Source organism: Rana temporaria, chromosome 3 (genome assembly GCF_905171775.1).
Source record: "Rana temporaria chromosome 3, aRanTem1.1, whole genome shotgun sequence".
Lineage (NCBI taxonomy): Eukaryota > Metazoa > Chordata > Amphibia > Anura > Ranidae > Rana > Rana temporaria.
In genome coordinates this window covers 95,014,782-95,233,249 of record NC_053491.1, presented here as the reverse complement: position 1 = coordinate 95,233,249, position 218,468 = coordinate 95,014,782, and the positions used below count along the sequence as shown (strand labels likewise).

Sequence of the window (218,468 nt, the reverse complement as noted above, 5' to 3'; positions counted from 1 at the left end):
GGAAAAAATCTATTATTCTCTTTGGAGATTGTTCACATTTCCACTCCAAAACGGCTGAAGCCAGAAGTTCCAAAACGCCTGAAGCTCAAACAAGTTCTGAGACTTTTTTTTTAGGCAGATTTGGGAGTTTTTCTGCTTTTAACATTGGTGACCCTAGACCTGTCCAAAATCGCGGTTAAAAAACGCTGCAAAAATCGTGGAAAAACGTGGTAAAAAACGCCACAAAAATCACTGAAAAACGCGGGAAAACGTTACGCTCAGGTGTGAATGCAGCCTTACAGTGAAACAGTAAAAATGTAACATTCCTTTAAATATTATGCCTGAGGGATCCCCTTAGTCTGCCTGCAAAGTGGCGCATCTGTGCAATGTGTAGAACAGTGCCGCAGCAAAATAAAATTTCTAAAAAATATATTAAAGTTGCTCGTGGCTGTAATCTATTGTTGGCTCCTGGGAATATAGATGAAAAATCAAGAAAAAAATTGGTGTGGATCACCCCCACCCCCCTAATACGCTGCGGCTGGGGGAACAAAGCTGCCAATTTGTTGTTTATCAGTGTTATCCCCTCTCTGTAGGCTCATGCTACTCCCTTTTCAACCTCAGAAAGAGCATCAGAATCAAGTAATGGCTGTGCATCCTCAAGAAGCAAGTGGCTGACGCTGTGTTCAAATAATTCAGCTGACTCCTCTGTGCATGATGCTGGGGCTATGGTAGGAGTAGCTGTGGACAAGGAGGCAGAATAGGCCACTCTAGCAGCTACGGTGGACTGCAAACTAGTGTCAGCTTGGGTGATGGAGGATGAGGATGGTTTAGTAAGCCAGTCCACTGCCTCCTCTGCATTCTGTCGCTGGATAGCACAGGCAACATCACTAAACAGAGGAAATGATGCCCTGCCTGAGGACGGACCAAATTCTTCTCTACCTGTGGACACAGACGCTGCCGGCCCCCTCATAGTGACATGGAAACATCTGCTTCTTCTTGTTGGCCTCCCAGACATGATGGGGGAGCTCATTACACAAATTTATTAGCTAATAAGAAATGGGTGATTGGATGCACTTGATTTAATGAAATATGGTGTTTGGTGCACTATAAACTGTGTACAATTGAAGACTGCCGCTAACACAAATTAAAAACCAAAAAAAATATATATATATATATGAATATTAATAAAAAGTGGAAACACAAGCATCGCAGTAAGACAAACTGGAGCTGACAATAAAAAAAAAAAGGGGGCAGGGGAACAAAAAAAAAAAAAGTGTGTATATAGCACTAAATTTAATGTTGTTAAAAACTGTACTACACGCACAGTACATTGACACTACACTGAGACTCTACACTCACACTAACTAGCTTGCTAAAACTTCACTGAGTCCTGATTTATCTCCAACTTTACACTGCATAAGGCTCCATGGGAAGGAACCTTTTATAATCTGGAATGGGACTACCACAGCCGAACAACGTATTAGTGCGGTTGAAGATGATTTAACCCGCTCATGGTAACGGTCCAGGAGGTGGCGGCGGACCACAAGTCCCAGGAATCCGAACTCAGGGATATTGAAGACAGGCTTTGCCAGAATAACTTATGAAATGTTAAAACAACAAGGGAAGAAGATTTAATAGATGGAAAGTTGAAAAAATTACTGAAGGTCTGCTTAAACAACCAGAGAATAACTATGATATTCCATCCATAATCCCCATGCAGATAAATAATAATCACATTGTTTTCAGAACTGCATACATTTTTTTCCTTGGCATGTGTAATTTATAATCTTCATTTTTAAAACCTAGTTTTCAAGGTTCCTAATAAAACAGTTAAAATGTAGTGCTTTAAACTACATTATTTCTGTTTAATTTACTATGATTCTTTTGTACAGCTGCATATATGTTTCAGAAAGTGAACAATTAAACATTAGCAACTACTTCTTGTGACATAATATCAAGCAATGCAGGAAAAAATTTAATTTTGCGTTACAACAGTCCTTACCATAGAGGTGTGTAATAAGAACACTGACACCTAGTGGGAGTATTAAGCATTGCAGCCAATAATCCAATCATCCCGTCATCCCAATTTGAGTTAGGAACTGTTAAAGGACTGTTACCATAGGAGACAGCAATCCTGCACATGCAGAAGTGGCGCCTTGCTGGGGCCTTTCCCTGCACGGCTGTTCTCCATATTGAAGTCTCGGAGTCTGACAATTTAATCTAAGGGTGTCCTGACCCTAACCCTCTTTCCCCCAATATATATAAAAAGGACTGTCAAAAGAAATAAAACCTTTCTTACATCCAAGAAGTGTCTGGCGCCCAATGACTTTCACCATCTTTGCATCCACTATGCCTCACAACCCACCACATTGAAGGATGTCAGCTATCTTTGGCCTTGCTACATATAATTTGAATAGAACTAAATACAGGATTTATACAGCATATGGCGGATATAGGAACTGACGTCAGCAACTGGAAATTATGTCAGTTATCAGAGAGCATGATGCAGCGTGATGCCTGGGCATGGGCGGTACCACCACGCTTCTTGGCCGGCGCGAAAATGTTACAAAACACACAGCACAGCGGTGAGTGCGCACTGTGTGTGTGCACCAGCAGGCCAGGCAGCATTATCCAATCATGACTCCACTCCAGACTCCAAAACACAGTGAGTTGAGTGAGCTTCCTTGCGTTACTACTTCAGTGAGTGTGTACATAATATATCATGAACACCAGTGACCACAGTGCGTCAGCTACCCCACCCCAGCCAGGCCCAAACCTTGCAGATGACAGTCATTCTATTAAACGGGGGCCTATGAGCCGAGGAGTGGACTTAAAATACCGGCAACCACTGTACCTTATTATGAATATTACCACAGTCTGAGTCAGCTACCCAAATATTATGAATATTACCACAGTCAGCTACCCAGAGTTTGGTGTAACTGACTGTGGTAATATTGACAATATGGGTAGCTGGCTCAGACTGTGGTAATATTCATAATAAGCGACAGTGGTTGCCGGTATTTTAAGTCCACTCCTTCCATGCCCCCTTTTAATAGCCTGTCTGACTGTCAGGCTATTAAAGGAAGGCATGTGAGGAGAGGAGTGGACTTAAAATACCGGCAACCACTGTCAGTGTCCCCCTTATAATATATTATGAATATTACCACACAGTCTGAGTCAGCTACCCATATTATCAATATTTTTTTCAAATAAAAAAGTTTTTGAGAACCCTGAGAGAATCGTGATCTTCATTCTAAGCAAAAGAATTGTGATTCTCATTTTTCCCAGAATTGTGCGGCTCTACTGTGGTGTCAGGCCTCGTACACACGACAGAGTTTCTCGGCAGAATTCACCGAGAAACTCGGTCAAAACCCGGATTCCGCCGAGAAACTCTGTCGTCTGTACAGTTTTGGCTCGATGGAGCCGCCGAGGAACTCGACGAGAAAATAGAGAACATGTTCTCTATTTTCTCGTTGTCCTCGTTCTTCTATGGGAGAAGCCGGCCCGCCGAGCTCCTCGGCGGCTTCATCCCAAAACTCGACGAGGAACTCGACGTGCCAAGCACGTCGAGTTCCTCTGTCGTGTGTACGGGGCCTCAGGGAACAGAAGGGAGTGGTCTCACAAAAGCTGGTCATTCCTCTGCCCTCCTTCTGCCTGTATCCATAGAGCTCAATTCAAGCAGAGTTGTTGGTTTTGTGTAAGTGTTCATATTATACTGCCATCAGTTATTTTTTTTACCATTTCTGCTGTTAGGGTTATTTGTTGTAGTAAATCTTTAGCAGGTGGCAATTTTATGTTACTGAACTTCATTGCTATTAATCCTTCAGTAAATAAGATTCAATTGCTTTACTTGACTGTGTGTGTTTCTAAATATCTTTTGTCACCCCAAGAATGTCAGAACCCAGAGTGTCAGAGGTGTCAGAGGACAGGGCAACCACTGGGGTACAGATCCTTTATGTGACCCTCATGGGGATAGTGCTACATTTCTATGTTATAGGGCATATTGTTTGTACCTACAGTATGTAGTGCCTTAACAAATCTATTATTTATCTTGAAATAGAAGTGAACTTCCTGGCAAAGTTAGGCTCCCCTACTCCTTCCCCCACTGCCGGGCCTTTAAGAAAGCACAGCACGCTACATGCATGCGTAGTAGGGAACCAGCTGTGACGCCGCAGGGCTTCCCTGCTGGGTTTATGGCGGCGGCCGCACCTGCATACCTCCCAACATTTTGAGATGGGAATGAGGGACACCTACTAGCAAATGTATGTAGGCATAGGACACGCCCCCTGACACACACCCTTAAAGAAAAATGAACAAAAAAAAAGGTTCATTAAATCCACAAGGGCATTATTTTACCACTACTATTCCTTTATATTGGCTTTTAAAATTTACAAATGCAGCAATTTAGACTTTGGAAGAAAGATTTAGCACTGGGAGATACTTTTTGAAAGATAAAAAGTACATTTTATATACAACTATATGGATCAGACCAAAATGAGGGACAAATGAGGCGGAATGAGGGACAGAGGGACATTGCTCCAAATCAGGGACAGTCCCTCGAAATCAGGGACAGTTGGGAGCTATGCCTGAGAGCCTATGGTAACATTGGCTGGAGTGCCAACATCGCTGGATTCCAGGACTGGTAAGTGTTCTAATATTAAAAGTCAGCGGCTACAGTATTTGTAGCTGCTGACATAATTTTTTTTTATGGGGGCTGGACCTCCTTTTTAAGCACTCCTGAGCCTTAGGCCTAGTTCACACTATTGTGCTGCGTTTTTAGATGTGTGGAGGTCCAATTTAAAATGAATGGCAGCCCCACGTGTTTTTAACCACTTGCTTACTTCGTTCCCAGGCGAAATTTCAGCTTCCGGCACTGCGTCGCTTTAACTGACATTTGCGCGGTAGTGCGACGTGGCTCCCAAACAAAATTGACGTCCTTTTTTCCCCACAAATAGAGCTTTATTTTGGTGGTATTTGATCACCTCTGCGGTTTTTATTTTTTTCGCTATAAACAAGAAAATAGCGACAATTTAAAAAAAATATATATATTTTTTACTTGTTGCTATAATAAATATCCCATTTTTTTTATATATTTTTTTTTCTCAGTTAAGACCAATACGTATTTGTCTACGTATTTTTGTAAAAAAAAAAAAAAAAAAAATCGCAATAAGCGACTGGTTTGCGCAAAAGTTATAGTGACTACAAAATAGGGGACAGAATTATGATTTTTTTTTTATTATTTTTTTTTTACTAGTAATGGCGGCGATCTGCAATTTTTATTGGGACTGCGATATTGCGCGGACATATCGGACACTTTTGACACAAATTTGCGACCATTCACATTTATACAGCGATCAGTGCTATAAAAATGCACTAATTACTGTATAAATGTGACTGGCAGGGAAGGGGTTAACACTAGGGGGTGAGAAAGGGGTTAAATGTATTCCCTGGGTGTGTTCTAACTGTGTGGGGGGTGACTGGGGGAGGTGACCGATGCTGTGTCCCTATGTACAAGGGACACAGATCGGTCTCCTCTCCTCTGACAGCACGTGGAGCTCTGTGTTTACACACAGAGCTCCACGTCCCTGCTGTGTTCCCGACGATCGCGTGTACCCGGCGGACATCGCGGCCGCCAGGTACACGCATCGGCTCCCCAGCGATGCGCCGGGACAGTGTTTACCCACTGCGTGCCACCTAGTGGCGCGCGCGGGTAATGCTTTTAAAAAGACGTCCAAAGACGTCCTCCCGGCACTTGAGAGCCGCACTGTTGACGTCTTTTGTCAATAGCGCGGATCTGAAGTGGTTAAAGAGCAGCATGTTTTGGCTGCGGGTGGTTGCAGGTGCAAAACAGGTGCGATTCCGGCACCCATAATAGTGTGAGCCTAGGCTAAATCATTCTTACCTATATCTGCAGTGTGAATCCAAGACATTGCTGCCTTTGACTGCTATTCTCACAAGATTTAGAGTAAGATTTCATATGTCACTACAGGCATACACCACTTTAAGTAAACTCACTTTAAATACACTCGCGAGTACGGACATACCCACAAGTGTATGTACAGTGCCCCGCACGTACTGTACAGACATTTTACAGCCGCAGTAGAAGGAGCTGAAGCTCTGAGAGCGTAGCCCACCCTGTTCCAGTGTGCCCCTGACACCTCCACTACAGCCCCTGACACCCCCACTACAGACCCTGACACCCCCACTACAGACCCTGACCCTCCACTACAACCTAAAAGTGAAAAAAGGGTACATTTTTATTTTACATACATGCTCTGGTCCCATTGTGTACATATGCTGCTCACCATTCTCCTCAATGCTTGCTGTAGTGTAGAGAAAGCTGCATCTGAGGACCTGCAGTTCAAGGACCTCCTTGCTTCTGCTTTATTCAATTTGTGGATCAATGCTTTCTCTGCCTCTCCTGTTGCTTCTTTAACACTCATTCACTAGTCATTAGACCAGTATTCATCAGGGGGGTCACTCTGAAATACGACCTCTACTAGGATTGCTTCTTCCACATAGAGACACAGTGTAAAACAAGGTATAGTGAGTCAGTAATGGGGGAAATATCAGCTGCAGGAAAGCCACAGGCTGGTAACTAGTATCATGCCCTTTGCCTGCTTCCACAGATCAGTTACTTTTTAAAGATTAAATACCCCCCCACCCCCCCCCCACCTCAAAAGAACAAAATACATCAGCAATATAAACACAGTTAGCACCCAATGCCAAATTGACTGCACAATGCTGCTTTCACAGGATGCAGTGAAGGATTTGTCACTCCTAATGCTTATTACGAAATGTATAAATGAATAGCATGTACAGTACCAGAATTATGAAAATGGAAGATATCTGGCGTATCTATGAAAGGATCCAAAGGGACTTTCATTAGTTTCAGTGGCAATTCCCCCTTATCACCCATTTACATATACTAGGATATGTAATAATAATACCATAATCCAAAGCATCACTGTGCACTCACTTAGGTATAGGGGGCTACTGTTATGGAAGTAATTGTCTGTACATTGGTTCATGTTCCACAGGATTTACATTAATCTTTAAGAAATGCTTGAAGCTGTGAAGGTCAGCATATGGCATACATGACAGGGTGGAAGGGGAATCGGGCATGAGTGGGTTAAAGTGGTTGTAAACCCACTCTGACAACTTGCACCTACAGGTAAGCCTAGATTAAGGCTTACCTGTAGGTGCAAGAAATATCTCCCTAACCTACACGGTTACGGAGATATTTGCAGAAAACTCTACACCGATGTCTACGGCGCATGCGTAGACAACGGCGCAGGCGCACTGAGCGTCCCAGCATTATGATTGTGATCATGCCGGGATTATGCCGGTCTCGCGCGCATGCCAATCACAGCACCAGAGCGGCGATACACAGGAAGAAGCGTGGAGGGGACATGGCGGCGGCAGAGGAGGGGAACGAGAAGCGCTTCGGGGCATCGACCTCAGGTAAGTCATTCATAATAAGCTAGTATGCTATGCATTTTTTAGGGGAAAAAATTGGGGATTACTTCCTCTTTAAGTAATTCAGGATGACATGGATAGTATGGATTCTTACCTGATTGGCCCATGAGACGGGTTGATGGGGAGGAGCGGTAAGATATGTTGCTGGGTAGTAGAGGTCAGGGCAGTTGCAGAGCAGAAATCGGTGGAGAAACATCCCTCCCTCCCGCCCTTATTGTTTTTATATTACTGTTGTTGGTGTCAATTACCATTTGGCAATTTGGGGTCCTTGACGACCATTGAGTAAATGGTGGTGAACCATCTGAGGTATGGTATATTTGAGTTGGTACGGTTCACTGCATAGTGACCGGGTAGTGGTAGAACCCTGGGTGGCCGAGGTCAGCTGGGTTGGGCCCCGAGTCATTTTTCGCAGCTGGGGTCGCAACTCAGCTATCTGGTGCCTCAGATACAAAATATGTTATGGAAATGTGGTACCGTCAAGGATCTCAAAGCGTTGTTTCAGGTTTAAAGCATTTATTATGTTCTGTTATTTATATAAAGTTTATGTGAATAAAAGGCCGTCTTCGGGCCATTTTACCCCACTTAAGGTTCGTGTGTTTTTTCTATAAGTAGGGGTAGGTGGAATGTGGGGAATACTGGAGGGGGTATATGGTTAGTTCGGCATGGTGAGCTCTGATCTACCCTAGCAATGGTGTTTCCAGTGCTATGTGTCAAGCTATGTAATAGAAATTAGGTCTGAAAAGAATGTGAACTGTACAGCTGTGGACAGGCAGAACAACAGATGGCAGGGCTGAATGATCACGTACAGTATACTTTTTATACTTTGTGGCTGATGCTGAAAGAGGGAAGGAGGGTAAGGAGTTAAAGCACACCTATCCTCTAGAAAAAAAGGGATCCAAAAGCAGTGCTCATTATGCCCACATTCTGACACAGCGCTCCGTGTCTTCCTCTGGTTCCAGCTGTTGTTCCCCTAAAGGCAAATGACACCCTGGGTTCACAGGAGAATGAAGAAAACAGCGTGGATGGAGAACTGGACCTGGGGGCTTTATGTGATCAGACCAATGACAGTTCCAAAACAAGGTATGTAACGTAAAGGAATGCAAGGGGACTACAAGGTGGTGAAGTCTCTCCAGTAGGTGGTTGGGGGGGGGGGGTTGCCCAAACTGAATCTGAGATTTAAGCTAGCTGCCTCACTATAAGTAGGGCTATGTCTGTATTTTGTTTTAGGAATTTTTGTTTTACCCCAATTCTATACTATCGAGGGTTTACCTTAGTAATAGTGCCCAAAAAAATGTAATATTTTATTTGTGCATGTGGTCAAGTCATTCAGTGTTCTATATAAAATACAATTTATTTTACCACTTTCAGCATTAATTAAAAAAAGGGTTAAAACATAAATAATTTCTTTCATTCAATACACTTCCCGGCATCCTGCGTCTTTGGGTTTTCTTTGTGTTTTCCTGGGTGGTTTCAGAATCATTTTATGACCATCTAATAGGCTCTCTCTTATATCACCAGGAATGGGAGCTTCAAATGGATTCCAGCAAAATGCTTTATCACCTTCATAACGGTATCTCTCCATTGCTTTGTAACAGTTTACATTTTTTTTATTGTTCTCTTGTAGTTCTGTAAAACTCAAATTAAAGGATCAAGCTTGACATGTCTCTTCGTGGGAGGGTCTTGGTCCTTCTGCAAAGGCAAGATGAATAAGGGTAAGTAGATAATAATTAGAGTAAATTCACCTATTGAAAAAAAAATCAAGGGCCAGATTCTGAAAGGACTTACGTCGGCGCAGCGCCATGTACGCCGTTGTAAGTCCTAATCCGACCCGTCGTATCTATGCGCCTGATTCTTAGAATCAGTTACACATAGATATCCATTAGATCCGACAGGCGAACGTACACGCGGCCGACGCAGTAAAGTTACGACGTTTACGTTAGGCTTTTCCCGGCATATAGTTGCCCCTGCTATATAAGGCATAAGTGCGGCGTACCAATGTTAAGTATGGCCGTCGTTCCCGCGTCGAAACTTGAAAAAGTTACGTCGTTTGCGTAAGTCGTCCGTGAATGGGGCTGGACGTCATTTACGTTCACGTCGAAACCAATGACGTCCTTGCGGCGTACTTTGGAGCAATGCACACTGGGAAATTCCACAGACGGCGCATGCGCCGTTCCGCAAAAACGTCAATCACGCCGGGTCACAGTAGTTTTACATAAAACACGCCCCCCTGATCCAAATTTGAATTAGGCGGGCTTACCCCGGCCGATTTACGCTACGCCGCCACAACTTACGGAGCAAGTGCTTTGAGAATACAGTACTTGCCCGTCTAAGTTGCGGAGGCGTAACGTAAATCGGATACGTTACGCCCCAGCAAAGATACGCCGCTGACTGAGAATCTGGCCCCCTGTGTGTGTGTGAATGTAGCTAGCCTAAAGTTGCACTTCTGTTAATAATGGCCAATTTACTTTTGTAAATAAATGTTAGACAGAAGCTCGCAAAGTATTTAAGGCCTCGTGCACACTGGACATTAAACTAATGTTATAAAAACGCCAGTAGCTTTGCAGTGAGTTTTTCAAAGTTTTTTAGCGTTATTTAACATTTTTCAATGGATCAAAAACATAAAAAAATGCTGGTGAGCTGAGTTTTTGAGCGTTTATCAGAGTTTAGCAGTGTTTTTTGATGTTAGAGCGTTTTTACAGCTGAAAACAGCTGAAAAACTCCTCTCAGAACCCACTAGTTTTGGAGTTTTTTTAAAGCCAAAAAACGCCCCAGACAGAAACTGCTGATAACAGCCTATGTGCATGATGGAGAATTTATTAACAGTAGAAAAAAAATTCTAAAGCCCAAAACAGCTGCTGTAAAAACTTCCAAAAACGTCCAGTGTGCATGAGGTCTAAAGAGAACCTGTCAGGTGATGAAAAGGACAGTACAGTACTATACTAGTACTTAATATAGGCCTTAATATAGGCTTACCTGTATATAAAAGTGGTAGTACAGGGTATACAACCACTTTAATCTAGGCTTACCTGTAGATAAAAGTGGTTGTACAGGGTGTACAGCCACTCTAACTATTGGATGTGTGTGGATTATTTTTGGAGAATAAGGATATAGTTTGGTGTCACTTTAAAGAAAAAAGAATAGCTATTATCGAAATTTAGGACTAGACACTGTCTTTCAGAAAATACTCCTTCATTCAGCACAGAAGAGAAATTTAATAATAATATATAATATTTCTTACAGTAGGAAAGTGGTGCAAGATAGTGGTCTGGGTCCGGCTGAATCCCATCTGCTGCTCTGAAATCTGTGTAAGGTGTTGCTGTTTATCACGGCCCCATCGCCGGGCTGACTCTTCCAGCTGACAGTAGGAGAAGTGATAATGTGATAAAGTTAGAATACAAAACTATAACAACAGAATCAGGTATATTAGTTCATTGATGATTTGTATAATATGGGAGCTTACCTCTCTCTCTAGGCTCTGTACTCTTGCTTGTGACTTTTCCAATTTGCTTAGAAGAGAAAACTTCTCGCTGTCGGTTAATTGTTCAGGAACCTGGAAAAAAAAAATTTGATTCTCTAATCCTGTATCAAAAAATAAGTGCAAAATTATACTTACTGAATAAATTAAACATTGTGAAGTTGAGCAGATAAACCATAAGACCAAGGCCTTTTTTCAGCTGGAACTTGGTGGAATTCCGTTCCACCACCTTTGGCTCATGTCTTCTGCTCCCTGCTCACCACTATCACTTGTAAACACATGTTTACAAGTGACAGCTTGTCTCTCAACGATCTGTTCCCCCGAGCGGCTACCACTGAGTGCAGGATGGGGACAAGGGAGATGCAGGTGCCCAGGGTGCAGTGCAGATGCCTACACCCCTACTGGATGATCTCCCTGCAAGTGAGAGAGCCAGAGTCACCTACAGTGTGCGAGAGGTACTAGAGCTGGCTGGGGGCTTCAGCTTAAAGGGGTTGTAAAGCTTTGCGTTTTTTTACCTTAATGCATCCTATGCATTAACCACTAGCTGACCAGCCGCCGCAGTTTTACAGCGGTAGGTCGGCTCGGCTGCGCGAAATGACGAAATATAACGTCATTCCGCATTTCAGCCACTAGGGGCGCCCCCTGCTCGCCCCTGGTGTCGACGCTCGTGCCCGGCGGGCGCGATCACCGCCGAGCACCCGCGAACGCTCGTTACAGAGTGAGAACCGGGAGCTGTGCGCAACCCACGGCTGGGCATCTAAAGCGAACGTACAGGTACGTGCTTGTGCCCAGTCGTGCCATTCTGCCGACGTATATGCGCAGGAGGTCCTTAAGTGTTTAAATATGTAGAACTAAAGACAACTGTTTCACTGATGAGAACCCAGGTTTAGTTAAACTACTTGGCACAAGAACATTCTGCAGTCAGGGCCAACAGTAACTCAAGACTTACATTTAGGGATGCACGCAGGTGTTTTCTGATATTAATCTGAACCCGCCTGAGCAACTATATCGAGCAGGAATCTGTCACTGTGGACTGCCAATCATTGTGGGCCAAGATATACGCGAGGCTGCGGGAAATGCCTCTGCTGCTTAAGATTGGTGGTCCATAGTGTCAGCTCCTTGGCGAGATAACTCAGGTGGGTTAGGATGAACATACAAAAACACCTGAGCTCATCCCTGCTACCAATAGGACATCGCTGTTTTCTTGATTTGATTTCAGAACACTAAAACTTGACTGGTAGCCATTGGCTATCACACTCTATTATGTGTCTATTATTGGTTTTAAAAAAGTGACTATTTATATCAGCATGTCATACTGCATCCTACAGACTCAAATGCCGCATACACACGATCGGAAATTCCGTCAGGAAAACCGTGTAATTTTTTTGGACTGAATTTTGGCTCAAACTCAAAATTCCGAACGTCAAGAATGCGGTGACGTATAACACTTACGACGAGCCGAGAAAAATTAAGTGCAATAGGCAGTGCGGCTCTTCTGCTTGATTCCGAGCATGCATGTTTTTTGTGCGTTGGAATTGCATACAGACGATCGGAATTTCCGACAAGAACTTTTCTTGTCGGAAAAATTGAGAACCAGCTCTAAAATTTTTGCTGTCGGAAATTCCGACAGAAAAAGTCAGATGGAGCATACACACGCTCGGAATTTCCAACCAAAAGCTCACATCAAACTTTTCTTGTCGGAATTTCCGATCGTGTGTATGCGGCATAAGGCAATGCTCACACATTTGCATTTTACCCTGCAGCACGTTTTAAAAAAAATAATATTTTTATTTGGACCACTTATAGGCACTTTGAGGAACATAGAAGTCAATAGTAGTAATGCATGAAGACGCATGCATTATGTGTTTTGCATGAAATTTGAGCCCCCTGGTTACAAACCCAAATGGTTGGTTATTGGCCAACATGAAAACACAAGATGCATAAAAACACACATCAATGCATGTGCACAATGTTCATCAAAAACGCAACCCAATTATCCTACTCACCGGCAGGATCTGAGTGAACACTGTCGTCGGTTGTCGAGCATTATCCAGTTCTTCCCTTAAACGTGCGTTCTCAGCTAGCAATGTAGAATAAACCTCTCCCTGCAGAGTATCAACTCGAACCCCTGAAAACGAGTTAACAATTACCACAATAGTGTTTAATACTGTGTTATCAGTCAGGTTAACAGTCATATCTTTTATCTTCATGATTTACCCTTCACCTTAAAGTGTTTGTATAGCCCAAATGTTTTTTTCTCATTTTTTTTGGAATGGGAAAGGGATAGAAGTCATCAGGTTTTTGTTATAGTCGGGTGTCCCCATGTGGACGAAAAAAAATCAACCGACAGTGGTTTACACCCTTCCCCACTCTGTCCACAAGACAGGACTATACATAGGGCTAGATTCAGAAAAAAATGCCTATCTTTAGGCGGGCGTAGCGTATCTCATATATGCTACGCCGCCGTAACTTTGAGAGGCAAGTCCCGTATTCAGAAAGAACTTGCGCCCAAAGTTACGGCGGCGTAGCGTATATGGGCCGGCGTAAGCCCGCCTAATTCAAAATAGGCTGGTAGGGGGCGTGTTGTATGCTAAGTAATCGTGGCCCCACGTAATTGACGTTACTAACGAACGGCGCATGCGCCGTCCGTGAAAGTATCCCAGTGCGCATGCTCCAAATTACACCGCAAATAGTCATTGCTTTAGACGTGAACGTAACTTACGCCCAGCCCCATTCACGGACGACTTGCGCAAACGACGTAAAACGTGGAATATTCAACGCTGATCCGACGTCCATACTTAACATTGACTGCACCATCTTTTTGGTGGTTTATCTTTACGCCTGAAAATGCCTTACGTAAATGGCGTATCTTACATGCGACAGCCGTGCATACGTTCGTGAATAGGCGTATCTTGATCATTTGCATATTCTCGGCGTAAATCGACGTACACGCCCCTACCGGCCAGCGTAAATATGCAACTAAGATACGACGGCGTAGGAGACTTACGCCGGTCGTATCTTAGCAACAGAGAAGCGTATCTCAATTTGAGCATACCGCTTAAAGATACGACGGCGCGGATTCGGACTTATGACGGCGTATCTACTGATACGCCGTCGTAAGTCTTTATGAATCTAGCCCATACACTTTAACAGTGCTGTCTTGTTCAATACTGTATTTGTGTGCACACAATTTGTTTTTCCAGGTTTTCTCTTACTATTAGTATGTGTCATAACCTTGTTCGCTTTTTTAAACCATAAGCCTCGTACACACGACCGGTTTTCCTAGCAAGAAAACTGCTGGGAGAGCTTTTTGCCATGAAAACCTGGCGTGTATATGCTCCCTCAGTGGGAAAACTGCAGAGAATCCCGGCGGGAAAAATAGAGAACCTGCTCTCTATTTTCCCCGCGTTTTTTTTCCTGCCAGATTTACTACACTTGCCAATGGAAAACACTGCGAGGCAGTGCCGAGGGAGAATAAGCCCTGTACACCCGGCCAAAGCTCACCCCGCAGTTTTCCCGGCGGACTTTATACTGCCGGGAATCCCGGCTGTGTGTACAGGGCTTTAGTCTCTCCTATCACCCCTTCCATTAACCCTATTATACTGGTGTACCCCTGCTGTATCTTATGCCGCGTACACACGACCGTTTTTCGGGTTCTAAAAAATTACGTTTTTAAGGGTCTAGAAAAACCTATGTTTTTTTCAACCTGATCATTAAAATGGCCTTTTTTAGAACCCGAAAAACGGTTGTGTGTACGCGGCATTAGTGGTTTTTTTTTCATTCTTTGAATTTATTGGTTAACCAATACAAGGTGTTTTGGGTTTCTGTTGAATTCAACCGAAAAAAGCATTTTTTAAAACCAATATTCTGGCTCACCAGGTTACAGGTGTGAATATTTACCTGTCTGCATCCTTATTCCAGCACTAGTCTATTAACACAGTACAGCACAGTAGTTTATTAACCAAATATATCCAATCAATTTGATACATCATGAGCCCAAAGACTTAATAGATGTTAAAGTCAAAGGCAATGGCCATCATACTGATATCCAATGCCATCTTTAAAAGGAATGTAAAATAGTTTCATATATACTGTATATTGTCTCTCTCTTTATTATGGTCAGGACTAAAAACATAAAAAAACCTTCTTTATAATTTTTTTAGCTAGGTTAATATAAAATGTTGCATTGGAATATTTAGAATTCTTACATAAAGCCAAGTGCATATACCGCTAGTCTTCTTTTCACATATTTAGCTATAATTCCTTATCAACTTTGCTTAAAAAGCCTGTTTACTGTACTCAACTCAACCTCAAGATTGTACACACAAGTGAATGACTCATGGCAATGTCCCATCCCCTATTAGGTGACCCTTTACTGGGTTTCAATCAGAGAAAAGGAGACAAAAGGCAGGCTGCTAATGCTCTGTCACTTTACCTTTCTATTACCCAACTTAAATCTTGTACACACTAGTAGTTCCTTTATGTTCAACCTAGCAGGGCTGAACAAAAAAAAACTGACAGCTCAGGAAGAGCCACTGTACTAACAATCTGATGTTAATACAATGATTCCCCCCTGCTGTGCTATTGTGGGGGGCGGCCCCCCTGCCAGAACACTGTGGTTAGCGCTCTCCGCTATTGGCAGAGAGTGCTGATCGGGAGCCGATCAGTGGATCTTTTTTGGTCATGCCCCTTTGAGAGAAGACCAGCTTCTGTCGTACCGACTGCAGTACACACGGGCCGAATGTTGGCTGATATCTATTGAAACGGTCAATGCCGTCCCACATTCGGGCCATGTGTACTAGGCTTTAAAGTGCTCTGGGAGTCCCGTTTTCATGTAAAAAAAACAAAAAACAAAGATTGTATGCATATAGCAAAAAGGAGATATAAAACATAAATAACTGTTGAATTAAAATGAACCCAAACCATTTAAAGGGGTTGTAAACACCTTGCACTGACCCAAGCCCCCGTTTTACTTACCCGAGCCCCAAATTTCCGTGGGCGCGATCCTGCGTCGCTGTCTCCACAGCTTGTTTGCTCTTAATTGGATAGATTGATAGCAGCGCAGCCCATGGCTCACGCTGCTGTCAATCAAATCCAATGACGTGACTGCCGGGGGGGCGGGACTGAGTCATACACTGTATGACACGGGAGCGTGCCTGCAAGATAACCCCATCGGGAGAGAGCTTCCCAGAGGGGGTTATCTATTGCGGGAGGGAGCCGCGAGAGCCATCATGGGACCCCAGAAGAGGACGATCGGGGCCACTCTGTGCAACATGAACTGCACAGTTGAGCTAAGTATGACATGTTTGTTATTTAAAAAAAGAAAAACTGAACCTTTAGTACCACTTTAAACCAACCATTCATATTAATTGTATTTTTACAAATTAGGGAGCACTATGGTACAATTGTTCACCTAACAATATTCCCTAAGCTGTTTCTCTCACTGGTTGCTTGTCTAAATTATTTTAAGCCATAACAATCTATAAATTATCCTTTACAAGTGTTAATGCTCTTATGCTGTACAATGTATTTCAGATGACATAAGATTTTTGGTTGGCCACCTAGGTTATGGCTGCAGGATTGATCAGTGTGGGACTGGCTGAAACATGCCAGAAGAGCTGAAACAACGGAAGAGAAATCCTTCAGATGTCAGACATGAATTCACAATGATGTATTCAATGTTTCCACGCTAAACATGCTCCCTAATGTGCTCACTTCCAGCTGTCACTCTCGGTGTTCTCTTTCATTTGTATTATGCCTTATTACAAAGCTATTTCTCCAACTACACATTTACCCTCTAGTTTAAGATTAATGTCCCCTTTCATCTGCTTATGGCAAGCTATACATCTTACAGCAGTTCTAGCTGAGTAGCAAAGCTTTAGCCATAGTATAACAAAACTGTCAAACAATTCATCACTGTCACAAATACAGAGAATAAAAAAGTCTACTTCACTGCATTTTTAAAAACGCCATGCATTCTGACCAGCTGCTATGGGGCTCATAAAAAAGATGCCTCAGGAAGACCGCAAGCGGTGCCTGAAGGCAAACAGACTTGAACCTGTGCCAATGAAATCAGGGGATCATGCAATGACTGCGCCAATCTTTTATTTACTAGCTGTATGATCAAATGAATTATAGAATTTGTCATCACCCTCCTTATTCATTTTTTTCTGCTGCTTGTATGTCTAATAAGCTAATGCCGCGTACACACGATCGGTCCATCTGATGAGAACAGACCGATGGACCGTTTTCATCGGTTAACCAATGAAGCTGACTGATGGTCCGTCGCGCCTACACACCATCGGTTAAAAAAACGATCGTGTCAGAACGCGGTGACGTAAAACACAACGACGTGCTGAAAAAAACAAAGTTCAATGCTTCCAAGCATGCGTCGACTTGATTCTGAGCATGCGTGGATTTTTAACCGATGGTTGTGCCTACAAACGATCGTTTTTTTCCCATCGGTTAGGAATCCATTGGTTAAATTTAAAACAAGTTGGCTTTTTTTTAACCGATGGTTATATAACCGATAGCGCACACACACGATCGGTTTGAACCGATGAAAACGATCCATCAGACCATTCTCATCGGATGGTGTCGTGTGTATGCGGCATCAGGGTTGAATGCCAGCACCTTAAAAGCTAAAATATATAGTACATTTTTTGAATATAACATGTAATTTATCTTTAGGTCTCTTTTAGACAGGATGTCATGGGTGGTAAAGACAGGCTTCAGCATTTTTAACTCGGTATGTACAGTTAAAAAAGGCATGCTTGCCAAACTCACCAACTGAGTTCAAAACGAGCCACACTGCAACCACGTGCAATGCACATGATTCTGGCATGGTAGTGCAGTCTTATAGGGTTAAATCAGGCAATGGGTTTCCTTTTGCACATTTGGTGGTCCTGCCCTGTTCCACAACCTTTTTGGAAGGAAGTCCATGCTATCACTACCAGGATAACCACTTATGCCTTAGACCAGTGGTCATCAACCCTGTCCTCAGGGCCCACCAACAGGCCTGGTTTTATGTATTACCTTGGGGAGATGCAGACTAGAATACTGCAATCACTGAGAGCAGCAAATTATATCACCTGTGATGTATTTCAGTTATCTTGCAAACCTGGCGTGTTAGTGGGTCCTGAGGACAGGGTTGATGACCACTGCCTCAGACTACCCTCAAGCTCATTTCCCCCATCACCATCCCTCCCTTTCTAAAAAGGCATACTTCAAATCCTTTGCAATGCATCTTATTAATGCAGATAGAATGTGCATACCGGCAAGGTGGGGCTCTACGGACCCCCAATGCTCTCTGACTGGATTAAGTGTATTCAAAGAGTTGCAAAAATAGAAGAGCTTATCCATATAGCACAAGATATCCCCTCTATATTCACTCGCATTTGGGCCTGTTGGCTCCATTACCAAACATCAGCTGATTTCACCCGACTTTTGACAAACCCCTAGTAACATATTTCCCAAGCTGTCCCCTACCTTCTGTGTCCATTTTCTTCACCCGAGAGAGGTGGGGGCACTTCAGATGAACCCTTCCTAAGTTGATGACTCTTCCCTCCCCTTCTCCCACTTGCTCCCCCCCCCCCCTATTTATTTTTATATCTATCCCTTTTCTCCTATCCATGTAGGACCTCATCCCTTGCATCAATAGGCGTATGGGCACACAGACGCACTCGGTGCTCACCGATCCCTTGCATCAATAGGCGTATGGGCACACAGACGCACTCGGTGCTCACCGATCCCTTGCATCAATAGGCGTATGGGCACACAGACGCACTCGGTGCTCACCGATCTATTTCATGACACCTTGAATTGGGAACATGGTTCTGAGGCACAGAGTTTGGCTCTAGCTGCCTATCTTGTTGTGCGCCCTACGATGGTCATCGAATTTCTCCAGGGCCATCATATTTACTATAAATTCTGGGAGTATCTGGGGGCAGATGAATGAGGATTTCAATGAACATCTTTAACCACTTCAGATCTGCGCTATAGCCGAAAGACGGCTGCAGCGCGGACTTAAATTGCCGGGAGGGTGTCCCTGGACGTCCTCCCGTGCTAGAGCGGCCTGCGTGCCCCCTGCAGGGCACGCCCGGCACGCTCTGTGATCAGCGAGTCAATGAAACTCGGCTGATCACAGATCGGAGTAAGGGGCCGATCCTGACCCCTTACCACCTGATCAGCTGTCAGCCAATGACAGCTGATCATGTGATATAAACAGAGCCGGTAATCGCGCTTTTAGCGTGAGGAGAAAAAAAAATAGCTTATCACCCGATGAAGGACACCGGGACTGATACTCATCTGTGCCACCTGCCAGTGCACAACAGTGCTGCCTACCAGTAACCACTAGCGCCACCCATCAGTGCCCACAGTGCCACCCATCAGTGCCCACAGTGCCACCTATCAGTGTCACCTACCAGTGCCGCCCATCAGTGTCCACTACCAGTCCACTACCAGTGCTCATCAGTGCCCCCCATCAGTGCCGCCTTATCTGTGCCCATCAGTGCCGCCTTATCTGTGCCCATCAGCCTAATCTCTACCTATCAGTGCCCACCAGTGCAGCCTATTAGTGCCCACCAATGCCGCCTCATCAGCGCATATCAATGAAGGAGAAAAATTACCTGTTTACAATTTTTTTCCCCATGTTTTTTTGTTTGTTTAGCAAAAAATAAAAAACCCAGCAGTGATTAAATATCACCAAAAAAAAGCTCAATTTGTGTGAAAAAAAATGATAAAAATTAAATTTGGGTACAGCGTTGTATGACCGCGCAATTGTCATTCAAAGTGCGTCAACGCTGAAAGCTGAAAATTAGTCTGGGCAGGAGGGGGGTTTAAGTGCCCAGTAAGGAAGTGGTTAAGTTAACAAAAGTAATTAGATGTGGTAAACATAACATTGGTCAACGCTATCCTTTTATATATTCAGTTCTGGTATTATCACCTCTGTCTCCTTTGTCAATACGACTCTTCTTCTCATCCCTGAGTTTATTGTCCAAGAGTTTTTCCATTTTCTCAATTACCTAGATAAAAACAATGCCAACATAAATTTACCATTAGACACAAATGATCTGTGCTAGGCGAGGAAGTGAACAGAGAGGTAAGTGTTTTTCTGTAGTACGTCTTTTTTATCTTGACAGAAAATGTAGCAGAGTAAATGAGAAATATTGACTGATGGGTGTTAACTGATGTTTGTAAAATTCAGGTGATGGAAGGTTGATTTGAAGACCATGTCTCATGAGAAGGGTGGATTGTTAGGACAGAGACATCCTTTGCACACAGAATAGGCAGGATAATAGGATATGCAGTTTGTGGATGCCCCCCTATCAGAACTGTGTTCAGGGCTGCATTAACATTATTGCATTTAGATAAGGGCTGAGGATCTACTGGTACAAAGAAGAGCATTTTAATTTTCACTAGTTGTAAAGAAATGTACTTGTTGGTTATGATGTGAAGGTAGAATGATGTGAGCATGGTAAACTATATCTATATTATGTGACAGCATTGGAAAGCCTGTAGAATATATAAAGTCTGGCTTATATTCAAGTGTACCTGTCATGAGAAAATCTGAGGCTGCCATCGGTGATTTACCTGAAATGCCTGTTATGCTGACCAGTTACTGACTCAGAATATATAAGAAGATCACGAAAGTCAAAAATCCATATCTTGCATACTTGATTCAAGATAAGTGGTGCTGATTTACTAAAAGCAAATAGACTGTGCACTTTACAAGCGCAGTTGCATCCAGCTAGTGCAGTTATTTAAGAGCAAAGTGTAGCGCTACCCCCGCAGGAGCCGCTGATTTGTTGTTGGGATCGGCGTATTAAGTTACCTTAGTGTTTGTCTAGGGGTGCAGTTGGAGAACAAAGTAGTGAGCGAATGTCCGGACAGTGAATAAAGGTTTTCCAATGCTTTATTTTCAGGCCAACACGGCCAACATCAACATCAAATAGAAAGGAAAGGTTGATGAAGCAAGAGGGAGAACTTTGCAGTATCAGGCCTGGATATGAACCGAGCAATCCTGCTCTCAGTATTATCAATTAGCAGTTCGTCGCCACTCTAGCCAGAGTGGGTGAAGTGCCCCCGGACAGATTTCACTTTAGATTGCTGGGAGGAACGGGCCTCTCTCACGGACCCGGCTCTAGGGCCTCTGCCACAGGCCTATTACTTTGGATGAGTGAATGGAGCGAATCCTCCCAGTAGATTTAAACTTTGGTCATCGGATGACAGCAACTGTACCTGTCAGCATTCCGGTCACCAGATCCCCAATGGTTCGTTCAAGCTCTGTTGGATTACCTGCCTCCGGGCTCTCCTCAAGCCGACCCCCCAATCGTGCGGCACCCAGCCTGGAATCTTATCAGTAAAGCGGGGGACCCAGCAAGTCACTGGGGCCCCTCTCAGCAATATAGAGCTCCGCGTAGCATTTTGACCCCGGCCTGGAAGGCCATCGCCGGGGTCCGTTGGATGCACGCACCCTAAAGGTGGATGCCGCACCTGGAACCTGGAACCCGCAGGAAGAACCAATAAAGATGGCGTCTGCCACAGATATACCCCTCCCCAGCATGCTCTAAGAGGGAAAACTCCTCCAATTGGCTGCTGGGGAAAAGTGGCTCTGCCATAACCCCTCTAGCACCACCTGTCGCCCAGGGGTTGAAACAACACCCCTGGAGCGCAGGCTGACCTACAGGACATTTCTGGAATGACAGCAGCCCATATTTGACAAACTGTGAATGGGAGCAAGATAACTCTCCCATTCCCCACTAACTTTAGCGTAGTGCCCATACTGAAAGTAAGGGGGCGCTACAAAAGTAAATGAGAAGCTCTGCTGACTTCCATCATCCAATCATGTGCAAGTAAAAATGCTGTTCTTTTCCTTGCATGTGATTGAGTATTCCTTGTAAAGTGAAGTTTTACCTCATTTACTACGCAACTGCAATTGCAAAGTGCACAGTCTATTTGCTTTTAGTAACTCAAACCCAAAGTGTTCTTTGAATAGAGGTGATGGATAAATGAAAGGTCTGCCTCTTCAATTCATACAGCTCCTTTCATTGATGGAAGCTAGAGTACAACTTCTATGAATGGAGGAGGGGCATGGAAAGGGCAGGCATAGTCTGAATCCTTGACAAGTGCCTATGACTGGTCTAATGGCTTGTATTAACCCCACCAGCACTGGAAAATTACAGCTGGGGAAGATTAGCCACCAGTACAATGTACACTTTCCATTCCGTTAAGAAAAAACAAAACTCTCAAGTGTGCTAGATTAGGTGTACATAGTTAGTCGTAGTGTAGGAAAATGTGGCCTGGCTGAGAGCCAGGCTTGGGTTGAATATGGGTCGGGGGTGAGTGACTAAGCAAGCCACATCTCTGGGGACTCCTCCTGCTTTTTGGTGCCTTGGAGAAGCTTCCAGAAGTAGAGGGTGGAGTCTAGGAGGAGCTGCTTGAAGTATTGTTGAGGGCCCCAGCCAATCCCCAGCAAAGTGGACTGGCAATGGGCAGGCCACCTCATAAATACTCATGGGTCAGGCCAGCAGGGGGCAGTTGGATGGAAGATGGAGAAGGAGTGCTGAGGAGGCTGTCGGTGGCCCTTGAGGATGCCCCCTAGTCTGGGGGGGTGACCCCCGGCCTGGGGCTTGGTTGCTGAAAGGACCCTATACAACACACGGAGGAATCCTTCCTGGAGGCACGGGAGCAAGGAGAGGACAGCAGAAGCAGGTCCGCACATCCAGGTGGCCTCCTGAAAAGTCAGCCGGGAGAGCTAGTGAGTGAACGGTCTGAGAGGACTGTGGAGAGAGAGTGTATTAGTCTGGGAGGACTGTGGAGAAGTACCCAGGAAGGCTAGAGAAAGGGGCAGCTGCATCCGGGCGGCCTGTTAGTGCCTAAAGAGGTGATGCTGGGATCAGTAGCCACAGGAGTGATCAAGCTGGCCATTGCAATTCTGCTACACACTTAAAGGGGCCTCAGGTTGCTCTAAATCTAAATGAGTGATTTGTCAAATCCACAAGCAGTGTGCCAGCTGAAATTCTGCATGCAAGTGTGCTGAAGGAAGCGAGTAGTGTATATAAGGGAAACAAAATAATTTATTGAATGTCCATAAAATCAAGTGAACATGACAAACATCAGGGCACCCGACGCATGGATTCCAATGTTTTTTATTTTTTTTAAGCACGTGATTAGAGCCAGAGCTTCTAATAGGCTTCAAAAAAAGGGTGGTCTTGGGGTGCCGAGCACTGCGCCCTGAGCCCACCCAGTTGTGTGACAATAGCCAACCGTCATCCGATTGGCTGAAAGGACAAGCGATCATATTGGACGCCTAGGAGGAGAAGACACGATGGAAGCCGCCACCCGTAGGAGCGCTGCCCGCCCGTAACCTAGATCGGGTAAGTGTGGGGCTGGATGACTGACTGACCGACCACAGGGGGGCACTGGCTGATTAAGGGGGAAGGGGTGGTTGTTTGTCACCCCCCCCCAAAAGAAAAAAACACCAGCCACCACTGATATATACTAACCTATACTAATATATAACTTACCTTCTCCTGCTTCCGCACAGTGTCCTGTAAATTTTTAGCCCGTCCCAGTCTCTGGTGGTACTGGTTTAGCACAGTCTGCTGCTGTTGGTGTGCTCTTTGCAGTAGGAGTAGTTCCTTCTCCCGATCATTTCTCTGGAAAACAACACAAGCAATGCATAATGCTAAGATAACAAAGTTTGCTGAGAATAGATCGATACATTGAATTCCATGTGAGTACATTGTCCTGTAAAGGGAAAGTGCTGAATTATTTATAATGAGATTGTTATTGACTTGTGCTGGTGTATAAGCTGGTTATTGGCCAAGACATAACAAAGCTCTGGAGCTCATAAACTACAGTGCAGACAAAAACCTTGTCATTTGCTCCAGTTATTCCAGGACTGTTCACTGCTGATAACATTAGAGAGCAGCTGTTCAAAAGACTCCACACAAAATGAACACTCTCAATAGTATTAATTAATTAGCAACCCATCCATTGACAGATGTAAGAATAATAAATATTTCTTGCTGACACATTTCTCATATTGCTGGGGGAATCAAGAACAACATTAATACTTAAAGGGGTTGTAAAGGTAAATGTTTTTTCACCTTAATGCATCCTATGCATTAAGGTGAAAAAACATAAGATGGTACCGCCCCCCGAGCCCTCGTTTTACTTACCTGACCGTTCGAAATACCCCGCGCGCGTCCATGTGATGTTTTTGGGTTCCCAGCCTGGCCGTTGATTGGCTAGGCTGGGTGGATTGATAGCAGCGCAGCCATTGGCTGGCGCTGCTGTCAATCACAGCGGATGATGCTGCGCGCTGGGGGGCGGGGCCGAGTGATACAGTCGGCGGCTATGGCCGCCGCTGTATCACGGGAATGCGCTCGCAAAAGCTTTCCACCATGCGAGCTCCCATTAAGGTAGAAAGCTTTTGCGAGGAGGAGCGGAGACAGCCGCCGAGGGACCCCAGAAGACACGGTTCGGGGACACTCTGTGCAAAACGAGCTGCACAGTGGAGGTAAGTATAACATGTTTGTTATTTAAAATTTTTTTTTTGACTTTAGTGTTCCTTTAAACTGTACAAAAAAGATACAACTTTTTTTTTTGTATTCAAGTGTCCCTTCTGGGGAGGGTCACCCCTTTATTTGTTCTTGTGACCGAAACAGAAAGTAAGGGGAAAAGCAGAAATGTTGTACATTAAGGGACACAGGAATTGTAATAATTCCTAAAAAGTCGGGTTGCACTGCTGCCTACAGGAGGTCGGGACACTGGCAGACATGAAGCATTAAACTGGCTACAGTTTTTTGCTAGTGTTCTAGGAAGTTGGACACCTTTTCCTTAGCTTTTCTGAGAAAATCTCTATCTATATCTTTTCATCCCTGATTCTATTTCGTTTTCTGTCGATGCTCAGTACACTATATATATTTTTTTTTCAGTGACTTCAAACAAGACAGGCAGCTATCTGGATTAATGTATCCTCGGAAACAGCTTTAGAGGCTGTACCAAGACCCCGCTGGATTGGGAGATTGAAGCTCTAGCAATGAAATGTGACAGTTGAGTACTGGGCACTCTGCATTGTTGTGCTTTCCAGACATCTGTAGACTCTGTCCAAGGGTCAAGAAACATGGTGAAGCATCTAATGTGACCCAGTCTCTGAAGGCCAGTCGGGCTGGGAGCTACTTCACAGTTGTCGTTGAGCACTAAATCTAAAAATTCCCCAGTAATTCTAGAATAAAGACCATCTTGTTGCTTAAAGCGGAGCTCCACCCTAAAGTGGGACTCCCGCTGATCGAAACCCTCCCCCCTCTGGTGTCACATTTGACACTTTTCAGGTATTTGCACCCACTTCCGGCCACACAGTCTCGGGCAGACTGCGGGCATGACGTCACCTCCCGTCCCCCCCTCCCCCGTTGTGTTCTGGGAACATTCGGCTCCCAGTACACAGCGGGAGCCAATCGGCAGGCGTAGTGCGACTCGCGCATGCGCCGTAGGGAACCGGGCAGTGAAGCCGGAGCGCTTCACTTCCTGGTTCCCTCCCCGAGGATGTTGGGGGGGGGGCAGCAGAGTTTAAGCTTTAAGCACCTCATGGATTATCCCATCACCAGTCTCTTTCTACTGCCCACCTACAGTGACTTGGCCACCCTAATCAACACCCACTGCTTGAGTTTGTAAGTATGCAAGGTCTTGCCTCATTTTAGGCCCAGTTGTTTTCAACTATGTGAAGCAACATGTGTTTTCAAAGTCACACAGAGGACAGTCTGCTGCAATTGGTAACCTCAGTGCATACTCCTATTCTACTTTTAGAGATAATTTTTTAGGTATCCTCAAAAAGAACTGATATCCTAGTTCTTGGGACCACCATTATGATAGGGTTGTCCTCGTTGGCATCTTCTGTAGCCCTGCCAGGTGAGGCTGAGCCCTATCCTGTGTCCACAAGGCCTCTTATATCTATATGCAATTTTTTGTTTGTGCAATGGAGCAATCTGCTTGCATGGGCTCTAAGCAAACCATATACACCAGAGTCTAATTCTGAAGCTATTGGGCCTTCATTTGTAAATGTGCCCAAGGCCCTATTGCCATCTCTGATTCAGATTCAGCTCTTTCTAACCTTATTGATGTAGTATGTTCTACCGTGCATTGAGGGGATCAGACTGCTTTTCTGGACCTAGGGTCTTTTAGAGCTCTTACAACTAAAAAAGATATTCCTAATATACTCGTGTAGCGCCTGGTTACTTCAAAGTACCGGTGCTATTTAAATTTAGAGGGAGATCAGAGTGTAGTTAATCTCTGATCTGGTTAAATTGGGTCTCTGTCTCAGCTTGCCTGTACTGTGGGCTCATTCTGTTGTGCTGGGGTGTTCTTCCCACCCCAGTGCAATAGATGGCAAGGTTTGGGTGCTCTTGCCCAGCAGCCAATCAGGAGGGTTGAGCCTCGCTGTGCATGCTGGGGGAGGGTATTTATGGGGCAGACACCATGGGTTCTGGGTCTTCTTCTTTGAGTGTGGCACCCACCTTTAGGGTGACCACATCACGGCGCCCCGGCGTTATGGCCTACCTGGCCAGGGCATGTGTGCCACGTGGTGTTCCTGGTTTCCGGGACCATGTTGGTCCGGAAACATTTGAGCAGCGATGGGGACCCAGTGATTGACTGGGTTCCCACTTTTGAGGATCCCAAGCGGTATAGCTGTTCGGTGGGGAGTCCGTCTGAGGAGCGCCAATGAGAGGGTGGCGATCCAAAAGGATTTAGACAAACCACTGGGGATCAAGGTAGCCAGACACTAAAGGATTGATCACCTGTCAGTCGGTACCTGGGTGACATAAGAAGGAGATCCAGGAGTAATTCTATCAAGGAGGATTATCTCCGCATTTGCAACCAGAGAGGGCCTGTGGCAGAGGTTGAAGTTCATTCCAAGAAGGGTCTGTGGCAGAGACTTTTCCTCAAAGGTTGGAGCGATACTCTGGCTGCCAGGTCAGTGAGAGAGGCCTGTCCAGGTACGCTATTCCCACTCAAGCAGGAGTGGCGCAGAGAAGTGTTACACTTGGGAGCAGGACTGTTTCCCCATTGCTACGCCTTAATTTGCTATTCTCCTTTCTTCCTTTAACTTTACTTTCATCACCACAAGTTCATTGTTTTTATAAAGAGCACAGCAAAGAACACCTGTTGCAGACGTTCATTTACTTCTGCTATGTGCACCATTCACCCCTAGGAAGTCGGAAGAGGCACGAGGTAAATGTGCCACCCAAAACAAACCAGCAGCTCCTCCGGGGGTAGTGCTATACTTGGTATTTAAAACATTCTACCACTAAAACAGGAAACAGCCTATAGGACTCTTGGGCCCATCCCCTAAGGAGCTATTTTCATTCGAAAGGGAATTTATTGTTAAGTGGCCTCTGCCCAATGTAGAAACTTCTGTCAGGCTGGGTTCACACTATCACTGCATCTGTCTCACAGCAGGGGTCCTGTGCGTCCTGGTTCACCGTTTCAGGTCTGATTTCAGCCCGAATTTTGGGCTGAATTTGCACCAGAAACGGATCAAAAGATGCAGATCGTTTTTTGTGCAAAACACACCGGACCATACAGAGCCGATCAAAATCTCCTGCATCCAATTCGCAATGGTGTGAACCCAGCCTCATACGCTTTTAACAAGCATACCATCAAACAGTTTGATGGTACTCTTACCATATGCATTTCATTGACAGACAATTGAACTTAGTTTGAATTAACTGGAGTGATTATCCATCCTTTGTTGGTAGCAAGGCTTTGATATGTAAGAAGGCAGCTTTTGGAACAAATGTCTGAAGCTTTATGCTTTAACTGTGATGACCTCTTTCAAGCATCTAAACTTGTGTCTCACATGGGGTGGTGTCTATGTACATGAATTTGGGACTTTGACTACATTGACTACATTCCTGGGGCATCACTTGTTGTTTAATGGAAAGTATCTTTTTAGTCTTTCCCATGTCAATGTCCGATGCAATTGATGATTGGAATGAGCACCTCAGTCAATGCAGGCGGTCTGTGGATGAACCCCAACCTTCATCTACTACTGCGGTAGTACCTCATAGACCTCATTGTCCAAGTAGTATCTCATTTTAAAATACTCTTATTTAGCTCTTGTTATAAGGAATATGCAGACTATTTTGTGGTTATCTATCATTTAAGCTTATAGCATTTACATCTTGCACTTTGTCACTTTTTGTGCTAATGTAGTAGTTGATGCCTTTATTTCATAGTTGCCAGTGCTGGCGTTCTAGCCTACACAGCAACAATGGCATTTGTTAGTTGGCAGCCCTATTTGTTTTTCTGTTATTGTGTCGGTACTGAATTTCTGAATTTCTCAGAGCTAATGGTGTATATGGTGAATTTTTTCTAATATCAACCCCTACAATCCCAAATACGAGTTGAATCTGGAAAGCCAAACCTTACCTATATCATCTGTAATCAATAGACTGGGTGCAGCTTGGCTGCCCTCTTTGGTTGTCCATAGATTCTCTGACAATGGACATTACATTGCTTACCCTGACTAATTCATTCTGCAGCTGCTGGACCCGGTCTCTCATGCCGCGCAGCTCCGATGTTTCACTTGCTAGTTTCTGTTTTAGAGTCACTATGAGGGGAAAAAAAAGGAAAGAAAGTTTATTCTCTGCTCAGCTGCAGTTGTAAAACGGGCACATGCTTTCATGATACAATTTTATACTGTTACAGCAAACAAATCTGTGTATAAGCCAACCAGCGAAACTCATATTTCAGCTTTTATTTGGAAGAATTAGAGACCGTGGAAAAGAAGACATTTCTAATGTATTACATAAGAAGTTAATGTGCATGTCATTGGAACTTTGTGAAAGAGATTCTCAGGTCCAACATCCTTTTTATACCCTTTTATAGACCTTTTGTGCATAGATAATGCAAGCTGATGCAAGCAAATGGATCCCTCTTTTAAAACGGAACATAAACAGTTTGAATAAAAAAATGTGATGCTTTTGTAAGCTTTAGCTAAATTAAGTTTTTTATTTTTTAAGAAGGCCTAATTCGCAGTCTCCGCTCTAATTCATCCCAAAGGTGTTCTATCGGGTTGAGGTTAGGACTTTGTGCAGGCCAGTAAAGTTCCTCCACCCAAAACTCATCCATGTATTTATGGCCTTTGCTTTGTGCACTGGTCCAAATTATTTGGTGTAGGGGGGATTATGGTGTGGGGTTGTTTTTCAGGGTTTGGGCTTGGCCCCTTAGTTTCAGTAAAGGGAACTCATAAAGCATCAGTATACCAAGATATTTTGAACAATTTCATGCTCCCAACTTTATGAAAACAACATAACTGTGCACCAGTGCACAAACAAGGGCCATAAAGCCATGGATGAGTGAGTTTGGGGTGGAGGAACTTGACTGGCCTGCAGAGTCCTGACCTCAATCCGATAGAACACCTTTGGGATGATTTAGAGCAGAGACTCCTAAACCTTGTGGACAGCCTTCCCAAAAGAGTTGAAGCTGCTATGGCTGGGTGGGCCAACTCAATATTGAACCTTACGGTCTAAGACTGGGATGCCATTAAAGTTAATGTAAAGGCAGGCGTCCCAATACTTTTGGTAATATAGTGTATGTGATTGCTATGTATTTAAGATGTTTACCAACTGACCAGATTTAATTAAAATGGGTAAGGAATGCACCTAAAATTGTTTTGGGACACACCAAAATAGAACAAGATGAAAGCTAAATGCATCCTTAACGCAAAAAATAAATAAAAACTTGCTTACCCAATCGGTCAGCTAATTCAGCTTTTGTCATGACATCAATGTCTGTGTCACTGAGGAGGGTGCGTCCCAGATCTTCGTTTAGGCTACGTTCACTACGGAGAGTACTGTTTTCTGCCTCCAGTCCACTCATCTGACGGCGAAGAGTAATGATGTCATCTGCCATACGCTGCATTGCCAGCCGATAGTTTGCCAACTCCTATTCACAAGATGCAGAAGAGCAACATTTTAAAAGTATTTTATTATTTAGAAAATAAAAAACGAACCTTTACAACCCCTTTAATCTTATAGAGATTAGTTCTAGATGTACTGGTGTAGAGTGGGCACACTGTCTCTTTTAGTCTCTGCTCCTAGACTTGGTATACCCATACCTCCCAACACGCACGGATTCTGCGGGACTTTCCTGCATAGACACTATTTTCCCACAGTCCCACGTTAGGAGAAATTTTCCCGCACAGCAAGAGGAACCAAGGTGGTATGAAGATATCACACTGCACAATGTCGGCCGATCGTCCTGCGATAGCACCCCCCCCCCCCCCCCCCCCCCCCTCCCTCAACAACTCTGATAGCAGAAAAAAATAAGCAAAATGATAATCACAATTCATACATCTTTACTGTCCTAGGCACTGACCCATTATTGCCATTATTGCAAATACAGTATAGGCCTTACACGTGGTTAGTTACAAAGATAAAAATGGCTGAAGTTCAGTTTGTGGCCATAAGAGGGAGATCTATAACTGTGCAGAGTGTGCGTTTTTATCTATTAACAGTATTTACTTGTATACTGCTGACATTCTATGGCACTTAAAGGGAATGTATAGTGTATTTTATGTGATCATTGTAGTGTTGTAATACAGGATATTTCATAAGTCCTTGAGGCAGGTCAAGGTAGCAGGAAATATATAAGCCTTATAGTGTCTACATCTAAAGCAACATGTTACATGCTTTCAAAATAATATTTACCAGCTTTAAAAGTTTCAAATGATGTCTAAAATCAAGGATGGCCGTGGAATTAAATATTTTTTTCCCAATACAACAAGAATATGACTTTTGCAAGTGAATGTATAACTGCATCAACAATCAACAAATGCAAATGATGTTTGAAATTTGAACGATTTCCTGAAAATCAAGTGTTGCTTCAACTCTCTGTGTTAACAATGTGTTGGATTTTGTACAGGTGTAACAGCAAAAGTTCACCCTGCACACTATTCACCATTGGTTACATTTATAATATAGGGATCTTCTGCCATCTACTGTCTGTAAGTGGCTCTGGTGCTAAATGTTCACAGAGATTATTATTTACATCACTTCCTGTCTCTGTGTGTCTTTGTCAGGAAGTGGAGAGAAAGCAACATAGAAAACTGAGCCACATAACCTTATACACACTGAAGCTGCTACTGCTGCTGTATTTTCACCAGGAGCAGAAGCAGACACTATTAGGCAAGTATTCCTATGTTCTAATATTTTAACTGCAGCTGCCCATAGCTTCTTGAGTGTGTACCTGAATCCTTATAATAGACTTCCATCTTCATCCGGTCTTCCATCCGGGTTCATGGACTCCGGCTGTGTGAGTGGCTGGAGCCGTTATGACGTCACCATGCACATGTGCACGGAGCTGCCTCTTTTGGCACAGGGTTTTGCTTGTTTGTTTGTTCGTTTAAGGGATAAACTTGGATAGGGAATGGGGTGGCATACAATGCCCAGAACTGTAGAATTTGAATGAGCTCTTGAGGATTTTCTATTGTCTCTGTCTGCTAAGTACTAACTTTGATGGTGCTGCCTACCCGTGGTATTGATGGCACAGCTAAAATAAAAACAGAGAGTTCCAACTGAAGAATGCAAGTGCTGCTCCTTGCAGCAATGTTAAAGCACCTGGCTGCTTCTGTCTCAAGCTAGAGATATAGAGTGGCTTCTGGCACTATGCTGTTCCTTGGTCATATCCAAGCAAAATTTTTCACCTTGATGTCCTCTCTATATACTGTAGGCTTGACGTGGGATGATGAGGAAGTTCCTCACTCAGTCCCTTTTTGGTGAAGCTTGGAGTCCAAGGGGCTGCTGTACAGGCTTTATGCTACACAGGTGAATCTTATCTTTCAGGATAGCTCCAGCTAAGCCTAGCTGAAACTGGCAAAAGTTTTTTCAGCACATTTTTTGTGCTGAAAATGTCCCCTCGGCTTATACTCGAGTCCTCCCGGCACTGCGATCTCCGGCGCTGTGACATACAGTCTAGTCGGCGGCCACGCAGTGTAACAACAAAGCCCCACCATCTCCATGTCCGTGGCTGAACACTGACTCACTGCTGGGAAACCGAGTCAGTGTTCTATCACCACGGACTAGGACGAGGATACGGCGAGGCTTTGCTACACTACACGGCGGCCGACTAGACTGTATGTCAATTCGCCGGAGATTATAAGGCTGCAGATGGTCACCGGTACATAAGGCACGAATCAGGTAGGGAGACTTGCACATGCAGATGGACAGTGAGGCTTGCAGATGGACAGTGCGGCATGCAGATGGACACTGAGGCATGCAGATGGACAGTGAGGCTTGCAGATGGACAGTGTGGCATGCAGATGGACAGTGCGGCATGCAGATGGACAGTGAGGCTTGCAGATGGACAGTGCGGCATGCAGATGGACAGTGCGGCATGCAGATGGACACTGAGGCATGCAGATGGACACTGCGGCATGCAGATGGACACTGCGGCATGCAGATGGACAGTGAGGCTTGCAGATGGACAGTGAGGCTTGCAGATGGACACTGAGGCATGCAGATGGACAGTGAAGTATGCAGATGGACACTGAGGCATGCAGATGGACAATGAGGCTTGCAGACGGACAGTGAGGCATGCAGATGGACAGTGAGGCTTGCAGATGGACAGTGAGGCATGCAGATGGACAGTGAGGCACAGTGAGGCCCCGTACACACGACCGAGTTTCTCGGCAGAATTCAGCCAGAAACTCGATCGGAGCCGTATTCTGCTGAGAAACCCGGTCGTGTGTACACTTTTGGCCAAGGAAACCGACGAGGATCTCGTCGGGCCAAATAGAGAACATGTTCTCTATTTCCTCGTTAGTCAATGAGGAAACTTGGCTCACCGTGATCCTCGGCGGCTTCACAAGGAACTCGACGAGCAAAACGATGTGTTTTGCCCGTCGAGTTTCTCGGACGTGTGTACGGGGCCTTAGGCATGCAGATGGACACAGTGAGGCTGCAAATGGGCACAGTGAGGCTGCAAATGGGCATTGTTGACCGCATTTCTCACTATAGGCTTATACTCGAGTCAATACGTTTTCCCAGGTTTTTGTGGTAAAATTAGGTGCATCACAAAGCGCCATATGGACACAACAGTCATTTAAAGGGGAGTTCCAGCCAATAATTATGTTTATTAAAAGTCAGCAGCTACAAAAAGTGTAGCTGCTGGCTTTTAATAAACAGACACTTACCTGCTTCATCGTTCCAGCGACGCGCCGGCCGGGGCTCCGCTCCTCTCCCCCCCTCCCCGGCCGGCGTCTTCATTGTCACTGTGGGCACCCGGCCGTGACAGCTTTCGGCTTCACGGCCGGGCACCCACTGCGCATGCGCGAGCGGTACTGCGGATGCGCGCGCGGCCCGGCGCTGCGCTGTTTGATTGGACAGGCGATCGCCTAGGACCTGTCACATGTCCTAGGCGATCACCTACAGGGAGAGGCTGCCAAAAGGCGATTAAGCTTAATCGCCTTTGCAGCCCCTCGGCGGAAGGAGGAAGTGGGACAGGAAGTCCCCTTCTCCTGAAGCCCCCACTCCCCCCCCCAAAAAAATTACATGCCAAATGTGGCATGTAAGGGGGTGAGGAGTGGGATAAGCGGAAGATTCATTTTTGGGTGGAACTCCGCTTTAATGCTGGCATGTCCTAACTTTCCAGAAACACATTTTCCGTCATTCATATCCAGAGAAGAAGAAATAGTTTGGCAAAAGCCAGTGATTTACATATAATTTTTATTTTATACAGTATTTTCTGCTTGTTTTGTTACTGATTGTAATAGTTTAGGCTTTCAGAAATGTTTGCCTGTGACATTTTCCTATCCTTAAGACCAGAGGTTGCAGCATGAGAGGCTGGATTTTTTATCTATCTATGTAAAGCACTAAAGGGGAATCATAGTTTTGATTATTGCGGTGACAGAAGATACTAGATGATTTCACAGGGGAAAAGTCAAGCGGCCATTAATGGACAAAGCCCCTAGACCCCCTGTAGAGAGACTAAAGCCTACCAGAATTCTTAAGGGAACCTATAGTGTACTTTCAGTAAACACTTAAAACTACTAGATCGATTGTCTCCTGATGATTCATATAAGAAGATTTCTAAATGTATTCCAATCTACCTTTGATCTGCTGATAACCAATACAACCAAGCATTTTGAAAATAATAAAATAACAATTCGAAATGCAGTGCTCCTCAAACAACACCAGCCCAGCAAACCAGGCACATGACTGCAGGGCTGGCGCTACCACTAGGAAAACTAGGCAGGCCCCTAGGGCACCCGGCCACTGATGTTCCTACTCTCTTTTCTCTGCAGCAAGCAACTAAGTCTCAGCATCAGTAGGCAGCCGCTAGCTTAGTTCTCCCATGGTGGCAGAGGCACAGCGGCAACGGAGGACTGTGTCTGTGTCACGACTCCCGAATGAATGGAAGCAAACATTCATTGATGAGTGCTGGTAGGCTGCATTTGATGGGCTCTAGTGAGGCTGCATTTAATGGGTTCTGGTGAGCTGCATTTAATGGGTACTTCATTAAAAATGTGGGGTATACACATGGGCAGGGCAAAGGGGGTGGAGTAAGGGGTGAAGCGGGGGGAGGGCGGCGAAATGAGGTTTCGCACCAGCCCTGCATGACTGATTCACTCACATAGTTTTCGTGGCTCATTTTGGAAAAATAGCACTTTATTTTTACAACAAAGAATAAATCAAGTAGAGTCCTTAGGGCACAGTCATCAGCTTACAAATTGCTCAGCACCCCGGGAAGAATTTGCCCCCTTAATGACCAGGCCATTTTTTGCAATACGGCACTGCATCGTTTAACTGACAATTGCGCGGTCGTGCGATGCTGTACCCAAACAAAATTGATGTCCTTTTTTTCCCACAAAAAGAGCTTTCTTTTGGTGGTATTTGATCACATCTGTGTTTTTTTTTTTGTGCTATAAACAAACAAAGCGACAATTAAAAAAATAAAATAAAAATTATTTACTTTTTGCTAAAATACATATCCAAAAAAAACATTTATTCATCAGTTTAGGCTGATATATATTCTTTTACAGATTAAAAAAAAAAAAAAAAAAAAATCGCAATAGGCGTATAGTGATTGGTTTGCGCAAAAGTTATCGCGTCTACAAACTATGGGATAAATTTAGGGACTTTTATTTGTTTTTTTATTGTTTTTACTGGTAATTGCGGCAATGTGCATTTTTTTGCGGGAATGCAACATCTGACCCCAAATGACACTTTTTGGGGACCAGTGACATTATTACTTTGATCAGTGCTATAAAATGCTATAAAAATGCACTGATCAATGTAAAAATAACACTGGCAGGGAAGGGATTAACACTAGAGGATGATCAAGGGGTTAAGTGTGTTCCCTGGGTGTGTTTTAACTGTAGGGGGATGGGCTCACTGTTCATTGTTGTCACTGGAAACAGTAGATCTCTGTCATTGTTACTGTGTCAGAACAGGGATCCGCTTGTTTACACTGGCAGATCTCTGTTCTGCCTCTATACTAGGCCATCGCGGGTTGCCAGCAGACATTAAGTGCACCCGACCCACGTGCACGCTCCCGCAGCTGCGCCTGCCCAAGCCGCCATACAGGTACAGCGATTCTTGCAGGGGAGCCGACCTGCCGCAGTATATCTGCGTGAGCTGGTTGGCTAGTGGTTAAAGTGTACTCCACTTTTGTTGAGAAAAAAAACATTCTCCTCTGGGTGATCTTTGTACATTTCGGGACATTTAACAAACTTTGTTGCAGATTCCTACCTTTTTTTATTCAGAAGAAATCCCTGTGTATTTGTCTTTGTCCATGTGGTAAGTGAATCTAATGAGAGTGCTTTCATAATTATCAGTCTGCTGCTGCACCTGCAGGGCTCTAATGAGGAAAGTTTAGACTTTATCCCTTTTTCTCTCATTATTACCCTGTGGGTTGAACATGTTACCGTGTTTTATATTCACTCATTAAACTGTTTTACACTATTGGTTGATTGGTGCCTCTCTTCCCTTCCCCTCTACTGCTACAACTTCTATGTAAAAGACTTGCCAGAAAGATTGGGTTTGCAATGTGGGCAGTGCCAGTCCTCCGAACCCCTCTTTAATTATCATTGTAAGAAGATGGGAACAAGAAGCATACATGCAAGATCAAGGTATTTGCTACATTATCTATCTGTATATGAGGACAGTCAACTAACATTGTTAATTGGAAATTCTGAAAAGTTTATGGGAATCTGTTCGGAGCAAAAGACTGGAACTTTGGATTGACTTGGCTTGTCCACCATGACAATGCTTCTGCACAAACATTTTTTTTTTTTACTTATTTTTTACAGTCCATTTCGGGGAATTAAATGTCACATACACACACATGAAATGCCACAACACAACAAACCTTATGCTGCTAGAACTATGGAAGATGCATGGTTAACATGCATTGCATGCTTAGTATTTGTTTTCAGCTATTAACTTTTCAAATAAACCTGACACATTTCACTAGAAGAAAGGTCAGCTAGACCCTCAGGCTGGTAAGGAATAACAGTTTACCACCTCAGACTAATGCTCTGTGTTGTGCCTTGTGCTGTAAATATGGAATAAAAAAAATGCAAAGAAATACATAAATGCACACACACAATGATATGTATATATGCACATAGTGTATAGTACACACCTGTTCCTGATGCTCCATCACTGGGTCAGCTGGCAGTTCCACATTATTACTAGAAAACAGAAGAGTTGGGAGCAACGTTAGATCCGTTTTTCAGGAAGTGTCTTTGGAGAGCATTCAATTTCATGGGCAAATATTAACTTTGCATAAGACCTCGACCTCTATAAAAAGTCAATCAGGGAGGATGGACATTTTGTTGATTCTCATCATTCTTTATTGTGAGTTTTAAGCCTCGTACACACGCTCGGTTTACTCGGCAAGAACCAGCAAGAAAACTGCTGGCAGAGCTTTCTTGCCGAGTAAACCGAGTGTGTGTACGAGGCTTTCAGGTTTCTCGACAAGAAAACTGCTCAGAATTTAGAACATGTTCTCTATTTTCTCGTTGTGAGATTCTCTGCAATTTTCCTGCCGAGAAACCCGAGAGTGTGTATACTTACCTGTCGCCGTGGAAACCCGCGCATGCTCAAAATGACTTTGACGCATGCGCGGTAGCTTCCTAGGCATAGGTAGGGTGCAGCAAGATGGTGGCGACGGCATCGAATGTGACGAGCGCATGCTCGTCATACGCAATGACGTCAACGCGTTCTTGCCTTCCAAAAGAACCGCTGTTCTTTTGAAAGGAGTGTCTGTACACTTGGGCGGCAAGAGATTCTTGCCAAGAATCTTGTCAGGAAAAACAACGTTTTTTTTGTGACGAGATTCTGGCCCGTGTGTACAGGGCTTTAAACTATAGTGGTTCTCTTAACAGTTATATGGAGAGTTGTATCTAGACTTCATGCTGCCCTAGATACAAACATTAGAATAAGTAATGGTATCTGCGCTGTGTGAACTAAAATAAACAGAAAGGGGGTACAAGACTCACTATTTGAGTGAGTGAACCACTAGGGTCAGTGAAACCTATATTCTATTCACTTTCACTTTCTGGCAAGGACAGATCACCAGGTGTCTGCAGCAGTGCCCCCTAGCTTCAGTCCCCGATAGCGCAGGAGTCTCATCTATACTAGATACAAACATTGTTTCATATATTTCCAGCTACTTAATAAATAAAGAGGTACATAACAACACACAAGGGAAAGGAGAGATGGTTTAATGTTTCTGAACTATAGTGAAACTTGTGCAGCATCCCCTGCACTGTGCACACTCCTTGCTATATTTCCTCGGCCACAAATGTCCAGAGATAGTCAGAAGGAGGAGGCAAAATAAGGAAACATTATATCGCAGTTAATACATTTCAGGCTTAAGCAGGCCATACACGGTTGAATTTCCTTTTCAAAATCAAAAAGTTCGTTTTTTTGTGATCCAATGATGCCACCATTGATTTTCGAAATTCGGCCAAACAAGCCTTCATGTTGCCACAGAAAATAATTTTCGTGGCCGGGAATTTTCTTTTCTTGCACATGCGCATTTTTTTCCATTACATTTCTCACACGATTCTCCCATCATTGATTAGAAAATCACTTGTTTTTCAAAAAATTTCCAACATGTCCGATTCCTCAAATTTGATTGCCGCACGAAAATCGGCTGTTGCTGCAGCCCACTAACGGTGCGAAATTCGTACGAAAATTCTTTGATACGATTTTCGAAAGAAAATTCTTTCGAAATTCGAACCGCGTATGGCCGGCTTTAGTGCCATGCCCCTACCATACTGCCCAGGGACACTTTCCCAGGACTGACAATCTGGTAAATACAGCCCCGTCTCCATAGCTGTCCATATGCTAGTAGATTTTCAAATTAATGTTTGTATGGAAATTTGTATGAAAATTCCCTGTATATTTGATGATTTAATAAATATTTTTTTAAATAACTTAAAAATCTAATTTGCTTTTAACATTCGATTTGGAATAAATAAACTTTCCCAAATTAAAACTAAATGCACTGTTAAAATTTGTCTGTTCAAATCAAATTCTCATCCGACTTCTTTGAAATTTTTCATCACTATGTTTGAAAACATACATTGATTTGACCACACTAACAATTCTAAAATCAACTGAATATTCCTAAAATTTTTAATTAGTAAATTCTACTAGGGTATGAACAGCTTTATTGCTGTGCCCTTACCATACTGCCTTAGGCACGGCCCCAGGAGTGCCATTATGGTAATAACAGTCCTGACATTATGTAAATTTTGATCAAAATAAGACATTCCTAAGCACATTTTCTAAGTCTCCAAAAATACTCTGAAACTATACTGTTAAAAAAAATGTTTTGTCTATTTTATATATGGAGTAATGTTATCAAGCTGATCCTACCTCAGGTGTTGTTGAGGAAAGCTTGTGTTGGGAAGTTCTGGAAGCCTCGCAGTGTTTGCAGGCTTCTGTTCTCTTGGTGTCTGCTGAATCCATGGGTCTGGAAGAATATCCGCCAATGCATTGTAGGAAGGAAAAGAAGGTCCATCTTTTTGTAACTAAAAAGAAAAGGAAAAAAAATTGAGCAGTCAAACACCAAGCCATATAAAACAAAACAATGATAACAATATTACTTACAGAGGAGGAATAGGGTCTATAAAAACTGTCCATCCATGAGAGTTAGCAGATCCTCTACACGTAATGCGCCTATCCCAAGCAATATCAGTAACAAATAGTTCACGGGTCTAAATAGTAAGAAATAACTTTGCTCACAGGTCTAAATAGTAAGACTTAGCCCTGATCACAGGTGTACAAGGCTTTGTTCGCAGGTCTAACCAGAACCAGTTGAAAATCTATACTCTCAACCCAGGTATGACTGTACTTTGAGACAAAAACTCCCTTCTTCTCAGGTCCAAGCTAGCAAACTGCTGCTGTATATGTGTATATCCAGATAAGGTCACCATATAAGTAGTTTAGATCTTCTGTTATTATCGGATAAAGTGTGCTGTGCCGTGCGTATGATAGAAGATGTTTCCCCTAGACACTATGCAGTGTACCTGTCACAGACTAATGATGGATAACAGCACCCAACCCTGTTCAGTATCCTAGAGAGATAAGGGTTGCACAGTTACCTTCCCATCCAAACACACACCCTCCGCCTTACACCAAATAGCAACAACAGCTTCACTTCAGCCATCCTACTCACCTTTTGTAAGGTAGCCAGTGTGGTTAAGATGTGAAGTCAGTATGCTTGAGGGCAGAATTAGGAGGACGAGCAAACATACACACCTTCTGTTCTGTTCTGTATTTACTTTTACTACCTTTGATCTATAGTTCTTGGCTGTCTACTTCATACCTGGTTAGGCTTACCTGTTTCCCCTCCCCCTGCCTTGAGCTATGTATCTAGTTCCTGCTGTTAAAAGATCAATCCTTCCTCCTCGATTTCACTCCCTCATAGTCTGGGTCGTTAAATTTGTCAACACCAGATAATTTTTTACCCTGTCTTTCTACATGATTTCATATTTTTCTCTATATCTGCTTTCTTCTGTCGTCTAGTTCTTTAGAGACATCTCGCTATGAATGCAGGTTGTCACAACATTGAGTCTCCCTAGAAACCGTGACCAAGAGGAAGAGGGCAGGGCTCGGGCCACAAGCTTGTAATAAGCTCACAGCACTGCAATCAAGCCTTGTCAAGCTCAGCCATTTATTTCTATGCATGCTCTTTCCTGTATTCAAAGAAAGAACAGGAGTCTGATTTCATCAAGAAGATTACCAAGCATGTCCATATTTAATAACAATATTTGTATCAAATCAGGTGATAGCAACAGGGCCTGGATATCAAAAGACTATTTTGTAGCTGAAATGCCTAAAATGTGTACAAGAATACCAATACATGAATACAACCACCCTCATATTATAGAGGTTCACACCAAAAATAATTATTATCAAATAGCTTATCATTTACTTTCCAAAAAATGATAAATTATTTGTAAGAAATTCAAAATTAAATTTCAACTTAACCAATTTGTAGCCAGACATTTTTTATTTTTTTTTGCACATATGATTAACCACTTGCCTACTGTGCACATACACCCCCTTCCTGCCCAGACGAAATTTTAGCTTCCGTGACTGCGTCGCTTTAACTGACAATTGCGCGGTCGTGCGACGTGGCTCCCAAACAAAATTGACGTCTTTTTTTCCCCACAAATAGAGCTTTCTTTTGGTGGTATTTGATCGCCTGTGCGGTTTTTATTTTTTGGGCTGTAAACAAAAAAAGAGCGTACATTTTGAAAAAAAAAACCACTATTTTTTATTTTTTACTATAATAAATATACAATTTTTTTTTATCTCAGTTTATAGGCCGATACGTATCCTTCTACATATTTTTGGTAAAAAAAAAAAAAAAAAAAATTCGCATTAACCGTATAGTGACTGGTTTGCGCAAAAGTTATATTGCCTACAAAATAGGGGACATAATTATGATTTATTTTTTATTTATTTTTTTACTAGGAATGGCGGTGATCTGCGATGTTTTTCGGGACTGCGACATTATAGCGGAAACATCGGACACTTTTGACACATTTTTGGGACCATTCACATTTATACAGTGAACAGTGCTATAAATATGCATTGATTATTGTATAAATGTGACTGGCAGGGAAGGGGTTAACCACTAGGGGGCGGGGAAGGGGTTAAATGTGTAGCCTAGTCAGTGTTCTAACTGTAGGGGGAGGAGGGTGACTGGGGGAGGTGACCGATCTGTGTCCCTATGTACAAGGGACACAGCATCGGTCTCCTCTCCCTGACAGGACGTGGATCTCTGTGTTTACACAAAGAGATCCACGGTCCTGCTCAGTTACTGGGCAATCGCGGGTGCCCGGCGGCCATCGCGGGCACAGGTACGTGCATTGTGTTCCCAGTAACGCGACGGGTGCGCCTAGCGGCTTTAAATGACAGGACGTCATATAACGTCCTGTCAGAACAATAGGGGATTCCACCCGCCGTCATTTGACGCGTGCGGGTATAAAGCGGTTAAATAATTTTAGGCCTGAAGATTAGTTAAAACCCCCAAACATTACATATTTTATATATACAGATATATATACAGATAGCCTGAAAAAAAAAGGTGGTAGTTGTTTTATGTTACACCGTATTTGTGCAACAATATATCAACTACAGTATATGCAACTTTTCACACTTTCACACAAAACTGGAACTTCCACTCATCTGTCTCCCTCCCCATTCGGTGACACATTTGGTGCCTTTAATGGGGAGGGGGGAACAGGTACCTATTTTTGACAGGTACCCTTCCCCACTTATGGAGATTTTGCCGTGGTGCCGTCCCTCGGAAGTTCGGCCCCCGCATCCTTCCTCCGCTGCCAGGCCAATTACAAAGCACAGTGCACTTCATGCATGTGCAGTAGGGAACCGCCAGTGAAGCCGAAAAGGCTTCACTGCCAATTTCCCAAACCAGGAATGGCGGCGGCAGCACCCGACAGCCGTTCTGAAAATTAGCTACGGTGGCGACATCGTGAGAACCCCGGACAGATATGTGTCCTAATAATAAAAGTCAGCAGCTACAGTATTAGTAGCTGATGACTTTTATTTTTTTTCGAAGGGGGGGGGGGGGCGGCGAACACCACTTTAAGTTAATTTTAGGGCACACAAACACAATATATAACCCAATTTGTTTTTGTAAAGTATAAAAGATGAGGCTGTAAAATAGATACTCAACATGTCATGCTTGTAAAACCAGTACTCCATTTGTTTCTTTTCTTCCCACAACAGTCATGGAAAGTGATAACAGAAAAGAGAAGTGAAGCTATGCATGTTGCTTCTGGGTTCTTTAAAGCTAGAGAAGATCAGCGAACAGATGTTCACTGGTCTCCCCCCCATCCACCTCCACCCAGGAACACCTGGAAGCCCAGAGAAGCGTAGGGTGGGGCACAGTTCCAGGGGTTACAGAAAGCCAACAGTCAGCATGTGGCATGTACTATACACACACTCCTGGCTACTACAGTGTGTTAACTTTACCCCACCTCCCGCTGCCACTGACATACGGCGGTGGCAGCAAATGGGTAAATAGGTTTTCAGGGTGTTACATGGTGCCAAGCGGAACCCCACTCCCAACCCCCCCCCCCCCATAGCATTTAGGAGTTCTCTTCCCCCGCAACAGCTGTCAGATTTGAGATCAGCAAGACTGTGCAGAGCTCCACCTATACATCCACCTCACTCATTTACAGACATCTCTGAATGAATAAACTACAAATCCCATCTGCCACTGGGCAGACAAGACTAGTTCTCAGTGAAATACACTTGCCCTTGTAGTCTACTGACACCCTCCAGCTCTCTAACTGAAAGTCCGATATGGACATGGAGGTAGAGGAATAGTATACAGGAGACTGGTTTTTGAATTCTCATTTACACATTTATTTCTGCAAATATATGTGCATGTCATTTTTATTTTTTAGCAAAAGTTGGACTTTGAGTATTGAGTATACTCATATGAGATTGTGTGTGTGTGTGTGTGCACAAAAACACGTTACACTTGTAGGGCTTGTTAATGCCACCACACATGCGACAAGCCGGACGTGCAGTTTTGTATGAGAAAAAATGTGCAGTTAAAAAGTTCAAAGCTCAAAAAAAGATTTTTGGCACATTTGTCACAGGTATGGCAGACCCATACACAGGGGCCGAATGTCAGGTGACATTGGCCGGTTCAATAAAAACCGTCTGACATTCGGCTTGTGTGTATGGCAACCTGTCTGACAGAAGCCGACCATTCCGCCAGCTTCTGTCGGAAAAGCATGCTGGGAAGGCGACCGACTCCCAATCAGCGCTCTCTCATCCAATGGCTGTCAGAACACAACAGTTAAGGCTCCATGCACACTGAAGTTAAAAACAGCTATTCAAAAAAACGCCAGTAGCTTTGCAGGGAGCCTTTCAAAGTTTTTTAGCGTTTTTGCAATAGCTTTAATCCGCGTTTTTCAGTGTAGCTTTTTTTTTTTACTTTTTTTTTTTCAATGGATAAAAAAAATGCTAAAAAGTGCTTTGAAAGTCACTTTGAATGCAAATTTCGGGCGTTCAGAAAAAAGCCAATAAACTCCAAAGCTCATTAACACTAAAAAACGCCCAGGTGTGCATGAGCACATAGGCTAACATAGAGTTCAGTTTATGAGCTTTAAAAAAAAAAAGCCAAAACGCCAATAAACTGCAGTTTATCAGCTTCAGTGTGCATGGAGCCTAAGCGGAAGAGATCGCTATCAGATTGTTAGTACAATAGATGGTTAGTACAGCAGCTCCGAGCTGTCAGGTTTTTTCTTTCAGGCCGGGTTCACACCGTCCCCGCATGCGGCTCACAGCAGTCTGGTGCGTGCTGGTTCAAATTTTGGGCTGAAATCGAACCTGAAACGCACCAAAAAAGGCACGCGTTTTTCCGGCACACCACACCGGACCCGCTGCGGAGATATGTGAACCGGCTCCATCGAGAGCCAGTCACAGTCTCCTGCTATGCAAATTGAATGTGAGGAAACGCGCATTCAATTCGCATAGGTGTGAACCCGGCCTTAACCCGCTGAGTTGAATGGAAGAAAAAGAGGGTTTGTACCAGGCACTTCAGATCAAAGTGATTCAACAAATGAAGCCAGTTAAAGCAGTTGTAAACCGCTGAAGAAAAAAAGAAAAAAAAAAGAAAACACATGTAAGACCATGGCATAATGTGCTAGTATGCATCACATACTAGCACATTATGAAATACTTACCTTAGAACAAAGCTCTTCCACCGGCGAGCTGTCACTCCTGAGAGGGCTGACATCTTCCCCTGGTGTTTCTTCCTGGGTTTGAGGGCTCTGGCACTCTGAGTGGCCGAAGCTGCACCATTTTCGGCACAGGCTCTGAAGGTCCGGCACTGTGAGCCGGACCTTCAGAGTGCATGCCCTGATGATGTCATCGGCTGCATGCATTCTGAGTATGTCCTAAACTTTGCAAGTTTAGGAGATATTCACAGTACCTACAGACAAGCTTTATTGTAGGCTTATCTGTAGGTACAAGTGGTTTAACAGAGTTTACAACCACTTTAAACAGTATGTAAACCCAACATTTCATATTCCTTATATGTGCCTGCTGTACCATGTACTTGCATGAAAAAATATCCTGTTCTCTTGTTACTGCTTCCTTTGTGTGAAACCCGGTGTTCCGATCAGTCCCCTTGCGTCCCTATTAAAAACTGACCACATTAAGCAGCAGAACACACCATGGTCAGTTCTCTAGCTATGCTGGGAGCTCAGCCTGCTCTCCTTCAATGACCATACTTGTCCTGACACACCTCCTATGTACAGCCTATCACTGGGAATATCAGTGTGCTGCTGTTTCTCCTCCCTCACCTCTCTGTGTTGCTGAGAACAGAGGCTATGGGATCATTTATACAAAAAGGAAAAAAGGGTATTGATACATATTTTTTATATATCTATATACAAATGGTTTGCCCTTCTTTTTTTTTTTTAACAAAATAGGTTGTTTTACAAGGTGAGGATTTACATATGTGTTAAAGCAACTTTGCACGTTAAAATAAGTAAACTGTGTTCCATTTATTCCCGTATTAACCCTATGTTATTTCAAACAGCCCTAATTAACTCCTTCCTGCCCCTCTCTGCTGCTGTTTTTTTTGTAATAATATTTTTTTTAATTTTTATGAATTATCATTGCTTCATTTTGTGTGATACATTTAAAAAAAGCATATCATTGAAAAAAGTGTATTTATGCCATTTGAAAATACATTTGCCATCCTTTGTAAAAGAGATGTAATTATAGTGTCATTATAAACTGGGCAGATCATAGAATAAAAATGTGCACTTTTTATCTACAAAAACACTTTTTGGGGCAGATCCACATACATCCGCTGCGCCCGGCGCAGATGTAAGATACGCTACGCCGCTGTAACTTACTTGGCTTTGGTTTGAATCCTCAACGAATTTGCGCCGTAAGTTACGGCGACGTAGTGTATCTCTCGCGGCGGAATTCAAATTGGGCGGGTAGGGGGCGTGTTTCATTTAAATGAAGCGCGTCCCCGCGCCGAACGAACTGCATATGCGCCGTCTGTAAAAACTCCCAGGGTGCATTGCTCCAAATGACGTCGCAAGGACGTCATTGTTTTCAACGTGAACGTAAATGGCGTCCAGCCCCATTCACGGACGACTTACGCAAACAACGTAAAATTTTCAAAATTAGACGCGGGAACGACGGCCATACTTAACATTGAGTACGCCACCATATTGCAGCTTTAACTTTACGCCGGAAAAAGCCGAACGGAAACGACCTAAACAAAATGCGACGGCCGGTCGTACGTTCGTGGATCGTCGGAAATAGCTAATTTGCATACTCGGCGCGGATTACGTCGGGAACACCACCTAGCGGACGCCGAAAAATCACATCTAAGATCCGACGGCGTACGAAGACGTACGCCTGTCGGATCTAACACAGATGCCGTCGTATCTTGTTTTGTGGATACCAAAACAAAGATACGACGCGCAAAATTCGAAAATTACACGGCGTATCAAGAGATACGCCGCGTAATTTCTTTGAGGATCTGCTCCTTTGTGTTAAAAACTAACATTGATCAAACTAGAAAAAACACATTTCAATATATTGCTACATCTTTTGTCTATGGATTGCATAGTAAATAAAACAAGTTTTGAACAACAATTTTGTCCAAAGTCATCCTTTTTTGTACCAAAGTGTGTGTTTTTTTTATGTTAATTATTTTGTAATGACAAAATTATTTTACAAATGAGTAGACCCATAGCTAACATGTAATAATTACGATGGACGTGATGCTGGACAAATACAGTATATAATATATTGTAAAGGAGAATAGAATCTTTGCATCACAGTGATACAAAGACTTTCCACCTTGATTAGGCTCCGTACTTCAGTGAAAGGCCTGTCAGCACTTTGATATTATGGGCTACAGAAACTGTAAAGATTTTTCATCTAGATAGTGAAATGAAGCTAGTGAAAACTTCAACTCAACTCAACACATGTAGTGAGGAATCCATTACTGACCTCCTTCTAAAAATGCTTGTTGTCTGGCTTTCCTTGCCTCAAAATTTTCAGACTCCCTTACCTGAAACATGCACCCACTGAAGTCAAAATAAAGTCAGAGGGGTAGATTCAGGTAGGGGAGCGCACTGCTACGGCGGCACAGCGTACCGTTTTTACGCTACGCCTCCGTAAATTACTGGAGCTACGCTTCATTCACAAAGCATTTGCTCCGTAATTTTCTGCGGCGTTTCGTAAGCGCGCGTAATTTAAATAATCCCGTAGGGGGCGTGGATCATTTAAATTAGGCGCGTTTTTCCCGACGTGCATTGCGGTAAATGACGTCGCAAGGACGTCATTTGCTTCGACGTGAATGTAAATGGCGTCCAGCACCATTCACGATTCACTTACGCAAACGACGTAAATTTCGAAAATCGCGACGCGGGAATGACGTGTATACTTACCATTGGCTGTGCCTCCTAATAGCAGGAGCAGCCTTACGACGAAAGCGAAGAACGCAAACGACGTAAAACACGACCGCCGGGCGCTCGTACGTTTGTGAATCGGCGTGAGTATGCAATTTGCATACTCTACGCTGAAAACTACGGGAACGCCACCTAGCGGCCAGCGTCAGAATGCAGCCTAAGATACGACGGCATAAGAGCCTTATGCCAGTGGTATCTTAGGCTACAGTCGGCGTATCGAGCTATCTGAATAAAGAAAGTCAATACGCCGGCGCTACTTAGCAATTACGCTGCGTATCTATGGATACCCAGGCGTAATTGCTTCCTGAATCTAACCCAATACGTTTGCTTTGCATTCTGGTGATTTATAGCGCAACTGCAATCACTAACTAATTTAAAAAGTCACCTTTTTATCATCCTGAACATTTTTGTTAGAAAAAATGAAAATAAATAATCTATATGCATTTTGTATTGTATCGTTGAGAGAATACCCACCTTAAACTAGGCTACCGCCCGCCGTCAAATGACGGTGGGACGATAAGCCTCTCGTTCTGGGGGGACGTCATATGACATCCTCGGCTTCCCGAGCCACTAGGGGGCGCGCACGTATGCAAGCGCCGAGTCACTGGGAACCCGTCTGTTGGGCACCCGTGATTGCCCAGTAACTGAGCAGGATCGTGGATCTCTGTGTGTAAACACAGAGATCCACGTCCTGTCAGGGAGAGGAGACCGATAGTGTGTCCCTTGTACATAGGGACAGCGATTGATCACCTCCCCCAGTCAGTCCCCTCCCCCTACAGTTAGAATCACTCACTAGGGTACACATTTAACCCCTTGATCGCCCCCTAGTGTTAACCCCTTCCTTGCCAGTCACATTTACACAGTAATCAGTGCATATTTATAGCACTGATCGCTGTACAAATGTGAATGGTCCCAAAATAGTGTCAAAAGTGTCCGATATGTCTGCCACAATATCGCAGTCACGATAAAAATCGCAGATCGTTTACAAAAAAAAAAAGACACAAACATGCTATAAATCTATCCCCTATTTTGTAGCCGCTATTACTTTTGCGCAAACCAATCAATATACGCTCATTGCATTTTTTTTTTTACCAAAAATATGTAGAAGAACACGTATCGGCCAAAACTGAGAAATACATTTTTTTTTTATATATTTTTGGGGGATATTTATTATAGCAAAAAGCAAAAAATATTGCTTTTTTTTCAAAATGATCACTCTTCTTTTGTTTATAGTGCAAAAAATAAAAGCCGCAGAGGTTATCAAATACCACCAAAAGAAAGCTCTATTTGTGGGGAAAAAATTTTCATTTGGGTACAGTGTTGCATGACCGCGTAATTGTCATTCAAATTTTGACAGCGCTGAAAGCTGAAAAATGGCTTGGGCAGGAAGGGGGTGAAAGTGCCCTGTATTGAGGTGGTTAAAGTGTTACTAAACCCAGAATCGTACAATCACTATATCTGGTCTCCCACTGTCCACAGAAAATAGAACGGCAATCATCTTAGTAAATATAAACTGCTAAATACCTTTTTTCATCAGCAGTTAGAGCAGTCTTGTGACTTCTATGAGTGTCTGGTTAAAGCTTGCAGGAGTTTTTATTCTCCCACAATTGTCCTATGAGAATGCAGGACCCTCTGTCTGGACAGTGATGATTGGCCCTGTGCTGATCACATGCACTCTCCCAAGAACAAAAAAAAACTCTCTAGCACAGTGATTCTCAAACGGTGTGCCGTGGCACAGTGAGATTTGCAGGTGTGCAGCGGTTGGATTTTTGAAAAATATTTAAAATTGCTAGCGTTTTGAAACTTTGAACATATTAAAATTTTAAATGGTAAATCAATTTTGCAAAAGTTAAAAAAGTAACATATATATATAAACGCAATTTCTGTCAGTCTGTCATTCGTAACGTGAGACTTGTGCTCTAAATATATTATAATAATAAAGACCGTTCCATTCCAACTTTGATGCTTATAAATAAAGTTTGTTCATTGTTTAGCGATGGAGAAATACTTAATCAAGTCTGGAACTCTGAAAGAGAAACTGTTAAATGAAAAGCAAGAAAGCATGTGAAAGTACAACGTTTCCAATCGCTTCAATCTGATTTGCTCTCGAAAGCAGACACATCCTTCACATTAAATATATATGCAAAAATAAATAAGTTCTTCTCCACAAAATTTTTTAATATTTTTCAGGTGTGCCGTGAATTTTTTTAGATCTTTTTGGCAAAACAAAAAAGATTGAGAAACACTGCTCTAGCAATACACACCAAACTGAGCATGTGCAGTCTGTCCCCTGGCTCTGTAAATATCAGGATTTATATTGAAGTCAGTGAAAGAAGGAGATGATTAGAGGATATGTGATCGAATAGCCTTTTTACACAATGCAGAGGATTAACCCCTTAGGTTCCACAGTGAGTGTAACAAGCATTCTTTACTGCATATACACACTGATTTTACTGCTGTGGGTTTATTAACACTTTAAAAGTCACATAGCCATTATAATCCAAGGTTTTTCTTGGTTATAGATGTAGGCATGTAATACCAGGATGCGGTGCTTAATACTGAATCCTGCCTCTGATATGTATTGTTTGTCCAGTCCTAGCTAGACCCTCCCCATTTCTTTCATGTTCCCTCTTAGTACTTCGCAGAGACAGGGTTCAGGAAAGTCATTGTCTTCTTATACTTGAAAAGACTGGAAAAACAACTTCTGTACTGCAATTAGGTAAAATAAAATAATGTTAGATTAACCTTCTTGATTTATTGAAGAGTTAAGCTGCCCGTGGATGTTGCCAAGTCAATAGGTGACCATACTGTCCAGAAAGACTGGGTCTATGGAGGTATGTCATCCCCCACAGCTGTTACCTTTTGTTCCACTTGACCCTCCCTTCTAGATTGTAAGCTCTAACAAGCAGGGCCCTCTGTACTGTCTGCCCCCATGTTGTAAATCGCTGCGCAAAATGTTGGCTATATTTAAATCCTGAATAGTAATAATAATAATATATGTCAATGCATAATGTTTCATTTGAAACAGAACACTATACATACATCCCAAGTAAGGAAATCAGTTAGTTTGGAGTTAGGAAATAAACTTTGCAGAAGTGCTGTTAAGTGACAGGGTAGCTTTAGCTATATTTTCAAATGCATGGAACAAAAACTGGTTTTAATACTAAATGTTGAAACAGTTTATTAAGCATAGGCGTGCGCAAGGGGTGTGCCAGGTGTGCCTGGGCACACCCTAATCCTGGGGTTGGCAACCTGTCAATGGTGGGCAGGTGACAGGTAAACTACAATCCTTCCTTGCCGACCCTCAGAACCTGGACATGAGAGGTGGAATTTAGTGGAACCTATCTGTATTTTCCTCCTGCAGCAGCTGAAAGTAGGCTTCTCCTCCTTTCCCTTTTGTCAACATTCAGCTGCCACAGGAGGAAAATATAGGGGATTGGTACTAATAAATGCCACCCCACCACCCCTCATTTCCCTGTTCCTCTTCCTTCTGTTGCCCAGGTCACCCACGTGCTCCCTTGCTTCCCCTTCCTCCCATTGTTTCAAGATGGAGAGCTGGGAAGAGGCTGGTAAATATGTCAAACGCATATGTGTTGGAGCTTTGGGGTGCACACCCTAACGCAATAGGCTGCGCACACCTATGTTAATAAGGTATGTTTGCACTGACTGGTTGGAGCATGCACTTGTAAATTTGCGTATTGTTTAGCGTACTGCCCTGCCTTGTTGCCTAAGAAAGCTAATCAGCACAGTAGCAATATTTTCTGGATAGCAAATAGCAGTTCTAGTAGCTCTACAACAGGTGGTCAACAATTTATAGTGGAAACTTGTTGTTTCATAGTATAATAGTTGGTAAGGTTAAATAAAGACAACAGTCCATCCAGTTCAATCTGTGAAGGTGTATGTGTATCAATGTCGATACTAATTTCCCATATCCCTGTATGTTGTGTTGTGTTCACTGAGGCCTCGTACACACCAGCGGATCTGTCCGCTGAAAACGGTCCGCCGGACCGGTTTCAGCGGACATGTCCGCTGCCGGATTTCTGTCTGATGGTTGTACACACCATCAGACAGAAATCCGCGCGGACACGATACAAGGTGACGTGGCCGCGCCGTCGCCGCGATGGTGACGCGGCGTTGTGCGTGGCCCTGGAAGGTCAATGCTTCCACGCATGCGTCGAATCACTTCGATGCATGCGAGGGCTTTCGGCTTATCGGACATGTCTGGTGAGTCTGTACAGACGACCGAACATGTCCGACGGACAGGCTTTCAGCGGACATGTTTCTTAGCATGCTAAGAAACATTTGTCCGCTGGAAACTGTCCGATCCGCCGGACAATTGTCCGGTCGGCCATACACACGACCGAACATGTCTGCTGAAACTGGCCCGTCGGACCAGTTTCAGCGGACATGTTCGGTCGTGTGTACGGGGCCTCAGATGCACATCCAAGAGTCTTTTAAAAATATGATTACTACCCGCTGAAACCACCAATTGTGGAAGAGAGTTCCACATCCTTATCGCCCTGACAGTGAATAACCCCCTATGCAGCTTAAGGCCTCGTACAGACGGGCAAACATGTACGATGAAAACGGTCCGCCGGACCGTTTTCAGCGTACATGCCCGCCCGGAGATTTCTGTATGATGGCTGTACACACCATCATACAGAAATCCGCGCGTACATGATATGCGGCGACGAGGCCGCGCCGTCGCCGCGACGATGACGCGGCGATGTGCGCGGCCCTGGCAGTTCAATGCTTCCACGCATGCGTCGAAGTCATTAGACGCATGCGAGGGATGGCGGCCGCTCGGACATGTACGGTAAGTCTGTACAGACGACCGAACATGTCCGACGGACAGGATTCCAGTGGGCATGTTTCTAAGCAAGTTTAGAAACATTTGCCCGCTCAAAAACGGTCTGGCGGGCAAATGTACGCTGGAATCCTGTCCGCTCGGCTGTACAGACGACCGAACATGTCTGCTGAAACTGGTCCGCGGACCAGTTTCAGCAAACATGTTCGGTCGTGTGTACGGGGCCTTAGATTAAACTGCTTCTCCTCCAATCTCATTGTGTGGCACTGTGTCCTTGTACAAAAACACTAATCCACATATAACCTCATATTAGAGTTTTTGTCTGAACATAGTTTACTAATTTGATTGTTCTTGGGCGCTAAGCTACCAGAGATAAAAAGCAGTATTGGATCCCGATGTCCATCAGAGGATTTTAGTTTAGAAGCTAGCATGCTGCATATCAATCATCAGTCCAACGTTAAGTAAGAGCCTTAATATTATTGCAGACATTAAATCATTCAAATAACAGGGGCAGGTCCTAGTAAAGATAACACCTTGTGTTGAGAGAAAAAGCAATCCTGTATTATAAGAAATAATACAATTTAGGGTGATTTAAAAGCCAACGTTTCTATAAACAAATGTATTACAATGTGTCTGATGAAAATGGAAGGCACGAAAAATGATGTTTCTTTTTTCTCCTATCCACACCCTTGTCTACATATTTTTACATGGTGATTTCCATGTGGAATTATCTTTTTATGTGGAGTTGATGTAATAAAATAGGGCAGTGCTTTAAAAATCTTTTCCCAAACTACCACCTGCAGAATGTCTTCTGGGTTGTAATAAAGTCACATCAGTTATTTTACATGAGAGCAGGTGCACCCTTAGGGCTTGTTCACACGTGCGTTGATTATGAAAGAATGAAACAATGCTCATTAAAATGCCTATAGCATTTTTGACACATTTTTCTTGAGTTTTTTGAAGCGTTGATAATGCTTCAAGAAGGCTTGCTAAATGCCCATGAAAGTGTTGTTTTTCTTCTGGGAGATGCTTAACCACTTCCCATCCCGCGTATGTTAAAATGACGTCGCTCTGCCATCCTGGGCGGCCATCACATGACGTCCTCGGGCCTCCAGGCCGCTAGGGGGCACGTCACTCGGGTGACGCTGTGTGTTCCAGGCAGCCGCGATTGGCAGTTACACAGCCAAGGACCTGTCAGGGAGAGGAGACCGATTTTGTGTTCCTTGTACATAAGGACAGCGATCGATCACCTCCCCCAGTCAGTCCCCTTCCCCCACAGTTAGAATCACTCCCTAGGACACACAGTTAACCCCTTGACCGCCCCCTAGTGTTAACCCCTTCCCTGCCAGTCACATTTACACAGTAATCAGTGCATATGTATAGCACTGATCGCTGTATAAATGTGAATGGTCCCAAAAATGTGTCAAAAGTGTCCGATATGTCAATAGCAATATCGCAGTCTCAAAAAATAAAATGCAGATCGCCACCATTACTAGTAAAAAAAAAATGCCATAAATCTATCCTCTATTTTGTAGACGATATAACTTTTGTGCAAACTACCAAAAATATGTAAAAGAACATATATCGGCTTAAATTTTTTTTTTTATTGTGATATTTATTATAGCAAAAAGTAAAAAATAAGGGGGTAGATTCAGAGAACAATTATGCCGCGTAATTGCTAAGCTGCGCTGGCGTATCTACTTTCTGTATTCAGAAAGCTAGATACGCCTACATTAGCCTAAGATACGACTGGCATAAGTCTCTTACGCCGTCGTATCTTAGGGTGCATTCTTATGCTGGCCGCTAGGGGCGCTCCCGTTGTTGGCGTAGATTATGCAAATTAACTTGATGCGCCGATTTACAAACGTACGTACGCCCGGCGCAATGTATTTACGTCGTTTACGTTAGGCTTTTTCAGTGTAAGGTTGTTCCTGCTATTAGGAGGCGCAGCCAATGTTAAGTATGGACGTCGTTCCCGCTTCGAAATTTGAATTTTTTACGTTGTTTGTGTAAGTCGTTCGCGAATAGGGCTGGACGTAATTTACGTTCACGTCGAAACCAATACGTCGTTGCGCCGTACTTGGAAGCAATGCACACTGGGATATGTACACGGATGGCGCATGCGCCGTCCGTAAAAAACGTCAATCACGTCAGGTCATCATACATTTACATAAAACACGCCCCCTTCCACATTTGAATTACGCGCGCTTACGCCGGCCCCATTTACGCTACGCCGCTGCAACTTACGGAGCAAGTGCTTTGTGAATACAGCACTAGCTCATGTAAGTTATGGCGGCGTAGCGTAAATACGATACGCTGCGCCGCCGTATCATTGCGCGCCCCTACATGAATCTACCCCATTGTGTTTTTTTCACAATTGTCGCTTTTCTTTTGTTTATAGTGCAAAAAATAAAAACTGCAGAGGTAATCAAATACCACCAAAAGAAAACTCTATTTGTGGGGAAAAAATCATTTGGGTACAGTTTTGCATGACCGCGCAATTGTCATTCAAAATGCGACAGCGCTGAAAACTAAAAATTGGTCTGGGCAGGAAGGGGGTGAAAATGCCCTGTATTTAAGTGGTTAACCAGGGGAAGGGAAGGGGAAGGGATATAGAGGAAATTATCAAATTTTTGTGAATAGATGGATTTGCATAAGTTGTAAACCCTCATGTTTTTTTACCTTAATGCATCCTATGCATTAAAGTGGTTGTACACCCTGTACAACCACTTTCACCTACAGGTAAGCCAATGTATTAGACGCATGCGCACTTTAGAAAGGCCTGTGCTGTTTCTAGCTGGAGTCATTCCATGACTGGCGGCTCCCACTCGGATGAGTGGGAGTGACGTCACACGACTCCAGCCAGTCACAGAGCCGGAGTCCGTGGCGCCGGAAGGAAGAGGGCTGAAGATGGACGCTTCCAGCCAGCGGGGACATCGCAGGCTTTGGTTTCAGGTAAGTGACACATAATGGGCTACTATGCGATGCATAGTAGCCCATTATGCTTTACCTTTGCAGGGAAATAAAGAGGAAGTAAAACCCATCAGGATTTACTTCCTCTTTAAGGTAAAAAAACTTCGGTCACTAACCGGCCCCCCAGCCCCCTCGTTTTACTTACCTGAGTCCTGTATTCCCCCAACGGAGACACCCTCTTCCCCTCTGCCCGTTGTCTCGGCTCTTGATTGGATAGATGGATAGCAGGGCAGCCATTGGCTCCAGTGTTGCACCGGTACTGGGTGCATTTCCATACTCTTAACCATAAATTACTACAAAACAGCTGCTTTTTAAAAAAGGAAGTCGCTGGAGCTAGTCTCTATTCATCTTAGTGCATTCTGGGATATAGGAACCTCAACTGCCTCTCTCCCTGTGCTCTGTGCAAGTCTCTATTCATCTTAGTGCATTCTGGGATATAGGAACCTCAACTGCCTCTCTCCCTGTGCTCTGTGCAAGTCTCTATTCATCTTAGTGCATTCTGGGATATAGGAACCTCAACTGCCTCTCTCCCTGTGCTCTGTGCATCTGATGATGTTACTCCTGCATACACAAGGGAGTCATTGTTTATGGCACAGGGCTCTAAAAGACTGCCACAGCTTCAGAGCGCATGCATTAGTGATGTCACCGGCTGCTTCTAAAGTAAATATCCCCTAAACTGTACCAATAGGCAAGCCTCAGGGCTTTTTTTTCAGGGGGAACTTGGTGGAACTCAGTTCCACCACCTCTGGCTCAGACCCTTTGGTGCCTGCTCACCACAATCACTTGTAAACACAGAAGTCTGGTTTCTGTGTTTACAAGTGACAGCTCTGCACTCTGTGTGTAACCCCCTGAACTCTACACTCTGTATGTAATGCAATCCTGGTATTTAATGCCCCTTTAAGACCCTTCTACTGTTTGTAAAATTTGAATAGGGTCGTGGTTGAGTTCCTGCACCTATTTTTTGAGAAAAAAAGCTCTGGCAAGCCTTATTATAGGCTTCCCAATAGCTAAATAGTTTACTCCCACTTTAAATTACGCTTGACCACATGGTATTGACACATGTGTGAACAAGCCCTTAGAGCTGATCTCAAGTTCGACTGAGCCCTGTAGACATGTACATTTGTTTTCGTCCGAATGCATTTTCGTCCGAATTTTGGGTATTTTCGTTATCGTTTTAACAAACGAAAACGAAATCCGAAAGATCCGACATAAAAAATGCTTTATTTTCGTTTTCGTTGCTACAACAGTTCGATATAGATAGGAGATTCGACATGACGCTGACAATAGCGATCTGTGTCTATCGAACCTGTGGTCGAATGTGCCTAACCTTAACTCTATTAGTCCAAGATTATTCGACATAGAGAGAAAAGATTCAACATTATAGAGACAGTGTTGGGGTAGACCATTCGACATAAACGACGCAGACTTGACGAAGCAGCGAAAAACATACAAACGTCTAATCTGTCATTGAGGGCTTATAGTGTCTGTCGAAAGTTCTAACAAGATTCGACAAACAGCTAAACTGTACGACGCCGCAATCGTACATTTCTGATCAAATGCTCAACCCATAGGCTATAGAAGAATGTTGATTGACTAGTAATAATAATTTATAAATATAATTATTACTAGTGTCATACAACATTAGAATTCTTCTATAGCTTGTAGGCGGAACATCCGGAAATGCACGATTGCGGCGTCGTACAATTTAGCTGCTCTGTCGAATCTTCTTAGAACATTCGACAGACACCATGAGCCTTCAATGACAGATTCGACCTTAATTAATTCGGATTTTCAGACGAATGCATTTTTTAACTAAACAAAATAAATAAAAGCGATTTTCGGGAGTAACTAAATAAATGTATTTTTCGGAGGAAAACTAAATTCCGAAACAAAATATTCCTAGAGCCCTGCTCAGCCATTCATAGGGGCTTTGTTTTCTATGAATAAATACAAAGCTTCCTCTGATTGGCCGAGGCGGGAAGATCTCTGACTCAGCCTGACTGAATTTAGTTCTGGGAGTGGGACTGGAAGTTCCCATTCTAGTGGCAGAAAAGAGCACTGTATGCTCTATGTAGCTAAGGCTGCTTACAGTTCATTTAGATCTCACAGTAGGTACATCTAGTGTTAATAGTTTGTTTGGACTAGCTTGGTCCAAATGAACTGTTTAAACTTCACTAAAAGATTGAGATCAGCTTTAATACCACCTGGTGTATTTTTTCAACCTTACCGACTATGTAATATTTATTAAGCAAGCAAATGATTATAATTTTCTCAGTAATTTGTTCATAACCTAAGTATTTTGTGGACAGGGGGCCCAATGACGGGTGTAGCAGCCAGAGCCAATGTTAGTTTAAATCCATTGCTGGTGTTTCAGTGTGGGATCAGCTACATACTACTAATGGTATTAAAGGATACGTTTAGAAACAATAAAATGGTACATCGGATGTGCCACACCATCACAAGTGAATAGATTGCTTGCACCAAATAATATCTAGACTAACATATTTACGGGGAGAACGTGTCCAACCCCCATAATTTAACAATGGCCTTTTCTGCAAAGCACACATAAATCATAGCAGGAGGCATTTAACCAGTTGGTAACCGCCCTATAGCCAAAATACGGCTACAGAGCGGTTCCTGTACTCTAGGAGGGCGTCAATGTACGTCCTCCCAGAGACTGCGTTGTGCGCGCCCGAGCGGGCGCGCACACGCGATCGCCGGTGCTCGCCGGGTCTACGGGACCCGCAGCAACAGCACTCGCGGTAAGGAGCCAATGGAAGCGGCTCCTTACCACGTGATCGCGCCGTCCAATGACGGCGCGATCACTTGTAAACAAACCGGCGTCATGTAATGACGCCGGTTCCTCCCTCTCCTCTCTGTACCGTTCGGTACAGTGTGAGAGGAGAGGGAGGGGGGGGGATCGGGCGGCAGCAGCAGCCGCCGCACTGTGGGCTGGATCTGTGACAATTGCAGTCACAGATCCAGCCATCCCTGCGCAATACTCTGCAGTAAAAAAAAAATAATGATGAGTGCAATACTCTGCAATACCCCACCCCATACTCTGCAATACCCCACCCCATACTCTGCAATACCCCACCCCATACTCTGCAATACCCACCCTGGGGGGGTGGGTATTGCAGAGTATGGGGTGGGGTATTGCAGAGTATGGGGTGGGGTATTGCAGAGTATTGCACTCATCATTTTTTTTATTTTACTCTGCAATACCCACCCCCCCATACTCTGCAATACCCACCCACCCATACTCTGCAATACCCACCCCCCATACTCTGCAATACCCACCCACCCATACTCTGCAATACCCACCCCCCCATACTCTGCAATACCCACCCATACTCTGCAATACCCCCCCCCATACTCTGCAATACCCCCCCCCATACTCTGCAATACCCCCCCCCATACTCTGCAATACCCCCCCCATACTCTGCAATACCCCCCCCATACTCTGCAATACCCCCCCCATACTCTGCAATACCCCCCCCCATACTCTGCAATACCCCCCCATACTCTGCAATACCCCCCCAATACTCCGCAATACCCTCAATACTCCAATACCTTGCAATACGTCGCCTATGGGGATTTTTAAGTAGCAACGTTTGGCGCAATTTCACGAGCGTGTGCAATTTTGAAGGGTGACATGTTGGGTATCTATTTACTCGGCGTAACTTCATCTTTCATATTATGCAAAAACATTGGGCTAACTTTACTGTTTTTTTTTTTTTTTAAGCACAAAACTGTTTTTTTTTTAAAAACACGCGTTCAAAAAATTGCTGCGAAAATACCGTGCAAGATAAAAAGTTGCAACAACCGCCATTGTATTCTCTAGGGTCTTTGAAAAAAAAGCATATATAATGTTTTGGGTTTCTATGTAATTTTTTTAGCAAATAAATGATGATTTTTACATGTAGGAGAGAAATGTCAGAATTGGCCTGGGTGCTCCAGAACGCCTGATGGTGCTCCCTGCATGTTGGGCCTCTCTATGTGGCCACGCTGTGTAAAAGTCGCACACATGTGGTATCGCTATACTCGGGAGGAATAGCAGAATGTGTTTTGGGGTGTAATTTGTAGTATGCATATGCTGTGTGTGAGAAATAACCTGCTAATATGACAGAAACTAGATTTTTTTTTTTTTTTTTACAGAATTTTCAGTCTTTTTTCTTTTATAGCGCAAAAAATAAAAACCGCAGAGGTGATCAAATACCGCCAAAAGAAAGCTCTATTTGTGGGAAAAAAAGGACAAAAATTTCAGATGGGTACAATGTTGTATGACTGAGTAATTGTCATTCAAATTGTGAGAGCACCGAAAGCTGAAAATTGGTCTGGTGATTAAGGGGGTTTTCGTGCCCAGTGGTCAAGTGGTTAAATCAAACTAATGGCATAATTTAAAATGGCTTAACAATTACCAAGTCATTAAATCCAGTCTTTTACTTACGGTGGGATACTCTGAATGTCAAAGAACGGATACTATATAGATATAGGTTGTTCCTAACAGTAGACAGTAATAATTTGATCCTACATGCCAGAAGAAGACATTTGTGATATGTTGAAGTTCACTGCAACCTTATTTAATGGGATGTACATAAGCTGTTGCTCTAGGTGGGTATGTGAATCCATATTTTGTGGAGGATTAATAAGCTTCAACCAGCCACAATTGGAGCAGTGTATGGGAGGCTTAAAGGGGTTGTAAAGGATTTTTTTTTTTTCATAAGCATCCTTTACCTGCAGACATTCCTCTTTTCCTGACGCATTCATGGCAGCACACACTGGGTTGTGACTCCGCCCCCACAACCTGACAGGATTGGTTAGCTATAAATTTGAAGGGGAGACGCCCCGCACCATTCTCTTTTTTTATCCTCACCTGACAGATTGGACGAACAAGCAAGAAGCATGCCTCTTACCGCAGATCGCCCCAGCAGGTTCAGCCTCTCCTGTTTGGAAGTCCCTCCTGTACAGTCTCTAAATGAGCTTTATGGTGGGAACCCCCGTTCTGGTGGTCTCAGGGGCTCTGGAATTATACTGGCATCTGTAGCAAGCTTTAAAGAAGCTTCAAATCTTGCAGTGGCCCCCACTTTTCGCTCTGTCTTTCCTTCCAGTGCAGTGTGTGCTTCCACAAAGGTATTTGTATCATTACATTTGCCACCTAAGGTTAGTCCGTTTTGTACCTTTGCCTGCCTGTTGTTTTTTTCTCAGCTCTGCTGAGCCCTGTGGTTCCTCTGACACCCCATACTCTCGGGGTCACCGCCGCGTACCCCTCAGCGCTCTGCGCATGCACGCAGCTCAGTGATGATGCCGCCGGTCTCCTCTGCCCTCTTCCAAATGGCAGCACCGTTTAAAAAAAAAAGAAACAGTCCTATCGCTCTGTAGTTCTGGCTGCAGTTCTGCTGCTCTGCTCTACTCAGAGTGAAGATTGCACCAGGTGTGTGCAGGCTCGTACCAGTTCAGCCTGGGCCAATTGATTACAAAAAAAAAAAAAGAAATAGGAACAAATAGGATAGAAGATATAATACATTTATATATTAATTTATAACATATTATAGGAGAAAGTATATCCATAATTAAACAATTAATATAATCCAAAAAATAAAAAATAAAATAAGGATAGATATATGTATATAAAATCATTATATTTAATAAATAGAAATGTTGGGGGGGGACATATTGTAATATTTTCCCTTCTCTCTTTTTTCCCACCTTTCCGGGCTGTGTCCCTGCTATCCTCATGGGGGCCACTGCCCTCGCAGACCACCATCAGCTGACCAGGTATAGAGGCCGTCCAGAAGGTGGTAAGTAGAGAAGAGACAAAAAAGAGAGCTTGGCCACTGACGCTACAGTTTTGGTAGCCCTATCGGGTCAAAAGACGCACGTTTGCGGCACAGAGGGAGATTCTAGCCATGCTTCCGGCAGAAGGCGCAAGAAGTCGCTCAAGGTTACCCTCTTGCTTTCTTCAATCAAGGCATAGCCGCTCGCGTCACAGCCACTCCTGTCATAGTCGGTCCCACCGCAGACGATTACCTTCATCCCAGATGGAGCTATCTTACCCGCACCACAGCAAATGTTTGCCAAATATGCGGGGCACCAGCCTTGCCAGGGGAATTGGCCTGCCGCTCGTGCTTCATTGAAGTAACCAAGGATTCGGAGGCCAGAGTATATACTGAGCTCCTAGGAGAATCGCACAGGGATCAATTGTGGGCGATCCTTCCCCAAGCACATCGCCCAGCACCCGGCCGTTACGCCAGGCTGCAAAAACCCTCTGTAAGAATGAGGAGTGTGAGCAGGCGTCGGACTGTCTCTTCTTTAGTTGAACCATTTGCCCATTCAGTCGAGGAAGCGATCGGCTGGGAAGGGGTTATGGCAGAACCTCTGAAGGTTCAGAAATATTTCCTGGTGCTGAAAAGGGGGTCCTGAATCATTTCCCTTCATCAAAGAGCTGGAAAACCTCATAAAGGATGAGTGGGGGAGATCGCATAAGCGGCCCAGTATGAGCAACAAGTTTGCAGATTGTACCCCTTGTGGGAGTCTAGGATCAATTCTTTGATCAATGCAACTACGGTCGATTCATCTTTAATGCGACTCCCTAGAGACGTTTCTCTACCGATTGAAGATGCAGTTACCATCCGGGACGTTCTTGATCGTGAAATCAATATAGAACTGAAGAAAGCCTGCTCCACGACAGGAGACGCTAGTAGGCCGGCTATCACCACGGCGGCAGTAGCTAAAACTATCGCTGCATGGGCGGCTAACGTTGAGAATTCCATTCTAGAAGGAGCCGACCAGGGGAAGATATTCTCCTCCCTGCAGGGAAATTAAGTTGGCTTATGGCTCCTGAGGGGGCGACTTCATGACTGGGAAGAGCCTTATGGCTGACACCCTGGATAGCGGAGGCAGCATCAAAATCTACTGGTGCAAAACTCCATATGGCGGCTCAAGTGTATTTGGCACAAAGATGGACTTGGCCATCTCCAAGGTTACCGGGGGAAAATCCGGGCTGATTCCCTCCGATAGGAGACCAGAGCCCCAGAAGGGCCCCGCTTACAGACGCGATCTTCCTGTCAAGTACAGGGATGCTAGATCCTACCGTCCCGGCAGGGAATTTAGGAGGGACTGGAAGACTCAGGTGGGCACCAGACTCAAGAGATTCGCTCGGATATGGGCAACTCGTATAACAGATTCATGGACACTATCCTCTATCAAGACCGGTCACAAGGCCAGGGAACACATTACAGCCTACCAAGTACCTCCGCACCAGAAAGGGAGGGGGTTTTATTCCCCTTTATTTCTGGTACAAAAAAAAAAAAAAAACAGGGGATCTACGTCCATTCCTGGACCTAAAGAGGTTCAACAGACGATCAAAATAGAGGCCCTCAGATTGGAAAAGCCTTCAGTCCATTTTGTTGAAAGTGGACGTGGGAGACTGGATGCCATCTCCTAGATTTTTCGGACGTTTACCTTCACGTCCCGATCATCCCGCCTTCCAGAGGTCCCTTCGGTTCTCAATCTATCAATCTCATTTCCAATTTTGGTGCCCCCCATTCGGCATCGCCTCAGCACCCAGAGCATTCAGCAAGTCAGGGTGTTCCTAGGGGCAGAATAATATACCAGGTTGTACCGGGTGCAACTCCCTCAAGAGAGGCTGAAGCCCTTACTCCAGAAGGTACAGAATCTGCTATCATCCAGACGTCTACTGTCAGAGCCTGCCTCAGTACCCGGGGGTCCATGTCAGCATCCATACCTTTGATACAGTGGCCCCTGTGACACATGCAAGTCTTACAGAACTCCTTTCTCAGGCAGTGGAATGGAACGTCAATACTCCAAACCATTCACATCCCGAACTGGGTAAAGCAATTGGTGGTGGACACGCCCGTCCAACCTCAGGGAGTCCATTCCAATAGTTCCCCCAAGTCCAGAAGTAGTAACATCGGACGCCAGCCAGGGGGGATGGGGTCCACACTATCTAGACCAGCCGTCACTAAATGGCGGCCCGCGGTCCGAGTCCGGACCGGGTGGCGCTTCTGCCCGGACCGCCATGCCGCCAGTATAATTTTAAATGTCAGCGTTGGTTTGCTGGGGCCGCGGGTTTCCCCAGCAACCAGTGACGCTGAGAGCGGAGAAGACAAGCTTGCACTCAAGATGGGGCGTGACGTCACGTGCGTGCCCCGCCCCCTGCAGCTTGCGGGTCCACTCCTGGCTCTCCTTGTGAGATTGGGGCGTGACGTCCCGTGCACGCCCCGCCCCCCTACTACTCGCGGTCCCGGGCTCGCCATATCGCACAGCTTTCGCCCATCTTGTATGCAAGGTATGTGACAAGTTAATTAGTTGTCACTAATGGGCATAATTATTATTGTGTACACTGCTGGGCATATGTCATTAATGGTCACGCTGATGGGCACCTTTTTTTTATGTTAAGGCGCACTCTGATGGACGAATTTTATTTTAAGAGGCACTCTGATGGGCACATTTTATTTTAAGGGGTACGCTGATGGGTATATTTTTTATGTGCACACTGATGAGCATATTTTGTTAAGTGGCAGAATGATGGACACATTTTGTTGTGCCCATCAGAGTGCCCCTTAACATAAAATATGCCCATCAGCGTACCCATTAAAAATATACCCATCAGCGTACCCCTTAAAATAAAATGTGCCCATCAGAGTGCCCCTTAACATAAAATATGCCCATCAGCATACACATTAAAGATATACCCATCAGCGTACCCCTTAAAATAAAATGTGCCCATCAGAGTGCCCCTTAACATAAAAGTTGCCCATCAGCGTGACCCTTATTTGATGTTAAGGGCCATGCTTATGGGAACATTTTTTGTTAAGGGGCACTCTGATGGGCATATTTTATTTTAGGAGCAACACTGATGAGCACATTTTGTATTAAGGAGCACTCTGATGGGCAGATTTTATGTTAATATAAAATGTGCCCATCAGGATGTCCCTTAACATAAAACTTGTCCATTAGAGTGTCCCTTAACATAAAATGTGCCCATCAGCGTGACCCTTATTTTATGTTAAGGGGCACGCTGATAGGCACATTTTATGTTAAGGGGGACTCTGATGGGGACATCTGATGTAAGGAAGCACTCTGATGGGAATGCCTGATGTAAATGAGCGCTGTGATGGGGACCCCTGATGTAAAGGGGCACTGTGATGGGGACCCCTGATGTAAAGGGGCACTGTGATGGGGACCCCTGATGTAAAGGGGCACTGTGATGGGGACCCCTGATGTAAAGGGGCACTGTGATGGGGACCCCTGATGTAAAGGGGCGCTGTGATGGGGACCCCTGATGTAAAGGGGCGCTGTGATAGGGACACCTGATGTAAAGGGATGCTGTGATGGGGACACCTGATGTAAAGGGATGCTGTGATGGGGACACCTAATGTAAAGGGATGCTGTGATGGGGACCCCTGATCTAAAGGGCCACTGTGATGGGGACCCCTGATGTAAAGGGGCACTGTGATGGGGACCCCTGATGTAAAGGGGCACTGTGATGGGGACCCCTGATGTAAAGGGGCGCTGTGATAGGGACCCCTGATGTAAAGGGATGCTGTGATGGGGACACCTGATGTAAAGGGATGCTGTGATGGGGACACCTGATGTAAAGGGATGCTGTGATGGGGACACCTGATGTAAAGGGATGCTGTGATGGGGACACCTAATGTAAAGGGATGCTGTGATGGGGACCCCTGATGTAAAGGGGCGCTGTGATAGGGACACCTGATGTAAAGGGGCGCTGTGATGGGGACCCCTGATGTAAAGGGGCGCTGTGATAGGGACACCTGATGTAAAGGGATGCTGTGATGGGGACCCCTAATGTGTAGGGGCACTGTGATGGGGACACCTGATGTAAAGGGGCACTGTGATGGGGACACCTGATGTAAAGGGGCGCTGTGATGGGGACACCTGATGTAAAGGGATGCTGTGATGGGGACCCCTGATGTAAAATGGATGCTGTGATGGGGACACCTGATGTAAAGGGGCGCTGTGATGGGGACACCTGATGTAAAGGGGCGCTGTGATGGGGACACCTGATGTAAAATGGATGCTGTGATGGGGACACCTGATGTAAAGGGATGCTGTGATGGGGACACCTGATGTAAAGGGATGCTGTGATGGGGACACCTGATGTAAAATGGATGCTGTGATGGGGACACCTGATGTAAAATGGATGCTGTGATGGGGACACCTGATGTAAAGGGACGCTGTGATGGGGACACCTGATGTAAAGGGACGCTGTGATGGGGACACCTGATGTAAAGGGGCGCTGTGATGGGGACACCTGATGTGAAGGGGCGCTGTGATGGGGACACCTGATGTGAAGGGGCGCTTTGATGGGGACACCTGATGTAAAGAAGCACTGTGATGGGGAAAAATGGGGACTTGAGATTCGGACCTCGGCCCAAAGAAAATTTTAGTGACCGGACCTCCTTGAAATTTAATTCAAGACCCCTGATCTAGACCAAGTAGCCCAAGGACAGTGGCACTTTCGAGCTCAGGGCATAGTGTCAAATATTTTAGAGCTCAGAGCAGCCTTTCAGGCTCTCCTGGCCGTTGCGCCTATTCTAGAGGGGAAGAGTGTCCTGATCAGGATGGACAACAAGTAGCGGTGTCATGTATCCAGATACAGGGGGGCATCAGGAGTTGCACGCTTCAAGAGGAAGTTTGCCCATATTGGAAAGGGCACAAGTGAACCTGTTAGATCTATGGGCAGTGTACGTCCCGGCAACACAGAATTCGTTGGCCAACTACCTAAGCCGAGAGACACTTTCAAACAACGAATGGTCCCTGAACCAACAGGTATTCTCCATTCTTACGAAAACTTGTGGAATACCAGAAGTCGACCTAGCGGCCACGCCAAAGAACTCCAAGTGTCAGAGGTTCCTGTCCAGAGCCCACTTTCCATCAGCCGAAGGGACAAACTGCCTAGTTCTTCCATGGAGCTTCGAGCTGGGGTACATTTTTCTTCCAACTTCTTGGATTACAAGATTCCTGTCCCGACTTCGGAGGTCCTCAGCCACGGTTATTGTACTAATACCGTTCCGACCGAGGAGGCCATGGTTTACGACCCTGCTACAACTAGGTACGCGGCCTCCAATACATCTTCCAGTAACCTGGGATCTCATACATCAGAGGCAATTCTTCCATCCAGCCCAGAGAAGCTGCATTTGCCAGCTTGGAAGTTGAGAGGGCTAGGTTAGGGGAACTAGGATACTCTCAGGAGGTAATATCAACCTTATTACAAGCTCTAAGGAGCTCCACTGATGTCACCTATACTAGGATCTGGGAGAGGTTCGTGTCGTCGCAGCAAAGAGATTGGAATCCCATCTCAAATTCTTGAATTTCTTCAGTCAGGGCTTAACAAGGACCTGGGCCCGGGTACCCTGAAGGTGCAAGTATCCGCCCTTTCAGCCATGACGGGTACTAGATGGGCTCTTCATCATCCGGTCACTCTGTTCCTCAGGGCCTGCGTAAGATCAGACCACCTAGGAGGCCAGCCTTTCCAACAGGGGATCTCTGTGTAGTACTCGAGGCCCTGTCCAATCCACCCTTTTCTCCATTCAACTTAGTCTCACCGTGGAACCTAGCTCTGAAGATGGCTTCCCGTATTGCTATCACCTCAACTAAGAGGACGTCGGAGATACAAGCACTTATGGCTACGGAACCCCTATTTAGTGTTCTCCCCTGACAGAGTGGTTCTGAAGCCCTCAGACCATTTTTATCCAAGGGTAACTTCCTCCTTTCATTATAACCAGGACATCGTCCTTCGATCTTTTACTAATGAGAGGGGCGAGTCCCATGCCTAGGATGTCAAACCTACCATCTCCAGTTACTTCACAGCTACATCTCAGGAAGACGGATTCTGTCTTAATTATCCCACACGGGAGCAGACGAGGTCAGCCAGCTACCTCCCGTACCATTACCTCTTGGTTGTTAGGGCTATCGCGGAGACCTATTTCATCCAGCAACTTACGACTCCTAAAGAGCATTAGGGCTCATTCGACAGGGGCAGTGGCCACTTCTTGGGCAGCATATTGCGGGATTTCACCGGAAACCATAGGCAGAGCAGCAACTTGGTCTTTCCAACACATCTTAATTTCTCACTACAGAGTGGATTCTGCTCTCCTGGCTACCGTCGACTTTGGCAGATCTGTTCTTAGAACCAATTCCTCAGCGTTATAGAGAATAAATATTACTGTTTTCTTGCACCCTCCCGACTGGCGAGTTATTTCCCAGTGTGTGCTGCCATGAATGCGTCAGGAAAACGGAAAATTGTATACTCACCTTTCCGTAATTTTCCTTTCCTGACGCATCTTCATGGCAGCACACAGATGCCCGCCCTGCTGTTTTATGATGATATATACAGAGAATGGTGCGGGGCGTCTCCCCTTCAAATTTATAGCTAACCAATCCTGTCAGGTTGTGGGGGCGGAGTCACAACCCAGTGTGTGCTGCCATGAAGATGCGTCAGGAAAGGAAAATTACGGAAAGGTGAGTATACAATTTTCCGTTTTCACTTCCTCATTGTTCGTTTTTGCTCAGAAGTTGCTCTATTTCTTCTCTGTTCTGTTCACTTCCTGCTTGTCTGATTTTACTGACCACCGTGACGGGAGGCTTTACTGTGGTGGTCAGTAACGTGCTCACCCCCTTCTGGGAACTACATCTGTGTGGCAGGACGCTCTCTACGTGTTAGAGACTTCACGGAGGTGTGAATTACTGGGTGTGCCACAATTCATACTGGGAAATGTAGTTCTTACATGAACGAGCGCCCCAAACCAGGAAGTGAATGAGAGAACAGAAACTAGAACGCCGGAGGTGATATAGATGAAGGAATTTAATAGGTATTTACACATTTTTTAACAGAATCATTACACTATTCTGGATGTCTACCTTGCAGACATTAATTTTAGGCAACTGTTTTTTTCATTTAGTGACCCTTTAAGTGAGCCATACACTGTGTGAATTTTGTCTGGTTCCTGATCAACCAGCCACAATTCACTTAGAGGGTGGCCTTGTAAGCCCTCTCCCATCTGACTTTTTCTAATCGAGGGAGGCAGGTAGAAAATTGTCATCCAAACAGCATCTGCATTCAATCACATGCAGCCTCTATTTGGGTATTCTAACAGCTGCCACTTATTTATTGGGGATTTGTCCATCTGTGCTGTATAGTGAGGATGAAGGAATTGTTTTTGTTTTTTTTGTTCATCCTGTGGGAAACTTTTGCATCTTTCTGCTTTCATAATCCCTCTTGTTAGAAAGAGAAGGTAGGTGCAGGGATGGATGAGAAGGGCCACCAAAGGACACCAGATTTTCAAAAAATATAAATGTTTAGTCAGCGTTACGTGGAGGACAGTAGCCGCTAGCACCACAGGTCAGTACGCCAAATTCCCCATAGTGAACAATTAAAAAAATATAAAGTGCAAGCTCAAGAAAAAAAAAATACCTTAAATGTATGCAATAAATAAAATACAATAATAATTCATCAATATATATATATATATATATATATATATATATATATATATATATATATATATATATATATATATATATATATATATAATCATATGTGAAAACCAGTTCATACACATGTAGTGCCCCCTTACTTTCAGTATGGGCACTACGCTAAAGTTAGTCGGGAATGGGAGAGTAATTTTGCTCCCATTCGCAATTGGTTAAATTGTACTTCTGTCATTCAAGAAATGTTCACTGGGTCAGTCTGTGCTCCAGGGATGCAGTACCATCCCTGGCCAGCAGTTGGCACCAGAGGGGTTCTGGCAGAGCAAATTTTCCCCAGCAGCCAATCAGAGGAGTTTTTCCCTCGCAGGGCATGCTGGGGAAGAGTATATCTGTGACAGGTGTCATGTGCTCAAAACTCTTTGCAGGGTCCCGGTTCCAGGTGCGGCATCCACCTTCAGGGTGCGCACATCCATGGACCCCGCCGGCGCGGCCCACCTGGCCAAAATTGCAGACTACACGAAACCTCATCCGGAGGTAAAAGGGGACTCCAGTGACTTACTGGGTCCCCAGTTCTATTAAGAGGATCCCAGGCTGGGTGCCGTTCGATTGGGGAGTCGGCTTGAGGGGAACCCGGAGGCAGGTTGTCCAACAGGGCTTGAACGAACCAATCGGGGATCTGGTGACCAGAATGCTGACAGGTACGTTTTGCTGTCATCCGGTGACCTATTCTAAAAAATCTACTGGGAGGATTCGCTCCATTCATACATTTAGCTCACTTAAAGTAATTGGCCTGTGGCAGAGGCCCTAGAGCCAGGTCTGTGAGAGAGATCTGTTCCTCCCAGCAATCCAAAGTGACACTTCGGCTGCCAGGCTTGTGAGAGGGGTCTGTCCGGGGGCACTTCACCCACTCAGAAAGAGTGGCGAGTGGCGACGAATCACAATTTGATACTACTGAGAGCAGGACTGCTCGGTTCATATCCAGACCTGATACAGCAAGCTTCTCCCTTTCTCTTCATCACTCTTTTCTTCCCATTTGATGTTGATGTTGGCCATGTTGGCCTGGAAATAAAGCATTGGAAAAACCCTTATTCATTGTCTGGACCTTCGCTCACTACTTTGATTTTACAACTACACCCCTGGGCCACATCAAGGTAACTTGATATGCCGATCCCAACAACAAATCAGCGGCTCCTTCGGGGGTATCGCTACACACAAATAAACCATACAAAATTAGTTGGTTTAATTTGTGAATAAATTGGTTTTCATGCATGATTATTTATACATACATTGATGAATTATTATTGTATTTTATTTTATTTATTTCATACATTTTGGCAAATATAGACCTCCAAGGACAGTCCAAGCCAAGAGAATGCAATCTTCTTTTCTTAGTGGTGTTCCCAGATCCCTTGCCCTGCTGAATGACTTTCACATAGCAGGAATGGACCCACATCCCACTGGCATATATCTGTGTACATGAGCGCTGGTTCTTGGATTTATTGCTGTTGCTGTTTTGTCCGGATTGTATCCCTAAGGGAATGCGCTTCTGACCCTATCTAACAAAGGGTCCACCCTGGGAGGTGAGCGGCCATTTCTGACATTGGTGGAGGTGTTCCATTATTCCACGTTCATCACCTGCATGTGTTTGCATCAAGTCACTTTATGAAAATCACTGGGGTGACTATCTGATGGACTTTTTTTTACTAGCGCTGCGCTATCTTTTGTATATTCTGTTTCAGGAACTTTTAAATTGATTACTAGTGTTCAGCAGCTGGTCCAGATTGTATTTTATATTATTGCGCTGATTAATTTTCTTTTTATACTTGGTTGTTAAATGTACAGGTTTTTATTGATATGAATACATCCTTTTTATTACTGAACGTCCTCCATTATAATGACTTTTATACCTCAGTCATTTAGGACATTTTGCAATTTATATGGTGCTAGCTCTCTCTCCCATGACCTGGGCGCACAGCATGAAGCTGCTCTGTGAGGCCTTTAGTGCAAATATTCTTTTTGCTGGAAGAGAAGCAGAAGAGCTGAAAAAAAAGGAGTGGATGAATATATTATCGAAGGCAGCTCAGTAATTTAAACTCTGCCTAGGGCTTATCAACATCTTAAATCAGTTCTGTTTTGATAATGAGAAATATGGGGCAGGGAAGGCCCAGTCATACATTAAAGTGTAAAATATTTGCAATAAAAGCTAGATAAATGGAATATTTAACAGGTTAGTCTGTAAGACATTAAAACACATTGAACCAACTCGTTGAAACAGAAACATATCAAAAACACAGATAAATAAGCTCTCTTGTTTTAGTATGTAACTGTATATTTTGTCACTAGAGCTTTTGCTTTCTTCTAAACCAGCACCCCTCCCTTATACCTCTCCCTTCATCACTATAAATCTCTCTCTTTCATTATTCCTCTCTGTATTTACAAACTAAGAATTGGCTTTTAATCAGAACCTCCCCTGGGGACCATAAATCTGTTCTTCAGATGCACTAGCTACAGACAGCCATGTACATACATAGTATCCGATTTGATGTATGACTCTGCTTGCCCTTAAAGCGGAGGTCCACCCACATTTTTTTTTTTAAAGCCAGCAGCTACAAATACTGCAGCTGCTGACTTTTAAAAAATGCACACTTACCTGTCCAGCGTGCCCGCAATGTCGGCAGCCGAGACCGAGCAATCGCCCGTCTTTCGGCTGCCCCCGAGACCATCCTCGGTAGGGGAATCCGTTGCGGCTTCACTGCCTGGTTCCCTACTGCGCATGCGCGAGTAGTGCGGCGCGCCCTCACTGGTCCCCGCTTTCTCTCATGGGACCAGTGTGTTTCCCAGGTGACAGCGGGAGGGGGGAGTTATGTGACTCCCACAAGTGTCTATGCCCTGAAGTGGGTGCAAATACCTTAGACAGGTATCTGCACCCCCTGAAAGGTGCCAAATGTGACACCGGAGGGGGGGAGGGTTCCGAAAAGCGGAAGTTAAATTTTTGGGTGGAACTCCGCTTTAAGAATGTATAATACTTGAATTGCTGCTCTGGATTCTCCCAGGAGCATGGAAGCTTTACAATGGCATTTTCCCCTGACTAAAGGCATAGAAGGCCACTATATGGTAAAAGCCATACATGTCCAATCCTTGCAAGCGATGTGCTTGATTAGATAACCCAACCACTGAAATAAAGTTTGGTCTGTATACCAGTTATGCCGCGTACATACAATCGCAAATTCCGACAAGAACACCATGGATTTTTTTCCGATGGAATTTTGGCTCAAACTTTGTGTTGCACACACACGGTCACACAAATGTTGTCGGAAATTTCGACCATCAAGAACGCGGTGACTAACAACACAACAACTAGCCGAAAAAAAAATAAGTTCAATGATTCCGAGCATGCACGTCGGAATTGCATACAAACGATTTGAATTTCCGACAATAATTTTTCCCGTTGGAAAATTTGAGAACCAGCTCTCAAATTTTTGCTGTCAGAAATTCCGACAGAAAAAGTCAGATGGGGCATACACACTGTCGGAATTTCCGACCAAAAGCTCACATCGAACTTTTCTTGTCGGAAATTCCAATCGCGTGTACACGGCATAAGAGAACAAATATGTTAGCTTCTAACTGTCAGAATTGCACATTATCACACCCAAACATTTTTTGTAAATGATTGGATGCCAATCATTCTCTTTTCTTTAAAGGGAATCAGTAGGTATGCCATTTGAATTGGTGAGAAGACCATGGCAAAGCATTTGAGAATGCCTTTCTACAAATTTCTTAATGAGACTTGTTAGTCCTTGGGTAATCTTTGACTTCCTGGTGACTAAAGATGGCCATACACATCCTGAACTATGGCGGATTCCTGTGAATCAGATACTTTCGAGCCTGCTCATGCTTTTGTTATTCCTTCAGCCCAGCAGGCTGAGTGAAAAAAATGGAGGCGTTTGCAAGGAACTCTCTGTACTAACTATGCAATGTTGGTACAGCAATCTCTCCGCTGTGCTATTGTGTTCTGACAGGGTGACCGCACGCCCGCCCACTTGCGCTCCCAGTCATCGGCTAATGGTTTTGCAGCATGTACGTTCGTTTGACAGAAGTCAGACGTTAGGTCAGCTTCTGTTGGACAGGCTGCTGTACACACTGGCTAAGTGTTGGCCGGTTTCTGTTGAACCAGCCAATATCCGGCATGTGTTTACCAGTCTTAATTGTCTGTATGCGTTCCAATGTGTGCATGGATGCTGCGTGCACTGCAAAGTAATTCATCCTCAACTTGAAGTTGACGAAAAAGACTCTAAAGTTTGATTTCAGTTGGTTTCTACAGCACCTGGTGTTTGTTTATATCAGAAGGCTGGCAAGATTCTGCTCTCCATACAAAATAAAGGCAAAAAAAAGCTGTGATTTTAGTGCCTCTGTTGTGAACTTTACAGATTAATTTTTCCATATTGCCTAGAGTTACAGAGGTGTATGAGGGCTCGTTTAATGACTTTCCGCCTGCACTATAGCCGAAAGACGGCTACAACACAGGCTTCCAGTGCCAGGAGCATGCTGCTTATGGGCCCCTTGCGGCGCATGGCCAGTGCTCTGTGATTGTCGGCTAATCACAGAACTGGGAAAGGGCCAATCACAGTGACCCTTTAACACGTGATCAGCTGTCAACCAATGACAGCTGATCATGGAAGTAAACAGAAGACAGTTATCGGCTTTTTTTCGCCTCACGGTCAGCGTGAGAAGAAAGCTGGTAAGCGGCTTTTGTTACAGGGAGGTCGGTCCCAAGCTGTGCCCGCCAGTGTTGCTAATCAGTGCCAACCAGTGCCTGTCAGTGCCACCTATCAGTGCCGCATATCAGTGCCCATCAGTGCCACCTCTCAGTGCCGCCTATCAGAATCCATCAGTACCACGTATCAGTGCAAATCAGTGCCACCTCATCAGTGCCCACCAGTGCCGCCTCATCATTGCCCACCAGTACCGCCTCATCAGTGCCATCTATTAGTGCCCATAAGTGCCGTGTCATCAGTGCCTATCAGTGCCGATGAGTGCAGCCTCATAAAGCGCACACCAGCAAAGGTGAAAAATTACCCGTTTGCCAAATTTTTAACAAACTATGAATTTTTTTTTTTTTTTTCAAAATGTTCGATTTTTTTAGCAACAAATAAAAAACCCAGTGGTGATTAAATACCAACAAATAAAAGCTCTATTTGTGTGAAAAAAATTGTAAACGTTTAGTTTGGGTACAGTGTTGCATGACTGCGCAATTGTCATTTAAAGGGCGATAGAGCTGAAAGATGAAAATTAGCCTGGGCAGGAAGGAGGTATAAGTGGCCAGTAAGCAAGTGGTTAAGGTCACACCTGTGCAGTGCGTTAAAATACACACATTAATACACATTATGCCACATGTTAATATGCAGTGGGTAAGGCAGCTCATTTGTTTTGTCACTTATGGCAAACATTTAAAATATACACAGCTGTTCACATATGATAAAAAGGTATAGATCTAATACAATTGCTTTCTACCATTATCTCTTTTACATCTTTTGTTCATGAAAGCCCAGTGCATCTTTAGTTATTAACCACTTCAGCCCCGGACCATTTTGTCGGTCAAAGACCAGGCCACTTTTTGCAATTCGGCACTGCGTCGCTTTAACTGACAATTGTGCGGTCGTGCGACGTGGCTCCCAAACAAAACTGACAGCTTTCTTTTTGTGGTATTTGATCAACTCTGCGGTTTTTATTTTTTGCACTATAAACAAGAATAGAGCGACAATTTTGAAAAAAAATCTATTATTTTTGACTTTTTGCTGTAATAAATATCACCAAAAAATATATAAAAAACATTTTTTTTCCTCAGTATTCTTCTACATATTTTTGGTTAAAAAAGAAATTGCAATAAACGTATATTGATTGGTTTGAGCAAAAGTTATAGCGTCTACAAAATAGGGGGATAGAATTATGGCATTTTTATTATTATTATTATTTTTTTTACTAGTAATGGCCGTGATCTGTGATTTTTATCGTGACTACGACTTTATGGCGGACACACTTTTCACACATTTTTGGGACCATTGTCATTTTTACAGTGATCAGTGCTATAAAAATGCATTTTTACTGTTAAAATGACAATGGCAGTGAAGGGGTTAACCAGTAGGTGGCACTGAAGGGGTTACGTGTGCCTAGGGCTGTGTTCTAACTGTAGGGGGATGGGCTATGTGTGACACTACAGTGATCACAGCTTCCGATTACAGGAAGCTGTGTACACTGTCCTGTCACTAGGAAGACTGGGGAAATGCTTGTTTACATTAGCATTTTCTCGTTCTTCCTCAATGCAACATGATCGTTGGTATGCGGACATCGCGTCCCCGGGACCCGTAGTCGGAGTCACGGAGCTTGCGGCGGGTGTGCGCGTCCACAATGCCACAATCTTAAAGGGGACGTATATATACGTCCTTTTGTCTGCCCGTGCCATGCTGCAGATTTATATCTGCGTGCGGCGGGCTGCAAGCGGTTATACATCCTCATATGCAAAAAATCATCTAATGAATGGATGGGTGGCTTAAAGTGGACCTTCAGTCATTTTTTCATCTTTCCATCTATTAAATCTTCTGCCCTTGTTGTTTTAACTTTGGTTAGTAAAACATTTTTTTTTTCTGCCAGTAAATACCTTATACAGCCCACTTCCTGTTACTTGTCTGGTCATTAGCCTAGGCTTATGACATCATTCACAGCTTTCTCTCTCACTCGCATAAGAGTTGGAAGAAAGAGGGGGGGGGGAAGATGAGTCATACAGGGCTAATGAGAGCTGCACAGCTGTAGGTGTGTGTCTGTGTAAATCCAGAAAGTGAACAGGCAGCCGCTTCAGCTGCCCACTGCAGCAGATTTGGAAAGTACAGAATCACAGTATATATAAAATAATATGCAAAGTGGTTAGAGGGAAGCTTCAGAATGGAAAATATGTTTTTATTACAAATTATGTGAGCAGACTGCAGTTCTTCTTTAAAGCGGAGGTTCACCCTAAAAACATGTATATAACATTACATTCTGCATACTTCCAGCATTTACAGTATGCTGTTTGTTTTTGTTTTTTTGCTGTACATACCGTATTATTGCTATTTTCCACCCGGCTTCCGGGTGCTCACTCCCGCGGGAGTAGGCATTCCTATGCAGATGCGCAGTGTCATGTGGGACTTCGTCCAGATGATTGACATCTTGAGGGCGCAGCTTCGTTTCTAGCCGCCCCCTCGCGATCGCTCCCCGGAGCTGAAGAACGGGGAGAGCCGTATGTAAACACAGCTTCACTGTGGCGGCTGCATCGATCGCGTGATCCCTTTTTTAGGGAGACACGATCGATGACATCAGACCTACAGCCACACCCCCCTACAGTTGTAAACACACACTAGGTGAAACATAACTCCTTCAGCGCCCCCTCTGGTTAACTCCCAAACTGCAACTGTCATTTTCACAATAAACAATGCAATTTAAATGCATTTTTTGCTGTGAAAATGACAATGGTCCCAAAAATGTGTCAAAATTGTCCGAAGTGTCCGCCATAATGTCGCGGTCACGAAAAAAATCACTGATCGCCGCCATTAGTAGTAAAAAAAATAAAAACAATAAAAATGCAATAAAACTATCCCCTATTTTGTAAACGCTATAAATTTTGCGCAAACCAATCGATAAACGCTTATTGCGATTTTTTTTACCAAAAATAGGTAGAAGAATACGTATCGGCCAAAACTGAGGAAAAAAAAATTGTATATATGTTTTTGGGGGATATTTATTATAGCAAAAAGTAAAAAATATTGCATTTTTTCCAAAATTGTCGCTCTATTTTTGTTTATAGCACAAAAAAAACAAAACGCAGAGGTGATCAAATACCACCAAAAGAAAGCTCTATTTGTGGGGAAAAAAAGTATGACAATTTTGTTTGGGGGCCACGTCGCACGACCACACAATTGTCTGTTAGCAGTGCCGAATCGCAAGTGCCGAATCGCAAAACCTGGCCTGGGCATTTAGCTGCCTAAAGGTCCGGGGCTTAAAGTGGAGGTTCACCCGGAAATGACCATTTGTAACCTTAGATTAATGCTCATTTTGTCTAGGGGAATCGGCTAGTTTTTTTAAAATCAAAGCAGTACTTACCGGTTTAGAGAGGGATCTTCTCCGCCGCTTCCGGGTATGGGCTGCGGGACTGGGCGTTCCTTCTTGATTGACAGTCTTCCGACAGGCTTCCGACGGTCGCATCTATCGCGTCATGATTTTCCAAAAGTAGCCGAACGTCGGTGCGCAGGCGCCGTATAGAGCCGCACCGACGTTCGGCTTCTTTCAGCTACTTGTGACGCGATAGATGCGAACGTCGGAAGCCTGTCGGAAGCCTGTCAATCAAGAAGGAACGCCCAGTCCCGCAGCCCATACCCGGAAGCGGCAGAGAAGATCGCTCTCTAAAACGGTAAGTACAGCTTCGATTTTAAAAAAACTAGCCGATTCCCCTGGACAAAATGAGCATCAATCTAAGGTTAAAACATTTTTTTAGGGTGAACTCCCGCTTTAAGTGGTTAAGGAACCTTCACACTTTGAACTGAAGCAGGAAGAAAAAGCAAGTACAGCTGTGCATGCAATACTGTGACAGCCCAAAAAAAGCATATAAATACACAGACAAGCTTGTTTAACAGCAATCAGAGTGTGTGTACCGACACAGATCTAAGCCCAAACAGTGTCATATCAATAGGATGTGCCCAAAAAGAGAAGCTGGATTACAGAGGAACGCTAAACAGCCCCAACGGACCCGACTCAGCAGTTTCCTCAAAGACACAAGCCTAGATGAAAAGTCTCAGTGGTCTCTGCAGGAATATAGTTTCTACTCTGGACACCAGCGATAAGCAGTAAAGCTGCTGTTTGCCTTTCATGCCTTCCTTTCATCCTTTGCTTATGTGGACTAATCCAAATATGGAGACACCCCAAGGAAGAGAAGATGGAGCTTAGTAAACCACGGTCCCTGTCCTCTCTTCTCCCCTTTCTCAGCTCATCCCAACTGTGACATTATTTTCCCCCCATCATCCGACTTCTAGTGATAATTTCCTGTGTGTTTTGTCAATGTCATTGAAAATCTGTTAAGAACACAAAGCTAAGCAGCTATTTCTTCATATACCGTACATCACGAGCCAATCTCAGTCCATATCACTGGAAAGAGCAGCTATTGGAAAATACAGAATTAACTGGTAAAGTAATCTCACAGATTTCAGCTTTGGGCTATGAAGCAGTGTCTGAGAACACAACAATTATTTCTCAGTATGTTCTGCGACACACGTCAGTGACTTGCCACAATTCAGCATTAATAGCACACAATCTAATGTACAGGGCTACAGAAACGCAGGAAAATAACTGCATATTATAGGAGCAAAAAGGAGTAAACCAATCTGACAATATATCAGTGGCGGCTGATGGGGTTTATTTTTGGGGGGGACAGCAAACAATCCCCCCAGGCTGCCAGTGGAGCAGCACTAGCACAACTGCCCCTACCCCCCCGCAGCGCGGCACTAACATCCCCAGCAACCCCCCCACCCGCTGTCTGCCAGTCAGTCCTTCCCCTGATTGCAGGCGGTGAGAGCAGCGGTCAGTGCACAGCTGATGCGGCCATCTTCCAGCGAGGTTGCCCCTGTCTTTAAGCGTGGTGGGCTCAGGGAAAGCTTCTCCGGTGTCCTCTCCTGGAGCAGCTTCCGTGGTGCGTCTCCTCTCTGCTCCTCCCAGTGCTAGGCGTCCAAAAGGATCACCTGACGTTTTGGCCAATCGGGAAATGGGTTTCGAACCCACTTCCCGATTGTCTGGGGGGAGGATCAGTGTTGCAACAGCCAATATTTATTCGCTGTTGCAACACACCTGGGTGGGATTGGAGCGCATTCTCTGTGACCCGAGCCCACCCTATTTTGTAGCGTAGTAGAGCCTTTGGCTCTAAACAGGTGCTTAGAAAAAATAAAACCGGCCTCTGTAATTCAAGCGCCCGGTGTCCTGAAAGGGGCCGGATGCATGAATAGGAGGTGGCCGCGGCGGCCGTGGATATATTTATGCAATGCATGAATCTATCCATTGCATATAGGGGGTGGCATGGAGAGTCGGGTCGGCGCCCGGACGCCCCTACTGGACGGGTCGCCACTGCAATATATAGTACAATGTGTTGGCAAAGAACTTAATGTGACAGCATATGCATGTGCATACTGAGACAAATAGACATTTCACTTTGCAGAGGAAATTCTCTTAGCTTTGTAAATGAAGTGAAGCACCACTTACTTCCATCATTCAATTATCTGCAAGTAAAAATACTGTATTCTTTGCCAAGTAAATTGTTACCTAATTTCCCAAGCTATAGAAGGAACACACCCCCTCTAATCATAGGCAGAGACTCTCAGGGGTGTTTTTGTAACAGGGCCAGCTGCCTGCTAATTTATTTTAGCAACCTCCCCTGACAGAAATTTCAGGCTGCTTTTATCTGATGTGTCAGAGAATTTGTCAGGAGTTATCAAACTGATAACAGAGGAACGGGTCAGGAGAGAGCTACGGGACTTAGCTCTTTGAAGAGAAATAACAAAATACTGCAGATATATGTGCCCAGCTCAAATTTCATGAATTGGGTTTACACCCACTTTAACCACTTATCTACCGCCCGCCGTCAAATGACGGCGGGAGGCAGACCGCATTGTTCTGTTTTAAGCCACTAGGGGGCACGCCGCAATTGCCCAGTAACTGAGCAGGACTGTGGATCGGTGTGTGTAAACACACCGATCCACGTCCTGTCTGGGAGAGGGGACCGATGGTGTGTCCCTTGTACATAGGGACAGCCATCGGTCACCTCCCCCCACAGTAAGAATCACTCATTAGGGAACACATTAACCCCTTCCTTGCCCCCTAGTGTTAACCCCTTCACTGCCAGTCACGTTTATACAGTAATCAATGCATTTTCATAGCAGGGATCGCTGTATAAATATGAATGGTCCCAATTTTTTTTTTAAAGGTGTCAGATGTGTCCGCCGCAATATCGCAGTCACGATAAAAATCGCTGATCGCCGCCATTACTAGTAAAAAAATAAAAAAGCTATAAATCTATCCCCTATTTTGTAGACCCTATAACTTTTGCGCAAACCAATCAATAAACGCTTATTGCAATTTTTTTACCAAAAATATGTAGAAGAATACGTATCGGCGTAAACTGAGAAAAAATTTGAATAATAAAAAAAAATGAATATTTATTATAGCAAAAAGTAAAAAATATTGTGTTTTTTTTCAAACTTGTCCCTCTTCTTTTGTTTATAGCACAATAGATGAAAACCGCAGAGGTGATCAAATTCCACCAATAGAAATCTCTATTTGTGGGGAAAAAATGATAAAAATGTAATTTGGGTACAGTGTTGCATGACCGCGCAATTGTCATTCAAACGTGTGACAGCGCTGAAGGCTGAAAAATGGCTTGGGCAGGAAGGGGGTGAAAGTGCCCAGTAGGCAAGTGGTTAACCACTTAACGACCGCCGCACGACGATATACGTCGGCAGAATGGCACGGCTGGGCAGATCGACGTACCGGCACGTCGTTTACATCTACCCAGCCGTGGGTCGCGGTCCTACAGCCACACCCCCCTACAGTTGTAAACACACACTAGGTGAAACATAACCCCTTCAGCGCCCCCTGTGGTTAACTCCCAAACTGCAACTGTCATTGTCACAATAAACAATGCAATTTAAATGCATTTTTTGCTGTGAAAATTACAATGGTCCCAAAAATGTGTCAAAATTGTCCGAAGTGTCTGCCATAATGTCGTAGTCACGAAAAAAATTGCTGATCGCCGCCATTAGTAGTAAAAAAATAAATAAAAATGCAATAAAACTATCCCCTATTTTGTAAACGCTATAAATTTTGCGCAAACCAACCGATAAACGCTTATTGCGATTTTTTTACCAAAAATAGGTAGAAGAATACGTATCGGCCTAAACTGAGGAAAAAGCATTTTTTTATATATTTTTGGGGGATATTTATTATAGAAAAAAGTAAAAAATATTGAATTTTTTTCAAAACTGTCGCTCTATTTTTGTTTATAGCGCAAAAAATAAAAAACGCAGAGGTGATCAAATACCACCAAAAGAAAGCTCTATTTATGGGAAAAAAAGGACGCCAATTTTGTTTGGGAGCCACATCGCACGACCGCGCATTTGCCTGTTAAAGCGACGCAGTGCCCAATCGCAAAACCTGGCCTGGGCATTTAGCTGCCTAAAGGTCTGGGGCTTAAGTGGTTAAGTGTAAATTCCGTTGCAAAGTGAAATTGCCTTTTCTAAATCATTCCCACTGTGTTCTTAGTGCCATTAGTCTGCACACATTTATTAAATCCTAAAACACAACCAGTGTTGTCCATGGAGGGTCTTGTAAATATACGAGGGACGTTCAAGTCAAACCAGGACTTTTGAGTTTACAGTATGTAATAAAATAACACATTTCAAGGAGTGGAAACTGCATTTATTTTCCAACACACTTCCCTGCTACATTTATACACTTATCCCAGCATTTAACAAATGCCTGGAAAGCTTCGGTATAGAAAGATTTGTCAGTACACCGGAACCATCCTAGGACGGCCGGCTTCACTTCATCATCAGTGCTGAAATGCTGACCTTCGATGAACTGACCTTCGAATAACTCTTTTAGGGGTCGGGATGCTTCCACTGCTTTGATGCTCGTTTTGATTCCGGAGTGAAATGATGTGCAAAGGTTTCTTCACATGTAATGATGCGATCCAGAAATTCCTGGCCTTCCCTGTCAAAATCGCTCCTTCAACACGGTGCAGACTTCAACTCTTCTGTGCCGGTCAAAAGCGGAAATCTGTCTTGGTACCCAGCGTGTGCTAAGTTTTCGAAAATGCAAATGTTTGTGAATGATTGTGTTCACCAGTCCCACAGAAAGATTTGTCTGCTGTGCAATTTCACAACAGGTTATGCATTGATTATCCAGGATCAGGCGTTCCATGTGCTGAATGTTCACAGGAATGACTGCTGTGGTCGGGATCATCACTGATGGAAATACGACTATCTTTGAAACGTTTACACCATTCAAATGTCTTAGTGCGGCTGAGAATCTCATCACCATACTGTGCTTGAAATCTTCTGTAGATATCCGTGTTTTTTTTACGCCTTTATTCGCAAAAAACTGAATCGCCACACTATGTTCCATGCACGCACTAACACTGTTGTCTGCCATTTTGATTAACAGTCTCTGGACTGGTCTGCCACACGCGTGCCGCCTATCAGTAATAGGACACACTTGTCACTTACCACTGCATGAAGTACCACCACGCTAGCATCCCTTTTATACCTGTAAAATTAAAAGTCCTGGTTTGCTTGAACGCATTTTGTATAATGTTCTTGTTACTGTTGCAATTATAAAGAGCTGTCTACAAAGCAGTCAGATATAATTACTGTGCTGCCACTGCTCAAAAAATAAACTGCACGTAAAGCCAGGTACATACGTGCCGAAAGTCGGCCGGTTCTGCAGGAGCTGGCCAACTTTCGGTATGTTAGTACTCTTCTCGGCTCAACAGAATTCGGGCTAATGACCGAAAAAAATGAAGTTCAATGCTTCCAAGCATGCGTCGACTTGATTCTGAGCATGCGTGGATTTTTAACCGATGGTTGTGCCTACTAACGAACGGCTTTTTCCCATCGGTTAGGAATCCATCGGTTAAATTTAAAGCAAGTTGGCTTTTTTTTAACCGAAGGTTAAATAACCTATGGGGCCCACACACGATCGGTTTTGACCAATGAAAATGGTCCACCAGACTGTTGTCCTCTGGATAACCTATCGTGTGTACGAGGCCTAAGTGTAGCAGTAAGTTGCTAAATGTTTTACTATCATTAAATGTAACCATATTGCTACACTTAGAGGCTCCTCTCTTGTTTTTTATACTCTGTTGTGACATGACTCTACTCTTATATCAAGACATCACTTGTATATCAAGGCAAAATTTATTAAAACATTTTGCTTGTCTTGCAAAACGCTCTCAAACCAAGTTACTCTCAAACCAAGGTTTTACTGTATATGTGTGTGTATAAACTCAAGTGGTGCATGCATTCTCAAGAAGTTGTGTCAGTCCAGAACTGAATTTTTAAGGGCATGGCAGCCCACTTTTATTTAAAGGAAATGAAAAAACTTCACAAAAGATAGCAATTTTCCCCAAAGGGGTTCCACCATTACTGTAACTTGCACAATACTTCAGCCTCCTGGCTTAAAGCGGAGTTCCACCCCAAAATTGAACTTCCGCTTTTCGGAACCCTCCCCCCCTCCGGTGTCACATTTGGCACCTTTCAGGGGGGAGGGGGTGCAGATACCTGTCCAGATACCACTTCCGGGAATACTCTTGTACGTCAGCTCCACCCCTACCCGCACCCCCCGCTGTCTTCTGGGAAACACACTGTTCCCAGGAGAGAGCGGGGGCCGTGCTACTCGCGCAGTAGAGAACCGGGCAGTGAAGCCACAACGCTTCACTTCCTAATTCCCTCACCGAGGATGGCGGTGGGTGTAGCTGAGGGACGAGCTGGATAGGTAAGTGTCTATATTTTAAAAGTCAGCAGCTGCAGTATTTGTAGCTGCTGGCTTTTTAAAAAAAAAATTGGGCGTAAGGAGCAAGAAAGAGTGAAAGCACGGGGCTCAGTCTGCTCTCCAACACCACAACCTGTTGTCCTGTCACTACTAAGAACAGTCGCTCTGTACAGCAGTGGCTCCAGTGGGGGGAGGGCAGGCGAGAAGGTAAACACGTAGCCGGAAACACCCGACACACTAATGCGCAGGGAGTGATTAGGGAATGCCCAGGCACATCCGCCACGGCCCATAGGCACGCCTATGAATGCTGATTGATTTCCCAGGAAGGAAATTCCTTTGTTTTCTGTCGTGGGTGGAGGCACTGTCAACTTTATTATGAACCCCACTCTTCCACTACCAGAAGGTTCTGGTTCTCTTATTTACCTACATGCTTAGCGCAATATGCTGTTTGGGGAGGGCCGTTTCTCATAACCCCCAAAAGAGGACTACATGGGGTTACTATGAGGGTTAGTGTAAAGGCAAGTATTACAGTGAGGCTAATGGAAAGAGAGGCTTAAGGTGGGAAATGGGTTTCTGCTGCATGGGTGCTGCTTCCAAATTTAAAGTGCATCTACGGTCAAAATTTTAAACATATATTAATTTCCACATTCTGTTTTTCTAGACTACTCCTACTGATCTGAATGATCTTGAAGTATATAAACTTACTTTGTGAAGATAGCCTCGCATTTACTTTTTTGAATTCTGTGACACATATTCGTTATGCCCTGTGAGTAGGATCTGCTGTGTCACACATTTTACTTGGGCCCCTTTCACACTGGGGCGGGGGCGGCGTCGGCGGTAAAGCGTGCTATTTCTAGCGGCACTTTACTGGCAATTTCGCTGCGCTATTCGGCCACTAGCGGGGTGGATTTACCCCCGGCTAGCAGCTGAGAAAGGGTTAAAAACCATAGCAAAGCGCCTCTGCAGAGGCGCATTGCCGGCGGTATAGCCGCAGTGTCCCAATGAAATCAATGGACAGGAGCAGTGGAGGAGTGGTATACACACCGCTCCTTCACCTCTCCAAAGATTTGGCTAGCAGGACTTTTTTTACCATCCTTCTAGCGCACTGCTCCAGTGTGAAAGCCCTTGGGGCTTTCACACTGGCGACAGAGTAGCAGCTGTTAAGGGTCGGTTTGCACATGCTATTTTAGCGCAATAGCGCCTGCAAACCACTCCAGTGTGAAAGGGGTCTAAGCTTGCCTTCTGAGCGACAGAGGTGCCGGAGGAGGAGTTTCAGGAGGCAGAGTCAGTACAGAAAATAGGGTTGCAGTCAGCACGGTACCATGGGATATATAGTCCTTAGAAATTGAAAATTACTAGCAGAGGAGAAGTTGCAAAGCTTTCAGAGAATTCAGGAAGTTGTGGAACAACATGAAAAGAGATTTTTCAAGTAAGTAAGCCTATAATGGATTGTCAAATATAACTATTATTTGTATTGTTATTACATATATTATAAAATGAAAGTGTATGCTGCGACCTGCACAGAACAAAAATATTTTGATGTAAATTTGTAATCTGTATAAATATGTAATCTGTCTCTTAAGCTAGAATACTACATTATGTTAACCTAATTTTAAAAAGTTGAATGTTTAAATTAATGTGATTTCAATGGTCCCATGGACTGTAGTCATGCATTTATTGACAGTCATCCCACAATACACAGCTACACTGTGATTTTTTTACAATAGCAATGAACAATGTAAAATCCATTGAGTAATAAGGACCACACAGAACACAGCATGGCCTATTGAATGACATGTTTGAGCTTGGAGTTGTTCATTGATCTATCAAGTTACCTCCCAACTTTCAGAAATGATATAGAGGGACACCTTTTAGTACACTTTATGTAGGCAAAGGACACGTACCGGACATGGCACCAGTTACACTGACCACAAAGATCTAAAATCTCTATTTTCCCTTTTGATTGTTTTTTTTTAATCGATAAATACACATAATATATACGTCGTTTTTTTCCCGGTACACACTCACCTCACCCCTGCTTGCATTTTTAAGGGTTTCATGTGTGTTGTTTGTAGGGTGTTGTTCAATAGAAGACTGTACTTCTGATGGACTCAAAAAAACCTCTGGATGCTAAGAAAATGAAATAATTTGTTAATGCGGACCACCTAGAGATGCATGACTGGCTTAATTCAATAAATAAATCTAGTTCTTTGGTGGCAATTCTTAAGTGCAGGAGCCAATAGCAACTACTGTAAATACTCAAATATAAGCCAACTTTTTAAGCACATTTTTTTGTGCTGAAGAAGCCCCCCTCGGCTTATACTCGAGTGAGGGTCCCACGTCCTGCTCTCCAGTCTCTCTGGGGCCGCTTTGAGCTGTTGCTGCGACTCTCTCTAGAGGTCTGGATAGTGCTGGTGATCCGTCTCTAGAGGTCTAACAGCAGCCTGCAGTGTTTCGGAGTCACCGCCATTTTGTTGTAGCCGCAGCTCAAACCAGACAGTACAGTGGACAGTGGGAGACCGTAAACAAGGTGAGGCTGCAAAAGGGCACAGAGAGGCTGCAAATGGGCATGTGAGGCTGCAAATAGGTACAGATGGGCACAGTGAGGCTGCAGATGGGCACAGTGAGGCTTCAGATGGGCATTGTTTACCAGTAGCTGCTGCATTTACCACCCCCTAGGCTTATACTCGAGTCAATAAGTTTTCCCAGTTTTTTGTGGTAAAATTAGGAGCTTATATTGGGGTCGGCTTATACTTGAGTATATACGGTAATTGGGTAATTGGAAAGTACTGTATTGTAGGTCTGATTGGATGTTATGGGTTCTTATACTTAAAGCATAACTATAGGCTAGCAGTTCAGTACATGCAGAATTGAAATACACATATGCATCTTTTTTTGCACCAGAAAATTGGTAATTGTTAAGATTCGTCAAATTCTGTCAGACAGCATAGTCAGGTCATTAACTTTTCCTCCACTGCAGTTAAATACAACTTTGTAAATGATCTGACGAAGCCAGTAATTGGACAGTGAAAGAACAGCAGCACATTTATGAAGTCATGTCTGTGCTTCTTCCTCCTATCACCAAGCTTTCTGTTCTAGACTGACAGCATTGTTCAGTGTTGTAGAACCTGATTGGCTTACCTTGCTGCCCCTTTCTCTCCCAGTTCTGCTCTGCAGGGAATTACAGCAGATTGATATAAAAACTGGTTGCATTACTATTTAGAAATAGTTTTAAGATTTTTTTTATTGAATGTTGATGTAAATCATTTTTAAAAATACGATTTTTTTAGGGCTGTTACTGATTAAAATGTGTGTGTTCGATTAATCGACTAATTTTGATTAATTATAACGCACATACATTTTTTCGATCACCACCATATATAGTCCCCACTGTAATATCCACAGACATCTCCCCCACTGTAATATCCACAGACATCTCCCCCACTGTAATCCACAGACATCTCCCCACTGCAATATCCACAATCACCCCCACTGTAATATCCACAGACATCTCCCCACTGTAATATCCACAGACATCTCCCCCACTGTAATATCCACAGACATCTGACCCACTGTAATATCCACAGACATCTCCCCACTGTAATATCCACAGACATCTCCCCACTGTAATATCCACAGACATCTCAAGACATCTCCCCCACTGTAAAATCCACAGACATCTCCCCCACTGTAATATCCACAGACATCTGACCCACTGTAATATCCACAGACATCTGACCCACTGTAATATCCACAGACATCTCCCCACTGTAATATCCACAGACATCTCAAGACATCTCCCCCACTGTAATATCCACAGACATCTCCCCACTGTAATATCCACAGACATCTCCCACACTGTAATATCTACAGACATCTCCCCCACTGTAATATTCACAATTACCCCCACTGTAATATCCACAGACATCTCCCCCACTGTAATATTCACAATTACCCCCACTGTAATATCCACAGACATCTCCCCCACTGTAATATCTACAGACATCTCCCCCACTGTAATATCTACAGACATCTCCCCCACTGTAATATCCACAGACATCTCCCCCACTGTAATATCCACAGACATCTCCCCCACTGTAATATCCACAGACATCTCCCCCACTGTAATACCTACAGACATCTCCCCCACTGTAATATCCACAGACATCTCCCCCACTGTAATATCCACAATTACCCCCACTGTAATATCTACAGACATCTCCCCCACTGTAATATCCACAGACATCTCCCCCACTGTAATATCCACAGACATCTCCCCCACTGTAATATCCACAGACATCTCCCCACTGTAATATCCACAGACATCTCCCCACTGTAATATCCACAGACATCTCCCCCTCTGTTATATCCACAGACATCTCCCCACTGTAATATCCACAGACATCTCCCCACTGTAATATCCACAGACATCTCCCCACTGTATCATGGTCCACATCTCCCCCACTGTATAGGAAGATTAGTGCTTGCTTAGTCTTACCAGAGAAGCCGGCCAAACACGAGCAGTTGAGGCCGGGTGATGACGCCGCCGGGTGGACCAAGATGGCCGCAGTTCTGGAAGCTAGGCCGAAGCCGCGGCCTTTCCTATGGCCGAAGCAGCAGCGGAGCACGTGGTGTGCCGATCCACATATGGTGACCCGTTCGTATCACGGATCATTTACGATCCGTTGCACCACTAGTACCGATCAAAAGAATTTTGATCGATCAAAAAAAATAACGATTAATTTGAGGAATTAATCTTTCATTTCCACAGCCCTAGATTTTTTTATTGAAAATACCTGGTATGTACAGGTTTAGCGTTGCAACAATAAAATGATCAATCTTGCGCTTCTATATTTTGTGATTTGCCTTAAAATCGGGACATTAGTTGGTAATAGTAGCTAATGACAGACATCTGGAGTGTATTTGTCTGTGTGCAGATCACAGTGTGTGCCTGCATGAGCCCCGCTCATTAGATAGTGATTAACATGGAAGCTCAGAGAAGCACAGTACTGCAAGGACAAAAATAAATAATATTTAACAGCATTCACAATGAATTCTTTCTGAAGTCTGACGGTTGCTTACGGTAATCCATCTCTCCCTTGTATACAACATGCCCGCTCTACCTGGGCTCTTCTTCGAGATGCTAGCCTCACTATACATAGCATAAGAACTACAGAAACACTCAGAAGTATAACCCCCTTATCCATCCCACTAGCTTTATAAATATCCCAAATGTATAGACATTACTTCACAGACTCATTTTATCTTCCACTATGATAAAAATGAGTTTAAGTGGCGTGTCTCTGAATTAATTCAGTGCATGACATTAGAGCAGGAGGGATGTTATTTATTGCAGCTCAAGGGGAGGAAACTCCTTGAATTATTCAACAGGACCCCTCCTTTTTTTACTCTGTACTGTCTCATGGGGGAAATTAGGCAGAAGCTTCCCCTTGTCCACCTCCCACTAGTCCTGAGGGGTGATATGAAAAGATATCGACAGCTTGTTAGTTCAGATTATAAATGAGACAAGAGAGAAAAGCTAAGGAACATAAGGAGGGGAGAAGAGGAGATTGACAGGTGGTTAGATTCCATACTGTCACCAGTTGTTCAGGCACTTTTCATAAACATTTCTGGCTAATCTTCCACATAATCTAAATATCAGTAAAGATTCCTACAGACAATAGAGATCACAACCTGACTAGGTGTTGATGGTTGGATTGGGACATTTCTGTAGGTCTGTAGGCTATGTTTGACACCCATTAGCCAAGGCATCTAAAGGCCCATACACACGATCAGACTTTCCGACAACAACGGTCCGACGGACGTGATTTATCGGACAATTCGACCGTCTGTATGCTCCATCGGACAATTGTTGCTGTTTTTTCAACGGATGCTCCAAACCAATGCTAAACATCAGACAACAATAGCAAAAGTTGCCCAAAGGGTAGCAGTAAAGAGCTGAAAAAACAAGTGATTTGGTAAATGTTGGCTGAAAAAGTTCTGCCGTGTGTATACATTCCAAGTTCACGGCCAACACCCCTTCGGACAAAAAAATACGGAAAAGTCAGATGGAAGTCCAATCGTGTGTATGAGGCTTTGGATGGAAAGTCAATCCTTGGGAATGGAATGTGCATGTCCAACCACTATAAAGAAGGGGATATAATAAATAGAACTAGTATAGGTGTGCCACATCCCAAGGAATGTATCAGAAGAGAAAAAAAACCCTAGAGTGGGACTTTGAGAGCACTACCATAGATCCTGGTAGTGCTCTCAAAGTCCCATTTAAAGGGCCCTTTCACACAGAAGGACCGTTCAGGTCCGCCTGTCAATTTTTTAGGCGGACCAGAACGGGCGCTCCTCTATTGAGCCACGGATGTCAGCGGTGACATGCTTGCTGACATCCGACCCGCTCCGATCCGCCAAAGTGTGACGGAGGAAAACCCTACTTTTCCATCCGTCTGGCAGATCGGATCGGATGACATTGGACTCTATGGTCCATCGTCATCCGATCCCCCAAAGGGGAGAGCGGCGCTCTGACAGGTCGGTCCCTCACAGCAACCTTTTTCAACCAGGGTGCCTTGAGGTTTCTTCAGGGGTGCCTTGGCAAAATGCCTAAAAATTGCCCAAAAATTGTATACAACCAGCGTGTGGGTGAAGCTGCTCTTTCGTTACACAAAGCCACAGGTGTTTACTGTGCATCATTACAACCTTCTAGCTGCCAGCGTCCTAACGACCAATGGCATCATCAGTTGATATGGAGCATGTCAGTCAGGTGCCTGCATAGCATCCTTATATCCTCCTCTCCTGCTTTTCTCCACCAACGTTGGGGTCACATTATCTGAGTGATGGAGAAAAACTGAGGGAGAAGAGAAACATTGGGATACTAGTCAGTACCAGTTTGAAAAAGTGTATTTACTTTAGAAGAATAAATACCCTCTAACGTTGGGTGTCCTACTTGTTTGGATGTTGCTGCATTATGTAAAACTATTAAATTTGTTTTTACATTTTTAGACTGGGGTGCCTGGAGACCGTCCATCATTTCTAAAGGGTGCCACAAGGTTGTCTATCATTTTTAAAGGGTGCCTTGACTGAAAAAAGGTTGAGAAACACTGTCTCACCACTGTCATCTGCCTGCTCAGCGGGGATCGACGAAGCGATCCCCGCTGAGCAAAGCGGAGCCCGTACAGGGACAGCCCCGTGTGAAAGGGCCCTTAGGCCGCGTACACATGATCAGTCCATCCGATGAGAATGGACCTTCGGACCGTTCTCATCGGTTAACCGATGAAACTGATTGATGGTCTGATGTGCCTACACACCATAGGTTAAAAACCGATCGTGTCAGAACGCGGTGACGTAAAACACAACGACATGCTGAAAAAAAAAAAATTCAATGCTTCCAAGCTGGCGTCAACTTGATTCTAAGCATGCGTGGATTTTTAACCGATGCTTTTGCATACTAACCATCGGTTTTGACCTATCAGTTAGGCGTCCATCGGTTCAATTTTAAAGCAAGTTCTAAATTTTTAAGTCCGTTTTCATTGGTTTTGTCCAACCGTGTGTACGCAGCCTCAGGCCGAGACCGAGACCGAGTTTCTCGGCAAAAACCAGCAAGAAACTTGCTGGGAGATATTTTTTTGCCGAGGAAACCGGTCGTGTGTACATTTTCGTTGAGGAAACCGTGGAGAAACTCGACGAGCCAAAAAGAGAGCATGTTCTCTATTTCCTTCACGGGAATGGAGAAAATTGGCTTGTCGAGTTTCTCGACAGCCTAAAAAGGAACTCGACGAGCAAAACGATGTGTTTCGCCCGTCGAGTTCCTCGGTCATGTGTATGAGGCTTAGGGTTTTTTCTCTTCTGATAATGTCCAACCACTATGGTTTTCCCCATGATAGGCTGGTTCCTGATCACTCTCTCCTTCCATTTCCATAGGAAAAAGCATGCAAACCTGTTTTTACAGTGCTTGCTGGAACAATACGTTTTCACTAAACTCTGGTTAAAGAAAAATATTCTATTCAAGCATTAATTCTTAACTTAAAAAGTACCCTCTACTGCTCTCACCCTGCCTGTCCGGCAGGAGAGAGTAAAGGATCAGGAGGAGGCAGGACTGACCCATTTTGTTGTGTTATGTGTAATTTTTTATTGTTGTGATTTACATGTATGAAATGTTGAATCTATTTTAATTGTGGAATCCTTTTGTATGCTTATCGATAATGTAGTGTAAATTATATCTGTGTTTTAAAAAATCCAATAAAAACAAATTGAAAACAAACAAATACTGCTCTCACCCTCTTTCAAACCTCCACATTTGTTCTTTTTGATAAAACTTTCTGTTACATGGTGGCTATGTTTGTTCTCCTTGGTTCAAGTATATGTAGGAATGTAGCCACCCTCTCTTGCTCACTCCCAAGATTGACTAGGGACTACGGTGTTTGTATAGTGCATAGTGCAGTGCACATGACTCCAATTGACATACTGCTTGTTCTAAACATATTGGGGTGAAGGGGGAGAGGAGCACTTTGGAATTCACTGAGGACATTACAAAGAGGCAGCAAAACACAGTAAGAAACAATTTCATAAAAAAATGATTACAAGGCTATAAGGAAGTGGATTTGCATAGGTTATTTTTGGAGAATAAGGGTATCGTTTAGTGTCAATTTAATGATCCATCCACTGGATTATGCACGAACTGACAGCAAGGTAGCTAGTGTTTTTAGGTATTTAACTGTTGAATTGGTAAATAAAATAAATTATACGAATAATTGTACTTTCCACTTCTTACCTCAGACTTCAGTAGCAACAGCTGCAATGACACAGTGGGAGTCCCGCCGGATGCAGTCTTCAGTTCTGTTCCCTGAAGAGGTGTAAAGATGGGATATTAGTTTTGTCTATTCCAACCTTTCTCAACATTTTTACATGGAAAAACTCATTAAATCAATTTCCCATCTCAGGAAACCCCTGCTGAAAATTATTATATCTATGCCTTGCAGTACATTACCATGAACAGAAAGTTTTAGATATAAAAATATCTAAAATACATATATTTGACACCCAGGGATGTTCTATACAAGAAAATGTGTTTAGTAATATTCATTAAATTAAAAAAAATATTGATCAGAAAAAAAGCACAGTGATAATTGTAGTGTTTCCTCACATGGCAGTCAGTAAATTATTTCATTCTTACATTGAAAAGCAGAAGGACCTCCTTAAATTGGTGGTCAGTGGTATAAAAGCCTCATCACACTATTATTTTGGTGGTGAGTAAAACACATATTCCCCTTACAGATGGCTAAAACAGTAATTGGTGTCAATGTGTAACAGTGGCGGCCCATCCATTAGGGTGCCGCCCCTCCATCCTTGCGTCTTGTCCTCTAATCTTTCTATATGCTTGTTGTAACTGTGAGTATTCCTGGCTGGACTGCTTTCTCATGGGGTGTTTGTGAACTATCTTTGCATTGTTTCAATAAAGGTTTTTTCATCACACTGGGGCTGTGTATGTTATTGCCGCCGCACCACACTGCAAACCCCCCCCCCTTTCCTACATGCTCTTGTCATATTTGTGTAGCGCCTATGTACTTTATAGTACTGGTGCTAGTCAAATTTAAGGGTAGATCGAAGTATAATTAGACTCTGATCCTGATTATTAGGTGTGAGAATAGGGCATCTGTCTCAGCTTGGCTGTGGGTCATTCTGCTGTGCTGGGGTGTTCTTCCAGCCCCGGTACTACAGGTGGCAACAGTGGAGTCGAGGTTTGGGTGCTCTTCCCAGCAGCCAATCACGAGGGTTTGTCCTCACTGTGCATGCTGGGAGGGGTATTTATGGGACAGACGCCATTGGTTCTGGGTTCTTCTTCGTCCAGTGTGGCATCCACCTTTAGGGTGGCCAAATCACGGCGCCCCGGCGATATGGCCTACCTGGCCGGGGCGTGCATGCCATGCGGTGTTCCTTGTTCTGGGACCATGTTGGCCCACAGCATCTGAACCAGCGATGGGGATCTAGTGAGCGACTGGGTTCCCCCTTTTAAAGATCCCAAGCTGTGTGCTGTTCGGTGGGGAGTCGGTCTGAGGAGCGCCATTGAGAGGCTGGCGGTCCAATAGGGCCTGGACGAAACCAGCGGGGATAACAGGTAGCTGGAGACTGCAGGACTGATCACCTGTCAGTCGGTACCTGGGCGACAAGTTGAAGGAGATCCAGGCGTAACTCAACCAAGGAGGCATATCTCCAAGAATTCTACCCAGAGGGGACCTGTGGCAGAGGTATCTTCTGAGGCTCTTTGAGAGGGGTCTGTGGCAGAGACTTTCTCCCAAGTTCAAGTTCACCAAGGAGAGTCTGTGGCAGAGACTTATTCCTTTAATTGTCCAAGTGATACTCCGGCTGCCAGGTCAGTGAGAGAGGCCTGTCCGGGTACACTAAACCCACTCCGGCAGGAGTGCCGCAGAGAAGTGTTACGTTTTGGGAGCAGGACTGTTTCCTATCATTACGCCTGAATCTGCTATCCTTCCTCCTTTCAACTTTACTTTTCTCACCACAAGTTTTATTGTTTTTACCCGGCTGAGTAATAAAGAGCACAGCAAAAGAGCACCTGTCGTGGACATTCCTTTACTTCTGTTTATGCACATATGCATTACTCCCCCCTAGAGAATTCGGAGGAGCCACGTGGTAACACACCGCCCAAAAATCCAGCAGCTCCAATGGGGGTAATGCTACATTTGAATTTGGCGACATTCATTAAATTCAACGACTTTGAATGAAAAACGGCGAAGGACCTTTAGTTCCCAAAGCAGCACAAATGCAGTGATGTCACCACACTCAAACTTTATTGATACATCCTTCAGCTCCATAACTGAAAGTCTGCAGGAGCCAGATAAATGCACCCAAAGTCGAATAATTGCAGTTGCAGTGCTATGCAAAAGTAATGCAATGCAAAAATAAAACAACAAGTGCACCTTTTTGCAGTATTGCATTTATTATTTACAGTGGTAATTTTGTGTTTTGCAATACGAGCAATAATTTATATATTTTTTTTAAATCCTGACTGAGTGTTGTCTCGCAAAACATCAGGATTCAAGCCCCTGCAGTGTGCAGTACCACATTTGGCCAGAGGTGCGGAGGAACCGGTGACACTCTGAGCCATTTGGAGGGGCTCAGAAATACTCAAAAACACTTGGAAATACTAAATTCCCGAGTGTTTCCGAGGCTTTCTGGGGGTTTCCGAGTGCATCCGAGTATTCGTGTGGTATTGCATGCAATAGAAGTCAATGTGGAACAAATTATCTTCGTTTTTATTGACTTCTATGAGGAAACTTGCTTTGATATGCAAGTGCTTTGGATTACAAGAATTCTCCTGGAACGGATTATGCTCGTAATCCAAAATTCCACTGTATTTACAAACAGTGGCATGCTCCTTTAAACAGTTTTATATGGCATGGCAGTTATACGTTAGATTCTATATTCTGGATACAGTGATTGTGAGGGCATATGTTAAATTTAGTTTTTATATGTTTCTTCACAGTAAGAGCTGTGAAAATGTGGAATAGACTTCCTGCAGAGGTGGTTCTGGCCAGTTCAGTAGATTGCTTTAACCACTTAAGGACTGCCTAACGCCGATATACGTCGGCAGAATGGCACGGCTGGGCACAATCACGTACCTGTACGTGATTGTTAATTGCCCGTGACCCGGTCCGAAGCTCTGTGACCACGGCCGCGGGACCCGATCGCCGCTGGAGTCCCGCGATCAGTCCCTGGAGCTGAAGAACGGGGAGAGGTGTGTGTGTAAACCCACCTTCCCCGTTCTTCACAGTGGCGCTGTCATTGATTGTCTGTTCCCTGATATAGGGAAAGGTGATCAATGACATCACACGTCCAGCCCCGACTCCTACAGTTAGAAAAACATATGAGGTTACACTTAACCCCTTCAGCTCCCCCTAGTGGTTAACTCCCAAACTGCAATTGTCATTTTCACAGTAAACAATGCATTTTTATAGCATTTTTTTCTGTGAAAATGACAATGGTCCCAAAAATGTGTCAAAATTGTCCGTGGTGTCAGCCATAATATCGCAGTCACGAAAAAAATTGCTGACCGCCGCCATTAGTAGTAAAAAAAAAATTAATAAAAATGCAATAAAACTATCCCCTATTTTGTAAACGCTATACATTTTGCGCAAAACAATCGATAAACGCTTATTGCAATTTTTTTTACCAAAAATATGTAGAAGAATACATATCGGCCTAAACTGAGGGAAAAAAACGTTTTTTTATATATTTTTGGGGGATATTTATTATAGCAAAAAGTAAAAAATATTGTTTTTTTATTCAAAATTGTCGTTCTTATTTTGTTTATAGCGCAAAAAATAAAAACCGCAAAGGTGATCAAATACCACCAAAAGAAAGCTCTATTTGTGGGAAAAAAAGGACGCAAATTTTGTTTGGGAGCCACGTCACACGACCGTGCAATTTTCAGTTAAAGCGACGCAGTGCCGAATCGCAAAAAGGGGCCTGGTCTTTTACCTGCATATTGGTCCGGATCTTAAGTGGTTAAGAAAGGCCTGGATATTTTCCTAAATGTGCATAATATAATTGGGTACTAACATTTATTGGTAAATTTGATCCAGGGAAAATTCGATTGCCTCTCGGGGGCTCAGGAAGGAATTTTTCCCCCTGCTGTAGCAAATTGAATCATCCTCTGCTGGGGTTTTTCGCCTTCCTCTGGATCAACTGTGGGTATAGAATTGGGTATATGGGATTGTATGATATTTTTTATTTATGGTTGAACTGGATGGACTTGTGTCTTTTTTCAACCTGACTAACTATGCAACTTGCTCCACTTACGTGTAAGACCCCTTTCACACTGAGGAGTTTTTCAGGCGGTACAGCGCTAAAAATAGCGCTGCTATACCGCCTGAAAAACTCCTGCACTGCATACTCAATGTGAAAGCCGGAGGGCTTTCACACTGAGGTGATGCACTAGCGGGAGAGAAAAAAATCTCCTGTCAGCAGCATCTTTGGAGCGGTGAGAGGAGCGGTATGTATACCGCTCCTTCACCGCTCCTTCCCATTTAAAACAATGGGAAACCGCTGCAATACCGCCCGCAATTCGCTTCTGCAGAGGCGCATTGCGGGCAGAATTAACCCTTTATCGGCCGCTAGCGGGGGTTAATACTGCACCACTAGTGACCGAATCCCGCGGCAAATCCGACGGTATAGTGCCGCTATTTTTAGCGGCACTATACCGCCACCGTGGCTCCCGCCCCAGTGTGAAAGGGGCCTTAACCACTTCCCGACCTCCTCATGTACATATACGTCAGCAGAATGGCACGGACAGGTACATATACCTGTACGTCCTCTGCTAGACGTGGGTGGGGGGTCCGATCGGGACCCCCCCCGGTACATGCGGAGGTCGGGTCCACTCGGGGAGCGATCCGGGACGACGGCGCGGCTATTTGTTTTTAGCCGCTCCGTCGCGATCGCTCCCCGGAGCTGAAGAACGGGGAGAGCCGTGTGTAAACACGGCTTCCCCGTGCTTCACTGTGGCGGCGCATCGATCGGGTGATCCCCTTTATAGGGGAGAGCCGATCGATGATGTCATTCCTACAGCCACACCCCCCTACACTAGTAAACACACACACAGTGATCCCTAAATGTTACAGCGCCCCCTGTGTTTAACTCCCAAACTGCAACTGTCATTTTCACAATAAAGAATGCAATTTAAATGCATTTTTTGCTGTGAAAATGACAATGGTCCCAAAAATGTGTCAAAATTGTCCGAAGTGTCCGCCATAATGTCGCAGTCACGAAAAAAATCGCTGATCGCCGCCATTAGTAGTAAAAAAGAATAAAAAAAATAAAAATGCAAAAAAACTATCCCCTATTTTGTAAACGCAAAAAATTAAAACCGCAGAGGTGATCAAATACCACCAAAAGAAAGCTCTATTTGTGGGGAAAAAAGGACGCCAATTTTGTTTGGGAGCCACGTCGCACGACCCGCAATTGTCTGTTAAAGCGACGCAGTCCCGAACTGTAAAAACCCCTTGGGTCTTTAGGCAGCAATATGGTCCGGGGCTTAAGTGGTTAATATCAGATGCAATTGATCTACTTGCCAAATAGGGTGAATCTTCGTTAACAGCACCAAGTTCAATAACAAACACCTTTTAACACTGACAGGCCGTTGACCATTTCACAGATTTCACCCAGACTTACCTGTATCGGCACACTAGTTAAAGTGAGAGCATTGTTACTATTGCCCGTCATCAACTTGTGATAGATCTCTGTGTCCAAAGGGATAACCGAGAAGCCACAATAATGAGAAAGATGCCACGGAACACGTCTGGATTCTAAATAAAGGAAAGATGTGATTAAAATATCTTGAGTTATGCAAAAAGTGTATTTTTTTTAATTTCTCCATCTCTTTGTTAGTGCGGCTATTAACCTTGTGACCGGGAATGCATCTTTATGGACACTGATTGATTTATCTGTAATGAGGTTATTTAAGGATGACCTTTAATTATCCTTCCATTTCACTGTGCGACTGTATATTGGTTTCCAGGCATGCCTAATGAATAACTAAAAGTGTCTTTTATTTCTCCAACAACCGACTAAAAGCCTTAAGCTGCTTCCTTCAAACATTTGTTTGTATTCAGCGCAGACAATCGGCATTTCATATTAATACGCTGATTTTACTGATCCCCGAATAATCATTGTTAAGCATCATACGGTGTATTAAAAGACTTTCCAAGACATATAATTCTAGAGATGGCATCCATGAATGGAATTCTTTGTCCATTTCCTGCTGTGGCCATTATTCGAATAATTAACAGTTTTCTTTAAGCACATAGTGACAGCCGTAAACTATGGCAGGACACTACCTGACCTCTAGCTAATAGATCTTGTAGTAAGCACCATGCAGTTACATAAAAGTGTCTGAGATCATTAACACACCCTTTTTACCAAGCATTGAACCCCCAGAGGTCAGCAAAATCTTAAAGGAGTTGTAAAGGAAAACATTTTTTTTGCTGAAATGACTGTTTACAGGGTATAGAGACATAATAGTTAACTGATTCCTTTTAAAAACAATTAAAAATAGATAAAACCAATCATATAATGTGCCTGCAGTTTAGTTTCGTTTTTGCTGTTGTTTCCTGCTTTTGTGATGTACAGAGCCATAGAGCCAATACAGGGCAGTGATGGTTTGGAAAACTAAACTGATTGGTGCTGAAGGGTTTTAGACACAAAGTAATCACACCTCCTTGATTAGTGACCACAGAGAGAAAGCTCCCAGTACTGTGGTCATCAGGAAACAGACAACCAGGAAGTGTGGAGATCAGAGAAGAATTACAGCAACTTGAGAGCAAAAACGAACAATGAGGACATGAAAACAGCACTGCATTAACCTCCCTGGCGGTATGATTATTTCAGAAAAAAGGTGCTGAAAGTGGTACCATTATTTGCAAGGAAATTTGGCGTTTTATACTGTAGGCCTGTAATTCTTAGGAATAACTCACTTAAATCTGACCAAACAAGAGTCTAGTAGGCATCCCGGGTATGACATTTTTTTAAAAACAAAATTATAAATTCTAATATAATAAATAATTATAAATAATTATAACAAGTAATAATATAATTCTAATAAAAATTATTCAATAATGTAATCAACTCAAAATCACCGAAATTTGCTCAGTTGCAGAATTGTCGCTGTCATTACTTTTATTTTTTTATGACGAATTTCCCCACAAATCGCTATCGCACAATTCTGCAAGTGATTATAATTTATTATCGCTGTTTTCTAGCTGCTCTAAAACCATTTTTGACATAAAGGGACACTTTTGGTTGCTATGGACAATCTACAGTTTGCAGTCATAAAGAACAGTTTTTATTATATAAAAGTACATGTAGGACACTGGGCAGACCACTAGGGACAAGGGGGTGTGTATTTTTTACATACAGTACTGTAATCTATAAGATTACAGTATACTGTATGTAAGGTGTTTGTTTACCATTTTGAATTTGGCGCCGTTCTCCGCTCCCGTGCGTCGTAACGTCGCAGGGAACGGAGATCGGCGGCACAGGAGGACACTGTGTGAATCGAGCGAGGTCCCGCTCGCTCACACAGCGTGGTGGCATCGCTGGATCCAGGGACAAGGTAAGTAACTTTGTCTGCTGTTGCAGCGAGGCGAGCCTGAGTCTGACTCGGGGTTACCGCTTTTGGTATGAAAATCTCACCCCGAATACCGCCAGGGGGGTTAAGGTAAAGGAAGCTATTAAGATAAAAAAAAATTTCCTTTACAAACCCTTTAACCTTCTGAGCGGTGTTCCCGAGTCTGACTCAGGGTGAGATTTTTTTGCTAGGATCGGTAACCCCGAGTCTGACTCGGGATCGCCTCGCAGCATCCATAGGCTTGGTTTACTTACCTTGTCCCTGGATCCAGCGATGCTACCGCGCTGTGTGAGCGAGCGGGTCCTCGCTCGATTCACACAGAGCCTCTGTGTGCCGCCGATCTCCGTTCCCTGCGACGTTACGACACACGGGAGCGGAGAACGGCGCCAAATTCAAAAAGGTAAACAAACACCTTACATACAGCATACTGTAATCTTATAGATTACAGTACTGTATGTAAAAAATACACACCCCCCCCCCCCTTGTCCCTAGTGGTCTGCCCAGTGGCCTACATGTACTTTTATATAATAAAAACTGTTCTTTCTGACTGCAAACTGTAGATTGTCCATAGCAACCAAAAGTGTCCCTTTATGTCAAAAATGGTTTTAAAGCAGCTAGAAAACAGCGATAATAAATTATAATCACTTGCAGAATTGAGCGATAGAGATTTGTGGGGAAATTCGTCATAAAAAAATAAAAGTAATGACAGCGACAATTATGCAATTGAGCAAATTTCAGTGATTTTGAGTTTTTGAGATTACATTATTGAATAATTTTTATTATTATTAGATTATTATTATTTGTTATAATTATTTATAATTATTTATTATATTATAATTTATAATTTTGTTTTTAAAAAAAATTCATACCCGGGATGCCTACTAGACTCTTGTTTGGTCAGATTTAAGTGAGTTATTCCTAAGAATTACAGACCTACAGTATAAAACGCCAAATTTCCTTGCAAATAATGGTACCGCTTTCAGCACCTTTTTTCTGAAATAATCATACCGCCACGGAGGTTAAGAAGCCTAAAACAGCTGTATGCATTTGGCTATACACTCATTGGTCACTTTATTAGGTACATTTGTTCAATTGCTTGATAACACAATCTGCTAATCGGCCAATCACATGGCAGCAACTCAGTGCATTTAGGCATCTATACGTGGTGAAGACGACTTGTTGAAGTCCAAACTGAGCATCAGAATGGGGAAGAAAGGGGATTTAATGACTTTGATCGTTGCATGATTGTTGGTGCCAGATGGGCTGGTCTGAGTATTTAAAAAACTGCTGATCTACTGGGATTTTCATGCGCAACCATCTCTAGGGTTTACAGAGAATGGTACAAAGGAGAAAATATCCAGTGAGCGGCAGTTGTGTGGAGGAAAATGCCTTGTTGCTGTCAGAGGTCAGAGGAGAATGGGCAAACTGGTTCAAGATGACAGAAAGGCAACCGTAACTCAAATAACCACTCCTTATAGCCAAAGTATACAGAATACCATCTCTGAATGCACAACACATTGAAGCTTGAAGCAGATAAGCTACAGCAGCAGAAGACCACACCGGTTGCCACTCCTGTCAGCTAAGAGCAGGAAACTGAGGCTACAATTCACACAGGCTCAACAAAATTGGACAATAGAAGATTGGAAAAATATTGCCTGGTCTGATGCATCTTGAATTGACTTGCGACATTCAGCTGGTAGGGTCAGAATTTGGCGTAATCATGAAAGCATGGATCCATCCTGCCTTGTATCAATGGTTTGGGCTGGTGGTGGTGGTGTAATGGTGTGGGGGATAATGTCACAAAGCTCAAATCATCTCACCACTGGTTTCTTGAACATGACAATGAGATCACTGTACTTCAATGGCCTCCACAGTCACCAGATCTCAATCCAATGGAGCACCTTTGGGATGTGGTGGAATGGGAGATTCATATCATAAATGTGCAACTGACAAATCTGCAGCAACTGTGTGATGCTGTCATGTCTATATGGACCAAAATCTCTGAGGAATGCTTTTAAGACCTTGTTGCATCTATGCCATGAAGAATTAAGGCTGGATTCACACCTAAGACGGATCCGCTGCACAGCAGGGGTCCAGCGCATTTTGGTTCACCGTTTCAGGTCCGATTTCAGCCCGAATATTGGTCTGAATTCGGACCTAAAACAGACCACAAAAGGCACACGTTTTTCCTGCAAAACGCACCAGGCCTGCTGCGGAGATGTGTGAACCGGCTCCATAGAGAGCCAATCACATTCCCCTGCTATGCGAATTGGATGCAGGGGAATGTGCATTCAATTCGCATAGGTGTGAACCCAGCCTAAGGCAGTTCTGAAGGTGAAAGGGGGTCCAACCCGATACTAGCATGGTTTACCTAATAAAGTGCGCGGTGAGTGTATGTGGTTACTATACACCTGTTATGTTGGATGTACAGATGGCTGAAAGGGGCAAAAAGGAATGGGTTTTGTGCTGCAAGTGAGGATATGTAAATGCCTTCTGGTTTGTAAAGGTAATGCTATAATTTAGCAAGAGGAAAACTAACTCAAGCTCTACTGCTATATAGTATAGTTGGTGTGTAGAGTAGTCGGTACTCTGGCTAATTAAGCTCACAAGTGATCCATAGAAAGTACAGGCTGGCAACTCAACAGCTTCTCCATAGAAAAAATTTATTGAAGCATTACAGCAGTAACATCATCCAAAAATTATTAAAGCGGGGTTCCAACCACAATTAGCAATTTTTAAATGTATGTCCTTTCATCATGCATGTTTATAATATAAATCCGGTCACTTACTATTTTACAATCCACCGCCGCTCCGCATAGTTATTCAAAAAATATAGTTTTATAAACTATGTCCACACCGTTTTCATTTTGCTTGTGCCCATTGTGAAGCCCACGGGCACTTACTTCCTGGAAGTCTTGGATGGGGAGTGATAATTGGGTAGCGCACTGCATCCTGGGAAATGATGACACACATTTCCCAGGAGCATTAGAGGGAGATGATGTCAGCATCCTAGGTGATTCCAAAGGCAGATATCGTGGGACCGCATAGCAACAGGAATTTCCAGATGAGTAAAAAATGTTTTTCTTTTTTAGGTCTAATGAGCACAATAATGAAAAAAAAAATTTGGGATGGAAACTCCACTTTAAAGCGGAGGTTCACCCTAAAACAATTATATACAGTGGGGATCGAAAGTTTGGGCACCCCAGGTAAAAATTTGTATTAATGTGCATAACGAAGCCAAGGAAAGATGGAAAAATCTCCAAAAGGCATCAAATTACAGATTCGACATTCTTATAATATGTCAAAAAAAGTTAGACTTTATTTCCATCATTTACACTTTCAAAATTACAGAAAACAAAAAAATGGCATCTGCAAAAGTTTGGGTACCCTGCAGAATTTATAGCATGCACTGCCCCCTTTGCAAAGCTGAGACCTGCCAGTGTCATGGATTGTTCTTAATCATCGTCTGGGAAGACCAGGTGATGTGAATCTCAAAGGTTTTAAATGCCCAGACTCATCTGACCTTGCCCCAACAATCAGCACCATGGGTTCTTCTAAGCAGTTGTCTAGAAAACTGAAACTGAAAATAGTTGACGCTCACAAAGCTGGAGAAGGCTATAAGAAGATAGCAAAGCATTTTCAGATGTCAATATCCTCTGGTTGGAATGTAATTAAGAAATGGCAGTCATCAGGAACAGTGGAAGTTAAAGTAAGATCTGGAAGACCAAGAAAAATATCACACACAACAGCTCGCAGGATTGTGAGAAAAGCAATTCAAAACCCACATTTGACTGCATGATCCCTCCAGAAAGATCTGGTAGACACTGGAGTTGTGGTACACTATTCCACTATAAAGAGATACTTGTACAAATATGGTCTTCATGGAAGAGTCAGAATCAGAAGAAAACCTACATCCTCACCACAAAAATCAGCGTTTGAACTGTGCAAATGAACATACAGACAAGCCTGATGCATTTTGGAAACAAGTTCTGTGGACCGATGAGGTTAAAATAGAACTTTTTGTCCGGAATGAGCAAAGGTATGTTTGGAGAAGAAAGGGCACAGAATTTAATGAAAAGAACCTCTGTCTGACTGTTAAGCATGGGGGTACAGTGACACAGGAAACATTTCACGAGTAGAAGGAAAAATGGATTCAATAAAATTTCACCAAATTTTGGATGGTAACTTGATGCCATCTGTGAAAAAGCTGAAGTTAAAGAGAGGATGGCTTCTACAAATGGATAATGATCCTAAACACACCTCAAAATCCACGGGGGATTAAATCAAGAGGCGTAAACTGAAGGTTTTGCCATGGCCTTCACAATCTCCTGACCTCAACATAATTGAAAATCTATGGATAGACCTTAAAAGAGCAGTGCGTGACAGACAGCCCAGAAATCTCAAAGAACTGGAAGACTTTTGTAAGGAAGAATGGGCAAAGATACCTCAAACAAGAATTGAAAGACTCTTGGCTGGCTACAAAAAGCGTTTACAAGCTGTGATACTTGCCAAAGGGGGCAGTACAAGATATTAACTCTGCAGGGTACCCAAACTTTTGCAGATGCCATTTTTTTGTTTTCTGTAATTTTGAAAGTGTAAATGATGGAAATAAAGTCTAACTTTTTTTTGACATATTATAAGAATGTCTAATCTGTAATTTGATGCCTTTTGGAGATTTTTCCATCTTTCCTTGGCTTCGTTATGCACATTAATACAAATTTTTACCTGGGGTGCCCAAACTTTCGATCCCCACTGTACCACTGCATCCAGCATACTTCCGACATCTACAGTATGCTGGGTTTTTTTTTTGTTGCCGTACATACCGTTTTATTGTTATTTTCCCCCCGGCTTCCAGGTTCTGGCTCCCGCGGGAGTGGGCGTTCCTATTCAGAGGTTAGATGATTGACGTCTGGTCAAAAACTTCCCCTGTCACATAAGGCGCGTCACCAGTTTTCCGTAACTAGCCGACCTGCGAGTCGGCTCTATACGGCGCTATACGGCGCCTGCGCCCGCCGTGTAGAGCTGACTGCACAGGCGCCATATAGAGCCGACTCACAGGTCGGCTAGTTACGGAAAACTGGTGCTGCGCCTTATGCGCCAGGGGAAGTTTTTCACCAGACGTAAATCATCTAACCTCTGAATAGGAACGCCCACTCCCGCGGGAGCCAGAACCCAGAAGCCGGGGGAAAATAACAATAAAACGGTATGTACGGCAAAAAAAAACCAGCATACTGTAGATGTCGGAAGTATGCTGGATGTAATGGTATATAGATGTTTTTTAGGGTGAACATCCGCTTTAAAGCGGATGTGCCATGGGAACAAAATATTAAAAGTCAGCAGCTACAAATACTGCAGCTGCTGACTTTTAATATTAGGACACTTACCTGTCCTGGAGTCCAGCGCCGATCGCAGCAGAGCACGAGCGATCGCTCGTCACTCTGCTGCTCCCCCCGCCATCCACGCTGAGGGAACCAGGAAGTGAAGCACTGCGGCTTCACTGCCCGGTTCCCTACGGCGCATGCGCGAGTCGCGCTGCGCCCGCCGATTGGCTCACACGCTGTGTGCTGGGAGCCGAGTGTTCCCAGCACACAACGGGCGACAGACGGGATGTGACGGAATGCCCGTCTTTCGCCCGTATCGTGTGGCCGGAAGTGGGTGCAAATACCTGTCTTTAGACAGGTGTCTGCACCCCCCTCCCCCCTGAAAGGTGTCAAATGTGACACCGGAGGGGGGGAGGGTTCCGATCAGCGGGACTCCACTTTAGGGTGGAGGACCGCTTTAAGTATTATATGGAGTGTATATTGGTTTTAGCATGTTTCCCCCTACCACCTGATGTTGTTTACGGAGATCAACAGCTCAGTCTGAAACTTACACTCTTAACAGAATTTGTCCCTATAGGGCGATTCAGTTTGAAGTTTAGGTCAGATAGGGCCAGCCTGAAGCTACATTTGCTGTGCTGTCTCTTTAGCTTAGCCACAGTGGTCAGAAAATATTTAGTCATGTATTAAATGTTTATTTGTAACCCCACAAAATGTGTATATACTGTATACACTAAAAATGGTAATACGTATCAGATTAGAAAATGAAAAACAACAATAAAATTGATTTAGAACCATTCCAGTTTTCCTTTATGGCTCTTTAACACACGTGGCTACGTCTTAAAAGACACATTGCATTGTTTTTTATTATATTGAAATATCACAAAGTAACATTTCATGTATCCTTATACACTGCAGTGCAGTGGTGTGAAGTGAACTCATATAGGACTGAAGGCAAATTGCCATGTCTATACTTTGTGACTGTGTTAGGCAAGTGCAGGCCAATACATATGGTGTAAACAGGCCCTCAAAAATTGTCCACGGAATTTTTTTTTTCCATTTTTAAAATTTTGTAGCTACAAAGGGCACAACCTAACACCAATGACTAAAGCCTCGTACACACTAGGGTTGTCCAGATACCGATACCAGTATCGGTATCGGGACCGATACCGAGTATTTGCGCCAGTACTCGTACTCCCGCAAATACTCCCGATACCAAAATAGAATACTTTTTTTTTTTTTTGTGACATCGAACACAAATTGGATGGCACCATTGGATGGCACTGATAGGTGGCACTGGCATTGATTGAATGGCACTCATAAATGGATGGCACTGATAGGTGGCACTGGCATTGATTGGGTGGCACTGATGAGATGCACTAATAAGCTGCCTCCCTGCACTGATGCACTAATGGGCACTGATCTGCACTGATAGGTGGCACTGGCTAGCTGCACTTTTGGGCACTGGCACCGATGAGCTGCACTGACAGTGATCACTCCTTCAATGATATGTAGTTTTCCAGTACCGTATGCTAAAAAACAGCCCCAAACCATGATGTACCAGTTCTTCATAATTCTAAAGAAAATATCTTTGGTCTGTATTGTGGTTTGAAAACGGTCACATGACATTAAAAAAAAGTATCGGTATTCGGTATCGGCGACTACTTGAAAAAAAGTATCGGTACTTGTACTCGGTCCTAAAAAAGTGGTATCGGGACAACCCTAGTACACACGAAGGGCGTTGGCTGTGAACTTGTTCTGCATACACACAGCCCAACATTTTCAGCCAACATTCACCAAACCATGTGTTTTTTTTAGCTCTTTACCGCCACCCTTTGGGCAACTTCTGCTATTGTTGTCTGATGTTTAGCATTGGTTCCGAGCATGAGTGTTTGTACTTTGGATTTTAGTTGGACAGACTTGCGTACACATGATCGGATAAACCGACGTAAAAGATTTATTGCCTAACAATTGTTGAGCATGAACAGCCAACTTTTGTTGTCGTTAATTCTGCCAATAATTGTCGGATGGAGCATACACACGGTTGTATTATCCGTCACAACACGTCCACCAGACAATTATGGCTATAAAGTTGGATCATGTGTACAAGGCTTAATAGTAACAGGGGTGTTGTAAGCCCCAATATATGTCAGAGTGTCATCTTGTATATGAGCGTTCCAATGCGCACACAACCTTTTTATCAACAATTATTTATATTTGTGTGCAATTTTCAAGCTTTCTTTAGTATACCGTATTTATCGGGGTATTGCGCGCTCCGAAATATAGCGCGCACCCCTAATGTGGACCCGCATTCCTGTAAAAAAAAACATTTTAGTACTTACAGTTTTGGTGTCTTGCGCGGCGTCCATCGGCGGCCTTGTCGGGTCCGGCGTCCGTCTGCGGCTTCGGTGGTGTCCTCCTTGTCGGGTCCGGCGTCCTTCTGCGCCATCGTGGTGTCCTCCCCGCTCGATCCCCGCTTCCCGCGATGAGTTTGAACCACTGCGCCGGCATATACCGAGCGCAGTACACTCGGGTATAGTCGGGCAGGCTCGGCTCCTCTCGCACAGGACATGACCGCGAGAGGAGCCGAGCCTGCCCGACTATACCCGAGTGTACTGCACTCGGTATATGCCGGCGCAGTGGTTCAAACTCGGCGCAGGAAGCGGGTATCGGCGTATATTGCGCACCCACGATTTGCCCTAATTTTCAGGGCAAAAAAGTGCGCGGTATACGCCGATAAATACGGTACATTAAATAGTAGCACATCAGATTTACCGGAAGTGACAGGGTAATATTCCAGGACTAGTGCTGCTCCTTCACTGAAGAGGGTCACCCCATCTCTTCCCTGAAACAGATAGGAGGAATTCCATATAGGTTGGGATGGTGGCAGTCCAGGAGAGGAAATCTGAAGGCAAGAAAAAAAGGTCCACTATTATATTCATTTAATTTATTTCTATCTCATTAGAGCACTGAAGAATGTTACTTTTTGTTTATCTCCATTACACCAATTATGTGACTATAGAAATTCACTCTTAACCACCTGCCTACGGGGCACTTTTATTCCCTTCCTGCCCAGGTCAATTTTCAGCTTTCAGCGCTGTCACACTTTGAATGACAATTGCACGGTCATGCAACACTGTACGCCTATGAAATTGTTATCTTTTTGACACAGATAGAGCTTTCTTTTGGTGGTATTTAACCACCACTGGGTCTTTTATTTCTTGAATAATATAAATATAAATGAAAATAGATCGAACATTTTGAAAAAATATTTTTTTCCATAGTTTGTTATAAAACGTTGCTAAACTAATAATGTAATGTAAAGTAATGCTTCTCCTTCACTAATGTGCACTGATAAGGCTGCACTGATGGGCACTGATAGGCTGCACTGATGGACACTGATGAGGTGGCACTGGTGGACACTGATAAGCAGTACTGATGGGCACTGATAGGCAGCCCTGATAGGTGACACTGATGAGAAGGCACTGATGGGCATTGATTGACAGGACTGGTGGGCACTGATTGGCAGCACTGGTAATCAGGACACTGGTAATATGTGCCCTGATTATTAATGTAGATGCCCTTTTCACACAAGCCAGTTGATTTCTGTTCAGGAAACATACATATTGTAATGTACAATTTATACTTTTTAACTGTAGGGGCAGGACTGGACGTGTGACATCATTGATCGCCTTTCCCTATACCAGGGAACAGACGATCAATGACAGTGCCACTGTGAAGAACAGGGAAGGTGTGTTTACACACACCTCTCCCAGTTCTTCAGCTCCTGTGACCGATCGCGGGACTCTGGCGGCGAACGGGTCCGCGGGTCCCGCGGCCGCGGTCACGGAGCTTCGGACCGGGGTGCGCCCACGACCCACGGCTGGGCACTTAAAGAGGATGTACAGGTACGTGCTTGTGCCCAGCTGTGCCATTCTACCGACGTATATCGTCGTTAGGCGGTCCTTAAGTGGTTAAGGTGGAGCCCTAGCGTCTGCTGACAACACATTTGTAATTTGTTCCCAAGCTGTTCAGCTTTGTTCAGAACACACAGTTGAATGATCTAGACTTGGGACACACCTCTTCCCAGTTCAGTGAGCTCTGAGTGGAGTTTTAAGTAGAGAGAGACAGTCCAAAAGCAAGCAGCTGCTGCGGGATTGTGTTTTTATAAAGTCCAAAATGCTCTTTAAACATTGTCATTTGCTACAATAAGCATTATTTCTGAAGTAAAATGTTATACAAGTAGTGAAAATTGATAGAAAAACTGAGTAAAAATGTAAAGTAACATAAATAAAGTTGACATAAAACATGCAGAAGAGTGTAGTACCCTCTTAATCGATGTCCTGCCCTCAAGGTGCTTGTGCTTGAGACTGAGGATATATAAGGTGAGGGGGTGCAGTTAGTTAGTGGTTGGAAGTGGGAAGCAAATCTAGGGGGGACTCTGTTCTTTGGGGAAAAGGCACCCAAGGCACATAGTGTAGGGATTTTTCCCCTTGTGGATCAGGGATTATCTCTTAGTGGAGTCATTGGTAAAAGAGCTTTTACAAACAAAAAAGCTTGAAGGAAGGGGGTGTGCCCCCTAAACGCGTTAGCTGTACCCCGTGTTCTGTGCATTTCCATGCACTGTGTTTTTGGCCTTTTGTTAGTTGCATTTTTGGGGGGGCAATATTTTATACAAAAGTTTCCTATTATTAAATTGCCTCTGGTTATGCACTAGGTGTGCACACCTTCCATTTCTGTTTTTGTGGTAAAGAGATTTTGTCTGGAACAGAGCAGCATTGAATACTGAAAATCTGTATTTCGGAAACATAATAATAATAAAGGAATCCTGGTTTAAGCAAGTGTCTTCCAGTGTGGACATGCCTTTATTTCTGGGAAATATTCCTCATAAGGAGATCTTTAGGACATGTGGAGACGATCACTGTAGAGGTGTTTAGACTGATGATTGAATTTATCAGTTTCTGCCATGCTTCCCTGTGGAGTTTTGGAGGCCCCAGCTTTGATTAATGCAAGTTCACATAGGGGGTCCTTCGGTGTGACTTTACCCCAGTCACTAAGTTTATAGAGAGTCCAGAGTTCAGACACAAGGTAACAGACAATCCTAAACTGAGATGTAGCGTTACAAGTAAATGCCTGTTACAAACATTATAAATGTCCTTTCTTTTTACATATCTCTTCAACATCAATGGAGGGATTTACTAAAACTAACGCCCCCTTTTTTCGAGTGGCCTCTTAACACACTATGTGCTGAGGGGGCACCTGTGTGAGCGTGCTCCCAAGCCTGGCTGCGTGCATTCATAGACACACACAGTGTGGCTTGGCCATGACCCCACTCCTTCCTCACAGGTTTTGACTGACAGCAGAAGAAGCCAATGGCTCCCACTGCTGCCTGTGTCTCCTGTGAGACCAGAAAGAGAAGAAGGGCAGCAGGGACAGTGCTGGATTGGTGAGGGGAACCAGGTAAGTGTTTACCTGGGAGCATTTTTCGCCCTAATATATTAAGGTAAAAAAAACGCTTGGGGGGCATGGCCTGGACAGCGATGGTGTAGGATACATGCGAGCTAAGGTAAAAAACGCTTAGCATTTAAAACCAATTTAAGCTTTGAAAATGAACGCTAGAAGCTTATTGGTTGCCATGCACAACTGCTCCAGTCCTCAATGTAACAGACTTGGATGTAGCAAGAGTCAATTCAATCATTCCGGTACTTAAAGCAGAGTTCCACTCGTTTGTAAGTTTATTAAAATCATCAGCTACAAAAAGTGTCGCCATCATTGCAAGTGTGGGTACCCAGCTGTGACAGCTTGCGGCTTCACAGCTGGGTGCGCACTGCACATGTGCGAATTGCGCTGTGCTCTCCTAGTGGCCAGGCAATAAGAAGATTGCAGAGAGGGTGGGGGCCACCTAGGAGGAGAGGAGGAGTCGCCTAGGTGGCGACATGGCATAAGCAGGAAGTACGACAGGAAGTACCTGTCAAAACCTGGTATCCACTTCCCCCCAAAAAAATTACAAGCCAAATGTGGCATGTAAGGAGGCGAGGAGTGCTTAAAGGAGAAGTTCCACTTTTGGTGGAACTCTACTTTAAAGTGATATTAAAGTCTTGTTTTTTTCCTTTAAACATAACAAACATGTTTTACTTACCTGCCCCATGTAATGGTTTTGCACAGAGCAGCCCAGATCCTTCTCTTCTCAGGTCCCTCTTCTGTGCTCCTGGCCCCTCCCTCATGCCGAATGCCCCTACAGACACGGAGCCGCGGTTCGGCCCGCCCCATCTCTCTCCTCATTGGCTAACTGACTTTGATTGTAAGCCGACGGGAGCCAATGGCTTCACTGCTGTGTCGCAGGAGGGCAAGTTCCGGACGGCAGAGGCACTTGTGCAAAATCGCTGGATTAAGATGGGGCTCAGGTAAGTATTAGGGGGGGGGGGAGCTGCTGAACACAGAAGATGTGTTTTCTTAATGCATAGAATGCATTAAGATAAAACAACCCTCTGCCTTTAGAATTATTTTAATGCATGTTCCCAAAAGACAATATCTACTCATGTGTAAGGACTCCCAGATGGTGAGTAGCTGCTTACAAATATGGATTGAAGGACAGGCACAGGTTTTCATTAATATTTTACAATATACACAATTCCTTTGATGTGTGGGATGTGCTGAAATCTGTAACTATGTGTTCTATGCCAACAGATGCAGGGAGCGGAGTTCTGTGACAGATAATCAAAGCATGAACAATAATAGCCAGGCCTCAGAAGAGACAGTGATATATTAATGATATAGGTAACTAAAGATTATGCACATCAATATTACCTGTGGGTGTCCTTGTGTGGCTCTTTGTGGCACAAGGAATGAAGACGGAGAAGGATCTGGAAACGTAGCTGTGACATGAGGTACCCCACTCATACCAGGAGGCTTGTGGGTCTGGCTGTTGGTTAGAAAATATTATTATAATATGTTATTTGTTTCTTTAAGACTGGATTCACACTATGGCAGTGTGGTTGCGTGCATTGCCCCAATAGGCAGAAATGTGCGCAATCCACATTTTTGCACTGCAGTGCCATTTATCCTGTGCTGTGCCTGAACCCCAGCACAATGCAGGATGGTCCAGAACACTTGCAAGCTTGACAGTACAGCAACAGTGGGAGACTGATGAGGTTATCCCTCTGCTCACTCTGCCCTCCTGTAAGCATGTTTACTGTCCGCATATGTGCACTGCAGCAGGGTCTTATGTAGCAGATGGTTGCTATCCAGCTGCCAGACCTCCATCAATTACCTCAGAGACAATAAACAGTCATTTGCGTTGTTTTGTTTTTGTTTATTGGGCGATATAACTTGGTTGGGGAAAGGGAATATGGTATGTACATAGAACACGTTGTTTTACATAGTTACATAGTTAGTCAGGTTGAAAAAAGACACAAGTCCATCCAGTTCAACCACAAAAAACAAAAAACAAAATAAAAAACACAGTACAATCCTATACACCCAACTCCATACCCACAGTTGATCCAGAGGAAGGCAAAAAACCCCAGCAGAGCATGATCCAATTTGCTACAGCAGGGGAAAAAATTCCTTCCTGATCCCCCGAGAGGCAATTGGATTTACCCTGGATCAACTTTACCTACAAATCTTAGTACTCAGTTATAATCTGTACATTTAGGAAAGAATCCAGGCCTTTCTTAAAGCAATCTACTGAGCTGGCCAGGACCACCTCTGGAGGGAGTCTGTTCCACATTTTCACAGCTCTTACTGTGAAAAAACCTTTCCGTATTTGGAGGTGAAATCTCTTTTCCTCTAGACGTAAAGAGTGCCCCCTTGTCCTCAGTATTGACCGTAAAGTGAATAACTCAACACCAAGTTCACTGTATGGACCTCTTATATATTTGTACATGTTGATCATATCCCCCCTTAATCTCCTCTTCTCAAGAGTGAATACATTTAGTTCTTCTAATCTTTCCTCATAGCTGAGCTCCTCCATTCCTCTTATCAGTTTGGTTGCCCTTCTCTGCACTTTCTCCAGTTCCCCGATATCCTTTTTGAGAACTGGTGCCCAAAACTGAACTGCATATTCCAGATGAGGTCTTACTAATGATGTGTACAGGGGCAAAATGATATGTTTTCCATCATATTAAAGTAATCCAACGAATAGATAGAGCCTTGAAGAACTGATGAACCCTAACATTTACAGTCACTTCCCTGCATAACCCATGTAGACTATTGCTCCTCCTCTGCATCAACTCCTGCAGTCCGCTGCTCCCAGAAAACTGTTAAAGCGGAGTTCCACCTAAAAATGGAACTTCCGCTTAATCCACTCCTTCCCCCCTTACATGCCACATTTGGCATGTACATTTTTTGGGGGGGTAGTGGGGGGGGTCAGGAGGAGTGGAACTTCCTGTCCCACCTCCTCCTTCCGCCGAGGGGCTGGTAAGGCGATTAGCTTAATCGCCTTATTGCAGCCCCTCCCTGTAGGCGAGCGCCTGTCCAATCGGACGGCGCCGCACGGCTCGCGCATGCGCAGTGCCACTCGCACATGCGCAGTGGGTTGCCAGGCCGTGAAGCCGAAAGCTGTCACTGCCAGGTGCCCACACTAGGAATGAAGATGCCGGCCAGCGAGGGGGGGCGAGGACGGAGCCCCAGCCGGCGCGTCGCTGGAACCGTGGAGCAGGTAAGTGTCTGTTTATTAAAAGCCAGCAGCTACACTTTTTGTAGCTGCTGACTTTTAATAAACTTAAAAAAAGGCTGGAACACCCCTTTAATCTCTCTGTCCCATCATCTTCACTTGACAAAAGAGATCACTCTGAATAATCCCAGATTGCTGGCTGTAATAAGTTGTACTTGGTTGTAATTTGCTGTGTAGTTACTAGGTGAGCGGTCTGCAGTACCTCTCCTTGGCGGCCTAGTAATTTAGCAGCTTTAGTTGGTGGACTACTGATCCCAGCTAGCCCGACCTGCAAATCCTGCGCCCGCAGGCCGCATTGATTTGACACAAATCCCACAGTCTCTCCTCTGTCCTTGCACCCAGCTCCCCAGGCATGCTTCTTCCAGAACATCCACTGTGTCACACTCACCGATCTTCACCTGCCCCGAGTCCATGATGGAGAACTTTAACCAGACATGAGTTCCAATAGCTTCTCCAGACCCCTCTGTTCCAGGACACCTCCTCCATGACTGTGTAAGGATGAGGGTCCCTCCTAGCTCTCCCATGCTTCTCTGCTGGGCCTTGCATCTAGCACTCCATTCTCCACGTCTCCCGGCCGACAACTCCTCCCCAGTGAGCTGTTAACTCAGCTTATATGGGAGGCCTGCCCCCTGCCAATTTCAGTTGGAGATTGGACAGGGTTTTTTCACATGAGCTCCCCGTCACTCTAGTCCTGTGCCCTGCCTCTCTTCCAGAACATTCTCCCTGGAAGCAGGGGAGGCGCCTCAGAACTAAAGCACAGGTGGTCACACCCACTGCTACGATAACCACTCCCTGCCCCCAGATTAAAACAAACAGGCCTAGCCTGAAGCATAGGTCTGCCTAAATTTACCTGTGCTGACAGCTTACCATTTACAAAAATCCTCACTCTAGCACCTACCTATGGTAGAGGGTGCTACACTTAATAAGATCTAGCAAGTGCGACCCATCCATTAAACTGGAGTTCCGCCAAAAAAAGAAAAGTCAGCAGCTACAAATACTGCAGCGGCTGACTTTTAATATATGGACACTTACCTGTCCAGGGCACCTGCGATGTCGGCACCCAAAGCCGAAACCATTCTTCTAGTATGAGGAAACATTGGAACCCTGTAGATGGGGCCCAGTTGATTGGTGCCCGAGATGGAGCAAAGGCACACAGAAGGTGGCACAATTATTATTTGGTAAAGTACAAGTAACTATTGACATGTGAAAGACAGTGGCAAGGTGAGGAGTTCCAATAAGGCAGTAAAGCCTCAGTATTACAAGCAACCTGAGTATATCAACTCTCAGCAATGTTGGCCGTACTTTGGTTGGTGGTCTTTGTACTTGAGAGGACAATTTGGTAGGCTACATTACAGAAACAGCATCTGATGAAGGGGGTGGCTGATAGGCAGAACGGCGGTGCAAGCACCTTTAGTAACTACAGTAGATAAGAAGGTCCTTGTTCCAACTCTCTAGAGTTCCCAGATTACAAGGCTAAGCATGATATCCCTGCACTATCACTTGTTGACCAGAACCTCTCCCTAGTGCCAAGTTCACTGTCCCTAGCCAGCGGGGATCCTGTCCCTACACTATCCATGTCACAAATGCACGCCAACTGCAGTGGAACAGTGCTTTTTATTAGCATTGCTCTCACTAAATATGGTCATGTAGGTCATTCAGTACAGCAGAGTCCAATCGGATGGCCACTCCCCTGATGCCATCTATGGAGGATTCAGTCTGCACAGAAGCCAGCTGAGCAGCGCCACCTATAGTGGGGAGAACAAACTGCGCAAGCCTTATAAAGTTATAATTGCTGTCTGTTACCATTGATAAAATTCCACTTTACATCTTGATCCGGTGATAAGCATCACACAGAACAGGAAATTAAGGGAAATCTGCTCTTTGGGGACACAGACTGCATTTAAATCTTGCAGAGGTTCTAACCCCTCCTAGCTCTATACAAGAAAACATTTTGCCTGGAGTTGGGTTTTAATAATACAATTAACAATGTTTGTAAAAAAATACATAACTGCATGAATTTGCATTTTTTTTTCTGCTTGGAGTTCAGCTTTTAACCCTGTCCCAGTTCTATAAAGCCCCTGCCAATCTACTTATATTTGCATAAACCCTACAGGACCCATTGCTGCCAAATTCTGTGCATAAATTGAGATTCAGGGATTAGCCCAAGAAAATCAAAAAATGGTTTATATACAAAGTGTAGGTGATTTATAGTTTATGGCCCAAATTCACAAAGGACTCACGACGGCGCAGCGCCATGTTCGCCGTCGTAAGTCCTAATCTGGGCCGTCGTATCTATGCGACTGATTCTTAGAATCAGTTACGCATTGATATCCTTTAGATCCGACAGGCGTAAGTCTCTTACGCCGTCGGATCTAAACTGCAATTTTTTTTTCCCCGCTAGGTGACGCTTCCATCGATTTCCGCGTCAAGTATGCAAATTAGCTAGATACGCGAATTCCCGAACGTACGCCCGGCCGACGCAGTAAAGTTACGAGGTTTACGTTAGGCTTTTTCCGGCGTATAGTTGCCCCTGCTATATGAGGCGCAGCTAATGTTAAGTATGGCCGCCGTTTCCCGCATCGAAATTTTAAAAAGTTTAAATACATGATTTTTCTGTGCCTCCCTGCATTTTTTTTAACAAAGTCTTTTTAAAAGCCTCATGCCCTGTACACACGATCGGTCAATCCGATGAGAGCGGGCTGATGGATTTTTCCATCAGTTAACCGATGAAGCTGACTGATGGTCCGTCGTGCCTACACACCATCAGTTACAAAAACGATCGTGTCAGAACGCGGTGACGTAAAACACGATGTGCTGAAAAAACGAAGTTCAATGCTTCCAAGCATGCGTCGACTTGATTCTGAACATGTGTGGATTTTTAACCAATGGACGTGCCTACAAACGATCTTTTTTTTCTATCGCTTAGGTATCCATCGGTTAATTTTAAAACAAGTTTCACATTTTTTAACCGATGGATAAATAACCGATGAGGCCCACACACGATTGGTTTGGTCTGATGAAAACGGTCCATCAGACCGCTCTCATCGGATTGACTGATCGCGTGTACGCGGCATCAGGTCTAATCCTATACTTGAATAGCTTATATGAAACATTTCACTTGTAGAATATACTGTATTTATTGGCGTATACCACTCACTTATTTACCCTGAAAATAGAGGGTAAACTGTGCCTTCTGTTATTCGCAGGGGGCTATGGAAAGTTTTTTTCCTGAAACTTCCCTTAAAGTTAGGGTGCGTGTTATACACCTGTGCGTGTTATACGCCGATAAATACGGTATACAATATATTTGATGGGATAACTAAGCTTTGTAGACTTGAGAATGAATTATAAATATTTCCATATCTGGTTCAGTCAGGGCAACGCATTGTACCTTTATGATGCTTTTATTATCCTTATCTATTTACCAGCCTTAAACCCCTAAGGAATCCTTGAAATATTTTCCAGGTCTCGGGGAACCCCTGTTAAACTGAATTTATCAAAGGTCAGTGGGAAGCATGCCCTTTACATTGGCGGCCAGTGAGAAGAATATCCCTTTACAGTGGTGGTCATAATGCCATTATTAAAGACAGTAAAGAAGGGCAGTGGTGTTATGATGTTGGTTTTGGATCCAGAGGCATGCAGGCACCATAACGAGGGCATTCAGCCACAGCTCAAGGGACTCCTAGTAACCTCTGGAGGAACCCTATAGTGGTACAGAACCCTGGTTGAGTATGGCAGATCTAGACAGTTAAACTGGGAAGTTGAATGTTTGTATCTGTGATGTACCATGTACAATATTTATACCTGTAATCTTTGTAGTTGGGAACAATTCGTGCTACTGCCAAAAGAGGATGAGAATGTCCCTGAAGTGGAGATTCTATCCCGACAAGAAGAACCTAGTGGGGAAACCAAGGAGATTTTGTATATAGACTTAACCACAATGCATGGAATAGTTTTGACCTGTTAAACTTACCTGTAAAGCGCTATAAGTGAACCCACTCTGCTGAGCTATAGAGCTACTTCTACGTTCAATGCTGACATAAAGATGGCATTCACCGGCACCCTGTTCATGTGGCTGAGAAGTGAATATAACATCAGGATCACAGAATTCAAACACAAGATTTTGAATAATTTATTGATCAGTAGGGAATAAATAATTTTGTGCCTATGAGCATGTGAAGAATGTCCATCTTAGCACATGAAAGGGAGAACATTTTAATTATCCTACAGCATACGTTCTCAGCCGGTCATAAGAGGCGAGGACAGTTCTACCTGTTTACATTTTTTGCCATTATTATGCCTTCTATGAAGGACCTCCAGAAAGTGTATTTAAAAAAAAATATATATACAAAATAGGTGAACATAGACTTTGAGAATTACAATGACATATGCCAGGGTTACGTTAAAACTATCTGATATCATAGGTGGGCTCATTATGTAATCAAGTTCAGAACCGCTACCTAGAATATACTTTTGGAATTATTGCTAACCAATAAATCTGTATCTCTGCTGAGCATGAGCAACAATAGAAAGTGTTGATGGAGCAGTAAACCCCAAAGTAATCAAATCTTACAATTATAGTCCAACTTTTAGAGTCAGCACTGTCAACTGTGGTGTCCCAGGCCAGAGGGTTCCTGGAGTAGTCAAAAGTACAAAAGGATGGGAGTGCCACAAGAACTTGAATGAGTCCAGTCGGCTGTCAGACTGGTACCTAAATACAGTACCACATTATACACTTGGGGCCAGATTCTCGCAGTTCGGCGTATCTTTGCGCGGGCGTAACGTATCCGATTAGACGGGCAAGTGCTGTATTCTCAAAGCACTTGCGGTGGCGTAGCGTAAAAAGGCCGGCGTAAGCCCGCCTAATTCAAATTTGGAACAGGGGGGCGTGTTTTATGTTAATAACTTGTGTTTTATGTTAATAACATGCGCCGTCCGTGGAATATCCCAGTGTGCATTGCTCCAAAGTACACCGCAAGGACGTATTGGTTTCGACGTGAACGTAAATGACGTCCAGCCCCATTCACGGACGACTTACGCAAACGACGTAAAATATTCAAAATTCGACGCGGGAACGACGTCCTTACTTAACATAGGTACGCCGCATGTACGCCACCATATAGCTGGGGTAACTTTACGCCGGGAAAAGCCTAACGTAAACGGCGTAACTGTACTGCGTTGGCCAGGCGTACGTTCGTGAATTTGCGTATCTAGCTGATTTATATATTTCTAGACGTAAATCAGCGTACACGCCCCTAGCGGCCAGCGTAAATATGCAGTTACGATCAGACGGTGTAAGAGACTTACGCTGGTCGGATCTAATAGAAATCTATGCGTAACTGATTCTAAGAATCAGGCGCATAGATACGACCGCCCAGACTCAGAGATACGACGGCGTATCTGGAGATACGCCGTCGTATCTCCTCTGAGAATCTGGCCCTTGATTTTCAACTATTGTGCAGTATCTTTAGACTTAAATGTGCCCCGCTTCAAACTGCTGCTCTCCATTCCAACTAAAAAACAGGTGCTGGGGGCAATAGAAGCTGCCCTACTCACAGACTAATGAGTTAAAAAGAATAGGGCTTAGTTGTAGAGATCTATGACTAATCCCTATTGAGTGAAACACGTTAAAGTGGGGTTGATTTACTAAAACTGGAGAGTGCAAAATCTGGTGCAGCTGTTCATGGTAGCCAATCAGCTTCTAACTTCCGTTTGTTCAATTAAGCTTTAACAAAAAAAAAAAATGGAAGCTGATTGGTTTCTATGGACAGCTACACCAGATTTTGCACTGTCCAGTTTTAGTAAATCAACCCTGTGTGCTGTGGCTTCCATTTTTGGCATTCTATATTGCCCAGTATCCCTTTGCATCTATTACTAGTATTCAACCCCCCAAAAAAATAAGAGTTTGGAGCCCCCCAAAAGATGTTGACTGACTTTTTGGTCATGTAAAATAAATTCTTACTTGACTTATTCAAGTTCTTATGAAGCAGTCATCCCTTTGATATATCTTAGAGCATAAATAACAGGTACTCTTGAAAGTATTTTGATTTTGGAACCTTTTGATCATTTTTTTTGTATGTGTAATTTTAGACTTGTCTTGAATATGTATCTGCAGATAATCTAACACTCATGTAGTACCTGCACCAGACATAGATGATATGGGTGGAAAGGTTGCAGCATATGTACAGGAAGTCGGTAGTCAAGGAGAAGTTCTTGCGAAAGATTATCAGCCACAGTCAGGATAAGATCTACATAAAAATGATAAATATTATATATATATTTACAGTATGTGATCACAGGAACAATCTATTTAAAAGAGAAGAGTGGTATTTAAAAAAAAACAAGCATACATACTCACATAGGTGAATGCATCATGGGTTCAATGTTGCATCTGTGCCCTGCTGCCTCTACACTGAGAACTGAACAATCAAAGACTGCCCATTGCTCAGCTCTCGGTCTTCAGTGAGCAGAGAGCCCGTAACCATCAGACACCAGCTCTCTGCTCTGCCCCACGAGAAAGCCGGGCTTGTGGGCGCAGCTGGCTCAGCCTCTCAGCGATGTGGTACATTAAAGTCGGGTTCGATCCAGAGCCTGGACCAGCTGAGTGATGTCAGCCAACAGTGGGCCTTAGTCCTTTAGGCCCTACTTTTCCTGTAGGCCACAGGAGTGCAGAACGAAACCCGTTCCCTACCGAGTCATTGTAAAATGATGTTGGCGGGAACCCTCCGTCCCTCAGACTGGACGTCATATGACGTCCCAGTCTTTTTGGGCGGCTAGGGGACGCGCGCCCCCGCCGCATTGCTCAGGAAGTTTTACTGAAATGACTATCCAGATTGTTGTCTACTGCTGTCTATTGCTATTTCAACTTCTGCAGTCAAATTTGAGAAAAAGCCGCTATATGTTATAAGCTCCCATTCAAACAGTATGTAAACAAAAAAATTAAATCTTACCTTTAAGATGTCTCTCAGGAGAAGGTGTCATGGCTGATTACAAGAATTTTTTAATGTCATAGTGAATCTGTCCTACGTCTGTCCTCATTAACATACAATGCAAAAAGCCCAGTCTCTAAACCTTTAACTCTTTGTTAGGACAGAGTGTTCAGATGTAGTTACAATTGATAATGACGATCTATCTGCACAGTACAGACAGGGTTAGTTATGGCAAACACAACTTCCCAGCCTCCTCTTAACAAAGAGAACTAAGTAGGATTTTCTCTGCTAGATGTTCCAGAAAAAAGCATTTAAAAAAAAAAACAGCTGACATTTTTAAATGTTTTTCTTTTGAGCTATGCTATGTTAATGGGGAAATGTAGCAACTATAGGGTAGGTGTTATCCCAATTTGGCTGCAAAAATGTAAATACACCTCACTACACTGTACACTCTATGGTAGTAGAGAGTTCCAAGAAGCTTCTGAAAGAGATGATCTGTAAAGAGAAACCTGCCCTTTCCCCCCTCGTCACGTACCTTTCCCTAATGCTGCTCCTACTCTCTCCCTACCCAGCAGGCTCTGTCCTTGACCTCGAAAATGGTAAAAAGAAACTGCGCTAGGATAACTAAAAATGATGATGGCCTGAAGCTCTACAGACATAAGCAGCAACTAACCTGAAAACATAACAGTGTAAAGAAGTGAAAAAAAATAATAGCAACTATATATATATATATTTTTTTTTTTCTCTGTCCTTGACCTACTCCCACACAGTGGGTGCACCAGAATGATGCAGGAAGAGCTATTTAAACACTTCTGTATCAAAGGTGGCCACCTAAATCTCATAGGATTTTGGCATCCAGTAGGAGACACCCAAAATGAACCTGCCTGGAGCCCATAATAAGGAATACCTTGGTCCCAATCAAGTTGCTGCAAGTCTAACGAAGTGACACAGCACCACCTTCAGGCTGGAGGACAAACTGCAGCCCAACACCTGCCTACAAGCTTGCTTTTGGACTATCCAAAAATCCAGGGGTTAAACCCACCAATATTCACCAATAACTAAAAACCACTTTCAGGTGGACTGCCTTTAAAGTTACTAGAATTAATTACATTCCTGAAAAAATAGATTTTGAAATAAACAACGGCAGGAAGGAGCATAGATGGGTACCTTCTTGGTGTGCCTCTTCCTCCTTTACTGTCATAGTTAAGGTCTCCCCCCACACAGGATTGTTGGTTGCAGTGAGGGCAACATGTGATACACTTTGTGCTTGAGTTCCTGTCTCCTCATCAATGCTGCTCTTTCTGTAAATCACACATTTAGACATTATTTTATGTCGTGTTTTACTTAAAATTTAAGATATGACTGGCTATTGTTTCACACTTTAGTGATCAGGAAAAAAAACTGTGCAATAAATAATTATTGGCTGTACGATTTTTAAAACAGTTATGGCTAGGCATGCAATAAACTGGTATTTTCCTTTCTTGTCTTTTCTAATTTTATCGTACGTAAGCATTAATAACAGCAAATCATGCATTTCTGCTATTTTTGTCCATGCTGTCAATCATCAGGTTGAGACTGACAAATGAGTGGGGGAGGTATTGGATTGGGGTCCGTGCCATGTGATCAGCATGCTGTGGACCAACATGATGAAATATTAATGCCAACTGAACCCCTTGAGAAGACAAGGAGGGGCAGCTATATCCCATTAGCAGCACCACACAAACAATTTTCTGTGTGGATTAGCTGCTGTTGAAGGAAATGTTTTTAAGGCTTCGGGCCTAAGAGTCGACCGCTGTGCTGAGGAGAGAATTGAATAGCAAAAGTGGGGGATGGTGGAGAAAAAAGGGCAAAGAAAACATGAAATGAGTAAAAAGATGATGACAAAGGGCATCAGGAAACTAGGAAATGCTTTGTACATGTAAATTGCACCATAATGTAATATACAAAATGAGAAGCAGGTCATGTAGACAAATGTGATTTTCCTGCTGCTGAACTGCTTATGGTGATATTGTGAGCATACATGAGGATGGGGAGACTCCACTGAATATACATACAATCAGGGTTAACAGCTTTCTTTTTGTATATGGCGCATTGCCCAGATTTTATATGTTGGCATAAAGCATGGTAGTGCCAAGAAAATGTCAGAGGTGGGCAATTAATAGAAATTACAATGAAAGAAGACTATTAAACACTGCAACATAACATGAATAAAAAAAGTATTTTTGTAGATGTCAGAAAAATATGAGTTTTGCAAAGAGAATGAAAATACTGAACACCACCCATCTAGTATTATTTTTCTTTTCTGATAGGATCTAATGGGATGCAGTCACTGTACAGCTGATAATTTTACACCTGTGGGTAGGTATAGCGTGGTGCGGTGGCAGAAAACACACAGTCCCAGTGCAGAGAAACAGGAATATTGTTTTATATTAAACATATATACTGTATAAATGCACTATATTGTCAAAAGTATTGGGATGCCTGCCTTTACACGCACATGAACTTTAATAATATCCCAGTCTTAGTCCGTAAGGTTCAAACATTGAGTTGGCCCACCCTTTGCAGCTTTAAAGAGGAAGTAAACCCCCATTCAAATAATCTAGAAAAAAAACACCTTCAAGAGAAAGGCATAATGAACTAGTATGCATAGCTTACTAGCTCATTATGTGGCACTTACCTGAAATTGAAGCCCAAGAAGTGCTCCTCGTTCCCCTCCGCTGCCGCCACCGTGTCCCCTCGGAGCGTCTTCCTGGTATCGCCACTCCGGTGCTGTGATTGGCCGGAGCGGCAATGACATCACTCCCGCGCATGCGCCTGGGACCGGCACGATTATGCGCATTTGCACCAGACCGGCATGATCCCATTCATTATGTCGGGATGCTCAGTGCGCCTGCGCCATTGACCATTGGCATTTTTATAGTGATCAGTAGGGATGAGCCGAACACCCCCCTGTTCGGTTCACACCAGAACTTGCAAACACACCAAATGTTCGTGTGAACTTTAGAACCCTATTAAAGTCTATGGGACTCGAACATTTGAAATCTAAAGTGCTAATTTTAAGTCCCAAGGGACATGTATCAATGCAAAAAAAAGTTTTAAAAACTGACGTTTTTTCGGGAGCAGTGATTTTAATAATGCTAAAAGTGAAACAATAAAAGTGAAATATTCCTTTAAATTTCATACCTAGGCAGGGTGTAAAGTTAGCATGTGAAATAGTGCATGTTTCCAGTACACAGAACTGTCCCTGCACAAAGTGTCATTTCTGAAAGGAAAAAAAGTATTTTAAAACTGAACTTGCGGCTATAATGAATTGTCGGCTCTGGCAATTCAGAGAGAATTTAAAGGAATATTTCACTTTTATTGTTTTACTTTTAGCATTATATAATTCACTGCTCCCGAAAAAACGTCAGTTTTTAAAACTTTTTTTGCATTGATACATGTCCCCTGGGACAGGACCCAGGTCCCCAAACACTTTTTAGGACAATAAATTGCATATTAGCCTTTAAAATTAGCACTTTAGATTTCTCCCATAGACTTTAACAGGGTGTTCCCGGCTTTTCGAATTTGCCGCGAACACCCCTAATTGTTAGTTGTTCGCCGAACAGGCGAACAGGCAATGTTCGACTCGAACTCGAAGCTCATCCCTAGTGATCAGTGCTAAAAAAAATGCATTGATTACTGTAAAAATGCCACTGGCAGGGAAGGGGTTAACACTAGGGGGCGAGGAAGGGGTTAATTATGTTCCCTAGGTGTGTTCTAACTGAAGGGGGGGTGGGACTGACTAGGGGAAATGACAGATCGCTGTTCATACATTGTATGAACAGACGAACAGTCATTTCTCCCCCTGACAGGACTGGGAGCTGTGTGTTTACACACACAGCTCCCAGTTCTCACTCTGTAACGAGCAATCGCGGGTGCCCGGCGGTGATCGCGCCCGCAAGATTGAATAAAGCCACAAGTGCATTTTTTACCACTACTATTCCTTTATATTAGCGTTTGGAATTTAGAAATTCAGCTATTTAGAAATCAGATGAAAGGTTTGGCACTGGGAAACAAATTTTAATAGTTAAAAGAAGCATTTTATATAGATCAGACCAAAATGAGGGACAAATGAGGAGGAAAGAGGGACATCAGGGACATCTCCAAATCAGAGACAGTCCCTCAAAATCAGGGACAGTTGGGAGCTATGGCTATTGATCTACTTGCTGTGCAGTTCCAAGTACAAATTGAATGTAAAACATAAACTGTGAAACTCATGTAACTGAAAAAAAAGTATCTCCATATGACTTTTTCTCATTAGACATTTGCCAGAAAGCCCTGATACAATAGAGATTTTAGAATGATAACGTAGAACACCGCAGCCAGGAAATAAAGCTGGAAATGTAATCTCCCTGGGGGCTCCTGGGATGATGACCTCATACTTACAGACTGACAAATGGGGATGGCACAGAACCAGCACTATTTAATGGGATCTGTCTGGCTGAGTGGAGTGTAACAACAATCTTCTCCATTCCAGGTAAGGGTAGGAGTCTGTTCTCTTTATCAGCCCCAAGTATGAGGTCCCCTTGTCCTGGAGGCTTCTCTGAAACCTAGAAAAAATAATAATAATAATAATTTAATGGAGAAGATGAAAAAGTCCAGTAGTCATTGTGCGTTTTCCAACTAAAATTCTCCCCGTGTACACGCAGTAGAGCTGCGGCAGGTTCTTCTCATTAATGCTTAGCATGAGAAAAGAGCTAGCTTAGCAAATATGTTAATACCAAAGTTTAATCTGATTATTTTTACCTTCCCTGGCCCCCCTTCCTCATCAATATGCTAATGACATTTTTCTTAATAAAACCTTTCCCTTTTTCATGATATACCTTATTCAAGATATCATCATTGGGTCTCTGTGTTTGTCTATGCATTGCAGGCAGATCATGACCAATAGGAGGGGGTGACAGGGTGCTATACATATGTAGCATTACCCCCTGCTGGATGTTTGGGTGGCACATTATCTCATGGCTCCTCCGAATTCCTGGGTGTGAGTGATGCGTATTGCATATAGTAGAAGTAAAGGAATGTCCACGACAGGTGCTCTTTGCTGTGCTCTTTATTACCCAGCCGGGTAAAAACAATAAAACTTGTGGTGAGGAAAGTAAAGCTGAAGAAGATGGGAGAATAGCAGATTCAGGCGTAATGATGGGAAACAGTCCTGCTCCCAAGCGTAACACTTCTCTGCGCCACTCCTGCCAGAGTGGGTTTAGTGTACCCGGACAGGCCTCTCTCACTGACCTGGCAGCCGGAGTATCACTCGGACAATTGTAGGATGAAGTCTCTGCCACAGACCCTCCTCGGTGAGCCTCAGAAAGATACCTCTGCCACAGGCCCTCTCTGGATTGGATTCTTGGAGATATGAATTACGTCTGGATCTCCTTCAACTTGTCGCCTAGCCACTTTAGCCCCGGGCCTGTTTTTCAGAGTCGGTGTTTACGAGACAAAACCATTTTTTTTTGCTAGAAAATTACTTAAAACCCCCAAACATTATATACATATTTTTTTCTAACACCCTAGAGAATAAAATGGAAGTCATTGCAATACTTTTTGTCACACCGTATTTGCGCAGCGGTCTTACAAGCGCACTTTTTTTGGAAAAAATTCACTTTTTTAAATGAAAAAATAAGACAACAATAAATTTGGCCCAATTTTTTTATATATTGTGAAAGATAATGTTACGCCGAGTAAAATGATACCCAACATGTCACGCTTAAAAATTGCGCCCGCTCGTGGCATGGCGTCAAACTTTTACCCTTAAAAATCTTGATAGGCGACGTTTAAAAAATTCTACAGGTTGCATTTTTTGAGTTACAGAGTAGGCCTAAGGCTAAAATTAATGCTCTCGCTCTAACGATCGTGGCGATACCTCACTTGTGTGGTTTGAATACCGTTTTCATATGTCGGCGCTACTCGCGTATACGTTCGCTTCTACGTGCGAGCTCGTCGGGACGGGGCGCTTTAAAAAAATTTTTTTTTGCTTTTCGCATTTATTTTTATTTATTTTAGAATTTTTAACACTGAAAAAAAAAAAAAAAAAATTATCACTTTTATTCCTATTACAAGGAATGTAAACATCCCTTGTAATAGAAAAAAGCATGACAGGTCCTCTTAAATATGAGATCTGGGGTCAAAAAGACCTCAGATCTCATATTTGGGCTTAAATGCAAAAAAAAAAAAAAAAATTTGGAAATGTCATTTTTTCAAATGACAAAAAAAAAAAAAATGTTTCTTTAAGACGCTGGGCGGGACTGACGTTTTGACGTCACTTCCGCCCAGCGGAGCTATGGGGACGGGCGAAGGAGATTTTTCCTTCAGTCTCGTCCCCGCTCACCAGCCGGATGGTCGCGATCTCCTCCGCCGCTACCGACGGCTACGGTAAGCGGCGGAGGGCGCGGGAGAGCGGCGGGAGGGGGGGGGGCCCCTCTCCCGCCACCGATAACGGCGATCTCGCGGTGAATCCGCCGCGGAGACCGCCATTATCGTTAACACGGCCGCCCACAGAAGAGATGGATATCTCGATTGTGGCAGCAGCTGCTGCCGTTACCGAGATATTCATCTCTAAAGTGAGGACGTATAACGACGGTGGGCGGTCGGCAAGTAGCTAGGTACCGACTGACAGGTGATCAATCCCTCAGTGTCCGGCTACCTCCATCCCCGGTGGTTTGTCCAGGCCCTTTTGGACCGCCAGCCTCTCAATGGCGCTCCTCAGACTGACTCCCCACAGAACATCAGTACAGCTTGGGATCCTCAAAGGTGGGAACCCAGTCGTTCACTGGGCTCCCGTCGCTGTTCAGATGCTCCGGGCCAGCATGGCTCCGGAACCAGGAACACTGCATGGCACGCACGCCCCGGCCAGGTAGGCAATAACACCGGGGCGCCGTGATGTGGCCACCCTAAAGGTGGGTGCCACACTGGACGAAGAAGACCTAGAACCCATGGCATCTGTCTCATAAATACCCCTCCCCAGCATGCACAGCAAGGTCGAACCCTCCTGATTGGCTGCTGGGAAAGAGCACCCAAACCTTGACTCCACTGCTGCCACCTGCAGCACCGGGGCTGGAAGAACACCCCAACGCAACAGAATAGCTTACAGCACAGCCAAGCTGAGACAGAGACCCTGTTTTGCACTTAACAAGACCCCACCTGCGGGATCCGCGGACCCGAACGGTGCCGGTGTCCCACGATCGGGTCACAGAGCTGAAGAACGGGGAGAGGTAAGTGTAAACAAACCTTTCCCTGTTCTTCCTAGTGTGACTGCCATTGATCGTCTGTTCCCTGTCATAGGGAATGACGATCAGTGATATCACACACCAAGCCACGCCCCCACACAGTAAGAATCACTCCCTAGGGCACACTTAACCCCTTCAGCGCCCCCTGCAGGTTAACCCCTTTACTGCCAGTGTCATTTTCACAGTAATCAGTGCATTTTTATAACACTGATCGCTGTAAAAATGACAATGGTCCTAAAAATGGTGTCAAAAGTGTGTGTCCGCCATAATGTCGCAGTCACGATAAAAACTGCTGATCGCCGCCATTACTAGTAAAATAAAATAAAATTAACATTATTAAAAATGCCATAAAACTGTCCCCTATTTTGTAGACGCTATAACTTTTGCGCAAACCAATCAATAAACGCTTATTGCGATTTTTATTACCAAATATATGTAGAAGAATACGTATCGGCCTAAACTGAGGGAAAAAAAATGTTATATATTTTTTGGGGATATTTATTATAGCAAAAAAGTAAAAATTATAGATTTTTTTTTCAAAATGGTCGCTCTTTTTTTGTTTATAGCGCAAAAAATAAAAACCGCAGAGGTGATCAAATACCACCAAAAGATTTGTGGGGAAAAAAGGACGTAAATTTTTTTTTGGCAGCCACGTCGCACGACCGCGCAATTGTGACACAGTGCCGAATCGCAAAAAGGGGCCTGGTCCTTTAGCAACAAAATGGTCTGGGGCTGAAGTGGTTAAAGTGGATGTAAACCCAATTCATAAAATTTGAGCTGGGCACATATATCTGCAGTGTTTTGTTATCTCTCTTTAAAGAGCTAAGTCCCGTAGCTCTCTCCTGACCCGTTCCTCTGTTAACAGCCTGATAACTTTTGACACATTTTTGGACACATCAGATAAAAGCAGCCTGAAATTTCTATCTGGGGAGGTTGCTATAAATAGATTAGCAGGGAGCTAGCCCTGTTACAAAACACCTCTGATGTTGCGTACACGCGATCAGATTTTCCATCGGAAAAACCTTGGATGGTTTTTCCGACGGAATTCCGCTCAAGCTTGACTCGCATACACACGGTCACACAAAAGTTCTCTGAACTTTCGACCATCAAGAAGGCGGTGACGTACAACACTATGATGAGCATGTTTCGAATTGTTTCCGAGCATGCGTCGGAATTTTGCGCGTCGGAATTGCTACAGATGATCGAATTTTCCATTAGGATTTTTTTCCGTAGGAAAATTTGAGAACCAGCTCTCAATCTTTTGTTGAAGGAAATTCTGACAGCAAAAGTCAGATGGAGCCTACACATGGTCGGAATTTCCGTTCAAAAGCTCACATCGGACTGTTGCTGTCTGAATTTCTGTTCATGTGTACGGGACATTAAAGTCTCTGCCTATGATGAGAGGGCGTGTGTGCCTTTCCTCCAATCAGCAATGTTAGCTATCTTGGCTGTATGCCCAGACATCACACTCTGTATTAAACAGGAAGAAAAAAATTGCTAAAACAATCTGAACTTTTTAAACAGTATATAAATGTGAAGACAGCAGATATGGATGTAAAACTTATATAGGGAGATTTTATTCATCTCTGTGTATCATCTGAGGCTGTTCACTTCACTGGGTGAATGGAGGGTTTACATACACTTTTGATAGAGCAAGAGAGGGTTATAACCCCAGTCAGGTTTTTTCTTTCTCTATCTGAGTTCCATTGCAGAGATTTACCTTCACTTCCTTTCCCATAGCCAAACAGGAAGTGAGAGAAAATCCCTGCAAATTAAGAGAATTCCTTGAGGACCCCCAGCTCACCAGAACTAGTGCCCCCCATAGGAAGATTTCCCTTCTATTACTTTCCTGGGGACATTACTTTCTCTTTCAATGATAATGGTAAACAGGACAAATAGAGAGGATACATTTACAGGTGTTCTAATTCCTCTCCACTCTATCCAATCTAAAATAAGTGTTTGCTTTCAGTTATACTTTAACCTCTTGCCTACCAGCCGGCGTCATAAGTAGTCACCTGCGGCAGGTTGGCCGTTGGGCGGCGGCCATGATGTCCACCGGGCACGCGCGATTGCTCCTCAATGTAAACAGACAGATCCCCGTACTGACAGGGGAGTAGAGAGAGATCTGCTGTTCCTAGTGTTCAGGAATAGCGATCTCTCTCTACTCCCTGTCACTCCACTCCCCTCACAATTAGAAACACCTCCCAGGGAACACATTTAAACCCTTGATCACCCCTAGTGTTAACCCCTTCCCTGCCGGTGTCATTTATACAGTTTTTTAGCTCTGATCGCTGTCCCCGCGGGGCCCCCTAGTGACATGGGGCCCCCGGGCAGTGACCGAGTGACTCAATGGTCAGTCCGTCCCTGGGTGGAGAGCTGCTATTTGAGCATAAAATGAGCGAAAAAACGCTCGTAAAACACTCAAATCCGGCGTTTCTATTGAAGTCTATGGGGCCAAAAATGCTTGTAATCTGCCAAAAAGAAGCTCATGTACTTTTCTGAGTGACAAGCGTTTTGCTTCAGGCGACAGAACGCTCAGATGTGGACAGGGGCAATTAAAATGAATGGGATTTGGCTTGTTGACCGTTTTAAAGATACTGTACAAGCTTCAAGCAGAAAATCGCTCAGGTGTGAACGTGGTCCTAAAATCTTAAAATGTTTTATTTTTTTTACTACGTTCTGATTTGCTAGAGATTTTCCTTAATTTCCTATCTGGTGAAAATATTGTCCCTGGCACAGGAAGTCAGGGGAAATCTCTTTACTGGAGCTTCAGACACTAATGCCGCGTACACACGATTGTTTTTTCGGCATTAAAAAAAAAAAACAACGTTTTTAAAAAAGTCATTTAAAATGATCGTGTGTGGGCTTCACAACATTTTTCAGCTTCTGAAATGTCATTTTTCATGTTGTTAAAAATGATCGTGTGTGGGCAAAAACGACGTTTTAAACCCGCGCATGCCCGGAAGCAAGTTATGAGACGGGAGCGCTCGTTCAGGTAAAACTACCATTCATAATGGAGTAAGCACATTCATCACACTGTAACAGACAAAAAGGCGCAAATCGTCTTTTACTAACAAGGAATCAGCTAAAAGCAGCCCAAAGGTGAATAGAACTTCCCCTTTAGGCTGCATTCACACCTAGGCATTTTGTCGCCTGAAGCGCGACGCTCAAAGACGCTAGAGGGGAAAAATAACATTATTCTCTATGGAGATGGTTCACATCTCCACACTGAACGCCGGAACGCCGAACGCCTGAAGCTCAAACAAGTCCCGGACCCTTTTTTGTTGCGCGTATCGGGCGGCTTGGGCGTTTTCCATAGCCGACAATGACCTGTACAAAACCGCGGTTAAAAACTATGCTTTTTGTCGCTTCAAATCGCGGTAAAAAAAGCTGCAATTTGTCGCGGCAAATCGCGGTAAAAACTCCGCACATCGCCTACGCTTAGGTGTGAATGCAGCCTCAGAGTGCCGTCGTACGTGTTGTACGTCACCGCGCTTTGTTCATCATTTTTCAAAAACGATGGTGTTGTGGGCAACATCGTTTTTTTTTTTTTAAAGTGTATTTTGTGCGCATACTCGAGAGAGGAGCCGGACTGCAGGAGTTGGGAGTAGGCAGGCCTCCCCCAGAGGCAATCTGCCACCTTTCTCCATGCCCCGGGTGGCAATGGTGGGTGTGTGAGGGGGTCCTCCCACACAGCCCGCCCTACCTGCTCCGCTTTGAAGCCCAACGGGGCAGAGGGACTCCCTATAAGGGAGTGAGAGGATTAGCCCGCTCAACCAGCCCTGTTAGTCCTTCGCCTCTCTTTTTAGAGACCACGTGGTCAAAGTGCATGCATGTTAACCCAATTTCGAGTGCGTGTAAGTGTGGTGGTTTTTGTGGGAGGTGGGTGGGCATACTAAGTGCAGGCTTAACTCCCTCGCATAGCACACCCACCGGGAGCCGGGCTGAGACCACCAAACTCAATTCACATGTAGCTGAGACCGGGATCCGAACCCCTGGCTGCAGAGGTGAATGGCTTGTCAGCGCAGTGCCAATCACGTTGAGCCACCGCAGCTCCTTGGCAACATCGTTTTTAATGATGAAGTTGGAAAAACTTTGTTTTATGGACATCCTGAAAAATGTCGAAAAACGATCGTGTGTATGCGGCATAATAGAACCCACTATGGGTTTAATCTTTCTCCACTCAAAACCAAAATAAATAAATACATTTTTTTATAAATACTCATTACCTTTTTTTTCTCTAGTTATTTCTCTTTTGATATGTTCCATACTTTGCTACAATCTGTATTTCCATCTAATCTGACATCCTGCCTCTTTCATCATGAGCACTGTTACAAAGGCCGGCCGGCTCCTTGGAAATCTTGTACTTTCCTTTATCTGAATGCACTGTGCACTTTCCCCTACACATTTGTTGGGATATGCCTCCTTCTATGTAATTTCAACAAGTTCCTTATGGCAGTGGCTTTCTTTCTTCCGCACCTAGAATATCAAATGTACTGCTCTGGCCGATCAATTTGCAGTGTAATTATTCACATGGGGTCTGATTTACTTGTACGGTGCATAGCGAATACATTAATGTCTGCGCTACATTCATTTATTTTTCTTAAGCCCCATACACACGATCAGACTTTTTGACAACAAACTTCAAAATGAGCAGGTTTTCAAAAAAATCCGACCATGTGTATGCTCCATCGGACAAACTTTTTCGGTTTTCATCGGACAAAAGTTCTCTCTGCAAATGGACAAACGTTTTGGCAACAAAAGTCCTACGGTGCAAAGTCCTATCGTGTGTACAGAAGTCCATAGGACTTTAGTCCAAAGTACAAGCACGCATGCTCAGAACCAATGTTAAAATAAACATACAATAGCAGAAGTTGACAAAGGGTGGTGGTAAAGAGCAGAAAAAAGCTAAAAAAACATGTGATTTTGGGAAAGTTTGTTGAAAAAGTCCTGCCGTGTGTATGCATACCAAGTTTATGGCCAATGACTTTGTGAACAAAAATCCACGGAAAGGTTTGTTTGAAGTCCAGATCGTGTGTATGGGGCTTAAGAAAGAGCTGAACTATAGCCTTCCCTTCAGTCTTGCACAGCTGTATAGGTTCCTCTCTTGTACTGAAAATACTTATTTTGATTTCACTGTACACTGTGAGCAGTACACAGTGTACCTTAAAAGCTGCAGCAAGCCAGAACGTTCCTTATTTATTTCATGATTGTAGGACATCTAGCAACATCTAGCACTTTGCTCCCCAGCCTTAGGCATGGTTCACATCTATGGGGGGTTATTTACTAAAGGCAAATCCACTTTGCACTACAAGTGCAAATTGCACTGAAAGTGCACTTGGAAGTGCAGTCGCTGTAGATCTGAGGGGGACATGCAAGGAAAATAAAAAACAGCATTTTAGCTTGCACATGATTGGATAATAAAATCAGCAGAGCTTCCCCTCATTTCAGATCTAGCCCTCAATTTGCACTTGTAGTGCAAAGTGGATTTGCCTTTAGTAAATAACTCCCTATGTGTTTTTAAAGCGGTAGTTCACCCCCCCCCGACACGATTTTACCATCGAGACAGGCATTGTAGCGCGAGCTACAGTATGCCTGTCCCGATTTTTTAACCCCCGGACTCACCTTGTAATCGGAGATCGTATTTTTCGGCTCCCGCGGGAATGGGCGTGCCTATGGAGAGGGAGGATGATTGACGGCCGGCCCTGGCACGTCACTCTCCCCGAAGACAGCCGGAGTAGGTCTCGGCTCTTCACGGCGCCTGCGCACAGGCTATGCGCACGCGTCGTGAAGACCAAGCCTATTTCGGCTATTTCCGGAGAAGCGTGACATGCCAGGGCCGTCCGTCAATCATCCTCCGTCTCCATAGGCACGCCCATTCCCCGGTATCTTCGATCTACGCGTACAAGGTGAGTACGGGGGTAAAAAATTCGGGACAGGCATACTGTAGCTCGCGCTACAATGCCTGATTTTATGGTAAAAGAAAAAAAATAAATGTTTTTTCGTCGATAGGGTGAACCCCCGCTTTAATGCTTTTTGCAAAAACACACTACAGTCCATTTAAAATGGTTTCTCATGGGACACCATCACATGCTTTTTTCAGCCGCTGCATTATTGGAAAGGGTGAGCCTAGGTTCACTCTGGTGAGTGAAAAAAAACTGCATGTGATTGCATGTACTAATCACATTAGTATGGCTCAAATCGCATTGCATTCATACCAAAAAGGTGCAGGAACCCTTTTTCCTGCACCTGAATCGCATTGCATTGGATGTTCACACCCATGCAATGTGATTTTGGCAATTACACTGCATTCTGCTATCTGTTTCAGGGTGTCATTAAACTAACATTGATCATATGGACATTGTGCACTTGCTTTGGAGTGCGATGCGGGGAAACGCAGTGAATCTTCTGCGCTTTCAGCATCGCATTAGTGTGAACCATGGCTTGGTTTTTTTTTTTTATAAAGCAAAACGGTGCGTTTTGTTTCAATAGACTTCATTGGAGAAGCTGCAGAAAAGCATGTCGGGCGATCATGCCACAATGTTACCACGATTTGCGTTTTTTGTTTTTTAATCAACAAATTGGGCACAAAAAAAAAAGCATCAAATTAGCAAAATGCATCAAAAGACGTGTGAAAAATGTGTCAAAAACTTTTTGCAAAAATGCACCGCAAAAAGCACTGCAGAAAGAATCAAAAGTAAATTTCATAGGTGTGAACCAGGCTTTAGGCTGGCCATACACAATAAAATGTTCTTATTCAATTTCCTTTAGATTTACCTTCAACTATATAGTACAAGGGCCTGCCTGATTGAATACAAATTGAAAGAGTTTAGATTTGACCCCATATTATATGGTTTGTGTAAAGAAAAGTAAAACAAGAATATTGTATAGTGCATGGCCAGCTTTAGACCCCTTTCTCACAGGTCATCTGGTCAGGTCCACCTGGCAGTTTTTTCAGGTGGACCTGATCGGACAATCTATTTACCCCTATGGACCAGCGGGTCTAAACTGACTTTTGTCTATTTACTCCCATCTACCTCCGATCTGATTAGGCCCGCTAAAAAAAACTAAAGGGAATCCGTACTACTCCATCTAGGCAGATTGGATCAGAGGGTAGTTGGGTGTAGACCAACAGCGGAATCCTTTACACCCAGCTGCCCATAGAGCAGAGTGGGCTCTGTCCATGTCCACCTTGCATAAACAGTGGAGATATGGACCTACCATCTGCCCAGACAGATCCCCTGCTGATCAAACCGGAGTCTGCCCTATGTGAAAGGGGCTCTACCGTCCCTGGCCCACCCTTTTCATTTATTGGACTTCAGTTCATTCAAACGTGGTCTGCGTGCAAATAAGCTCTGCCTAGGAATGCCCACCCATGACACCCAACCATGAAGACATTTTGATATTTGCATTACACCTTCCAAGAGCCAATTGATGGCTCTTAAGAGGAATATTGAAGCAAGATGCTGTGAGCACTTCAGGAAGCTATATACAGCCCCTCTCACCAGCCATGATCTACTTCATCATAAAAAAAGGGCATGTTGTTTTAATAGGTAGAGCCTGAACGTTAGGCCAAGTTTTTCTTGATTTTGCTGTTTCTTGGTCGTCACATTATGGTCTATAATGGTATAGGAGCAGGGTCGATCCTAGGCAGGGTGCACAGGGTGCTTTGCACCCAGGCGCATGCAGAGGTGGGGGGGGGCGCCGAAGTGCAGAGTTCTCCCCTCCCTCTTCTCTCCTTGTTTGTGTCCGTCCAGAACTAGTGTTCTGAGCATAGGTGTGTGTCCGTCCAGAACTAATGTGTCTCTAACCATCTCCTGTACTATGTCTGCAGTCTCTGACCATCTCCTTTACTATGTCTGCAGTCTCTGACCATCTCCTGTATTATGTCTGCAGTCTCTGACCGTTTCCTGTACCATGTCTGCAGTCTCTAACTGTCTCCTGTACCACGTCTGCAGTCTCTGACCGTCTCCTGTACTATGTCTGTGGTCTCTGACCATCTCCTGTATCATGTCTGCAGTCTCTTACCATGTCCTGTATTATGTCTGCAGTCTCTGACCGTTTCCTGTACCATGTCTGCAGTCTCTGACCATCTCCTGTACCACGTCTGCAGTCTCTGACCGTCTCCTGTACTATGTCCGTGGTCTCTGACCATCTCCTGTATCATGTCTGCAGTCTCTGACCATCTCCTTTACTATGTCTGCAGTCTCTGACCATCTCCTGTATTATGTCTGCAGTCTCTGACCGTTTCCTGTACCATGTCTGCAGTCTCTAACCGTCTCCTGTACCACGTCTGCAGTCTCTGACCGTCTCCTGTACTATGTCTGTGGTCTCTGACCATCTCCTGTATCATGTCTGCAGTCTCTTACCATGTCCTGTATTATGTCTGCAGTCTCTGACCGTTTCCTGTACCATGTCTGCAGTCTCTGACCATCTCCTGTACCACGTCTGCAGTCTCTGACCGTCTCCTGTACTATGTCCGTGGTCTCTGACCATCTCCTGTATCATGTCTGCAGTCTCTGAACATCTCCTGTATCATGTCTGTAGCATGTCCGGGGGGGCTCTTTCCTACAGACTCTCTACAGAAGCCCTCTTGTGTCCATCACAGAGCCCCCCTCCAGGTCCAATAAAGTATCTGCTTCTCTTCCTGTATTTTGTTTATTGTTAAGAGATGATCCCAGGGTATGGAAGACTTTGTGGAGGAGCATCTCTGTGGTTGAGTCATTGCCATAGAAACATTTGAAAGGGAGGGGGTTAGTAAAACGACCACGCCCATGTGGGGGCATCAGAAATATTTCTGCACCCAGTCCGCCTGTGACCCTAGGATCCGGCCCGGTATAGAGGATGCTTCGCTCTTTGACATTTATTTGACAATGTTTATGCTTTTTTTACACCATGTAAACTTTGCAATAAAAATTATTGGAAAGAAAAAAAAGGGGTGTGTGTGTATATATATATATATATATATATATATATATATATATATATATATATATATATATATATATTATTTATATACTTGCATGTATTATCAACATTTTAAATATATAATATTTAATATAACTTTCCTTACACACAAATTTGTTTATTCACTTTGAACCCCTTGATGGTGCCTGTAAGGCCTGTCCTCGGATGACAACGGGATAGGGCCCGTGGAGCACCAGTGTCACTGTCACCCTAGGACGTGTGGACTGCTTGTTGGTTGTGCGTTGCCATGCATGTAAAAGTAGCCCATTGATCAGCTTTTAGCTTCTGTTCTGCTCAACGCTATGCGATGGATGCTCATACCAGAAGGTAAAGAGATATGCATGGCTGCCTTTTACAAAGTTACATAATAAAAAAATAATAAATGATTATTCAGTTATGTATGTCCATTGCTACTCCCATTTAGGGAGTGGTTTTACTGTAATAAAAACAGGGCAATAAATGGGTAGCTGGTAATTTGCCATCATAGTAAAGTAATAATTTGGGAATAAATGGAATGGTTTTTGCAGTTCTCAAATGTATCTTACATTATAGAAACCATATACTGTACAGTATATGCAGGTTATGAACAGAGTAGACTCATTTTGGACTATGCCTGTCAAATATTGACAACCCTCCCCCACCCTCCTTTTTTCTGCTGTTTGCCCATAAAAAGTGCGTACTCACGTGTGTCTTTCGAAAGGAGGCCGGTGTTTTTGGAGGAGAAGGGAGGAGCAAAGGAGCATCATAGGGCGCCCTATGGGTTACAGGATGCACCACAGAAGGAGGCAAAGTTCGATGTGTTTTCTCTTCATGTTCATCCTTTCAGAGAAATTTGGCAAATGTTAACAGAAACCATAAAAAGATAATATGTAGAATACAATGACAGGAAAATACACACAAATAAATATATCAATTCCTGTCATTTATACATTCCACCAGATAATTATGTTGAGGTTTATATGGTGGTAACCAATGACAACATAAAGATGTTATATTCTAATGAACATTCATGCAAATCAAGTTACTGTAAATGCAATGGAAATAAATAAATAACACACACAATGAAAAGAATGAATTATGAGGTGGATTATTTAACATTAACAGATAAATGTAATTACTTGCTTAAAAAAAAAATATACCCCGTCCCCCATTGAAATACATGCATCCAGCGCCCCTAATGTAGATTAGGGGGTCAGATGCATGGATAGGGGGCCATGCCCGTGTGCCCCTAATGGACGGGCCCCACTGGTGTTGACCCTTCTTTTTTAAGACCTCTGCAATTCACCCTGGCATGCTGTCAATCATCTTCTGGGCCACATTCTGACCGATGGCAGTCCATTCTTGCATAATCAATGCTTGGAGTTTGTCAGAATTTGTGGTTTTTTTTTGTTCACCCACCTCTTGAGGATTAACCACAAGTTCTCAATGGGATTAAGGTCTGGGGAGTTCCTGGCCATGGACCCAAAATTTCGATGTTGTGTTCCCCAAATCACTTAGTTATCACTTTTGCCTTATGGCAAGGAGCTCCATCATGCTGGAAAAGGCATTGTTCGTCACCAAACTGTTCTTGGATGGTTGGGAAAAGTTGCTCTTGGCTGTGTCCTCAGGCAAAATTGTGAGTGAGCCCTCCACTCCCTTGGTTAAGAAGCAACCCCACACATGAGGGATATCAGGATACTTTACTGTCCGCATGACACAGGACTGATGGTAGCGCTCACCTTTTCTTCTCCAGACAAGGTTTTTTCTGGATGCCCCAAACAAAGGGAAAGGGGATTAATCAGAGAAAATGACTTTGCCCCAGTCCTCAGCAGTCCAATCCCTAGGGGTGCCTTTTTTAGAATATCAGTCTGTGCCCAATGTTTTTCCTGGAGAGAAGTGGCTTCTTTGCTGTCCTTCTTGACACCAGGCTTTCCTCCAAAAGTCTTCCCCTCACTGTGTGTACAGATCAGGCCCGGACTGGGACAAAAAATAGGCCCGGGCATTTTGGAATGAGCAGCCCATGACACCTTAACCGGCCCATCCCCACTCTCCATCCTAAAGGATCCCCTGGGAGAGGGGAGGGGGAAACCCTGCAAAGGTGCAGGGGGCAAGGGGACAGGGAAAGAGCAGGGGGGGCAGAGAGCACAGGGAAGAACCTTGAGAACATTGGGTGGGGTGAGAGCACAGGGAAGGTGGAGAAAATGAGGGGGGCAGAGAGCACAGGGGAGAGGCAGAGGTCACAGGGAGGAAGAGGAGAGCACAAGAGGGCCAGAGAGCATGGGGGTCTGGAGAGCACAGGGAGTGGGGGGTTGAAGAGCACAGGGGGAAGCAAAAACACAGGGTGGGGCAGAGAGCACAGGGAGGGCAGGAGAGCACGGGGGTGAAGAGCACATGGGAGAGGCGGAGATCACTGGGGGGAGGCGAAGGGCACAGGGGGGGAAGCAGAGAGCAAGGGAGGAGGTGGAGAGCACAGGGGGTAGGTGAAGATCAATGGGGGGCTGGAGAGTACTGGGGGGAGAGGCGTAGGGCACAGGGGGCAACGTAGAGCATGGGAGGAGGTGGAGAGCACAGTGGGGGCTGGAGAGCACTGGGGGGCTAGAGAGCACTGGGGGAGAGGCAGGGGGCAGCGTAGAGCATGGGGAAGGTGGAGAGCAAAGGGGGGGCTAGAGAACACTGGGGGGGCTAGAAAGCACTGGGGGAGAGGCAGAGGGCACAGGGGGCAGCGTAGAGCATGGGGGGAGGTGGAGAGCACAGGGGGAGGCGTAGAGCATTGGGAGGGTGGAGAGCACAGGGGGAGAGACGGAGGGCACAGGGGGGCAGCGTAGAGCATGGGGGGAGGTGGAGAGCACTGGGCTGGGGTGTTAAAGAGCACTGGGGGGCTGGAGAGCACAGGGTGAGGTAGAGAGCACTGGGGGGCTAGAGAGCACTGGGGGAGAGGCAGAGGGCACAGGGGGGGCAGCATAGAGCATGGGGAGGTAGAGAGCACAGGGGGAGAGATGGAGGGCATAGGGGGGCAGCGTAGAGCATGGGGGCAGGTGGAGAGCACAGGAGGGAGGTGGAGAGAAGAGGGGGGCTGGAGAGCACTGGGGGGATAGAGAGCACTGGGGGTGATAGAGAGCACTGGGGGGGCTGGAGAGAATTAGGGGGAATTGAAAAGAGCACAGGGGGAGGTGGAGAGCACAGGGGGAGAGGCGGAGGGCACAGCGTAGAGCATGGGGGGAGGTAGAGAGCACAGGGGGAGAGACGGAGGGCACAGGGGGGCAGCGTAGAGCATGGGGGAGGTGGAGAGCACAGGAGAGAGATGGAGAGAAGGGGGGCTGGAGAGCACTGGGGGGGTTGGAGAGAATTAGGGGAATTGAAAAGAGCACAGGGGGAGGTGGAGAGCACAGGGGGCAGCGTAGAGCATGGGGGAGGTAGAGAGCACAGGGGGAGAGGCGGAGGGCACAGGGGGCAGCATAGAGCATGGGGGGAGGTAGAGAGCACAGGGGGAGAGACGGAGGGCACAGGGGGGGCAGCGTAGAGCATGGGGGGTGGTGGAGAGCACTGGGAGGGGCTGGAGAGCACTGGGGGAGGTGAAGAGCACAGGGGGAGAGGCGGAGGGCACAGGGGGGCAGCCTAGAGCAGGGGGGAGGTGGAGAGTACAGGAGGGAGGAGGAGAGCACAGGGGGGGTGGGCTGGATAGCACTGGGGGAGAAGTGGAGGGCACAGGGAGAGGTGGATATCACAGGGGAGAGGTGCAGAGCACAGGAAGAGAGGCAGGGGGCAGCAGAGAGCATGGGGGAGGTGGAGAGCACTGGGGGCTAGAGAGCACTGTGGAGGGGGGTAGAGAGCACTGTGGGCGCAGCAGAGATGAGCAGGATAGGTGGAGCGGTGGGTTGGCTGCATATAGAAGAATCATTCTCTCCATCTCCTTCCCGCAGTACCTGAATGCCTGCGAGAGGGAGAGGAGCAGAAGCAGGCATTCAGAGACCGTGGGAAGAAGATGGAGAGAATGATTGTTCTAGATGCAGCCAGCCAGCCAGCCACCCCACCGCTCCTCCTATTCAGGTTACAGGGGCCGGCACTTACGTTTTCTCGGAGATCCCATCTGCAGAACATGCTGTAGCAGGCTCCTCTCCCTTCCTGGTCACGCCCCCCGGCACCAACGGCTGAACTTCACTGGCGGCCGTGGAGCGGTGTCTCCTCTAGTCCCTCCCCCTTCTTGTTTACATCCTCCTGCTGCAGATCCCGATGCCGAAGGCTGAGCCTGAGGCTGAACTGGCAGCCGGGCGGCCGCGGAAAGGTCGAAGGACCGGCGCCGGCTTACAGAGCAGCCTGCCTTGGCCCCCGCAAGCAAGAACAGCGGCCCGGCGGCCGCGGCCCACCGGGCATATGCCCGGTTTGCCATATGGCCAATCCGGGCCTGGTACAGATGCACTTACAGCGGCCTGCTGCCATTCCCGAGCAAGCTCTGCACTGGTTGTGCTCTGATACCGCAGCTGAATCAACTGTAGGTGATGGTCCAGGCGTTCCTGGACTTTCTTGGATGCCCTGAAACCTTCTTCACAAATGCAGTGGAAATGTTTTTTTATGGGATTAAGTTAATTTTCCTGGCAAAGAGGGACTTTGCAATTAATTGCAATTCATCCAATCACTCTTCATAATATTCTGGAGTGTATGAAAATTGCCATCATAAACACTGAGGCAGCAGACTTTGTGCAAATGAACATTTGTGTCATTCTCAAAACTTTTGGTCACAGCTGTATACTTAGCCGTGGTGCACTACATTGAACAAACGCTAAAAGAACGCCCTGCAGCCTCATGACCACAAGATGGCGTTGGACTCTCCTTTCATGCTGCCTGTCATGTTGGAGCCTTTTTCAAGAGAACAGATGAACAATGAATGTCCATAATGTTTACAGACTGGCCACACATGTCACAATCTGATTGCACAGTCTATTGTGTGGACAAAATTGTACAGACCTGTGCGTAGAATTATATAATAGACACTGTATTTATAACATTTTAATATGGAAACACTGGGTGGATACATTATTAGAGCTGAGAATATTGTAAAGTGAGCCATACACCTTAAAATCATTCTTTCAGTTTGTCATAAGATATTTGAATTTTTGCACTAACCAGCCTAAATTGAGTTGATTGTACAGCCATATTGTAATGTATGTATGTAACTATGATAGGATTGTAATATTATTCACTTTTTTACATTTCACATTCCTTTATTCATTTATATCCATTTATTCGCCACATTTACAGGCAGTCTAGGGATTCGTTTGAAGATGAAATACATATTGACCCTGTGTTCAATTACTGTATTTGCTGGCGTATAAGACTACCTTTTACACTTAAAAAAACTGTCCAAAAAGCAGGGGTCGTCTTATACACCGGGTCAGCTGCTCGGATGCCTGTTGAATGTACGGTAATATTGTATGTAGCTTCGGCTACATATAGTATTTACCGCTTAGCCAATCCCGGTGAGCAATGTATTCAAATGAATACAGAGCCTGCTTGGATTGGAGTAACAACCTCTGCCAATCCGAGCAGGCTACATATAGTAGCCTGCTCGGATTGGCTTTGAGTGTCAGAGAGGCGTGGGCTGATGATGTTACAGCTGCTGCCAATCCAAGCAGGCTTTGTATTTATTAATAGAATACATCGCTCGCAATGATTGGCTCCAGCTCCAGCAAGAAGGAAGAAGAATATGGCTCCAGCTCCAGCAACAATGAAGAAGGATATGGCTCCAGAAGGAAGAAATATGAAGCGTCGGAAGCCTTGGAAGGGGGGGTCGTCTTATACGGTGAGTACAAGCAAAAAAATCTTAAAAAACTGTAAAATTAGGGGGTCGTCTTATATACCCGGTCGCCTTATACACCGGCAAATACGGTATATAATTTTTTTTGCAATATGTTACCTTGCTATATATATATATATGTGTGTCCCCATAGGGCTGCATGCATTGTTGAACCTTACCAGAGCGACTATCTTTTTATTTACATAGAATTATGTTTTTTTCTGGATATCATGATGCATTCTTATAATACCTTCCTACTTGTCTATTAGATACACAAGCTCCTGAAGAAGCGCATCAACGCACGCAACATGTAGAGCGATTTTCTCTGAGCGACCTCCGAATACGACTCAACCTCTTCACGTATCCAAACAACCATTGGATCTATATCATTCTGCGTGCTTCAAATCTTTGCGCTCGTTATATGTGGTATATGTATATGGATTAGAGGTGTTAGGAGAGTCCTTGAGGTCACTCAATTTTATGTTTTTTTTAATGTGTTTGTATACAATGGTTTTAACTTTATCCAATTAAAAACTTCAACTTTTTACTAAACATATGCGTGTGCCTACAAAGTCCACATTTCTTTTCTAACTTCTTCTAAACAATACCGGGATGTTGTCACACTGTTACTTGTGGATGTTGGCACACTGTTATCCACAACATCACCCTGTGATGATACACGTAGTTTGCGCTTTTTTGTCATTCTAGGGATTAGGACAATTTACAGCACTGCTGTAAATTCATTATATTTATATGACTAACATCTTCTTTTTTTGAAAAAAAGAAGAAAGAAAATAGTTGCTAAAACTGTTATAAGCATTTATGGAAAGTAAGAACTTCACTCATTTTGTAGCAGTCCATGGAGCTGATTCTTCTCACCACTGCATTTCCCTGGTGCCACCATCTTGAATTCAGGAGCAGGCTGTACATTTCTTATGAATTACAGCCAACCCCCCACAGCGCATGCACGAAATGGTGGTGAATGAATGAAATGGTGGTGGTGGTGGTGGGGGGTTCACGAGTAAGGTAATTCTCACCTGGGCCAGAACTAAGGGAATTGTAGCAGGGAATGTCAAACAAGATTCCCACTCTCAGCAAAAAATGTGCTAGGAGTGGGGAGGTGGATGAGTGGTTAAGCTCTGAAGGGTGGAGCGAAATGTGTTGGGCTTGGACTGGTTGGAGCTCAGGCTGAGGTTGCCACATACTACATTACAGCGAGTCTGTCTTGATGTGCGGCTCATGGGACATTTCTTTCACTATAAATTGATGTCTGGAGCCGGGGTGATCTCCTTCCGCAGCCGGCACTCAGCTGTGCTCACATCGGTGGGTACAAGACTAGAACCCCTTAAAGCCTGAGTGGCTCACACAACTCTTTATTTGGATGAGTGGTACATTCATTTTTGAGTGAAGATCCACTTTAAAGAAAACAAGGCATACAGTGGGGATCGAAAGTTTGGGCACCCCAGGTACAAATTTGTATTAATGTGCATAATAAAGCCAAGGAAAGATGGAAAAATCTCCAAAAGGCATCAAATTACAGATTAGACATTCTTATAATATGTCAAGTTAAAGTTAGATTTTATTTCCATCATTTACACTTTCAAAATTACAGAAAACAAAAAAATGGCGTCTGCAAAAGTTTGGGCACCCTGCAGAGTTAATATCTTGTACTGCCCCCTTTGGCAAGTATCAGAGCTTGTAAACGCTTTTTGTAGGTATCTTTGCCCATCCTTCCTTACAAAAGTCTTCCAGTTCTTTGAGATTTCTGGGCTGTCTGTCACGCACTGCTCTTTTAAGGTCTATCCATAGATTTTCAATTATGTTGAGGTCAGGAAATTGTGAAGGCCATGGCAAAACCTTCAGTTTACGCCTCTTGATGTAATTCCCCGTGGATTTTGAGGTATGTTTAGGATCATTATCCATTTGTAGAAGCCATCCTCTCTTTAACTTCAGCTTTTTCACAGATGGCATCAAGTTACCATCCACAATTTGCTGAAATTTTATTGAATCCATTTTTTCCTTCTACTCGTGAAATGTTCCCTGTGCCATTGGCTGCAATACAACCCCAAAGCATGATTAATCCACCCCCATGCTTAACAGTTGGACAGAGGTTCTTTTCATTAAATTCCGTGCCCTTTCTTCTCCAAACGTACCTTTGCTCATTCCGGCCAAAAAGTTCTATTTTAACCTCATCGGTCCACAGAACTTGTTTCCAAAATGCATCAGGCTTGTCTATATGTTCATTTGCAAAGTTCAAACGCTGATTTTTGTGGTGAGGACGTAGAAGAGGTTTCTTCTGATGACTCTTCCATGAAGACCATATTTGTACAAGTATCTCTTTATAGTGGAATAGTGTACCACAACTCCAGTGTCTGCCAGATCTTTCTGGAGGGATCGTGCAGTCAAACGTGGGTTTTGAATTGCTTTTCTCACAATCCTGCAAGCTGTGTTGTCTAATATTTTTCTTGGTCTTCCAGATCTTGCTATAACTTCCACTGTTCCTGATGACTGCCATTTCTTAATTACATTCCGAACAGAGGATATTGACATCTGAAAACGCTTTGCTATCTTCTTATAGGCTTCTCCAGCTTTGTGAGCGTCAACTATTTTCAGTTTCAGTTTTCTAGACAACTGCTTAGACAAACCCATGGTTCTGATTGTCGGGGCAAGGTCAGATGAGTCTGGGCATTTAAAACCTTTGAGAATGACATCACCTGGTCTTCCCACACGATGATTGAGAACAATCCATGACACTGGCAGGTCTCAGCTTTACAAAGGGGGCAGTGCATGCTATAAATTCTGCAGGGTGCCCAAACTTTTGCAGACACCATTTTTTTGTTTTCTGTAATTTTGAAAGTGTAAATGATGGAAATAAAATCTAACATTTTTTGACATATTATAAGAATGTCTAATCTGTAATTTGATGCATTTTGGAGATTTTTCCATCTTTCCTTGGCTTCGTTATGCACATTAATACAAATTTTTACCTGGGGTGCCCAAACTTTCAATCCCCACTGTACGGCTACAGTTTTTGTTTTTACCTCGGCTAGAGTAGGAAATTAAGCCCTCTGTCATGTTTTTAATACTGTCTGTGAACTACTGAATATAATCACCCTCTCTATTTGTCCTGATGTCACCAAAACAGAAAGTGATGAAAAATATAAAATGTTACAGCTGTCACTAGAACAAGAGTTGAGGGAAAAAACTTTCAGTTGAGAGACCTGTTTCAGTAAAAACTGACTAAAAGTGGATGATTGCAGTGGTTTTAGAGGCTGTTTTGGTGGCTTGCTGTAATCAGAATTAGGAGGTACAAGCCCTGTTGGCCTAAACTTTAAAGTGGAGCTCCACCCAAAAGGGGAAGCTCTGGTTGTTTGCCTCCTCCCGCCCTCCGCTGCCACATTTGGTACCTTTTCGGGGGGTTGTCGCTTCCACTTCTTAAGGAACCGGCTGTGGAGCCGTTGTCGGTTTCCATTAGCCGAGACGGCAGCCCTAGCACCCCAGAGCTGATCGAAAAATCGGCTCGGTTGAAGACACCACTGGTTTCCTGGACAGGTAGGTGTCCTTATTAAAAGTCTGCAGCTAAAGTATTTTGTAGCTGCTGACTTTTAATTTTCTTTTTCTGAAGGAGCCTGGAGCTCCTTTTTAATAAGAGTGAAATTCCAAATAATGGGTGAAGAGAGTGAAGTCATACCTGCCTTTGGATTTTATTTAAATTCCATTTTCTTTTTTTCACAATTTTTTGAGTGTTTTAAACACACAAATAGTGTGGATGAGACTCTTGGTGAACATTTGTGGTGAAACACAGGTGACAACACTGCTTATTTTGTAGCACTTTGTTTTGCTATTTTGTATTATGCAGTATGTTTTGCAACATTATTTCATTCCAGGTTTGTTCTCACTTTTTTTTAGACATACTGACACAAATTTGTATCCAAAACACTGATCCTGCAGTTCTGATGCCTGTCCTTAGGCATAATTTATGTAAAAACCAATGAAAACTTTTGTCACCGTTGACCCTTCCACAGATACTACAAGAAGAAAGAGGAAATGTCCCAAAAGCAAGAGGGATCTTCATTTGATAAGCTGTCACTAGTATAGGTGTCCCAACTCTAAAATGTTGGATTTCCCATTCCTCTCTGCACTGGAGACATTGGTCACCAGGACAAATATAATCTGCAAATCTCTGCAGACAGGATACAGATGGTAATATGAAAGTGACAGGGATTTTAACACTTCCCCATTCTACCTAAAACAGAAAATATAGGGCTTTACATTTACTTTAACTGTTAGCATGTCTATAGAAAGCAATGACCTTGATTTAAAGTGATTGTAAATACTTACCTGCTTTGTGCAGTTGTTTTGCACAGAGCAGCCCAGATCCTCCTCTTCTCATGTCCCTCTCCGCTCTTCTGGCCCCTCCCTCTTGTTGAGTGCCCTTACAGCAAGCAGCTTAGCTATGGGCGCACCCGAGCCAAGCTGCAGCTCTGTGTTTTTATTCAGATACGGAGCCCTGGTTCGACCATGCCCCCTCTCTCTCCTGAACTGGCGTTGATTGGCAGCAGCAGGAGCCAATGGCGCCACTGCTGTGTTTCAGCCAATCGGAAGGGAGAGGTAATCATGGACATTGCTAGATAGAGCTGGGATCAGGTAAGTATTAAGGGATGCTGAGGGCTGCACACAGAAGGTTTTTTCATCTTAATGCATAGAATACATTAAGATAAAAAGCCTTCTGCCTTTACAACCACTTTATGTACCACTTGTGATAAAGAGCAAGAAACTTGGGCAGCTTGAGGAGTACCTGCAGGGCTGCTGATAAGGCAGTATACAGGCACCTGCTGTGAAGGAGGGCCAGCTGTGCCACCTTACTGCAGACACCGTTCCTCTTCCTCCTTCCCCTGCAGCACTGCTGACTTCTCTTCCGCTCCCTCCATCCAGCTGTGCTGTAGGGGGATCAGTCCTAGAATCCACACCCCCATCCCTCTGCCTTATTATAGGCTTACCTGCAGGTTCAAGTCCAAAAAAAAAGACATTACTACCACTTTAGGGATATGTAGAAATTAAAAAAATCTACCCTTTGCTTTGAATTCCTGCTGAAAAATAGCGGTACATTTCGATTTCATAACATGAGACTGTTCTAGAGACAAAGGCTCCATTCACACCTTGAATCATGGGAACTGCGATTTTGCCGTGATTGTCAAGCGTCAAAATGCTCTACATTTGCGGCAAAAATTGCAACACCAAACACTCCTGGCTCTGTGCCAAGATTTATGGAGGGAAGCCTATTGAATGGCACCGCTCCAAAAAATGCTTCCCAAAAAAACACGGTGCAGCAGCAGAATGGAGCCTAATAACTGTATATTGGCAGTATGAGATGATCAAAGGCACTGCTAGTTCTGAGATTTGGAGTAAGATTTGGTGGTGCAACTACAGTGCTGCTCAATGTTCTCCTTGCTGGAGAGGAAGTTATATAGGAAGACATGAAGTGAAGCCAAGCATCTCTCTGCTTATGATTCATATATTCTCTGGATCTGTGCCATCTGCAGTTCTTGCTGCTTCCTCTGACGTGAAGATGTTCCTTTACCAAGATGGATAGGTTCAATGCATACAAAAAAATTAAGGGAGCTGCTTTAGGCTTTAATCCAGGGATCCTCAATCTACGGCCCTCCAGCTGTTGCTAAACTACACATCCCATGAGGCATTGTAAAACTCTGACATTCACAGACATGACTAGGCATGATGGGAATTGTAGTTCCTGAACAACTGGAGGGCCGTAGTTTGAAGACCCATGCTCTAATCGGTCCTTAAATGCTGACAACCACTGGGAGTGCAGGCAGGAAGAGCTTGTCTCAGCTTCATAGAAGTCAATGAGGAAGGAATAGAAGTCCCAGGAGCTGCATATCACACAAAACCCTTTTGTGAAGAATGTAACCAGCCTCAGCCTACATTCCGTCCAGGCCACACCCACAACCTTTTCCGCCTCACCCACAGGGCAAAACATGTCGGGGTGTGGCATGGACAGAGTCTAGGTTGAGGCTGGTTCCATTCTTCACAAGAGGTTTTTGTGTGATGTGCGGCTCCTGGAAATTCTTTTTCTTCCTCATTCGTTTCAAGGCATGACATGACACAAGGCATTGTAGGTCAGTAATGGGAAAAAGATCAGCTGCAGAAAGCCTATAGACGTTACTGGTGGCTGGTAGTTTGCCCTCTGCTTACCTTTTTTGGGCATAAAATACAAGACAGAAAGCGCCTCTAAGTGCAGTAGCAGATTTATTGTAAGAGAAGTAAAGATCTAAAACACTCATTATGGTAGAAACGGGATGATGTCACGCGGTGGAGGGCGGGCATCCTTTTTCCGGTGCATTCCATGATGGTTTTCCGGGAGTCCAGACAGCGTCTTGCCGGAGACTAATGCCGGGTACACACGAGAGGATTTATCCACGGATACGGTCCTCCGGACCGTTTCCGCGGATAAATCCTCTGAGGATTTCGATCCGCTGGATTGTACTCACCATTGGATCGAAATCTGCGCCAAATTCACACCGCGTTGACGTGTCGCGCCGTCGCCGCGTCATCATCGCGGCGACGGCGCGACACGTCAACGCGGTGTGAATTTGGCGCAGATTTCGATCCAATGGTGAGTACAATCCAGCGGATCGAAATCCTCAGAGGATTTATATGACAGCGCGACGCTGTCATATAAGGATATCCACGCATGCGTCGAATCATTACGACGCATGCGAGGGATGGGTTCGGACGGATCGATCCGGAGACCACCAGATCGATCCACTGGAGCCGATTCCAGCGGATAGATTTCTTAGCATGCTAAGAAATTTTTATCCGCTGGAAATCGGTCGGCCCGAAATATATCCGCGGATAAATATCCGCTGGATCGTACACACCAGCGGATCTATCCGCTGAAACCGATCCGCGGATCAATTTCAGCGGATCGATCCTCTCGTGTGTACGGGGCCTGAGTGTCCTAGCTGCTGGTCAGCACAGATCACTGCTAATCAAGCTGGCTTTCTACTGGCAAACACACACACACACAACAGTTTCATCATATTAATGAGCCAGTTGCTTTTAATCTTTACTTCTCTTACAATAAATCTGCTACTGCACTTTGAGGCGCTTTCTTTTTTGTCTTTTGATTTGAGTCTGCTTCCACTCTACCAAAAGCTGCCCAGATGCTTGGCAGACTGTTGCTTATGCCTGTCAGTTTTGGGAGGACTGACATTTTACCAAAAACACACACTTCAGAGCCAAAACAATGCTACCAAAATATTCCTACAGAAATCTCATGTCATTTAATCAATTATAGTGTTCTTTCAAGCAGAGGCCACTGTTACAATCAAATTAAAAAAATAGGTAGGGAGGGTTTGGTAGGGTATAAAAAAGGACAAGGGAACAGAGAGGATTAAGGTGTATGAGGACAATACATCTGACTTAAAGCGGTGGTTCACCCTCCTTAACATCATTCTAGCATTACATTCGGCATCGTAGCGCGAGCTACAGTATGCCGGTCTTACATTTTTTATCCCCGTACTCACTGCGCTATTGCACATTGAAGATTCCGACTCCCGCGGGGAATGGGCGTGCCTATGGAGAGGGAGGATGATTGACGGCCGGCTCTGGCACGTCACGCTCCCCGAAGACAGCCGGAGTAGGTCTCGGCTCTTCACGGCGCCTGCGCACAGGCTATGCGCATGCGCCGTGAAGAGCCAAGCCTATTTTGGCTATTTCCGGAGAAGCGTGACGTGCCAGGGCCGGCCGTCAATCACCTTCTCTCACCATAAATTTTTTTTTTTTTTTTTTTTTTAATAGGGTGAACCCCCGCTTTAAGGAAGCGGAAAAAGAGGTCAAGGATCGGATGTTGGTTAGCACAAGAATAGGGTAAAGTGATCTGGTTTGTAGTTACTCTGTATTTTTGAGGATTGAAGTGTCAATAATTATATGATTATGTACCCATTGTTTTTGTCATGTTAAACTTTTTGCGACCTTGACTACAAAAATAAAATAATTAAATGTGAAAAAAAAAAAACCTTCTACTGTTTGTGAATAGCCCTCAAACATTTGTTGTCGGAAATTCCGACAGCAAATGTCTGATGGAGCATACACATGGTTGAATTTTCCGACAACAAGCTCACATCGAATATTTGTTGTCAGAAATTCCGACCATGTGTATGCGGCATAACACTCTTGCTTATGTCACCACATATCTGCTATTATTATTATCTGCTAGAAAGTAAAATTTCCCTGATTCAATAAAGTCAGGCCCCGTACACACGAGAGGATTATCCGCTGGAAACGGTCCTCCGGACCGTTCCAGCGGATAAATCCTCTGGCGGATTTTGATCTGATGGTTGTACTAACCATCAGATCGAAATCCGCGCGGAATCCATCCGCGGTGACGTGTCACGCCGTCGCCGCGATGATGACGTGGCGACGTGCGCGACGCTGGAAGATAAAGACTTCCACGCATGCGTCGAATCATTACGACGCATTTGAGGGAGAGGAGCGGACGGATTGATTCGGTGAGTCTGTACAGACCACCGGATCAATCCGCTGGACAGGATTCCAGCAGATAGATTTCTTAGCATGCTAAGAAATTTTTATCCGCTGGAAATCCATCGGCCGGAAAAATATCCGCGGATAAATATCCGCTGGGCCGTACACACCACCGGATCTATCCGCTGGAACTGATCTGCGGATAAATCCCAGCGGATAGATCCGGTGGTGTGTACGAGGCCTGAGGGAATTCCCAGTATCAAAGTTGAACTAAGGCAACTTTGATTTCTCCATTTCTCCATCAACACATAAACCCATCCCTTCCACGGAGGTATTGTGTTGTCCAGGTTGGGGGCACAGAGAGCTGTCCCGGCCAAGAGAACACATTTGTTTTTGTGAGCACCTATAGCCAATAGCAATAATCACATGTAAAAATACGACATGCCGGCTGCACCCAAGTCGATTGATGGATTGACTTGGGTACAATTAGGCCTCATACACACGATAGGTTAAACAGAGGACAATGGTCTGATGGACCGTTTTCATCAGTCAAAACCGATCGTGTGTGGGCCCCATAGGTTATTTAACCATCGGTTAAAAAAAAGCAAACTTGCTTTAAATTTAACCAATGGATTGCTAACCGATAGGTCAAAACCGATTGTTGGTAGGCACGACCATCGGTTAAAAATCCACGCATGCTCAGAATCAAGTCGACGCATGCTTGGAAGCATTGAACTTCATTTTTTTCATCACGTCGTTGTGTTTTACATCACCGCATTCTGACACGATCGGTTATTTAACCAATGGTGTGTAGGCGCGACAGACCATCAGTCAGCTTCATCGGTTAACCGATGACAACGGTCCATCAGACCGTTCTCATCAGATGGACTGATCGTGTGTACGCGGCTTTAGCCTGCACATAGATGGTTCGAATCTCGGCCGATCCCTGCTGAACTGACCAATATTCGAACCATCTATGGCTGGCTTAAATCAGAGAGAGGCACTGAAGAGATCTTATCTGCTGTAAGACAGGATTTACAAAACACTCATATATTCGAAAAGAGACTGGTCAGCTTTTACCTGATCTTTCTGTGAATGGCCCCTTTGAGGTGATACACTGCCTTCTTCATCAGAAGATTCATACTCCTCAGATTCTTGATCTACAGAAATTGCAGGGATATTGTAATGTGACCTTGGAGTTGACGTATTAGTTGGCATAGGGATTGACCTGTTAGTTTCTGGCTTGGATATACTGGATTTATGACTAGGTACTCTAGGTGTGACATTTTGATGAGTGCTTAGCTGGAGTTGGTCAGTTCTAGGAGTTCCAGGATGTGAGTTTCCGGTTCTTATCACAGGTGGTATAGGAGAGGCTGATTCTGGAATTTCCTCAGGTTTTGGAGGTTGGTATTCCCTAAAGCATACATTATATGCAAGGCGTCCACAATGCATTGCCGAATGATCACCTCCAACTCTTAGAAGTGCCAGCACTCCCTGATAATTGTAGAGTGGCTCAAAGGGTGCTGCACGCAGATTAATGCGAGGCTGGTTTGTTCGAGGGTAGATGGCAAATAATGCTTGTCCAACGATTTTGCTTGACTTAAGAAGACCTGTTCCAAACTTGAGCACATCAATAGACAGTCTGACATCATGGTGTTTATCATTTTTACATAGTCCTAGATACAAAATACAAAAAAAAAAAAAATAAGAGCAGAAGTGAAATAAATAAGCAGAAAATAATATCTTATAGTTATTTTTTTTTTTTATCAGAAAAAGGTTTTATTTTAGCGTTCACAGTACAAGGTATATCACTTACAGTACATAATGTCAAAAATTAAATAAAACGGTCAACATTCCACAATATGTTGTCGGTCAATATAGCATATACAGAACCTTGTAATTAAATTTTCCAGTACTGCGTTATATAACAAAACAGAATAAAAGGAAAAAAGAAGGGAAACAAACAATCAAACTCTTACAGACCCTCAAAACCTCAAGGGTGTGGTATACCTGATCAAATAAATAACCCTGACCCACCATGTGTCTCTATATCTCCTGATATTATATACTACACCCAGCACCAATAGACACTAATATATAGTGCACGTGTCCTCTACCCTTCTAAGACCCTGTCTGTGATCAGCTGGTGCGGTGCCAGCCCTGGGACATCTAATCATGCCTGCCATGACCGTCATGTAAGCAGATTACAACATGTCCTCTATTAATAAATTTAAATGAAGAGTAGAAAACAGTTTTCAAACCAACATTACCATATGCACAGATGGTCAAATACGTAGAGACTATGAAATCTAAGTCGAGGGTGGTTGGTTGATGGTGTACTAGTGGATCAGAACAAAAATAGAAAAAATATGAAAAATAGTGCAACTATTGGGGCCAACAGGGCTCCCTGCCATAAAGACTGCAAGATAGTCCATCCCCATAGCCGAGCCATGGGGGGGGGGGGGGCAGTGGAAACTCCTGAATAGATGGGAAAGGGGTTTGACGTCTGCAGTGTACTTGGGACAGTCCACTAGGTAAACAGTTCCAATGGTCTCCAGCATCCGCCTAATCTTTTTTTTTTTTTAATCCACTTTATTTTTATTTATTTTCTTATTTCATACATAAATATGCCTATTCGGCATCCATTACATTTCAATTGACATACATTATACTGCATTTTTCCATTCCTATACGATTACAATGTACGTCTCTATATTTTTATACCCCCTATCCTCTGCTCTCTACATAGAGAATCTATCCATTATCAGTTTTGGTGGTGCGACACTCGCATCTCTCATCCAGGAATACCAAATCTCCTCAAATTTACCATCTGCTTTTCTTCGTTTGTAGGCCAGGTGTTCTCTACCCAACAGGGAGTTGACATATTCAATCCATTGCTTCCCTGTGGGGACCCCCGGGGCCATCCAGTACCGTGCTGTGAGTTTTCTTGCCAAATACAGCAGTCTTGTTATCATATAGTACTTTCCTTTTGTGTACTCTCCAGGGTCAATGGCCCCTAACTAGTATACTAGGGGATCCAATAGGACTGGTACCTGTGCTACTCTAGTAATACACTGTGATACTTCCTCCCAGTACCTGTGAAGCTTTGGGCATCTCCAAATCAGATGTATAAAATCCCCCTGCTGTACATTACACTTTGGGCACAGAGGTGTCCCTTTTTCCCCCATTTATGTAATTGTGGCGCTGTTCTGTATGCCCTGTGTAGGATAAAGAGTTGCGACAGTTTGTGCGATGCAGAGACAGATACCACCGGGACAGATTCAAGTGCCCTCTCCCACTGGTCTTCATCTATCTCCCCAATGTCTTCCACCCACTTCCCGCGGCTTCTAAAGGAGGCATGGCTCTGAATTGTTACTAACAGTCCCTCGTATATTTTAGTTATCAGTCCACTCCGAGCTTCTGCTTGCCGTCATCAACGGTGACGGTGAAATTACCACCAGTGATCGTGCTTGTTGTTGTTTCTGTAGAGCATGCCGGAGCTGGAGATACTGATAAAAGCCCCGTGGGGCTAATTGGTATTCTCTACACAGCTGTTCGTACGTTTTCAGTACCTCACCCTCGTACAGCTGTGAAAAGAACCAGATTCCCTTCTTTTTCCAGGAAGTAAAACCTACCAAGTCCTGTAGTTCTAGATATCTGGGATTGTTCCATATTGGAGTGAATGGTAACACCCCGTCTGTCCCCAAGCTCTTCCATAGTTCGCCCCATACCTTTCTGAGAAGGATTCCTGTGGATGCTGCCTGTGGCATACTGGGCACACCCATCTCCAGATGGGAGGCTGCCTTTAAGGAGGGTGCAGTCCCAATTACCATATTCCTATTCGGATCCTCTCTTTCTTCCCGTCCCCATCCCGCCAGCTGTTGTATCTGAGAGGCTAAAAAGTACATTTTGGGGTGAGGTACCGCCAACCCCCCCCTATCCTTTCCATATTGCAAAGTGGTTAAACTAATCCTGGCTACCTTTTTCTTCCATATCAACTCCCACATCTGGGTATCAATTCTTTTAAACCATTTATTCGATATCCACATTGGTGAATTATGGAAGATGTACAGGAGTTGTGGAGCCCATACCATTTTGATTAGGTTAGCTCTCCCTACCACTGATAGGGGGAGTTTGCACCAGCTGTCACATTTCTCTCTTTGCTTTGCCAGTAGTGGGCCCAGGTTCAGCTGAAGATATTCAGCCGTATCCGGGGGAAACCACCACACCCAGATAGCAAAACCTGCTTGCTATAGTAATCTGCTCTGCTCCTACTGGTAACTGTTCCCTCACTGGATCTATAGGCATTAATATTGATTTGGACCAATTTATATTAAACCCAGAAAAGCTTCCAAATTCTCCTATTATCCCCATTGCTATTCGCAGCGACGCTGTCGTGTCGCCTAAATATATAAGTATATCATCTGCATATAAGGAAATTTTTTCTTCCCTCTGGCCCCTACAAAACCCGACCACCTCCGAGGTGTTTCTAAGCAGTATCGCCAACAGCTCGACTGCCAAGGCGAACAGCAGTGGAGACAACGGGCATCCCTGCCGCGTGCCTCTATGTAGGTCAAATGCGAGGGAAAGGTTATTATTAACTCGGAGTTTAGCTCTAGGTTTGGAATAAAGCACCTTTACCCATGTTATAAACCTCTCACCCAATCCAAACCTAGTTAATATTTCCAAGAGGTAGGGCCACTCCACACTATCGAACGCTTTAGTAGCATCCAGTGGCAGAATAGCCCTGCCCCCTGGATTATCCACCGGCACCTGTAAGTTCATATATAATCTTATGATATTATCGGCCGTTGAACAGTTAGGTATAAAACCAGATTGGTCTTTATGCACCAGCCTGTCTATAACCTGCGATAACCTTTTGGCCAGAATTTTAGCTAGAAGTTTGACATCCGTATTTAATAACGAGATGGGTCGGTATGAATCTCGAGACAACTTATCTTTACCTGGTTTAGGAAGTAGTATGATTATAGCCTCCTGCATACTGTCGGGTAGAGTTCCCTTTTCCACTGCCTCAGATAGTGCTTCCAGCAGGGGCTGCAATATAACCTCTCCATATTGAGAGTATACCTCCACTGGTAGTCCATCTGGACCTGGAGATTTGTGTTGCGCAGCCCCTTCCAGGGCTTCCTTCAGTTCTGCCAGTGTGATAGGGAGATTTAATATCTCCCTATCCTCCTCAGTCAGTTGGGGGATGGGGCAGCCCTGAAGAAAATAAGCCATCTCCGCATCTACCATCTTAGTTCTGGAGGAATATAGCTCCCTGTAAAACTCATAGAAATCATCTAAGATATCTGAACTAAGGGTGTGCGTCTCCCCAGATTCCGCTCTTATAGCCAAAATGTTCGAGGAAACCCTTTGCTCCCTAGCTACCAGTGCTAGAATGTGTCCCGTGTTTTCCCCTTCCTCAAAGTGACTCTGTTGGTGAAAATATCTCCTCTTCTCAGCTGCCGACAACAGTACCGAGTTGTACACAGATTGCGCCTCTACCCAGGAATCCTGATTACTCTGCGAGGGATCTACTACCAGCGCTTGTTCTCTAATTTTCATTTCCTCCCGGACTTTATCCTCCCATTCCCTGGAGCGGGTCTTAATGCCCGATATTTCCCTAATCAGGCACCCCCTCAAAAATGCTTTTAATGTATCCCATACCACCCCTGCACTAGCCGTGCCCCTGTTAAATCGCCAATACTCTTGTAGCATACCTACCGTCCCATCTGGGGATGGGAGTAAGGTCTGCCAAAAGGGATTCACTTTCCACAGTGGGCGACCCGTTGCGACCGTAGCATCCAGTCTAACCCAAAATGGAGAGTGGTCCGACAATAATCTTGGCTCATAAGCCGAATCCCTTACCCTTTGCATTAGTGTTTCATTTCCCAGGCCCAGGTCTATTCGAGAGAGTCCGCCATGCGAGGCCGAGTGACACGAATAGCATCTCTCATCGCCATGTCTCTCCCTCCACACATCACAGAGTCCCACTTCTGAAAGCAACAGAGCAAACGTAGTTTTCCCAACCATCTGTCCTGTCGCCTTGGGTATCAAAGACATTCTGTCCAATCCTCGATCCAGAATATTATTAGCTAGCACAGGGGTATCTGGGTATAAAGCCATGAATTGTGCCAGCCTTCTCAGGGGTACCGCAGAAAACGGGGGGGGGGGGGATATAGATTGCAGCAATAATACATGTTAACTTATTTAGTTTACATAACAGGAAAACGTATCTGCCTTCTTCGTCCACCTGTTGTTGAATACATTCAAACAGAACATCTGCAGACACCATTACACTAACCCCCCTTGAATAGGAAGAGTATGTGGAATGGTATTGCCTCGAATATTTGCGTGAACCCAGCCGGTGAATAGAGTCCGGCAGCAGATGCAGCAGATGCGTTTCCTGTAAGCATATTATCTGAGGCTTCAGCCTATCAAAATATCTAAACATTGCATTCCTTTTATCTCTATTCCCTAGGCCCCTGATATTCCATGCATCCGCATAATCTAGAGGTAGTGAGTCATTATTCAAAACAACCAGGAGACAAGTGAGGTCAATAGTTTGTGGCTTGGCCTAAAAATCGATAACGGGAAATCAAAGGGAAGGGCAACTGCCCACCTGCCAGCCGGCGGGGTGATGGACTTTCAAGCAGGGGCATTACTCTGCAACTTTGCAGCTTTAAGTGCTCTCACCTCACGATTCAGCCATTGCGCCGCTGAGGTAGTGCGGTCGAAGAAGTGGACCTCCCCCAAGGCAGCCACCCTGAGGCGGGAGGGATACAACATTGCATATTGCACATTAAGGTCCCGGAGCCTCTTTTTTTACATCAGTGAACTTCGTATGTTGCTTTTGCAGCTCTGCCAAGAAATCTGGGAACAGAGATATTTTTGAATTATCAATGACCATATTGCCGCTCATGGCCCTAGCTTTGGATAAAATAGCGTCTCTGTCCTTGTAGTTGAGTACCTTGAAAATAAACGGATGAGGATGATTGCCCAGTGGCAGGGGGTGTGTTGGGACTCTGTGCGCCCTCTCCACTGCAAAAATAGGGGAGAAAGCCTCCTTGCCAAAGGTAGATATTAGCCATTGCTCAATGAAGTCGGCAGGGTTTTTACCCTCGGCTCTCTCAGGGATGCCCAGGGCCCGCACATTATTACGTCTCATTCGATTTTCCAAATCATCCAAACGTGCGGCGTGTTGGGCTGTAAGATGACAATTATACTGCAAGGCTCTTTACATGGGGGCCATATCATCCTCCACTGTGCTCAGTCTGCCTTCTATGGCGCATTTGCGTTCCTGCAATATCTGCATATCACACAAATGATATTTCCGCCTTCATCCCTTTAAGTTCATAAGCTAGAGCAGTGATGGACATATTGCAAGATGTCACGGCAGAGAATATGTCCCTGAGAGTGGGTTCTGCTTCATGATTAGTTAGGGATGTAGCCAGGGGCCCTGAGAACAAACTGCATTCTCCAGTGGGACCGTGCCATCTGCCTCAGAATGGCCTCCCATGACTTCCCCCTGAGCAGATGGAGAAGGCTGGGGCTCCCTGGGAGGCTTCCCACCAAAGAGAAGCTTCTGTGCTACCTCTTTATATCTTTCCCTGGAGGAGTGCTGTGCCCAGGCTCCATCTTGGCTTGCTTCCTCTATGAGGCTATTCTATTCTTTATTGCGCATTCCCATATGCTCAGCTGCAGCGGGATAGCAGCAGTTCGAGCCGGGATCACAGCAGTACCAGTTCTGTTCAGTAAGGGCCCAGGAGAGATCAGCAATGATGGGTATCAGGATGGATTGCTTGGATGTTCAGCGGAGAAGGAGCTGGATGCGACTGTCTATATCTGCCGCTAAGCCACGCCCCCATCTTATGGTTATGTTTGCTTCTACCTAAGATTTTTCATTATTATACACATGTGAGATTCAATATCAGAAGGTAACATCATGAAATTTTCAAGATAAAGATTCTCACATATTTCCTAGCTGAATGCCCTAAAAATAAAAACAGCTTTTGGTTTACCAACCCTCTCACATCAATTCCTGGCAAATTGAGACACAGAGACATACTTGGCACAATCCGATTACCTTTAGGCCTCGTGTACAGTGTTAAATCTGAGCACTCTCTGACACCCTAGGCTCAAAGAGAGTATTGAACATCCTCAACAGGACAGATCGCTAAGAATACTTGGCCTTTTCTGCATCCCGTGGACAAGGCCTTCCCTTTTTATTACAGCTTGTTGAAGGCCCTTTAAACAACACTGAAACTCAGGAAATTCAAACACAATCAGGGAGAACATACAAACCTTAGGCTTATAGTACTGGATGGACTTGTGTCTTTTTTCAACCTGACTATCTATGTAACTATAGTAATCTTGTCATTTCCATTTCAACTCCTGTTATTTTGTCATAAAAGATCCCATATTTTTATTCAGTGCCAGACCAAAGCAAAGGCAGGAAAGGCGCTTGCCTTGCCTTGCTTGGTGGGGTGTGCTGGGTGGGGTGTGGTGAGCCTCTGCTGAGCCATATCACCCAGCCATCTCCTGCAATGTGAAGGATTGGCCTGTAAAACTTGTATCACAGTCCTGCAGGTTACTCTGGGAGAGCAACTCTCTCACTGTAATCAGCAGAGCTCTGCTGTCAGCATGATATTGGCCTCTGTATCAAAAGCACTAGGAATCTGATGAGCATAATCTAGGGAGAGACAGTTTAGTACAACAAACAAAGACAAAAGAAGAGATGAAAATCACACAACTTCATGCATCTAAATCTGTACATCTATGAGACACTCCTCCAGATCTCAAAAATATTCCAATTGCACACCTTCCTGGAAAATGGCCGATAAGAAAAGAGGGTGCTGAAGCGATTACCAGCTGGGAACCATCATTTGCCTGACAAAGAGGTCCTGTGCGACCTCGAAACGTTGCTGTTTTGATCGCTTTTATGCATTAAAGAATTTCTGGACGTTTTTCTAAATGATCCTTGGTGTGCTGGCGAATATGTCTACACTCCTCCAGATCTGTCCTAATATGCTCCAGTGGTCTTTTTTTGTAGATAGCACATAATTCCGGGGCTGTCTCTCCCCCTCTGGGGGGTCTTGAGCTGATGGTTACGCCTGAATAGTCACATGCATCTTGGGCAGCACAGTGGTGTAGTGGTTAGCACTTTCATCTAGCAGCAAAGGGGTCAATGGTTCAAATCCCAACCACGACACCATCTGCCTGGAGTTTGCATGTTCTCCCTGTGTCTGCGTGGGTTTCCTTCCGGGTACTTCGGTTTCCTCCCACACTCCAAAGACATGCTGGTAAGTTAATTGGATCCTGTCCAAAATTGGCCCAGTATATATGAATATATGTGTGTACGACTGTGTGTCCCAAGCGTGTCGACATCTTACAGGGTAAATGACCGCACCAGCCAGGAAGACACTGGCTGCAAAAAAGCGCCTAGAGCACATCACAGCCATGGCAAGGTTAATGGTTTAATGGCAAGGTTAATGATTTTAGAGCAAGCTGCTTGGGAGGGTGAAGGAGGTAACAGCAGCAGACACTCAGTTGCAGCATATGCATCATATTTCTCAGCTCCCAGCCACAGCAGCTGTATCCCTCAACCAAGATCAGTACATGGTGCCCACCACTACCTCTCAAGACAATCTGCCTACTTGTCCCTCAGTACCCCGGGCTTTTTCACCAAAGCAAACTGTAGTCATCGGAATGCAGATAATAGACAATACATCTTACCGTAAGGCTAGTCAATTACCTCCTACCAAGTATACTGTTCCACAGCCGCAATACAACACCGCAACCAACTCTATGCCAGTACCAGATATGAAAACCTTTGCACCACCATTCCTCCCAAAGTCGGTCAACAAGTCGATCAGCACACCAGCCAATGTAACTGGCTTTTTCCACAGGCAGCCGTGCATCCAAAGTTTGGAAACACAGATATGTCATCGTTTGCTAAATGCATGCTTCGCAAAGAGCTCGCCAAGACATTTCTCACTAAGTTCAATGACAAACCTGAAATCCACTTTCACAGCCACTAGATGTCCCAGCTACAGAAGAACTAAATCTGCTCAAAGTATCAAAAACTCAAAGCTGTTCACACTGACAGACTTGAGCATAGCTTCAACAGCCCAGAAGTCATTGAGAATGCTTTATTTTAAAGGTTGCAAAACTTCCCAAAAATATCTGGCATAGACATTCTAAAGTTTCAAGAAAGAGCTCAGCGACCTTCTTTTGGAGGGTCAACTCACCAAAGCTGATACCCACCTACCTGGCCTCAGTTACCTAGATAACAGTCGTGGAGTTAACCCAAGTTTCCTTATGGTATTACAGGAAAAATGGGCATCATTTGGATCAAGGTACCAGGAAGAAAATGTCAAAGAAAGACTTTGCAGTAAAGGCATGCACCAGTTCTTCACACAAGGAGATAACAAGGCCCTTCATTTCTGGGATGATAATGTCAGCACCACAGTGTTTGATGTGACAAAGGATGGTGGTTATAGATAATGAGCGAGCAGCCCCCATGGAAGACAAGGAGTTCCTGTAAACTATGAGTAAAGAGTTCTATCAGGACAATTCCAAGAGCAGGTTAGGCACCGCTAACATTTCATGCCTCAAGAAAGAAACTACGAAAAAAATGTTATCGTCCAGAAGCACAATTTACTTCTTTACAACACACCCTGAATAAAAAACCTAAGATGAAAAAAAACTTTGTTGACTTTATGCAGAGGGTGTTGGTGAGAGATCATCTCAAGGAAGTAGAGGAATATTGGTACATCCCATGCTTTGGCATGTCCCATCCTCACAACCTAGATGAGATCTTTGGCTTACAGTAAATGATTGATATAAAGGTGTTTCCCTCAATGATGTTCTTTTCACCAGAGCTAATCTGAGCAAATACTTTATAAGAGTTTTGTTCCACTTCATAAAAGTACCAGTTGCTGTTATAGCCAACTTTCAGCAAATGTTTCACTGTCTCATTGTTCAAGAAGACAAACGGAAACTTCTGCAAGTTTCGATGGTATTGCAAGAATGATGAACCCATCACGATCCACTTTGATTCTACATTTATACTGGTTAATCCTGAATCTGATAAGGACATCAAAGTTAATACTATTACACTCAACACCTTTGTGAAATCAAAGATGAGACTGAGTTCTCATCCATTTCGAATGCTTTTCGAAGTGGTCTTCTGTTGTACAAGCTTATCGATGTTGCTAATTTATTTGCAACCAATACTGAGGACCATAAAGATTGTCATGGATGGCACATCTGTAAAGGGCCTCCCACCCTCAAGGAAAACTCTTAAGCAGAACAGGTCAGCATTCGATGCTTTCAAGATGAAGTATATTCACAGGAGGCTGATAACATGTCAAAAAGACTCAACCTCTCTAAGGATAGTCCAATGACTGATCACAACAGGTTACCTTGAGTTGGGGGTTGCATGGGCAAGTCCAGTCTGTTCAGTGAGGAACAGAATTCCCATTATTGTTCCAGGTCAACATCACATCACCGCACTGAATGAATGAATGAATGAAAAACTTATAAAGCGCGGCGCATGCGAACTGAATCGCTTCTGGGCCACTGCTGGGTCAACATCACCACAAGCAAATTTAGCATCTTGCCAATGTCTTTTGGAGTTATTGGAGGAAAGAATACCTTTACAACCATCAAGCTTGTGGCAAAAGGCAAACCAGCAAACCCAACTTATAAGTGGGTGACATTGTCCTCTTGAAGGAAAGGGATGCCCACTGCAACCATTGGCCTATGGGTCTTGTTACAAAGACTAAACTGGACTCTTTCTTTTTTTCTTCTGATTCTTCTTAGGTTTTATCTCATTATTTTATCTCTGGGGATAGAATCCTTAAGATTTTTGGTCCTCAGTTTGTTTTATTTTGAAAAGATAAGTTTATGTTTAAGTAATTGAAGGATTCTACCAAACCTTTGAAATAATTAGATTTGATGGGGATTCCGAAAATTTGTTTTCGGTTATCGGAGAGTTCCAGTAATAGTTATTGGAGGGAGGGAGGGAGGATTGGAGGTTTTGCTCAACCTCTTGGACACAGAAAGTTCCCGTTAGGGGTGTTGGAGAGGTTGATGCACTCCGGATATCTTATCCTTTAATTATTCTAAGTAATTTAATCTGGTACACTCAATTAGTTTTATCCCTTATATAACTTATTGTGTGATAACGCTAGACCTAGGAATTCCTTGATATATGAAAATATTCTGTTTCTCTTTCAAGTTTAAAGTATTACTTTGAAATAGTCTTTTAATTTAGCTTATGTGAACTGCCTTACTTTCACCACATGGTGTAGAGCATATAGGATGGATAGATATAAGTGGCAGTTAATAAGACAGGAATGATTATTATGAATTGAAATGTATTTAAATTATTATATTTCTGCGTGCTATTGACTTATTTCTTGCTAATTTAATACAAATGTATGTATTTATTTTATTGAAAATAAACTTAAATTTGAATGAAAAAACAAAAACAAAGACTAAACTGGAAAAGTTCGCAAGGCAGAGGTCAAAGTAATTAAGGAGGACTCAGTGTGACTCTACTTCCGGACTATTAATGAACTGGTACCTCTTTTGCCAATGCATTGATTCAAAGAGAGGTAAGATGTACTGGTGCATGTTGCTGCCTTTACCTCTGAATATAGACTCATGGACTATTTTCTGTGACATCTTACAGACACCAGTAGTTAATATTTGCATTATTATTTTCTTGTTCTCTCCTTTCTAGCTCCGTTAGACTTCCCCCCCATTTTCTAGCTCCCTTAAATCTTCACTTCATTAGCTACTCCACGGTAACACAACTGTAGTAGAACATGTTAGCGTGTTTCAGCCTTAAAGGGGTTGTAAAGGTAAATAGTTTTTTTTTCCTAAATAGCTTCCTTTACCTTAGTGCAGTCCTCCTTCACTTTCCTCATCCTTCGATTTTGCTTTTAAATGTCCTTATTTATTTTTTTGAGAAATCCTCACTTCCTGTTCTTCTGTCTGTAACTACACTGTAACTACACACAGTAATGCAAGGCTTTCTCCCTGGTGTGAAGAAAGCCTTTTTGAGGGGGGAGGGGGCGAGCAGGCAAGTCAGGACACTCTCTACTTTGCAGATAGAGAAAGGAGCTGTGTGTTAGTGGGTGTCATGACACTCCTGCTCGCCCCCTCCCCCCTCAATAGGCTTTCTCCACACCAGGGAGAAAGTGTTGCATTACTGTGTGTAGTTACAGACAGAAGAACAGGAAGTGAGGATTTCTCAGAATAAATAAGGACATTTAAAAGCAAAATCGAAGGATGAGGTAAGTGAAGGAGGACTGCACAAAGGTAAAGGAAGCTATTTAGGGGAAAAAAATGTACCCTTACAACCCTTTGAATCCTCCTTACTCATAACAATTATTACAAATGGAAACAGCACAACAAATAGCAGAGTGATCAATCTCCACTTGGTGCAAAAAGCTAATCAGGTAACCCTGAAGGGCAACAAATAATGAAATGAAAACATTGGAGTTATGTAAACGCTAATACATGCAAAAGCACATAAACATACAAAGGTGTACATTGTGTACACAGGCTCAGCGGTGTCCCTCCTAAATGCAACAAACAATGAGGAAGGTGTGTAGTGACATGGGACGTGATGCTCACAGAGGAAATCTGTATCTTTCACAGCTACTATTCTGAGTTATTTGCTATATATCACTTATTATGCAATTTTATTTTCACAATCTACATGGTTTAAGCGCTACACTTTATTTTTCCTTTTGTCATTGCTTTTTTATTCAAAATTAGCCGTGTTAGCAGCTGTGCATCTTAGGCAGCGCAGTGTACACCATATTTTGTCACTTATTACATTGACAGTATGCCGGTTTTTTTTTTTGCTTTACATACCTCGTATAGCTATTTTCTTACCCGGCTTCGGACTTCCCTGTGGGATTCACTACCCGGAAGCCGGGTAAGAAAATAGCTATACGAGGTATGTACAGCAAAAAAAAAAAAAAAAATCGGCATACTGTCAATGTCGAGAGTGAGTTCAATGTAATGTTAGAAAATTGTTTTTAGGGTGAACCCCCGCTTACTTACCTCAGATCGAAGCCCCGCAGTGGTCCTCCCAGAGTGACTTCCGGGTATCGCGGCTCCGTCGATGTGATTGACCGGAGCCGTGATGAGCGGGATCCACCAATAATGGCACACGGACTGAAACAACGGCACAAGGGTGCCATTGCTTCAGATTGCCCCAGTGGGCATGTGCCGATGACATCGGCACATGCAGGGGATATCTCCTAAGCCGTGCAGGTTTAGGTGATATCCTTGGTAGCTACAGGTAAGCCTTAATTTAGGGTTACCTATAGCATAAAGTGTTGTAAAGGGTTTACAACCACTAAAGCTCTGAATGCACTGCTGCAAAACAGTTATGTACACTGTCACATAGACAACAATGCACCTGTGTTCAGATCCATAAAAAAATGCTACATTACTACAAACAGTGCATTTTTTCCCCTGTGTGTGTGTAAGAAGTCTAGGAATACTAGCATACCCATTACTTTCATATACAAAGGAATCAGACCATTGTTTGAATACATTACCTTTTGGCAGGACAAAGAAGAAGACATTCTTTTCAAATGCAAGTGTGTCTGTGAGATCTTCTTGCTCTGCAATTTCAGTCTCAGCCTGGTTACTCTGAATCATGTCTCCATGGTTGACTCTCACTGTGATCCCTTCCACTGAGTTATCCAGCAAAGGGTTCTCTACACAAAGATGCAGTTGGTACTTTCCTGGCTCGTTAAATTGGGCATCCAGGAGCCGGAACTCTAACGATAATAGCTTGTCCTCTAACCGCAGGCGAGGGGGCCCTGGTGGGACAGCAGGTCGTGCAGCTGGAACTGGCATGTTTGGAATAGAAAATCACAGTTCCATACATTTCATATTCACTTGTTCCTTTTCTATACAGTCTTCTGTCTGTATGCGTTTCTCATTCCTCCCCCTCCCTTTTTTTTTGTCCTTACTAAAAGTTTGTACACCTGCAGGGAGTGGTAGTGAGGGAAGGATCACATTCACCTGGATGCCGTTTGTTTGGGACAAACCAGGTTACCTGGTGACCTAAGGCACAGTCAATGAACTGACTATACGTCTATCCGTCCTGTCCCTTCGAGAAAGAAAGGTTACAAAAATGACTTCCCCTCTTTGTAAATGCTATACAGATCTACACAATAGCAACCTGATTTATACCTTGCAACCAAATAGTTCAGTACATGTCATCTATGACAGGTGGTCTGTTACCAGGTGTCACTTGGGGCATATATTAAATACCTATGTGGAATTTATGTCCGTTTGCTGCATATGAAATGTGCTCTTAGCATTATTATTGCGTAACGTAAACACAGCAAAGTCCTTTTTAGTTGCATCCTCTGCAGATCTGTATAAATAGCATCAAATGTAGATCCTTCTAATTTAGCATTCAATTTGATCATTGTGTGTCTAATCTTTTTATCTAGTACCAATTGCATTATAAATTTATCTAATAATATATTTTTTGTGTAAACATAAATTATAATAAAAACTCAATTGGCAACAGCCTATTCATTTTGCTGTATAAACAACACATAGGGCCAGATCCACAAATATCCTGCGTAACTTAAATCTTCAGATTTAAGTTACACCGCCGCAAAATTTCTACCTAAGTGCCCGATCCACAAAGCACTTACCTTGAAATTTGCGGCGGTGTAACTGAAATGTGTCCGGCGCAAGGCGTGCCGAATCTAATGGGGCGAGTCCCATTTAAATTAGGCGCGCTCCCGCGCCGGACGTACTGCGCATGCTCCGTAGGGTAACTTACCCGGCGTGCATTGCGCTAACAGACGTCGCTCCGACGTCATTTGCTTAGACGTTAACGTAAATGGCGTCCAGCGCCATTCACGGACGTCTTACGCAAATGACGTAGAGTTTAAAATTTCGACGCGGGAACGACGGCCATAATTAATAGGGCTTAGTCAAATAGAACTCAGCCCTATTTTTACACGGCGTAACTCGGCGTAAACGACTTAGATTTAGCGCGACGGGCCTGTCGGAACGTTCGTGGATCGCCGTAAGTGTTCATTTGCTTATTCTAGGCCGGCCGCAATGGCCTCGCCACCTAGCGGCCGGCCTAGAATTGCATCCTTAAGATCCGACAGTGTAATTCAATTACACATGTCGGATCTTCTGCCTATCTATGGTAAACTGATTCTGTGGATCAGTTCCATAGATAGAAACAGGGATACGATGGCGTATCAGTAGATACGCCGGCGTATCCCTTTTGTGGATAACCCCCATAGTCCCTGCTGGAAAGATTTACCCTTTCTATTTTAAAATCTCTTCAATGGGGCACAGGCAGAAAAAAACTCATTGGGATTTTGTGATCAATCTGAATGTATTGGTTTTATATGAACTTTGTACAATATTGTACATACCATTTAGGCAATAAGAACAATTTGACTAGTGATGGGCCGTATGTACATGGGTTCAGCTAAGCGAACATGAGTAAACCTTGGATGCCAAAAACACTAATGCACATTTTCTAGGCTAATATGTAGGGAGGTGCAGGGGAGGATCACCTTCCCAACCCCCCCCCCCCCCCCCAGTCCCACTGTACCGGAGTCCTGCCATCACTCGCTGTCAGGATGTCGCTTTACCGGTCTGGGGATCTGAAATCTCTGCAGCTTAATCTCCTATATGTACCTCTCAAAGTCAGGGCTGGTGCAAGGATTTTTGACACCCTAGGTGAAACCTTATTTTGCCACGCCCCTTGGCTCCACCCCTTTTGCCCTGCCCACGTATACCCCACCTTTTTAATGAAGCGTCCATCAAATGCAGCCCACCAGCGCCCATCAAATGCAGCCTCACCAGCGACCATCAAATGCAGCTTCACCAGCGTCCATCAAATGCAGCCTTGACCAGCGTCCATCAAATGCAGCCTTGACCAGTGCCCATCAATGAATGTTTGCTTGCTTACATTCATTCGGGAGTAGGGACACAGACACAGTCCTCCACCGCCGCTGCACCTCTAACTCTATGTGCGAAGGGAGCGGTGGCTGCCTGCTGAAGCCTTAGTTGCTCGCTGCAGAGACAAGAGAGTAGGAACACCAGTGGCCGTACACCCTAAGCAGCAGTGCGCCCTTGGTGGCTGCCTAGTTTGCCTAGTGGTAGCACCAGCCCTGCTCATTTCCCTACTCATCTGGAACCACTCCCTGCCGCCAATCACTGTCCCTGTCAGATGGGGGACCTGTCCCTGCACTACCCACATGCAAAATGTGCGCCAAGTCTGGGAGCCAGGGCCTTAAATAGGCTCTGTCTAACCCAACATGGCTCCCAGAGTCACATGGCATATCACTTGCCACCAGATACAGCTTGTCACGTCGCCTGCTACCAGATGCAGCTGCCACTTGCCATTTTACTTGCCACTAGCTTCAGCTTGTCACATCACCTGCCACCAGATGCAACTAGACGCTTGCCACATCACCTGCCTCCAGATTCAGCTTGTCACTTGCCACATCACCTGCCACCAGATTCAGCTTGTCACGTTGCCTGCCACCAGATTAAGCTTGTCACTGCTGCGGCCTGCCACCAGATGTGGATGGTCACTATCCTGCCACCAGATGTGAATTTTCACTGTTACCTGCCACCAAATAAGAGCAGCTTGTCACTAATTTATTTAAATGTAACAATCACAATCCTCCCCAGCATTGCAGAGTACAGTACAGGTGAGTAAACTAGCTAGCGGTACTGTCCCAGACTGAGGGCAGGCGGTGGGAGATGACGTCATTCTCTCTCTGCTTGGCTGCGGCTGCTCCTCTGTGTAGAGCAGCCTTCACCGCCCTGTAAGTAAGGGCGAAACAGCGGTTCGGGCAATGAGAGATGAGGTCATCTCTCTGTGCAGCCGCTGCACTGCTGACAGTCTCCTTCGCGGTGTGGCCCGGCAGCAGAGGTGCCACGACCCAACCATGCACATCTACACTAGATTCTGAGGCCTCGTACACACAACCGAGGAACTCGTCGGAAAAGACACATCGTTTTCCTCGACGAGTTCCTTGTTAGGCTTGTCGAGGAACTCGACAAGCTTTCTTTGCGTACACACTGTCAAGACAAAATCTCCTCGTTCTCAAACGCGGTGACATACAACACATACAGTGACAGGGGCTGCTTTTGCTAATCTCATGTTACTGCGTGTTAATTAAAAGTTTGGTAAGAGACGATTTGCACTTTTCAGTCTGTTACAGCGTGACAAATGTGCTATCTCCATTACATACGCTACTTTTACCGAAGGTGCGCTCCCGTCTCATACTTTATTCTGAGCATGAGCAGGTTTCTTAGCATACACACGCTTGCGTTTCTCGTCGAAAACCAGCCCGACAAGGAACACGACGAGGAAATTGAGACTCCCATCGAGGAAAAAGAGAACTTGTTCTCTTTTTTCTCGACGAGTTCCTCGACAATTTCCTCGATGAAAAATGTACACACAACCGTTTTCCTCGGCAAAAAAGCTCTCCCACCAAGTTTCTTGATGGATTCTATCGAGAAAAACGGTCGTGTGTACCAGGCCTGAGTGCACCAGTTTTAGTAAATCTCCCCCATAGTTGTCTAAAAAAATAATATTGTAACACAAATAAATAAAACAATAGAAATTAGCGCCATTCCCTCAACATCTTCCTATCAGTACTGTTTAAATATAGTCACTGAATGATAGAGATAACAGCATAGGAATACCTAAACTTGTTAGCGTTAACATTTATGTAAGGAGGATTTAGCTAATCAAACTTTTTGTTCAAAGTAGAGGATTCCTCATCTTCCAGCAGGACATTCAATTACATTCCCATTCTTATCTCACTCAGACAGATTTTAGAGGCTGAATATATGTAGTCCGAGTGCAAAAGATTTCATTTATCCCAGTGCACTGGCTGAACACTGGGATTAAACATCATCTGCCTAAACACTAATTAAGTGTACTCTGATGTTTAGTCTCTGTACCCAGAAATGTTATATAGTTCTATAACCAAAGGGACACCAAACAATATCCATATTAATGACTATATTAGGCAATACATGAGGAGAATGCAGAATTCTGAACTTGTGTTGGAAGTTGGTAATACATCAAGAGTTAATTGAGTACAAATAGTTTTATAATAAAGAGGCAGAAAACCCCCAGTAATGTAAATATTCTCAAAACGTAAATGTGGCTCACAGTCTACAGTAAGTGGAGAGATTCCATCCATAGGAAATAGGAACTCAGGCCTAGAAAAGGATAATCCATAGCAAAAATAAAAGGTGATGGAGATTCCTACCAGATGGCTGAGGAAGGCCGTGTAGGTGGACACAGCATCAGGGAATACTTCATGGGTTGGCTTTAGCTTAGCTGGAGACTTGGAGACACACGGTCGGAATTTCCGACAAGAAAAGTTCGATGTGAGCTTTTGGTCAGAAATTCCAACCGTGTGTAGGCTCCATCGGACTGCCAGGTAGGATTGTAAAGGTCAAAGACCCACTTATACTGTGTTTTAAAGTAGTTGTAAACCTCAGACATGAAATACAATATCTCACAAAAGTGAGGACACCCCCCACATTGTTAAGTATGGACGTCGGACCAGCGTCGTATTTTTCACGTTTTACGTCGTTTGCGTAAGTCGATTCAGAATAGGGCTGGGCGTAGGTTACGTTCACGTCGAAAGCATTGACTATTTGCGACGTGATTTGGAGCATGCGCAATGGGATACGTCCACGGACGGCGCATGCGGAGGGAAAATGGGCAATAGGGTCCAATTTGGACTTTTTCACTAAGGAGTGTACTCACTTTTGTTGCCAGCGGTTTATTTTGAGGGGACAGCAAATTTACACTGCTATAGAAGCCGTACACTCACTACTTTACATTGTAGCAAAGTGTCATTTCTTCAGTGTTGTCACATGAAAATATATAATAAAATATTTACAAAAAGGGGGTAGGGACTTTCAGCTGATTTACAGCCTTAGATTTGTTCCTGTGTGCTGTGTGAAGGGGGTGGGTCCCTTCCCTCCATTTCGCTTTTAGAGCTCTCCTCACTGAGCTCTGCAGAGTGTCACTTCAGCTCTCAGTCCCCTTTTTTCTGAACTCTTAGGCCACGTACACACGGTCGGTCAAAACCGATGGAAACGGACTGAAGGACCGTTTCATCGGTCCAAACCGATGGTGTGTGGGCCCCATTGGTCAGTTATCCTTCGGTCAAAAATTTTAGAACTTGCTTTAAAATTGAACCGATGGACGCCTAACCTATAGGTCAAAACCGACGGTTAGTATACAAAAGCATCGGTTAAAAACCTGCGCATGCTCAGAATCAAGTCGACGCATGCTTGGAAGCATTGAACTTAATTTTTCTCAGCACGTCGTTGTGTTTTACTTCAGTCGGATGGACTAATCGTGTGTACGCGGCCTTAGACAAGCTTTAAAATTCAGCACTTTGAATGAATATAGAGAAGAGAGGACTGCAGATAAAAATGTACAGCTTATGTAGGAGGATTTATTTCCTCTCTGTGTATCACCTAAGGCCAATCACTTCATTGAGTATATGTAAAGATTTACAACCACTTTAATACACCTGTTGCAATACTCCCCATAATAAAAATTGTGCCTGTTCCTATCTCAGCGCTACAGTGCTGACTCCAACCTTCTTTTCTATCCAAAATCCATGAAAAAACAGTTGCTTCTCAGGTGTATGCTAACCTCTCTGACTTTGACCTATTCTGGTCTCCATCCCATACATAGCACTGAAACTGCCTTGGTAAAAATCACAAATGATCTCCCCATGGCAGCTGATTCTGGTCTCATAACTATCCTCCTCCTCCTCCATCTGAGTGGGGCCTTTGACACATTTCTCACAACATCCTCTTTGAAAGATTAGCTTCCATTGGATTTAACGATACACCCCTGAACTGGTTTAAATCCTATCTCTCTGGCTGTGCTCAATTCACCCAACTCAAATCTTTAAAATCTCAACCATCTCTACTGGCATGCCCCAGGGTTCTGTCTTGGGGTCCCTTCTGTTCATAATCTATCTTCTTCCTTTTGGTCTCATATTTCTTAAATTTGACATCCAGTTCCATTGCTATGCGGATGACATCCAGCTCTACCTATCCACTAAACCTACTACCAACCTTTCACCCAAATCCCTTACCGATTGTTTACATGAAATCAAATCCTGTCTCTCTTCCAATTTTCTCAAATTTAACAGTGATAAAACCAAGCTTCTCCTCATTGGTACAAAATCCACCCTGGCAAAGCTTAAAGCGATTGTAAAGGTTTGTTTTTTATTTTCTAAATAGGTTCCTTTAAGCTAGTGCATTGTTGGTTCACTTACCGTTTCCTTTAACTTCCCTTCTAAATGTTTTTTTTCTTTGTCTGAATTTCTCACTTCCTGTTTGTTCCTGTAAACAAACCTTTACAACCCCTTTACCAGTTTTTCAGTTAGTATTGAAAACTCCACAGTATATCCCTCCCCTCAGGTAAAGAGTCTGGGTGTCATCCTCAATAGCACACTATCTTTCCAAACTCACATCAGTAATTTCACTCGGTCACCATATTTCCATCTACGTAAAATTAATCACCTCTGTTCATTTCTCACACCCAACAGCACTGCCGTTCTCATTCATGGTCAATTCCCGCATTTTTTGGTCTCCCTTTTAAGGCCCTCCATAAACTGCAACTTGTTCAGAACTCTGCTTCTTACCTCATCACTCAGACCCGTTCCTTTAATCACGTCACTCCTGTCCTCCGGTACCTTCACTGGCTTCCCGTCAAATATCACATTGATTCCTAGATTCTGTTACTTACCTTTAAGGTCATTCATAACCTCGCTCCTCTGTAGCTTTCTGAACTCTTGCATGTCAACAGAACCTCCTCCACTCTCGGATCTTATTCTTCCATTTATATCAATATTTCATCTGCCTGCCTGACTACTATGGGATTGAGAACCTTTAGATGATCTTCCCTCTGACTTTTGAACACCCTGCCACCTGACTTCCGCAACATTGATTTCATACTAATTTCAAATCACGTCTCAAAACTCATCTTTTTAAACTAGCATATTCTGTCTGACTTCATTGTTTTGTTTTTGTAATTGTATGGTTATGTAATGTATTTTATTTATTTATGTACTTTTTTTGATTTGTTGTTATTTTTGGAAGGTGACCTTGTATGTTCTGAAAGGTGCGTATAAATAAAATGTATCATTTTTATTATTAGTGTATATTGAAAGATTTGACATGTTTTCTTCATTTTTTAGTGCATTGGGAGGTCCATGGAAGTGAATTACAGTGCATGAAAATGCATATAACATGCTTTCTGATGTGTTGACAACAATTATTAACAAGCATTGGTCAATAGTTGTACTACTCACCCTTACCTCTGACAGTTGCACAGTGGTTCACAAAATGTATGAAATCATGACAATGGAGGAGATTACATCTTCTTTGTAGGATTATGGAAACAATTTAGATAAAGCGGTTCTAGTGGATCGACTACAAACCTTCACCTATGTTCTACTTACCACCACCTTTACTTCTCAATGCAGTTCCCACATTGATGGAGGTTTTACCTGGCATAACTCACCTCGCCAACTGGACTCACCCCTCCTTAAGTCAGGGCTTCCCTCGCTCCTTCTCTCCCCTCACCCCCCTCCTTATCCAGTTTGTCTTCCCTTTCCCCGAACCCCGATTCCATAGTCTTCTTGCCGCCTTCCCCCCACCCTCATTTCAGCCACAACACCTCCCTTTCCCAATCTGTTTTACACATGGAAAACATAGACTATGAGCCACACATGATTGACCTGGATATTTATTTCTTTATACGATTTCTCATTATTTGAACTGTTGGTTGTGATGCTCTACATCTTTAGTAACGTAATTAGCAGTGACATGTGCTGTGATCCCTCATACCTCTGACTACGCGTTTCACAACAGATCCTGATTTCCTTGTACCACATTCTGTGTTAATTCAATAAATAGAATAAATAGAAAACCCTATTTACGCAAAATAAAAAAATGCATTGAAAAACTTGTCAACATCATCAAGCAAGCCAATGCACAAGGTAAATGCATGATGATGTATGAGAATGCAGCTGCCTAATAATACAAAAAACAATTACTCATTGAATTAGACCAGTAATATGTCTATAAGTTTCATCTGTGCTTTCATGCTCTTTGGGCACTTTCAGACTGGTGGCCAGAGGAAAAGGGCTAGTAAACCAGCGGCTGAGCCAAATGCTTGGCTTACAGATGCTGTGTGGTCCTGCAATGCAAAATTGCCATTTGTTAACTTAAAATCCAAAGTAAAAATAAATAAATCAGGAGGTGCCAGTGCTACCTCCTGAATGCCTGTCAGCCGCCTCTCCACTGCCCTCTGAAAAGCGATCCAGCAGGGTGTCTGAAACAGCCTTTTGTATGTTGTGTTTGTTGTATGTTTTGTTCCCCATTGATAATTCCCCATTCAGAACATAATGATGTGTTTTATCTACCCTCTTTTGTAGGATGATGTTGTTGTCTAAAACATTTTCCCTTCTGTGGCTGTTGACTTGTCCTTTCACAAAACAGCTGTTTTTAATAAGCATTTTTTTTAAAGCACAAAATGTCTCTAGAAGTTATTATGTAGATGTTTTTGACATCTGACATCTCCAAAATAACACAAACCTGGCATATCTGGCATATCATTTCTGGTTACGGCTTGATGTGCTAAATCTTAAAATAAAGTAAAACCTTGGATTGCGAGCATAATTCGTACCAGAAATGTGCTTGTAATCCAGAGCACTTGTATATCAAAGCAAATTTTCCCATAAGAAATAATAGAAACTCAGATGATTCGTTCCACCACCATGTATTCATAAGTCCTTCAATCTACTGTATAGTCCTTATAAAAAGATTATAGCAATGTGACTTCAAGGCAACTTCACGGAATGCCTGGATAATATTCCTGTAATGTTGGATCCAAATCACATCAATTAAGATGAGGATCCGACTTAGGACTTATGCACACTGCAGCTAAAAAAAAAAAAGCTGCTTTTATTTCAGCTTGAAGAAGCTTGTGCTTTTTGTGGGCTTGTGCATGTTTTTATTGAGCTTCTTTGAGTGAAATCCAGACGTAAGCTGGTTGCTGAATAGCAGGACTATTGTTGTATTGTTGGGGCTGGTGAGAGAACATAGCTGCCATTATCCTATCACTGATAGCAGAGACTGAGCATATAGGGACTGGCCACCTACCTAGCAGCATTACCACCTGCATACAGACTTTTTTGCAACTGTAACTATGTGCACCACCAGAATGACTGGGCCCCAATGTTAGCCTGCTGAAGAGTTAGGGCACAGGCCTCGTACACACGACCGAGAATCTCATCGTAAAAAAAAACATTGTTTTCCTCAACGAGTTTCTTGTCAGGCTTGTCGAAAATCTTGTCAAGCTTTCTTTGCAAATTCCTATTGGAAATTTCGATCGTCTGTATGCTTTTCCGACTGAAAAAAAAACACGCATTCTCAGTAGGGTTGTCCCGATACCACTTTTTTGAGACCGAGTACCGATACCGAATACCGATACTTTTTTTTTAATGTCATGTGACAGTATTTTTTTTTTTTTTTTTACAGTGATTTTTTTTTGGGGGGGGGGTAGTGGATTGTCAGTGTGTGTTTTTTTCTTCTATTATTATTATTATTATTATTATTATTATTATGATTATTTACATTTTATTTTTTTAATTATTTATTGCAATTTTTTTTTTTAATTAGCCCTGTTGGGGGGCTTTGGTGAGATATCAGGGGTCTTAACAGACCTCTGACATCTCCCCTTTAAGACAGAGAAAGGGACTAGGGACACAGATTTCCCAGTCCCTTTCTCAGCTGCACTGGAAACGAATGGACAGGAGACAGAGGCTTCTATCCATTCATAAACTGGAGCATCGTAAACACAGTTTACAATGCTCAGTCATATGAATGAACAGAGTCAGTGATCACTGACTCTGTTCATTCAGTAAATGTAGGAGCCGGGTTTAGTGGCTCCTACCGCCGCTCTCCATCCTGACAGAGGGGGCGGAGGAGGACACGGAGGGGGGACACAGATCACGGAGGGGGGAAGCAGCGGCACGGAGGGGGAGAGCAAAACAGAGGACGGCAGCGGCACGGAGGGGGGGAACAGAGCAGAGGACGGCAGCGGCACGGAGGAGGGGAACAGAGCAGAGGACGGCAGCGGCACGGAGGGGGGGAACAGAGCAGAGGACGGCAGCGGCACGGAGGGGGGGAACAGAGCAGAGGACGGCAGCGGGACGGAGGGGGGGTACAGAGCAGAGGACGGCAGCGGCACGGAGGGGGGGAACAGAGCAGAGGACGGCAGTGGCATGGAGGGGGGGGGGACAGAGCAGAGGACGGCAGCAGCACGGAGGGGGGGAACAGAGCAGAGGACGGCAGCGGCATGGAGGGGGAGTCAGGTATCGGTAAAGTATCGGAGCATTTTCCCCGAGTACAAGTACTCTGGGAAATGCTTGGTATCGGTCCCGATACCGATACTAGTATCGGTATCGGGACAACCCTAATTCTCAGAAACAATTTGACACATGCTCGGAAGTATTGAACTTATTTTTCTCGCCTCGTCGTAGTGTTGTACGTCACCGTGTTCTTAACACTCGAAAGTTCAGAGAACTTTTGTGTGACCGTGTGTATGCAAGCCAAGCGGAATTCCGTCGTAAAAAACATCCAACTTTTTTCCGACAGAAATTCCACTCGTGTGTACAGGGCATTAGGCTTTTTTTTAATTGAGGAGGAGGCGACGAGTGAGCAGTAATCAAGTGTCTTGCAGAGAGAACTACCAGTCTCAGCACCAAATGATTGGTGCCAACCAACGACTGCTCTCTGAATAAAAGTAAGATATGTAACAAACCAGAGATGGGGCAAATATCATGAAAGTTAACTTATTTTTACAGTGCAAATAGCCAAAAATCATTTTGGCCATGCTTCAGTATTCATTTTTTATAAAGAAGAAGGCAGTAGCCACCATCAAATCTATCATAACCAAACGGAAAGAACATGGCACAACAGCAAACCTGCCAAGAGACGGACGCACACTAAAACTCACAGACAGACAGAGGGCATTAATCAGAGAGGCAGCACAGAGACCTAAGGCAACCCTGGAGGAGCTGCAGAGTTCCACAGCAGAGACTGGAGTACATAGGATGACAATAAGTCATACGCACCATAGAGTTGGACTTTATGGCAGAGTGGCAAGGGGAAAGCCATTACTTTCAGCAAAAAACAAAATGGCACATTTGAGTTTGCGAAAAGGCATGTGGTAGACTCCCAAAATGTATGGAGGAAGGTGCTTTGGACTGATAAAACTAAAACTGAACTTTTTGGCCATCAAAGAAAACGCTATGTCTGGCACAAACCCAACACATCACATCACCCAAAGAATACCATAGTGGTGGCAGCATCATGCTGGGGGGATGTTTTTCAGCAGTCGGGACTGGGAAACTGGTCAGAGTTGAGGGAAAGATGGATGGTGCTAAATACAGGGATATTCTTGAGCAAAACCTGTACCACTCTGTGTGTGATTTGAGGCTAGGATGGAGGTTCACCTTCCAGCAGGACAATGACCCCAAACACACTGCTAAAGCAACACTCGAGTGGTTTAAGGGGAAGCATGTAAATGTGCTGGAATGGCCTAGTCAAAGCCCAGACCTCAATCCAATAGAAAATCTGTGGTCAGACTTAAAGATTGCTGTTCACAAGTGCAAACCATCCAACTTGAAGGAGCTGGAGCAGTTTTGCAAGGAGGAATAGGCAAAAATCCCAGTGGTAAGATGTGGCAAGCTCAGAGAGACTTATCCAAAGCGACTTGGAGCTGTGATAGCCGCAAAAGGTGGCTCTACAAAGTATTGACTTTAGGGGGGGGTGAATAGTTATGCATATTGACGTTTTCTGTTATTTTGTCCTATTTTTTTGTTTGCTTCACAATAAAGAAAAAAAAATCTTCAAAGTAGTGGGCATGTTCTGTAAAATAAATGATGACAATCCTCAAACAATCCATGTTAATTTCAGGTTGTGAGGCAACAAAACACAAAATATGCCAAGGGGGGTGAATACATTTCCAAGGCACTATAAGTATCCAATATGTTTAAATCTTGATGAAAAAGTCACAACTGACTGTTGTGGAAGGAGATCAATATTGCAGACATGTGTCTTTTACTAAGGAGGCATGAAATATATACCTATCATTCTGTGCTGCAGAAAATTTAAATACAAGCCACACATATTGTGTACCGTATACCATTACTGTGTTCTGTAAAATAGAAGGACAAAGAGTATTATGGCTATGCGACATGCAGCTCAGTAATTCTTGTACAGCTGCCAAAATGTTAGAAATGTTTCCTGGGACATAGTCATCAGGGTGGAGAAATCTCAGTGCGTCACTTAGCATTTTAGTTCTGCACAACATAGTTGGAATGAAAACTGCAAATCGTGTAGAATTCTATGCTTTTCATTAAAGTATATGATAGAGTCCACAATAAAAACACTTCATTAACTTTGCTAAAAAGGGATCCTAATCTTCCCTCATTCTAAAGCTGGCCACGCATGGATGGAAATTCCTCCGGTTCAACAGGGAGCATGTATGGGCACTGTGGTTGGATAGAAGATGATCTACTGATCAATTTCTGTATAACTTCGCTGACCTGATTTTCCCTGCTCTATCAGCACTGCAGGCTTTAGCCTATAAACTAAAGCCTGCAGCACCGATCAGTGTATTCTGACAGCAGGGAAGTCTCTCCGCTGTCAGAATACAGTAGCTGAATGAGAGGCTTCCCCATCTACCTCAAATGTTTAGACTTGGGAGTGGGGACCGTCTACGGCACAATTAGTGTAGATAGGGAAATCATTCCTGCTAAGCTATTGTATTCTGACAGCAGGAGACTTCCCCACCATCAGAATACACTGATTGGCGCTGCAGTCTATAGTCTGCAGTGCTGATCAAGTGGCTAAAATCTGACAGGGTGGTTATGCAGATGTCGATCGGTAGATTGACTTCTCTTCAACCACAGTGCCCATACATTGATCAAAATTTGGCCAGTCCCTGCTGAACTGGACAAATTTTAATCCATGTATGGCCACCTATAAGGGGTTGTAAACACTTGTTTTTTTTAAAATAACAAACATGTCATACCTACCTCCACTGTGCAGTTCGTTTTGCACAGAGTGGCCCCGATCCTCGACTTCTTGGGTCCCCCGGCAGTGCTGGTAGCTCCTCCCTGCATCGAGTGCCCATGTTGGAGAAGGCTCTCCTAAGGTGGACACCCATGCGGGCACGCTTCTGATTCCGGCTTCTGTGTCCATTCACAGAAAATGCAGGACTTGGCCTGGCCCACCCGGCGCCCATGTCATTGGATTTGATTGACAGCAGCGGGAGCCAATGGCTGCGCTGCTATCAATTTATCCAATCAAGAGCCAAGACAACGACCAGAGAGGTAGAGCGCATCTCCGCCGAGGGAACAAACGGGTTCAAGTGAGTAAAAGGGGGGAGCGGGGGGCTAGGGGGCCGGTCAGTGCCAGAAGTCTTTTTACCTTAATGCATAGGATGTATTAAGGTGAAAAAACAAGAGGATTTACAACCCCTTTAAAGGACAAGTTCACCCTTGGGAACATGTTACATGTTCAACCGCAGGGACCGGTCTTGTGCTGGGAGGATCGGAGGATTAGGTAAGTATATTTCTGCCCTCCAATCCCGTAGACAAAAACGAACAGCTCGTGCAGTGAATGGTAAAAATCAGCTTTAAAGGGTTACTTTTACAAAAAAAAAAGGAAGAACTAACACTGGACACCCTCCCCACCCCTTCCCTCCAGTTTTTGCTGTACTTACCTCTGTGGTTGCCAAGCTGCGATTCCAGCTCTCTGGGGATTTGAAATCCCTGCTCTTCTCCCTCTTGTCTGTGCAGCACTTTCAGGACAGACCAGATTGATTCTGATTGTCCAGTGCCGACCGATAAATCTGGTCCATCCTTGAAGCGCTGCATGGAGAAGGGGGATAAGAGTGGGGATTTCAAATCCCTAAACTGCTGGAGTGGCTGCAGGGGCACTGAAAGCTCAGGAACCCTGGAACCGCACAATAATTAACCACCAGCATAGCACATTAAAAAACCCAAATCGGGCGCAATAATAAACCCTTTGCATGGCACAACAATTAACCCCCAGCCTGGCACAAAAATCCACACCATCCTTCCAGCCACAGCTCACCTCTCGTCTGTCAATTTAATTCTACTAGTCACCTCTGCTCTCCCATGACTTCTGCAATGCCCCCTCAAACTTCCATTGATTGGTCAGCTTTTCACTTTTGCTCACAATATTACTGCATGCAGTGAATCTATGTGGTCACTGGTAGTACTTGCCTGGGGACAAATCTTAAAGCGGGAGTTCACCCGAAATTTTTTTTTTAACATTAGATTCATGCTTATTTTGTCAAGGGGAATCGGGTAGTTTTTTTAAAAACGAAGCAGTACTTACCGTTTTAGAGAGCGATCTTCTCCCCCGCTTCTGGGTATGGTCTTCGGGACTGGGCGTTCCTATTTGATTGACAGTCTTCCGACAGGCTTCCGACGGTCGCATACATCGCGTCACGAGTAGCCGAAAGAAGCCGAACGTCGGTGCGGCTCTATACGGCGCCTGCGCACCGACGTTTGGCTACTTTTGGAAAATCGTGACGCGATAGATGCGACCGTCGGAAGCCTGTCGGAAGACTGTCAATCAAATAGGAACGCCCAGTCCCGCAGCCCATACCCGGAAGCGGCAGAGAAGATCGCTCTCTAAAACGGTAAGTACTGCTTCGTTTTTAAAAAAACTACCCGATTCCCCTTAACAAAATGAGCATGAATCTAATGTTAAAAAAATTAACATTTCCGGGTGAACCTCCACTTTAAAGAAGCTCAAGAAACTGCAGCACAAGCTTGTACCGTGTAATATGCCTGGTGGGCAGGAGGTGGCACTGCAGCAGCAGCCGGAAAGTAATAACGATCTAAAAAATGGAGATGCTATGGAGATGCTATCGATATTTTGGCAGTGCTATAGCATACCCATGCACCTCCTTGGCACGCCCCCGGGATAAATTAAAAACAAGAACAAAAAAAGAAGGCATAAAGGAGGTGATTGCCCAAACAGCTAACAAACAGAAGTAAATAGGGTTCATAACTAACCCTAATCTTTCCCTATGTGGTTAGTCTACTTTCCCTGTCCTCTTCCTACAGCAGATTCCAATACATTGACACTATGGCTATTATGAGGCCCAATCTTATAGTGAGGGGGCTGATTCATACAAAAGCCCCCTTATTGGCTCTTCTAAGCCTGCCGGGCAAGGCTTAAATGGCCATGCAGTTCATTATGGTGAAAAAAATGTGGGTCTGTGAATTTGCATGATAAATTTGCTAGTTCCAAGCACCCTTAACTTGTAGGTTTTGTTGTGAATTCAAGATGGTACCCATAGGCATGCACACAGGGTGTGCCAGGTGTGCCTGGGCATACCCTAATCACCCTGTGTGGCGCAGATTCCCCCTGTTTCAGACCCTGATATTTCAGCAAAGTCCCCTAATGGCGTTCCTATAAAAAATTGTACTGACACCGTCCACTGCTCTACTGACATTGGCTTTGAGGCGCACACCATAACGCCATAGGCTGTGCACACCCACGGTAGCACCAGATGCAAAGTTCATCACTATTCACACAGCCCTGCTATACAGCACAGTCAGCTGGATGACCTGAATTTCTTTGTACTGCTGCTAACCAATGCAAACTGATGAGGTCATCTTTTCTCTGATCTCCTCCCTGCTCAGCATGGTCCTTGCAGCATACAGGTGCATCTCAAAAAAATAGAATATCATCAAAAAGTTAATTTATTTCAGTAATTCAATTGAAAAAGTGAAACTCATATTTTATATAGATGCATTACACAGAGTTATATATTTCAAGCATTTTCTTTTTTTGGGGATGATTACGGCTCACAGCTAGTGAAAACCCAAAATTCTGTAGCTCAGATATTTTTTATATTACACAAGACGAATAAAAAAAAGGATTTTTAATACCAAAATGTTGGCTTACTGAAAAGTATGTCCATGTACAGTATAGTGGCACTGCTGAGGTGTTATGGAAGTCCAGGGTGCTTTGATATCGGCCTTCAGATCATCTGCATTGTTGGGTCTGGTGTCTCTCATCTTCCCCTTGACAATACCCCACAGATTATCTATGGCAGGGGTGTCCAAACTTTTTTCAAAGAGGGCCAGATTTGATTAAGTGAACCTGCGTGAAGGGCCGACTATTTTGCCTGACATTCTTTGAACCATTAAAATTCTGCCTAAGTGTGTTCGTCTGAGCACTAATACACGGCCCAACAAGAATTCTCTTGCCTTTGTGGCTGTGTGTGGTGAAGAGATGAGCTCGGGCGTGTTATTTGGATCTACTGTATATATTTTATTTGTGGCCCCAACGAATCCCAGAGCGCTGCTTAGGACTAAGGATGAGCTTGGGCGTGTTATTTGGATATACCGTATTTATCAGCATATAACACTCACAGGCTTACCATTGCCATGAATGCAGCCTTACAATTGCCATGAATGCAGCCTTACCATTGCAACCAATGCAGCCTTACCATTGCAACCAATGCAGCCTCACATGTGCCATAAATGCAGCCTCACATGTGCCATAAATGCAGCCTTACCATTGCCATCAGTGCAGCCTGAACGATGCCCATCTGCAGCCTCGGAGGGCAGAGGGAGGGGGCGGGACGAGTGCCAACAGATTACAAACAGGAGAATGCCTTGTTTATCCTGTGGCCTCTTTAATAGACAGAACAGTCGTCCAATGGCATCCCAGGAGATGGGACTTACAATACAGACGCTGCTGAGTAAACAGGAGATTCTCTTCATGTAATCTGACAGCGCTCGTCCTTCCCCCATCCCTGTCCCCGTCAAGGCTGCGCCAATAAATACAGTATATATCTTTTGTGGCCATGGGGGCCACAAACAATATTACATCCAAATCCCCAGGGGGGCCATATTAAATCAACAGGGGGGCCGCATTTGGCCCCCGGGCCTGACTTTGGACATGCCTGATCTATGGGGTTTAGGTCAGGCGAGTTTGCTGGCCAATCAACCACAGTGAAACCATGATCATAAACCCGGTATTAGAAAATAAAATCAGCATCTACATAAAGCTGGTCAGCAGAGGGAAGCATGAAGTGCTGTAGACATTTCAGGGAGAGGGCTGCGCTGGATTTAGACTTGATAAAACAGAGTGGACCAACACCAGCAAATGACATGGCTCCCCAAATCATCACTGACTGTGGAAACTTCACACTGGACCTAAAATAAATAAATGCGAAATTTTCCACAGTCCGTGATGATTTTGGGAGCCATATCATCTGCTGGTGTTGGTCTACTGTGCTTTATCAAGTCCAAAGTCAGCGTAGCCCTCTACCAGGAAATTCTAGAGTACTTCATGCTTCCCTCTGCTGAGTGCTGACCAGCTTTATGGAGATGATGATTTAATTTTCCAGCAGCACTTGACATCTGCCCACACTGCCAAATGTACCAATACCTGGGTTAAAGGGGTTGTAAAGGTACAATTTTTTTTTCCTAAATAGCTTCCTTTACCTTAGTGCAGTCCTCCTTCACTTACCTCATCCTTCGATTTTGCTTTTAAATGTCCCTATTTCTTCTGAGAAATCCTCACTTCCTGTTCTTCTGTCTGTAACTACACACAGTAATGCAAGGCTTTCTCCCTGGTGTGGAGAAAGCCTCTTGAGTGGGGAGGGGGCGAGCAGGAGGGTCAGTACACTCTCTACTTTGCAAATAGAGAAAGGAGCTGTGTGTTAGTGGGTGTCCTGACACTCCTGCTCGCCCCCTCCCCCCTCAAGCGGAGGCCGTAAAAAGACGGCGACTCAGAGATTTAGAACCACCCTACGGCCGTATATAGTCGTACGGCCGTCAGGAAGTGGTTAAAGCAACCCGGGCTTATATAAAACCACAGCAGTGCCACAGGCTTATACCTCCATGCCACACCGCATTGATACAGTAATTCATGTAAGAGGAGCCTCGACCAAGTATTAGTATAGTGCATACTATACCGTACATAGACTTACTTTTCAGTAAGCCAACATTTCTGTACTAAAAATCAATTTTTCATTGGTCTTATGTAATATTCTATTTTCCTGAGATACAACATATTGGGGCTGATTTACCAAGCCTTTGCTCCATGATTCATGGAGCAAAGGCTAGAGTAAGGCCCCGTACACACGACCAGTTTCCTCGGCAGAATTCAGCTTCCGACCGAGTTTCTGGCTGAATTCTGCCGAGAAACCCGGCCGTGTGTACACTTTCGGCCGAGGAAGCCGACGAGGAGCTCGACGAGGAAATAGAGAACATGTTCTCTATTTCCTCGTTGTTCTATGGAAGCTCTCGGCCCGCCGAGCTCCTCGGCGGCTTCAGGGCTGAACTGGCCGAGGAACTCGATGTGTTTGGCACGTCGAGTTCCTCGGCCGTGTGTACGGGGCCTGACAGCCGTTTTGGAATTTACTAAAGGAATGTGCTTCCAAGGCCACAGGCCCTCACTGATTGTGCTTACGGAGACGATCCTCCTTGAAAGAATTGCTCCTGGATCTCCTTCTTCTAATCGCCCAGGTACCGACTGACAGGTGATCAATCCTTCAGTGTCCGGCTACCTTGATCCCCGGTGGTTTGTCGAGATCCTTTTGGATCGACAGCCTCTCAATGGCTCTCCTCAGATGGACTCCCCACCGAACAGCTATACCGCTTGGGATCTTCAGAAATGGGAACCCAGTCGATCACTGGGCTCCCGCCACAGCTCAAATGTTCCGGACCAACAAGGTCCCGGAACCAGGAACACCGCGTGGCACGCGCGTCCCGGCCAGGTAGGCCATAACGCCAGGGCGCCGTGGTGCCTTCACCCTAAAGGTGGGTGCCGCACGTGGCGAAGAAGAGGAACCCAGACTCAATGGCGTCTGCCCCATAAATACCCTCTCCCAGCATGCCCAGCGAGGAAACTCCCTCATGATTGGCTGCTGGGAAAGAGCACCCAAGTCTCGACTCCACTGTTGCCACCTGTCTTCCCGGAGTGGAACAACACCCCAGGAACAACAGAATGAGTCCACAGCACAGCCAAGCTAAGACAGAGACCCTGTTTTGAACACATTAATTTGAGTCGATTAACACTCTGATCCCACTCTAAATTTAAACAGCACCGGTACTTGGAAGTAAGCAGGCACTACACTTGCATAATCAATGCTTGACTTGTCCGAATTTGTGTTTTTTTGTTCATCCACCTCTTGAGGATTGACCACAAGTTCTAAATGGGATTAAAGGATAAGTTCACCTTTTGTAACATGTTACATGTTACATCCATATTCAGAGCGTAACATATAGCACGTTACAGCTGCGCTCATCCCCCGCTCCCCCAGTCTGACAGCTAGCGGGGGATCTTCTCCCTCCTGCTAGCTGTCAAAATCTGTAGTCATCCATTCACAGTGTTATGTGAATCAGAAACTACTCAATGAATTACCACAGCATCATTAATGCTTCATGCTAACGTGTAACTGCTTACACACATTGGGCCAGATTCACGTACCTGGGCGCATCTTTGTGCGGGCGTAGCGTATCCTATTTACGCTATGCCGCCGCAACTTAGACAGGCAAGTGCAATATTCACAAAGCACTTGCTCCGTAAGTTGCGGCGGCGAGCGTAAATTGGCCGGCGTAAGCCCGCCTAATTCAAAGTAGGCTGGTAGGGGGCGTGTTGTATGGAAATGAATCGTGACCCCACGTAAATGATGCGCCTAACGAACGGCGCATGCTCAGTATCACGTCAAATTTTCTCCCTAAGTTACGCTGGCTCAATGCCGACGTGAGCGTAACCTACGCCCATCCCCATTCACGTACGACTTACGCAAACAACGTAAAATACGACGCTGTTCCGACGTTTCCGACGTCCATACCTTAACATGACTTACCTCTGCTTTATGAGGGGTAAAGTTACACCGGTCGTACGCCTTACGTAAACAGCGTATATTAATACGCCGGGCGCAAGTACGTTGGTGAATCAGCGTACCTAGCTCATTTGCATATTTATAATGGGAACGCCGAAGACGTAGGCAAGTTACGTCGGGTGGCTGAAGCCATGTTTTTTGACGTATCTCGCTTTGTGAATCGGCATAAAGATGCGACGGCGCACATTTGAAATTACGGCGTCGTATCTGGAGATACACCGGCGTAGATCGTTTATGAATCTGGCCCTGTGTCTGCAAGAGCCCTACGTAGCACCCGCGATCTGCTGATTGTGGGGGCAATGCTTTCCAAGCTCCGAACAAAAAAAATATTAAATGCACATTTTTTTGCCTGCAAAAAGATGTGCATTTATAATTTTTTCCCAAGCCACTTAAATATCACTTTTGCCTTATGACAAGGTGCTCCATCATGCTGGAAAGGCATCGTTCATCACCAAAATGTTCTTGGGTGGTTGGGAGAAGTCGCTCTTGGAGGCGGATGTTTTTGTACTTGTCTTTATTCATGGCTGTGTTCTTAGGTACAATTGTGAGAGAGCCCACTCTCTGGGCTGAGAAGCAACCCCACACATAAATGATCTCAGGATGTTTTAAGCTACTTTCACACTGAGTCGCTTTGCAGACGCTATAGCACTAAAAATAGCGCCTGCAATAGTGCCCTGAAAGAGCCTCACTTGTCACTCCGATGTGAAAGCCTGAGGGCTTTCACACTGGAGTGGTGTGCTGGCAGGACGCTCAAAAAAGTCCTGCTAGCTGCATCTTTGAGGCGCTGTAGGAGCGGTGTATACACCGCTCCTACAGTGCCCTTACCTATTGAAATCAATGGGCAGCGCCTCGGAACCACTGAAGTGGCGATTTGCCGGTGGTTTTAACCCTTTTTCGACCACTAGCGGGGGTTAAAAGCGCCCCGATAGCAGCCGAAAATTGACGCAGAAACGACAGTAAGCTTTACCGCCAACGCCCACGACGCCCCAGTGTGAAAGTATTGTTACTGTTGGAAGGACACAGGACTGATGGTAGCGCTTACCTTTTCTTCTACGGACAAGGTTTTTTCCCGGATACCCCAAACCACAGTCCTTAGCAGTCAACTCCCTGTACCTTTTGCTGAATATCAGTCTGTCCCCGATGTTTTTCCTGAAGAGAAGTGGCTTCTTTGCTGCCCTTCTTGACACCCGGCTTTCCTCCAAAAGTCTTCTCCTCACTGTGGGTGCCGATGTACTCACAGCTGCCTGCTGCCATTCCTGAGCAAGTTCTGCACTTGTGATGCCCCAATCCCACAGCTCAATAAACTGTAAGAGACGCTCCTGGAGCTTGCTAGCATTCTTCACAACAATTTAACCTCTCTTCTTGAAGTTCTTAATTATCCGATACATTGTTGTTCATATGCATGGCAAAGAGGGATTTTGTAATTAATTGCAATTAATTTCAATTGCCATCATAAACACTGAGACAGCAGACTTTGTGAAAATTAATATTTGTGTCATTCTCAAAACCTATGGCTTTACATGATAGAATAGATCACTTAGAGGGGGCACAAGGGCATTGCAGTTAAATCAAATCAGGTGAATTGCAGATTTAATTTTTACAGGTATAAAGCTTAATTAAATGAATACAATAATAAACAAAGGCAGCATACAATTTTAGTGGCAGTGTCATACAGGGTCAGCAGTGTAAATACAACATCAAAAGATATACAGGTAAAGGGCACCCAGCATATCAATAATATCAGTGCAAAACAGAGACCTTATAGGTTTTTACAACAATTCACCAGTTAACAGCAGTGCATCATATCTACGGTAATCTAAATAAGCAGGCATAAGGACAACACCAGCGCCCCTGGTACAATACGGTCCAAACCATACGATTTAGAGAGAAGTGAAAAGGATCAAGGAGTATGGTACCCAGCTAGCAAGAAATAGTGCAGGAAAGCAAGTTAGAAACCGGAGGCACCGATCCATGAATTCCAAATCTTATCAAAGTATCTCCTGCTCTCATAGGTTAGTCTATACCAGTGGTTCTCAAGTGCCGTGACCCCTTGATAAAATTTCCCAAGTTGTGGGGATCCCTAACAGTAAAATTATTTTCGTAGCGTGGGTTATCAGCACCCAAGCCAAGACAAGTAATTTGCGCCCCTAATAAGTAATTTGCTGAGGGGAGTTCTGATCAGCCAACTTAGGTGCTCTTGATCACCTCTACCGAAATCAGAAGATAGGGTCTCCTCCAGCCCCTCCCACTTTACATTTCTCACCAGTCAGCTGACCTCTAGTCTCTGTCCCCCAGCCATGCCGTGAACTGAATGGGCACGCAAAAAGGCTGGGAGAGAGGTGCCGGCTTCAGGAACAGCCCAGGATATGGTGACCCCTGGCAAATTGTAATTCGACCCCCAAGGGGGTCCCGACCCCCAGGTTGAGAACCACTGGTCTATACAGAGGCAGTACATTGTTGATGGAGGATCGCCAGGCTGATACAGTGGGCAAGGAGGGTAATTTCCAGGTTAAAACTATTTCTCTCTTAGCTTAGAAGTAGGTGGATTACAGATTTAGACACTATTCGGTCAAAAGACTTGAATGCTGATTTTGATCTACACCTTATTTGATGTTATGCAGTAATACTATGCATCTTTTCTTTATTCAGGTGTGTCTACATACAAGATTTACCAGAAGCAATACTAATCTTTCCATATGTGTCTTTACAACTGATGCTTTGTTTGTTATTATGACTACCCAGGGATATTTTTGTTCCCCCTCCTAGTGGAGCCCCACGATGAGACATATTTACATCATCAAGCCCTTTGTGAGGTGGAATGCACACTGCAGAAAATATGATAAGCCGCTAACATCTGGCTCAGATGATGTATTTGGATGTGTGGCGTTTATTAGATACAGTGAGGAGGAAAATGATTTTTTTCTGCGTAAGAGATCCATTATGGACCACAGCTGGTGAATGTATGAATGGATTCATTCCTTACAACTATTTCCAACATTTTATATTAATCTGATTAAAAAAAATGTAAGGGTGTTTAGGCAGGGCTATCCAGGGGCCATCTTCTCTATACTGTAACTACCCCAAAGTCCATAAAGACCCATTCCGTATTTTTTTGGTGTTTGGATGGTGGGTTTGAAACTCTGGTCCACCAAAGCATTGACCCTCTCCATTTGGTTGGGAGCTATTTAAATGGTAGGGCCTTACATGCCCCCTGTAGCTACAGTTTAAAGGACAACTAAACCCCCCAAAAAAACACCACAGGGTTACTGTGAGCAGGGTTCTAACAACCATTTAGTGCAGTGGTTCTCAACCTTTCTAGTGCCCCTTGATAAAATTTGTGGGGACCCCTAACAGTAAAATAATTTTCATAGCATGGTTTGTCAGCACCCAAGGCAAGACAAGTCATTTGCGCCTTTAACTCACGGGCACTTAGCGTTCCCAGAGTCCCTTCCACTGGTACAGTACTAAAACCCCTTATGGTACATTTTAGGATGTGTCACTCTTTCTCTCTGTTCTCCTTTCTTTCCTTTATCTCTCTCTATCCTAATTTCTTGTTTATTTTTCCCCCATCCTCCTCACTAGCTGTCGTTCTTGTTCTCTTTCTCTCCCTTTTTCTTTGTTCCTCCCCCTCTTTTCCTCTCCCTTCCATGTATTCTCTTTTTTTTTTCATTCTCCTACTCCTTGGTGGGGGGGGGGGGGGGGTTAGGATGAGTGGCAATGCTGGGGGGAGCTTTTGGGTGCTCTTGATCAAGGTCATCTGCTGATCTGAGAACTGTAGTGGGGACTTTTAATGGCAACTATAATCACAGGTAGTGTTACTCACTGTGTCTCTGGCTTCACTGTGCCTTTGACTTTGTGGCAGTGACACCTATGCCGAAATCAGGAGAAAGGGTCTCCTCCAGCCCCTCCCACTTCACATTCCTCACCAGTGAGCTGACCTCTAGTCTCTGCCCCCCAGCCATGCTGTGAGCTGCAAAGAGGCTTAATGGGTGGCCGTGGGCTCCAGGAACAGCCCAGCTGGGTGGCCACAGGCATCATAGACAGCCCTGCTGGGTAGCCGCGAAAAGTATGGGAGAGCAGTGTGGGCTTCAGGAACAGGCCAGGATTCGGTGACCATCATTCGACCCCAGGTTGAGAACCACTGATTTATTGAGTTTCTAGGGGGTTCTTTAAGGCCAGGACATGCCATATTGCATGTTCATGTAGTTCATAATGCAACCTACTAGAATATTTAATATCTCCACATGCTAATATTTTAGATTTTTTGAGAGACAGACACATTCCCCTGACAGCACAGGAGTCGATATTATGATCAAATACTGTCAAACGGGAATGTTGGAAAGCTTTCATTAATCAGCAGCTGCAACCAATCAGCTGGAGCCGCTGATCAGTGTATTTTGACAGTGGAGGAGTCCTGCTGTCAGAACGCAATGGCACTGCACTCACTCATATGGATTGGGGAATCGTTTTTTTTCTTTTTTCGAGTCATGGAAAAAAGGAATGTATTCAAGGAAAGTATAATAAATATAAGAAATTTCACAAAAACAACATTTTGCAAAAAACAATAGGGCAGGGAGAAAGAAGCATAAAATTCATAGTGTAGCATGTGGGACAAATATTTATTGAAAAATTATCTTTACAGTTAGTTCACTAGGGCATTAGCCCACTTTACACATTTGTTATTTTGGTCATTCCACCTGCAGGAACCATCGAGGGTGGGGATTTATTTCATACGAGTGGTGCGCAGTGGCGGATCAGGGTGGTTGTACCCTTGATCAAAGAATGATTTTCTATTGCTTTTTTGCATCAAATTAATATTTTTTATTGGGGTGAATGTATTGGACAAATAATGCAAAATTTGGGGTGAATTTCAGGACCATGACACACAAAATTTTATAAAAAGACTGCTATGTCACACAACATAAACAATGCACATGCATGTTCCCAAGCTTGCTCAGTAAGGCTAGGTTCACACTGCTGCGAATTCAAAATCGCTGTAAAATCGTGATTTTTTTACCGCGATTTTGCGGCTGCGTTTTTGCCGCGATTTTACCGCGATTTCGGCCGCGATTTAAGAGACATCTGTGCAGGGTTCAATGTAAATCGCGGCCTGAAATCGCAAAAAGTAGTACAGGAACTACTTTTTGAAATCGGTGGAGCGGCGTCTCACCGATTAGGACGGTGCCATTGCCGACAATTGCCGGCAAATGCCGCCGATTTGAGATGCGATTTAACATGTGAAATCGCATCTCAAATCGTACCAAATCGTACCAAGTGTGAACCTGGGCTAAAGGATATGTATGAATGCAATCCTGAGACTTGCCTACTGCTTACCATGTCTCTTGCGTTTCTTGCGTGAATGGCAGCAAAGGGGCTGAAAAGTAATCATACACATGTGCAATTTGATGAGCCTTTAAAATTGAGTGAGAGCAGTTAACATTCCACTGAGAAAAGAACTGGAAAGAATTTCATTGTTTGCAAGTGTATAATTGTATTCTCATTATATCCAATTATTTTAATTGTATTCTTATTGCAAAATACTGGAAAGTTGAAGGCATTTTTTGCATTAGCGCATATAATGAAATCTCTACATTTGTATTGGATATTACACAAATATATGTCTACTATTTTTGTATAGTTTTTTTTTATTTTATTATTTTTTTACAATCAATTAAAATATTACAATAAATGAAGAACAAACTATAAAATTACATGAGAATGAAGACATATTTAATACAATTATATGTTATAATGAGTGAGGAATGGTTTCCAAAGTACACCATGTATATGCGAGGACAAGTTTATTGATAAAATGGGTAGTTGATGAGGATCTCTAATGCAGCGTACACACGGTCGTTTTTTGTGATGAAATAAAACGACGTTTTAAATCATAAAATAAAACAACGTTTTTGAAACTTGATTTTAAAAAACGACGTTGCCTACACACCATCGTTTTTTTTTTAAATGCTCTAGCAAAGCGCGGTTACGTTCAGCACTCTTTTCCATTGAAGCTCACTTCATAACTTGCTTCTGAGCATGCACGGGTTTAAAAACGTTGTTTTAAACGTCGTTTTAGCTACACACGGGGGACGATTCAGATAGAGATACGCCGTCGTATCTCTGAGATCCGACGGTCGGATCTATGCAGCTGATTCATAGAATCAGGTTCCGCATAGATCTCCCTAAGATCCGACAGGTGTGACTTACACCGTCGGATCTTAGGCTGCAATTCCCCGCCGGCCGCTAGGTGGTGCTTCGGTTTTTTACGCGACGAATATGCAAATGCTAATTTCCGCTGATTCAGAAACGAACGCCCGCCCGTCGTTTTTTTTTTACGTCGCTTGTGTTCGGCTTTTTCCAGCGTATAGTCACCCCTGCTATGTGAGGCGTATCCTATGTTAAGTATGGCCGTCGTTCCCGCGCCGAGTTTTGAATTTTTACGTCGTTTACCTAAGTCGATTCAGAAAAGCGCTGGACGCAAGTTACGCTCACGCCGAAACCAATGACGTCCTAGCGACGTCATTGGGAGCAATGCACACCAGGAAAATTCGCAGACGGCGCATGCGTAGTTAAATTGGCACGGGGACGCGCCTGATTTAAATATTGTAATTCCGCCGGGGGATTTACAATACGCCGCCGCAAGTTTTGAGGTAAGTGCTTTCTGAATACAGCACTAGCCTCTCAAACTTGCGCCGGCGGATCGTAAATCAGATAGATTACGCGGATCTAAAGATCCGCTAATTTACCTGAATCTACCCCACGGTGATTTTTTATGACACAAAAAACGACGTTTTGAAAAACGACATAAAAAATTGAAGCATGCTCGAATTTTTTTTTTACTTTTTTCAGAAGACATAAAACAACGTTTTCCCCACACACGGTCATTTTAAATGACGTTTTTAAAAACGACGTTTTTTTTTCATCACAAAAAACGACCGTCTGTACGCGGCATAAGGCTCGGTTCACACTGATGAGTTCATAACCAATGTGATGGGTTAAAAACTAAATTCGCATATCATCCATAAAGTCATTGTTTTCAATGACAGTCATTCACATACATGCGTTGTGATTCCTCTACGAATGCGATGCGATAAAAAAAGGGTCTTGTGCGAGTTTACAGCGTTGCGTTGCAAATTTAGTCTCCATAGACATCAATGTAAATTGTTCTGGAATTGCATTGATGGTTCACATATGTGTAAATTCCACCACAATACTCTCCACAAAAAACAGGAAGTACACAGGAAGTTAACACTTTTTTATTTTTTTACATTATGATTCCATTGGCTAGAACATCAATCGCAGAATGTCCAACTCCTGAAATTCACAGTAAAATCGCAGTAAAATCGCACCTCACACAGGACAAAAAACTGAACAAATTTGCAGCGCAGCAGTGTAAACCAAGCCTACGTCATCAACATGATGGCAGTTCTTTGTATGATATAAAAAGTAGATGTGGGCTGGGGTGCAATTTTGAGAAGAATCAAAGAATAAATGAAAAAATGGAGGAGAGCATATACAATGTCTTGAAAAAAGTATTCATACCCCTTGAAATTTTCCACATTTTGTCATGTTACAACCAAAAACCTGAAAGTATTTTATTGGGATTTTATGTGACAGACCAACACAAAGTGGCACATAATTGTGACGTGGAAGGAAAATTATAAATGTTTTTCACATTTTGTTACAAATAAATATGTGAAAAATGTGGTGTGCATTTGTATTCAGCCCCCCTGAGTGAATACTTCGTAGAACCACTTTTCACTGCAATTACAGCTGCAAGTCTTTTTGGGGATGTCTCTACTAGCTTTGCACATCTAGAGAGTGAACTTTTTACCCATTCTTCTTTGCAAAATAGCTCAAGCTCTGTCAGATTGGATGGAAAGCGTCTGTGAACAGCACTTTTCAAGTCTTGCCACTTAGGTCTGGGCTTTGACTGGGCCATTCTAATCATTCCATTGTAGCTCTGGCTGTATGTTTAGGGTTGTTTTCCTGCTGGAAGGTGAACCTCCTAAATTTTCTAAACAGTGTCATTTTTTTTGCAGACTCTATCAGATTTTCTTCTAAGATTGCTCTGTAGTCGTCTCCATCCATCTTACCATCAACTGTGACCAGCTTCCCTATCCCTGCTGAAGAAAAGCATCCCCACAACATGATGCTGCCACCACCATGTTTCACGGTGGGGATTATGTGTTCAGGGTGATGTGCAGTGTTAGTTTTCTGCCACACAAATCGTTTTGCTTTTAGACCAAAAGGTTACATTTTGGTCTCATCTGACCAGAGCACCTTCTTCCACATGGCTTCCCACAAACTGCAAACTTCCTATGGCTTTCTTTCAACAATGGCTTTCTTCTTGTCACTCTTCCATAAAGGCCAGATTTGTGGAGTGCATGACTAATAATTGTCCTGAAGACAGATTCTCCCACCTGAGCTGTGAATCTCTGCAGCTCCTCCAGTGTTACCATGGGCCTCTTGGCTGCTTCTCTGATTAATGCTCTCCTTGCCGGCCTGTCAGTTTAGGTTGACGGCCATGTCTTGGTAGGTTTGCAGTTGTGCCATACAATTTCCATTTTCGGATTACAGATTGAGATGTTCAAAACTTGGGATATTTTTTATAATCTAATCCTGCTTTAAACTTCTACATAACTGTATCCCTAAGCTGTCGGATGTGTTCCTTGGCCTCCATGATGCTGTTTGTTCACTAAGGTTATCTAACAAACCTCTGAGGGCTTCACAGAACAGCTGCATTTACACTGAGATTAAATTACACACAGGTGGACTCTATTTACTAATTAGGTGACTGGAAGGGAATTGGTTCCACTAGATTTTTTTTTTTTTTTAACAACAAGGTTGGTCTTTATTGTAAAAAATATGGCATCTCACAAGGCAGGCATTAAGACATTCGATTACAAATCAGGGAAATTGGATACATAAGCATCAGGAAAAGAAAATAAGCAAAAGGAGAACAACAGTAAAGCACAGTACATTCTGTAGAGCAGAAACCAAATGCTAAGGTGAGTAACAACGCAGGGTCTCTTCCCACCCCAAGAAATCCCACAATGCCACGGCCACGGTCGGGAAATCACCACAACCATCAGAACCTAAGACCTACAGTTGTTCTGTCCATGGCAACCAGAGACGATCACATTTTTGGGGACAGCCCCTGTTATAATAGGTCAGCTTGTAAAGGGGTAACACCTTGTTAATGGAGGAGTCCCAAGATTCAACCGTGGGAGAAGAGGGGGATAACCACCTGAGTAAAAATCTCCTTCCAAGCAGAAAATAGGACATAGGAAATAAGCAGCTTAGTGTATCGGGACTGCTGTTCATCGTCCTGAATCCCCAGCAGGGCCAGTTCAGGCGATGGCGAGAGAGACAACTGCAGGCGGGCATTTATACTTTCGAAAACTGCGGCCCAGTACCCAGCCAGGGAGGGACAGGTCTAAAACATGTGTATATACGTGCTATCAGGGGAATGACACCTGGGGCAGCCACGGGTCTTCTGCAGGTAAATCGAGTGTAACCTCTGTTGTGTAAAATAGACCCGATGTACAAATTTGGCATGTATAAGCTTATCCCTAGAGGAGATCAGCAGCCTAGCACCAGCTCCAAAACAGTCCTCCCAGTCCTCTCTGTCCAGGCTAGGGATGTCTGCCCGCCACCTCTCCCATAAAGTCTCTATCCTAGGCGAGTCTAACTCTCAGGAGGGCCGAATACAATGTAGAAAGAGTTTTTGTAAGGGTCTGCTGCGCCAAAAGTGCCTCAATAGCATTTGCTTCCAGTCTTATGGGGAGAGGGAATTGCGCCCTCGCTGCATGCCGCAACTGGTAGTATCTAAATAACATCTCCCTCGGAAGTCCAAACTTAGCAGAGAGATCACTAAATGACAGAAGCGTCCCCTGGGGCATAACATCCTGAAGAATCTTAATCCCGAAACGGGCCCAGAGGTGCGGATCAGGTATCATCCTGAAGTGTGGCAGCGTAGGGTTCCCCCATAACGGACAGAAGGGTGAGTAGCAAAGACTATGGATAAATCTCTTCCTGGCCACCCCCCATACATTTAAGGTCACTATAGTAGGTGACAGGAGAGAGGGGTATGCCGCAGCACCCCTATAAACCAGATTGCCCAACTCCCGGAGGGAGCCCAAAATGGCCGCCTCCAGGCAGGTGGACCTGGATTGTTCAAACCACCAACGTACGGTAACCAGCACAGCCTCCCAGAAGTACACCCTCAAGTTGGATGAGGCAAGACCTCCGCCGCTCACTGGGAGCTGCAAGGTCGACCTGGCCAGCCTAGGGTTAGCACCCCTCCAGAGAAAAGCACTGATACAGCCATCCAGCTCGCTGAACAGAGAGACCAGGAGCCAAACGGGACAGTTATGAAATATATATATATCTGCATCCCCACTCCCCGGGCCCGAGGATCCAAAGGAAACACCACTGACTTTGACCAATTTATCCTGACCCCAGAGAAGTGTCCAAGCACATTAAATAACTCCAGGGTGGCCTGCAATGACTCTTCAGCGTCCTGCAAGTAGAGTAGGGTATCATCTGCATACAGTGATATTTTCTCCTCCAGGGGGCCAATCCGGAGTCCCCTAACAGCAGTTGACTCCTGAATACGTATTACCAAAGGTTCAAGGGCCAGAGCAAATAGGCTGGGTGACAATGGGCAGCCCTGCCTGGTGCCCCTCTGGAATAGAAAAATCTCAGACAGGGAGCCATTAGTACGGAGTCTGGATCTAGGGGACTTATAGAGCATGCCCATCCAGTGCATGAACTTGCGGCCAAAACCGAACCTTCTAAGGACTTCCCACAAATATCCCCACTCAACGGAGTCAAATGCTTTCTCTGCGTCGAGCGAAGCAATGACCCTAGTGCCTCCGTTATCATGGGATGCACCCAAATTTAGGAACAGCCTGCGAATGTTAATGTCCGTGCCCTTCCTCGGCATGAACCCCGTTTGGTCCTGGTGGACCAGATCTTGAATAACCAACGTCAGCCTGATGGCCAGAATTTTTGCCAGCACTTTAGCATCTGCATTGATCAAAGAAATCGGTCTATACGAGGCACATTCCTCCAGATCCTTACCAGTTTTGGGCACCAACACCACCACGCCTCTGACATAGAATCTGGCAGAGATCCCATGGCAGAGAACTGTGCCAACAGGGAGGTGAACCTGGGGGCCAGCACCTCCTGGTACACCGAGTACAGTTCGATAAGGAATCCGTCAGGACCCGGGGCCTTACCTGCCTGCATACCCTGTATTGCCTTCTGGACCTCCTCCAGCGTGATATCCTTCTCTAACTCTGCGCTTTTGTCAGGGTCTAGGACTGGGAGCTGCAACTGATCTAAATAAATAGTCAGGTCGGCTGTATTGTACGTTGCCCTAGAGGCATAAAGGTCTCGATAGAACTGGTAGAATCTGTCACTGATCTCCCAGGGGTGGCTAAGGATCGGCCCTCCGAGTCATTTATCCTGCCCACATGTGTCGTTGCGAACTGCCCCCTGGCCAGCCAAGCCAACAGCTTACCATTTTTGTCCCCGTAGGTTCCACTAGATTTTAGTTAGGGGCAGTGGCGGTTCGTCCATAGAGGGCGCTGGAGCGCCGCCCCCTCTGGCTCTCACCGCCACTGAGTGAAAAAACATAGATTCATGCATTGCACGAATCTATGTTATTTTCGCCGCTGCCGCTGTTATTCAGATGGTCGGCGCTCAATGTCCGGCCATCTGAATAACGCCAGCTGGTTGGCTGTAGGGAAATGTCTATCAAAGCCAACGGCTCTGATAGGCTTTCCCAATACAGCCCTCGGGTCCCGGAAGCTTATTCTCGGAGCGCACAAACTGTACGCCCCTTGAATAAGATGACAGGCGTCTCAGCCAATCACGTTGGCCGGTTCTGGCTACCTGTAACCTGATTGGCTGAGACGCCTGTCAGTCATCGAGGGTGGGAGAAGACATCGTGGGACGTGGATGCCTGACTCCAGTAAAGGTAAGTGCCGGGCGGGGGGGGGGGAGAAGGCAATTTACAGGGCACAGTGGGGACAATTGGCACAGCGGCGACCATTAAAGGGCACAGTGGCTGTGTTTAATGGCATGGCACAGTGGTGACAATGGATGGCACAGTGGCTGCGTTTAATGGCATGGCACAGTGGTGACAATGGATGGCACAGTGGCTGCGTTTAATGGCATGGCACAGTGGTGACAATGTATGGCACAGGGGCTGCGTTTAATGGCATGGCACAGTGGTGACAATGTATGGCACAGTGGCTGCGTTTAATGGCATGGCACAGTGGTGACAATGGATGGCACAGTGACTGCGTTTAATGGCATGGCACAGTGGTGACAATGTATGGCACGGTGGCTGCGTTTAATGGCATGGCACAGTGGTGACAATGTATGGCACAGTGGTGACAATGTATGGCACAGTGGTGACAATGGATGGCACAGTGGCTGCGTTTAATGGCATGGCACAGTGGTGACAATGGATGGCACAGTGACTGCGTTTAATGGCATGGCACAGTGGTGCGAATTGATGGCACAGTGACTGCATTTGATGGCATGGCACAGTGACTGCGTTTAATGGCATGGCACAGTGGTGCGAATTGATGGCACAGTGGTGCGAATTGATGGCACAGTGACTGCATTTGATGGCATGGCACAGTGACTGCGTTTAATGGCATGGCACAGTGGTGCGAATTGATGGCACAGTGGCTGCATTTGATGGCATGTAACAGTGGCTGCGTTTGGGCACAGTGAGACTGCAATTTTTTTTTTCCTTTGCGCCCCCCCAAAAATTTTGAGCACCAGCCGCCACTGGTTAGGGGTATCAGAGTAAAGGGGGTTAAATACAAATGCATGCCACACTTTTCAGATTTTCTTTGTAAAAAGAACTGAAAACCATTTATCATTTTCCTTTTACTTCACAATTATGTGCCACTTTGTGTTACTCTAGCATATAAAATCCCAATAAAATAAATTTACGTTTTTGGTTTTAACATGGCAAAATTTGGAAAATTCAAGGTGTATGAATATTTTTCCAAGGCACTGTACAGAATACGTGTTACTTGTCAAAGTATTTCTTGATCTATCACACGTACACAAAGAAAAAGATCTTGAACAGAGCAAAGATCGAAGGAATGGACTGGAGATTTGCTTCAACCTACCTTCTACTCTGTTGCCTTTTATTTAAAAAAAAAACCTGCACATGATTAGCATTAAAGTGGAGTTACACCCTGTTTTTTGTTTTTTTACCAAAAATTGAAAAAAAAATGTGAAAAAGAAAAAAAATTATACTCACCAGAAAGGGCTGTTGCTATGCGGAACTAGCTCTTCTGCCTCTTCCTCCACCGCAGTCGTCTTCTTCCTTGTCCTCCGTCGCTGTGTCTGGTGAATGGGGTGCGCTGCCTTCTGGGAACTGTGTGCATGTGTGTATCCCAGGAGGCAGCCGCCCATTCACAAAGCGCTTCTGCGAGTCGCGCATGCGCAGTAGGGAACGGCTTCACTGCCTGTTTCCCTTAGTCAGGATGAAGGCGCCAGGACCGATCGATCGCCGTCGGGGGCCCATCATCGCAGGCACCTAGGGCAGGTAAGTGTCCTTATTAAAAGTCAGCAGCTACAATGTTAGTAGCTGCTGACTTTAAAAAAAAAAAATCGTGGGTGGAATCCCGCTTTAATATCACTTGCCCCGCCACCTAATTTCCTTTAGATTTACCTTCAACTATTTTGTAGAAGGGCCTGCCTGATTGCATACAAATTTAAACTGTTTAGGTTTGACCTCATATTATGATTGATTTTGGTAAATCTAAAGGAAAATTGTACAATAGAATTGAATAATGTATGCCGTGTACACACGGTCGGATATTCCGACCGTGTGTATGCCCCATCTGACTTTTTCCGTTGTAATTTCCGACGAACTTAGAAAGAGAACATGTTCTCCCTTTTCCGACGGAATTCCGACGGAGAAAAAAACATGCATGCTCGGAAAGAATTTGACGCATGCTCGGAAGCATTGAACTTAATTTTTCTAGGCTTGTCGTAGTGTTGTACATCACCGCATTTTTGACGGTCGGAATTTGGTGTGTATGCAAGACAGCTTGAGCAGAATTCCGTCGGAAAAACCTGCCTGAGTTTATTCCGATGGAAAAACCGGTCGTGTGTACGCGGCATTAGAGTGACACCTCAGACAAAATCATAGCAACCTACAGACTTCCGGTTGTACCGGATGCCTGGTCCCCTGATGCAAGCTGTGGTTTTATCCACCAGCCCCTACATTGCAACTGTGCCTTGCAGTAATGGGTCGGGTGTGAAGATTCTGCCAGTGGTTATAGGCACAGTGAAGTGAGCAAGGCAGGGTTCATACAGGTGAGTTTGTAGGACACTCATACAGACCAGATTTTAGGTCTAGCTTACGCTTGTGTTTGGGGGGGGGGCAGTAAAAATAGTGGAGCCACATTTTTACCATCCCCCAACTGATCCCTCTTAGGCTGCCAAAGAAGCGGAGGGGAGAGGAAAATTATCCAGACTGATGCGTTCAGGGGGCAGTACCGCCTGTTGAATGCAAGCCATTCAACTCAATGGGGGCGTCCCACAACTGTGGATAGCTCTTCAGAGCAACACTAATGTAAACAAGCACTTAGAAAATTGACATGAATGCAATTTAGGACACTTGATCTCTTGATGAGAACAGATTGCACTTTCTTTAAAGCCTTGTACACACAACCTCGTACACACGGTCATGTGTATGTTTTTCGTCGGGAAAACTGTTGTGGATCTCGACGAGAAAAAAAGAGAACATGTTCTCTTTTTTCTCGTCGGGAGTCTCAATTAACTCGTCGTGTTTCTCGTCGGGCTGGTTTACGATGAAAAACACGTTTGTGTGTATGCTTAGAAACCCGCGCATGCTCAGAATAAAGTATGAGACGGGAGCCTGCCTTCGGTAAAAGTAGCGTTCGTAATGGAGATAGCACATTCGTCACGCTGTAACAGACTGAAAAGCACGAATCGTCTCTCACCAAACTTTTACTTAACATGCAGTAACATGAGATTAGCAAAAGCAGCCCCAAGGGTGGCGCCAGTGGAATCGAACTTCCCCTTTATAGTGCCCTCGTACGTGTTGTACGTCACCGCGTTTGAGAACAACAAGATTTTGTCTTGACAGTGTGTATGCAAGGAAAGCTTGACAAGATTCTCGTCAAGCTTGACAAGAAACTCGTCGAGATTCTCGGTCATGTGTACGAGGCCTTAGCCAATGCAATAATCAGTTTTACTGCTAGGAAAGGGATTTTTTGCCAGTATTCGTTGGTGTTTAGGTAGACTATCAATCTGGTCATGTAGATAAGCAATCCATGGGCTGTCTTGTATTCGTGTGCTAATTGGTGGCAGCAGAGATAAATTAAAAAATCTATTAGATGAGTTTCTTAGTAAACACAGTGTACAAGGATATTGAAATTGGTAATGCCATTAACAGACACACACTCAGGTTGAAGTGGATGAACTAGTTTCTTCATTCAACCATACCAACTACAGTATGAAAGTGATAAATATAAAATGTAGCGCTGGTGGTTGAGGAGAGACAATAGTATCTCACTTGAGTTCATATGTGATCACTAAATGTGAAACAGTGATGATATAAATACAAAACAACCAAACAAATTATGTAAGTAAAGGGCTACTGAGTCCACATGTAAAAAGAAAGAAAAATTAATGTCCATCAATAAAAATGTGGATTAACGGTGAAGAAAATAAACGTTCAACCATGTAGATTATCATGGGGAAATTTCTTCCGACTAAATGAAATAGATGGAATACGCTTACCAGAACCAGTGGATCTACCTGTCAGCGACAGCAGATCATGTAGGCATGGGAAATCCCAGAGGGAATCGGCTCAGCTTGACTGGAGACTCTGCATGGTTGGAACCTCGAACTTGGCTGTTAGGACCCGACAGTCCTCAGCAGAAGACCCTGGATGGATGGTGTCCTGGATCGGTAGAACAGACCAGAGCTCACAGGCTGTCCACCCTGTTTTCAAGGAGTTGCTGAGATGATTTGGTACGGGAAGGACCCCTGAAGGGGTTGGAAGGCCCAATGGAACTACTCCAAAAACTTACTCCAACAAACATGCAAGGAGAAAGAAAAAAGCCAAATGGTGCAGGTCAAAAATGTAAAAAAGGTTTTATTGCAATAAAACCAACAAAATTGACATAAAAGTGATCACAAGTTAACAATGTAAAAGAAAGCAATATGGGAAGTGGCGTTCCTAAGCCCTTTACAGTATGTAGGTAAAGTGCGCGAAAACTGAAACACCTTGGACCAAAAGGTAGTAATAAGGGGCACATTCATCAAATATAATTACCATCATCAAACTGATTGCATCTTCTAATGCTCTAATTAGAGACTGAGAGAAATAAGTGCAAGTGATCCTAAGAAATGATATTAGTAGAGCTTTTATAAACATTCAACCATATTTGTTATTTGAGGCAGTCTTACATAAGAATGATCCATGTTGGAGGAGAGAGAATATCAGGTCAGAGCAGTGAAAAGCTGTGTTATCTAGTGTTGAAGTTATTATCTGACAACCACTTTAAAGCCCTTTGTGGTCCAATTCACACTCAGGCCTTGTACTCACGACCGGATCTGTGCGCTGGAAACTGTCTGGCCGACAGTTTCCGGCGTACAAGGCTGATTTGTGTTTGGTTCCGCTGGCGTGTACACACCAGCGGACCAAATTACCGTCGTACCGGAACGCGTGCACGTAAACTACGTACGACGTCACTATAAAGGGGAAGACCAAACTTAATGGCGCCGCCCTCTGTTCCTCTTTTGCTAGTTACGGGTTTGCTCGTGTTAGTGAAGGTTTGGTTAGAGCTGATTCGCGCTTCTCGGTCTCCAGGCTTTGACAGCGTGTATTCACGGGTTCAGTGTGTGTGCTTGCGGTAACGTAGTTGTCATTCGGCTATAGGCTAGCAGGTTGTTTCTGCTTTAGCAGTTGCATCCTGTGCGCTCGTATCTGTTTGTCACGCGTTTGTCGCAGGTAGTGCTGGATTTGCGAGTGCTTTCTGTTTCAGTGTGTTCTTGACTGACCAGCCGGCCGGTTTGAAGCCATGATGGAGCAGCAGCGTCAATTTTCGCGAGTTGGTGCTGTTTATGGGATGGCTGCTGGATATGTTCATTTGTCCAGTACTTTGGCCAGAAACAGGGGGCGGAGGCGTTTCTGGACCAAGAATTGGTTGCGCCAGCGTGACCAGTTCTCACATATGCCTCTGCTTAGGGAACTCCAGGAGAATAATCCTAATGACTTTAGGAATTTTCTCCGCATGACGGACCCCGTATTCAACAGTCTGCTGGAACTTCTGTCCCCCTATATCACGAGGCAGGACACTGTGATGCGCCAAGCCATCACGGCCGAGCAGAGGCTTATTGCCACGTTGCGGTACCTGGCGACTGGGAGGAGCCTGCAGGACCTCAAGTTCTCGACAGGCATCTCTCCGCAGGCGCTTGGGGTCATCATACCGGACACGTGTGCTGCCATCATCAAAGTTCTGCATGAGGAGTATATTAAGGTAAGTTTCCTGGCTGTAATAATGTGGCCAACTAACTTTATTTTTAATTTCCCAGATATGCTGTGTGTTTAACTAACGTTCCCTTTTCTCCCTATGCATGTTGATATCAGCTTTTACATGTTTTTTTCTTGACCTACCTGCATATTTGTCCCTTACCCAATATTAACCTGTCCAGCATGCTATCCTAGGGACAAACCCACCTTGCCATTTTTTAAAACAGGACTTTTTGGTTTTTGTGTCCCCCCCCCCCCCCCTTCAAACTTTTATTGTCCCCATCAGAGGGCTGTGGAGTCTCTTAATGAAGTGGCCCTATATATTTCATTTCCCAAATTCTCCATGCACATTTTTCAAATGCAATTTTAATACTGTGAACTGTCACAAGGATGCTTGTAGGATGTTTTTGTTACAAAGTACTAAATCTCTTTTTTTGTTTGTCCCCACAGCTACCCTCCACACCACAGGAATGGCAGTCTGTGGCTTCCCAATTTGCCCAGCGGTGGGATTTTCCAAACTGCGGTGGAGCAATAGATGGGAAACACGTCCGCATTGTGCCCCCACCCCGCTCGGGGTCCTACTATTATAATTACAAGGGTTATCATAGTATTGTGTTGATGGCGGTGGTGTCGGCACAGTATGAGTTTCTATATGTGGACGTGGGGAAGAACGGCCGGATGTCTGATGGGGGAGTGTTCGCACGGACTGATTTCTATGATCGTCTCCAAGCTGGTGGTCTGGCATTGCCACCAGATGAAGATAATGTGGAAGGACTTCCGTTTGTGTTCCTAGCGGACGAGGCTTTCGGGCTTGGTCCTCACCTCATGCGGCCTTTTCCCCAGAGGACCCTCACCTCAGAGAGGAGTGTGTTTAATTTTCGGTTGGCCAGGGCTCGGAGGGTAGTCGAGAATGCCTTTGGGATACTCACCAACCGGTTCCGCCTGTTCAGGACATCGATACATCTGGCGGAATATAAATTGGACACCGTTGTATTTGCCTGCTGCATTTTGCACAACTTTTTACGCAGGCACTCCCAGACGTACCTACCTGACATCGGTTCTGAGGCAAGACTACCCTCAGATCCCCTTCCCGGGCTGGACACTGGTCGCGCTGGCTTGGCCCCCCAATCAGCTCGTGAGGTACGCGACAAATATGTTGAGTACTTCATGGGTCGGGGGGCCATTGCTATGCCAGATCATATTTCTTTCTAATTCGGCCCCCAAAGAAAGGAATATTCTCTCAAATAATAAATAATTAGACCATTGGACTTTATACAGTTGTTTGTCATTAATGCTTTTTCTCTTTTTATCTGTCTTCCTGGTTCTCTAACTAACTTCTTCAATTGTAATGCATAATTGATTTCTCCACTTTTAGTAACTAACCACATTTTGCACAGTATTCACTCATCTACAAACAGGGTATTGAGTCTAGAAATAAGAAGCAACTCCATTTGTAAATTTTGAGGTCAAGTATTTTAATTTTTGCTTGTTCATGACCCCAAAAATTATTTTATATTTTTTTCATTACTCCCTGCTTTTGTACTTAGGAGTCTAAAAAATTTTTTTTTTTTTTTTTTTTTCAGGTAATTCAACCAAAAATATTATGCAGATTATACATTTATTAACAAGTTCACATTTTTGTTTATCAAATATAGTTAGATTTATTGTTTACATATATATATATATATATATATAGACTATTTTTGGTGTGGTGTTTACCGCCTTAATTTTTTTTTTTTGGCATATTTTTTATGCACAAAAACCAATATTTTTTTAACCTTTTTTTTTGTTTTTGGTGTGTTTTTCAAAAAGAAGATTTTTTGGTGAGATTTTGGAGTCAAATCTCGACTTCACTAAATTCAGTGATTAGAGAGATTTATAATTCTATATATATATATTTTAATTTTTTTGGCGTTGTTTATTCTTTATGGTCTAAACTTTATAGTATCCCAAAATGTTCAACATGGTCAAAAAGTAACAAAATCCAATTCTAAAAATATAAAAACTCACAACAGCAGTCAGTCATGGTGTGCTTTCACACTGGAACACGCCAAAATTGGAAGATACACACATTCAGTGCAAACTCGCCAAATGTCATTGGTTCAACAGACAAATGGCCACATGTGCTATCTGACATCATGGGTGATCAATGTCTGTGTTCTGTGGGAGCAAACCCTTCCTCTCAACTACTTGAGGATGGAGGAGGGGGTTGGACCCACAAAGCACAGACATTAGATATTCTGTGATGGCAGATAGCACATGTTGGCACACTGTGTGTGTATCTTCAAATTTTGGCGTATTCATTATTAAAACTGTAAAAATGTTTGTGGGGGCGGGGGATGGGCGGGGGGTGTTTCAGTCTTTGACACGGCCCATCATGTCAATAATGTTTTTAAAATTAGATTCGATGACCATCATTCTTTGCCGCATATTGTCCATTTCCGTGCAGCATTCCAAAAGGACATTTGTTAAATTCTCTTCCATGACAACCATCCTTTCACGCATATTGTGCATTTCAGTGCTGCACTCCATTACCTGCTGAATAATTATAGCAGCACTTGCACGTGAAAATATTGGCACACCATCCTCCTCCCCTAAAAAAAAAAAAAAAAATGGCATTTACAACATTATTTTTCGATGAGGCCTATCTACATATGTTTTTTTGAATCAAGCTAGGGTGACACTGACCTGATGGGCTTCTCCTTTCCACCTCTTCGACATCTTCTATCACTCCTCCTTCTTCCACCACCTCCCCATCATCTTCTATCACTCCTCCTTCTTCCACCACTTCCCCATCATCTTGGACTCCTCCTTCATCCATCAATCCACCTTCTTTCAATTCGCCAAATTGTTCTTCCGCCACTTGCCCTTCATCTGCTAGAAATTCTAAGTCCAAAATTACTTCTTCCTCCTCTCTTCCTTCCTCCTTTCTTCCTTCCTCCTCTCCTTCCACATCCTCTTCTCCTTCCACATCCTCTTCTCCTTCCACATCCTCTTCTCCTTCCACATCCTCTTCTCCTTCCACATCCTCCTCCTCCTCCACATGTTGAGATGGCAGATTTTGGCCTTGTCTGGCCCTCTCTGCCTCCTCCAAATGCTGGCGACTTCTTTCCCCTGAAATAAACCAAAAAAAATGTAGACTCATCAGCACACAGATATTGGAGAGCATAAATCGCACACATTGCTTAGAAGATGCTTTCATTTAGTTACTTTTATCTTTCACCAAACCTACATTTTGCAATTACTTCTATATGGCAAGCTCTGATCCTGCCCCTTTTTAGCAAAGTGACACACATGGATGTCCCCCCTAAACTGTATTTCTGGGAGACCCTACCAAAACCCATTTTTGATTTGGGGAGACACAGGTGCTCTGCATTGCAGATGTGAAAACATCTGCTTTATTACCACTGTTTTTAGAATGAATCCTGTTTGCCTTTCCCATTCTCATAATTTTATTTTCTAGAACTAGCTTTTACACAATGTTTACAAACAAAGTTTTTGGCCAGTGAGCCATGTCCAGGTGTGTTGTTCCTGGAATAACCGAGCCTTTCTAAGAAACTATGTGATGTTACGTTGTTTACTAAGAACACTATTTGTAAATATGTCGGTATTTATGTCATAAAAAATAAATGACAACATGTCTTTAAAATTACAAGCAGGCCAAGGAGGCAGATGGTGAAATATACATGGCAACACATTATTGCAGACAATCCCCCCCCCCCCCCCCAACCCCAATATATATTTACTTACTTTTACGCAGAATTTTAAGTATTTTCTTCATCTGATGTGGCTCCCTCAATTTTAAGTCTGACCATCGTTTCCTCAGCTGTTCCTTGGACCTGGTGATCCCAAACATCCTCTGCATTCTCCTCGCCACCTTGTCCATAATATGTGCCTTTCGGCGGTTAGGGGTCTTGTATGGCCCTAATTCACCATCATAGTCCTTCTTTCGCATGATGTAAACTAACTCCACCATTTCCTGGAACCGCATATTAGTGGCTTTATATCTTCTTTGCCTTGATCGGGACGTCCCTGCCTCTGTCCCTTCACTTGTGGCATGAGAGCATCGTGCCCGCTCGTGTGACATCGCCATCTTTCCTTTCCCACAGAGATTATGGGCGTGGAAAAGATGAATTCTTACGCCATGGGCGGAGAAGAGGGCGGCGTTTAATACATACGCGGAGTGTAGAGAATGCAAACAACGTGTTTACGTCGGTTACGCGGAGAATCTTCGAGCGCATCCAGAACATACACAGTTAACGCCATATTTCCTAAACTCATTGATTAGGGGCCTCGCAAAGGTGACGAGGGCGGGGTTTAATAAATACGCGGAGTGTTTAAAAGGTGCACGCCGTGATTACGCATCTTACTGCGAGCGTGAGAAACGAGGAGCGAGAGACAGGAAGGTAAGGAAATTAAAAATGTGATCAGCAGAGGCCTTGAAAATGTAGACACATGGGATGGGGGTTTGGGCTGTTGGTTGCACCCTTTTTAAGCTATTCTGTCTATGGGGTACCACAATGTTATTTTGGTATCCAAATGCTTTTGGACACCTCACAAAATAGAGATGTGAACAATGCTGTACCTCATTGACAAGTTTTTGAATGGTGTATTCAGATCAGGCAAAGTATTGTTCAAGTGTTGGTTGTACAGAGGTCATTAGGAAGTGTCTTTTATGTCATCCATTGTCAGGGGCATGAGATTTACACATGAAAGAGTGCCTAGATGAATACTGTCATTTGTAAGCATTGTTTATTTTTCAATATTAAAAATATTTACTGCAATGTGAACAATGGCTCTGCATCTAGCAAATCAATGTTTGGTACAAGCAATGCGGCCGAGCTGCCAATCATTGTTTAAACAAGAGAGACTGTGTTTGTAATTAGATATAGGTAATAAATTTGAAGACACATATTAGATCAAGGTCAACGCTGATCCTTTGGAATATTTATTTTTCTGTGGTTTATGTTTTTGGAATCTAGACTCAAAAAGAAATATAATTTTTCAAACAATTCAATGGACCTCCTACAAACCAAGGAAGCTATAGAGGCCTTACTCCAAAAATATCAGGAGACGCCCATCCTGTGGAATTCCAAACACGCATTATATTGCAATAAAGAGGTACGAGCGGCAGCACTAGAAGAGCTAGCAAACTACAGGGAGTGCAGAATTATTAGGCAAGTTGTATTTTTGAGGATTAATTTTATTATTGAACAACAACCATGTTCTCAATGAACCCCAAAAACTCATTAATATCAAAGCTGAATATTTTTGGAAGTAGTTTTTAGTTTGTTTTTAGTTTTAGCTATTTTAGGGGGATATCTGTGTGTGCAGGTGACTATTACTGTGCATAATTATTAGGCAACTTAACAAAAAAAATATATATACCCATTTCAATTATTTATTTTTACCAGTGAAACCAATATAACATCTCAACATTCACAAATATACATTTCTGACATTCAAAAACAAAACAAAAACAAATCAGTGACCAATATAGCCACCTTTCTTTGCAAGGACACTCAAAAGCCTGCCATCCAAGGATTCTGTCAGTGTTTTGATCTGTTCACCATCAACATTGCGTGCAGCAGCAACCACAGCCTCCCAGACACTGTTCAGAGAGGTGTACTGTTTTCCCTCCTTGTAAATCTCACATTTGATGATGGACCACAGGTTCTCAATGGGGTTCAGATCAGGTGAACAAGGAGGCCATGTCATTAGTTTTTCTTCTTTTATACCCTTTATTGCCAGCCACGCTGTGGAGTACTTGGACGTGGGTGATGGAGCATTGTCCTGCATGAAAATCATGTTTTTCTTGAAGGATGCAGACTTCTTCCTGTACCACTGCTTGAAGAAGGTTTCTTCCAGAAACTGGCAGGAGGACTGGGAGTTGAGCTTGACTCCATCCTCAACCCGAAAAGGCCCCACAAGCTCATCTTTGATGATACCAGCCCAAACCAGTATTCCACCTCCACCTTGCTGGCGTCTGAGTCGGACTGGAGCTCTCTGCCCTTTACCAATCCAGCCATGGGCCCATCCATCTGGCCCATCAAGACTCACTCTCATTTCATCAGTCCATAAAACCTTAGAAAAATCAGTCTTGAGATATTTCTTGGCCCAGTCTTGACGTTTCAGCTTGTGTGTCTTGTTCAGTGGTGGTCGTCTTTCAGCCTTTCTTACCTTGGCCATGTCTCTGAGTATTGCACACCTTGTGCTTTTGGGCACCCCAGTGATGTTGCAGCTCTGAAATATGGCAAAACTGGTGGCAAGTGGCATCTTGGCAGCTGCACGCTTGACTTTTCTCAGTTCATGGGCAGTTATTTTGCGCCTTGGTTTTTCCACACGCTTCTTGCGACCCTGTTGACTATTTTGAATGAAACGATTGATTGTTCGATGATCACGCTTCAGAAGCTTTGCAATTTTAAGAGTGCTGCATCCCTCTAAAAGATATCTCACTATTTTTGACTTTTCTGAGCCTGTCAAGTCCTTCTTTTGACCCATTTTGCCAAAGGAAAGGAAGTTGACTAATAATTATGCACACCTGATATAGGGTGTTGATGTCATTAGACCACACCCCTTCTCATTACAGAGATGTACATCACCTAATATGCTTAATTGGTAGTAGGCTTTCGAGCCTATACAGCTTGGAGTAAGACAACATGCATAAAGAGGATGATGTGGTCAAAATACTCATTTGCCTAATAATTCTGCACTCCCTGTATATGCAAACTTGGGTGCCAGGATGCACTGCCAACATGATGAAGGATAAACTTGCCAACCTCAGAAGCACATACAGGAGAGCATACAAAGCTAATAAAAGCAAAAAATCGGGAGCAGCAGCAAGACAAGCAAAGGAACCCAAACTGTGGTATTATAAACAGATGGCTTTTTTGCGGGACGAAATGGAAGGCAGGAAAACGATGTCGAGTCTTTCTTCCAACCTTTCCTCCATGCTACCTTCCAGCGGACCTTCCCCAGATGATCACAGCCCTGCAGAGTCGGAGGAAGAGGGCCTGGCTGACAGAGATGCAGATCTGCCACCCTTCGATGAGGAGGTATAGTAGTTTCCTCTATATTTCTGGCGTAAATAATTCTTGGTGGATTAATGATTAGATATTGTAAAAAAAAAGCCAAGCTGGGAAAAAGCAAAAAAAAAGGTGTTCAGACAAATAGGTGTCAGAGATGACAACTGCAGGGGTCAGAAGTAGAGTGTATTCAAGTAATAATGAACAGAAAATACTAAACGAAAAACATGAAAATGAGTGTGGTTTTATTTAGCGAAATTGTAAAAAATGTCCTTTTTTTTGCACACAGGAAGAAGAGATCAGCCAGGAGGTGGCAGATCCTCAGGTGTCTGTCAGCCAGGAGGAGGCCGGGGTCAGTGGCAGCCAGGAGGAGGCCGGGGTCAGTGGCAGCCAGGAGGAGGCCGGGGTCAGTGGCAGCCAGGAGGAGGCTGGGCCCAGTGGCCTGCAGCAGGTCCCCCCGGCCAGGAGAACCACCACCAGCCAGTCTTCTCCCCCCCAGGTGAGGCCATCAGGCCGAAGGAGGCAGTTGAGGCCTGTGGAGGAGGCAAGCCTCCGCATGATACAGGAGGCAAGCGCCATCATGAGGGCCCCCCTCAACCCCACAGAGGCCTTCAGTGCCTCATTGGCCCATGATTTAAATGAAGGGGAGGAGGACCAGAGAAGACTGGCAAAGGCCCTGATGAACCAGGTCCTTTGGTGGATGCAGAGGGGCCTGCTGACCCCAGAGACTGGGCTATGTGACCCGGCCCGGCTTGCGGAACACCATCCTCCTGCTGCCACATCGACCCCACCTGCAAGACCCCGTGTTAGATCCGCTGGAAGGCTGCCTGGAGGGAAGGCTGGAAAGAGGAGGAAACGTTGATTTTCTGCCTTCCATTTCCTTCCACATAAAGGACATCTTGTTTGTACTACCACAGTTTGGGTTCCTTTGTTTGTGTGCTGCTGCTTCATATTTTTGTGTTTGGCTCCTGAGGCTTGGAAGTTTATCCTTCACCATGTTGGAAATGCAAGTTTGCATATAGTTTGCTATCTATTCTAGTGCTGCCGTTCTTTTTATTTTTTGTGATGACATTTGCCTGAATAAAAGGCTTTTTGCTTTCATTTGAAAACATGTCTATTGTTTGTTATACTGTGGGGATTATTAGGCAGCAAACCTTTAATAAATATACAATGGGTAATTTACAAAGGACACACTCCTTGGGGGGGGACATTTGGTGTGCCAACATGGTTTAATATTCTCTCATGAAACAAAAAAAAAAAAAAAAAAAAAAAATTACAAAAAACATGTAAAAATAAAATTTTTTAAATGGTGACATAACTAGAAACAAAAAAAAAAAAAAAATATGCACATTCCTTTACAAAAATGACTACTATAAATTATGGAGGACCACCAACCAAAACACACGTCTGGCATAGAAAACATTATTAAAGGATTACATCACAAGCAAGAAATGTGACATTTCAGTATGGGACAACTCTATTGAAATTGCATCAGCAAGAGAACGGGGTTATTATAGCAAGAGAAGAATTAATAAAACGAGGCAAGAAAATGTGGTTTAGTGCGCCTTTTTAAGACATTGTTCTCTTGCTAGAATAAAAGGTTTCTAATGACGAATGTGCCATATCCCAAACAAACGCGAGTTTTACCTGAACGAGCGCTCCCGTCTCCTCATTTGGACTGAGCATGCGCGGGGTTTTTGTACGCTGCTTTTGTGTACAGACGACCGAACATGTCTGACGGACACGATTCCAGCAGACTGTTTTAAAGCAAGACCAGGAAACAGTTGTTCGTTGGAAAACGGTCTGGCCGACGATTGTTTGCTGGAATCCTGTACGTTACTGCCTACACACGAACGAACATGTCCGCTGAAACTGGTCCGCGGACCAGTTTCAGCAGACATGTTTGGTCGTGAGTACGGGGCCTCAGTCTTAAAGACTTACTAAAACCAGAGCAGAGCAGGTATTCACTCAAGCAGGCCATAGATGAGTCGAAAACTGAACAAAAATTATTGGTTGTTTGTTTTTCGCATCATTAGTGTGCCAGCTGTGACGCTCAATTTTCATGCCACAATCGAATATGCCGAATCCAACATGCTGGATTTTGTTTAGAAAAACATAGCAAAGAATGGCACAATCATATGCACCATTTTCGTTTTTTTATCGACAGAACGGTCAGTTTTCGACTCGTCTATGGCCGACCTTAGTCTAGTTTATTTAAATGAAATATAGAAATATAACAAAAGTGCTTCAGCTTAATGATCGGTGAAAAATTTCAATGCGTCCACAATTTAAAGTGCTTCAGTGCTTCAATAGTCAGTGAAACAATATATTATCCGGTGCTTTCCACAGAAATAAAGTGATCCCCTTTGGTCATCCCACTCACCAAAAATAATCAATCCTCAGCTTTGCAGTCTGGGATCATATAAAGCAGTAATCAGAGAGATCTGAATGTAGGTAGAATGGTTCCTCATACAATTTTCTTTCTAGTGGATACTTTACTACAGGAAGAAAACGCCACACTCCACCAATAAAAAACAGAGAAAGAGACAATTCATTGTGAAATCCAGCTAGGCATAAAATTATCAAGCGCATATGTGTGCCACTTACAGGATTTCTGGCAAACAACAGGCTTCAGAGAAATCATCCGAGATGGCGTGGTTTCCACGGAGGCGGAAAACCACAAGGGGGGCGCGGTGTCCTAGAAATCTTTAACCTGTTTCACGTTGTTCAGGTAGATCCCCACCTCTCCAAAGTTGCCTACCCCTGGTCTATACCATTACAGACCCCTCTCCATTTTTCACATTTGGTAACAGGCATTGTGATTAACATTTCCATTGACTTTTTTGAAAGATAAACCATTTCAAAGGTTAAAGTGTGGTTGTAAATGTGATTTACTTCAGAGCTAAATCCCTGTCTCTGTTGAACAAGTATAGTGACTGTACCTATATACCAAGTTTATTGCCCCGTTGAAGAGTCTGTTATGTGGAGAGACTGCTCTGTTAGGAAAGTGCTGGGGGAGATGGATGTTGGAGAGGATGAGGAAATTAGAGACAAAACAACAAATAAAAAAATAAAAAATTTAAACGCAAATCGAATAAATTTCCCATATTAAACCAAAATCCAGCAATCTCACTTTTTGTCAAGCAAACCTCCAAAGAATTGGAGGCCTTAAAGAAAGGCAATATTTTCCATAATTTGAATATGGAACAACAACATGCCTTAAAAACATTAAAAAGTCTGTCAGAAATAACTATAAAAGCATCTGACAAGGGTGGAAATGTCGTACTTATGAATAATCAGGACTATGAAAAAATGTGTTTAAAAATCCTGCATAACAAACAGTGTTATCACAGGATTTCATCGGCCGCAGTCGATGGATTCAACAGTGAGTTTTATCGATTGGTCGATGATTTCTTTAGTAGAGGTATTATCATTAAGGACCTGTGGGATTTTATTCGAACCCAACACCCACGGCAACCAACAATGTACGACCTGCCTAAGGTACATAAAAATGTACTGTATCCACACGGGAGACCCATCATTTTGGGTAATGGCTCCATCTCCGAAGGCGTAAGCCAAGTGATAGATCAATATCTCAGGCCCCACGTTTTAGATCTGCCATCCTACACCAAGGGTACGATACATCTTTTGCAGATGCACTTCGGCATCACTTTCCTCCCATCTGTTGGCGGATGAAGAGGGCTCTCTTTTGGGGGGTTTTAAATGTCAGTTTTTTGCCTCCACTAAGAGGGATACCCATAGCCTCTTCTTAGTTGGTTTGAAATCATACGGATCCTTGGACAATCTTTTTTTTTCCATCTAAACATGGTGAGTATCTTTCATGGAACCTGTAATTATTTTGTTGGATCCATATTCTTATCATACATGTATATATATATGTATACCCCTTATTTCCATAGTGACACAATGGGAGGAGTTTGAGTGCCGTCTTATTGAGTGAATCTTTTTATTCTGCCCCCCTATGGGTTGGAGGGATGGTGAGCCCCCTTGCTTGCTTTTGAATACTACCATCTGGGTCCTTTTGAGATGTACATCCTGAGACTTTGACATATATACCTCCTGAGGAAAGGGTGAGTCATTATTCACGTCTACTCTTTGTGGTGTGACATGGTGATGATTAGCCTTTTCTAATGCTTAATGTGTATTTATTCTTTTTGTGTTTTTTGTATTTTTCTACTTTAGAATTTGATACTGTAAATTACCCTGAGGAAGAATGTCACACATTCGAAATGCATCGGAATATCTGTCCTGCACGCCTACAGCTCGCTGACTTTGGATTGTTTTACAATGATCCTCACAGTGATTCTACTTGCACTGCAGCACACCTGATTGGCTCCTTTTGCCTCTTTCAACATCCCCTCTCTGAGCTCTGCTGTACAGGGCCTGCAAAAGGCTGATACAAGGTCAAATGGAAGTACACTATATTGTCAAATGTATTGGGACGCACATGAACTTTAATGGCATCCCAGTCTTAGTCCATAGGGTTCGGTATTGAGTTGGCCCACTCTGCAGCTATAACAGCTTCAACTCTTCTAGAAAGGCTGTCCACAAGGTTTAAGAGTGTGTCCACAGGAATGTTTGACCATTCTTCCAGAAACGCATTAGTGAGGTCAGGCATTGTTGGATTCTCTATTTCCCAGTAGATGACAGTTGTGTGGAAACACGTTGGATCAGAGAGTACTTGCAACGCTTTTCTATCTAGTTGGCAGACTGACATTGACACTAGAGATATCATTCATGCTGGAATTTGTTACCCTTTATGTACTGTATTTATCGGCGTATACTGTGCACTTTTTTCCCCTTAAAATCAGGGGGAAATCGTGGGTGCGCGATATACGCCGATACTGCTGTTCCCGGGCGCTGCTGAAATAGACCGAGCAGAGCCGAGTGTACTGGGCACTTGGCTAGGCTCGGCCACGCTCGGCTCCGCCCGCAGCCACACGAGAGGAGCCGAGACAAGCCGAGAGGAGCCGCGCGCCGCAGCCTAGAGCCGAGCCGAGTGTACTGCGCACTCGGCTAGGCGCGGCCACGCTTGGCTCCGCCCGCAGCCACGCGAGAGGAACCGAGAGAAGCCGAGAGGAGCCGAACACACAGGAAATCCGGCTCCTCTCGACTCGCCAAATCCAAAAACGGACACTCTGGACGGACGCAACGCTGGACGGACCCCGTGAGGAAGCGGCAGATGGACACCTCCAAAGCCGCAGACGGACACCTCCAAAGCCGCAGACGGACACCCACAAGGCTGGACGGACCCCGCGCAAGGCCGCAGACAGCCGCCGGACAAGGTCGCTGATGGACGCAGGGCAACAATTTAAGTTTTTATTTTTTTCCTTAAACTACCTTTCTAGGTTTGGGGTGCGCGTTATACCCCGATAAATACGGTAAGTTCATCTATATATTTTTTTAAATAAAATTTGCCGATTTACACTATGAGCCTTCTCTCTTTTCATCTGTGATCTTTGAACACATGGAGCTCATCCCTGCTGGTTTATCAAGACACGCTGTTTGAAATCTTCAAACCTGTGATTATCCCGGCATAAGCTTCCTTGATCTCTGTAATAGGGATCTGGTAAGAGGCCAGTCTCTTTTCTTGTGGATGGAACACTTTGCCGCTTTTCTTGAACATTGGTAGCCATGGAGTTACAGTAAATACCATTTTCACTTGTCACACCCCTTATTGTATGGATTTTCTAATGGACTTGAACTTTTTTAATTTAACCTAATCATTTTTTTACACACTGGAATTTTGCAATTTTTTGCACATTGATATTTTGAACAATGTGCCCATACCTCTTTGTCGTTGTCTGGTTCTATAAGTTCAAAGGTCTACTAAATTGTCTCTTCAGGTTCTGATCTATTTAGAAAAGATGGACCTAAGAACCAGTTAGTGTGCCAGAGGACAGCCGCTGGTACAGGTCTAGTCCCATGATCGGCTGGATTTTTATCTGTACTGATGTAGTGCCACTGTTCTGGGTGTGCAGACTTTCTGATGCGGGCCATTTTACACGTACATGTGGAATCTTCTGAAAGCATTGTGAATATATCCTAACACAATCTTGCTGTCTGAGTATAACTTCACTGCATGGATTTCAATGTCTATTTCAGCAACAATCAAGTCTGCCATATCCACTGCTAAGACAGCAGCACAAAGCTCTAAGCATGGAACAGTGTGATCTGGACGTGGGGCTAGTTTGGACTTTCCCATTATAAACGCAACATAACTTTGTCCTTCAAAGTCCACTACTCTAAGGTAGGCTACAGCTGCTATAGCCATAGTGGATGCATCTAAGACTATGCACAATTCTCTTTGCTTCATGGCAGACAAAGAAACAGAGACATCTGACCTTTGGATGATGAGTTGTTCAAGCTCTATGAGTCTCTCCACAACTTCCAGTGCATTTCTTTCTCTCTAGGTAGAGGTGTGTCCCATTCACTTTGTTCATGTTCAATGGCAATTTCTCTCATAAGAGCCTTACCGTGCATGTTGATGGGGGCTATGAACCCCAGGGGGTTATAAAGGCTCCTGACTGTGGACAAGACACCTCTTCTTGCAAATGGCTTCTCCTCTCTGGATACTCTAAATGTGAAGCTGTCAGTTTTTAGATCCCAACTGAGTTCTAAACTTCTTTGAAGGGGTAGTGAATCTGTTCCTAGATCCAGGTCTTTGAGGTCTTTTGCACAGTCCTCTGAGGGAAATGCTTCCATGACATGACTTCGCTGCAGTTGGATGCTATCTTGTGCAACTTTACATTAGATTCTGTTAACATCTCTATTGTTCTTTTCAGAATGTCAATAGCCTCTTTGTTGCTTGAGAAGAAAGTAAGTCCATCGTTCACATAAAAATTTCTCATGACAAACTGTTGGGCATCTGTGCCATGCTCTTCTTTACCTTCCTGAGCTGCTCGTCTAAGGTTTTAGATCTCTACAGCTGTACCTTTATCCTGTATTCTGTGACATCTCTGTTAAAAGTTATTATCTTCATACCACAGGAACCTCAGGAAGTTTCTGTGATCTTAGTGGACAAGGAAACAGCAGAACTTTTGTTTTTTTCGGAATCTGTAGAGGACTCCAAGTAGTGTATTAATCAGGTCGGGTCCACTGAGAAGGACGTTGTTTCGGGAGATGCCGTCATGCAGGGCTGGACTGGACAAATATTTGGCCCTGGACTTCATCCAATTGAAATATATAGGGAAAATTGGAGATGGGGGGATGCGCAAGGTGACCATTAATTTATGGGTACAGAGTATGTTACCCCATAATAGATAATATACCCGAGTGGGTTCTGTTGCTGTAACCAGATTATGTAGCTTATAAATGGGATGGGGAAAGAAGGGGAAGTGGCCAAGGTAGACCAAAAGGGGTTACTATTAGCAACAAAAAATAACAGGTCAGGGGATGTTCAAGTAGTATAAATATACAAAATTATTTATTATTATTAATATCAAGAACATATAAGGAGCAGTACAGTGAACTATAAGAGCAGATGGATAATCATGTACACTAATTAGATTATCGCTAAAAAACACACAAAGTGACAAACAGGACAAACATTTAGACAAACATAAAACTCAAGACGCAAGTCCGGACGTGTATGTATTCAGCCCCAATAGTCCAGCATGTTAATCGAAATTGGCTAATCTGAGTAAAAGAGGGAAGAAAAAATATATATCAAAAATCCTGATAGCCTCTAATATATTAAAGCCAAATAGATGCTGGTAATGAAGGGCTGAATACAGTGTGGAGGGAAAGGAGGGGAAGAGGGTAACGGAACGAAGTATGGCAGGGAGCAATAAGATTGCTCAGCAAAGCCTAAACAGGGATTCAATCTATCAAAGAAAGGGATTTCTTTGAAAAAGGGCTATGAAAAAAATGTTCAAAAAAGATGATGAAGCCACTTGTATATTTGGAATCCTATATGAGGTTGCTTGGAGGAGTATTAGTAGGAACAGTTTTTGCTGAATCCGAGTAGATGAGTTGATTTATAGAAAGCAAAGTAACCTAATGCAGCATAGGAAGATTGCCTATGTTAATGCAAAAGTTCATTTGGTAATTGCATGTAGGACACTGGTTCCTTATATTAAACATTTGTTGGTGTGCTGGTGCTATGTGTAATTCTCATCACAGATTGTTGAGCATCCGTTAAGCACAAAGAAATGACAAATGATAGACTCATGTCCAAGAAAGTTTGTACATTACCAACAGCTTGCTTGTAGTCAACTATCAGTCATCAAAGTAAAATGACAGTGGGTGGATTCCTGAGCTCATCTGTTCCATTATTGGGTGGTCAGGTTGAGAGGTTCACAGTTGGGCATGGATGGCCTGATATGGCATCCGTGTAGTGGGTGCTGAGACGCACCGTGCACTCCTCGATCAGTCTGAGCACCAACCTGAGCGGCTTTCTTGATGTTGGTTCGAATGCCGTAAGCCCTGCACGGAGCTCCACATTACTGCACGGAGCTCC

The 218,468-nt window shown here is 44.1% G+C and overlaps 1 protein-coding gene across 1 annotated transcript; it reads right to left on the bottom strand.

Annotated features, from left to right (window-relative positions):
* Window positions 1-8,735: 8,735 nt before the first annotated feature.
* On the bottom strand, window positions 8,736-165,344 carry CCDC33 (coiled-coil domain containing 33). Its single transcript, XM_040343016.1, has 23 exons — window positions 164,928-165,344; window positions 151,417-152,012; window positions 136,746-136,880; window positions 124,255-124,418; window positions 120,997-121,130; window positions 119,039-119,148; window positions 116,874-116,975; window positions 116,705-116,796; window positions 111,034-111,148; window positions 107,002-107,131; window positions 96,955-97,088; window positions 91,541-91,612; window positions 84,790-84,891; window positions 38,830-38,984; window positions 36,584-36,632; window positions 29,689-29,884; window positions 28,459-28,547; window positions 23,461-23,592; window positions 19,878-19,956; window positions 12,940-13,061; window positions 10,919-11,008; window positions 10,697-10,813; window positions 8,736-9,147 (listed from the first exon to the last, which is right to left on the bottom strand). The coding sequence occupies exons 1-23, from the start codon at window positions 165,229-165,231 to the stop codon at window positions 9,094-9,096; spliced, it is 3,273 nt and encodes a 1,090-aa protein (XP_040198950.1). The 5' UTR covers window positions 165,232-165,344; the 3' UTR covers window positions 8,736-9,093.
* Between the last annotated feature and the right edge of the window lie 53,124 nt (window positions 165,345-218,468).

Excerpts from the sequence above, each read along its gene's own strand:
- CCDC33 (XM_040343016.1), bottom strand. The coding sequence starts at position 165,231 with ATGCCAGTTCCAGCTGCACGACCTGCTGTCCCACCAGGGCCCCCTCGC. Across the intron at positions 116,797-116,873 it reads TCACTTATAGCGCTTTACAG|GTTCTTCTTGTCGGGATAGA; the intron begins GTAAGTTTAACA and ends TTTCCCCACTAG. Across the intron at positions 97,089-107,001 it reads ATATTACCCTGTCACTTCCG|AATCCAGACGTGTTCCGTGG; the intron begins GTAAATCTGATG and ends TCCTTTATTTAG.